The sequence below is a fragment of the Halictus rubicundus genome, chromosome 16 (assembly GCF_050948215.1).
Source record: "Halictus rubicundus isolate RS-2024b chromosome 16, iyHalRubi1_principal, whole genome shotgun sequence".
NCBI lineage: Eukaryota > Metazoa > Arthropoda > Insecta > Hymenoptera > Halictidae > Halictus > Halictus rubicundus.
The window spans coordinates 9687495-9931287 of NC_135164.1; the positions used below are offsets into that span (position 1 = coordinate 9687495).

General features: G+C 46.3%; 26 protein-coding genes across 47 annotated transcripts; 12 read left to right on the forward strand and 14 right to left on the reverse strand.

The window, feature by feature from the left end:
• The first annotated feature begins 12578 nt into the window (after positions 1 to 12578).
• On the forward strand, positions 12579 to 22486 carry LOC143362251 (baculoviral IAP repeat-containing protein 3-like). Its single transcript, XM_076802250.1, is given in 8 exon segments — positions 12579 to 13362; positions 13455 to 13845; positions 13959 to 14137; positions 14211 to 14380; positions 14592 to 14797; positions 14956 to 15144; positions 18986 to 19842; positions 19915 to 22486. Coding segments are annotated over 8 exon segments (2862 nt in total). The 5' UTR covers positions 12579 to 12870; the 3' UTR covers positions 20293 to 22486.
• A 1745-nt stretch (positions 22487 to 24231) lies between these two features.
• Positions 24232 to 29638, forward strand: LOC143362285 (uncharacterized). Of its 5 annotated transcripts, XM_076802303.1 has the most exons (12): positions 24233 to 24802; positions 25018 to 25353; positions 25468 to 26158; positions 26300 to 26451; positions 26535 to 26680; positions 26782 to 26890; positions 26962 to 27119; positions 27212 to 27322; positions 27428 to 27541; positions 28479 to 28707; positions 28823 to 28938; positions 29029 to 29638. In XM_076802303.1, exons 1-12 carry the CDS (start codon positions 24478 to 24480, stop codon positions 29167 to 29169), a joined length of 2628 nt encoding a protein of 875 aa, XP_076658418.1. In that variant the 5' UTR covers positions 24233 to 24477; the 3' UTR covers positions 29170 to 29638. The 5 variants fall into 5 exon arrangements, 4 of the variants coding, with proteins under 4 accessions (XP_076658420.1, XP_076658421.1, XP_076658419.1 ...); XR_013083621.1 differs by lacking the exons at positions 28823 to 28938; positions 29029 to 29638 and adding an exon at positions 28147 to 28295 and having other exon boundaries at positions 24232 to 24802; positions 28479 to 28563; XM_076802305.1 differs by lacking the exons at positions 28823 to 28938; positions 29029 to 29638 and adding an exon at positions 28232 to 28295 and having other exon boundaries at positions 24232 to 24802; positions 28479 to 28616.
• A 208-nt stretch (positions 29639 to 29846) lies between these two features.
• Positions 29847 to 32275, forward strand: Por (Protein-serine O-palmitoleoyltransferase por). The gene is made up of 6 exons (XM_076802323.1): positions 29847 to 30320; positions 30409 to 30601; positions 30681 to 30897; positions 31003 to 31109; positions 31186 to 31388; positions 31488 to 32275. Exons 1-6 carry the CDS (start codon positions 30095 to 30097, stop codon positions 31928 to 31930), a joined length of 1389 nt encoding a protein of 462 aa, XP_076658438.1. The 5' UTR covers positions 29847 to 30094; the 3' UTR covers positions 31931 to 32275.
• Positions 32276 to 33508: 1233 nt separating this feature from the next.
• On the reverse strand, positions 33509 to 39863 carry Cdc14 (cell division cycle protein 14). Of its 7 annotated transcripts, none has more exons than XM_076802315.1 (9): positions 39335 to 39860; positions 39008 to 39083; positions 38618 to 38883; positions 38234 to 38531; positions 37748 to 38117; positions 37279 to 37623; positions 37047 to 37175; positions 36497 to 36784; positions 33509 to 35728 (listed from the first exon to the last, which is right to left on the reverse strand). In XM_076802315.1, exons 2-9 carry the CDS (start codon positions 39054 to 39056, stop codon positions 35647 to 35649), a joined length of 1827 nt encoding a protein of 608 aa, XP_076658430.1. In that variant the 5' UTR covers positions 39057 to 39083; positions 39335 to 39860; the 3' UTR covers positions 33509 to 35646. The 7 variants fall into 7 exon arrangements, with proteins under 7 accessions (XP_076658430.1, XP_076658429.1, XP_076658432.1 ...); XM_076802314.1 differs by having other exon boundaries at positions 36497 to 36790; positions 39335 to 39851; XM_076802317.1 differs by having other exon boundaries at positions 33509 to 35900; positions 36497 to 36790; positions 39335 to 39850.
• Positions 39864 to 40496: 633 nt separating this feature from the next.
• Positions 40497 to 42093, forward strand: Wuho (tRNA (guanine-N(7)-)-methyltransferase non-catalytic subunit wuho). Its single transcript, XM_076802328.1, has one exon. It carries the CDS (start codon positions 40923 to 40925, stop codon positions 42081 to 42083), a length of 1161 nt encoding a protein of 386 aa, XP_076658443.1. The 5' UTR covers positions 40497 to 40922; the 3' UTR covers positions 42084 to 42093.
• On the reverse strand, positions 42071 to 44154 carry Rpt4 (Regulatory particle triple-A ATPase 4). The gene is made up of 7 exons (XM_076802327.1): positions 43974 to 44154; positions 43716 to 43795; positions 43594 to 43633; positions 43377 to 43513; positions 42925 to 43297; positions 42572 to 42835; positions 42071 to 42496 (listed from the first exon to the last, which is right to left on the reverse strand). Exons 1-7 carry the CDS (start codon positions 44056 to 44058, stop codon positions 42306 to 42308), a joined length of 1170 nt encoding a protein of 389 aa, XP_076658442.1. The 5' UTR covers positions 44059 to 44154; the 3' UTR covers positions 42071 to 42305.
• A 1763-nt stretch (positions 44155 to 45917) lies between these two features.
• On the reverse strand, positions 45918 to 48000 carry Fkbp39 (FK506-binding protein 39kD). Its single transcript, XM_076802329.1, has 4 exons — positions 47754 to 48000; positions 47490 to 47579; positions 46316 to 47246; positions 45918 to 46204 (listed from the first exon to the last, which is right to left on the reverse strand). Exons 1-4 carry the CDS (start codon positions 47761 to 47763, stop codon positions 46123 to 46125), a joined length of 1113 nt encoding a protein of 370 aa, XP_076658444.1. The 5' UTR covers positions 47764 to 48000; the 3' UTR covers positions 45918 to 46122.
• A 374-nt stretch (positions 48001 to 48374) lies between these two features.
• Positions 48375 to 50506, forward strand: Mfap1 (Microfibril-associated protein 1). The gene is made up of 4 exons (XM_076802325.1): positions 48375 to 48730; positions 48885 to 49561; positions 49701 to 49870; positions 50002 to 50506. The coding sequence occupies exons 1-4, from the start codon at positions 48634 to 48636 to the stop codon at positions 50435 to 50437; spliced, it is 1380 nt and encodes a 459-aa protein (XP_076658440.1). The 5' UTR covers positions 48375 to 48633; the 3' UTR covers positions 50438 to 50506.
• A 48-nt stretch (positions 50507 to 50554) lies between these two features.
• Dcr-2 (Endoribonuclease Dcr-2) lies at positions 50555 to 58327 on the reverse strand. The gene is made up of 26 exons (XM_076802302.1): positions 58205 to 58327; positions 57920 to 58083; positions 57628 to 57805; positions 57309 to 57548; positions 56927 to 57218; positions 56673 to 56749; positions 56486 to 56589; positions 56233 to 56371; positions 56017 to 56147; positions 55672 to 55912; positions 55323 to 55586; positions 54962 to 55231; positions 54654 to 54830; positions 54240 to 54444; positions 53832 to 54156; positions 53407 to 53768; positions 53152 to 53300; positions 52956 to 53063; positions 52555 to 52854; positions 52260 to 52475; positions 51917 to 52123; positions 51624 to 51705; positions 51315 to 51535; positions 51064 to 51235; positions 50909 to 50984; positions 50555 to 50717 (listed from the first exon to the last, which is right to left on the reverse strand). The coding sequence occupies exons 1-26, from the start codon at positions 58226 to 58228 to the stop codon at positions 50558 to 50560; spliced, it is 4884 nt and encodes a 1627-aa protein (XP_076658417.1). The 5' UTR covers positions 58229 to 58327; the 3' UTR covers positions 50555 to 50557.
• Positions 58328 to 59418: 1091 nt separating this feature from the next.
• Atu (Another transcription unit) lies at positions 59419 to 62098 on the forward strand. The gene is made up of 7 exons (XM_076802313.1): positions 59419 to 59607; positions 59728 to 60112; positions 60178 to 60293; positions 60362 to 60762; positions 60846 to 61436; positions 61564 to 61765; positions 61859 to 62098. The coding sequence occupies exons 1-7, from the start codon at positions 59565 to 59567 to the stop codon at positions 62026 to 62028; spliced, it is 1908 nt and encodes a 635-aa protein (XP_076658428.1). The 5' UTR covers positions 59419 to 59564; the 3' UTR covers positions 62029 to 62098.
• Positions 62099 to 62429: 331 nt separating this feature from the next.
• Sms (spermine synthase) lies at positions 62430 to 66929 on the forward strand. 2 transcript variants are annotated; one of them, XM_076802353.1, is made up of 8 exons: positions 62430 to 62575; positions 63213 to 63505; positions 64309 to 64420; positions 65145 to 65267; positions 65363 to 65517; positions 65606 to 65695; positions 65757 to 65948; positions 66531 to 66929. In XM_076802353.1, exons 2-8 carry the CDS (start codon positions 63224 to 63226, stop codon positions 66675 to 66677), a joined length of 1101 nt encoding a protein of 366 aa, XP_076658468.1. In that variant the 5' UTR covers positions 62430 to 62575; positions 63213 to 63223; the 3' UTR covers positions 66678 to 66929. The 2 variants fall into 2 exon arrangements, with proteins under 2 accessions (XP_076658468.1, XP_076658469.1); XM_076802354.1 differs by lacking the exon at positions 62430 to 62575 and adding an exon at positions 62863 to 63121.
• Positions 66666 to 69029, reverse strand: LOC143362313 (uncharacterized). Its single transcript, XM_076802355.1, has 2 exons — positions 68890 to 69029; positions 66666 to 68705 (listed from the first exon to the last, which is right to left on the reverse strand). Exons 1-2 carry the CDS (start codon positions 68989 to 68991, stop codon positions 67995 to 67997), a joined length of 813 nt encoding a protein of 270 aa, XP_076658470.1. The 5' UTR covers positions 68992 to 69029; the 3' UTR covers positions 66666 to 67994.
• A 1590-nt stretch (positions 69030 to 70619) lies between these two features.
• Gat-a (GABA neurotransmitter transporter-1A) lies at positions 70620 to 76166 on the reverse strand. Of its 2 annotated transcripts, none has more exons than XM_076802352.1 (9): positions 74909 to 76166; positions 73319 to 73568; positions 72937 to 73237; positions 72479 to 72680; positions 72130 to 72397; positions 71631 to 72005; positions 71156 to 71458; positions 70846 to 71013; positions 70620 to 70760 (listed from the first exon to the last, which is right to left on the reverse strand). In XM_076802352.1, exons 2-9 carry the CDS (start codon positions 73457 to 73459, stop codon positions 70671 to 70673), a joined length of 1848 nt encoding a protein of 615 aa, XP_076658467.1. In that variant the 5' UTR covers positions 73460 to 73568; positions 74909 to 76166; the 3' UTR covers positions 70620 to 70670. The 2 variants fall into 2 exon arrangements, with proteins under 2 accessions (XP_076658467.1, XP_076658466.1); XM_076802351.1 differs by having other exon boundaries at positions 73319 to 73571.
• Positions 76167 to 77993: 1827 nt separating this feature from the next.
• Positions 77994 to 79537, forward strand: Eif3k (eukaryotic translation initiation factor 3 subunit K). Its single transcript, XM_076802348.1, has 4 exons — positions 77994 to 78198; positions 78478 to 78697; positions 79052 to 79271; positions 79343 to 79537. The coding sequence occupies exons 1-4, from the start codon at positions 78146 to 78148 to the stop codon at positions 79498 to 79500; spliced, it is 651 nt and encodes a 216-aa protein (XP_076658463.1). The 5' UTR covers positions 77994 to 78145; the 3' UTR covers positions 79501 to 79537.
• Positions 79538 to 80019: 482 nt separating this feature from the next.
• On the reverse strand, positions 80020 to 82101 carry Dnz1 (DNZDHHC/NEW1 zinc finger protein 11). The gene is made up of 4 exons (XM_076802347.1): positions 81684 to 82101; positions 81198 to 81479; positions 80758 to 80916; positions 80020 to 80623 (listed from the first exon to the last, which is right to left on the reverse strand). Exons 1-4 carry the CDS (start codon positions 81794 to 81796, stop codon positions 80350 to 80352), a joined length of 828 nt encoding a protein of 275 aa, XP_076658462.1. The 5' UTR covers positions 81797 to 82101; the 3' UTR covers positions 80020 to 80349.
• A 337-nt stretch (positions 82102 to 82438) lies between these two features.
• On the reverse strand, positions 82439 to 85798 carry Mo25 (calcium binding protein Mo25). Of its 2 annotated transcripts, XM_076802346.1 has the most exons (9): positions 85492 to 85798; positions 84786 to 84898; positions 84422 to 84543; positions 84199 to 84366; positions 83894 to 84012; positions 83650 to 83818; positions 83406 to 83570; positions 83207 to 83311; positions 82439 to 82906 (listed from the first exon to the last, which is right to left on the reverse strand). In XM_076802346.1, exons 3-9 carry the CDS (start codon positions 84521 to 84523, stop codon positions 82724 to 82726), a joined length of 1011 nt encoding a protein of 336 aa, XP_076658461.1. In that variant the 5' UTR covers positions 84524 to 84543; positions 84786 to 84898; positions 85492 to 85798; the 3' UTR covers positions 82439 to 82723. The 2 variants fall into 2 exon arrangements, with proteins under 2 accessions (XP_076658461.1, XP_076658460.1); XM_076802345.1 differs by lacking the exon at positions 84786 to 84898 and having other exon boundaries at positions 85492 to 85797.
• A 606-nt stretch (positions 85799 to 86404) lies between these two features.
• LOC143362151 (mesoderm induction early response protein 3) lies at positions 86405 to 90561 on the forward strand. 4 transcript variants are annotated; one of them, XM_076802051.1, is made up of 6 exons: positions 86406 to 86804; positions 86923 to 87028; positions 87171 to 87306; positions 87554 to 88696; positions 88791 to 88918; positions 89003 to 90561. In XM_076802051.1, coding segments are annotated over exons 2-6 (2076 nt in total). In that variant the 5' UTR covers positions 86406 to 86804; positions 86923 to 87026; the 3' UTR covers positions 89670 to 90561. The 4 variants fall into 4 exon arrangements, with proteins under 4 accessions (XP_076658164.1, XP_076658166.1, XP_076658165.1 ...); XM_076802049.1 differs by lacking the exon at positions 86923 to 87028 and having other exon boundaries at positions 86405 to 86665; XM_076802050.1 differs by lacking the exon at positions 86923 to 87028 and having other exon boundaries at positions 86406 to 86665; positions 89006 to 90561.
• Positions 90524 to 97030, reverse strand: Nup188 (nuclear pore complex protein Nup188). Of its 2 annotated transcripts, XM_076802047.1 has the most exons (5): positions 96805 to 97030; positions 96477 to 96687; positions 95923 to 96387; positions 95735 to 95859; positions 90524 to 95631 (listed from the first exon to the last, which is right to left on the reverse strand). In XM_076802047.1, the coding sequence occupies exons 1-5, from the start codon at positions 96831 to 96833 to the stop codon at positions 90657 to 90659; spliced, it is 5805 nt and encodes a 1934-aa protein (XP_076658162.1). In that variant the 5' UTR covers positions 96834 to 97030; the 3' UTR covers positions 90524 to 90656. The 2 variants fall into 2 exon arrangements, with proteins under 2 accessions (XP_076658162.1, XP_076658163.1); XM_076802048.1 differs by lacking the exons at positions 95923 to 96387; positions 96477 to 96687; positions 96805 to 97030 and having other exon boundaries at positions 90524 to 95414; positions 95518 to 95631.
• A 984-nt stretch (positions 97031 to 98014) lies between these two features.
• On the forward strand, positions 98015 to 201459 carry Cmpy (crimpy). Of its 5 annotated transcripts, none has more exons than XM_076802055.1 (10): positions 98015 to 98595; positions 99262 to 99827; positions 102767 to 102909; positions 115627 to 115851; positions 120603 to 120647; positions 196080 to 196262; positions 197109 to 197464; positions 197669 to 198028; positions 198106 to 198306; positions 198401 to 201459. In XM_076802055.1, the coding sequence occupies exons 2-10, from the start codon at positions 99682 to 99684 to the stop codon at positions 198653 to 198655; spliced, it is 1914 nt and encodes a 637-aa protein (XP_076658170.1). In that variant the 5' UTR covers positions 98015 to 98595; positions 99262 to 99681; the 3' UTR covers positions 198656 to 201459. The 5 variants fall into 5 exon arrangements, with proteins under 5 accessions (XP_076658170.1, XP_076658169.1, XP_076658168.1 ...); XM_076802054.1 differs by having other exon boundaries at positions 98015 to 98257; positions 99081 to 99827; XM_076802053.1 differs by having other exon boundaries at positions 98015 to 98257.
• Positions 201460 to 202750: 1291 nt separating this feature from the next.
• On the forward strand, positions 202751 to 204359 carry LOC143361968 (methylmalonic aciduria and homocystinuria type D homolog, mitochondrial). Its single transcript, XM_076801728.1, has 5 exons — positions 202751 to 202930; positions 203033 to 203171; positions 203351 to 203745; positions 203849 to 204065; positions 204131 to 204359. The coding sequence occupies exons 2-5, from the start codon at positions 203033 to 203035 to the stop codon at positions 204217 to 204219; spliced, it is 840 nt and encodes a 279-aa protein (XP_076657843.1). The 5' UTR covers positions 202751 to 202930; the 3' UTR covers positions 204220 to 204359.
• Positions 204179 to 213041, reverse strand: LOC143361970 (rhophilin-2-like). The gene is made up of 15 exons (XM_076801730.1): positions 212735 to 213041; positions 212359 to 212474; positions 212137 to 212268; positions 211987 to 212062; positions 210349 to 210426; positions 209878 to 210261; positions 209703 to 209801; positions 209344 to 209614; positions 209064 to 209258; positions 208745 to 208974; positions 208473 to 208655; positions 205510 to 205873; positions 205129 to 205439; positions 204949 to 205042; positions 204179 to 204860 (listed from the first exon to the last, which is right to left on the reverse strand). Exons 1-15 carry the CDS (start codon positions 212993 to 212995, stop codon positions 204709 to 204711), a joined length of 2946 nt encoding a protein of 981 aa, XP_076657845.1. The 5' UTR covers positions 212996 to 213041; the 3' UTR covers positions 204179 to 204708.
• On the forward strand, positions 210440 to 211972 carry Tilb (touch insensitive larva B). The gene is made up of 3 exons (XM_076801725.1): positions 210440 to 210889; positions 210949 to 211476; positions 211538 to 211972. Exons 1-3 carry the CDS (start codon positions 210561 to 210563, stop codon positions 211965 to 211967), a joined length of 1287 nt encoding a protein of 428 aa, XP_076657840.1. The 5' UTR covers positions 210440 to 210560; the 3' UTR covers positions 211968 to 211972.
• Positions 213042 to 218130: 5089 nt separating the features above from the next.
• On the reverse strand, positions 218131 to 229563 carry Dia (diaphanous related formin 1). The gene is made up of 17 exons (XM_076801702.1): positions 229054 to 229563; positions 228560 to 228642; positions 225679 to 225861; positions 225303 to 225601; positions 225175 to 225195; positions 224521 to 224830; positions 224095 to 224444; positions 223677 to 223968; positions 223254 to 223598; positions 223044 to 223186; positions 222698 to 222965; positions 222374 to 222613; positions 222045 to 222299; positions 221803 to 221967; positions 221290 to 221533; positions 219176 to 219257; positions 218131 to 218921 (listed from the first exon to the last, which is right to left on the reverse strand). Exons 2-17 carry the CDS (start codon positions 228593 to 228595, stop codon positions 218900 to 218902), a joined length of 3255 nt encoding a protein of 1084 aa, XP_076657817.1. The 5' UTR covers positions 228596 to 228642; positions 229054 to 229563; the 3' UTR covers positions 218131 to 218899.
• LOC143361967 (uncharacterized) lies at positions 219267 to 221283 on the reverse strand. Its single transcript, XM_076801727.1, has one exon. The coding sequence runs from the start codon at positions 221129 to 221131 to the stop codon at positions 219848 to 219850; it is 1284 nt and encodes a 427-aa protein (XP_076657842.1). The 5' UTR covers positions 221132 to 221283; the 3' UTR covers positions 219267 to 219847.
• A 651-nt stretch (positions 229564 to 230214) lies between the features above and the next one.
• Positions 230215 to 236273, reverse strand: Patr-1 (Protein associated with topo II related - 1). The gene is made up of 9 exons (XM_076802417.1): positions 236120 to 236273; positions 235118 to 235315; positions 234235 to 234661; positions 234019 to 234146; positions 233428 to 233930; positions 233130 to 233346; positions 232838 to 233038; positions 232500 to 232763; positions 230215 to 232412 (listed from the first exon to the last, which is right to left on the reverse strand). Exons 1-9 carry the CDS (start codon positions 236156 to 236158, stop codon positions 232155 to 232157), a joined length of 2235 nt encoding a protein of 744 aa, XP_076658532.1. The 5' UTR covers positions 236159 to 236273; the 3' UTR covers positions 230215 to 232154.
• Positions 236274 to 237046: 773 nt separating this feature from the next.
• Positions 237047 to 242914, reverse strand: LOC143362327 (43 kDa receptor-associated protein of the synapse homolog). The gene is made up of 10 exons (XM_076802378.1): positions 242733 to 242914; positions 241593 to 241809; positions 240418 to 240569; positions 239610 to 239756; positions 239377 to 239536; positions 239111 to 239311; positions 238942 to 239040; positions 238561 to 238752; positions 238220 to 238419; positions 237047 to 238154 (listed from the first exon to the last, which is right to left on the reverse strand). The coding sequence occupies exons 1-10, from the start codon at positions 242768 to 242770 to the stop codon at positions 237947 to 237949; spliced, it is 1614 nt and encodes a 537-aa protein (XP_076658493.1). The 5' UTR covers positions 242771 to 242914; the 3' UTR covers positions 237047 to 237946.
• Between the last annotated feature and the right edge of the window lie 879 nt (positions 242915 to 243793).

A 243793-nucleotide genomic window follows, 5' to 3' on the forward strand; every position in this document is an offset into this window, starting at 1 on the left:
TACATAAAATCTAAATCGATCGCTCTGTGTATAGAAGATGGTCGTGTTAATTTTTCTGGCCATTTTTCATGGAAGCCTCGACAAGATTACTCACCGCGACGACTAGCATAATCCAGCAGACGTCACGAGCTCGGAACCCGGCATTACGGGCTTTCGTAACTATTATAAAACAATTGTTTCCTGTCTAATCGGAACCAGAAACCCGAAGAAACGCGGAAAAGCCTCGACTACTCCGGGCACGGTTTATTACACGTTCTCTCGACGATATCGTTGATTACTAAGGTAATCGTGCGGCGACGCTGCAAATCGATTATGCCAAGAGCGTGTTCCACGTTTCCCGAGCAAAGAGTTTGTATCGCGTGCCGGCGATTGGTCACAGACCCACCGCATTTTCGAACTTTCCATTCCCGCCACCAGCTGATCGATATTTTCCGCGCGAGCTTGTTCGTCGAGCTATCGTTAGCGCCGTACGCGGGGACTAATTACGGTTGTAAATTTTAATACGCAACGATGCTTCCTCGTCACGGTGGACAGTGCTACTAATTACCGAGGGCGTTTCCCGCATTGATTCCCGCGCTCCTTGATAGCGTAATAAATGCATGCTCCACTTCTTTTTATAGAGCGAATTTTATACCGTTAATACGCGACCAATTAGAGCTAATGATTGAACGACGGCGAGTCAACGAAAACGCTCGCGATTTTTTATCGCTCAGACCGAGGTTATTTTCCTACCGACCTAATAAATTCAAGTGTTCGAATTAACCGCGCGTAATTGCCGCTTCAAATTGCCGCCGTTGAATCGATTTATCCATCGGCGAATTAACAAACGTGTCCCCGTGCGAAAAAGAAAAGACGGAGAGAGGGAGACAGAGAGAGAGAGAGAGAGAGTAAGAGAGAGGGAGAAGAGAGCAGAGCGACTACCGTCTGTCAGGTTAATAAATGAACCTGGCCGGACGGCGTCGCGTTTTCTGTTTCCCTTCCCCTCCACGACCGCCTCCAATTAAGACATCATTTCTGGCCTGGGTAACTCGGCGCGAAAGCGGACGTCGATAACCGGTACAAAGACAGCAACAATTGCGTGCCGGGCCGGGCCGGGCCGGGCCGGACCGGGCCCCGCGTTCAGCTATAAAGGCTCAACGGGCGAAACGAGCAAGAAAAAAGAGGAGTGGGAGAGCGAATTAGTTCGGCAGCCCAGTCACCTTGTCTCACCTACGATGCTCTGAAACCTCGGGACCCGTAGGTGATGGTAGTGGCCATACTTGCCAGCGCTTCAGGCCCTCGAGCTTAGAGGACCACCGTGATTCGCCGAAAATTTGAATAGCCCGCCAACTGGCTCGGATCTCGCGCGGATACACCGTGAAATGGATTACCGGCCGACGAGCTTGTGTTTCAAACCGGCGAAAGAAAGAGTGCGCGGGAGGCAATTAGTCTCAGCCGCAAACTGCGACCAATCGATTCCCTTACTCATCCCCTAAACCCTCCGTTCGAGAGTCATTGTCAGCAACACAATCGATTGAGACACCTGCACCCGGGGTCGTGGAACGTCTCTCTGCCCAGCATCGAGATCCAGAACCGCACAGAGTTGCTCGTGGATCTTCGCTCGAGCCTGTTCTAAACGTGGTCGACGCTTGGAGTGTCCATCCATTAGCCTCAAACGTTCGGTGAAATCAATTCACGGTAATTGATTCATCGTGTGACGAAAGCATCTTTTAAAATCGCGTAGACCTAATAGGTAACACTGTGCGAGCGATCCTCGATACAGTATCCCTGTTGTCGATAGATCAGCCGAGTTGCCGACAAGGTCCTCACCCCTGATCATCCAAAGCGTGTACCGATCGAAGAAGACAGCTCGGACAGCTCGCGGGGCGTCGCGAAAGAGGGAGAATGGGCAGCGATCGGTCAGAGTGTCGTTGCGCGGCGATTAAGAGGTGAAATTGAAAGGGTAGGCTTGACGTGCGCAAACACGAGTCGTTGGTCCCATAAAGTGTTGGCACGCCGGACGGATTGTTGTCCCGTTGAACAACAACGCGAGCCGTAATGGCGGACAAAATACAGGAGAAGGGCGAGAAGGGTATTACGGTGACTTAACGCGAATCGAGTATCGGCGGCGTATCGGCGAGCAAGATCAGGTTTTACAGAGAGAGGACGGTTGCGATGGGATAGGAAGTTCCTCGTTCATCAGCGAGGTTTGTCGGATGATCAATTGGATATTGCCGGTGACCGGTGGGTCTCTCTCTCCTTCTCGTGCTCGTTGGCTCTCGGGCCTCTCTCCGGCTCGGCCCATTAGCCCCGAGACGCGGGGATCGGATAATTAGCGAAGCATTCGCCCGATTCTTGCCTCCTTCTACCGACCGGCAGTCTCTTCTCTTCTTCTTCTTCTCTCTCTCTCTCTCTCTCTCTCTCTCTCTTTCTCTCTCTCCCTCTTTCCTCGCTTGCTTGACTCAAGCCGGAGATGAGTCCTTAATAATTGTAACTGGACACGAAGCCAGCAGCCTCACCTCCAGCGTAGAGTCCTCTTTCTCTTTTTATCGCCGTGTCTCTCGTCTCTATCGCGAGCTTCTTCCTCTCCTCTCCCGACTCCGCTCTCCTTTTCCACCTTTCCCTAGATATCCACCTTTCTATCTGCCTTCCTCTCTTTCCTCCTCTTCTGCCTCCTTCTCCTCTTCTTCTTCTTCTTCTTCTTCTTCTTCTTCTTCTTCTTCGCTGACTGTCTTCTCGGGCGCGCTGCCCACTTTACAATACACTTTGTCCATCTGCCTTTTAAGGAGTGAAAAAATGAAAAAAGGGGGCGTGGCCAGGGAGATCAAAGGGTGCCGCCGCTGGTACCTCCGCCAACGATAGAGCGAGACCGTCGGCTGCGGGGGAGAGAGAGCACAGAGAGAGCAGAGAGAGAGCAGAGCGACCAGACGAGACATACAACCACGGTGGTATGCACGCCACACGCTACGCCCGCCGCGCCGCGCCGCTACGCGTTACTGAACCGCACACCAAGCTCCAACGCGATCCTCTAAACTGCAATATCCTATTCTCTATACGTATATCGTCGCCGCATCCTCTTTGACGTCTTCTTCTCTTTTCCCAGCTGCCTCCTGCAACAATACCGGCCGCAGAACGTTCCTCTTCTCGTGGAATCGCGACGAGTCGCCCGAAAAACCTCAAAACGCGCGCCCGCTCGTTCCGAATCTCGATTTACCAGTTTGGGATCGAGACTTCTCAGAAAATTTCGAAGGGATTTCTCACGAGAGAAAAAGTCTATCAGAAATGGGAGACGGAATTGTTCGTTATGAATCGACTAAACGAAAATTGCGTTTCCCTTCATCGGTATGATGGATCTCCTGCGAATCTCGCAATCTTCCTCCTGCGATCTATATATCACCGTACTAGGTAATGAGCAATAAGTCGGGATCTCGGACGAAGATCGAATTGCGGTTGAATTTCAAAAGATCTGGCGGGAGTTCGGTCTCGATTGGAATGTTCCACGGTTCAAGTACGAAAAGGGAATGATTAAGTCGGTACCGGTGGCCCAATGATCCGCTAATGAATTCCCGTCGCTGTTTGCCGGCTATTTATTCGGAGCATCAAATACGCCGCGTCTCGGGTAATTGGTTAATAAAACCCCGGAAGGCAGCCTCTCTTTCCGGCGTGATTAATTGCACCCTCGAGCGGATCTGCTCTTATTTTCGAACTTGGACAACCGACCCACCTACCCTGGCTCTCTCTCGCTCCCTTCCTCTCTCTCGCTCTCTCTCTCTCTCTCTCTCTCTCTCTCTCTCTCTCCCTCTCCCTCTCTCTCTTTCTATCCCTCTTTCCCGTAATTAGTCCCTGTTTATCGCTTTGCGTCATTCGCCGTGTCCGAGGGAAAGATACGGCTTGGAAACGCTTATCCTCTAATAGCATCGCCTGGGGAAATTCGTAAAAAATGGCATCGGACGGCAGACGATCGCATTAATTCACGTCATGCGTGTATCGGACGCTTTCCCGAAGTATCTGGGAAAGGTACGGGACGCTTTTTCGATCCCTGTTCCAGCAAATAAAAATGTTCCATTCGACCTGAGATCGAAGAACCCGAGGAACTCTAACCCAGTAAATATGTTTGAACAGACCATAGAGTCCCAAGAAACTGATGAACGACACCCATCGTTCAATAAATTCGCCGGTGTTCTAAGCAAATCTCACAGTCCGAAACAAGTTTCCAAGTTACTCTAATTGCGGTCGGCGGCCTGGAGTGGACAGGACTAAAAACTATAGTCGCCGCGATGAAATCGTTCGATCGGAACGAGTTCGTTAAACGTTTTTGTTTCGCAGGTCGCGAAGACAACGGAGGAAGGAGGGAGGAGCTAGCAGGATCGATGATAAAAAGACAGAGCCCTCACGGACGCAGGAAATCGGCGCGGTGCTACCTGCACGACGCTGTGTCTAATAAATAATGATGCAGCACTTCGGCAACAAGTTCGAGACAGTGTACAGTCCTCGGACCCGACCGCCATCTTGGTGTCGTTTACGCGTTACGCGAGGGGAATTATTAATGAGGCCGGAGGGAGACAAGGTTTTCCTCCTCTTTCCGATCTTTACGGTTCCACGAGATTAATTAACAAGGACTTAGCGAACAAGAACCTGAAATACTTTGATTCGATGTTTCTTTGTCGCGCAACGTCTGGAAAAGCGATTCACGGCAGTGGTGCATTTAAATCCGCGAAATCGATTGTTCGCGAGCAGTCGCGGTTGCAGCGACGACGGCGGCGAGGCTTTACGGGGAAAAAAAAGGATGGAAAAAGAATGCAAGGGAGTGCGCGCAGGATGGTGTTGCATTGATGGTGGTACAGCACCTGAGTACTCGGTGGGCGTACGCCAAGGGCGAGGGTTGAGGTGTTATAAGCGTTCAAATTGCAAAATTGCGGCGCCATTGTGCGGCGATCGTACGGGTCCGAACTGTCTCGAAGCGTTTCGACGTTTATGACGTCGGCTTGATTTACGATTTATTTATGCCACTCGGACGCCTCTTTGTAATAATAATAATAATAATAATAATAATAGTAGCAGCTACCCTCCGACACAGCACACAGAAGGAACGAGGGAGGCTGCGAACGAGAAACGGAGAAGGAGAAAGAAAGAAAGAAAGAAAGAAAGAAAGCGAGAGAAGCGAGGCTGCTGCTTCTCTTACGGACAAACGACAGCCATTTTAAGAGGCCCTTAACTCTTTAGTGTTCCCGGGAACAACGGCAATCTCCATATAAAATTCGATTCCCGCCGTTTAGTGGCCCCACCGTAGAAACTCCTGGTGTGCGTACCAGGAAGCGGGGGCGTGTCCCCCGAGCGGATGCATAAAAGTTGCACTAAGTAGAGTTTTAACAATGTGTTTAAAAGCCCCTTCGTCGTCGTTTCCGTCGTCATCGGGATGACTTTTTGTTCCGGCGCGGCGTGTTTTGCCCGCGATCGCCTAGAAAAACCGAAATTCTAATCCGTCCGTTTTTCTTCTTTCCCCCAACGTCGTCGTAAACGGCGTGACGGTAACGCGAATCACCATTTCGCGATTTCGCAACGTTCCCTCAAGGTGAACAATTATTCCATTTCATTATCGACGATGCGAACACTTTATCTCGTTTCCAGCCTTTTTTTACTGTCGCGTGTTCCGAACATTATCGAACAACTATACGGTGTCTGTTTACACCGACGACGTGCGAGATAGTCAAAGCACCGGTCGCGCCAATAAAAACGATCGTAAACCTTGTTGCTTTCCGAGTGCATTAAATAACATTAAACTCGGCGATCGACGAAGAAACGGCTTTTTCTAAGGAAATAATTCGAACAAAGTGTAACGAGTCGAGTGCAATTTGTACACTCACTTAAGATTGTTGCACACGCAGTGCAAATTCAGTATAATTTCCTGAGAGAGAGAGAGAGAGAGAGAGAGAAAGTAAAAGTATAGGAAATAAGCGTATCATCTTTCCCGACCAAATATATTTCTCCTCTAGTCTCATTTCCTTTTGTCGGAGTCCTCGCGTTCCGCGGTATAGTTCGTTCGGTTGGCATAAGCGGCTGGGCGCGACATCCGAAAGAACGTCCACGCATCAATCTTTTTACTGGCCAATAAACATGCGCATACGAATGAACGAGAAAAATAATGGACGCGTCTCGGGCCGCGTTAAACCCGCACCGCAGGACGACTCAACAAACTATAAAATGAACTGCCGTTTGTATACGATTATTACTGTTCAGGTGTCACTACCGTTCGCGGGTAATACGCCATTCACGTACCCGCCTCGCTTCCCGTACCCGTCGCGACGAAGAATGACGGTGCCAGCGTGTCGTAGGTTTCTACGAAACCGTGGATAAACGCTAAACAATTGCAAACGAATGCGCCGTCGGTGAACACACCGGGGAACGCGTCGGTTCGATTGATTTTTACCGCAAGCAATTTCTATCGGCGGCGTAACGACCACGCTTATGGCAACATTGAAATTTAGCGAAAGGCCCACGGAGTTTCAACGCGCGACTGTAAATCTGAGATACGTATCGTTGTCCTCCATTTTGGGACCTGAGACGAGTCATAAATCGATGGATTTTATGCAATTTGCGGACGAGTCCGGCTGTACTATGATGGTAGCAGTCATGCGAGCTCATTGTGCAGGAGCATTCGTAAAAAGAAACGTGCGAGTGCAACAAGTTAGAACCGATGTTTAGCGGGGTGAAATTTCGGACCGGCCGCCATTAGTTACGACACCAGCTAACAGCCAAACCAAAATTGAAAGCGTCTAGAATTAGAAGGGTTCGCCGGAATTATGCTATCGATCCATTGGAGGAAATAAGGGCCGGTAATTGATATCTGGCTGGTTTGCCGGGAACACCTGACAGACGCAGCTGATCATTCTCTATTAAAACGCCCCGAAAAAAGGCGGGGACGCGTGACCGCAAACACTCGAATTTTCCTTCGACTCTGCTATGGCGGTTGGCCAACGCACGTGCACTGACAAAGGAGGTTGAAACAATTCGTATCCTAAATCCTGTGACATTTCCGTTCGAAGCAACCACACGTTCACAGGACTAGGAAAAATCGAAGATGTAAAAAGACCAAGTCCAGTTTAAAGAGGGCAAGGTTCATCCCGTAAATTCTGATAAATCTTGGATAAAATCACGCATTCCTTGACGGGCTCGCGTTGGAGATGCTCGGCCAATTAGACGGGTTTTCTCGTCGCGAATATCTGTTTGCGTGGTCGATGTCTGGGGTAGATAGCGGGAGAGGCTCGCGTTTCCCTCGAACGGAGCATTTCGCATAAATTAACGAGCCTCGGACAGTCGTCGTGTGCGGCCCGTCATTTCGATCCGTTTCAAGTGTGCGGCGCGTTGCCGGCCGAGAACGATTAATTCCGTTCGGTCGACAATGGCGCGGACGAATCGCAACGCAATGGGGACCGGGTCCCCACGGAAAGGTTCCCATCATTTTCGCGTATTCAACGGAGCCCGAAGAACGGCAATTACTCGTTTCTTTAGGGACTTATCGGATACAAAGTACGCCGGCCATTATGTCTCCGGACAAGAACGAACGCGCCACGAGTTCCTCAAGGAGCTACGCTTCGGTGAGCCCCTTAACAATACGCTAAATACACTCCGCGACGATACGTAATTTTTATTTTCGTATCTCCTCGACAACCACACCTCTCGAACGTCTCGTCCAGTAAAAAAAAAACAACGATCCCGCTCGAATGTTCGTGTTCTTACAATATGCGGAAACATTGCACATGTGAAATATTGAAATATTTCTTGGCAGCGTGGCGAGAACATGAATCACCTTAATCAGTTTTCTCGTATCGTTACGGCTGCACTCTCTAATTGTAAGAACAATGTTTCTTAGCGCTTGCCGAGCGTTGCACGTTCGGGTCCTCTGTCCGCGGGGATCGATCGTTTTAAATTACCCCGAGGAGAAGCACTGCGCCGATACCATGCGTGGCACAACAAGTTACTGCAAAATGAATATTGTCCTCTTTTATTCATGAAACCTGTCTCGCGCCGCGTTTCAACGACGGAGAAGTCCCGCGACAACTCGACGAAACGCAACCCCCGATGGTCATTCCCCCTTGTTTCTTCTCCCCATTGTTTCCCAGCTCCCTCGATTCCACATATTATTATAAATATGAAACCACCCTCGGCCTTCGAGCGCTCTACGCGTTTTTCTATCGGTTCCCCCGTCGGCCGGCTTTTATTGCAAACGGTCCGTTCATTATAATCACAGATGCGTCGCCTCGCTTCTGAAAAACGGCTTCTAATAGCTAACGAGTCTCGTTTGGGACCGGCGAAAATTTCGCGCGCCGTTCCCGAGTTTTGCCGCGAGGTTTCACGGCAATTTGCTTAAACGAGCGTGGCGCGCGACAGTTGGCGCGTTGTCAAGCGATTATTATTAACAGTTTATTATTAACAGGATCTACTCAATCTATCGTTCTATCTCCACGGCTAATACAATATTTTCTTTGAATTTCCGTTTGATCTTTTTTGACTCCTCGTCGCGAACCCTTCCTTGAACATCTCACGGTGGAGATTATTTTAGGCGTTGCTTTATGCAAATAGAGGTAAGTGTTTGAAACGACAATATAAGAAAATCTAGAACGTGTTAATACGGGAGCTGTCGGTTGCCAGGTCCGTAGGAGTATTTTTCCTTCGCAGGGTCGAGGAAAAGCGAGGGTACGCGCCAGGGATGCTATCGGGGCACCTGTCGACTCTAAATCTTGCTACTTAAGACCGCTAAGTGTCACGGTCATTTCTCACCCTTTCGTATTCAGCATCGCACTTAATTGGCTAGCGCGTGCTCGCGTGTTTCCACTTCGGATGCGCCGCGCGTGTCTACTTCGAATTATTCTTGGCTTAAATCCGCGTCCGAGCGAGCGAGCGCGCGCGCGAATTCGCACTTGCCTCTCGATCTTCTCGAATTTAATTGAATTAACCGTTCGAGAACCGATGACCCTACCGAGACACAATTCAAATAGCAACGAAGCGAATGTGGACGTGCTCTTCTAGGAAATTATATCGAGGACAGAGAAGTTCTAATGATTGTAATCGCGAAGATAGTCGTACGGTGAGAACAGTAGAAGCGTTAATTACAGTGCGAAGCGGATTTCCGGAAACTTAGGCTAAAATAAATTTTCCTGGTCTGGGATATGAAATCGGCGAACATGGTAATGAGAGGCCGCGGTCGCGAGTTTTCTTGGCGACAGGAAAAAAGCTCTTTGCCGATAAGGAAGCGGCTGTCGCGTTCGAATCGCGCCATTTAATGCCGCGATAGGTCGCCATCGCTATACTGACGGATGCGGAGGCTCTCGCGATTTGTTCATCGGCACTTAATTGGTTGGCGTGTGCGCTGACAACCCGCTGTTTCTCGCTTGACGGCCATTACCTCCATGTGCCCAGTTGCCATAGTCACGTTGATATAAACTCCGATTTTTTCCCCCGGGAACAGACTTTCCCGATTCCGCGGGCATATTTCAGTCTGTCAAGCGAGCGCGAACAAACGACCAGGAGGATCCATACGGGCCCTGTTCAAATAGATCTCTCCTCGTGCCAGCCACGTTCTTCATTCCGTAATTATACCGGCGAAACAACGGAGGCCATCGTTCACGTTTGACCATGTCCCAGGACGTCGATCCAAATCTGAAACGTTGGCCAGACAACTACGACGACGACGACGACGACGACGACGACGCAGCGATTGCTAAGATAAGATGACTTAGTTGAGCTCGGGAGAAGCATAATTGCCTCAAAGGCCGATCCGAACATGATCACTGAAATGACCTGTGCCAATGAAAATACCATGTTTAGTTGTATGTAAATTGCACCAAAAAGGCGTGGCCTAGTTGCTCCTATACTCGGATTAGAGACGCGTCCAGCTTCTGTCTAGAATTGCCGATTTCTAGGTATTTGGAGATGCAAGTAGCACCTGGCCAAGCAGAACGCGCGGCGAATTGTTCAAAATTAGCAGGTCCAGCTATTCCGAGAGGTTGCCGATCGTCGGCGGAGGGTAAACGGTCAGGCCCAAGGCGGAGGGAGCGCAAACGCTCGGGCAAGGAGCGGACGTCCAAACGCACATAATTTAATAAGGAACGTAGTTTATGAGGCGGCGCGGGAGCCGCGCAACCGGCAACAGTTACAGCCGAGATTTAACAGCTACGACGCGTAGCTTCTCCCCGCGTCTCGTCTCGTACCGTCTCGTCTCGTCTCGTCTCGTGTGCGTCGCGTTTCGGTTCCTCCTTCCATCGCGTCGTCTTTTCTCTCTGGTGTTTCGCGGTTCGTCTGTCCGCTGCACGCTCGATGGAGAGCGGCGTAAGCCGGTCGGCTTAATGTTGTTTTAATTAAGTAGGCGGTTAGTCGAAAAGAACTCTGCACTTTCGGTTCTCTCTCTCTCTCTCTCTCTCTCTCTCTCTCCGTTCCCTTTACTCCTCTCCCTCCTCTCGTGGTTCTCCCTCTATTTCGAGAGGTGCGGCAGAAGCTAGACCGCATGTGTTCCTCGTATGTTCAGACGTGATGGACGATTTCGCTTGACTAATCGCCGTCTTTTTAACCATCCTCCATTACTCCCCCGTCGACGGTTTGCGGTTTCCACCGCTGTCGGGAAGGAAGTCGCGATCCTCTATCTCTCGCAGAATCAACCAAGACGCATCGCGATCTCGTCATCTTTGGATTTAGAAAGCGACCGATCATACAGGTGACGCGACATCGAGATCCCAACGCTGCTGTTGAACCGGTATCGCGTTTCAAACGGTCTTCGCTACCAACCAGGCTGCTCGCACGCGAACGCTGTTGCATGTCCCGAGCGAATTCCGCTGCCTTTGATTTCTCCGCGAATGATAATGGCGACGCTATCGTCCCGGAAAGTTGGTTTTGTGTGCGATCGAATGCAGGAACATACTCGGTTAACTTTGTCTAGCTTTTGTGTGTACTGGCGGGACGCAAATCCTTCTTGACGTTCACTCTATCTGACGTGGTAACTGTCAAACCTGTCGTAAAAATTACAATCGGAGTGTTTAAGTCCTATACAAAATTTGTAAGTAGTATAACAAGACAAACTTACCGGGCACCGTAAAATTCACGACTGGCCTCTACCGGGGCCATCAGGAGTTGCATGGGGTCCCCTCCGCGCAATCCGCCACGAGTCTTCATTACTCCCGTTCGATATTTCGATAACGATGCTACCTAATTTTACGGTTCCTTTTTCGGGCGCTCGTTCCCGTGGATTTGTCAGAAACGAGAGGTGGACGCGTGTGGAATGACCGTGTAACGCCGAGAACCATGTTTTCTCTTTTAGGTGGCGACGGGAAATCAACGCGACGTCTTCGGGAAAGTCAGTCGCTTCTCGATCATCTCGAGAAACGATCGAGAGCCTGTCCTCACCGCAGTGTGCGTTCGAGAGACGTAAATCGTTCGATCGTAAACGATGGCGAATCGATCTCGAATTGAAACATAACAAAGGATAATGTTTCATTCGACATGTACCGAATTACAGTGCCGAATGACGTTCAACTTCTCCGTACGTGATTCGCTGTATGCCCGAAGACCACGCAATCATCAGAAATTACAAATTAGCGAGTAATGAAGCGAGAAATAACGCTGTTGCGAATCTGTCGCGGCCGACACATTCTATTTACGTATCCTCGGTAAAAACTTCTGTGATTAATGTTACGGGGAAAACTACAGTTAGGAGGTTGCCGCGGTTCGCGAACCGATAGCTAGCAAAAACGAGATTGCAGCTGGATAGCGTGCTGAAATATTGGTATTTCCTGTAATTAGGATATTACCTGCGTTATATTGTCGTTTGTAACGAGCGTGGAAATTGTTTGCGAGGCTTCGGTACGTTCGATTAGTTGTCTAATTGAAAAATGGTGATTACCCGGTTCGTACGAGCGACTCAACGGTACGATGGCTCCATCTACCGATGGAAGTGATACTGAACTCGCTGGCTCAATGGGATCGTGAATAGTTTTTCTTCTAGATTTGTTTAACAATAGTCGAGATCGCAGACGAGCTATAAGAGTAGACCTATTAACCAATGTATTTTTCTATCATACGCTCATTATATTCTACAGCCCCATTACCATTTTCCTGTTATACTCGACGTTACCGATAACTCTACAATTTAGTACTCTACTTCACGCGCGTAGATTTATACAATGTTGATATAGCATTACACGTAATTGGTATTTTGCGAGAAACAAGCTGACAGAAACACGTAGCATGGTTGATATTGGATATTGATTACATCTTTTTCTCATGGATCACATTTATCTAAAGAAAACTGTTGGACCACAGACGAGGTACCAGTTTTCGTTCGCTCTGCGCATCGTCGCCATAATTGCCGGAACTCCCACTCCCTTCCCACTGTACAACGGGCCTCGCGAATTTCGCCACTCATTTCCTACTCACTTCTTCTGCTCATTAGCAGAAGTACAATCTGTACTTTTGTTTTACCGCGTATATTGATAGTGGTTGTGAAGTAGGGAGTTTGAGGAGGTCGCAGCGCCCTCAACTTCCGACGGCTACTTTATGTCGCGCACGCGTAGCGAATACAATGCGCGCAAATGAGCGTAAACACCTGTGTAGCAGTATGTATTTAATAACTGCTAGTAAGTAGTCTGGTACTGATAGTTGTACGTATTTACATACTACGCTCTATATACACAGTACAGTACAGTAATCTTTAGTTTTACTTTTTACTTGATTTACCATACCAAATCAAACGCGCAGTGCTTACATGCCGAGCAAGTAATATCTCGGTCTGTTTGCATAGAACGTTAGAGCGTGATGTACTTCATAAAAAGTATAAAAATATTGTACATTTCGAGTATAATGTAGAATATTTTTTCCATCAAATAAAAGAAACAAAGTTTGAAAATGAACGTCGAAGAAAATAGACTACAGACATTTGAACAGTGGCCAGCGAATGCCCCTATCGATGCTACACGATTGGCAAGAGCAGGATTTTATTATAGCGGACAAGCTCTGAAAGTAAAATGTTTTTTATGTGGAATAGAAATCTCTGATTGGAATTATGGCGATCAAGCTATTACTCGTCATCGCGAAGCTGCACCCGATTGCTTTTTTATTCAAAACCAGATCCCATCCGCTTGTAATCTGCAAGAACCACATACTTTCAACGTACCGTTAGTACCAAGATCTAGTGCTTACTATGAATTAATTTCAACGTTCACCAACTTACTGTCACAAAACAATAGTAGAGATAGAGATCTTCGTGATGATCTACCAGAAGAATTCAACACATTTTTTCAAAGGCTAAAAACCTTTGAAAGTTGGCCAATTCCTTCTATCGTATCGCCCGAGAAGCTAGCCAAAGCTGGATTTTATTATCTTCTGCACAAAGATGAGGTAATGAATATTTTAAGTGCTGCTATGTACCTGATAAATTATCAAGTATTAACACATTATATATGTTATACACTAGTTTTTTCAATTTGTAGGTACAGTGTGCTTATTGTAAAGGTGTTTTGAATACATGGAAATCTGGCGACGATCCAGACATAGAACACAGAATGCATTTTCCCAAGTGTGATTTCTATTTACATCAAGACATGGATGGTATTTATTTATTTGTAGAGAGAATGTTTTGTAGATCTATGACAATTATTTCATTATAATCCTCTTGTCCCATAGATACCTTATATCTAAACAATGTAAAGTTAATGCCTGGTACAACGTCGAGTCTTACCCAATTAGGGATTCAAACGCATACAGCTCCAAAACAGCCGCACCATGCAACATACGAAGAAAGATTACGTACTTTCTACGGTTGGCCAGAAAATCTAAAACAAACTCCAGAAATATTGGCCAGAGCAGGCTTCTATTACTCAGGTAAATATTACATTCGACACGAATATATATATACATATATACAGGATGAATCACCTATATATTTGTATTTGCTTTGAACACGTTTAAATACGAAATAATGATAATCATAATAGGATTCAGAGATCACGTCAGATGCTTTCATTGCGATGGTGGTTTAGGAGATTGGGAAGTAACCGACGATGTGTGGACAGAGCACGCAAGATGGTTTCCTAGATGCGAATTTGTAAATCTTATAAGAGGACGAAAATTCATTCAAGAATGCATCGATAACAGACCACCGTTACTTCCATCGGTAAGTAATATTTGGTTATATTGGTACAATAGATATCTAGAGAGATTATAAATTGTACTTCATATTTCTACAGATTTTTGAGGGTGTACCAGAAGAAGAACGTACAAATCGAATAGAAACATCTCCCATTCCAGTTTGCGCAGCTTCGTCCTCCATGCCAGAAGTCATAGGAACAGAAGAAATTGAAACTGTACATACGAATTCCTGTCCCCAAATAGAAGACGATTTGTCGTCGAAACGATTGTATGTCAATTATGTAGTAAATCTAGATATTCGATACTTTGCAGGAATGTTTGCACTGCAAAGTTTTCGTATTCGAAACGATACCTCGCGTGATCCGCAATACATGTACATACATGAATATAACAAAGCTCCACAACCAACTTACTTCTAACAATATAGGATAATAAGTACTAATAGGTTTTATGACTCACAGACATACTTTAATCGCCAGATTGAATCGTCGAATATCGGAGCAAGGAGACGACAACCACAAAGAAAGTTGCAACGATAATGAGGCAACCAATCATCGGCAAGCCGTAAATGAGGAAAACAATGAAGTAATCTCTGAGTCCCAAGACAAAAAGGAGAATTCTAAACTGTCTGACATACACAATGACACTTTTCAAAAGAAGGAGGATGTAAACGTGAAAGAAAATGGTAAGTGACAACAATCAGAACATGATATGATATCAAGAATGATTAGATTTTTTCAAGTTCCTATGCGCGATAGTTTTACGACCTTTGTTCATAGTGTTGTTTACTGTTTCTATGTATTTATCCAAGTATGGCGGTCACTATTACTATACTTATTTTAGCATCCTTGGAGGAAGAAAATAGGACATTAAAGGAAGCTCGTTTATGTAAAATTTGTATGGATCAAGAAGTAGCTATTGTATTTTTACCATGCGGACACTTAGCAACTTGTATTCACTGTGCTCCGTCCCTTACTCACTGTCAAATGTGTCGACAAGAAATTCATGCTACAGTTCGTACATTTTTATCGTGAACTAAATTACAGTTCAAAACATTAAATAATTATGACTATCTATTTTAATTCTATAATTTAAACTATCAATGTATATGATACTTGTAAAGTATTTTCTTGTACAGTGTTCTAGAATAATGTATACCATTCTTTGAATTATTTTTACTAGTGAAGTGAAACTATATTACAAATGTGAATGTTTTTTGTTTACTACAATTATAAAAGATTTTATGTAAAAAGCACTATTTACCTATTTAAGAAATTTAATTGATCGTACAGATACTTATTGTTATATTAATGTCAATGTTTCAACTTAAATTATACATAAGTAACATATTTTAATTAACTAATTGTACATAATAAATTATACATTTGATTTAATGAAGGAATTATCAACTCTGTAAATATGTTCATGCAAATTTAATAATAACAACGCGAAACGTCAGGAGTAATATAAAAAAAATATTATCATCCAATGCTTTAGCAATACTGCAATAATCAGAATCTATCGTGTGTAAAAAAATATATATATATTCGTTTTACACACGCATGATTTCCGCAATTTATAAGAGTGTTAAAACTTAATGTACAGTACACTCAAAGATAAACGAGAGATAATTCAAACTATGTGTCATCCTTAAGCTATAATACCATGATAGTTTTTAATGCAGCTTAGTTGCTTGAAGAATGCCTGGTGTTAACTTTGCATTTTCTGAAGGTAAGTATGAGCTGGGCAAATTTAGATTATAACAATAATGTTGCTTAATCTGAGGTATAACAATTCTATAACAAAGAATCAAACTTCTCTTTGATGCTTGTTCAATTTTGTGAATATTTTTGTGTTGTTGCTGTAAAGACTAATTGCATTTCCATTGGTTTTTTCTACCACTAAATAAATTCTTTGTACTCAAAACAATGCAATGACACTGTACGTATTTTAATAACTGACTCATTGTTAAAACACTGCATATGATTTGACAAACAATAATCAAGATTCATTCTAAGAATCAATTGCATGTACTGAAGTAATTAAGAAGGAAACGAGATAGAATTATAAGGTCAAGAAATTTCAATTCAATTTTATTACGAAAAGTTTCGTTCATGTGAAACATGGTTACGTGTTGAATCCCACGCATCGACGATTGTATGTACATATATATATGCATAAACAGCTGCATACATGTTATTTACATTCCACGACGTAGAAATGTGATTTAATTTCTATCATTCCATATTACATTTTCTCTTGTTAACTCTTCGACATTAAACCATGTTGCGAATACATACAAAAGCAATTGAAAAATCATGTATATGTGTGCGTGTGTGTGTGTGTGTGTGTACACACAAATACGCATGCATATATACATACACAAGTTCAAAATTACACGAAAGTAATAAATGTATTGATTTTATGATGGAGCGTACATATGCACTTCCGTATAGAATTTGAAAAGTATAAAAATTTCGGTGAAATATACGCATTGAACTACACGCGTAGTTGAAAAGAGAGATAGCGAAAGAGGGAGAGGGAGGGGGACAGACAGACAGACAGAAAGAGGGAGAGGGAGGGGAACAGACAGACAGAAAGAGGGAGAGAGAAGACATTACTGTACGTGGTACGTAGTTGCTGCTCTGTAAAATGCCTTGATCGGATCGAACCCGAGTGGGGACTGTGACTGGGAACTGGGAACTGGGACTGTAACTGGCTGTGACGAAGAAGCACAGCGAAGTAAGTAGAAGCCATTGCTGTTAGCTGTTATTGTCATCAAAAACTATCAAGAATCAGTGAAAGTCTAACAGAGTGTCAACGAATAGTTTTCTTTATCGAATGATTACAATAATATCGTTTCAACGAAATAAAATAATGTAGTACTCGACAAAAAATCTAGTTACTTTCTGTGCTCTCGTGAAACTGCCAATTAACGCAAGAATTAATCACCTGATCACAAGGAGCGAAGCAAGAACAAAGTGCATGTGTGTTTACCAAGCCTTTCCTGTTAATCTTGAAATTGGTATGTCACTTATGATTACACGTACATCATTTCTATACAAAAAGAGCACCGGTGGGAAGTCATATCGGTTCGAGAATAATATTAAATATGAAGTAATTTCGTGTTAATTACGAACGACAAAGTATTTTCCACAAGTTTAAAAATGTTTACGAAAACATGTAACCTTTTGGCTGTCTCTTAAGTAGAATGTAATGTAAAAATTTAACTGTTCAAAGATAAAAACTAATCATACTAGCAAATTCAAGTTTTCCTCCTTATACAAACAATTGACCAGTTTGGATTTCTGCTGCTCGTATCCAACTTCCGTTCTGTGCTTGCCTTGTTGCTCCCCGTCACGACGTTGCCAGATGTTTCAGAATTAAACAGATGTGAAAGTTCAGGGGAAAATAAAAGATTTCGTTCCATTATAGGCGTTTCACGTTCACAGTTTTGTTCATTTTCATATGACTCGATGCACAAATAAATATTATATTCTCATACAAAGACGGATGTTACTATCTGCAAAATGCAGATTAATCATATACGATTGCTCAAATGAACGTGCAATATTGCATAGAAAACGTTTTTAAATAGATTCATCGTTGAAAACGTTATTTTTAAACTGTATTTGAAAAGCGATCATTCATCCACTCTTTTCCTTATCGCGTAGTATCTCATTCTCACTAATTCCAGGATTTGTGAGTATGATTAATTTGTAGCTTCATTTCACACGAACAGCTATTGCAACAGTGTGTGTTCCGGAAGGGGGAAGAAAGGAATTCGCTGTAGATTTCCAGCTCAGAGCCGTAGCAAACCGGTTTAGTGCCCCATGTAAACTGTATTTTCTTGATAGTATACCACATTCTTAATACAAATTGGCGTAAGTATGTATTGATACCTCGAACAATACAACAAATAAAATATAATTTATATTATACAAGTATTTATGTCAAAATACACATATTATACAAGTATTTATGTCAAATTTGTTCGTGAATTCAATAAAAAAAAGAAAGCATTCGATCAGTGTCACAGCAATAATTTGAAAATAGAGAAAATACAACGTCTAGAATGTTTAATGAAATATTATAACTTGACAAAAGAACGAGAAGTAGTTGCTACGCCCTTGTCGATACATTTCATTCCCATGAGCTCGCACTGGTGTAATGCAACAAGAGAAGTTAAAATACGGGCCATACAAGCGGCAACGTCGCACGGGGTGGTAAACATCGACTCTGTATTGCAGCTGTCCTTGTGTGCGCGGCTATGTGTATCTCTGAGAACTAATCGTAGGAGACGAGAGCCCAAGCCCGTTCTGGGAAGTTCTTGTTGTGTGTGATATGTAGGTTGCGTTATTTCGATGTTACGAAGCTGTGTGAGAAAAGCCTACGATACTCCGTCATTCACGAATCATAACGGCATCGCGACCAGCCTAGCAACTCCCACTTACTAAAATAGCTCTCTCTCTCTCTCTCTCTCTCTCTCTCTCTCTCTCTCTCTCTCTTTTCTTTCTCTAATTTTGTCTATTCCATTTTCTCCTGTTCCCTGTGTGCACAAAAGTAATTTTCCATAAATGTGCAACACAATCGTGCGTCCGTCGACATTACGTGCTACGTCATATATGCATTTAGGTGCTAGTGCCATATGTCAGGCAGTTTCGTTATGAGAGATTAAATTTTGCAAAAAAATATGTATTCTCAAGCATCATATAAATAACTATTGAGAGTATAATTCGAAAAAAATTGAAACTATTATAAACGATACAATTATAAGCAACTACAATGATGGATCATTCCATACATTAAATTCAATATTTTTGACAGGTTTTGAAATACACAAGGATACCTTTACAAAACCATTACTTCTAAGTACGCTTAAGCACGATGACTGGTATTGTTGAACATCGTAGAGAGTTAGGAAGTGATTCGAGTATCAAGTCTTCAGCAAATTCACAGTTAACACCATCAACACCTATAACTCACCCGTTAAACGACGAAGTAGATAACATTGATTATCATTTCGAACAAGCCAGACTACAGAGTTTTGAAAATTGGCCTGTGCCGTATATCATAGAACCAAAAAGACTTGCGGCTGCTGGATTTTATTACACAGGTGAAGGCGATAAAGTAAGATGCTTTGAATGTTACGTGGAAATATGTCAATGGGTTGAAGGTGATAATCCGATGGTTGATCATCAACGTTGGTCGGCAAGATGCAGATTTATACGAAAAATTAATTGTGGCAATGTCCCAATCGGAGTAGATCCTAACACAGTTTTACCACCAAGGCCAAGGAGTAGAGACGTATGTGGCCCTTACGGAGTAGAGTATAGACCTACTTCTGGTCCAGACAATCATAATTTAACGTCTGAATTACAATTACCAAGTACAGCGAAACTAAGTTGTTTAGGTGTAGGAAGACCTAAAGGACCAGTACATTCCGAATATGCCAGTTACGATGCTAGACTACGGACGTTCGAAACATGGCCAAAAATTATGGCACAAACAAAAGAACAATTAGCAGATGCTGGTTTTTATTACACTGGTAAAGGTGATCAAACTCTGTGCTATTATTGCGGCGGTGGTTTGAAAGATTGGGAAGTAGGAGATGAGCCCTGGGAACAACACGCAAAATGGTTCTCGAAATGTTATTATTTGCTGATGGTTAAAGGACAAGACTATGTTAATAAAGTAACAGGTCAACACATATCACCACCAACCAAAGAGGTACGTGGAAAAATGTTAAATTTTCGATTTTCTCTGTACATAGATCGTCGTTCTTATATTATTGTATTCCAGGAAACAATGCAGATGAATCTACCAAGTTTCATTAAGAAGGTTCAACCTGTATCGACGAGTGTAGAAATGAAGGAAGATGCGGGAAGTAATCCTGGTCCAAGTTCTCAATCCTGTTCCGCGGATAGTGGCATAGATAGCATCGGATCTGTCACAGGATCCGTAAAAGGAAGCATAGAAGATCTATCGAATGCGAAAACGCAAAACAATAAGCCCATAGATGATGCGAGGATGTGCAAAATTTGTTACAACGGAGAATTAGGAGTAGTATTTTTACCATGTGGACATATGGTAGCTTGTGTTAAGTGTGCTCCTGGCATGACAACTTGCGCAGTGTGCAGAGAGCCTGTTACCATGACCGTGCGAGCTTTCATCTCATAGTATTCCATAGTTTGTGATAGAAAATGATTACATTATACATATGATTTCTGTTATAGTATTGTAGAATTTTTAAATAATTTAATTTCAAACGTTTCACAATTACAAATGTCAATGTTTATCACTCTTTCTCACGTCACGCAGTACCGTCGCGGTTTGCTCATCTGATTCTCACTTGAATCAATCTAATCAACCTCGATATTTTCTCGTCGATCTTTACACAAACTTCACACTCTCCCTCCTCACACACGCGCGCGCGCGCGTGCGCACACACACATGCCGGCGCGCGCGGTACCTTTAAAAGAGAGAGAGAGAGAGTAGTTTTGAAACTATAACATTCTTATAATATTTTCACTCCTACAGTATTTTATACTCGATCATCCACGACTGGTAGCGATAATCAATCGCAAACTGCATTAAATGACATGACTCATGTAGCATACCAGTCTGCGGGTACAAGCTATAAGAATTCCACCAATGTTTCAAGGTTCTGTATGTTTAACCCTTGTGTAGCCAACCGGGTACCCCGGTTGTCCAACAACAGTGAACGTGGTTGACTACACAAGGATTAAATCGTTGGCACACGAAAGAATAAGAAAAATTTATTCGAACGTAATTTCTCTTCGTGGCCTAAAATTTGTCCATGCGCAATCAGTATTAGAACAAACGATATATATATATTTAAGTATTCTTACAAATGCACAACATATCATGAGTAGAGGAGTGGTAAGATACTTGCCGATACTGGACTCCGTAATCAAGTTTTCAGAATAGTTTTGTCTGAAACGTAACAAGCTGTACCTGCAACTGAATGTTGCTATTTGCATATTCATAAATTTTTGTTGTCCACATGATTGGACTAATCAGGAAGGCAACAGAGAAAATGTGCTTTACACAAAAAAGTACAAATAGCAACAAAACATGAAGTCTAGTCATTAGTATGTAACGATGACGGAAACGCGTAGAGATTTACAGCTATAAGTTATAGAAATCTAATGGAAAGAATATTCAATTTTAATTTTATTACAATACTAATAAAATTAATGTCCACTTCATTACCCTAGTTTAGTTTCGTCCAATACATATGATGGTACCATTATCGGTCCACTTTTTTATTTGTATCTATTTTGCTATTGCTACAAGGTAGATAAGCGTGAAGCGTGAGAGCAGCACTTTGTAACGTGTATAACGAATCCGAGAATATTTAAGCAGACGTATAATTGTGAATATTCGAATCGCAAACTACATACAGATATGTACACATAAAATTATTCGACTTAACTAATCTAGGGTTCGTAATGTTCATATATTCCACACAATGGAAAATTTTAGCGCTTTTGCGAGTTAAGGAAATTGGTAATATTACCGAAGAAACTGATGTATATATTGTGTATACAATGTGATTATGAAACAGGGAAATGTTATTCGTTTTACTAAATAACAAATTAACAGACACAATAGGCATTTACATTCAATTAACAAGTAATGCTGGAATTCTTCTAGCCACCTGCTTTTGGCTATGATTAACAATATTGTAATAGTACGTCATCAATGAACAATGGAATACATTAATAATTGATTTTCATCTTTTGAATTTTACTTGTACAGTGCTAATCATCCAAAATCAAATGTTGCTCGAATGAACCCAATTTCTACTTTATTTCACAGGTTTGAAAGGAAACTGAAACGATATGTTCTATTTTTCTGTTAGATCATTTCCGCAAACAATACATGGAGTCGCTTAGAATTTTTAAGTTTTTATTTAATCATTTTACATTTAATTGGCAGGTCCGCGTGTGTATGCATGTATATACATTTTCTTATGTATGTAATATATCATATATCAGGGATGTACGAATCTCGGATCGGGTCAGAAGAGATCGGAAGAGATAGGGCCGACTACCGAAAGTATGATTATGATACGTATCGGAATCCCGAAAGTATGTATGTATATATATCCGGCTGCCTAAGTTTTCTCGTGATTTCGAAACTATCCGACTACATACTTATACTTACGAACATATCGGGATCCCGAACTATCCTATTTATATATATAACAACAAGTGTGAAGCGTAATATAGTCTACGTTATACTAAATTTTTTAAGAACTATTCAAATTTTCAACAGATTTATTAAGAATGAATCTTGTGATGTAAAGACTAATTTTCTTCGTTTGTAAATATAATTTGTACTTATATTTGTATCTTTGATCCTTAGTCCATGTAATCTGTGTATTCATTTTATGTAAAGTGCGATGGTTGAAAGTATACATTACAGAGACTGAAAAGGTACTGAAAATAACTGTTTCAAACTGTTATTTGTCAATCGGTTATGATTGAAACCGTTATTTTCAGAACCAAAATAATGTTGTAACTGTTATGAGGATATCAATTCTGGCTTATATCGGTTATGGTTATGGTTTTATAACTATAATTTTTCGGTTCTGCATTTTAGTTCTATCGTATAATTAAGACTCAATCTCTCTGATTAGTTTTCAGTCAGATCGTTTTGGGATCTCGATACGTTCGTAGGTAAGCAATCGGATAAGTATACTTCCGAGATCCCGACGAGTTTCAATACTTTTGAGAGCCCGCTCGATCTCGTCCGGTCTGATCCGAACCGAACCCGAAATGTCGAGAACCCGCAGATCCCTGACATACATACATACATACATACATACATACACACAAACATACATAACAAGAAAATTCACATTCAACATATATTGTGACTGATAGATATTTATCATATATAATATAACATACGATGTATGAGAATTATTTGTTGTAGGGTTCAAGGGTTTAGTAGCTAATAAAGTAGGATGTAGTTCATTACAATTTTGCCTTTCCGCTATATATATATATTAGTTACTATATATTTGTAAATGATTCAAACATTGCGTTCATTTGTCTGTTAAAATTGTTCAAATCATAGAGGCAGAATATAAAGTTCCACATGGCGAAATTTTACTGTTTTTAAACTCAAAGTTTAAGTAAAAGAAGCCGGTTTAGTGGATATATTCACATTGCACCCGAACATTAGTTCCCGCGATGAAAATAATTAATTGCTTCTTCATTTAAGATCGTAACGTAACTACATATGCAAACGACGAGTACAAAGTTCTTATCGATACTTTTAAGATTTTTAATACGTGTTACGATTCATTCTAATATGTACTCGTTTAACTGATGAAGCACAACATCGTGTAGGAATCATATAGAATTGTCGACTTTCATATACTCTATCTTATGTTACACTCAGAATCATTAACATATTTTCATTATTCACTACTACCTTTCATTTCACATCTAATTTCGTGTACATTTTAATTATAACAGTATATATTCATTATTCTATCATCATTCGATTTATTCTTAATACAAACTTAGAAAACTATATATGAATTAATATATCTGTATACATTGTATTATGTTCATGTGCGTGTACATCATTCATAATTTATCACAATCATACTATAATAACATGTTGCAAATCCTTGATAGAATATACAATGGCATATAAACAATTGGGGTATCATTTTTTGTGATAATGGCATACAATAAAAAAAGGTAATACATATATTTCTTCGTCGTCGTACTTAAATATATAACCCTTTAAAATAGAATATAACGTATAATTCCAATCTATTTAAATTTTCTGATGCGATCGATTTGATTGAGCTATGCATATATTTATTAGTTCTCCTAATCGAGAAACATATTTTCTAGTTGAAAAAGTTTATGAAAATTTTAGATCCACATATACTTATATAAGTATACAAGTGCATATTTGCTCTACTCCAAGTATCATGTGAATAAGCATAATGTACACACACACTATGCAAATTTCTAATCGTAGTTAAAAATGTTGCCATAAGTATCTACGTCAAACAGTTGGTCAACTACATTTGACTACATTGAATTTTGAAATTTCTTCACGTATTTTAGTAACGAAGATGTCGCTGATGTCGAATACAATACATAAATACGTGAACGTGACAATACTACAATGGTGAATTTCAATGGTATTAGCGATGACTGTTGGTTCAATACGACTGAATACGACCACGATCATATAACATATAACAACACGATCGAATGCGAGTAGTGTGAACATTTTATGTCAACAAAAGCTGGGTCGTGACTGGAGGGGTTCATGATTATTTATTAAAATGAACGAGCACTAATAATGGGAGACTTATTCGATATTGCAAATTTAATTACCGCTGTCGGTGTGGATAGAATTAAAATTAAGCCGGAACCTGGAGTTCCAGAGAAATCATCAAATGAAATACTAACCGAGTTATTTAGTACGTTTGATGCTGAAGAAGAAGTAGTATCGTCAGAGAACACTGATCAACAAGTTCCAAATGCCAACATCAAAGTTGAAAAGCCAAAGAAATCGCAGGTTAAAAAGAAGAAGGCGAAAAAGAAACACAAGCACAAGGATAAAAAACATAAGAAAAAGTCGAAATACAATTCTTCCGACAGTAATAGCGATCCAGAAAACAATAGTAAGCTATCATCAATTGTAAATTTATTTTTATTTAATTTGAATGTAAATAAAAGGCAGCTATCCTTCATATATTTTACCATATAGATGCTTATTATTCTTTATTATATACTAGACAATTAGAATTCATTAGGATCACCTTCTGTTGTCAATAGCTTTTTGTGAATGTTCTTTTCATTAAACAGTCAGATATAATAGTACCTTCTCAACGAATAGGTATAAAAAAGAAGAGGAAGCATAAAAAGAAAACAAAACGGAAACATGAAAATAATTCGAGTAAATCGTCGGATTCTGACGAGCCCAAAGCTAAGGTATCCAAACTTGGCAGTTCCTGTAACAATGCAAAAGGAAAAGGTCATTACAACGACAATGGATCAGAGATAGTGAAAAAGGGTCTGGTTGCTGGTACAAATATCGAGGAAATGGTAACGATTAAAAAGGAATCCGAAGTGGTAAATGCTTGCGAGAACAGTCCTGGAAGTCCTAAACTCCCACCAATTTCAAGGAAAATTCAGGAAGAAACAGAGGAGCAGCTGATACCTAAAATGCTTGGTTCGTATAGTTTAACGAATCCTTGATATTTCTTTATTAAAAGAGGTAACATTGGCAACCATTAAAAAGACATTGGCAGACATTGTTATTGTATCGTGTCTTTTTTATCTACAGAGAAGCCGAAACAATCGATGCAAGGAAGAATCTTAATTAAAGATCTAAAGAATAGCACAGTTTATAATGATACAGTAAAGGAGATAGAAAATAAAGTAAAGGAAAAAGCAGCACGAATGGAAGACGGAGAACTATCCGATAGTAGTACAGACAATAGAACTCCAACTTTAAGTCCCAGTCCGGTACGAAGTAATTCGATAAGGTCACCAACGTTAAGTCCCAGTTTAGAAAAGATCGAGGATAGATTGTTAAATTCAGCAAAAGCAGGGATAACTGCGAGGAATGACTTAAGATTGATTTTGAGGGAAAAAGAAAAGAAAAGACTCGAGAATATGGATAAAAGATCGGACGATATAGAAAAGTCAAAGTTGTACATGGATAGCGAATATAAAGAGAAGGAGTACAGTTACAATCATAAAACAACAATAAATAAAGAGAGTAAACGTAGTCACAGTTCTCGCTCGCACGAGAAGAGACGGTCCGAGTCTCGATCACGCACAAGTTTCCATAGAAGTAGAAGCAGAGGAAGAGATAAACGAAGAGACAAAAGCAGAGACAGACGTGCAAAAAGTCGAAGTAACGACAGACGAGAGTCTATTAAAGCTAGAGAAAAACGAAAGCACAGAAGCCGTAGCGATGAAAGAAGCAGAGATAAATACTCGCGAGGAAGAAGTAGGAGCAGAGAACGAAAGTTAGTAGTTAGGAGTACCATATTTTTATTTTCGCAGAAATATATAACAGAAATAGAAATAGAAACATATGAGACAGCAATATGTATTTTATATGTTAATACGTGTACATACATATTTACGTATATTTATACATTTTCAAGGGAGAGGATAGAAATCGACAAGAAGAAATTATTAGAGATCGCAAGGAGAAATGCAATAAACATGATTAAACAAGGAACATTACCATTAGCGCAACAGGATAAGGCTATCGCGGCGATACAAGCTGGTGGAAAAACAGTAGACGAACTCACAGGTAAATTACTTCTGTATTTCGGTAGGAACATAATAGAAACTTTTGTAACAGTTCTCGACAAAACATGGGCTTTTTTATTTTAGATTTTTGCAAATCATTATCAAAATCTGAAGCATTAGGTGAACTTTCTAGCATTTCTTCGGAAGAGGATGGCAGCGATACAGAGAAAGGTTTTCACCATCCTTTCCTGCTTAAGGGACGACCCAATTCTATTATTATGAATATTCGGGTATAAATAATTTGAAATATTCTATGCATCTTTTCTTTATTACTGGCATGTAAGTATTTATTTACTATTTTAATGTACTTATTTTCGTTTCGTTACTTCAGGATGCAAAGCAGTTACCAACGAAAACGTTTCAAGAGAAAACGGTAGAGTCGTCAAATCAGTTACGTTTACAATTTCCTGTATCGAGTGGACAACATCACAGAAAAACTGGTAAAATTTCCGTTACAGGTAAAAATATATATATATATGTGTATATGTATACACAATTTTACGTTTTGTAGAAAATGAATGGGTACCGATTACTTCGAAAAAACCGGAACCGAAGAAACAATTTGTACCAGCCACTGTTCCAAGTAAACCTCCAGCTGTAATGCCCATACCCACGCCACCAGTACATCCAGTCCAGTCAACAGTTTTTTCTCAACCAGTCCCTACAGAAGTATGGCATGGAAAGAACAATTTTGGAAAATATATTTTAACATATTATTATGGTTATTATTATTATTATTACGATAAGCATTATATTTACAGCCAATAGATATCGGTTCAATAGTGTCTCAAAGGTTAGCGGCAATGAGAAAATTACGGGAAAATCCAAATGACATATGTGCTCAAAATGAAATGTATCGTGCACAAAATGAGGTAATATATGATCTGATATATACATACATATAAAGTGTAACGTCAATAGTGCGCGCGCATAGGTAGACGTAGGTAGACCTTACACGTAGATTTATTGTATTACAGATGAGAACATGGGCTGAAAGTAAACAAATGCCAGGCCAATTTACAGGCAGTACTGGAGCCAAAGTGCTCTCTCCCGCAGAACTTACATCAGGTTACCAAGCCTGGGCTCGTAAGGTAACAGTATTATTTGCAGTTTAATCATGTTTCATCGTTTGTCACTCCATATTTTGTTTTATCACTGAAAGTTTTGATCTTGATCTAACAAGATATTTACATGTCAGATCGCAAAATTACATCTGAAATGTAGATCTACGTATGTACATATTTACAGGTTGACACACGTGTTTCGTATACATCACAATTTTAGTTTTATCGTCTTTTCTTTCTCTGTTTCTGTTTTTCTTTGTTATCTTTCTTAACAATACATTGACCGATACTGATATGCCTGTAACAAGTTTTCAGGTACAGTTTCCATTAAGATCAACTTGCAGTTGATCCGATAGAAACTGTAACGTAGGCACAGACTATTTCTTGGATAGAGGTAGATTCTGTGCCTGCAAGGACACAAGAGCACCGTTATTTTAAATATCAGTTACTTTCTATACTATAAATAGTTGCAACTTGTAATTCACGAAATATATTGTACAATTGTAGAAAGATATAACACTGTGAGTTTTCAGCACAAAGCTGAAACACAGTAATTATTCATTATACAAAGTAATTTTCGATAATGTGCTCTTGTGAGATTATTGCTAATTATCATCAGCTTCCTATCATAGGACTTCATCGGGTGTTACTGAATCTTTCTGTCATAAAGCTGGGATATTTAGCATTAGTCTGCATCCACCTGAGGGTTTGTTACAGGCACGTAGCTACATCAGAGAAGAAACAACTTCAGCGGCGTGATGACAAATTTATAATTTATTTGGTAAGTATCCTCACCTAGATAGTATTAGAGTTTTATACAGTCGATTATTATTACTACATTGTAATATCATGATTGGGCAAAGATTATTATTTTACTACTTTTTGTTACGTATTGCTGTCATTTTTCTATATTAATTTGATCGATTCCGCAACATTCGTTGTCCTAATCTAAATACCTATTTAGGATCAATTAGTATCGGCACAACCTGTTTCGGGTGGGATGGGTATGGCTTTACTGCAGAAGATGGGTTGGCGACCAGGGGAGGGTTTGGGAAAAAATAAAGAAGGCACTCTTGAGCCGTTGCAGCTTGAAGTCAAATTGGATAAAAGGGGGCTTGTCTCGGAACAAGACATTGGCCAAAAAATAGGAAAAACTACGAAACCGTTGGTACCCGCCATTAAAACATTGGAAGGTATGCATAGAATAGAGATGAAACTTTTTTTGCCCATTGTAATGTTATTCATCTATGTACATATATTATACTAACGAATTATTATACGCTAACGAATATACCATATATATTCCAGGGAAACATCCAGTATCGCTTTTAGGCGAATATTGTTCGAAACGAAAACTTGGTGCTCCAGTATATGAACTGTGTTTCGAATGTGGACCAGATCACAGAAAAAATTTTCTTTTTAAAGTATAACAGTTCATAGCTTGGTTTATGTTTTTGCTTTTACATCATAAAATGTCTGCATGCACATCATTTATGTTTAATATTATCTTTCAGGTTAAAGTAAACGGAATTGAATATAAACCGAGCGTAGCAAGTCCTAATAAAAAACAAGCAAAGGCAGAAGCAGCACAGATTTGTTTGCAAACTTTAGGGTTGTTACCTGAACCTAATCCTGTACCTGCTTCAGAAGCTTGAAGTTATATTATCACGACCTTATTAGTTACAGTACATTGATTACTGTACAGGCATCCTGATGTGTAACGACACATAACACGCTTCAGACTCTGTATACCTTGGTTTATACACATATAGAGATATGTATGCAAATCGTGTTATGCACGTATTACAATAGAGTTGAAATGAAACAATATGTACAGTTTTAAGATGAAGCTGTATAAGTCGGATACGACCAAGTAACGAATAAATCATACCACCACAAAGTTCAGGACAAATTCTACTACTTATTGTCATTTGAGGTATTGAAAACTTTGAAAAAGGTGTTTCAAAAGAAGATGTTACACGAGCAGGTACTATGGATAGGCTTATCAACTTAAGAATGTAATCGATACTTTTTAACGACCTTATGTACATAAATAATTTATAAGTTCCGCATCGCGATGCATTTCATTTTTACTCGAAAAATAAAGATTACATACATATAGTATTTATACTCTTTTTCATTGTTATACACATTGGTATTTAGTTGTAACTCGAGAATAATAACAAGAACACATTTCATTTGATGGGGTCATGCGCGCCATAGATGTGCCTAAGTACTTGCGGCATGTCACGCATATACGCGCACGTAACGCAACACACGCATACATATGTATGTGTCAGCTGTTTACACTTGTTTATTAGGTTAGGTTAGGTTATTTTCGAAAGAGGTATAGAAAGAGTGTCCGGTAAAATTTAGTTTCACTGCAATGATAACGTATGATTCGTGTAGAAACAATTTTCCAGATACAACATCATGAATTCCACGGATCTAATAAATAATTTAAGGAAAAGATTGTACACAAATGTCGAAATAATCGCAAGTGGCAACATTTAATTACCATGCTATTTACATGCCGTTGACAAGCCGGTTATTTAATTTCTACTACGTTATATACGTATAATGGACGATGTAGAAACTCCAATTTTTTACGACGACGAGGGTGATTTTATTGAACACGACTATCTACAAGATACAGATTATGAATACGAATACGAGGAAAATACCGAAAAGGAAACACTGCTGGAACTATACCAATATTGTCTTGGTCCCACTGTTTACGATACAGCATCATATATATTACCTTTATTCATTTCCATGATTTTATTTCGATTATGTGCCCGTTCTCGTAAGATACAATTTTCTATACAGTATGTAATCGTATAAACGAAATATAAGATGAAATTATTTTTCAACTCTTCTTTTCATTGTTGCAGAATACATAACGCATGAAACTTTTCATGTATTGTCAGTGTTGATTGGCATGTACAACATTTATCACTATGTAACAGAATGTTTATATATATTATTAGTACTTAGTATATTTTCATACATCACCTTACGTGTACCTAACAAATACTGTAAAAGTTTAGGAATATTCCTACCACCCCTTTTCATTATTGTATATTGGTAAGTCAACAAACCGCATAAATAACTCTCCTTGAAAAAATAAAAGCAGCTTAATTGTATTTGTATTTTCAATTTCCAGCGAATTTTCTATGCCTCCGATAGTTTGGCATAAAATACGTAGTGTTGTAATGACCATGGCAATGAAAACTATTAGCATAGCAGTAGACAAAATTAATTCAAACGATTTACCCGATATTTATAGTTACATGGGATACACTTTCTGCGGTGTCACATGTGTATTCGGTCCATGGATATCATTCAAGGATTATGTTTCGATAAGGCACATGCATCATCAGGTATTGAATATTTTTTTTCTTCTAGAGGAACAGATTTCTCTTTCATAAACTCTTTTATAATCTGTGAGAATACATAACAATGCATAACACGTTTTTTAATTGTAGGATAAATGGTGGATGTTGTATGCGGCTCAATTTATGTTTTTATCCTTTTTGTTTTTAACTATGTCAAACTGTTGGACCCAATGGATAGTAACGGACAGCTCTTGGAAGTAAGTAGAAACAACGAGACAGAGAAATCTTTTGTATTTCAAACTATAATGGATGCCAAATTTATTATTATTTCAGGTGGCTATTAGCTTATAGAGACGCCCTGTCTTTTCGAACGTCTCATTACTTTATTTCGTACGTAGCATCCACAGTATTATTAATAGGAGGATTTCCATATTCTCTAGCTACTCTGGTAAAACCATTGAAAGTAGAATTCCCACGGTCGCTCGTACAAGTAGTTATTTGTTGGAATGTACCCATGCATTTCTGGTTGAAGACATGTATGTAATCGTATCTGATGTTCTTGAAGCACACTTACACATTTTTGTCCATACAATTTAACAGATTTCGAATAATAAACTGTTGATATTAATTTTTAGATATATTTCGTCCCAGTATTAGATACTTAGGAAAGTTCGGAGCTGTAACCGTGACGTATTTAACAAGCGCTCTTCTACACGGATTAAATTTCCAATTGGCAGCGGTTTTACTTAGTCTTGGATTTTACACGTATGTAGAATTCCAGCTAAGATCTATGCTTGCAAATATTTTTGACGCGTGCATAGCGTCCAAGCAATGTGCTAAAAGTAAATGTACACATACCTGTAACAGTCAGAATTCCTGGTGGGTCTTTCTAACAAACTTTATGTTTTCTGGGCTATCGGTTTTCCATTTAGCATATTTAGGTCTTATGTTTGATACATCCGAATTACAAGAAACAGGGTATAGTTACATGCATACTATTGAAAAATGGTCTCAACTTGGATTTGCTAGCCATTGGGTAATTTTTGCTACATACTTTGTATACTTTTTAATTAGGTAATACGATACACTAAACTGTATTTAGAATCTCTATATCTTAATATTATAATATTTCAAGTCATTCAAGTAACTTATTATGTTATACATATATCATGCTTCGGATTTAAAATTTTTCTACGAAACAATTCAAACTTTTGTTACATTTTTATAACGCTTGTAATTAATAGATCATGATAAAGGTAGAAGAAAAAGGGGTGTACGCGTGCGTGCGTGTGCGCGCGCGCGTGTAGAATTCTGAAAGTAAGTAAAATACATAGTTTTTATTAGATGTATAACACAATATAAGGTATATTTGCATTTGCATGTGTGTAAAAAACATACATATTATAATCGATTTATTATTTAATTGCTATAAGAAGTCTTATGTATTGTAGTTGTTAAATAATACTTCATCAATATTTTATAAATAATATTAAACTGTATTTTGCTAAATTTTAATATAATCATAACAACGAATAAAGTTATTTTTTCAATCAAAATCAATGCATTTTAACTGGAATAAAACACCATGTTCGTGCATTTAACATAGTATACATATACATATATTCTATACATACATATATCAAATTAGAAATCTAGAAGAAGAGTAATTTTGAATGACTCATCTAGGTATATTTTTCTTCATAAAATATATGAAAAAATGCATGTGAGATTTTATTGCATATTTTAAGGCAAAATTGTAAATGTCACATAGTTTTTAATTCACACATTATCGTCTTTAAATTGGATGACCATCAATTGAAGTTACTACATTATGAATACATTCGCAGCTTCATAAGAATAAAATCTTTCAAATATATTTTACAAGAATCAAATTATTAATGCTCGTATCACGTTTTCTTTTTTTTTCAATAATATTCAATTTTCTGAATGATTTAACAAAATTTTTCAATTGATTTTGACTGTACAATTTACAAACGTTTCACGACATCTATTATACAGTTTAAACTAAATCATATTAGATTTTCCAAATAGTCGGTTCATAATTGATTTCAAAATCCTATTCAACTTATTTTCCTTGATTATACCGCCCCCCTCTCTCTCTCTCTCTCTCTCTCTCTCTCTCTCTCTCTCTCTCAATTAAAACATGTATTTATATACTTTCTCCATAATTTTCGGTATTTAGATCTAATTTTCAATATCTATGTATAATTTCATATTATTAAAATATCTTTGTTCTTAAGCATTAATGACACTTCTTTTGTAAAAAATGCATTAATTTGTTAAAATATTAATTAACTTTTATGTAATCTTATATTAGCTTAATATGTATATATTTATACATATAAATGTACCACAGATATACATACACCGAGCGATACATTGTGCTAATTGTGTTTCTGCAATTAGGATGCTGTCGAAATAATTAAAAAAAAAAAACAAAAAAGTATCAAGCTTCGAAGGAATATGTAGTTCAATAATAAGAGATACTACTATGGCTTTCTATGTATAGAGAAATTAATATAAAAAATGGTGTCAGGAACTTCTCAAGAATAAACATCCTATTCAATGTAGCTACTACTCTTTTACAATAAATCCATAACGAGATTGTTTTCTTCTTTCAAATACATGTATCATATTGTATGTTGTGTATAGTATATGTATTTATCTTACGTGGTGTATATACAATATACAACACATATATAGAAGCATCTATATTTCTGTGAACAAACTATATTCGCGTTAACTAAAATATTACAGTCATTTACGTTGTACCTTATTACTAGTGTATCTGTTACTTTAATTACATATTCTACACCAATAAAAATTAATAAAACAGTAGCTGTACATGATTCACATTGTACGTTATCATCGCATCGCACAATATCATTCGAACGTCTTCCACTGACTTTCATAATTAACATTCGTTATAAAGTTTGTACAATTATCCTTAAGTATTTCAGAAGTCATTGATATTTTTTAATAGTACTTTTGTAAGCAAAATCTTATCTAAACAATCAGTTCAATATATGTACATTGCATAATTTTCCGATATACAATTAGAGAATAACATTTTATAGTGAAGTAAGTATAAGTACTGTGATAGTAGTGTGAAATAATTTCCCATATTTCTCAATTTTTGTATGCTATTTGAGACTAATAAGATAAATAAGTGAGAAACCAGACAAAATGCACAAATCAAACTCACTGTGTGTTGTTTCATTGATAGAAATAGATGCTGCAACTGGGAATATTACAAAGCTGTGCATTTTCTAAAACAGTATGTACGTATAATGTGAAACAGGTAAATATTTATAATAATAACAGCTTATCATCTTACATTGATACTTACATTGACAACTGCATTTCGAATATTGAAACTGTACATACTCTTTTCACAGAGTACGCGGCGATACTACAAAAGGAAAACTATGACTTTTAACTGTATCTTCAGATTGTATACCTACATGGCAAAATAAATTCAAACAGTTAGCAGTAGCCTTTGGTTGTGAACCTCATACATATCTTGAAAATGAATCAAATTCTAGTTACGAAACATGAATAAAACATCCCGAAACATTCGATACAGGTATATGTAAATCGCAAAAAGTTAGATCTTTGTGTAAATGTATGTATAATATTATAATCGTTACTTTTCAATCACAACGTTATGATATGTTTTATGTCGAAGTTATTTTACGCCGGTACTTAGAAATACATTAAAAAATATGGCATTTTTTGCAGCTATATCAATGATCAGGACATCCGAAGACACAGTTAAAGACGCTACACACGATAGCACAGACAAATCGATTTCATTTTTATATTATATGTATAGCATTTTTGGCAGGTGAATTCATTATCTTTACATAATGAACGCACATTCTTATTCCAATAAGAATTTCATTATAGATACATGTAGCCTAATTAGCAACCTAAGAAATTCTTGTAAACTTAAACGTACCTTTAAAATCTACATCTCATTGTAAACTGTTATTTCAATTTCGGATTTAAAATCATATAATTATATATATATTCTTTTTCCGATTCAATAGATATATGAGAAAGAGATGTATACGTGTAGATATTATACGTTTTAAACGAAAACATGTAAAGTAGGTTAATCACATAGCTATAAGTAATAATGCACATTGGGATTTAAGTTTCTATTTGCTGTATCCTTCGAATCTTTATGAAACAGCAAAAATGTTGCAAACTTTTAAAACCGCATAATTAATTTCACAAACGTCAAAAAGCAGAAAAATATCGACTTCTCGAAAAGAATATTTTTACAAGACAATATGCAGTATTTACAGACACGATCATAGTTTCAATTTTATTTGTAGATAAATAGAAATTCTTGTAAAGTTTCTGTCGGAAACGATGAAAACAAAAATGAAAGACGAACACGTGTAGTTCAAAATCATTTAAAGATATTCTTATAGTATCGTTTCTGCTTCTCTTCTGGCCAGCAGATATATGATCGAATAAAGTGAAACTGATTGAAATCATGTTGATCCTTTGTATGTATGTTCAACGTATTATAGGACATGGAAGAGTTTTTGAAACAGCTGTGTGCTGTGGCTGTGTACAGGTGGTACAGAAATAAGTAGAAGAAACTTATAACCCAAAATACAAATGTAAAAATGAAGTAACACTACCTTGACGAAGTTATAGAGACTATTGCATGTCTATTTGATTTTCGTTGATTATGATAAAAGCATGGGCAAGCAATAATAGTTGCTCGAGTTGAAGATTGGAGATCAGTGGGATGGTCTACTGAATAATTGGATTTAAGCGATGAGATCTTCGGCGCTGGTGAGATGCTCGAATTACTGGATTGTCCTCTCCAACGCCACTGAGAATATCGGTTAGTCATCTGATAAATGCAGTTTTATAACTTTTGCTTGTGCGCGCACTGCAAATCACAGAAATAAAAGGGAGCACTTTGTTAGCCACCTCAGGAGCTACTTCATCCCTAAGCTCTAAATGTAGCTTATACAGCTGACAGGCCTGGACAGTAATCCAATCTAATGAAAAAGGTATTTTATTTTTATAGCGCATCTAATTTTCTAGAATAAATAATAAGCACAAATTAATTTAGTTAAATGCTATTTACATTTATAGAATTCATAAACAAGGTTAATTTCTCTATTATTATTATTATTATTATTATTATCATTACTACTATTGCTATTACTATTATTATTATTATTATTTGTCCAGGCCTAAAGTTAACTTATAAACAATCTAATTACATGCCTTAAATGAAGGTTTCTTAGTGCATGCTACATGCGTGTCAATATTAGTGATCAGTCACATTGCAAGTTTTTGGTACTGCTTCGTATCCTTTTATATATATATATGTTTTTTAATTAACAAACATAGAGTTATGATGATATTCAGGCATTAGGCCTAGGTTTCTTAACCTAGTGAAAACTTCAATAAAAGGATAGAAGCTAAATTACAAATATAATACAATGCAGAGGAGGAGCTTATTGTTATACAGAATATGAAATAAAGCAACATGTTACAATAAAGTGCAGAAGTCATGAAATTTTTACGAAAAGAGCTATGGTAACTGTTACTTAGCAAAATGTTTAGAGTAACAGTTATGAAGACTTACTGCTTTAGAGAATGATAGCGATTTACTCGATCTGCAGACCTGAGAATCATATTCATGCCTTGTTGGGGTTGCGAGACCGAATAATTTGTAGACTCGTGCGAAGTACGAGTCTCTGTGATGCAGGAAGTTCTTATACTGGCCCTTGTCACCGGTTTCGATACAGATATTGATGTAACGGAAGTAGTGGTAGTTGTGTTGTTGTTGTTGTTGATATTATGGATCTGTGTTGCTGGTTTAGTAGACTTAACACGACGCGGAGATGGATCACAGGTACTGTTGACCAGCCAACTGTTTCTATAAGTTTTAGTAAAGATAGTGATCCATTGTTTAGGTTGATAATGTGCGGTTATTCGTACGCGAACCAAGTTTAATATGTCCACGATATAAAGCTGAATATGCGGAAAGATGTTATCAAGACGCGACAAGTTATTAAAGTATTAAAGAATTAAAGAAAAGCAACAAAGCAGAAAGCAGAAACAAAGAAAAGGAACCAATAAACGTAAGCAGTTGAGAACAATTATCTAACAATAAGCAAAACCAATCTGCTCACCTCTTAGCGATAGCTGTTGTCGTGGATCTAGGTAGAACCTTCTTTGTCGAATCCTTCTCCTTATTTCTAGTTAACGCGTTACTTGTACTCTTCTGACTTCTAGCTTGCAATAACGGTCTTAAATAAGGGCTAAAAATATAGTATGTATCTATGAATAATTCATCCTCTCTGTAAATAATAGATATATATGTATATATATACGTCTAAAAAGAATATATCAAATAATATTTACTGTGCAACCGTGGAAGGTTTGGTTGTTGTATTAATGTTGTGATTTGTTGGTAAACTCCTTCGTTTTGCTTTAATTAAATTTAATTTTCCACCCTGAGTTAATGGCATATATATAGTGGTACTAGTACCAGCAGCAGGGGTATGATCATCCAATGTAATCCCATCTACCCGATGCATTATTCCCGAAACATTATCCTGTACCAAGTGAGATTCCTTTAAATTAGACAAAAATGCTATCTTAGGTCTGCCAACTATAGAATAAATTCCATATTTGTGCACTGGATTCCCATTTTCCGATTCCGGCTGCAAAGGCTCTTTCAATAGAGAGTGAAGGTACGCTTCCTTCCTGTAATAAAATTTCATTTTTAGCCAAGGTTTTCTATAATAATACAAACCACATGTACATATATTCATCAATATATGTATGTGCAAAATTCATGTATATACTACTATTCAAGACAGACTCATACTTTTCCAACCACTGTTGTTGGTGCCCAATCACCGAGCCTGGTCTACATATTCTTATCCATGCGATTGTTTCATGAGCAGTTAAATGATAATGTTTCATGATATAACAGCCTATCAAAGAACCTGTCCTACCAAGGCCTGCCCTACAATGTACAGCAACAGCGCCGCTCGCGTTTTCCGCTATTTTAAGAAACTGACGCATAATCGAGTCCGTTGGAGTCGAACCATCAACAAAAAATAGATCTTTATGTTCAAATCCTGCGTCCGTGAAACTCGAAGCATCATAAATTTTCTTATTAAGACGTATTATGGTAGAAACGTTGTTGCGTCGGAAGTATGTAAAATACGATTCTGGTGCATGAAGAGGATATCCTGCAAAAACGCGAAAATATAAGAATATTCTATCTATTCTATCTAAAAACATTTGAATACTTGTAGCCTACTACAAGAATCTTGTATGCTTGTACACCAAGAGCGTAGACACTTACCATTTTCTATTTTAGATTTAACATAAGGCCCACAAAATGCAATAAATTTACCAGGAACAATCCAATTCAAATCTCCATTTTCAACTCTTTCAAAGTACTCGTATTCTTTCACACGAAAATCTTGAAAATTAAAAAATCCCAGTCTGTGGCACTTATATATGGCACTTAGACATTCGCTCAATGATATTTGGAAGCAGGGCGTACCAACAGAAGCATCACGAAACATAATAAATGGGCAATTGGGACTACTAGTTAAACAATTAAACGCATCTTCTGATGTACGTTTCAAATACAATATCTGAAAAGTATTATTTTGTAATTATTATTATTACCATCGATTATGGAATACTCGTTTCGTTAAAATGTTCCATGAAATGATCTTACCGCGTAGCTTCCTATAAGGAAAGCAGCGTTCAATCTCTTCTCTGGATCCATAGTCGTATAATGTATAATCTTTTTCTTCTTTAAGGTCACCGCCTTGAGTTTTTTATTCACTTTCTGACAGTAATGATACAACATTGCAAGATTCAATGGGCCAAAATCATTATAAAAATTTTCATAAACTAATTCGTCATCGATACTGAAATAATGGGTGTTTGGAGTACTCTTTGGCTTTATCGTCGTTCTCAACGTTATAAAATATAATCGATCTAAAAAAAATAAGGAAAAAAATACACCATATGTTTATAGGATTTAATCGAACCACATATAATTATGCAAATAAAAATTGGCGATTACGCCGGATTTGAAAATATTATTTCAAACTCAGTTTACCTTTTATAAATTCTGTCGCGCATACTAGTATGTCGTTTGTATCCTCCATTCTTGTTTTATTCTAATGCGTCTGCTTCTACGAAAACGAACCAAATAAGACTGTCATTAATATGTAACTAATTAAACAAGGGTTACAATTCAATTAGCACGAATAGAGATTACAACAAATACACAAACATACAGAAGGATAGAGTAGTTGTGATGAAAATAAACTAGATTCATCTACCTACACGCAAGCGTGTTTACAAGAATCATTTAACCGATATGCGAATTCATAATTAGAACACCATACATGACGATGCTCTATCAAAGAATGCTTACACTTACCTATATGTACCTGCGTGACCGTTACAAGATTCAAACTTGGTCAATCGGGAGAGTCGGCGATGGCCGATCGGTTGTGTCGTCCTACACCTCTTCCGGTTATATTACACATTCAAATATTTAATACTTTACGTGTATGTACATCATTTATCTTGTCTTTACTATACGGACTATTTTCAGAAACTATATTTCACAGTTTCGATTTCTACGTGTATCGATATCATTATCCGCCATAGGAGCAAAAGGTAGTTTTCGTACGTACTGCCATATTGGTTGCTTTCGGAATATTAAACTGATCACCATGTATAAAGTTAACGTTTCGAGCAAAGAACATCGTAGAATGTAATCGACGTTTCGTTACAATAAGATTCAGAGTAAAACTACATGCATATGTATGTTTATTTGTCTGTATGTGTGTACGTATGTCTCTCTGTGTGTTTGTAGGCAGTTAACGCTACAAACGTACAGCGCAGTTAGAAGCAGTTAGAAGTACTTATGTATACCGTGACAATTCTCGCTCAAACTCTATTTGGAACTTATTGGAACGAACTAGGCAACAATTATCCATACATTGAAAAACAGCGCACTCTATGTCACGAAACATCCTTTTTCATTCTAACTTATTTTTCAAAAATCAAATGTTTCCTCTTCCAAAATTCTTATTAATATATATATATATATAGGTATTCGTTTTCTATTTAGATGTTGCAACAACCGTCCATCTAATAAATATATATATTTAAATTTTACCTAACGAGTAGAACACAATGTACATATACGTATGTATATAGATACATATGTAAGAATGTGTATGAATGTGTATATTTACAATACCATTTCGATTTATATTAACTTTGAAAACTTCTCGAGCTTACTCGTTGCTAAATAGGATGTAAGTATATATATGAATATATGTATGTGCTAAAGATGTGACACTTGGTCAAATATTTAAAATCATACTCCACGTTACTGACACATACATATACAATGCATTGCATATACCGTATACTACAATATACTTTATGTACTACATATTGAATATATGTTACGATCAATCTACAGAATACAGATCGAGAAGGTGTTTTCATTTTCATAGTTTCTGTCGAACCACTGTCGTCACAGTTGCCATTGTAGGGAGCAGAGTGTAACTCCCTAGCACTTCCGCAGATGGCGCAGTTGGCACCGCTGCCAACTGGCAGCAATTAGGCGACGAGATGTCCTAGGGGATTTTACCCGAGGCACTCTCGTGTGGAGTCTTTGTAGAGTGGCTGCAACGAGCATAACACAGTCACGAAAATAAAGCAGTTTCTAACCTCAACCACGTGTTCTGAATCTTTGACCTGTTCCCACGAGTAGGCTTATACCTACATATATCATTAATGCGTGCAATGTTTATTGCGCACGTGGAGTACACGTCACGGTTACGAAGTTTATCATTCTTTTATGTTTAAAATAATATACGTCCGTGAATATGACGTTTAGATAAGAAATAAATTTGTTTTATCGGGACCTATCCGCTTTACAATTACAATTTTCTGAAGGCAAAGTTGCAATAAATAGTTTGTTGCTTAACAAAGTTTATATTTCAACTATGAGCTTCTGTATATACAACTCCGACATTGTTCTATGTACCAATGAACAAGTGGTCGTATACGATTTCGAACACGATACGGATAAAACGATCCAGTTACCCGGACTTCAAGCGGACAAAAATATTGATTCACACAATAATGTAAATATCGAAACGTTTCACACTATAACAAATGTAACATTTTCAAATGATGGTAAATACTTTTTTGTTTGCACGAATCGCAAACAACTGTGTCTATACGAAAGAAGAAACTGCAATCTTTTGTCGAATCGGACATTAACGAGAGCAGCCAGCAAAGTACGATTTACACCTGGTAATGATATAGTTGTCGCTGACAAAACAGGAGATGCTTACCTATTTCCGAATAATGAAACCGACAACGCGATATTATTGTTGGGACATTTATCAATGTTGCTCGACATAATAGTTACGGAAGATGAAAAATACATTGTTACCACGGATAGAGATGAAAAGATCAGAGTCTCGATGTTTCCAAATTCATATAATATCATGTCCTACTGTTTAGGACATAAAAAGTTTGTAACAAACATTTTAGAATTACCTCACGACAAAAGTATTTTGGTATCTTGTGGAGGGGATGGAGTTTTTATTTTGTGGAACTATGAAAGTGGAAAAAAACTATTATCAGTTGATTTCTGCGATAAAATACCTAAAATCGCTATCGAGAAGTTCAATCGAAAGCTTGAGGATTGCCACTTGGACGAAACTGTAGAGATTTTACCTGTTAAACATTTAAGGCTGTCCAGGTTGGATAGCACATCATCTTTAGCTGTGATGAGCTTTTACGATAACACATTGTTATTGGTTTATGCCATTAGTGGCACCAGAGAATCAACATTCAAAGCTACGTATGTTCAAAGCATAATTGTTGACTATGAACCTATAGAATGCCATTTTTATGAGGGAAATTTCTGGTTATTGAGCCAAGTGGGATTTCAAGTGTACAAATTTGAACATAATAATTTCGTTGCTGGCGATGAGATCAATTTGAAACTGAATAAATTAAATAGCATTTGGAAAACATTGAAGAAAGATTCCATTAAGCAAAATTTATTCCCAATTTTGTATAAGAGAAAGTATGACAATGTACAAGAATATTTGGAGAGGAAAAAGACACGTCTTTCAAGTGCTGTTGAGTAATATTTAATATTTTTAAAAAAAGTTGCACAGTTTTTTTGTTGTAAAAGAATGTTGTATTCAGTTTTACAGTCTGTATCGTTAAATCTGAACCAAGGACTCCATATTATTAAATATATGCTTCTATTATGAAATACAAATAATATTACAACAAAGTAAATTCGTTTTATTGAACCACACATTCGTTAATGAGTAATTACCAATCGGTAAATGGAACCGTATCAGTTAGACTGGTTTGTAGTCCAATTTGGATTCAAGTTTCTTATTGTCTGAAACTTTTCTTACCGCCTTCATAAAGTCCTCTTGCACTACATATTCTCTTTCTAATCTTATCGCAAATAATCCTGCTTCAGTGCAGACATTCCTCAAATCGGCTCCATTGAATCCATCAGAGAGTTTAACCACTGCTTCGTAATCTATGTGAAACACAAATTGTTAATGTATCTTATTGTAAACTAAAACGGTCAAAGATAAAAAAAGGAAATCCTCACCAATGTCTCCATGTTTGGATATAGGTGCAGCATGAATCTTCAAAATTTCTAAACGTGCTTGTTCATTAGGTAAAGGTATTTCAATTTTTCTGTCTAATCTACCAGGTCGTAATAAAGCTGGGTCCAAGGTGTCTGGTCTGTTTGTTGCCATTATCATTTTAACTTGGCCCAAAGAGTCGAAGCCATCCATTTGATTCAAAAGTTCCATCAAGGTTCTTTGGATTTCTCTATCAGCACTTGTTCCTTCGGAAAATCTGCGTCCACCTATATGATTTGAAATGAATTAAGCAAAATGATAATTTTGTTATCCTTATAAATAACATATGTGTATATGTATACAATAACGTTCACACCGATTGCATCAATTTCATCCATAAATATAATACAAGGCTGATGATCCCGTGCATAATTAAACATCTCTCTAATCAATCGTGCCGATTCACCAATATATTTATCGACAATTGCACTGGATACAACTTTCAAAAAATTTGCATCCAACTGACTGGCAACTGCTCTAGCCAATAATGTTTTCCCAGTTCCTGGAGGACCATATAAAAGACATCCTTTTGGAGGAGTTATGCCCACTCTTTGAAATAATTCTGGATTTAGTAGCGGTAATTCTATAACTTCTCTCAACTCCCTTATTTGTTCGCTTAGACCACCAATTACACTATACGTAACATCACCAGGATCTTCGTGGGACATGTTATACACCAACGGATCAACCTACACAGATTAATCGACGATACGTGATTTAGATTAATTTCAAAATAAAATTAATCTTCAACATTTAGATAAAATTTACCTCACGAGGTAAATAGCGCATTATGGTGAGGGTAGTCATATCCAATGCCACTCTTGTAGCAGATTTCAATTTATTTTTATCAAGCTGTCGCCTACAACCAACAACGTAACGTGGTCCATTCGTTGCTTTTACTATAACTAGAAACACAAAACTATATTTAAGTACAAATACTCAATTAGAAATATTTTAATTTTTATATTTGTCATTGTATACTTACATTTTTCCTCTGTGAGTTGTTTCAACACTTCCCCGACAATCTAAAATATAAATGTGTTATGTGCTTGTAGAATTTCCATTGTACTTATCGAATGTACTATTAAATCAAAATTTATTTTTCACCTGTCCAACGCTCTGCAGAGCCTTCAGATCATTTTCTGACTTATTATACTGTTTCGTCAGATCTTTGAGATTGTCTCGCACTGAAACCAATTAAAGATGAAAAGAATAAGAATTTGTGAAATATTATGGTGTTGCTATAATTTCTGTGACAGTCGATATTGGGAATACACTCGTGTGCAAGGTTATGTATGTGAATTGATAACTGTAATGTAGTGGATTAAATTTAAATCATATGTAATAGTAATAAATGTGCCTTACTTTCTTTCAATCGCGATTCCACTTCTCTATGTTCGAGAAGCTTTTTTCGGTAATCTTGCACGGCTTTGTCTCTAATCGCCTGCATGGTGGATGCTAACTCTCCTTATTTTGCTGTCTAATCGTCGTATCTGACAACGTATATATGTGTATATGTGTAGTATCTATCTGTAGATGTTTCACCGTACAGATTTCGCAAAACTGGTAATATACACGACGTACATAGATAGTACACTGTACAGATACAATACGCCACTATAGGGAGTATGCTTGTGACTGCAGCGCTGCTGGTGGGTAAAATATGAACAATGGGTATGAATATGAGAAGTGGGGACAATAAAACCCGGAGCGTGAGCACTCTCATTTACTCTCTGTTTCTGCCTGCATATATATACGGTAAAATCATGACAGTCAGCTGAGTTTCATGAATAATCTGTACCAACTCGGAAAGTGGTAATTAGACTCGTCAAAGATAAAATTTAAGGTTATTCGATAACGATATTACACCAATATTTTTCGTTCCAACGTGACAAGATAAGAAAGTAACAACGTAAAGTTTTACTGAACTTACATTACCTTGTATCTCGATTCGATGATATAGGTTATATTCTTGTTCTATTCTTTTCACATTACTGTTTGAGATACCATCGTTACTGTGGAATAAAGAGCCAGGTATACAGCAATATATTTGATTTAATGTAACCTGCCATGCATTTACATATACTAGAAAAATATATACATTTCTATTCTAATGTACAGCAACAATGTCTGAAACCATATTTAAACCGTACTTCACCGTGCTTCATAAAAACCGTTGCACTTTTCAGACTCGCATTGTAATCCTAAAATGGTCTGCGTACCTTGTGTCGCTATCCCTATATTACTTGTAATATGGAGGTTTTTGATACAGCCAATAATGTTAAAATGGTGGCAAAGTAGAAATAAAGGAAAACGTGAAGAATCGGAAGAACCTCCACAATTAGTGAAAACATGCATTAACGATGTATGCACATTATCCTGGAGTAAAAATCAATCCAATAAAAAGATAGATTGAAGAGATAAATTATAACAAGCATTTATCAGTTTACATACCAGGCATGTAAATTTAATTTATAATAATATCGATACCAATCATTTGTATTACAGTATCAATTACAGTAAATATATAATATAAAAAATATATATATGAAGTATATATATTTATTTCTTTAGATACAAGAAATTATATTGTGATAAGTTATAATAAATATACCGTTGTATTCACACTACTCTGTTTTACTTATGTATATGTAGGTAAAAGTTGCTAAATCGTAGAATAAAGAAATCAATGATTTACGACCTGAACGAACGAATTAAGTGGCCATATTATCCTTTACGTAATTAATTAGATTTGTTTTCTACTTATTTCTTTCGTTTAAAAGTTTGGTTGATTTGTTCTAATTTAAATTTCGCGCCATATTGAAAATATTAATTTAGCGCCATTGCATGCAGCGGCAAAACGCCCAAACTGTTAGCCAAACGATACCGACGGTCGGTAACGCTTGAAACGTAGTGTCGTCACCTTTGACCGATAGACGGCGCCACAATTGCTCCGAAGAAAATATCGAGCATCGGTAACGATTGGCTACCAGTTTGAGCGTTTCGCCACTACGTCCAGTGGCGCTAAATTTACATTTTTGTTCTGGCGCGAAATTTAAATTAGAAGATTCGAAACAAACTGTTACTTTTTTTGTTGCCTGTCATTGTATCGCATAAAGGCGCTTATAATTTTGCGGGCATATATATATATATATATATATATAATTCGTTTGACGTGACACTTGGTATCGTACAAATATTAGTGTTATGAAATATGTGCAATTTTACTTGTAAACGCTATTTATTAGTTCAATTCGTAACAAATGATTTCATAATTGTCAGAAATTGTTTTAGAAAATACACACGTAATTAATAGTCAGTTACACTATATTCACTTATATTCGTACATCACACTTGACCTAAAAGAATCTAAATGATGCTATATAGTATAAAATATATTATAAGTCGCAATATCTTGGGGTAATAACAAGAAAAAGGGATGTACATTCTGCTGTTTCAAAATACAATATAAATTGCTTAACGAATACTCAAGCTGGTAAAATGTATATAATTTTTAATGGACATTCCTAAGTTCAACTTCAAATACAAGTGTACTGTTGCCTGGAATAACTGGAGGTGAACCTTTCGCACCATACCTACAACATACGATGGAACAACATCGATTAGAAATAATGTACTAGTGATAAATACATAAATAATGTTCAGTAAGTAACTTTCATTAAAACAATTCCAAAGGAAATACATACGCCATAGCTGGTGGTATCGTAATACGTCGTTTTCCTCCAACTTTCATTCCTCCGATACCAACGTCCCATCCTTTGATTACTTCACCCTTTCCTAATCTAAATTTAAAACCTTCGCCTTGTGTCGTTGAGTCAAACTTCTTTCCATTCTTCAATCGGCCTACGTAGTATACAGAGACAAATTTTCCAGTTTTTGCTGGTGCACCGCTACCTACTTTTAATTCTTCTACTTGCACTCCACCTTCTACTAGCCTTTTCTTCTGATTGTTCTGAACATTTTGGGCATTTTGAGTATTTTGTTCGCTTGATTGTTGTTTCCCCTTAGTTTTCTTTTGTTGTTTATTTTGCTGTTCTTGTTTCGCATCTTTACCATTTACTAACTTACTCATGTCTTCCTTTTTTTTCTCTTGTTGCTTATTCTTTTTATTCTTTTGATGAGGCTTTACTTTTTTTGGTTCTTCTTCTTCTTCTTCTTCCTCTTCATTGTCATCATCATTTTCGTCACTGTCTGTTTCTTCTTCCTTCTCGTTTACCAATGACTCGTCGGCCTCTCTATCCGAATCGTTGGATTCGCTATCATCTATATCTATTTCTTCGTCCCCCGATGATTCTGTTTCTATCTCTTGTCTGGCACGCTTTACATTCTTCTGGTTCTTCAATGATTCAATAGCTTTCCTCTTAGTTTTCTTATCCACCAATTGCGGTACTTCCTCTTCCTCTTCTTCATCTTCCAATTCATCTAAATCCATGTCTTCGTCGGATATCACATAACCAGTTAAATGCACATGACCTTGACCATTGCATGTGAATGCAATTTTGGTCCCCTCTTGAAAATTCAAATCGAGGGGTACCTGCCACGTTGAACCCTTTTGTAAACTGCAAAGTAAGTAGTTCCTATTGTCGTATCCTAACATTACTTGCACCAAATTCTCATCTGCAACGAGCGAAATATTCATTATGATAAATAATTATTGCTACGATTATCATTATAAACAACTAAAAATTTGTTCAAATGAATTACACTTTACGCTTCGAACTTTAGTGTATTTGTGGTGAAAAAAATTATTCATAGAATAGAGAGAAACATCGAAGTGAGAAATTGTTAAAGCAAAACTATAGAGAGATAAAATCGTAGTCTTTCTTTTTTGAATGATAAAAACTACTGTACAAGCCTTACCGGCCGCGGTGAGGTCTAAACTCGCCATCGACACGTGGAATGATTTTTCGACGACTTGCGTATACCGTTTGTTCGGTTCCATTATTAAGCCTAAAAACGGAAAAAAAGATTAAAAAATTAATATTATTCCTACGATATCGTTCGATTCGGGAATATTTATCGGGAATATTTAAAAAGCACATGGCGACGCCGTCCTGAAACAATTCTTTGCCGGCAAATTTTGGATAGTCGATGGTCTTTGTTTCGAATGAGTTTTTTGCTTACCCCAAAACATTTTGGCTGATATAGTTATTTCGGTTCTGCCTGAATGAAATAAAAATACTAATAATTCAAATCTAAAATCTAAAAATTCGTTAAACGGGGATATATGTGGCACGAGGTTTTGTCTAACGAACAACACAAATCAGGTACCCTCGCGCCGACTCGCAACGAATAACTAGAAACCTTCTGTATCTGTACTTCTACTATATAGTTCTACTTCTGTATGACGCCGCACGCCGCACTGCCACTGCCTTTGCCGTCGCCTGCCACACACCTGCACCGCCACCACTCGCTAAAAGTCGATTTCCATCATGAATTACTTTTCTTTAGATAGCGTACTCAATACAACGTGGCAACACAACTTTTGGATAGATCGGAAGTCCTATTTCCAATAATGCGAGTCTTGTATTTGGGATTATGATTAACTGCTTTTTTCAATAGAAAATTATGTTAAAGTACACAATTCTTTATTAATTATGTATAAACAATATATAAATATTTATTACAACTATGGGAAGTATGTAGAAGTGATGTTAAAGTATACGATTGGTCTGTGTTTTCCGTTAACACCTCCTTCAAAAAGCCGCGGAGAACATTTTCGCAAAGGAAAAAGTTACTTTAAATGGCATCAGGTATCACCCCTTTCAAGGAAATACAACATTTCTGGGACACCCTGAATTAAGTACAAGCATGGAGAAACACCAATTTGTTGACTGCGTCATCCATCTATATAGATACAATGTCCTCTCTGGCAACAGTAATGTTGGAAGTGGATCGATTCAGTGCTTTGTTATTGTTAGTTGCAGAATATATCATAAGCCATAATTTATAAATATTTAAACGAGTATTGTAATTCTTGTAAATTGTTTGAAAAATCACCAAAATGATGATGGATTATTTTGTCACGAATAATTCGTTAGCGCCCGCACCCATGGGAATTCAGAGTACCGCTGGTGCTGTACCCGTAAAAAATGACAAAGGTTAGAAGTCAAAATGACAATAAAAATCTTTATCTAATTTCATTATATTTGCAGTATTTAGCGATCGGCTAACAATGTATCAGAAAAATCATTTCTAATAATATAGAGGACCTTTCTGCATTTTAAACTTCTGTATAAAATTATTTGATTATAGGAGAGCTATCTATGAAAAAAGTGAAGGTACACCGCTACGTTTCTGGAAAACGTCCTGATTATGCGCCTGCTGCTAGTTCCGAAGAGGAGTCCGAAGACGAGGATTTTTTAGAAAGACGAGCACACAAGCATTACGAGGAAAATGAAATTTCTGTGGACACGCCTGCACAGTCGCAAGTTAGGGTACGCGACGAGGATGATCCTCGTATAAGAAGATTGACGCGTTTAGAAAGACAAAAAGAATTAAACACAGAAATTCGTACGGAAAGACACAGGCACATTTACGAACCAGAATTGATCGAAGTCGAACCGGAAAGAACTCGTGAAAGAATCAAACTGGAAAGTTCCGATTCGTCGGAAGATGAGGAATTATCAGATTCTGAAATCGAAAGGAGACGCGAAGCATTGAAACAGCGAGTTTTATCTAAAAAGGAAAATGAAGAGGAACTAATTCATGGAGAGGAGGATGAAAGATCCGGTGACAGTTCAGATGAGAGTTCGGAATACGAAGAATATACCGATTCCGAAGAAGAAACTGGACCAAGATTAAAACCGGTCTTTGTACGTAAAAAGGATAGAATTACAGTAATGGAGAAAGAAAAAGAAGCAATGAAACAAAAGCAAGCAGAAATCGAGGCCAAAAAGATGGCAGAAGAACGAAAACGGCAGACCTTGAGAGTAAATTGAATTATCAAAATAAATAGACTGTTATCTACACAAAGATGAGATTTTTCTATAATATAATATAATATAATATAATATAATATAGTATAGTATAATGTAATCTAATATTCTTGATTCTTTATTTACTTCGTAGATGGTAGAAGAAGCAATAAGGAAGGAAACACAAGTTGGTAAAAACAGTAACGAGCAAGAGGGTAGAATCGAAGATGTTTGTACAGACGATGAGAACGACGAAGTAGAATACGAAGCTTGGAAACTGAGAGAGCTAAAAAGAATCAAACGCGATCGGGAAGAAAGAGAACAGTATGTATTATTTAGCGCGTTGTTGCTTTTGGATCATCGTACTCGATATTATCCAGCTTCCAATTTGCACTAACAAATTTGGCTAAGAGTCTACATTCTACACTGTACATATACTTTGCTTTTATTTTCAGGCTCGAGAAGGAACGTCTCGAGATCGAACGTATACGAAATATGACGGAAGAAGAACGGAGACAAGAGGCACGGCTAAATCCAAAAGTTATTACCAATAAAGCCGCTAAAGGGAAATACAAGTTTTTGCAGAAATATTATCATCGTGGAGCCTTCTATTTAGACAAAGAGGACAATATATTTAAACGAGATTTCTCGGGTGCAACATTGGAAGATCACTTTGACAAAACAATTTTGCCAAAGGTTATGCAAGTGAAGAACTTTGGTCGCAGTGGTAGAACCAAGTATACTCACTTGGTTGATCAAGACACTACTCAGTTTGATTCGCCGTGGATCTCGGAAACAGCACAAAATCTCAAATTTCATAATAATCAAGCAGCGGGAATGAAGCAAATATTTGATCGACCATCGTTAAAAAAGCGGAAAAATGAAAATTAAGTGTACTATACAGTTTATACTGTAGTATTGTAGATATTTTTACGTATAATTATATCATTGATATGTTATAAGTGCTGATTATTACTTCACAAATTGACCGATTCATTAATTAATTAATTCTTAATTTTTACGTAATAAATACTTTAAAGCTAGCTTCGCAGCAGCACATTTAGCTTCTTTTTTCTTTTTACCAAATCCATGAAGAACCTTCACTTTTCCAGCAATAACTACTTGTAATGGCACCATAATGGAATCCGTACCATCGACATGAACCGCATTTCTGAAAGAATAGAAAAGATTGCAATATGTACAATACATTAGTACATAGGTTCTATATTAATTTGAAAAATTCTATGATCTTGATAACTTGTAACAATTTTGTTAGGTAGAGAATTTTGTTGTAAGTGTCAAGTTAAAAGAATTTTGTTGTAAGTGTCAGTGTTAATGATGAGAAATGAACGAGATACATACAAAAATTGTGGCCGTGCACCTTGAGTTTCATATAATACACGAATCGGTTGTTTAGGAATATTTTTACTAAATTCATCTAAAACAAAAAAATTGATATTTAGGATAGATAATATATGATTAAACAATAGGCTTTTTCTATACAGGTCAAAGCTTACCAATCTCATTGTGCATGAGAGAATAAAGTATCTCCCAAACTTTCCCAAGATTTTTTCCACAATCTAAATATATTGCACCTATCGTAGACTCAAATATATCTCCTAAAGTTTTAGGAACATCTACAGATTCAACCATTTTACATTCATCTTCTTCTAATAAAATCCATAAAAGCTGTACAAATGAATTTCGGAAAATATAGGTAATGATTAGAATTTGTACTAAAGTAATAGAGTAAAGTACGGTACAGTACCTCATCGTTTACAACATGATTTCTTTCTTCTTGAAATTTAACGAAACGATCTATAGCATCGTTCAATTGTGGCGCATGAGTTATTAAAGCGGTATGCAAACCATATCGTACGGACAAACATGCAAATGTAATATTGTTGACAAGAGCAGACCTTAAATCTGTTAAAGCGCCAGGATTAAAATTTCCACAATATTCGTAAATGTAACACGTAATTAAAAAATCTGAAACACGAAGAGGTTTGTTGATAAATAATTATGTTTATATAGAAACTGGTTAACATTATTATAGGTTTTGAAAATGATCTCTCACCGATAATAGCATCGCCAAGAAATTCGAGTCTTTCATAACACTCGGTTATAGTGTCTGCAGAATACGAGGGATGTGTAAAAGCCTAAAATATTTGTTTCGTGTGAATGATTGATAGCGGATCATTAAGCACACTTTCTCTCTCTTTTTTTTTTTTCTATTCGTAATGTAATGTATGATATTTTGTAAGCGATACCATTTAAATACTAGTCTAGTAGAGTGTTTCTAATTTTCACTATTCACGGTTTACTACGGTGTATGTACATGTTTAAAATTATAATAAAGTTTAAAGGTACCTGTAGCAGCAAACATCGATTTTGAAATTTGTAACCAACTCTTTCCTCTATATCAGAAGCCCAGGGCATAAATTGATCTATGTTTCGATTAGATGCATCATTCTCATTTTTGGACACGGCAGACAGTAAGCTATCAACATCAACCATTTTCTTTGGTAAGATTTCAAACCATGTTAGTAGGTTGATAGCAGCTTTAATACCCATGCTCTGTTCAAATGTATAATAAATGTATTGAATATATAATAATACATATAGGTATTTACTTACATGTATAGAAAATGGCTTGTTGTGACTAAAGTATTTTATAAAAAAGAAGCACTACATATTATGTTTGTGTATTTACCGTGAGATAGACACCTATCAATGCTTCTACACAGTCGGCTACTGTTTTATCGGAAACAGTTTGCATTCCAAGATAATGCTCCATACCAGTTTGTGTTTCAGCCGATTCCCAATTTGATACCTTTTCTTGTATTGTATCTTTAGTAAATTCGCTTATACATCCACTAAATTGTTCCTTCTCGGGCACTTGGATTTCATACAGAACGTTTGGCGATACCTTTCGTGGATGATTGCATTACGCTATTATTTAAATACTAAATACTTGTTTGAACACTAAATTAACTAAATTAACGAACCTCCGCATCTAGTAACACTTCTTGAAGCTGCCTGAATACTGCGAAAGCTGGAGCAATGAAATTACTAAAAGGTACAAACTCGTCTACTTTCATACGTCCAGGAATGCATTTTTTCTTTCCACAGTAATAAAGATTCCGATTTCCAATTATTTTACACTTGAGAGCCGTTAACTGGCCTTCACTATTGTTTGGAAAGGTATTATAGAGAAACAATGTCGTAACAAATTTCAAACATGCATCTCCTAAAGTTTCCAAACGTTCCAAGTCGAATGCATCGTGTCCAATTTTACTTGTAAGTGCCTATAATAGAAATCACGATTGTAAAAGGTATTACGTAGAGACCGCGTCGTGTGCAATATTTGTGCATAGCTTATTGTGAAAAAACTTTTAAATATACTCACATACATAATCTGTACAGGACTCGCACCCTTTGAATTTGTTACCGATAGGATCTTTAAATCACGTATTGAAATTGACGAATTCTTCAGAAATTTTGTCCTTTTATTTTTCTGCAAAACCCAATTTGTTTTTCACATGAAAATTCAGTGCCATGTTTTTGTGTTTAAGGATTGTATACATAGATGACAAACAGACTACCATTGTGCTAGACTCTGGATCACAAACACCAGTCATAAATTGATAATGATGCTCAATATCAATTAAACGAATGTCTTCGATCTGCCTGTGCAAATCTGGCGGTTCTTGATCATCTGTCCATGGATAGCGATACATATCTGTATTCAATACTATTTAGTGAAACAAAAATATGTTTAATAAATTGAATGCATATGTATATTGAGATACGAAGACACGCTGAACCAATAAATTAAATAATAAAATAAAAATATATACCATCTACTTCCGGGACATCTAATACAGGCTCCGACTGCGATGAATTTTCGATGCTTTCGTCGAAAGGAATTTTTATTGTCGATTCGTTTAACTCTCCTATTTCCTCCTCTTTTATTACTAACGGAGGCCAATGATCATCCTCGGATATAGGTCCTAAATTAGCTTCAGTAGCAATAGTGTATCGTAAATCCTCGGCAATTAAAAACTGTGAAATTCTATGCAATATGGAAGGTAACATTGTTGCCTTTAGCCAATATAACGCTGGAAATTTAACTATAGTGCATAATTCTGGGATTAAATGCTCCTTCAAGTCATCATTCGTTTCCATGCGCTTACGATACTTCGATTCAGACTGCATTGTCCTGTTGTAGTAGTAACAGAGTAGAAATACAAACAGAAACTAGTTATAAATCGATGTTTATTACCTAGGTTTTATGCAATTGATCCGTTTGGATATCATTTTCGCTTCCAACATCGGTTGGCTTAAATTATTTATCGTCAAACCGTGTTTACGTTTATAGTAATGAACGTATGTATAGAAATTGTCGGTTGGAAAACACGAGTTTGGAGTAAGATCCTCGCAAACCTGTGTAACTACGTATACTTCTTGCGCTCCTCTATAGGTCGGCAGGACTAATGATAGCTCGTGATAATCTTTAGGCTCAAAATGGAAAGGTACCGGCGGTGGTACATGCTGTATCTGCTCATGTTGCCGTATGGTCTCCCAATTTATTTCCCATTTTTCGTTCACTGGAAAACAATCGTTAATTCAAGTATATTTCTACAAAATGAAGTACCAACCATTTTTCATGTTTGTACTATCACAAATTTACCTGGTACAATTGAAAAGCAATTGTCAAGATTGTAATTGTCGAATACCATAAAAGATTTGATAACTGGAACAACTTGACTGAATATTAAACTATGGAAGACTTTTATGGAACTTATTTCACTGTCAGACAAATTCATGATTGCATAATTTACTTTAACGTCAACTTGTAGTTCACCAAGATTCATGAAAATTGGAAAAGATGGTATCTATGTGACAGAATATTAGTTATTGAGTGCTGATCTCATTGATCCTTGATTTCTTTGGGGGCTGGCTCCTCGAATCCACAAGTCAAGTATCGTTAAATTAAAATGGTTTTCCTTCTGAGAAAATTTTTCAAAAATTTGGCATTCGAAAGGTTTAATGATTATATATGTGTGCATTCGAGGTGCCTCCAGGAATTTAAGCGAAAAGTCACCGATGGCATTCGTTTCGAAGAGAGTATTCCAAATCCTGCCTTGTTGCATAGTAAATTGTAAAATACTAGATATCGATTATCATAATGCGGGGCTGAATATGTAGGTTTAGCATGAAGTAAATGAAGATACACTGGCTTCGTTGGCAAAGGATATGCACTGTATAGAGCCGACGGAAACTGTAAAGAATACAGAAAATCTACATTCATGGTATAATAAGTAGATAACAGTACAAAAGAGATATTTTCCTTAGTTATAGTTGCACTTAAAAAGCAAAAGGTATGTGTAATTAGTTAACATTCAATCTCACCTGTAATTTGTGAGCTCGTTTCTTTTTATTTGTTCCAAGTATTCCTGTTTCCGATTTATCCTCTTCCTCCCAATTAGCGAATAAATATTCTACATGGTTTGGAATAGTATTAACTGCGAATGGTAATAAATTATCGGATAGTTCACCAATTCTATGTAATTCTATACATGTTTTCAGAGCAGCGGATCTCTTTGCCACAATAATATTAGGAGACCAAATTCCGTACACTGTATCTTTTAAAGGACTTACAATTGGTAATCGAATCGAAACCTAAAAATTCAATTATAACAAGGAATCAACTAGAAGAGAATAATTGAACAAATTAATTGTTATACTATATTACACTAATATTTTCAAATACCTGATATTCTGTACATTGCTTCCCTTGTTCCACGCTTCTTTCAATTTCGAACAATTTCCATGCAGCAGTTAATTGTGTGAATTTAGACCTGTTCAATGTAGCACAGTACATGTTTACTAAACTAATCGCAGATTGTTCATTTATAATACATTTTTTTCCACTGCTGTTTATAGTAATATATGGTTCTACTTCGGATGTATATAACATATCTTTGATTTCATTCTTTGATGGTTGCACACGATATTGAGTTTTACCTAATAATAGCTATATCCAGAATATGAACATGAAATAAATAATAACATGAATATGAACATGAATAATAAATCAAATCAACCAAATTCAACTAAACCTTTTGCAAATGTGACTCTGTCGCTTTAAAACTTTCATATCGTTTCAAATAATTATTATCCCTTTCTGGTAACAATAATGTATATTGACTGGCAGAGTACCGTGCTCTACCTTTGCTTTGTATGTAAGCTCTAATATCCATTGGCAAATTGTATCGAACAATCAGTGTGCAAATTGGTATGTCGATACCTTCATCGAGAACGTCTGTTGCAATCAAACAATTCGTGGTACCATTTCTGAATCTAAAAGAAATTCCGATAAAAACGAACAGAACGCATAAAGTAGTATATGTCTCTTCTACGATCTTGAAATACGTATTTTGCATCGTTACATTGTTACAGCATACCTGCATAAAACTTCTTTATTCCATTTAGACATGCACAATAATTCCTTGTTATTTTTGTAAGGATCGTTCGTAGTACCAATAACATAATCAGGTTGTAAAAATTTAAAACTTTCATGGTGAACCGACAAATCCTGAAGTAGTAAAATTTATATAATAATTATAGATGAAGAATAATGTCATTCGAATTAGAAGGTAGAAATACTAGTTATTAATTACCTTCAATATATGATATAACACTTTTGCTGTAAAGCGCCGCTGTACGAATATAATGCAACAAAACTTCTGATCGGAAGACTTCTTTTCATTAAAGTCTAGTAATACGGCAAAAAGTTTTTGTACTTGATCGGACGAATAGCTATAACAGTATAGCACAATTAACTTTGAAGTTTGAAGTTATGTGTAAGTAGTCAGATCGATAGAAAGTTAGCCATTAACTAAATTAGAACGAATAGAAACAGAGTAAACTAACTTTTGGATTTTTGCAATTTCTAAATTGTCTTTCATTTTATCTTCTAATACTTTTCGGAATTTTATGAATTCTGAAATAAGGTACTCCAAAACATACGCTGTATCCTAAACATATAATTTATGGTAAGAACATAAAGTCAAAGTCTGAAAGATTTTTAGTTCTTATTTTAGTTCACTTTTTTACATACCGGATCATTACTATGTTTCTTTAATGATTCTAGTTGAATCGTATGAAGCAAAACACATTTATTTCCTCCATATATTCCTGCGATACAAATAAAATACTAAAATATATACAGTCTTCACTCGATATATGTCCCAAATATCTAACCGATAAAAGTGTTTTGGATATATATATATCGAGTGGACACTGTACTAAACGATTATTTATGCAACAACTTTTATGAATTTTCTGTTATGTCCAACTATAATACAACTATACCCGCATGAAGAAATTGATCTTTGACATCTTGTAAAATGTTCACAAGTTTTTCTGTTACAGCTTTCGGCCTGAACCTCTTGCTCGTCTCGATATTCTTTAAAGAAGACTTCAATACTATAGACCTTAAAATCTCCATCATTTCCTCAACTGTCTCATTAATAAATGTTTCAACATTGGACAAGACATATTCTTTGAAACGAACAAACGTTACTTTTGGAGTCGCATAAGAATTTTTAACTTGTGACACAGAATCTACTGTAGCCACATTCGCATGAAGCGTAACTTCCAAGGCCTGTAATAAAGTCCAATGTTGTATAGGTATATTTATTTGAATTCATATGAAAAAGTATTAAGTGAGAATACTAAAATCAAAACAACTTACCCGAACAGTTGACTCTATTTTATGTAAATCTACGTTACCATTTAATAGTGTGGCTGTTAAACCCAAAACTCTTGGTTGTGCATCTTTAGGGCAATTTTCAAACAATTGCATAATTTGTCGCATAGGGTGATCGTTTACCGCTCTATGACATTCATCCAATATTAGTAAATTTATTCGATCTAGATAAATAAATCCATGACATAGCGCATCCAAAAGAACTTGAGATGTCATTACCAAAACCTAGAATGTAAATGTTTATTTTATAATGTATGATTCGTTGGACGATGCTTAATATAATAAATGAATGAATTCGTAATACCTGATTCATTTCTAACTCTTTATCCCATTCTTCGTTTTTCCAAAAATCAACCCCTACATCGCCACTGTATGCTCCACACGATAATCCAGTCATTCTCTCAATATAACTAGATTGTTGTGTAACTAGAGGTACAGTATTGACTAAAAACACAGAGTGTTTTCCACCTTCGTAGTACGGTCTATTATTAAGTAAAATATATTGTGTATAGAGTTTGTATTATATTATATTTAAAAAATTAAAAAGAAAAGGATATTTAATAAGTATATGTTATCATTAACCAATATCTATGTACCTTCGTATAGCAGCGCTCAATTGTTTAATGAGCATAATAGCTATAAACGTTTTTCCACAACCTGTCGGCAGATAAATGATTGTATTTTGTTTGAGGGCAACTTCATATAGATCAATTTGATAAGCCCTTGGATTAAATTCATCTGAACCGTTATTATCCATTTCCTTAAATAGAAAAAAGAAATATATACATATATACAAATATATATATATTTGAAAGTAATGTCGTTTTTGTGCAAGTCAACATTTGAATGGTAAGAACAGCTAACTTCCTACACCTACATACGTTGTTCGGTACTTGGCTGCACATATTGTTTTTTAAAGGTTATCAGCAATTGGAAAGAATTGGCCGTACGTAAATGCCAACAATGGTTTGCCAAATTTAAAATGGGCAATTTCGATTTTTCTGATGCACCTCAATCAGGAAGGTCTGGCATTCGATAATGCTCGATAATGACATTTCACGGGCAGCTGTAGAAGGGCTGATCCTCGACAAACGCTTGAAGAACTCACGAAGAAGTTTCATTCACTATGATCAACCATACAAGAGCATTTATATATCACAGATCAAAAATAAAATGACAATAAAAAATTTAATTGTTAAAAATTATAAAATTGTAGTACTACGAGCGGAAGCGAGAAAACGTTTTGTTTCGTTCGCTTTATCTTCTCAAGAAAACAAATAAATCTATCGAGTGTAACTGGAACAGAGTTATGCGTTATCTACATGCGTCAAACTTCGGAATGAATAGATCAGGGGTCGGCAACCTTTCTTCCGAGATATTTTCGTATTAAAACAGTCTTTTAGTAAGTACTTTATTACGTTACACTTTATTTTCGGAAATAAAGTGAGTCACTTGAAATTATCAAAGGGGTCCCGCACTCGGTGACCCACGGATCAAAGGTTGCCAATCCCTGGAATAGATATTCGACGGGTTCTGGATTCTTCCAGTACTTTCCCACCAATAAGAGTACCCGACTACTTTCTCCACAATACTGTATATATGTAGATACTTACTTACGTAATAGTTGTTAATAGTACAATAATAAGTAACAACTGGCAACAGCACTGCTCGCAACCCGCAAAGTTTGATCTCGGAGATAGGAGTATAGGAGGGTGATCCCCCGAGATATAGTTCCAAAATTTACCGTTCGTCAGCGTAGAGGCCGTAAGAAATCGAGTTGTTGTTAACGATATCGGTATTTCTTATTTTATTATTGGTACAAATGTTTATCCTATATGTTTTATTAAGGTGTTACATTGACTGTCTACTCTTACACTTCGTCTTTGGTAATACACCGCGGTCTACCTACTCGTATACGTCGTCTGTGGTGGAACTACATGGGTTCTGGTCCATGCTAAACGTGGAGCCTTTTAGGACTTACACAGGTCGCTTGGTGCAGCACTGTACCGGAGACACCGAGCCCCGAGCATGAGCATTTCCTCTCTGCTTATATCAATTCACATGTTTCTTATAGTAACTTTTACTTTCGAAGTACATTTTATAAAGTGTTCAACACTGGTTTAGTACGTTGAATATATGAACTTGTCTTTCAATCTATTGACTTCGTAAAACTTTCTGAAACTATGGTTCGGATAACCCATTTTTAAGAACTGTTTTTTTTTTTCAAGACGAGAAAGGAAAATGTCACCAACGAGGGGATATTTACGCGACTTAAGCGATTCTGGTAAGAATTGAACACTTTTAATTCAAATATACATTTTGTATTGAATACAGAACCCTTGACACATTATGCGAAATTGTATTTTTTTCACTAATTCAAAATTGATTTATAAACTGTTGTCAGGTTCAGAATCAGATTATCAATCAGAGCCGTCTAGTTCAAGTCATAGTGGTTCACCATCTAATACAGCAAATTCTGGTCACGAAAGAAATTCTGATGATGAAAATGATGCTAGATCGGGAGGATCACATGTTAGTGGAAGGTCTTCTAGATCAAGTAGCCAATCTGTAGAAGGAAAAGCTGATTCTAGACAAAATTCCAAAAGTCCCTCTCCGACTAGGTCAGATTCTAGGCACTCGAGTGTTGGTTCTGCAAGGAGTGAAAAATCTGGTTCACAGAGGTCCAGAAGTGGTACTCCAAAATCGGTTGCATCTAACAACAGTGACTCGCAAAGATCAAGATCAGGTTCTCCACAAGAAAGGAGATCCGAAAGTCCAAAATCCACAGAGTTAGTAAATAATTATTTAATCAATTTTTCCTTTCTCTATATTGCTCACATATATAAAATTTCAGAAATTTGATTTCTCCTGGTCCTGAAGGTAGTAAACCAGCAGATTCTGAACAGAAACATGACAGTCCTGAAGACAATAAAGAGGATAATGAATCTGAAAAGTCTTCGAAAATAAGAGGTTTGTAACTGGAGAAAATTAGGCTAATTTTTAATAATATACAAAGTATTATTTTCCTTGTATTACAGGTAGCACAAAATCAAATGACAGCGATGGGGAAGGTAGTCCAGTCCAAAAAGAAGATAACAGTGATTCTGCATCGGAACAAGATGATGCTATGAAAAGAGTAAAGCCATTAATAGATTCTGACTCAGAAAGTGAACCTGCAGAAAAAGAAGCTGTAGCTCCAACAGCAGATGCTCTATTTGGAGATGCTAGTGACATTAGTACAGATGATGAAAAAGACAAGGAAGAGGAAAAGAGGGAGAAAAGTCGTAGTAAAAGTAGAAGTAGAAGTAAAAGCAGAAGCAAAAGCAGAAGTAAAAGTAGAAGTAGGAGTAGAAGCAGAAGCAGAAGCAGAAGTAGAAGTAGGAGTCGTGGCCGATCTGACAGTGGTGGTGAAGGTCCAAGCCAAGGAATTATCGAGGATGTATGTATGATATATTAATACCTCGATATTTATTTTGTATAAAGGAAGACTAATTTTTGATTGTCATACTCTAACTTTTTTAGGATGTTGATAAGGAAAAGGAAGAAGAACCCGAACCTCCTCCAGAAACTAGAATTGATGTAGAAATTCCAAAAATTACAACAGATTTAGGTCGTGAAATACATTTTGTAAAGCTTCCAAACTTCCTTTCAGTAGAAACACGACCATTTGATACAGAAACATATGAAGATGAGATCGATGAGGAGGAAACTTTGGACGAAGAAGGTCGTGCTAGATTAAAATTAAAGGTGGAAAACACTCTTCGTTGGAAAGATGTCTTTGATGAGAATGGTAAAGTTATTAAAGAAAGCAATGCCAGATTTGTAAAATGGTCAGATGGTAGCATGTCTTTGCATCTGGGTTCTGAAATTTTTGATGTATACAAACAACCACTTCAGGGTGATCACAATCACCTGTACATCCGTCAAGGAACTGGTCTCCAAGGTCAGGCAGTTTTTAGAACTAAGTTGACATTCCGGCCACATTCTACAGAATCCTTCACTCATAGAAAGATGACAATGTCACTTGCCGATAGATCACAAAAGACTTCTGGTATAAAAGTATTGTCTCAAGTAGGGACCAATCCAGATCAGAATAGATATGAAATGATTAAGGTAAGTTTAATTTAATTAATTCGATTATACCATCAAAGTATTCAGAAACAGTATTATCATGCAGTGATACTATTGTATCAAAAATTGTTGTTATAAGTTTTGTAAATTGAAAATATAACATTTGTAGAAAGAAGAAGAGAAATTACGTATAGCAATGAGAGTTCAAAGCAAGACCAAGAAAAGTACTACTGGTAGTAGAAATCCTGCAAGATCTGTTGGTGGCTATGGCGGCGATACTTATCATGATGATGGTTCAGAAGAGGAAGGTGCCATTTCTTTGGCAGCAATTAAGAATAAATATAAGAAGGGACTGAATACTCCTGTAAAAGGTAAGTTTCTAATGGCATTTGAAGATTATTTCTAAAAATACTTAATTTGAACAATTTAATTCAAGAATTATAATTATTCTTCTACATATTTAGCATCAAATATATATTCATCGGATGAAGAGGGTTCAGATTTTGAAGCTCTCAGACCGAAGAAAAACATTAAAGGAAAAGTTCTGAAAGATTCAGATGAGGAGTCAAATTCCGGAAGTGGTTCGGAAAGCGGAAGAGAAGATGACAATCAAGGCGATAATGCTAGCGATTAAAATACTAAATTTTCATTAAGATTAACGTGTTTTTGTAATATACAAAAAGAATAAATTAATTTTTAATTTATTTGTTGATAATTAATTTTAAACCTCGAAAAGTTAATAAATTGCGTTCACTAATACTTTATGAAAACTTTATCAGAGAGGAAATGAGAGTTCTAGTCTAATTTTTAGCCTGGACCAGAATCTGCATCATTAGCAACGGATTCCAAATAATGCCAGAGTGGATGCTACTTCTATGTTAAAAGAGGCTCTGATCCAACCTAAAAGATGATGCAGGTTCTAATACAGGCTAAAAAGATGATGCACTCTCATTTCCTCTGACTTTATAACTTCCTTCAAATAATTTCTGATACACTGGGTTACTCTATAGATATTCCGTTGTATCACCACTTTGTATGCAAATCTAGGATGATCTAGAAACTTTTGACTGCAAGTAAGTGGTAGCACTGATACGCACACACCACAGAATACCTGTGCCACGGAAACATTTTTATATAACGAACCAATCTTCTCATAATTGAAAATTGCTACATTCTAATCTGTAAGTATAATTACTGTTTTTATTAATAGTCATAACAATTTGGACTAATTTGTGTTTTCAAAGTGCAGAAATATTTACGATGCTATAATACATATCAAATTCTATTTGATAAACATTATTCTTTAATTTTTTTAACATTAAATTGTGATAAATGTTAATCAAATTTATATCATATTATTTTTATGTACCTAAATTGCAGTAGTACTTTCGATATATGTCTGCGTTAAAATTTTATTTTCTTTAAAATAACAGCTATTAAATATAAGTTTATGTAAGATATTTACAGATTAGAAATATTATTTATGATATTTTCCCTATGTTAAGAAGTAATTTGTTGCCTGAAAACACGGAAGTTTATTAATGTATCACTTATTCGTGTGATTAATTGTTTTATTGTTGTAAAGTTGTTAAGTCAATTTAACCTGTCTTTTCATACGATAGTGGAACATAACCTTGATCTGTTTCACTTCTAAGTAGGAAGTGTTTAGACACGACATTTTTTGTATAACAATATTTTAATTTGATATTGTTAAACATTTGGATTAAGCGCGCTTTATATTTCGTGCATATCACGAATTTCTTTTTAATGTATTGTAATTAATATTTCATATTAATAAATAAATTTTAATTGTTTTAGGTTTATACACAATGGTTGCCCACACTGTACTCCTGGATTTTACAGTACCATCAAATGTAATAGCAGACATAGAGAAGCGTTCTAATTTGAAAGTAGCCATTGCTAATGTTCTCAAAGAACATTTTGATGGGCTTAAGCCGTTAACTGAACCAAGTCTTGATGGAAGTCTATTAGTCCTCTATGAGGGTCCTAGAGGTAGTCTAATCACTGTTCGAGGATATACCGAAGGCTTGATCACTGTTAACATTGAGTATTATAAAAAAGACGATGAAGATGCACTCTTAAACTTTGAGGTATAGTCGCTTTACATTAATTACTATAATCGTTTTTTTTGCAATACCTAGTTGCAAACTTCATAATATTTAATTGCCTCTCATGGGTATTAGATATGAAATCAGCTTTGGTATCTCTCAAATATGGGGTCAATACAAGGTATATCGTGTTACATATTAATTTGTTAAGAAATTATGAAAATGGCCATATGCAACATGCTTCCAAGCATTTGAATTTATCCATGTAACAGAGCATTACTGAAAAACATTTGAGGTTTTCATTTGTCAATCTTTGATATGAAAGAGTAAAGTTATACAGTTAAATATGTTGTAAAAGATCATCATCTTTTGATGAGTGCCAATAGAAATAAGTAGAAATTTTACTATATGCGGAAGAAACACGTGTAACAAAGAGGACCTTGTAGCAGTGGCAATACCTGGAAACGGACGTTGCGATGGCTCTGAATAGCCAACGCAGTAAGTGCCTGCCACCAGTAAGACGAGGAACCATATATGACCTCTATCTGACACTATCAGGTAGAAAGCGCTTCCCCAATTAGTTCCCATACTTAGTTATCTATAGCACCTTATGAATGTGCGAATCGTTTTCGTTGCACTCTAAAACGCCAACAGCTCCAATTGATTAATTTGTTTCCCGTCGGTGCGGTATTTTTCCCCAGTGTTTCTTTTTTGGTTCTTCCGCCAAGGGATTTGAAATGACCCTTATGACGCATATGTAAAAGAAGAGTTGTTACGATTGGTTTAACAAGATAGTTTCTGTTCTTTTTTTTATTCATCGGTTCGCTTATCGCGGCCACCTTTAGTCGATCAGAGAATTGGAGACGGCGTTGCAGGCGGCGGCAGCCTCTACGCGTTCGCACATGCTTACACCAATTAAACGCGGTGGACCTTTTGAGAGATACTTTCCTACCGCCGGTGAGTTTTTTATTTATTATTCTGTTTACGGAACCAGCGGAATTCTATCTCCGCATAATTGTAAACATTATCGTGCGTCGTCAAAAGTAATTATTTTGAAATAATTTCCTCGATTATATATGGCCTATTTCATTGAACTATCAACATTCTTTTCATTATTTTTTGCTTGAGAAAAAAAAATGATGATATTTGCACTTTAACTGTTAAAAAAAATATATACATACTCTATTAGAATTGAATGTCGGTTAGTAATACTATTCATGTCCCTTTTTTAAATATATTATCATTTTTATCGCTTTACCAACATCATTGCAGTATCTATGTAAATGGTTTCCTAAGAAAACAACAAGTACAGAAAGAGACATAAGACAAACATACTCTATAGTACTAAATAATGTTAAGAATTGTTAATTTTAATACTAACCTTCCACTTTACAGCTGTATTTATCCATTGAATGAAGTTACATGTTCCTCTAATTTTTATGCTACATTAGAAATATATAATATTTACTATAAATAATGATATAGATTAGAACTATGCACCTGAAGCTCCTAAATCCTCGATATTTTGATTGTTGGTCATTTAATTGTATATAAGAAAAAATTATTTATTCTTTTAACATATTTGCGCTTTGCATCGCATGCATCTACTATATGCTTTCTTATGCAATAATTAATCTGTACAATTAAATTTTTTTATTAAACAATTGTTTTTTCTTTTAAGATGACAGACTGCTTGAATATGACATAGACAAGCTGGTCTTTGAAGCACGTTCACCGTACCAAAAAGTGCAAATTGTTCATTCTAAATCACTAGGGAACCTGTTGGTCCTCGACGAATTACAAAGTGAGAAACATAAAAATTGCATATTCTTAAAATAAAATGTTAAGGATTGAATTAGAACTTATATCATAAATATCATATATATATATTTCTTTTAGATATTTCTGAAGCGGACCTTATTTATACGGAAACTTTGATGCAGCGTGGAAAAGAGAATTATGCAGGAAAAGAAATAGTTATTTTAGGAGGAGGTGATGGAGGATTGTTGTGGGAATTGCTTAAGGAGAATCCAAAATTTGTTACAATGCTGGAAGTATGTCTACTTCACTTTATAACAGAATAAAATAAAATTCTATAACAGAATGTTATAGGGTTATTTTGTCAATGATTTCTATTTTCAGATTGATGATGTTGTTATAAAAGCCTGCAGTCAACATATGAGAAGTGTATGTGGAGACTGTCTAGATAAAAGAAAGGGAGAAAACTATGAAGTATGTATTTTCTGAACAAGAAACGAGAAACGATATATTGATGCAAATTTATGATTTTTAGATTATTGTTGGAGATTGTGCAAAGGCCTTAGCACACATGATTGAACAAGGTCGACAATTCGATTATGTCTTTGGTGATCTTACAGATATACCAATCAGTACTTCAACACATGATGATGCATGGGATTTTACCAGACTTATTCTAAATTACTCAATGAAGGTCCTAAAGCGGACTGGCAAATATATGACCCATGTAAGTAGACTACAATATAGTTTTTATCGTTAATACAATTCCTTTGAATGATAGGAATAGAAATGATTGGAGGTATCCTATCATCTGAGTCACTAACTCTTGAAAATCTACAATTACACATCTGTAATTGCAATTTAATATTACTTAAAACTTTAGGATTATATATAAACATAACAGTAAACTTGTCGAAAAGACTCTTCCTCGGGGATTTTGATGAACTTGAAATATGTTGCCAAGGTCATTATTCTGAACAACTTTTTCCTATACATTGAAACCGACGGTTCGCTTTAGTTTCCGAGATATTCGCAAGAAACTGTCAGGGCAATCACAATGCGAATTCCGTCTATTTTCAATGACCGAATTTGTTCTTGGGGACGAAGGGTCCCTTCGGGGAACAATAGTTATCCTGACAATTTTCTGTGAATATCTCAAAAATGAAAAAACACCACCTATTATATTATCTCATATAGGAAAAAGTTGTTCAGAATGATAACTTTGACAACATATTTCAATTTGATCAAAATCCGTGAAGAAGAGGCTTTTCGACAAGTTTACCAACATAACTTATATTTTATCTTAAAGGCTAATGGAGCATCTTGTCCAGAAGCACTAGAAATGTTCGAGCAGGTCCTCTCACAGCTCTGTGTACCAGTAACCTTTACTAAAGACAGTGCTTTTATACCTTCTTTCTTCGAGGAGTGGGTCTTTTACCAAGTATCGTTTGAATGATGGATTAAATATATAACCCCGAGGTTCCTGGGGAGGCATGCTCACAACCCATTTCCTCCCTTATGACCCATATTCAACTCTAATTGCGGATGTTTTGCTACTGAATTGGTCTCTGGAAAAAAAGATCCCAATGCTGGATATAAAATCCCAATTGACTCTACCACGCTGGCGTCTGTACATAAAGTAGGTGGTGGTTATCTGATCTTATTTAATTGTTTAGTAACTAATAAACTATACAAAGGTGCTCAATTATTTTTTCTAATAACTGTCAATAATCAAAGTGAATCACCCAATGATTTAACACGAATAACTCCAAAGAAAGTAATTCAAAACCTTTATTACTGTACAAATATATATCATTAATTATAATTAACCCTTATATTATAATTAACCCTTTAATGATCTAATTTATTTATTAACTTTGTAAAATATAAAATAAACCATATCAGATATAAATGGACAAACGTAGATGCACGCAATTTTTATTGGATATGGAACACAAGTACATTTCATAATAACCATTTAATTATAAGAACATTAATATTAAAAATATAATTATTTAATGAACAATAATTAATATTAAAACTTTTATATATAAATAAATAATATATGTTTCTAATAACAAAAACTATGTCAGGCAATAAGGGGTTAAGGAATATCTATGGAAATAACAAATTAACATACAATAAGATGTTTGCTTTACTGTATTTGTCTGTTATTTGAAACTTACATAAAAAAACTATTTATTTTTAACGAACACCTATACCAGAAAAAGGAATAGAAACTAAGCATTCATTAATTAGTGGTAAGTAAAAGGAATAAATTATAAGATAATTATACTAATTATAAATCTAATATTATAGTTTTGATTAATGGATTAAAAAATATCGTACTATACACAGTATTACGGTATACTTAATTGTCTTATATTATTTTAATATCACTGTTTGTGCATCATGAACATCAATAAATAAGAGTCCCTGTATTATAAATATTCAATTCATAATTAACAGTTCAGAAATATTTCTGATCAACAATTTTCAAATATTGATATACTATTACAAACATTTGTAATTTAAGATAATATTGATTTAACATATAAATAAATAAATACAGTTAAGTATGCAGAGAAGGTAAGAATAATTATGAGTTATTTAATTAATGATGGAAGATTTTATCATAAGAAGGGAAATTTCCTTATCTGTCTGTAAGCTACGAATAGACAGTAGAAAATATATTATAGTGGAATGACTGTTCACTTAATTAAATATTGATTGTAAGTTTCCAACTGAAACTTTGTACAGAAATGTGTTTTTGTTATTTTAAGTGTTTCTTTACTTCGTGAATAGTTGGCTCTGTTTCTGTTTCCAAAACTATCTGGTCCAACCACTGTTGAACCTGCTCTGGCAGTCCATGAGAATTTTGCTGCTCTTCCATAATATTTCTTCCAGAATTTCTAAAACTTTTGCTATCGTCTTGTTGCTCGGTATTGGCATTTTGAAAATTGAAATCATTGTTCCTGAACTCTGTGGTTATCGGCGATAGGTTCAAGCTTCCTTCGGATTGTTTGTCTTGAAAATTAGAAACCTCGCTGGCATTTCCTGTTAGATATTCTATGCGAAAACTTTTCATTCCATTGGTAATATTTTCCACCTTTCCGTCTTCTGCTGTAGAAGGCACTTCCATTTTGCCATTGGTGGAAATATCCTCTGAACCTTTAACAGATTTGTCAAAACTGACATGATCTTTATTAATGTCTTGATATTCCTGAATCTTATACGGCTCTAAGTCGGTGATTGCCGTTGAATTAGAACCTATCAACTCTATTCTTCCAAATTGTTTAATCTGCTCTTCAAGAGTATTTCTGTCATCTAATATTGTTATAGATGGAGGTAGAATTTCAGGATTTGACAATGCCAATGATATTTGTTGTCTGTAGAGTGCTTCTGACTGACGTAAAAGTTGTTTCTCTCTAGCGTATAATGACTGTGCCAGTTGTGCGAACGAGACTTTGATTTCCTTTTGGACCTTAAAAGGAATTGTAGTAACAAATTGTATAATTTATGAAGTGTTTAAAAAAATTCATGTCTTGTCGATAGCACTTAAAAATGAAACATTGATTCCGAAGAAAAATTAAAACTTAACCTTATCAGCGTGCTGATCCTTTTCTAAAATTTTATTTAAAAAATTTACGAAAACAGAAGAATGTTACCTCAAGAAAGTGTTTCTCTAAAAATGTTTTCTTGTCAGATATTAGTTTTCTTCTATCAATATTGCTATCGTTGTCGGCATTATCTTCATTTTTCTCTATCATGTTATTAATTTAACGTGTTCACTGGAATAATTCGTTCTACCTTAAACTTCTGTTAACAATAAAACGAAAAAATCAATATTCTTCAAGGTTTGGCTACTTGTCAAACACACGTGGAAAACAATTTGACATGAGTCTAAAATCTGATACGAAAACTATCGAGGTTCTAATTATACTCCACCCGTTAGATTAGCGGTACCGCCATCTTGAAGTTCACGAAATTCAAAATCGTTATTCGAGCCGTTATATTTTAGCGTTGAATGTAATCGTTAAAAACCATATACATATAATTAAAGATGCTACATTCAGCAGGTATATTTATGAGAAAAGAGGAAAAGCAGGTGTGATAATTAGATAATTATGTCTCATATACATATGTTGTATTTAAAACTTCAGAGATTTTTAATGGTCGTCTTTATTTACCAAAAGAAAATTTCGTCGTACAGATACGTTTTCTCTATTTCCCTTTTTCCATCGTATGTAACTACAATATCTACTATTCAGACGCCTAATAATAGTAATTTTCAATTAAATGTACAGTCAAGTTTTGTTCGAAAAACATTTTTAATATTTATCGACTAAATCTAATATGGGTCGATAATGACTTCTTATTAACAATTAACAATATAATGGATATCTATTACCATATCGTACCTAAGCGAATCTACGACTTTTTGTTAAGAATCAAATTTGCACGAACATTTTCCGTACAATCGTTCGTAAGCCACGATATCGATTTTCGGTTTTTTTAACAGCAAGGCGAAAAAAGCATCGCGGCTCATCGTTCAATTCGACGACAAAATGTAACAAATAGACTACAAATTTTATGCATTTATAACATGTTTGCATATACAAAGCGCAATAAAAAAATTTAAAAACGTGTTTCGCTAATTTCGTAAATATTTACTTTTGTTTTCAAACGAATGGAACCATCGCTCGCTTCCGAAAATTTATCAACGAAAGTGTAATTTTTCATAAATATCCGCAGTCTAGTAGTAATTATGGCAGCACAGATACGTGTATTTTGTAACTAAAATTCAAAATGTGCAGTTATTCTCATTTATCGTACACGACCGACACCGCTAAAATAAGTTAGCAGCTAAATTTGTGACCGGGCAATGATAATAATGATAATTAGACTGCAGATTTTATGCAATTGTAGCACGCATGGTTGTTTAAAATAGAGGAAAATTAAATTTTCAAAAATATAATAAATAAATAATAATAATAATAATTACAACTGTTTGCGAACTATTCGCGTACACCGGAATTTCTTGTACTTATATAAATACAACTAACGATACGCTTACGTTAACATACTAGACGCGATTTCTGAACACTTTAGTCATATCGTACCATTATTTTTTTTTTCTCCTTTTAATGAGAGCTCCCTATCCTGTGAACCACAATCTAACAATTACCTGGTCAATTAGTAATAATACAAAAGGGGAAAGAACAATATCTCGTTGGAATAATAGGATTTTGCCCGCATTGCGGAACATAAAAACGTTCTCGGTTTGCGTCGACGAGAAACGATACTCCTACGAGAAATTACACGGGAAGTGATAGCATAAAAATGACGTTGTTACGTTGGTTAGCTCGTTAAATTAATGATAGTCAGGAAGGAATAGTAAAAATCAGAACGATTGATTCGCTTCGGAATCGAGGAAAGTCGGCGGCAGTTAAAGGGGTGTTAATTCGAGCGATGGTTGGCCCATTTTCATTCGCAGACTTGCCACGTCGTCTTCTATTCGTACCAGTAACTTGAATTTCTTGAATAGAATAAAACAGTGATATCAGTTGTCAGTTGAAATGTTTTAATTAGACAAGAGCGACGTTACGTGATTCATAAGTTACCGTTATGACGTCTCCTGGCGTTGTCTTCCAGGCGTAGAGCATGTAACCAGGTATGCACAGCATGGATGATAAAGCAGTCATCCAGCCGAGCACGTGCGACCACCATGGATACTCATAATCTAAATACTTCACTGGTGTCCATTGTACCAAATTGAAGATGAAGACCCCCTGGACATCGAAAATTAAAACTGTTTAAAGTAATCATATACGCTTTAATAGGTAATTACGCCTCTGGTTAGCAGGATCGAAACTGTCTGGAAATGTCTGGCTGAGGAATTAGTATTGTATAAAAATTCTGTTATCAACTTACAACACAAATCAAGGGAGTGGTGAACGTCCAACAGAGTTTCCACCACATCAGGGGATAATACCCAATCATGTCTCTGAGGGCGTCGTAAAATCGGTCGACACCGAACGCCCAGCTTATCGAAATGCATTCGAAGAAGATTAAGAATAAAAGACAAAATCCGGAAACGGCGTACGAGTCAAGGATCTGGAAGACGTACATGCCACCTTGGGATATACAAGAAAGTCCTATAATGTAAGATAGCACGCAGACGATCGCTATAAAAATTTCCTTGCGTCGGCGAAGCAGCTGTGGCCACTCGTCAACCTTGAATCAACGAGTTTACGAATATTAGTATAACCATTCATTTTTAGTAAAAAGTCCGCACTAAATAAATTTCAGGTCGGTTCTCTTTACTTAACCGACATTAGTATCGATCAAATCAATCAGAAGCTTTGCTTTTTACACGGTAAAAATATATTTAAAAACGGTAGCTCACCATGGCAGTAACAAACCCTTCCATGGTGCAAAATTGCGAATCCAAGCCGATAAGTAGAAGCATGAAGAAGAATAAACAAGACCATAATGGCGCTCCCGGAAGCTGCAGAACCGCCGAAGGATAAGCCAAGAAGGCCAGTCCCGGACCGGAAGCTGCGACCTCTGCTACCGGTTTCTGCTGCTCATGGGCCATGAAACCCACCACGGAGAATATCACGAAGCCGGCAAACATACTGGTCGATGAATTCACCGAACACACTATCAAAGCATCCTTGTAGACGTTGTTTGTGAACTTGTTGTAACTACCAAGAGCCACTAGCGTGCCCAAGCCCAGACCGTACGAGAAGAAGATTTGGGTGACTGCGTCTATCCATACCTAGAAAATACGTCATGTTCCCGTTATGTATAGATTAAAATAATTTTTAATTGTATCCGTTGAAATTCAAACATAAGTGTAGCAGACAAAATACTAATTTCAAAGAAACCTTTCACACATTTACCTCCGATTCTCGTAATTTCGAGAGATTCGGACTGATGTAGAATCGAATGCCCTCCATGGCACCGGGCAAGGTAATCCCACGAATCAGAAGAATCGTTAATAAGACGTACGGGAAAAGCGAGGTGAAGTATACGACCTTTCCGGTCCATTTTACACCCTTCCAAATGCAGAAATAACAGAGGATCCAAACCAAGAGAAGGGTGCCGGCGAGTTCCCAACGGATGCCACCCATGTGCTCTACGCCGTCGCTAATTTGGAGCGCTCGTCGCCTGAAAAGGAACGCACGCGTTCAAACTCATCTTTCTGTTTCGTTTCGTTTCGTTTTGTTGAATCCGATCCCGAACACTTACTCCCAAAACTCTTTCACCGGATCGGTGAGGTCCGTGATCGTCACGTTAACGCCGTTGACCGAACATATCTGAACAACGCCCATACCCCTGGGATGTCGGATCGCGCTCGATTTGGTCCACCAGCAGGACAACGAGTCCCTGTCGTAAGGGTTCACGCAGTTCTTCGTGTTCCAGTAATTGTTGCAGGTTCCCCAGGGTAGCTCTGTTTCAATAGGTTTTCGTTATTACACGCCACGCCTCTCTTTGCATTATTATTTGAAACAATGATAAGAATTTCAAGAATATCCTATGTAACCCTCTATAGCCTGAATTTTTGTTACAAAAAAAAAAAGGTTTGTTTTCAAGATGACGAGAAACCTCGAGACTTTTGATTTTACGATCTATCGATATACTCGCTGATTTCAAAAATAAATTCCTTTGTCTGTAACTTTGATAAAGAAAAATGTAATGGAACATACCGCTCCGCATGGACATGAAGAAGTAGAAGATTGCCCAAGCAAGGATGACGATGTAATAGACGTTCATCCAGCAGGACATCACAGCGGCAGCATATCCAATGCCTTTAAAAAGCGGCGCTATCTTGAAGACACCGAGGCCACCGACGGTAAGCATTTGGCCAAGGGCAAGCTCCATGAAGAACATTGGTATCCCAGCGAGCACCAGTGTCAGGAAGTATGGTATTAAAAAAGCGCCTCCGCCATTTTTGTAACAGAGATACGGAAATCGCCAGACGTTACCCAAACCGATCGCCAAACCAACCTTTGTGATACAGAAATGAATGAATTATTTCGTTGAACATCATCGAAGAACAATAGTAAAAAGACGTCGATGAAACATTACCACGCTCAAAATAAAATCTAATTTGGTACTCCATGTGCCACGTTCTGGGAGTGGCTTCTGTTTGTTGGACGTCAGATTTAACGCGGTTTTGTCAGGGTTTTCAGGATCCCCGAGTTCGGGTTCTCTCGATGCCTCCGTCATTTTCTACTAGATCTCCGGCACCTGACCTCGAAGAAGTTCCGTCGTTTCCGGTTTCCTTTCTCGCGTGTTCCTCCACACCTCGCGCAACTACCGCGAATGCATAACAGAGCTTCTGTCGACAATCATACACGTTATCCACATACTGTACTTTTTACGTCTCCTTTTAGATTTTTTGTTCATAAATAAGTAATATCTCTAGTCCGATTCTGTTTCGATATCATTTTTAACATTCCTTCAAATATTAACTCTTTAGCTTTCCTCGATTACACTGATTCAAGTTTGTTTCCTTCGGCATTTTACATTAAAAAGTATGCGTAAAACATTCCTTTCATTATCTCAAGATTTTTACGAGACACTGTTCAGGATTTTCGCGAGGTTCTCTCGAAGGATGCAATTTTTGGTAAACGATTCGACCGAGTTCTTCTTCCGATGCCGGATGCGACTCGCGGTTCGTCACGTGGAAAATCTGCGGAAGACTATTACCCTTAAATACTCAAGGCTACCAGGGTGACTCGAAATCACCACGAAGAATTCACCATGCCGCTTCTGACACGAAAAGAAACGGTTTCACGCGATCTGACAAACAAATTCTTTTCAAGTTATTCCTTGTCAAATTATCTCTTATTTCCACTTAACAGATTGAATAAAAACAACGCGCCAATGTGCAGCGCAAGCAGCACCAATACTATTGCGCACCATTTCATCTTTCGGTTCAACATATCTCTTTCTGTAATTAGAATTCGCCTGGGAAAAAATATTTTCGGCAAGCTGTATGTTACAAGTTTAACTTCACCGAGAATGGTCACTGTGACAAGTCCTTTGGGATCGGTGCAGTTATGAATTGTGAACCGAATGAAAGTAATCGCGTCTCCGGGGAGAACGATCCAGGTGATACAGTTGAATTTCAAGTGTTCGCTGACGAGGTTCCGTTGAGAAGAACGGCGCGTAACAGTTCTTCCGGTTCTGTGATAGGGGAGCAGAAGACGCGCGGACCAATAAGAAAGAATTAAGGCGCAAAAGTAGCATCGATGCGACACGGTTAAATACGAATGTCCGGCTGGGGAACCCTATAATGAATATCCCGAGCCCGTTCCCCCAAAGCTCCATCCTTCCCCGGCCCCTTCGCGGACGATCTATTGCTCGGCTCCCTCTTCCTCTTCCACGCTCATAAAAAACAGCTATATTCTAATTAACCGAGAACGCGTTGTTCCGCGTAACCGACATCGGTTGCGATCTTGAATTCCTCCACCGGCTTTGGAATTCCAGCCCCAAGAAATTTAGCACGAGATAGTGGATATCCGATTGCGCGCCGCGTTGCGCCGCTCCGCGCCGATCCCCTCCAACCAATCGTAACCCTCGAGGAATCAACAATATCCGGTTACCGCACGTCGCACGTGTTACAGTTCTTCCTATCCTACTGTACAGAGAAGATTTCAATCGCATACGAACCTGTTTCGAAACAATCTTCGATCCTAGGACACTGTTCTTTCAGGTAGTTGGGGGTCCCGGTACCACGATCTCTCTTCTACTTCTTCTTCCGGTTTCGCTGGTCCCTCGCGTGTTTCTGGCGGGAAATCGATGGACTCTTCTGCGTAAGAGGATAAGTAATCGCACGGGAGAAACGCTGTATTTGGAACTTTTTCCCGAGGAGAATTCTATGCACTGTCACTGGGCGCACTCTTGATCGTTCGCGCAACAGTTCTCGATCGGGTTAAACGGACGGCATTTCTATAACGTGGAACGACAAAAGCACTCCGGACTAGTAGAATCCTACGATTCAGCGACAGGGTTTCGATTCAGAAGTGTTTTCTCTCGATCCGGATGGTCGCAGCCACGATACGATCATCGATCACGTTCTCCCCCAAGGAATCTACTTTTTGCGTTTCGTTCGATCTCTGCGTGAACGGTCGGAGAACTGTCGGAACTGTCTTCTTCTCTATCTGCTCTTCCTGGATGGTCGTTTCCTGTTTGCCGATGTTTTCTGTCAACTTTCGAAGCCTGTTTCGAGGCGCGTGTTCGAAAGGCGATGCTAGTGCTCGGCCGGCCCGCTCAGAACTGGAATCGGGAGTTCGCTTTCGACGGCGAACTAGCTGAAATATCGGGGGTACGAAATCGGGGGATCCCCCTTTTCCTTTTTTGCCCCCGGTCCACCCTTGCCGTTTACATCGGTGTCACGCGTTTATTCCGCGCGCGGTCACTCGCAGCCGGGCCGAGCGCTCGCGCGAATACGTTCGCGCGAACACGCGCGCGCGCGCGCAGAGCAAGAGGGGACGAGGAAAACAAGGAGAAAGAGGGTCACCAAGATCGCAGCAGTATATCATCATCAAGTTGACGGCTATCCTGGGTGCTGTGCTCTTTATTGTCAATGTTCCGATACATACGTGCCCGTACGTGTTTTCTTTTTACACGGTTGCGCGGAGAGCGTTGGGCCTATGCACGATCGGTATGCATTGCTACTTTTGCGCTTATTGTTGGATCCTCCCGTAAACACAAATACATGTACATGTATGTTTTCCATTTTCGAAACTATTGCCACGATAGCTCAAGTTCTAGTCGACCAGTTGACCTGAAATGTTGAAAGGATCTTCAGCACATACCCTGCTATCGCACGAAACAGAATTTTTTCACGAGATAGCCGATTTGAGGAGCATTTACTTTTTGGCGAAAGATCTGAACAATTAATTGAATGAGAAAACCATAGATCCTGTATTGGACACCAGAAAATAATTAGTAATTTGTTTGGTTTCACTTCGGCAGCGAAATATGATTTGTTTTAGCGCGATTCGTTTAATTTCATCAAAGTAACTTCTACGTTGTAAACGATAGTTTTTACGCTTCAATATAAAATACATCCGTACGTATAGCGAGTGAAATACTGTAATCGGCGTGGAACAACCTAACGAGTTCAATTTCTTGGTGAACACGAATCGCTAAATAATTGACGCAACCTAATTTCGCTGGTCATCATCATTAACGGAATCTCTCCTCCGCGTGTACCAAACTTCTATACTTTCTGACGAAATGGAAGAGCGCGTTAAAGTAGGTGAGCAAGACTAGGAAGCTAGTATATCCGGAGGGTTCACGTGACACCGATCTATCGCTACATCCGTTCTGGGTACACACTGTAATATAGATCATCAGGATGATCGACATTAACTCACACAAATCCCGAAGCATATACTATAGATAGGAACTGGTCGTTGGGTCAATCCGACGGCCTATACAGATATCCGAAAAGTCGAAGATAGTCATGGGAAACTTATCTTCCGGTTGTACTTCCGCGTAACCGGAAGTAGCTTCCGGAAGCTTTTATCAGCCGAGAGAATCATGTATAATTCGATCTCTTCAGCTCTGGTTGTCCGGGAGCGCTCGAAAATACGATTATAGGTTTTTCATGTTTTTTTAATGTTTTTCATAAAACAGGAAACTTTCGGCGAGACTAATTTCTATACCTTGCGCACGAGCGCGCGCGCGCGCGCCCACATAGTTTGATTGCTCGTTAACGGGCAGCACGGCAGAGGGGAGCATCCCCAATGACCAGAGGATGTGCGGGAAGTGGCGCGGGAACCACGTTAAGACCACGCTTTGCGGGTCAAATTCTTTTCTTTTTTACCAGTCGAACCACCTTTGATTTTGTCAAGCATCTTAATCCACCAACGAGAAACACGTTTGATCGCACCGCTTTAACCGGTCGAGCGCCACTTGACCACATGTTTATTTTTTCGCCTTTGTTTCACTTTCAAGTTAACTTATTTACTGAGCCGATGATCGACCAGTTTGCACAGTTTAATTTTTGGCATTTTCAAATAATTTCATTACTTTTTGTGAGTCCTACCGGTTTATATCTCAGAATATAAAATCAAATTTAACTAACTTCAACTATTCAACACTTTACCTTCTGCACATCAAATGTTTTTACAGATTTGAATAATGGTAAAACAGCTATATAATTATTAAAATATGTATTTCATGTATGAATATTAACATATTGATACGCTTTACAGATAATATTTTAGATTACCTTATTTTCGAAATATTCTAGGATCTATTTATAAGGTAAAAATAAATTCTAATTGTAGGTTCGTAGCTAATATCCTCGATTTATACTACTTTCTACTACTGTCTGCCTGCGTCTACAATGCGTAATACAAGTGTAAGCACAGACGAAGTTAGGCGTAGATCAATCTCTATAGTGATTATTTATAGAGATAAAGAACATAATGAACTTATTATTAAAAATATCGTAATGAAAATCTTACCAGTCGATTGGAGATGTTTTTCTGATGAACGCGAATCTAAATTCCATATAAATCGGAGAATAACAAAGATTAAATTAACATTGAAAAATTTACAATTTACGTTCGAGATTTATGAAAATTGTATGTCTACAATTTGAAAACGTGTATCTATATTTATTAATATTGTAGATGTAGATGTAAACATTACATCTTGTATTCAAATTTCCCTCCTGCCCCGCCATTAATCACACATATGGTACAGTAGCGCCATCATAACTGAAATTGGCAAAGTAAGTTTTGTCAAATTTGGCAGCCCTGAATGTTCTGTCACCGCGTGAACTGCACTTACTCTTTTTCCTAACCTAAAAACCATATTCTTGATCAATTAAAGCAGTAATCTGCTTTTATTTAATTGTAACGCGAAGTTCGAGAAATCTGTGTTATTAAAATGGCAGAAGCAATGCGCCAAACTGTGGCTGGTATGCTGAAAGGCATTGAAAGGTACATACAACTTGTCAAATTCTTAAGCACACCCATTTGCTTATTACAATGCATACAAATATCATAAAAAATTGGTTGTACTAATTAACTTATTTTCAAAAAGAGTATACTTAATAGAGTATACTTCCAGTTACTTTTTCTTATGTATATAAAATATTAAGAACATTTTTTTCATTTTAATTACAATTTAACTGTTTTATTAAACGTATGCTAGATGTATTTGTACACCAATTATGATTTATTACATGTTTCAATTAAGTAAAACAAATACAATTTCAGGTATAATCCAGATCATTTAGCAACTCTCGAAAAATATGTTGAAATCCAATCGAGAGAAAATGCATACGATTTAGAAGCTAATTTAGCAGTTTTAAAACTCTATCAATTGAATCCGCATAGATTCAATATGGATATTACTTGCCAAATATTGCTAAAGGCTCTGACAAATCTTCCACACACAGACTTTGTTCTTTGCAAATGTCTCCTCAGTGAAAGAATCGTGAGTTATTTACTTATTAAATATGTTTATAGCATTGTATGTATTTCCTACATGTCCAAAAATAGCTGCCATATTTATGTATACAATAAATATTTAACGAGTATAACTGCTATAGATAAAGAAATATAATAATTAATATATAACACAATTTGTTTTATAATGCACACATTTTTGGAGTACATGCTGCATCTTAAAAATTGATCAGTATCTCCTACAAATCAGTCTGCTTTTAAAAGGATTTAATATATAAAAAATATATTATGCTTATATATTTCAAATACTCTGAAGAATGATATATAATATGAATTACTAATCAAATTAATTATAATAATAAGAATAAAATTACTGTTACAGATGCAAGAAAGTCCCATTCATGAAATTATGTATTTGGGAGATATTTTAGAACAGTGCGACTTTCAGCACTTTTGGGACAGAGTCCTTTCAATGTCTGATCGATGTGACAGAATTGTAGGATTCCAAGATTCAATAAGGAAGTTTGTTTGCCATGTAGTGGGAATAACGTTCCAAACAATAGAAAAAAGTCTTCTGGCACAACTACTTGGTGGTGTTGATGGTAATATCTATTTTCGTAAAGAAGAAAAGTGACATAAATCAGTAGCTTACTTTGTATAAATTTAATTTCAGACAATACCCTGAAACATTGGGTGAAAAAGTATGGATGGAAGGAAGAGAGTAAAACGATTATCTTCATCGCGAATCAAGACGAGAACATTAAGACAAAAAATATTACAGAAAATATAGATTTTGAAAACGTTGCTGGCTTAATGGCTGCTTGTCTTTAAATTCTATCTTTCAAATAAACGGTTTTTCTACAAAAAATGGCATAAGCTTTCCTTTCGTTTATCGTTGTATGTAAATAATTTCGATTGTATTGATCCCCACTTCCTTTTCATAACACTACAATACCTTGTACTATACGTATAATTCCACGACACATACAAATATCATAAAAAAATATGCGTATTATTTAAAATGATTTTGCTCAATTTGAAATGCAAATAAGTTTTATCAATATTTGTAAAAAATAGTGCAGTTAAAATTAAATATTATACATATTGAAATGATGCAAAAAGTCTACGTACGCAAATTTGCAGATTTCATTAAAAGATTATCGTTAATTATAATTATTAATACTCGGTTCAATTGTATGTATACTAAATTTGTAATTTTTGCAATGTATTTAAACTTACTTAATCTTATGGAATGACTTACAAATGAATGCATTGATCTAGTATTTTATCTTGCATTACTATCATTAATATCATGTAGTAAACCCAAAATAAAATAACATCCATAAAAAGTATTAGTAATAAACAAAATTTATACAAACTATTACTTTACAAAACAATGCTTTCTTTCACTTTTCCATGCTGTGTGCATATATTACTATTTAAAAAAAATTTAGTATTAAAAAAGATTGGAAAATTCAAAAAAATATTTTAGTTCCAAACGATAAAAAAATATCTTATATATTATATTATTTATACTTATATTTCAATGTATTATGAATTGCACCTTTTATGGATTAAATAATGGAAAGATTCTTGACAGCTATAAGAAAATAATTATGGCAGAGAAAGCCACAAAAAAGCTGTCATTGCTTAGAATTATGAAGAATTAATCACGTGTGCTTAAATTTCATGATCAATCAGGTACGCATCTTTTCTGAAGGTATATTTAGGTGGGTTTTGGCATGGGAGCATCCACAAGATTGGATGACCCTTACCACAAACCTGAGACAGTAACACAAAAGTACGTGAACTGTTTCTCTTATAATGATGACTACTTTGCACACGTTCCATTGTGTTTTCTTCTCCCAGAATACCTAAAAATTGGTCTACCAGTACTGAGATGACAAACATGCCAAACAACGCTGATTCCAACACCAACATAACACAGTGCAAGCTGTAGAAAAAAACCTCATTAACATTAACTTTTTTTGTTGACAGCCTATTTTAATATTTATGATCGAGAAGAACTTGTTGAATTTATGAGAAATTATTTAAATAATTTTTAAGTAATACTCGTATAAAACATACATGCGCGTCTGTTTGACAGCCATATCATTACTGCAACGTGAACATTCTATAACCCATGATGTTATCACCAAGCCTAGTGCATAGATGGCCAACATTCCAACATAGACCAGAAACTGGATAAAGTATTTTTGATTTCTTTCTCCCACACAGTTGTTTATCCTTTGTGGAATATTACGAATAATCCAATGTTACATATATTGAAAACAATATGTACTTAACATATACATATAATATAATATAATATACTTATAGAAATATTAAACAATCAATGGATAATAAATATTAAAATTCAAAAATGAAAACAGTTTCTTTATTAAAGCAAAGAAATATCACAAAATCTAAAAAATAGAGAGAAAACTATAAATTAAGTGATGAGCTATAAAAAGAAATATTAATATAAATAATATTCATAAATAAGTAGTATATAGTTTATGTCATACCAGGGACAATGATGATCCCATCTTCTAACACATCGTTTACAAATTCTACAGTGTTGGGCTTTAGGAGGTCTATAAGTTTCGCACCTCGTACACACGGTCCAATTATCTCTTTCATCACATTCAATCTTTGTCTCTGAATTATCTGTATGAATATCAGAAAAGTCCATAGGACTCTGTGGTAGTGGTACAACACCAGGATCGCTGCAGACTGCCTTCAAATGCGACATCATCAATAATAATACAACAGTGTTGAAAGCCACTACATGGAAGGGACCCCACAAACTGTACACAATGTATAAAAAAATATTAATTACAGATCATTGCATACATATATATATATATATATCCTCAATTGTGTATGTTAAATTTAAAATAGAAGAATTAAAATATTCATGTGTCTACAATTATGATAATAAATACATATAAGACATCGTGTAGAACAAATAATACTTTAAATAAACATAAACTCAAATTATAAGTGCTTACCTGTCTTGTAAACTATGCAGGATAACCCAACGTACAACGACGTAATCTGCATAAAAGACAGCAATGTATGTGACTATGATGCACACAATGCCACAGGGGTCTCTTACGAACATTTTTATTTATTCCATATTCCTTATTAACAAATATATCACCTATCATGACAGACCAGAACGGTTTCATGTGATTTCGTTTTCCATCGAGTTTACTTTACACAAATTCTCGATTTTTACGATTTCCATTTAATGTCAAATTTACTTATTTTACAATTGCACTGAAATATAGATTGTTAGTATCTATCTAATAAAAAAACCGTTATTTTTATTAGTAAATAATGCAAAACCATCACTTTGAATGTCGAATATTTTAACCAATACTGATCACTATTGACTAACCTAATCTGACCATCATCGTATTTCTGCGATGAAAGACCACGTGATACTCCTACCATTCAAATTGAGCGGTTTTTCCTACGACTCAATGTTTGTATTCTATCGATTGAATGCATATCTTTAAATCATTAAATATTAATTGATATTCAATTTACTGAACTTTGTAATGTGGTCTTGTAATTTCTAGTTGTTAGACGATACAGTTATGGTAATATTAATCAGCATTCGAACACTAAAAGAAATGAACAAGAACCTTATAAGCCTATATAAAATATGCTTTTCTTATGTTACTCAATTTAATGAACTTTCATTTAGGTGGAAATATACGTATGTGGCTTAGAATCATCTTCATGTAATATACAGTAGTACTCAATTAAACGAAAAACTTTATTTACAGAACTACTCGCAAATAAAAGTAATAGCAATAATAATAATAATTAATAATAATAATAATAATCGACTCATTTCGAATCGACCAACGATAATAATAACAAGTGAAAGAAAGGGAGAGTAAGAGACAGAAAGAGAGGAAGAAAATAATGATAGTTGGCTACATCGATGACTGTGATGGTGTAACAGTGGCAACAGCAGCTGAATAGACTTCAATAGTAGTAGTTAACGGTAGCTGTAGCAATAACTTGTATTTAGGACTTAATTCTCATGTACAGACTGAAGTTCTTGAATTTGTTTAATTAGGTACGCCTTCTCGTCATTAAATTGCTCATCCTCGGAACGATCAGTATGGAAGCGCGTCAGGAATTCGATTAGCTTCTCCTGGTTGCGCAGTAATATGTCTAGTATCGGTTTTGGCTTGTTTGGATTCGCCACGAACACCTATGTAATTACGAGTATAGATTAGAATATAAATCCAAAGAAAAATTGTTCGCATTTTACAAAATTCTTTTTTTATGATAGAATAATTCTTCTAGAATAATATAAGTACCGTTCTGCAAAGTAAGGATCGAGTATTAAATGCATTGAAAAGTATCTGTATCTGTTTCGGAATCCCGAATTATACAGGTCTACCTCTTCTTAAATATTTTCAATTATTGCTTTCAAACAAAAAACAAAACAAAAAGAAAACGAAAAGACTGGTGATGACTAAAACAAGCTAATTACTAAGAAAAGATATACCTTAAAAACATGAAACGCTTCAAATTGTATATTACGTGATTTCTCTTTGAGCATATTCATCATTAACTTCAAATTATCCGGATTCGAAATATATCGTGTCATTACCTGAAATTTACAAAACAACATTATACAACGGCATTTTAAAGTGTATAGATTCAGAATATATGTTTTTAAATAAACTAGTCAACATTGTACATACGGTAAAATTATGTCTATCGAGTAGAAGTTCCCCTAGTAGTTTCAAACTCTGTCTTCGCGTTACATAGTTTTCCGAATTCAATAACCTTTGATAATGAGAGAAAACTTTATCGTAATTTATTTCTAAAAATTCAGCGCTCAGTATTTTATGCCTGGTAAGTAATTCCTAAAAACCAACGTACCGGATGCACCAACAGTATTGCTTTACTTTAAGTACGATATATCATGCGCTTATCATCGCTTACTTTGAATGTAGAAAATGCGTCGGAAGCTATGTCGAAGGTTGACACTTCAACATATCTGAAAAAATTGTAAAAGTCGTCCGAATAGATCATTATTTTAGCCAAAGCCTCGTATCTCGCACATTCTCTTAACATAGTGCCACAATTTAAGGCGATATCTTGGTGCTCATACCTAGAATTAATTTGATCGCGTTAGTATTGATCTAATTTTACTGGAAAACAATCTTGTTTTTATTTCTACACTTACCCAGACATAAGAGTGAATAATATTTCTGGTTTGGTACATATGTATTCCACTGTTGGAGATCTGGTTCCAATTTGTCTCCGCAGTATATTATTAAACACTTGCGCGACATCTTTCTTTCCCTATTAAATATTGTGTTGTAAAAGAAATAAATATTAGAAAGAACATTACACGAGAGATTTTCAATATGTTGATATATCAACTGTTGTCAATTTAATCCTATTACTAAACAGTACTAACTTCATTCAACTCTATAACTTTCACACTTTACATTTTGCTTTATATTGTTTGTTTTTGTTATATAATACCTCAAAATCTATACGACTAAGATTCTGCACGAGTAGAAGCAACAAATTACTGTTGTATAATTCTTGCGCCAACTGAGCAACAACAATATCTGCCTGGGGCTCTGTCTCGGCTGTTCCGTAAAGCATATTTTTTATGTGTACCAAATTTTTACTGACATCCTCTTGAGCCTGAAAATTGTCATATACTGCATCATAGAAACCAGAAATCAGTGTCACAACGTACCTTTTCTACCTTCTTATCACCACGCTCCAATGCATTTACCGCCTCTTTTAGAGCTTTCACGACCTCCGCTGGACTCTTTTGAGACTTTCCGAACAGAGGCATGTTTTTCACAATGTACAGACCTATTGTAGCATGTGAACATAACAAAGAATGTTTTAGATATCTTGATTAGGCATACGTTACGCACAAATTACATTAGACAGCGTTAATCTTCCATCGTATGATAACAATTAGTTTTCCATCATACCAATCCAAAATTTTACAAAACTTTGCAGAATAAATAAATTCATATGAATTAGTGGTGTAAGTATGCATGAATACATGAGAAAAAATTATTAAAACAAAACTTGGATTAAGAAATTACGTGATTTAGTCTATCACTGTAACTGCTCCAAATTCAGAGGCAAAAAATGTTGTTGACCAAACTTCTTGTATTCCTTAGATATGACATCTTTGATTTCATATACACATATATTCCTGCAAATGACATTTTTGAGAAAAAATACATATGTATTTTTCATATTCTATTAAGTGTGTGGTGAACGATGCTAAACAGGTTCCTTCAGGTTATATCTGTGCATGTAAATGTCAAATTCGTTGCAGACTACAATCTACCATTAACAAGCACTATTCTGTGCATATTAATTTACGGTTTCTGTCGTCTAGAAAGGTTGCATTAACTTTAACCTAAAAGTTTTAATTATCGTAGAGTTGCAGCCGACAAATTGCAAAACGATCGACAAAAAGATTAAAAATTGATGAACTCAGTAATACTGCAAGAAATACACCAAACGAAATAGTTGCAACAAAAATGGAGGTCGTGTATTGAGTCGATGAACGACACAATGACGATAGAGATGATTCAGGTGAAAGAAAAATGAAATTAGCAAAACAACAAGAGATTCGCACGGTTTTACTAAAATGATGAATAATAGAAATGATAACTGATAGATTCGAAGGAACTGGGAGATGCTAAGATGCAACTTGCTAGACTGCGAGTTCGTCGAAGAAGATAGTAAACGTTTAACCTGTCCGTTTGAATCGCCTCGCGAGCCTTAAAATAATCTTACCATTCAGTCAGACCCTGAACGAACCCTCAACCTCGGTTCGAGGTATCCTATGCGATTCTTTTAAAAGCGCGCATATAAGGCAACTGCTTTTCAATTCAGTACACCGTATTAAAAGCACAACTTAGACGATTATGACAACTCCGTCAACAACGGATTCTAATTATACGCAATGTTATAAAGATTTTTTTAAAGAACGGCACGAATAAATTATTTATCTTTAAAAACTTTTGACTAATTGCACGATTCTATGACGTCTCTTATCAAAATTCTTTTACGACTAACGCCGACTCTGCAAAAACATTATTGGTTTTGACTATCTAGAAGTTTTCCTCTTGGCCAATCAGAAAGCTTTGAAAACATAATCGCGATACAATTTGCTTCGTTGCAACTAGTGACGGCCACTATCGACTAAATTCAACTATCGACTACTTACTATTTAGTCGCGACATACTATCGATTTAAATAGTCGATAGTTTTCAGTCGACTGAGCGCTTTACTGGTTATGTTCTCGATGTTCGATGACGTTGATGAAAAGCTTTTCTATATTATTCATCTTTTAGGAGAATATTTGTAATAATTAATTGTATTTAGTAGTAGAACAATTGAATATACATACATATGTTTAACGAATTAATTAATTTGATAGCGCTAACGAAAGAAACAATAGGGTAGTAAAGAGATAGTAAATCTCACGATCGGATCTGATCGATATAGCTCCGCCCGCTCTACCGCTGCATAAATCAATCGATAATTCAGTCAGAGAGGAAATCTTTGGTTCAGTAAAGCAATGAACTGAAAATAGTCACAATAGTAATACCCCCACCACTGCAAAATTCAGTCGATAGTTCAGTAAAACCAGTCGACTGAAAATAGTAACAGCTACTATCGACTTGGTCGATAGTTTTTAGTCGATAGTGCCCACCACTATAACGATAACGATACGATGCATCCGATGAATATAAATAATGAATTGTGCGTGCTTTGATTTATTTCTCGAAAAGTGATAATAACTTTTTGTTGAAATCACCCGTTCCTACAGTTGAAACGGTTTTCTTGTGGGTCAAAATTGTGCCTTGGGAAAGTGCTGGACACATCATGAAACTCTTGCATTGAAAAATTTAATTTTCTTTGTGAAGATGTATATACGATACCGCAATAAAATGTTTTTAATGAGGTGAAGTGGAACTCGGTACTGTACGGGGTACCATTAAAAAGAAACTCGAACGGAAGGCTCAGTTTCTATCATACCGATCATTGAAGTATGAGTTGTTATCGCAATTGTAAACTCAGCGCTAATGTCACAAGAATTTAAGGTTAGATGCGCGTCATAATTTTCATATTACACCTTCCAATGAATTATATCCAATATATTGCTTACTCGATCAAAATGCTTTATCGAACCATTTAAAACCAACAAAATCTATAATGCAGGTAGTATAAGGACATCCCTCGTCAGCATTCTAACGGTGTGCATCGCTCTGAGTGTAGTATCTGCGTGCTATGTTGCTGCTTCGGCTACTGCGATTCGTGTAAACATGTTAGTATATATGTATATATATATGTGTATATATATATATATATATATATATATGTATGTATACATATAGATTAGTGTTAGAGATCAATGATCTTCGTTGTTCAAAGACACGGATACATTATTAATATCGGATAATTTATAGGGCCGATCGAGATTATGACATGGGCCCAGGTACTGGAATGATGGTAAATGATTTTGACGATGAACGGACTTTAGACGAAGAAGAAGCTTTAGAAGGTAGTGAAGATTCTCACAACGAGTTGTCCAACTTGCAAAAGGTATAACTCTGGGGCATACGAGCTAAATATTTAAGATGTACGATGTTCACTTTGTAACACGATTCTGATCCCAACTATTCTAGGATCAAGCCTGTGAAATGAAAAAATCAAGCCCATAAATAATTACAATTATGATAAGTTTCTACAACACTTTGGACTCAAAGTGCGTTCTCGTAGTGAGATTCGTATGTTTAGTCTGTTTGTTGGGTCCGGCGTGATAATCATTTTTGTTCTTGTCTTCTTTCAGGAAGGTGATATGCCACTAAAAGATCTACTTGCAATGTATGGATACGGGGATCCGTCGACAGAGAATTCGAACAGTTCCGATCGAATGTTGATTCCATCTGGAAGCGGGGATGCAGAAGTTGACGGACCGTATTCGGATAAGGGTGACAATGACGCGGACGACGACGACGACGACGACGAGGCGGACGCGGCCAGTAACGAGCCGGATCTTAAACAGTTTTACACCGAAATGTTGGTAAAAGGGAAGGATTCGACGTCGTTGGTGTCGGGATCGACCATGAAAGGGAACAATGCTAGTAGCGTGGCTGCGGGAGACAATAGTAGACGGCACAGAATCCACGACGACGACGACGACGATGACGACGAAGACGGCGAAGCCGAAGCCGAAGCTGAAGTCGAAGCCGAAGCTGAAGCCGAAGTCGAAGCCGAAGTCGAAGCTGAAACCGAAGAATGTTCTATGACCGATAATTGTAGTAACAACGAAAATATAAGGACCACTGGGAAACTGGGAGCCAGCGGTACCGCTAAATGCACCGGTATTGGCGACCTTGGTGGTTGTGCAGCGGACGATACCACCGTGACCGGTATAGAGGGTACTGGCGCGGGTGCCACGGTAGACGGAGGAGAAGATGGGATCGTCAACACCGGTACAGGAACCGGTACTTCGAGACTATTGCGAAGCGTTTCACGACCGCAGAGCGAGGAAGAGGAGGACGACTGCGACTACAGTCCGGACGAGGAGGAATGGAAGAAGACAATCATGGTTGGTAGCGACTACCAAGCAGCTATACCGGAAGGTCTGTGTCGCTACGACGACGCTCTACCATACGAGAACGAAGACAAAATGTTGTGGGATCCTAGTCACATACCGGAAGAGGAAACCGAGGAGTTCTTGGAACGGGCCCAGTTACCGGCGGTGAAGGGTGGTTCTCTACCTACGGGATCTCACATCAGAGACGACGAGCAAGCATTATATTTGTTGCTACAGTGCGGCTACAATCTTGAGGAGGCATTGAGAAGACGTAGAATGAACGTCGTGCCGCCAACGGATGCGGTTAGCCTTTGGTCGGAAGAAGAATGTCACAATTTCGAGTCTGGATTACGGAGTTACGGAAAAGATTTCCACTTGATACAAAAGAACAAGGTACGCGTGGTACGATAGCCAAAATTATCTTGTAAAAGATAAACAATCTTTGGTTTCACCGCTTATTGCGACCGACACACCGTTATCGTTGCAGGTGAGGACGCGTTCTGTCGGGGAATTAGTGCAATTTTATTACCTGTGGAAGAAGACGGAACGCCACGATATATTTACGTACAAGGCTCGCTTAGAAAAGAAAAAGTACGCTCTACACCCTGGTATCACGTGAGTATTTTCTCTGTACCGTTCTCGTTTTCCATCGGACGGTAATTGAAAACTCGAAGTATGACAAGACCGTTGAATTGTAAGCAGGGACTATATGGACCGATTCCTGGAGGAACAAGAGGGTGTAAGGGATCGAAGCAGCTCACCGAACGTTCATTGTTTGTTGTACGGCGACGCGAAGCGACAGCGATCGGCAGCCAGTGCCGTGAGCAACGACGAGTCCAAGTCCGTGGAACCGTGGGACAGTACCGCAGTCGATCCTTTGGCGGATCTGAACGGACCAACGCCAGCACCACCGCCACCGCCGCCACCTCCACCACCGCCACCACCGACAACCGTGTCGGCCTCGGTCCCATCCCCATCTCCAGCCTCAGTCTCAGCTTCAGCCTCAGCCTCGGTCGCGATACCAACTACCTTGTCAACGGCCGTATGCTGTGCCGCGTTGACTCGTCTCTCCGAGTGTTCACCGTCCGACACCGGTTGCGGTAATTCACACGTCTGGCCAACGCTGGCGTCCCGAAGTCACTCTACCTCTTCGATCGTGACGACGATCACTATCAACGCTACGACAGCCAGCAGCACCGTTCCGATGATGACGGTCGCGGACGCAGTGACGAGTACGGTCGCGACCAGCTCCGTCGTCGCTTCCGTCACTTCGAATAATTTCTACCACGGTCGGGTGACTTCGAGAACCAACGATTCCCACGACTCGCCCTCGCCAGAGAACATTTTACCTCATTTGCCTCCTTAGCGTCGAACGCGACCTTCGGGTTTTCAGCCTGGAAGGCGTCGAATATGTTCGCGCGACGCGTTCAACTCGCCGCTCGCGACACTGCTATTGTCATAATATATAATATTCGTTAATATCACGAATTATATTTTTATACGGTATCGTAGTACGACTATCGATCGCGTTAGCGGAGGAAACGCGTTCTCCGCGTGATAGAAGGAAAACTAAAGGTATTAAAATACGTACGTCGTTGAAACGAACAGAGAAAAAGGGAGGGAGCAGCGGGTTAAATGGGGCACGTGGCCGTGAATTAGCATAGCATTTTCCATTTTCTGCTTTCTAGTTCCCGACGACAACTACTCTTATCTCGTTATATTCGTAGATGTTTACGAATCGATGATTATAAAATTAGTTTAAATTATTCGAATCGATTTCACGTTTTCAGATCTATAAATATTTAAGTGTTATCGAGGTGATTTTACGATTCGCGGTACGCGATTCGCGCGACGAATTACAATCACAGAATTGTAGCGCCGGGCGCAAACTTCTAAGAGATAATCGTAATGTTGTCTTGGCACTAGTCCGATCGTTGGCTGGTATCGAGTGTACAAAAGTCCAGTTTTTCTACGAGATTATGGAAATTCGACGAAACGAAAACTCGACGATCCGTTGAACATGGTTACATTAAACGAAATTCGCTGGATACATGGTTGTCTTTTATTTTTGCACTCGGGGATACGCGAAACGCGGCAATCCAGATTCTTTGTCTCCCGATCTTGAGGCTAATGCCTGAATGTTGTTTTGCGTTCGCGTGTCCTCGGTCGATCTTTTAACTCTAGTTTCTTTATCGTTTATACAATATCGAACTCGGAAGATTATAATAAAAATTGTTACTTTATTATGAACTTCAACATACACGAAATAATGAGATTGTTACACCTTTTGTACATACACCGCCAACCTCCCGCGAATTTAGCGATTTCCATCAAAGTAAAAAGGCGACCGCTATCATCGGTACTGCGTTAAATCCAACGATTCCACCACGGCTTTCAACAGCTTTCCCATCAATGGTAGAAATTGTACGCTACTGACGTTCGTCGTAAATGTCCCAGTAGTGAAAACGTTCTCCTCGGGTCTTCGTCCTTCACCCTGTTTCAACCTCGCGGGTAGAATGGTCTGAAACGGATCGATCGCTAGGTCGATCGTTCTCGCGCTCTTCGAATCGGCGTTGATCAACGACCCCTCGACAGGCCAATTGTCGGGAGTGCCCCGGTGCTCGAGAAAATCGAAGAAAACCCCCAATTCTGTGACTGTTTCGCGAGCTATCAGCTGCCGGTCCCGAAGAGCGATTCGAGGACTCCGGACACCCTCCAACGCTTGACAGAGAATCAACACCAGATTGACTTCGAGCGCCAGTCTGGTGTTGTTCTCGTCCATGGATTCGAACCAGGGGTCGCTAAACTTTTGGTACTTTGCGACAACGGGGCTGCCGGTGGTTCCAGTGTTTGCGGCGGTTGTTCCGCCGCTGCCAGCTTTGGAGACGTGTCTGCCACTTGTTAGAGCGGTTGCCCTCGAGAGGATGGTGTTTTCGCATATCAGTGGGTCGTAGGGCCTTCTGACGAGCCTCGGGCTGCTCAGCAGAGGCACGGTCACGTCCAGACCGCTGACGTACACCAAAAAGTCCCCGCCCACGTTCGATGTCGAGGACGACGACCTCGAGGCCGAACCGGAAGAGGCTGCGGCCGCGGCCGCGTGGATGATTCTTCTGAGGTCCTTGCTGGAGTGCATTCGTCGGTCCTCCGGCGTCGCGTGCTCCCACTCCCTCTTCGCGGAGTCCGTTTTGTCGGTCTGGCCGGTGAAAGACACGGACGAGGAGCCGGCCGGCTGGGACCGTGAATGGAGAGCTTGGGTGAACAGTTGGGTCGAGCTGATGATCGTTCCGTAGGTCAGCCGGGGGCCCGAGCTCATGCTCATCTGAGGCGGGCCGAAATTCATCTCGGCCATCGGGGTGTACCAAAAGTCTTGCGTGTAGATCGTGTCGACGAGAGTGTTCAGTCTCGGCGAGAAGTGGACGAAGCTGAGCGCGCAGGTTGTGTTGATCACTATCAGCTTGTTCACCAGAAGCTTCAGCTCTCCGCTCGGGGATTTTTTGTCGCAGGATTCCAGCTCTTCGGCGCTTTCAACGCTGATCCCGTCGATGATGAACTTGAGGATTCGCGGCCTGAGAAGCAGGTTTACCGTGTTGTCGTATGCCAGGTACATGCACTTGATCAGAGTTTCGCAGACGTTCGGCTGCACCGAGTTCCAGACGTAGGGTTGCGTCGCCATCGTGTGAATCAGGGCGACGAGGGACTGCACCAGGTCGGCGGCGAGGAGGTCCGCGGTGTGTCTGAGCAACGTCGAGACGACCATCAGCTGGTGTTCGTGCGAGTTCAGAAACATTAGAATGGATTTGATGTGGACGGTAGCCGTTTCTCTGGTAACCAGACCGGTCACGAATTCTAGGCCCAAGGTGTACAGCGGCCACCAGTCCTGGCACCGCCATGACCCGTTCGGCCAGTCCTGGTACAGCGAATCCAGCATGCTGTTGCCGATCTCCGCGGGCGGGATCAAGCTCAACCATAGCTTCGCGATGTCGTTTTCATTGATCGGGTGCAGAGTGTAGGGCGATCGAACGATCAAGTTGAGCAAGTTCAACGCGGCGCTGCTGAACCTCAGGTAGGGGTACTTTTGCATGGTGATGCCGATGCAGGCCGTCAGCTCGGGTATCATTTGTCGAAGCTGCACGCAACCGGACTTTCTTTGGCGTTTCGACAGCGAGCTTCGCTCCACGTACGAACGCAACAGTTGCGTGACCATGCAGACGGCCAAAGTCGCTGGTAAACTCTCTCGAATACCCCTTAAGGTCTCCGCGTTCCTCTCGTCGACGTTCTTCTGGGCGGTGACATTGCCCTGGGCGATCGTCCCCTTTTCGTCCACCGCACTCGATTGCAGCTGGTACTGTTGATACTGCCGGTTCCGCTTCTCGAACCTTATCGCAGCCTCCTTCAATTCCTCCAGCTCGCACGCTGCGATCGTGCAGGAGTGCGCCAAGAGATACTCGAGGCTGGTCGCGTCCTCGCGCAACGTGCTCTTCACGCATTGAACGCACCCTAGAAGCAAAGACATTAGCGTTTGCCGCAACGATTTCCCGTAGCAACGGTACGCCTGGCCGATCTCTTGCATCAGTTGCGTCAATCCTGACTTGAAGATTCTCGAGTCGTCGACGCACATCTGCTTCCAAGAGGTGATGCACCGAAGCGACAACGAAGCCAACAGCATCGTGACTTTACGGTTGGCGGGGTCGTGGGACTGTTTCACTCGTTCGAGAAGCGATTCGAGGGAGCGTTGGGTTATCAGCTGCGCTTGGATCACGTTCACGGGATAGTTGACGGCGATTCTCTCGTCCGTTAACGTCACCACAAAGTTGTACCAGGACTCCAAATTGGTCTCGTACAGCGAGCAACCCACGGACGCGCTGCTGTCGTTCTTTTCGCGATTGCTGGGCGATTGCTCGCCGTCCCCGTCGCGTTGATCGTCGTTGTCGCAGCCCGATAGCTCGTCCTTCAATATGTATACCGCCAGGTTCTTCCAATGAGGCTTCGACTTGTCCATCAGCTTTCTCAGGTTCATGGAAAAGTCGTCCTCCAGCAAGGAGTTCTTGAACAGCTCCAGAGTGACTATATCGAGTAGGTGGGAATAGCCTTTCGCGCCCGGAACGAGATCCCTGAACAGTGGAGCGAGCAGATGAGTCCAAAATTTGTCCCGTTTGCGGAAGAAGTTGACCAGGATCTCGTTCCTGTGGTACCACATCGCTCGCAGCAACGCCATCGTGCTGTTGTACAGTTGGTCGCACACGATGTTCTCTCTCTCGTAGATCCGGCTCAGGTACTTGTCTAGGAACTGTCTGCAGCCCTCCGTGAAAAACTCCTCCACCGACCGTGGAAAGATTCTATTGCATTCTGCGGGATGTACGATGTTGAAGAGGGCTTCCGTTAGTCCGGGTTGCTTCTCCAGGCAAACAGCGACCAGTTCGAGAATCGCGACTTTGACGTCCGCCACGCAGGTCGGCGACATCAGTCCCCTGCGGGACGCGAACGTCTCTCGTATGGCCGTTCCGTCCATGCCCATGCAGACCAGCAGGGACATCGAGGATCCTTCGGCGAACTTTTTCAACAGTCTGACCGCCATCGCCTGCAACGGCGGACTGAACCAAACGTAGAGGTAATTCACGATCGTCGGTACTATCAGAAGTCCGTTGGGCACGCGCGGTGACGAGTACAACGCAGCCTCCAGCGGCGATCTGTCCTCGCTCCGAAGACCCAGCGATTTTCTGAATATGAGTAGCCTGTTTACCACCGACAACGCCAACTGCACGCTTGTGATCGCCTTCAAACCTTTTCCGCGAATCCAATCGGTCTCTACCATCATCTTGTTGTGCAAGGTGCGCTCGCCGGTTCGGATCAGTTTGAGCAGCGCGTGCCTCGGTTCCAGGTACAATAAACTGTACGCGACCACCAGCTGCAACTCGTTGCGGATGTCGTCTTTCGAAAGGCTGGTCTCGAGCGCTCTGTGGAGACAGTACATGCACTTCAACCACAGATCGGTCCTCTCCGCGTCCGAGTCAAAGTACCAGGAGTCCAATTTTGGCAAGACACCTTGCAGTAAGAACACCATTCCGGGTATCTCGACCGTGTACAGAGCTTCCTCGTTGTATTTCCGGATCAAATAGTTCGAGAGGATGTCCAGATACGCGTTTAAGATCGGATAGGAATGAGAGATCGTTTCTATCGCTGACAGCCAAGATGCGATTATACCGCCGTCGAACGAGACCGCCTCAGCAAAATCCAATGCCTTCTGGCACCGGTTATTGAACCTCGGATAAACGCCCGCGCGCATTCTAGCGAGAATCTCCTCGGGATATTCGGGGATCAGCTCGGAGGAGATGCTGATGCACGCCGCAACTAACTTGTATACGTACATTTTCTCCTCGGGCAGTACCGTATAGGAGAATCGGTTGATAATTTCGAAGCTCAATTCCGTCGGAATGACCATGCTCTGACGAATCCCTATGTATTTTGCCAGCTTCTTCAGCAGCTTTAGACCCTGCGACACGTTCTCTGGCAAGTTTTTGCTGATCTCGTTGATATTTGAAACTCTGCCGCCCGCTTGTGAGAACAGTTGTTCTATCTTGTGGTGAAGAGCGTCCCAGTAGCTCGCTTTCTGCCGGAATATCACTACCTCGCGGTCGCTCGACAGTATGCGCACGTTTTCTCGAACGGTGTCCTCAAATATGGTGTACGAGTTCTTGTGGATCGTACATTCCTGTTGGTAAGGCTTCAACGGCTTGTTGTGGTCCCGTTGACGCGGCAATTCCAGCGTCAACGAGCGTAGATTTTCCAATTCGACGGCGATCCTCTTGGCGCTTGATTTCGAGGCGGTCGCCAATCCGATCGCGATGTTGGTCAGAGGCTCGAACTCGTGCGGAAATTGTTCCGAGGCGAATTTGTAGATTGGCCAGAAACTGTCCTCGCGTTCTTGCCAGAATCGAGCGGCCGTCTCGGGAAATTGTATCGTTGCAGCTACCGCGTCGAAGATACCGTTCAACGCGCCGAGCTTGTCTTCGTCGACGAAAACGCACACCAACGTCACCAGATTGTACACGCTGTTGCGCACGACCTCGGCATAATGAGTTTTCTCGCGAATCATCTCGCTGTTCATCAAGTCCTGTAAATAACGGAAAACGTCAAGTTGGATGGCTTTGATGCCGAACGGCCGGAATCGCGACAACGTGTCCATATTATCGGAATCGATTGCGTAGTTTGCTAACATCCATGACAGAAACAGCGGACTGTCTTGCGGGTTGTTGTCGCGGATACATTTCTGCTCGAAGATTTCTTGCATACTGAGTCTCACGCTTCTAACCCAGTCTTCCATGTCGGGGCTGCAAACATAGTACATATCACGTATCACATCTGTTCTAACCATAAGAATCATTCCAAACATCATCGGTTCGTCTGTACGAACTCCTGTCAACGATCGCTTACTGTTTTCTCACATCCAACGCTACTAGGATCAACGCCGCTTGACTATGATGAATTTCTTTGATTTTCCTAGCGATCACCTTTTTGTCTTCGTGACTCTTGGTACTTGCCAAACGTTTCGGTTCTCCCTATACGATCGAGTTTGAAATGTTAATTGAGCGGCGGGAATCGATTATAATTATTTCACTTACCCCGATACTTTCGTATAACTTCAAGAATTCGTTGTCAGCGATATGTATATCGTGAATAATGACCGTCAAAATGTGAAGTAATTCTCGCATTTCGACGAGGCTACTATTGTACAGCCTGTGCAAGTACTCTTCTGTGCAGAGCTGCGACCGAACTGGTGGGTTCACGGTCTTCAGCATTTCTATTTGCTTTCTAATGGATTCCAGCAGGGTACCGAATAGAACGTCATCAAAAAATTTGGCAAACTCCTTTTGGTAACGGTGTTCGTTGTCTTTGTATTCGACCATGAGTTTAAGACACTTTATCAAGGTCATCCTTTCGGAGTAATAAAAGTTCCAAATGTCGTCGATCAACGCCTTCATCGAGGTGAAATCTATCAGTTGAGATACAAAGGTTTCCGTACAGTTGCGATACTCGTACTTGATGAAATTGCAGACCAGGTCCCAGGTAAGCGTAGCATCCAAATTCTACAACGTCGATAATATTAAATACGAAAATGAGAACCACGATCAATCGAACAAGAGAACATTTTTTTAAGCTTCTTAGAAACACGTACCAAAAGTGGAGCCAGTTTGCCGATCAGTTCGTACATTCGGGGAGAAGGATCATTTTTTGGAATGTTACGAAGAGAGGCTTCTGTGTAAGGTTTAAAGAACAGAAGACCCTCCTTGAGCAATTTCGTCTCCTTTTTAATTTCATCTTCGACAAGCTGTTTCTCGCACCGGCACACCGTATCCGATATTAAGAGCCACAACTCCTTGCAGTAACTGTGAAAACAACTACTTTAGCGCGATGACGGTCATTGTAAATGAAGGCTAAATGCCAAAGTTAAAATCAGAATTTATGCCGCGTTTTATTGTAATGAGGAGAAAGTGTTTACTCACGGCAAACTCTCGACAGCGTGCCCATCCATTCTCAACGGTAATCAAGTCATATATGTGTAATTCGTAAGAAATATGTTTGTAAATTCTCGCAAGGCGATTCAAATATCTTGTACAGCCAAATATAAATACAGTATTCCTTCACTACATAATTGTTTTGTTGTTTGTCAGTACAGTTTGTTGTTTATAGCAAGCATGACATAACCTCTGTTGCGAACTACACACAAACAACCGGTACATGCCGCTCCGTACTACGCAGTACTACCAACAGTAGGGATACAACAAGAGGCGACATCTCGCGCGTTGCCAACCTCGTCGGAGCATATTCCCTAGGCACAGATCTAGGGGAATGGCGCTGCAGCGCCCTACAATAAAGCCGCTCCACGTCGAGGACAAAACAATAGGTAAGTACTGGTAAATTGTGCGATTTCGATTAATATATTGTCCTACATCTACGGATTTATTATATATGTAGATCAGTGACTATACCTCATGCGTGTTGGTCGACTGTCACGCCTATGGGAAGAAGCTCGTCCCATTATCCGTTCAGCAGTTTCTCTGTCGGTAAGGCAGTTTTCTTTTGGTACAAATATTAATAACGAAGTTTCCTAACTTTCCAAAGTTCGCGACTCTCGTCTCAAAGTTTTTGTTTTACGTGCAACGTCCTATTTATCGAAACTGAAAAATGAAACTGGAAAACGATTTATCGATAAAATTACCGGACAGGTGACAGTAATCCATTTGAAATGTTTCGTTTTCCAATTGTCGTCAGTTGTGAAACAGATCTGGTAGGTACCTAATTATGAAGTAAATTCGTTTATTCGCGCGTAGACTACAACGAGAATCTCGTTGGATCTCGCCGAACGACTTCTCGTAATTGTTGTTGACTTGCCGTAGAACAGATGAATTAGTGGAAACGTTTCCAGGGTTGGCTGGATCCGTATAGCCGGTTTATCCACGATCGATTGACAATGGGAGGAAGCATAACCAGCGTTTGGAAGAAGCAGAAACAGAAACAGTAGCAGAACCGGAATCACGCTACAATAGCAAGGAAAATGGTTGGTGGAGGAAAGAGGTGAGCGAACAGCTGAGGTGATCGAGGGTGGATGGGAGACAGGGGTTGCGTGTCAGGGCGCCGACGCGAGGCGTCGAGGCGCTTCAGGCTGCTTCGCGCCGCTTCACGCCGCTTCGCGTCGTAAGAGCAGGAGCTGATCGTCGACCAGTGCACGTTCGTCTTGGACATCGAGCGCATCGCGTTCTCGTCGCGGTTTGCGATCGTTTGATAGCGTCGTTTCGTCGCGACGGTCCGCCGATTCGCGCCGAGTATCGCCGATACGCGCCGATTCTCGCCGTGTACGATGTTGCCACGAGCGTGAACTACACCGTAGATCCGGACCCTGGAGGAAGCGTGGCTTCCATCGCGATTACTATGAGACCCAGCGTCGAAACGATTCTCGTAAATATTGACCTTTTACCCTTGCAAGGGTGCAAGGCTACGTTTTTTAGACGACGCGCTTTCTATCGAAACCAAATCGCTGTTCGTACCTCACCGATGTCGTTGGCTTGTAGCCGTTCGAGCAAATTAATAAGGATACTCTTTCCTTCGGAAGAACGGTGGGAACGCGCGAGATTTATAGATCGACTCGATCGGCATCCCCCGGGCCGAACCATCCAGCCCAGGCCGAAGTAGACGCGCAGCACGTAGCGTTGCTCCACGGGAAGTATTAACGATCGTTACGGGACTAAATGCAAAGTAGTTGATTCCCTGGAGGCTGAAGGATCGTTCCGTTTAAGGTGAAAGCAGCATTTTCCATTGTCGGCGCGTGGCCTTTCGCAACGCGTGTACACCGCGATTCCTGTTACATCGTGGCTGCATCCGTCGCGTCGCGTCGAGTCGAGTCGAGTCGAGTCGGGAAGTATGGAAATATGGGGATCCTGTGACGCGCGTAGCATACGTGGCGCAACGTAACTGTGCGAAGAGCATTCTCGCGTTCAGCACGGTGCCACGAAATTCGAGCGTGTTGCACCGAGGGTATGCGGCACTGCGGCTGTTCTCCACGTTCGCTATCTACCCTTGTAATTTAACCGCGGCCGGGACGGGACCTCGCCAAATTTCTGCCTCGCATCGTCGGGGCCGGCGTATTTCCTGGACCCCCGCGCAACGCTTACGATTTATCGATTTCCTCGCGCCGAATCTCCGCGATATCGATTCCGATTCGATCCGAAATGAAATCAAGATCAATTTGGGTTTTGTTTTAACTTTTTGTTTTTGATTTCAGCGCGGTAATTCCGCTTTCCGTCCGCTGGGAAAATATTTTCTTGTCACAGAACCGTGAACGAACACGTTGCACCGTTTTCGACTTGCTCTGAACCTGCCGGCGCGTTGCGTGCCGTGCCGTGCCGTGGCGTGGCTCGAATCGGCTCGACTCGACGCGGCTCGGCGTTTTGTCTCGTTTCCAGTGCAATTTGCCCAGCGTGGAATTCGAGGAGAGGTGTTTGGACTCGATAGAAAGCCCGTAGACCGCGTGCAGCGTGCACGGTGCATCCCGTACCGCAGTCGGGCTGCCGAACGGTGGCGAACGGTGGCGAACATTGCGGCACGTGCATCAAAGTGTACCGCAGCTGGTGAATTTGAGATGCACAGCGCTACCGCGCGATACCTTTCCGCGATGAACTGGTAACGCGTTGCGGAGGAGCTTTCTTTGCGCGATTCTCACGGCCAGGAAGACGGATAGAAGACATAGGACCGAGGAGAATCGAGGAGAAGCGAGAAGAATCGAAAAGAAGAATCGGAAACGAAAAGGACGATCGAAGGGGTTGGTGCGCGACGCGTGGGAGGGGGGGGAGGGGCAGTAGATCGGCTAGAAAGGGAGGAGAAAAATGAGGGCCTCGTTGCTGTTGCTGGGGGGCATCGTGGTACTCTCGGTCGCGGTTGCGAGAGCTCTTTCGTGTGTGTGCTCGCCCCTCGAGTGCGACGTTCTTACGGACGAGGATTGCCCCGGAGGTCTCACCTCGGACCCCTGCGGGTGAGTTGCGCTAGTTTCTATTTTCATGACTCCATTTTCATGGAAAATCGCTCTCCGTCCTCTGCCCGATGTCGAACGCGTTATTTATATTAATATACTGCAACTGCAACTGTTCCGTAAACAGCGAGCCTTTCCAGGACTCGTCAATGTATTTTTTTTTTTTACTTGCAACGGTTGTTTTAACCGTTGCGCGGGGGTTGACGCGGGGGTTGAAATGCGTTCGACACCCAGGATTCTTCGGTTCGCGTACGAACCGATTTTTGAAACGTTATGCTTTGACAAACACATGCTTTGACCAAACTGTCCTTTATGCGTTAACCCTTTGCCAACAGTACCGATCAAAGCCGATTACATACTCCGTTTTGCTGATTCGCCGCGGGGATAGTCATTTAAAATTTTGTTCGCTTTTCGATGGAAAAAACACTGTCGGAGACGCGGCCGCGGTTATCATTCGTACAGCGTTCGCGTCGGGGTAGAGAGGCGTGGGAGGCAGATACATAGCAGGTAGATACTGTACATATACGTCGATAGGTAGTACGTGGATACAAACATATCACGGCTTTTGAAACGCATAAAAAATGGTAGCGAAGCCTGCAATCCGTTGATTTTGACGTCGATCATGTATCGCGTGTCGCGCGTACAGTGTAATAGTGTACACCTAAGTATTGGTTACGAGTCATGAGTGTATTTATAGCGAGTATTATTCCCACGCTGGAAATTTGTTGGCGATCGAATACGGCTGAAAATTTTCCGTAAAAAGGCACGCATATTCCATCGAGATAGAGGCATCATCGACAACGTTTCGAGAGTCACGATTTCTGCGCGACAGATATTTTTTGTTCCCCCGTTGGAACAAGGCCGATCTTTTTCTGCGCGCGCGATAATCCTTCCGCGAGCAATTAAAATCTCCGCGCGTACAATAAGGACGCCCGTTCTTTAGCCCAGAGGAGACGGGCAAGAAAAAAACTCTGTTCTTTGTTGCGTACCGGTCTTTGTCTAAAGGCCGCGGGGGCGAATTTTATTCCGGCGCTCGTACGGAAAATAGGCCATGATAAAGCAAAGCTGGCACGCGCGTGCTTTCGATCCTGGGTTCGGTCAATCACCGAAAGGTTCTGTCTTCTTTCCGGTTTCTCGGAACTCGTCTGTCCAGCATTCGACATTTAGCGTTTGACATGTTTAAACCGTTTTAACACCGATTCGTAGAACGTACGGAACGGATTCGGATTCGTCTTGCGTCCGCAAACATTTTTCGTCTCGAATCTCGCCGGATTCGTTCGTATTCGACGAGATTTCGCGAAAGGGAAGCACAAATCGAAAACCGATGCGGTTGAAACTCTCGGAATCTCCGTGCTCTCCCTTTTCCGTACCAATTTTCGATTCGATACGGACGGCCGTATGCGAACCGGTGTTCATCGCTTCGCAAAATCGAAGAATTCTTGGGGACTCGGAATGACATGGCCCTTCGAAGGGAGCTAAGTCGCTTCGAAGGCTGTTCGATTCGTGAAGATTCAGACCGCTGGACGAGTTATCTCAGGGAAGGGGATGCGATGGGTTTCGCGTAGAATAAACATTTTACGACACCGAAATCGTCCCCTTCGACCACTCGACTCTTTTCGGAAACGGAAAACATCGTCCACCTTCCATCCCATCGGATTGCTGCTGCTGCCAAATTCTTGTGGTAACGCACAAGAGTTGTAGAACCTGCGAACAAGATTTTCAATCTGTCGCGCAAATAATGGCTAACAAATGTTAGAGCCTATCGAAAAAATGACTGGTACCGGAGGAAAACGGTGAGAAACTATCAACAGCGTTGTCGTCGCGTTTCGTGAATTTTAGCCGACATTTGTGCCACGAATAATTCCGTGTCGGACTCGGCCGGCCCTCGTCGCATTAGTATGAATGCGCTGAAACCTTTGAGCGGCGTGGACCGCCCATTTTTCCACAGAACGAGCAACCGGTTCGCGTCCGCGAATTCGAACGTGGAAACGGCATCATGGCAGTGCAACGATTTCGAAAAGTTGAGAACTGCCTGGTACAATTTGATTCCTCTGGCCCTCTGTGCACGCGTGGCCATTTCAGCAACGCGCTTTACACACTCTCTACGCGCAAACGGAAGGAGAGCCGCGAAAGAAACCCTCCAGGCTCGCATTAAAAATATCCTTAACGCTGAAACATTAAGCTTCTGCGCTGGTTCGTAACACGGTGAAACAAATATAACACGGTACCGAGTCCGCTAGAATTCAATGGAACCGTTAACGAAGAATAGATGTGTAGACGACTCGCGTCCTTCTTCCTCGCTTGGGTCTGTAAAAACGCGAGTTTGCATAAACATCCGTGCGTGCGCGCGGGGTTGCTCGTTCACGTAATAACGTTGCTTTGAAGTCGGCTGATTGCAACTCGGAACGAATACGGTAAATGGTTGATTAAAAGGGGCACTATGGGCCGAGTTACGCGAATTACACGCGTCTCATCGGTTGGAGAACTGTTTCGCGGGGTCGGTGGGATGTGGGTGGCGCAGGAGAAGCAGAAACAAAAGGTGGTGGAGGTCGAGGAGGAGGAGAAGGTGGAAGAAGAGTCGGAGGGAAGGCAATATAAAAGGATTGATTGTCCTAGGACCGTACCGTGAGGCGAAGTAATAAAATTGCTCGTTGCAGTCGGATATTTTCTGTGCGGCGGAGTATCTGGGTATGGCGTGACGCTGCGTTTCTTCTGCCCGTATTTTCTTTTTTCATCTGTTATTTCCTGCTCCTCCGTTCCCACTGTCCGCCCGCGCGCCGCCAACGGCACAGGGACCCGTTTACCTTCGAACCATCCGCGTCGTTTTGGATATCATACTGTGTGGCTGTATTAGATACGTTCTCAGCTTGGTTCGACTTGACAAAACGGACTTGTCCACCCGAGAAAATCCGATGCTAGACGCTATTTCGCATTGGTTTCAGATGCTGCAAAGTCTGCGCCCGCGTCGAGGGAGAACCGTGCGGTGGCCTCTTCGGTTTTTCCGGAAGCTGCGCCGACGGCCTCCAATGCGTCATCAAAAATCTCCTGCCCAACACGAGGGAAGTCGACGAGGGTGTCTGCACGAGTAAGTACGATCCGTTTTCGTCCTCTCTCTCTCTTCGATCGCATCGCGTCACGGTCCCCATTATTTGTCTTCGTCACGCTGTTCCCGAACGTTTCCCGAGTAGCTGTAGTCCGAAGAGTAAAGAGCTCGAACGCAAATGTATTGACGTCAGAGTTTTCATTTAATTGACAAACGGGAACGGGAACGAGAGCAAAGAGCAACGCGAACGCACGGCCGAACGTCATTCTATTCTTACCTTCGGCGCACGTTTCGCTACGTTATACGGTGCGCGATGGTGCCAAACATAATGCCACGGATTCACGGCGGAGAGCAAGGTTGCTATCGACATACAGAGGGTGCATCGCGAATAATTGCCAGGGGACGTTGATTGCCGTTAAACGAGCGCGAGAGAAGAGCGCGCGCGCTTACAAACGACGTTAACGGGGACAGTCTTTCGCGAGTGCGATAATCGATACGCGAAGGTAATAATAGTAATTCGAGAGAACGGGTAATAATACGATACCGAGACAAATTTATGGAATGATTGTTTCGCGTTTCCCTCGGTTTATTTCTCGCTGGCTTGCGCGCGGGCCACCGCGTTCCACGTTCGAACACTTCGAACGATTGGGATTCATAACGGCGAATAATAGCGTGTCGCGATGCTCCCGTTCGAAACAAATTTTCCCTACCAGGCTGCGTTTCTTTCGCGCGTCAATTTCTTTCCACAAGAAGCTCCTGCTTTTCTCGTTTTCGTCGAGTCATCAGGGGGGGTAACACGAGTCATCACGGTGACTGATGGATCTATTAAGATCCGACTCGACCGGCGAGGCATGTAAAAGCTCTTTGCTCGATCGAGATTGTCCTCGGAACATGTTTTTCTTTCATTTTCCTAGTTCGTCGAATGATCGATTCGGCGCACAGGTTCCGTGCTTCGTTCGGCTTTTACCTCCTTACCGTCCAAACTTCTTAACGTCGAGTCGGAGCTGCGTCGCGTCGTTTCGTAACAAAAGGATAAAGAAGGAAGGAAGGAAGAAAGGAAGGAAGCGAGGTAGAGGGCAGAACGGGCTCTGTCCGCGAATTTAATTGAACAATTTTTCCGCGGCAAGTTCGCGTCGCGTTATTAGAGATAATGCTCTCGGTTCTTTCGCGTTCGAGGCAAGAGAAACGCGTCCGGTGCGAGGGGATGCTCCACAAAGGAGCCGTGCATTTTTCATGGGAAGAGGAAAACGCGGTTCTAGAAGGGTTCCAATCACAAGCGAAGCAGACTATAACTTTCCGCGGCATTCGGCGAGCGCGTCAAAATCTCGGTGTGAAAATAATTTGGGAGACGAGTTCCTAAAGATACTCGGAATGTTCATCGGATTTTTCAAAATACTTTGAAACGTGCAATTTGTATACTTCGTGGAGCATTTCGGGCACGCGTGCACGGTGCAAAGCAGCGATCTGTTTAGAATTCCAGATTTTATTAACGCTTTCACGCGAGCGAATGCAGCGTCGCCAGTCTTGCGTCTCGGGCGTCGCGTCCCGCGTCCCGCGTCCCGCGTCGCGCGTCGGACGCCGCCGCGGATGGCAGCCGGCCAATTTCGCGCAACAGTGCGCTCAAACATTTTTTAAGCCCCTCGGATGTGATCGGTAATCCTGTAAACTGACGCTTGTCGCGCGACACGAAATCCGAATTCGTCGATATCTGGACGGGTCGGCGCGACAGGGGTCAAATGGAACGGAGGGGGACCAACGGGGCAAAGGGGGAAGAACGTTAACGGTCCGCGATAGAATATTTCTTTCGGTGACTTTCCGTTTTCCGCGCGCACAGTTTCCACGCAGGTTTTTCCACCAGCGAGCAGCATATTCCTGCTACCCGCGCGAAGAGTCACGATCGAACCGAGGATTTTTATGCATCTCCCTCGTAAAAGTTCTCGCGAAACGCAAAGTTCGATGGGATTTCACGCAGTTTTCGACTATTTGTTGCATACTCAAACTATTACCGAACGAAATCAAATTTTATTCGACGCCGTTTCCTTCTTGGCAGTTGCCCGTAAAAATTCAAACTCGAACGGGTATGTTCGCGCTCTTCGCTGCGCAGCGTGACGCACGAAGAATCGAATCACCGATCACAGTTACTTTTCGATCGGTCGAACCGTTGGAAAGCGGACGATTCTTCGTTCTGAGAATGTTAGTTTGACCGGCATGGTGTCTCGGGCGGCAAGTTGAAGGGTTAAGTCGTCGACGGGTCGGTCCGTGGTCCGAATTCAACGAAGATTGTTCGCGTAAGTGAAATAGTTGTGCCGCCTTGCCGGCGAATGTGGCAACCGTCGACTCGTTGAACCAATTTTTAATCTCGGGCTTGGATAGTTGGAAACTCGTTGGTAGAGTTCTCTTCTCCGCTAGGTGCCGGGGGGAAAATAAAAGAGTAGCTCGACTCGAGATCCGATCTCCGTGCTAGATGGTGAAAGAAAAAGAATCCGGATCTCCGCTCGAGATCCTCCTTGATTCGCGGGATTCGTGATACGAGAGCTCGTAAACGTTTCGATGCTATAATAATTACTCGTACAATCTTCTCGTTATTGTCCGAACGCGGCAGCTAACCGAAACTCTTCCCACCGCACCGTGTGCCCTGATTGCTGCAATCCGCGTCGACCGAACAACCTCATTATTATTCTCCTTTGTCGTTGCGTGTCGCGAGAACAAAATCATTTCTCGAGCGGATTGTTTTTCAAAAAGTGCACGAGCGCGCGATCGGGACCCTCCGAGTGAAACGCGACGGAGTAACAAACCTGATCGAAGCTACAAGGTCTCGAACAAGTGTTGTTGTATTATTGTCGCGACAATGGAATCCATAACAAAAGAATTGAATTTCCATCGAGCTCTCGAGCGTTTGTCGATCGGTTCGCCAGACTTTGAGCGATATTTGCATAAGAATCTGCAGTCCGGTGTTGAAACGAGTCACCGTGACTAATCGTGTACTCGATCGTAACGATTGTCCCGAGCATCGGGTGCGAGAGACTGAACGAACACTGGATTTTCGCGGAGACGCGAAAAGAATCCGAAATCAATTTCCATGTATGTTTCAGGCAACGGCTTTTCTCTCCGGATCTTTCGTTGCTCGGGGAGCGTTTAAGAAAAGAGCTGAATACGCTGCGGCCCGGGATATGCATACGCCCGTTGAATTTAAGCCGATGCATATGCACCGGTACTTGACGTAGAAGCCCGGGTACTCGGTATTCATGGAATATCGTTGCTCGAACGCGAGAGGGCAAGGGTAGCTGGGGGATAGGGCGGCCGGCAAATTAGTTTAGCTCCTTATATTTACATTACCGCGCCTCCATTCGAAAAAATGGAAAAGCGGTGTTCCCATCGATGAACGACAAGCCGCATTGCGCCGCCACGTTCAGGTATCTTTCCAGCGATCAGTGTGGAAAGTCGCGCGTAAACTGTGTAGGTGCAGGGACACGGGCCATTGCACTTATAAATTGGCTAATATCGAATGGTCACTGCGCGCAGCGCGGCATACGCACTCCAAACGGCAACCTGTGCGGTGGTCATTGCCGTTGCCCGTGCCGAATATAATCGATGTTTATTACTTCGATTTGTACAACGCGCGACTCGATTAATCTGTGATTTATTCGAGCGGTCCGTAACAACCGGGTTCCGTCTCTTCGTTTGACGCGTGCAGTTTTGTGCCCGCGTTTCACCGGCTATCTTCTCTCTACATCCAGTCGATCATCGTACGTAATATTTTATATTCGGCGAGGCGATTTATTCCACGACATTATCTTGCCCGCGGTCTTCTTTTGCACGAATTCGTTCGGCGGATTTAATCGTTTTCACCGAAGGTTTCAATTCGTATCACGGTCGAGCCCTTCCGCCGAACAGAATCTAGCGTCGATTAATTTTTCAACCGTAACATAATCGGCGTATCTAACCAGGCGAACGGATCGCTACAAACGTCTGCCTCGAAATAATCCGTCCGTTCGTCGTCCTCCTCTCTTTCTCCCCCGTCTCCCTTGTCCCGATAAAGTGAAATAGGATGGCAATTTCCTTCGAGTAATATAATACGACTGGCCAATGGACCCGACGTCGACTTATTCGGTAAGAAGCGATAAAAATGGATTAAAACGGCGTTCCATACGGCGTCGAAAAATAAATAAATCGACGATACTCGTAGCACTATATACCGAGCGGCGGGTGTTACGTATCAGCTCGACATCGTTTCCGGCAGTCGAAGGAAATCAATCTCCTCTGCGTTGCCTCCGCTCGGAACCGGAACAGAACGGAATAACTTATAGCCGGCGCGGCGAGAGAAAGTTCGCAAACCGCCTGATCTTTGCGAATTTACATTTTCGGCGCATCAGCCAAAAACCGATAATGTCGGTGGTTAACGGATTTGGATACGGTTCCCGTTTCTCGGCAACCTCCGGCCGACGGAGCCGCCAAAAGGCAATAACGTCGTTACGAGCGACGAGTAAATGGCCCGTGAATGTTGAGATATCGGTCGTCAGCTATGCGGTCATCTCTAAGTTTTCTTGCCTCTCGTTTTCCTTTCTTTTCCTCTCTTCGCTTTTCTTCCGTTTTCGTCCCCGGCCGCGCCACCGTCGCAGAGAAACACGGTCCCGATAGAGGCTAGTCGAGTCCCATTCCAAGATAGCAATCGCCACTCGAGTTTACGGCCGCTGCTGTTTGTCCGCGGCCACCCCCGCCGGAAATTTTCTTAGCTCTCTTATCGGCGAGGCGAGTGTCGTACTGGAAAAAGCGTTATCTCGGATGAGAAACACCCACGCTCTTTTGTGCTCGTGCATCATCCGGACGTCCCCAGTTTCCCCGTGGAACCTCGAGATCTCTGAACGATGCCACGCTTATCCGCGAACGGATAATTCCGCGAGGCGTCTACAGTTTATACTCTATATCGGTCAGGAAGGTGTATCCCGTAAAAACGCGAAGCGTTGAAATTGTTGGGTTTCCGAGAGTTGAACGCGAGCAGTGTACGCGCCTCCGCAGGATGGTTGGTTCGCGTAGATAGCGTCGTTACGGTCAATATTTCATTGCAAAGCCTCTCGCGGAGCGTGCATAATTTCATTTTTAATCCGCGGAAGTAGGGAACGAAGAAATCGAGGCAGTTGAACGCCTTGTTCCCCGTTCCTTGTTCCACGCTTTCAGAGATTTACGAGTGTCGTCGAGTCGCGAGGCAAAGGGTACCTACAATAACCGTGCAGCGTGCGCGCATTCGTTCAAACCAGTTGCTTCCACCTCGAACTTGAACGGATCGAATCACCACATTTCCCCCACGGTCGCACAGTTTTCTTATTTGCGTATCGACGATCGCGTTTCCGGGGTAGGCTCGTTTGTAGATTGTTTCGGTTGACACGAATTTATATGGAAATATTAACAGAGACGCGTAGCGAATCGATTTTCCGAGAACCAGAATAGCGAAAGTTTGGTCCGAGGAATTTTCAAGTTCGAGCTTCGTTTCGCGTTTCGATATTCGCTCGTTGTCTCGTATAATGCTCGCGGGCACTAATAAACCCACACCCGTACACGTACACACCACATCCTTCACCTTTTAGTCCGTGGATTTTATGAAATTCCTGAATTTACCTGGTACTCGCAGACCTGTGAACGCATGCATACAGCGTACATTATATCCTGTATACAGCTGTACGTATACATATATGTATGTACATATAAACTCCAGAGATTTCACGTTCGCGATTAGTTTTGAAACTCGCGGCGGATAGCGATAATTACCGCGGGGCTGGAAAATTGGAGCAACTTAATCTCGACCGATAGAGGTTATTGCTGCGGAACCGTAGCGCTATGCCAAGGATTTCGATTCTTCGATTTGCACGAAGAATCCTTGGATTCTTGGAAGCTGTGAAACAACCACGGATCTCTGTAGTTCTGCCGTTTTCCTGCATCCGTTAATCGCGCGACGAATGGACGTGCGGGATGATAACATTCCGCATCCGTACTCGCATGTGGTCTGTAGGTATACTCCCAATGTTCCGAGTGCCGTTTAACAACACGGAGTGACGGAATCGCCGCGCATCGGATACCGGGCGGTTCTCGAACGATGCTCGATCGTTTGGCATCGCGTGAAAGAATTTTCACAGAGGGAAAACCGGTTGCGCATTCGATGCGCGGTTCGCTCTGGATCGGTGACGCTTGTTGTATAGAGCGCGAGTCGGGATTTCCAGTGTTTTCAGTGTTTGCAGTGTTTACACGAACCACCAAACTGGAACATCTAGTCCGTTAACGTCGCGTCGTCTCGAACGGCACGCGAACACGGAACGCGATAACGGTTGAACGGTCGCTGAAAGAACTGTTTCCCATTATATTTCCGCTATCGCGTTTCCACTCGAATCCAACGTTTGTTCTTGGCCCTAATTCGTCGGTTCCCCCGCGATCGTTGCCCCTTATCTCGAATCGATCCGTCGCCGAAACTGTTTCGATCGACTGGAAAACGTTTGACGGTCGGCTTTTCTTTTGGTTATCGGCTTGCCTCGATCGTGCGCGAGAAAATTTCCGCGCGCTCGAGTCGCAGTCGAGGAGGATGCATACGAGTGCACACTTCCGTCTGGTATATTTTATGCAGGTACGCGGCGTCGACGGTTTGCTTTTCAGGAGAAAACTCTTTACGCGGGGACACGGCTCGCGCTGAAACGGCGAAAGTGCCGGCGGAGTCGTTTTTCGAGGATGAATTCGCTTAGCTGCCGCCGCGGCTCGTCGTTGTCCTCGTGCTTTCCATTTGAGCCGCGCTCGTATTTCGTATTTCGTAGATCGCTATGCACCGGCGCGCAACGATACAGATGCATTTACAGCGCCGCCTGTTCTTCGAATATTCATAAACAAGCTGCCGGGCGAATTTTCGTTTAAAAAAGATGCGACGGCTCGATCGATGGGTTACGCGTTATCGGCCGGATATTTGATTTTCGGGGAGGCCGCAATAAAATTGGAAGGGGATAGCGTAATGGTAGGTTTGCGGTCGGAAGTAGGATTCGAACGGACATGGAAGCGGCCGACCGCGCCGCGCTGCGCCGCGCTGCGCATCGAGTAAACCAAGAATAGTGCAGAGAACGCGGTGGTTGGTGGTAGCCCGTGGTCTATGGTATAAACTATACACAGCAGTTTGCGCTTACAGTTTATACGTATGGATTTGAACAAGGAACAATGCGTCGCTCGGCGCCGCTTCGTTGTATCGATCAGATTAAAGGCCAAGGTTCGTAGGAGTTTACGGAGGGTCGGTATTCGATTGGAACAAGGATCATGGCTCGTTACCGAGTCAATTACCGAGAAAGGGTTGCGGTCGAGCGATCGGTATCGAGATTAACAAAGGAACGTGACCGGATTCCGATTCCGACAGGGAAAAAGCGGCGAGTAACTCTTTCCTGAATGTTGGCCGGATAGCTGGCCGACTTCCGTTCCGTGTGCACCGTGCACGGTGGTGTGGACGCGGATCGGGAGAAGCCCAGTTTCTCAACGTCGAGCAACAAATCTTGAGAATAGCCCCGTGCACCGCGCTCTCGATGGCATTCCTATGCAACGGTTCGTCTGCGAACGTCTACAGCTATTCGTACGGCCATTCGTATGGCCTGGCTACTGGCTACCGGTTACCGGTTACCGGCGAATTCTATGGGAGCGAGTACACACGGCCACGAAAGTCCATAGATCACCCGGCCGCAATGCATACAAAACCCCGATATCTACTCTGTTGCTGCCTCCCTGGATCGAACCTGTTTCCCCCGTGACGGGGGTCGAAGAAACTCTGCCAAGAAATACGCAGTTCGTCAGCTCCGTTACCGTTATCGTAATCGTTATCGTTGTCGCTATCGCTGTCGTTGTCGTTACCGTTGCCATGTTCATTGTCCTCCTCCCCTGGATCCGCACCGACTGGTCGAAAGTCGGAGAAACGCGATGCCAGTGATTCGAGCCGAAATTAGGGAGACCGTGGTTGCGCGAAGGAAGATGTAAAGGGAGAGGACGCAACGCGTCATTCGAGCAAAGTATTATTTAGAATAGGTATAGAGTATACATTATGGAGAGGCACTTTCATTACGCATTACAGATTACGGCCACGCCTATGTCTGTCGGCAGCGAACGCGTTACGGTTCGACCCCGTTGCTTGATCCGTGGCAGGAATTTATTCGATATTTCCATCGGATATGTTTTCACGGTGAAATCGTTTTCTACTTTGTTCCGTGTCTCGAGTATTTAACCCGGGATCAACAAAATTCCCGATTCCCCGTCCCGGATTCAGTTTTTCGCGAATCAAAATCAAACTCGAGGAACGGTCGATGAAATATAGCCGGTTTTTAACTTTTCCAGTTGAACGTTAATCCCGCGCTCCCGTACGTGAACAGCGGGTACGAATTGCAACTTTCACGTCACGCTCGAACTTACGGTACGAATTACGAACGATTCGGAACTCCTCGAATTTGCCATGGTATTCAATTCAAGCAGATTTTTCACGGTGCCTCGGGAATTATGCTCCGCGGAGGGTTAAGCCGAGGTATTGGCCGTGTATTCTGCGGGATATACGGTATCGGTAATGTCGATGCGCGATGGGGTTTCCCGATACCACGCTCGTAACGGACGTGGCAATACGATTTTTTTGATATTGTCACGATCAGAATACTCATGGAACATGGAACGCCGAAAAGATTTGTTGGAAAAGCACTCGAGGGATGTATGTAGAGGAGTTGAGCGATTAATTCGAGAACGCGGGTTTTATAATCCAAAGACGAGGCAGTCACCGTTAAAATGCGGCAAGCAGTGCTCGAGATTCAATTTGAGGGGTTAATTGGAATTCACCGCGGGCGCGCGCGCAAAGGGAATAACTCTGAAAGTTCCGGAGAAATTAGGCGCGCGTCGCGACGCGACGTTTCAGCCAAGAGGGAGTCTCCTGCAACTTTTTCGCTTGGTCCGAGGAGCTGCGCAAAAGAAAAACCGACGCGCAGACAATACCGTCCGAAAGGCAGAACCCACGCAACGAATCGGTTTCTCATCGAGGGATGCCACGAACCGCTATCTCTTCGATTCGCCATTAGTCTCTCCGTTTTCGTCTGTACATTATCGATACTACGGAAACAACGTTTCTCGAACGAAATCTGGAAAAATAGAAATTTCGAAATGAAACGTACGCTTACGGGCATCCCGCTCCTGAAACATTCATGATCTCCGCCATTGTTCCCGCACGCATCGAACAGAATCAATCGGTTGGCTTTACTCTGGGAAAAATCGATTCGCTCTCCTCCTCGTTTAACCTTTTATGGGACGAACGGCGATTCGATCAAGTTTTCAACATTTTTTTGCAGGTTTTTTCCCTCTATCCCCCCATCCCTTTCCTACCGAAAATCGAACCAGTAAATCAAATCGCAGAGAAAAGAAAAAGAGCCGATCGCTTCAAAATTAATGGAATTCTCGGTAAATGAAATGGAAATATAATGGTCGAGGATAAAACATTACTGCGTGCACGTATATGTAGAAACACAGGAGGCGATTCAAGATTATCGGCCGATCTACGGAACATTTTACGCGTGGCTGGTCGTTGTTATTCACGGATTACAGCGAAACAATTCCGTGCGCGTTCGAAATTTCGTCGGAATTTGACGAAATTTCACAAAAGTCTTTCCGCGGCGCGCGAGCCGCGACGGTATTAAATAACGAAAACAAACAATAATGCTCGCAGCTCATAATCGCGTCGGATCATCGATCATTGTCCGCTCGACGGCTAATGAGAAAGCATAGCTCTAGTTTCCGGTTCGTTTAATTGTTACGGACGGGCACGTCGCGACGTCGCGCGTCGGCTCTGGGAAACAAATAGCTGTCAAGCCGGGCGGTGCATTTTGATGCGGTCCGGTGTGCGTGTGTGCGTGTGCACGAGCACGGGTATATATTTTTTTTGTGTTACGGAACGCGTAGCGTGTAAGTATAACACCCGATGGACATACCGTTCCCGTTTATCTATTTCCCGTTCCGCGTTTCCCGCTTTTCGTCAGCGAATCATTCCGCGGCACGATTTCCCGCGATACGTGCGTCGACTGATCAAGTCGGATGTCGTTTCGCGCTTGTAATTTACTTAGTACCTGGTCCGAGCGCCATCCGTTATTTTTCATAACGTTATTTACATGCCGACCGGGAATCTGCATTTTCGCGTGGAACGCGACGCGACTCTGTTTCTCTGTCCCCTTCTCTCCGGGAATCAGATTGCCCGGAACAATCGCAGTTTGATTTTTCGAGCAGCTTTCCGCTTTTAAACGGGTGACAATCCCATGACCGAGAACGAAAGCCGATTTTGTTACCGGGTTACATTCGCTCGCCGCGCCGCGCCGCGCCGCGCCGGCGCGATCAAGCCGCTTTGTGCAATTGCCGCTTTAGATACCGCGAGCGCAGCGTACAGGTCCTGCGACGAAAGATCCGTCTCTTCTACGAGAGACGTATCTACAGGGCCGGTGTACAAATTTTCGGGATCGCAAAACGGATCCGATGCCCGCGAAGCGAATCGCGCAATAAATGATAACAGCCGCGAGAAAATAGGTCGGGAGAGTTTGAACAAATTCCTCGAGTTTCGGAAAGCATTTGCAGGGTTCGCGAAATAAAAGTACGCGCTTTTGAAAAAGTTTTGAAAAGCCTAGTTCCGCGATAAAGTGGCAGAGCTTACAAAGTTGTTCTATTCGAAGAAAATGGGATTAAAGTTTAAAGAAGCTCGTCGGGACAGCTTAGCGGTGCATGCCGAGGACCTGGGTGTCGCGCGACGAGGGATGAAGAGAGACGAGGAGGTATTAAGAGGGATGAAGAGGGACAACGAGAGGTCGAACACGGAGCAGAGGGTGGGCAGAAAACGCTTTTATGCGGTGTCGCTGACGCCGGGGATGAATAAAAATAAAGACGCGTACGCATCGGCCACTGTAAAATCATCAGCTCGCGAATACATCAACGAGCATTGTTCCGTAACGTGCCGCGACGGTGACCATAAATGCGAGAAAGGGGGCGTTTTAAGCGCGTTAAAGCGGTCTCTTTCGGAATCAGCGTACCGCGGCTCGCTCCTTTGTAATTCGAATCGCGAGAGAGCTTTTCGAATTTCTCGTTACAGAGTCGGGAACCGTGTCGGGGACGCGATCCACGCGGAAACTGAACGATGCATCGTATACGGTGTACAATATGCAATATGCAATATACAATATACAATACGCTCTGTTGCTGTTACGTTTAGCCGTTAACGAACTTTTCGTTTATAAATTCTCCGGCAAATGCGTCGTAGCCTGCTTTTCCAACGAACGGAGGCTACTCGCATAGCGTAAAAATGGCTAGATTCTAATTAGACGCGGTAGTCGGCAACCGATCTCGATGCCGATCGTCGATCGAACCGGTGTGCCACGTCAACGTTCCTCCAAAACAGATAGATTTCGTCGAACGTGTGACCCCGTTACGATTCGCGAGCGATAATCGGACGGGTCTCTGGTAATTTCGGGTCTGCTGGCCTGTTTGCGCAAGTTCGCGCAGGATCCGGGATTTTCTTGATCGAAAGGCGATCCAGATCGTTCGCTCTCTTGGTGTGTACTCGGCGAACCGCGGCCAATTAGCCGGAAGCGCGTTCGGACCATTAACTCGAAATGAATTCGCGTTTAGGGGTTTGCATCGGCGCGGATGGTCGATCGGTAAACCAATCGGCAAATTCGATTTCTGGGGCGATCGACCGTGGATTATTAAACTTATCGATCGGCGCACCGGCGACTCGGTCTAGCCTAATTCGTCTGGGTTAGGTTTGATGCCGGGGGAGGAACCGAGGAAGGTTATTCGACCATCTCTGCTTCCGAGTTGCTTGCGGCAAACGTTGCGTCCTCCTCCGCAACAAATAACTCCCGCCCACCTATTTTTTCCCCCTTCTTTTCTCGTCTCATTATGAATATTTAGATGGAGACGCTTTTTCGACACGTTTTCATACGCGACCGTCGCAATTGTTTTCGTCTCTATTCGCTCCGGATTCTCGAAATTCAGAGTTCACGGGGTTCCCTTGTATTGTTCGCAATAAGATCGCTATCTGGTTTTGCGCGTCGCTTGTAATTGAATTCGAATTAGTCGTTAGAGGGTAGATATCGGAGCGGTGTGCGGCGCCCTATGCGCTCGGCGCTCAGCGCTCTGCGCCGAGCGTTAGGAAACCGCGTTATATTCTCTGGGGCACGATAGAAGCCTTAGTTCGATCCGACGTATATTGTACCCGGCCTGTTTACCGATGTTAGGCAACCGCGCGTAATTGCACAGACTTTCGTAGCATGCGACGCAACGCGTCGCGCCAACCGCATCAGGTATTCCGGCTCTCCGGCGAATATTTTTACGTTACGGTAGACGAATAATTCATTCGCGTGGACAAATAGAATTCAGGATATTTCTCGGTCTCTCCCGGTCGAAATGTTTGAGTACAATTACAACGAGTCTCCATTTTTAACGCTGCGAATACCAAGCAGCGAGAACGGTTTGTTCTGTAGAAATTACACGAGAATCCTGACGGACGAACAAATGAATCGATTTAACAATTTCTAAATAGAACTGTCTTTGCGTTCTCAACGATTACGGAAACTCGAAGAAAATCGGAACGGTGGAACGGTTCGAGATTGACCGAGACGAGACAATAGACAGACGTTGTGTTGGTTCGGTTCGGTCCGGTCGATGCCTTCGGGGAAGGGAACTTTCGTTTCGTTCCGGAAGAGCGCGTTATTATCTCGTTGGATATTTACTATTTTGCAGAGATTCCGGGAAGATGGAGGAGGCACTGTCCGCACGGTCCGATAATGTCGGAGGCCGGATGCAACTTGGTTTCCGAGGGAATCACCGGGGAAAACGGAAACACGGTGGCGACCGGGAAATGCGTCTGCGGACCGCCGGTGCTCTGGTGTCCAGGTGAACCACGGCCTTACGTTTACCAAACGCGGTACGAGTGCAAGCTCAATTTGATCGCGAAAATCGGATACGGTGAGTACCCGGCGATTGCCGCATTCCCGTCTATGCTTACAATTAGAATACCTAGACTCTGTCCCAGTTTTCCTCAAGTTTCCCATTCCAAACTCCGATTTATTTCGATATTTATTGTTAGTGCGATCATTTGCTGGGCGATCCATCGAAACAGGAAATTCGCTATTGAAATAGATTTCGATGTCGGTTCGATGAACCTCGCATGTCGATTGTTCAGCATTTCATGGGGTCGTTTTTAGCACCGATGTTGATTGTCTCGCGAAGCGAATCGACGAACGGATCTATTACCCTTTTTCGAACAAAAGCGGTTCTCTGGACTGCGAAAGCTTCAATTTCATTCCCGTTTTCATCGATTGGTCGTCAAAACGCGAATTTGCATAAAGATCCGCGGTCTTGGTCCAGTTAGCGTGCATATAAACTCGTTATAGGAAATATCTACCTAGAATAGTCGGGTAACTGCTACGGGCAATTCTACGTACATATATCCTTTCGGAATAACCTCTTACGCAATGACAAGTATCGAGCGCTTCTTGCCCTTTTATCATTACGATTCTAATTACCGTTATCGGGTGGAGATGCGCCTAACGAATAAACTCGATCGCGAAAGTATCTTTCCGTATTATCCGATTATAGTTGTGCGCCGTGCCGTTTGTAAGCTGCGATAGCCCTGTGTTACAGTCCGTTCTCTAGGGTGCTCCGGGAACGTTAACTTATGGTTACCACCGATGGTTACTATGGGCAGCAGTTACCTTTAGTCTCGTGGGAAACCGGGCTACGATTCGGTTTAGGTGTCCGCGTTAGTACCTCCGATTCGACGATCGGCTCGCATAGTGCACCATGGTTGATCCAGCCGGTTGATCGTTGTCCCTCCTAAAACGCGAAAACAATTATTCTCTATAGAATTTCCGTGTCCCGTTTTCCGTTTCTCGTTTCCCGCTTCCCGGTTCGCTCGGCCGTAAGATGACCGGCGGTGCTCGATTAAAATAACAGTTGCGTATCGAAAATTCGATTGCGCGCCGAGAAACTGGCTTCCCCCTTTCCGTCCGCGACCCCTGTTTCGTCGAGGACCGAGTGCAACGAGGTAACGCAAAAACGAGGCGGAAAGATTGAATTTCAAAAACGAACTGGTCGCGTTTATGCGCGTGCTCCCGGTATACGGTTGACATTCTTTTTAATAACGCACCATCCATATGCATTATCGATCGCGGCGAGACGCGGCAAAGCGTGGCGAGGGGGCGAGGTGCAGCGGTCCGTTGTCATTTTCCCGGTTATTATAACTTCATGGAACATTGGAAACCGTTGCAGTTTATCGCCGAATCAAACGTTTCCGTTGGATTTACTTAATTGGCCGGCGAGGAACGACGGTTATTATCGAAATCGGGACGAGGAATTCCGACCGTTTCGACGGGGAAACGTTATACCAGAACCGAAACGATCGAATCTCGTGCGATACGTTAATGAAAAGAAAATACAAGTAACTGCTGAAGAAAGAATGAGAGAAAATGGTAGGGTTCTTTTCCTCCCGCGGAACAACATTATTAACGCGAAAAATGGTTGTAAGGCGTGCGCAAAAACTGCGAGAGTATCGACAAGGTTTGAATGCATGCGGCTGTGGCTGTGGAAGCGCATGAGCGATCGTTCTCGTTTTCAGGGGGGAGTATCGATTATCGAATAAATTGGGAATAATCGTAGCTCGGTTCTGCGAAATGAATAGTTGAGCTGCTCTTTTCGTCGAACTGAACTTTCGCTGATCCGCCGTAGCAATACTGGCCGTTGCGCTGCAGCGAACCTGTAACGAAGTTGTTAGCGAGCGAGTAACAAAATTAGTTACCTCCGCCGGCGCGGAAAGTCCAATTCGATCCTTCGGAAGAAGTTTAATCGCGTACGTTCTCGAAAGGTGCAGGCGAGAGGGATTGTTCCTTTGCGGACTTAAACGCGCGGCTAAAATCACCGAGTCTGTCGGCAATCTCTACCGAGGCATGTCGGGTCGAGAACTTTCACCTCGAAACCTTTATTTTCGACGACGATTAACGTTGCACGCATGCTTCCTCGTACATATTCCCCCCCGTAGAAATTACAACTATGAAATATCAGCGCGAACTTCGCATAATGTCGGAAATTCGTTGAAGTAAAATTATTCGTTTCGGTGGGATACAACTCCATTCGTCGGATATTTCTTGGTACGCTGACTCCGTGGCGCATCGCGCGATATAATGGAACCGCGGATAGACGGATGATGCATCGAGTTGGTAAACGCGTTCGCACGAACTACCGTAACGCGAAAAATGTAATAAGATGCGCGGAAGCTAGCTGATTCAAAGCCGACACCGGAAGGAGTTCGGTTTCCATTCTTACGAATAGCAAATATTTTTTGCTCGCCAACCAAAACCGTTGATATAATAGGTTCGCGAAGTTACCGAGCTAATTGGTCCAGGCCTCGACGACAGCTATTACCGGAATTTACCGAACGTTCGGCCCGGCGTCCTCTCGTTGTTACGAGAGCTAGATACATATTAATGCCTTTTGTAACGTACACGGCGATCGTGCGTTTCGGCCACGAGTTCGACGGTTAGATCGACTTTGTAACAACTTTAGTTCCAGTTTATATTAGTCTATTGCTTCGGTTTCATTTCCTGCGCTAGTTCGCCCGTCGAGTTGCCACGTTTCCACGCGGAAACTAACTTGGAAACTAATCGATGCATAGATTGCCTAAACGTCTGTTTAACGAGGCTCGTGTGTCGGCCTCGCGTATCGTCTTCGTTGTACCGATCGAATCGGGTACACACCGCCGGGTAACTCGAACAACCCGCGAACCGTTTCGAACCGTTTCGGACTGACCTAGCCGAGCGATACCACCTTTCTGCCTTGCTATACTCTGTTCTCTGAACTGTCAGCGCGTTTAGAATTGAATTGTGCGTCTCGTGAGCGCACGCCGGAGAATTTTGCTCGCTCGTTGAAACGACGAACGATCTCGAGGATTATCGGTTTTTCATGTACAACGAAATATTTTTAAAAAAGCCTGCATTTCGAAGGAGCGTACTTTTCGCGGGCTAAGCCGATCGTCTTTCTCTTAATCCCGCTGGTCGGGTCTATTTTCGTAACGTTTCGACCCGTTTAGCTGTTGGTAGTCGAACGTAGCGTGATACGACTGCAAGATTACCGTTTATACCCGGGATACCTTCTTTGGCGCACTCGAGTAACCGATAACTCGATAATTGGGTCATTACGCGAACGTTTTATCGATCGCACGATTTAGCTCGGTTAATCCCTTTCGAAGAGCTTGTCGGGTGAGCGGAAGTGCGCGCGGAGCCATCGCGTCGCCCATCTACCGTCTACCCGTCGCCCGTAGTTTTCCCTCGTTATCCACGGATCCAACTTTTTCATTTTTCAAACGAAACATCGGTTCGGAGCACCGGTCGCGCTGAATAGACATTTCGAACGTTTCGAGATTATTAACCGATGTAGCGCCGCGTTTGCATCTCTCGTCGCACTAATACGCCTCGTCGACGCACGCGAACGAACGCGTTTGCTACGAGGAGAAGATGTTGATACGGTGTCGGGCGCGGCAACGGGAAACGCGAGACGCGAGACGAGGCGGAGTTGATCGGAGCGGAGAGCAGTTACGTGTTCGCAAATATTAATGGCAAATACCACGACGGTTGTCCAAGGAAGATTAGCCGTAGGATTCCGCGGCCGCCACTTCCGGATAACTTGGAGTTTGTTTAGGATTCCGGGGGACGTTGCGCAAAATTTACTCGCCGTATTAGCCGTTCGGCAATCCATTCAAGTATTTGCGCAATAAATGTCCCCGGATGGATGAAATATCGAGTTGCTTAAGTACGAGTAGTAAACTCGTAATCTATGATCCGTGCGATTCGAACCTGTGCCACGGTTTACGCCAACAGTCTACGGGCCAGGGCCTACGGTGTATTAAGCAAATGCACGCGCGTATCACCGATACATCGATTTCGGAAGCGCAATATTAGAACGGTTCTACGTTCGTTCGAGCTGCGGAACGTCGCGTATCGTTAATCGGTCGAGAATATTGCGCGATGGAGAACAATTAGACCGCCGCACCGCACCGCACCGCACCGCACCGCAACGCACCGCACCGCACCGCGCCGTACCGCGGCAACCCGGTACTTTTAATAATAATAAATCGTCTTTATTGCTCCCGCAGTCGTTAAAAGCAAAAAGAAAAGTAAGGGGTACGTAATATCGCTATCGTGCAAGATAATGGGAGTCACGATCGCGCGAACGACGATGTTCGCGTTTTATCAGCGGTACTATTCGATCTAACCCGAAAGATTCTTCCGGCGTCGCTTGAAGCGACGCGACGCGTTCTCGCGTGAACAGCTTTTCATCAAAATTCGATATAACTGGCGCATTTTTCTTTCTCTTCTCCCCTTTTTCGAATCCTCATAAAAAACGTAATAAAACGGTGCAGCGAATCTAAACGAGCCACTAAATTTTATTTTCTCGACAGTTCTAATGCTCGGGAAGCCGGGAAAAAATCTTCCCATAGTGTCGGTTATGGATTTTGCATGAAATAATTTGAGCGATGGAACGACCTGTTTTATTTTCACGATGAGGCGAGGCGTGGCGAGGCGAGGCGAGGCACGACAGGGCACGTATAATATATTAAGCGCGCCAAAGAGCGTGAAAAATGAGGATTAATTGGTTCGCCCGGGGCAGCGTTCGCCTTCCATCCGACGATAGTCGAGGCTGACGCTGATCAACTTCTGTTCCAGATGACCTCTTTAATTCCGGGGACACGGTGGCGGACGACACTGAAGGTGAGTCGATTTTCAAAGTTTTCACGAGTTTTAATTGAGTGTGTTTAGTATTCATCGACGATCGAGTTTGAGGGATTAAAGTGAAATTACGCGCGAGTACGCTTGCATTTCGTTAACGAACTACGGATGTAGTTTTCGCCCCGTCTGGACTTTTATAGGGAAACAGACGGCGAACTGCAATCTGCCTTCCTTGCCTCGTTTCGCTAGTTTCTTGTAGTTCTCTTTCGCGGAAAGCACGACCGCGCTGCCGCTTGTAGTTTTTCGTTTGGCCGACGGGGACACGAATGTCTGTTCGAAGAACGCGAGGCCCTACCTCGGCGAAAATCTACCGAAAACCGAGCATCCATGTTGATTCTGGTACTCGGCCGTCAAAGTGAAATCTCGAGGATTTTTTCGAACTTTCTCGACGATACAACCATCGCCAATAAATTACAAACTGCAAAACGATTTTCGTTTTAAACGCTGTTGCGCTCGCGTTTAAAGCAAAAATACGACAAGTACGGAATTTCCCTCGAAGGGCTAAATCCGCGCCATAGGTATCGTCCGCGCCATACGGTGGAACGAATCGTGCAAAAATACAAGATTAATTCCGCCCGTCGATATCCATTTGTTCGTGTTCCAAACGCGTTTTAACGCGTTTCAAGCGAACGCGTTTCAATGCGTTTCGACGCGTTCGATTTTCAATATTTTCTGTAACTCCGCTTCCTCGTTAGGGTCATGGCTATCCTCGCGACGATAATTAATTGAAATTCGTCCCCGTATCTCGATTCCAATTTAGGGCGGTACACGCGTGGCGGCACTTTCTTTTTTTGTTTTTCCATCGGTACGTATCTGCGCATCGATCGACGGTTATTAATATCGCCGATGGAAGCGGGTTATTTTTCATCCGCCGGTATTAGTATTATATCCCATTATATCTTTGATAAACGAGGGGACACGTTCGTACGGACGATCAAAGTTGCCCGCACTCCGTGCGCGATCAAATTGTTTTTCACCAAAAATCAAGAAAGGAGAAAATCGTTCCAAGAATTCCATTTTATCGGAAGAATTCCAAGTTGACCGGTCAATTAAAATTTCCGAAAATATTGGATCGCGTCGCAGTCCCGACGCGGCCACGTCGTGGGTGCATGGCGGATTTATCATTTAGCGTAACCCGTCCCGTGGAAACGAAAAAACAGGGGAGGATAGTTGGGCTGTTGGCGAGACAAAATTTCCCCGGGTAAGAGGAAAGCGTTGTTTCGGCGGTGTTTCGGCGGATGAGAAAAACGAAGGGGTCAGAAGGCGGAGTGGCACCGGAGCGGAGTCGAGCTCGAAATCGAATTACTCTGAGGCACGAAGGGCGGACGAAGGGCTGGCGTCGCAGGGCTCGACCAGGCGCAGGCGGCATGGCGGTGTTCGGGTCCACGAAGCTCTAGCAACTAATTCAATTTGGTAGGCGAGAGCGGTGCCCGCCACTCTTCTCGCGAAACGAGAAAGAAAGGACGACAATGCCGCGTTAGGAACTTCTCTTTCTAGATGGGACGCGTTAGCTCGCTCGCCGCGAGGAAGGACCAAAGTTTACGGACAGAGAGTCGGAGTAACCAAAGAAATTCCCCGGGATTCCGGGATTCCGGAATTCTAGGACTCCCGGATCCCCAACTTCCCTAAATTTTTATCGAATTTCCGCGTTCCAGCTGACGTTGAATAGAATGATTATTTTCGAGGGCCGAAATCCTGACTTTCCACGGACCGATGAAGTCGTTTCCCCTGCGGACTCGGTAATCAGAGACATCGTAATAATTGGCTGGAAACGGGCGGACGGTGAAACGAAAACGATGTAATCGGATGAAATCGAGCGTGTCGATATCGGTCCGACAGCATCGGTATCGGCATCGGCGACGCGGCCAGATAAAAGGCGAAAACGAAGGCCAAGGTAAGCGGCAATTAAACGGTTCCGCTCGGTTAGGTTCCGAGAGAGATTTCATTCGGTGGAGTAGCTCGTGTCAACCCCGGTAAAACAGCCGATAAGAACTACCTTCCCTCGGAGCACGTTGTCGCGGATTCCCGCTTTCATCGCGCCGCGACAATCCCCGGGCTACCCGCTAGACAAACGGTTCAACTTTTAACGAAGTCTCGTCGTAATTTCGCCGCGACGCGACACACCTGCGTTTCGCGATCGCGATCGGCTCGCTCGTCGCGTCGCAGTATCGGGAAAGTTGCTCGTTACGGCCGGGCACGATAAGAATTTGTTCGTGCCTGCGGTATCGGATCGATCCGACTATGTTGGACTAGCGAGCATCGACTGGCGAGGGGTTTACAATGTTATCGTTAAACCTCGGTTGTCGACCCTCCTATCCTACCTGTACACGTACGCGCGTGCACCTAATTGTTGGAAGCTAGTGGAATTTCTGGTTGAAATGCGAACCTTCGCGGGGATATCGCGGTTCCGCGCGGGGAAACACAAAATAGTCGGAAGGGTAAATAGAATCTTCGGATCGACCGTGGGGCGTCTTTTTCCAGTTTCGAGTTCTTAACAAATACGTGGAAGTCCACGGAATGTCTTCGCGCGTTTACCGACTTCCGGAATGCCTCGAGTTTCTGCAGTCGATAGTAGTTTGCTAGTTCCAGCTTGGTTCTCGCTTTTCACCGGGAGACCAGAGCCTTGTTTTAAACTGTTCTCGCTGTTTTCTTTTCTCTTTTCCTCTTTTTTCCCCTTTCTCCCCTTTCTCTTTTCCCTTTTCCGGTGTAACTGGCGACCGTGTAACGCGAATGTCACAGACTGTGAGTTTCATTTACCTCGCGACAACAGCGTGCGGAAACTCTCGGAAAATCGTTGCGAGTACCGCTGAACTCGCTAAACACGGAAATGATTATTTGTAAACCTTTAGGAAATCATTGCTGAAGGAAACAGGATTCGCTAGACGCGAAAAGAAAATTCTTGGGAATTTAAGGTGGATCGTATTGTTAATTATTGGTTTATCGAGTCCGACCAAGGCTGGCATAATTAAAATTCCATTTGTAATACCGCCTGATTGTCCTAGAAGCATATTCACGGCGCGCCGCGCGAAGCCGATATGTAGAACGATTCATATAAGTATAAGTATACATAGATCGTGTTCGTATATCGATGTCTGGTTCGCGAACTGTAGCGAGCGACGCGACGCGAGCAGTTATTAAACTCAATGAGCCTATCTCGAAGGACAGAAAAAGGGAAGAATGGACGGTTCAGGTTGGACGCGGCGAAATAGAAATTGCGCGGCCGTTTACTTCGAAAGTTCCTTCGCGTTTTCGACGACGAACACAGAGCACCGAGTAAAGTAAGTACCGAAGTCGAAAGAAAATCCCGGAAAAAGAGGGAACGGCGGAACGCCGATAAAAACAAAGTTTATATCCGCGAGCAAGTTAAATGGAAGGAAGCTTTCTATTAAAAAATCGTTTCGGATTTAAGCGAATTTCGAAAGTTCTCGGCAGTTCGGGGCAACGTCGGCGAGTCGCCGATCGGTTTACTTTCCTCGGGGCGGTGATGGCGTTGCCTTAAAAATTCATTTTTCGGTGGAAGTTTGCGTCGCTCGCCGGAAGGGAGGTTCGATTAGCGCCGTTGGTGGAGTCGCGATCGGTTTCGTTTGCTCTTCTATGTACATCCGGTGACGCGGCGAAGTTTGTTTTCGTTGGCCCGCGCTTTTCTCGTTGTTTTCTTCGAGTCAGTTTACAATCGACTGCCGCGCCGACGCGAAACTTAGCGGTGTACACCGAGAAGCAATCTAAAAAGTGCGAGAAGAGTAGCGCCGGGCCCCGTTGCCAGAGCCCCTGGGGAAATTCCGGTGGTTCGTAAAGCGACCGGTTAGGTTACCTAACCTAGGTTAGCCCTGTTAGCTTTCCCGGGAAAGAGGAATCCAAAGAGTCGCGCCGCACCGTTTCTGAAAAAGTTGCTCCCTTGGCTGTCGGAAGATCGGGCCATCTTACTCGCTAATCGCGCCAACCGCCAGGTGGGATTCCCAGCGAGGACTTAATACGCCGTGTCGACGCATCGCGCTGCTGAACGCGTGCAATTAATAGACGAGTTGACACGTTGGAAAACCGCCACGAAGTAAGTGAAGAACGAAATCTCGAATAATGTTTTTGTGGAACGCGCGTCGCGTTCTGTCGGCTCTCGGCGATCGGAATTGTGAAACATTTGGACGAGAAGAATCGGCGACGCGACCATTTTACGATATTGTATTATCGAATATCGCGATAAAAGAATTTCCACTGTTCCTCCCGGTAAGTTCCATCGGCTTGCTTCGCACGATCCCGGGAAAGGTTCGGGAAAAATATCGAAAAAGTGAGAAGCAGCGCCGGGCGGCGCTCGTTCATATTTCCGTTAGCTAGTAAAAAGGATCTTTTCGGGGTACGTTCGGGTTGCGAGGGTTTCGAGGGTTGCGGGGGACGCGGAGAATGTCGAGGGTAATCCCGTTCCCGATGGTAATCTTCGGTGTTGCGGGCACACCCCGGCAGTCGAATAAATTTATCGGAATCGCGCGGGAGGAATTCGACGAGCATCGAATTTAAAGCACGTTTTCATTGCGAGTGCATTAGTCAGACTCGAACGCTTCTCGGTTAATGGGCACTCGATAATTCAGTTAATTGGTTCATCGACCACCGGGAAGGGAGGTGAAACGCGCCTGGATTAGCCTACACGCTCCTAGGTACATAGGTAGTTTACTTTTCGGCTTAATTATCCACGTCGGTCGTCGCGCCGGACTTTCGGCGAACCCCGCCATTTTGCTTGAAAAATTCATTTTTCTCGAATCGATTCCCAGCAAACGAAACGATCTTCCTCTTTTGTTACCTCGGTATTCTCGCAATAAAGGAAAGGAGAAACGCGTGCGAGATTTCCTTTTGTTTTTCCCGGTGCGAAGGAAAGCGTAACGTTTTCGAGGCACGCGATGGTGAAACGAATTTTTTACCGGTTCCTCGAACGGGAAAAACCGGAACGACTCGCGGATCCCTCGATTAACGGAACCGCGGGAAATTCGGAATCGAAGCCAGATTCGATTTCAGATCACGAATCGCGCTGGTACGCGTCGCGAGAGTACGTCTATAGTCTGCAGGTCGGCCTTGAAGCACCGAGGGTGAAAGGAGCAATCAATCTGACCCCGGTGTTCACTCTCCTTGGGTCTCGTTCCCTTTGACTGGATGCGGATATCTAGCTGTATCCATGGGAACACTTTTCACGCTGTTGAAACTCCGTGGAATCTTTCCTTCTCCGCTTTCAGCGCGCCCTTTCTCTTCTCTTCTCTTCTCTTCTCTTCTCTTCTCTTCTTTTTCCTTACTCCTATCCACTTTCTTTTTTCGTCCTGTTCGGGTTACTCGACACGTAGCGAGCACAAATTTCTATTGTACAAATCGAGCCTCGCCTCGCGTCCCGTCGCGTCGGAGACATAAATAACGAACGGAGGGACACACGCTGGGTTCGCGCTCCCTACCCCACCCTTTCGTTCCTTCCTGGCCTCTGATTCGGCAAATTCAATTTTCATAACGTTCACCAGCCACGTTTCAGTTTCTTCGCGACGTCGATTTGATATCTCGACATCTGCGAAGAAGAAGCAGGTTTCGCGAAACACTTGGAACGCAAATAATACGATATTAATCGGTTGCATCGCGGTCGAATCTACGAATTTATCGCGCGAAACCGTTCCACCTTTTGAACGCACCGTTCCATTATACTGTTCGAACGCTCGATCGAGCATCTATCCGTCCCGTCCGTCCTCTTTCCAAGCGATCTCCGATTCTCGAAAAGCGACCGAGAATTCCGAATTCCAATTGGATACTTTTCTCTTCTGTTCTCTTCTTCTCTCTTGTCCTGAAGCTTCGTCGTTCCCTCTCGTTGATTTTCTACGATCTGTCGCCGCGATCTCATTTCGCCTCCTCTGTGCTCTGTACTTTGTGTATACTCTGTAAAAAGATACGTCATGATTTTCACGGACGATTTTCCGTCTTGTCGGCGAGGATCCGTTAAAACGCGTTCCGAGAAAGCCCGGGGAAAAGGTGAGAGAAAGGTTTTCGCCGGTGGACAAAGAGCGAACCGCGGGTCTCTCCGCGTGTATCGCTAATTTTCGATACGGCCGTTCCGCGTAAACGTAAACGTAAACCGTGGGTTTCGTTGCAAACGGTTGGCTCGACAGGGTTATAAATCCGGAAGGAGGCACCGAATCGTGTCCCGATGAATTTCGAATGTTGAAATTAATTGGGTCAAGCAATAAACCGCGGGGGCCGCGCGATATCGGTAGCCGGTGACCGGTGCCTCGCGGACCGGGCATACCTAGCTGTCGGTGCCTTCCGGATTCCGATTCCCGTGGAAAAAATAAATTAACGGCTCGGTCGACCAAACTCCCATTCGACAACCGAACAGAATGGAACCAATCATACGGGACCGCTTCGATCGATTTTGATAGGCTCGTTTCGTTTAATAGCTGTTCGTGATTCGGACGTCGAACGCTGGAAGGAAGCCGCGCGACATCGACGAGCCAAGCGAAACACAAATGCGACCGAAGTTTTCTCCGACGAACAAACGTTTCCGAGGGTCACGAAAATAGTGGGATGCAGCGACGAGGGTTAATCCGAGTTCAGAAAAGAATACCGGGGTTGTACGACGGACGGACAATGCCGAGCCAGGGAAGCCGAGCTCGGTAGACGCTTTACATAAATGTTCGGTTAACGTGCTATGCCACGCCTCGCCTCGTCTCGACTCGTCTCGCCTCGCCGAGGTTTATGTACATATGTACCCCCGGTAGAATGCGCCGTGGCAGTTTCAATTTATCCCTCTGTCTGTTCGTCGTCTTCCCTACCATCCCGACTCTATTTGCTCTCGCGATGGACCTCCGTGCACATCGTGAAGTATGAAACGCGCGAGCAGAACCCCTCCGGGTCCGCTACAATTTCCATGAACGGGTAAGGACTTAATTATTCCGGAACGATCCGACTCGTAGGAACGTGGCGCGAGAGGTATTTTACTGGCCCGGCCAAACCATAGTCGTTCCCACAGTTTGCGGAAGAATGCGCCCCACGATGATGGATCCGCGAACACGAAACACCGTTCCCGCCGTATGTATGTAGTTGTTTCGCCGGACGCGCGAATTACACCAGGGTCGGCTGTCGTTTAGCCTGTTTTGAACCTCTGGAGATTATGCGATACGGTGCTTTCGGCTTCCGGCCACAGCCGGAAGTTCTTTTCGAGCGTGAGAGAAGACACCGCGGATGGCGCGAGAGGCGATCCAAATTCGAAGGGAACGTGAACGCGGCTGAACGAAACGAAAGGGTGGTTCGCAACGAGTACCAACGGGGGTGAGAACAACCCTGAAAATATGAAGTGGGAAACATATTTGCTTTAATATCTTGGAAGCCGGCGAACCGTAGCGAACGCCAAGATTTTCTCTGGGTATTTGCGCTAAGTAACGGCGCGGTCGGTCACGAGAGTTCCCGGTTTGACCGTGGATCCGATAATGTCGGTTCAGCTCTTTAGAAATTATACGCGGCTAACATGATTTAACCGCGATCAGAGCAGACAGATACGTCCTAGTAATTTAAAAGCAGCAAAGCCGGCGGAACGCGGCCGTGCATGCTGGCTCGGAAGCGGAAAATTAAACGCGGGTATGATTTTAGGCGGGCAATTTATATGTAAATGGCACCGTGATCATTCCGGTTACGTCCTCTGTTCCCTCTAATCTTTCGCTCCGCCTCTCCCTTTCTCTCTCTCTCTCTCTCTCTCTCTCTCTCTCTCTCTCTCTCTCTCTCTCTCTTCTCTCTCCCTCTTGGGAGAGGAAAGCTTTCCCTTTTGTCTCTACGTCTGCGTCGAATGTTTAATAATGCTCGTTGTTACGACGTCGCAATGATTCGGGTACCATGGAAACTGATCCTTCCCGACCGCGATCCTCTTTTCGACCAGCAAGGAACATTTCGGTGGACATCGCAGCGTTCGCTCACGAATTCGTTTCGAATTTGAAAGAAATATATTCGACGACGCTCGATGTCGATTCGAAATGCCAACGTTAATCCGTCGATGTTGCGCGCCTCGGGAAATGGGGAAACAGAACGGCGACACGACGCGACGCTCCGAACTATCGTAACATTTATCCGACGCGATTTGCAAAGTAAACACTGGCCTAATGATCCGCGCGTCTCTCTCCGCCACGCGTTCGTTAATGATCGCGATTAGAGGTGGATTACGAATCGATCGGGCGGCCTCGCGAGCCATAATTACGGTCTCGTTGAAAAGAACTGCCTCGGGAGTATTTCACGGTTTAACTCGACCATCGCGGTTACGGCAGGCCCGTATCGGCCGCATCCTCGTCGAATTGACATCTGTTGCGTCTTCGGACGACGCGATGCGCGTTTTTGCCGTTCAATTTACGATCAGCATTTAATCATTTTCCTAGCAACAAAAAAAAAAGCTTTCCGAACGTTGCCTGTTACACGTTTTGTGTACGCTAGGGACTCCCTCTACGCTCAGCCCTTTACACGCGAAACAATTTCGACGCTAGAAACCGGGCGGTTTTGTTCCACAATTATTTTCGCCGTGTACGATTCTTTTTATTTCGCGTACGTTTTTGACAAGCGTGGCCGTCGAATATATTTTTCTTTTTGCCTCGGTTAGTTTCACAGTCGGTCGGTTGTTTTTTATCGGAGTTCCGATTAGGATGCAACGATCGAAACAACCGTTTTAGGAATTTTTTTATTGTCTGTCCGACGCTACTGCACAACCGAAACTATTCAAAAGCGAATAAGAAAAAAGGTCGAACTCGATCGATAAGCTCGACTATCGTTGGTTTAACTCATTCACTGCGAGATGTGTCATAGTGCTGTTTTCATTTCATTTTCAAATTTCTGTAAATGCCATTTTAGTGGTATATCTGCAATTCGATGGTGGAGGGGGAGTCGGCTGGCAGCTGAACGCGAGCCAACGCAACGCTGCGCAAATTATATCGGACGCATTTAATTCTATTTCGCCGGGCTTCCTGGTGGACGTGTTTACCGACGGTTGATTTACAAGCCCGATGAAACGGGCAGTGTTTTTCCGGGCAGGATACGACGAGTCTTTCTCTCTCTCTCTCTCTCTCTCTCTATAATTTGCTTGGCTTTCGACGGGACAACGTAGCACCGGTTTTTTGCACGAATTTGCTGCGCCAACAACTTCTACGACGTACAACGCAACGCTATAATTTCAACCGTGGAAATTTCACCGTGGTACCGGTGTCGGTGTCGGTATCGATCACTCTTTTGCAGTCGATGTGAACGAGTCCGTTAAAAATGAAATACAGAAGCTAGTTTGCAAAACACGCGAGTTTGAATCACTAACGGAATGGCCGACATCGACCGGAAAAATCAGCGACGCTCCCCAATTACAGTGACGATAAAGTCACGAGCGGTAATCCCGCTATTGTTTCGTGGCCCGTCGACTCTTCGATTCGTACACGATTAGCGTACTGTTAGCGCGCTGTTCCGCGTTCGTGCGTTTTTCGTTTCGTTTTACGAGTAATTCGGAGACATCGGTCGACGATGGACAAAGGGACGGATGAAGGCACGCGATCTCTCGTGAGCGCGCGCGGGGAAACGAGCATCGCGAAAGAAAGAGCCGGCTCGCCTTTGAAAATCCCCCTATAATTAAATTGTCTTTTATATTCAGACGAGGGCTGAAAATGAAGCTAGTCCGGGATAAACCTGCCTAGTCGTTCCACCGGTCTTTTCGCCGTCCTCCTCCGTCGCGCCGGTTTCTTCGCTGGTTTCTTCGCCGGTCCTTGTTTCGCCGACATTTTTTTTTCTCAATCTTCTCCGGCCACCCACTCCTGCCCACTTGCTCACCTACCCACCCGCCCCGCTCCGCTCCCCCTATTTTTCGCCGATGCCGACAAAGAAGGGAGCAAGGGAGCGGAGGGGCAACGACACATTCTCTTCGACGATTCGCTTCGTTTTCCATACTCTGCTCCAACCTCCCGCGAAACGAAGCTTCCGCCCCCTTATTCTCGTCCCCAGGCGCTCTCCTTTATTCTTTCCGAGCTCGTTTAGGACGCTTTTCCAGGCAGCGTAACTTCCCCGTACCGATATCCCTCCATTTTTTCATCTAGCCCGGTCCTTTGACCCTTTTTTGATGGTTGTCCTTTATATGTATATAAGTATACAGACCATCTTGTCGACTAGCTCGTTTGACTTGCAAATGTAATCACTAAGAGCATCCATTCGACCCGAACCTTCCATGACCCGACTCGCTGCTCCGGTTTCCCCGTCCTCTGTTCCACTGTTCCACTGTTCCGTCGTTTCCCTCGTTCCCATCATTTTCCCGTTCCCTCTCACCGAGACGAGGAATCTTGCCTACCGTGCCATGATTCATCGCGTCGCCAATGTTTCTTTTCACCTGTGCCGCTCCGACGCTTCTCGTCCCTTTCTTTTTCCGTTTTTCTCTTTTCTCTTCTCTTTCCCCAAAGTTTCCGCGATCCTCTATTACAGAACCGTGGTCTATGATCTATAGCCAATGTCCGTAAGGTTTCTCGCGGTCGTCGGATCGGTCCAACGATCGCCGCCGTTCCTGCAACGATATCGAAAGGGCAGAACATTATTTTTAAACGCATTCGATAACGATATCCCGGCCGACGTGACGTGACGCGACGCGACGCCACGATTCCGATCGTTGCATACCGCGACGATTATTCTGTGCCTATAGCTTGCGCAATTTCCGAGCAAGAGGCGTCGTAGGTGCACGCGAAACCGGCGCCGAGTCGATCGGTTTGTTTACCGATGTCGTGCAAGTGTTTCGCGAGCAAACCTTCTTATCTGAAATCGCGGTGCGGCATGGCGTAGACGTAAATATTTCAAATTCGTAATTTACACGGATTAAGCGTTCGCTTATCGTGCTCCCCTCGTCTTTTCTGTCCTTTCTTTCGTTTGTATTGCCGGTGCGCGCGCCTCGACGTACCGCGAATAAAAATTGATCAACCGGTCGACGAGCCTGCGATCATCGATTTACGGAGCCGCGGTCGTTTCGCTTCTCTTACATTTAGCGTTTCGCGTCGCCTCGTTTCAAACCGAGTGGAATCAAAGAGATTGTAGGACGCAACCATAACGTTGCGTAGTTCACCGTGACGAGAAAATTCGGCGAATACTCTGCAAATCGCTATCAAACGGTTCGCGTACCATTCGCGTTGCATCGTGTTTCAAACGAACGTTCCGCGGTTATTTTCAGTTCGCATCGGACGCGAACGGGTCGACCGTAAACCATGAACGGATTCTCCAAACCAGGCATTGCCGACAAATACGTAGCACTCCGAATCCTAGTCCCGCCGTACACCGTTCGCGTCAACCACTCCTTCGGATCGAGAGAATCGTTTTCTATCGTTACCGCGAGGATAACTTTCGATCGAAAGCCTGCGGTGCATGACGAGTAAACGGTAACCGATCCAGAAGATTTAAATGCTGGATATGTTTGTGTATGCCGCGCGAGTCCACGCTCGACAAGTCGCGTGCTCGAAATTCAAAGACGATCGACCCCCCGATTCCACGCGATCGTTTCGGCGTGGGACAGCCGCGCCGTTTCGAGCGGACGTCGGATTCGGCTCGCGAATTCACGGGGCCGGGAATCTGCACCGTCGCTCGCCTTCTCTCCGATAAAACCAAACCTCGGCCGCAAAACGAATTAAAATCGAACGGTGAAACACGAATTTTATTGACTTTCAGGTTTGCCCGTTGATTAAACTTTTATTTCCCTGGAGTTCCGTCGATAATGGCGTACGCTTTTTCCGAGAACCGGCCGCGCGTCGGTTATCAAATTTTGATCGTCGATAAAAATTACTCCGCGCGGACGGGAGCTCGCCAAGTTTTGTTTGCGAACCCTGCGAATTTCCGGGACGACGTCGAACAGGGTGGTTTTTTTCACGAAATGTCAAAAGGATAAATGGCTCCGTGGTAAACGGGACGTCTTTCGGTTTCATGCGTCGCAAGGAGTTTCCACAGCGTATGCATGTTACCGGAGCAATGGCCCCCGTTCGAAATCAAGTTCTTCGCCGACGTGGAAAACAAGACGATCCACTTGGACCGCTCCACTTCGTACAGGCCGCGGGAGAAGATAAAGAGTAAAAGTTTGGATCCGTTCCATTGTTCGACGCGAGGCAGCACTCGGCTCCTGAAAATGCTCACGGTCGATCGCTCTCGTCACGTACCGTGGAAATCAATGAGACTACGTACGGTGGCTCGTAGGAATCGCAAAGAACCTGCAGCTTCGCGGAGCTTCGATGACAATGAGAGCTTTCTCCGCGAGCTCCCAGCCTGTTCGCTCGGAACGTGACTCGCGTCACGTCATTTCGGTTGCAATCGCGTTTTTCTCGGTGTGGGTAATTGATATATTTTCTTCCTCGCGACGCGTTGCTCCGCGGAGACAATTTGCGTCTGCGTTTCGTAAGAAGCTGCGATACGCAAGAGAACGCATCGTACGCGAATCGGTGACGCGACCGCGGAAACGGTAACTGGCCGGTGCCAACGAAACGGATCGGTTGCTGCAAATGAACAAACGCGTTCTAATTACGGTAACCGAGCGAGCCATCGCATCGCCTGGATCGATCGCGTCGCAATTAGTCTTCGTTGCGTATTTCCACGGCGGCACCTTGAAAACGGACAGACGTTCCCCTCGCGTAGACGATCACCGTAGACAGCGAGAAACCGCGCATGCCCCGATTGCGCGTATATTGTCCCGTCTTGGCGTACAATGCGGTTTCGTGGTCCTCGACTTTGGCGGAAGTGCCTCTCGGGGCAATCTATCGCCACGCCGACGAGCCTCTCTCGAAGATACGCGACGGGGGCGAAAATACCGGTTCACCGGAAAGTCAAACTCTATACGTTCGGCCGTAGAAAAGCGGTGTAACAAAGGAACGGCGTTTATTAAAAGTTTCGCCGTTTACCAGTAAATACTCTCCCGTATAGAGGATTTCCGATGGGGCGCGGTGTATTCACCACTTGACCCTCTTTCCCGAGGTTGTTCCCCATCCTCCTTGCCGGTGCTCCACCTCCTCCTATTCCGGTTTCTGGAAATGATCGCGAAGCCGAGGCGAGGCGGGACGATGGCGGCGGGAAACGGAACGAAGATAGGCAGAGAGACAGAGTGGGAGAAAGGGAATCCCGGTATCCTAGCCCCGACAGAGACGGATCCTGCTCCCGGTGCCAGATCCTACCGCGACGATCTCCAGTCCCCGTGCTCCAACTCGAGTCGTAAGATAACGCGCGTCAGAGCTCTCCAAAGGCGGCGAGTTTACTCACGGAAAATTGCCTTGGCGCGCACACCGAGAGCTAGAGAGCTAAGAGAGCCGTAGAGGGAGGAGATAGCCAGGGTGTGTGCATCCGCCACTCGTGTACCCGGGTTTCCGTGTACCCTGTGCCATGTGCCGTGTGCCGTGTGCCCTGTGCCGTGTGCTCGCGCGAAAACGAGACCAACTATGAAAATACGTATGTACGTTCGCCAAATACCTGGCTCGCGTGCTACCAGCGCGGCTCGCCGTGCCAACCATCGATCGCAGCCGGCCTAGTCGAACCATGGAACGACGATAAATATATTGCGTCGAGCCAGGCAGACGAATATTTATCTCCCCCTTCGCTATTAATTTTTTAGCTTCGTCTTTCCAACGATTCGTTTTCGCTAAATTCGCTAAAGCGAACCCAACGATCTGAGGATCTTCGGTGTCGTGCGCGTTACGTTGCAGGTTACAGGGTGATTCCTCTCTCCTCGAGAACGGACTTTAAAGTACCTTTTCGCAGAGAATATGCGGGCGGTCCGGATATAATTTCAGGTTTAGCGTGAGAGCTCGAATTCCCCGGAATTGGCTCGTCTCGTGTTCGAAACGAACGTTTCTGTCCAACGTGTGTATCCTTCGTGTAACGAATCGAATCGAGCGAAAGCGATCCTGCGATTCCGAGGACGCAGAAACGGCAACGGTATCGATGATTATTATAGTATCCGATAGGAAGGTCGGTGTAGTTCCGGGAACGATGTGCGACAATGGCGTTCTTGCGTGGTCGATAAAGGGGTCGTTTACCTTACACGCGGTACGTACCGCGCGGCGGCATTCAGTTTTCTCGGTGAAGGACGGAAATAAGGTTACGGCTGGGTAGTCAGGGTCGTCGAGCCACCCGACGGCGTCGGTGACGGCGACGTTAGAGTCGCGGCGGTACAGCGTTCCCGCAATGTCCCGCATAGTCTTCGAGCAATAAGAGTCCCAGCGAAATCGGTAAACGCTTCGCCTTTATCGAAGGATTGCGGACATCGGCGACCAGCAAAATAGATAAGGTGGTCGTCGCATCCTCGAAATACGGGCGAAAGGTTAAGGAGAACGCGTACACTCGAGGACAGAGCGCGATCGTATCTCGCGAGAATTTGCGACCCAGCTAAGCCCGAAAGCGATTAATTTGTTTTCTATATACCACTTATCACGTGCTCGGCCATGCACGGGACACTCGTTCCACAAAACTATTTTATCTACGGTCGTTTCGCGACGCGCTCGCGGTTCCGTTTCCCTCGGACCGGTTTTATCTTTCGCAAAGATCCCACCAGATGTAATTCGGTTAGGGAAACCGAAGCCGGAACGTGAACGCTTTGACCGTGTGTTTAGCAAATTCCGTTTGAAATCTTTATCGCCGGTCGGACTCGATGTTACGCGGCGAGCGAGATCCGATAACGTACGGACAACAACGATATTAACCATGTAACGCGCGATCACGCGCAAGGTTGCTTCGCTTTTTACGGTCATGTTTCGGATATATAATTCGGTCGTAACAGTTGCGTCACAGGTGAGCGGCTCACCTTTTCGGAAGATCGCGCGGCGACGCTGCACTTCCTCGGCTCGCTGCTTTCGTCGAAGCGTTGGAGCGAGTAGGATGTTGCCTCGTCGATGCTTCGAGCATCGTGGGCCTTATGGGCATATCGCGTATCGCGTATCGTGGCGTCGTTGTCGCGTCGCCTCGCCTCACCTTGCCTCGCCTCGCCGCGACTCGCTTCGCGTGTGGGGGAAACCAGTCGGTCGTATAAAACCGGCGAGCGAGTCGCGGCTCGAGTTAGTTCGCTCGCGCCTCGCGTGGGTCTCGATTCGTTCGTTGTTCGAAGAGCACGCGCGCGCATACGCACGGTGTGGCATAAGTACGGTCTCGCGACGCGATTATGACGATTTCCGAAGTGACAAGCGACGCGACAGTGCGGTTAGGTGTTTCCTTGCCATTGCTACGATTCCCGGAGCTCGAGGATGCCCGTGAGTACTCGCCGAGCTCGATGTCGGGGCAGGATCGCGGGTGCCGATGTCGCGCGGAGGATCCCTCACGAGGATAAACGACGAACGAGCCGCTGGTCGCGCGTTACACGCGTCGCCGCGCGTATCGGAGGTCTGGGTCGGTGCTGGAATTCCAGGTTGGCCTTGGAGGCTGCTTATCGCCGCTATTTATTTTTTACGAGGCTGTCGTCGGCCCGCGGTTCGCGGCGTACGCGATTTTTGGTCGGATGTCGGATCTTTTACAGTTTGGCGCGTCGCGGCGCGGCGCGGCGCGGCACGGTTCGGCTCGGATCGGCGCGATGCCCGTGAAGGATCCGAAGCCACAGGTGGCGGTCAGGAAGACCGGCCGCCCGGCTCGGAGAGAGAGAGAGAGAGACAGAAACAGAGAAAGAGAGAATTAGAGAGGAGAGGAGAGGGAAAGAGGGAGAAAGGAGTGTTTACTCGTCGAAGGTCGAGCCGTTGACAGGATTGGTAGTTTGCGTCGGAGCCGGTCGGAACGCTGCTAGCGGGCAAACTTTTGCTACCTGGAGAAGGAAGCGAGAGTCGCGATTCAGACCGGAGGCTGCTGCTCGGGCGAAAGTTTGTGAACACGGTCGGTTAACCGTTTGACAGCGGTATGTAAATGGAATCGTCGGGAGGAGTCGAGCAGAGATAGACGCCGCCGCCGAGCGTATTGCGACGGCGAACGAATTATTCGGTGGTTCCGAGAATCCGAAGGAATAATTAGAACGCGTTAGCGCAATTTCCTGGCGACACGCGACGCCAGTGGTCGGGGCCACGCTGGGTAAAAACCGTTGATTTCGCGCCGGGATTCAAACATCCCGATGCGCGAACACGAATAGTAATAAGAGTTTCGACGACGAGCGTTTCGACCACGTCGACGACGACGGATTTAAGCGCGGAAGAAGCCATGCACGCCGCTACCGAGGTTGCCATAGGTCGGGCCGCGGTGCCGAGTCGAGTCGAGTCGAGACGAGACGTGCCGAGCCGAGCCGAGCCGGAGCAGTTAGTATTTTGGTTCGAAAGTTCGCGAGGCACGTGGCATCGATTTAACGTCACGGTCGGGTATTTCGAGCGACGATCCGTCTACCTGGTGTTCGGCACGACGGTGATCGCGGAAAGGTCCCGCAAATTAGTTTCTAGATTGGAAAAGACGGTCCCGGAAAATCGCGTGGAGCAGAATCGGTGGAGTTGTCGACTTTTACGATACGCGTAAAAATAGTTTAATTAACTCTGCTGGAGTTGGCGGTCCACGAAATCTCGTATTTGGTAGTCGCGGAAAGAAACGCGGTTGTAATTGAAAATCTGTGCCGCGGCAAACGAAGTCTCGTCGAAAAATGTTTATTTTGTACGAGCAGACGCGCGAGATGTAATTACCGCGCCGGAGTACGGCCAAAGTAAACGTGCGCTGCGAGAAAAAGTAACCTAGTTAATTGCATTCAACGAAAAATATTCGAAAATCTCGTACTCGAAAAATATTTTAGTAGCGCCGTTAGCGTTTCCCCGTGCAACATCTATAAATTTACTATCCATACATCAGCCGCTGTTTGTTGGCATGTTGGCAAGCTCCGCGATTCGTCGCGATGCGACGCGTCCGTGTACAAATATTTATAAAAAGATTCGCATGTCCCTGTCGGATCAGTCTCCGCCGTCTCCGCGGGGTTAAGCGTTGCAATATTTTTGCTCGCTCGTAACGTTGCGATTTTATCGATAAAAACGGCTCGCTGTGCTCGTTCTTGTAATCGATACGGTTTAGGAAAACGAGCGATGTTGCCTGGGAAACGCGCGACGCGACGTTGCGTTTCTTCGTTTGTTCGTCGATCGAAGTTTTCGGCTCGAAATCGACGACCGGATTCGATTTTTGAGGCCGGTTTATTTCCACTTTAAGCGTTCGCTTTGGGGAACGGCAGCGAGTCGAGAAGGTGAATTTTATTCGCGTCGCTTATCTTATCGCGACGCTTCGAGTATGCCAGCCGTCGAATTCCTCGCCGGGATGGATTTAAAACGAACTGCATTCGTTGACGAACCTCCTCTTGTACTCCTTCGCCCTGCTGCGACGACTTTCCGGCTTTTATTTTCGATTAAATATCGTCCGGTCGTTTTCACCTAATTTCGAGGCAAACTACCGTTCCCTCGTTCGGTTCGAGTCGGGGTTAAACGTATCGACCGTATCTCGAACGAATACGACACGGTGATAATGATCGATCCTAGCGCGAGAAAATTGACCGTTCCGATGGACCAACGGGAAAACAAGCGAACGGTATAACGCGCGCAAAAGTCGCGCGACCTCTCGTTATCGCGCTGGAACGAACGATAAACAAGATAAAGCGCGATTCACCATTAACACTTTCGCGTTTCCGGATCAGGAGATTCACGAAGAATTCTCCTCGCGAAACAACGACCGATTTTCCATTATTTCGAACTTTGATTCGAGCTAGTCCTTTTGTGGAAAAACTCGGAAGACCTAGTAAAGGTATCGTCGCGTCGTTTGCACCTGACAATGGTCGCAGAGCAGTGCGATCGACCCGTGTAGGTGGCGTGCAGTTCGAGTTATTAAATCGGAAAGTTCGGCGCGACCGCAACAGTCGAAACGGACGACACGGGCTCGCTCGATCGTTCGCGGTCTGGTACTTTGAACTTTGAAGGTTGCGATCGACGAACCGTCATCGACACGCCGCGGCAGCACGATCTCCTTTCGCCTCTGACGAGAGTCAAGCTCATGGGAAATTTGCGCGGGTTTCTCGGACACTTTCGCGGCGGTTTCCGCGAGCGGGTAAGAGGGTGTACGCGAGGACCGTCGAGCCGCGTGCATGCGGTCGGAACTCGGATAACGGCGCTTCGCGATCGAGGAAACCGACGCGGATAACGATCGCTACGAATCGATAATTCAACCGCGTCGGGCCGTTCGCCGTTCGCCGCGTTTATCCATTCGCTGTATGTAATGGACGATTGAAATTTCTCGGGCGTGGCGTAAACGCGCGTGGCTAGCGGCTAGCAGCGAGCGGGATTCCGCGATACTGTGCCGTGTACTCGCGCGAGCGGCTTGCCCGCACGATGGCGTGATTCCCATGAAAATTCATGTACCCGCCGGGAATTTTCCAACGGCCGGGCCGTGCCGCGGTCGCGGCTAAATCGGTCGGATGAATAAACGAGCCGGCATCGGGGCTCTCCGCGTTTCGATACCGTACCACCGCCCCAGCGGCACTCTCCCGATTCGCCGGAAGTTGCTCGTCATTCCCGATACCGCGAGACAAATTGTTCGAATCTGAAAGGACCGTCGCGTTACACGGTTGCAACTGTTTTGTCAAACGAGTCGCACGATCGGAGAACCAGAAACGAAGGGGATGGAGTCTCGAACACGCGTCCGGTCCCGAGAGAGTTTGGCGTCGCTTCCGGTTGCGCGTTGAACGCAACCACCCCGTCTAAGCACGTTCGCTAAACAGCCAGATACGTTCGTCGGATAGGAGATACTTATGGCACTTGGGGGTATGAACTCGTGACCGTAGAGTTCCATCGCAGGATACGGTCGCTCCTTGGATCCCCTTATTCTCTTGGCCCATCCTCATTCACCCTCTGTGTATCTCGCCTCGCCTCGTTTTGCCTCCGGCAATGAACAGGATATAACGGGTATCTTGGCCAACTCGGGAAGGAAAGGTAGTCCGGGAGTAGCGAATCTTCCGCAAACATTCTTCCGTGACGAAAGAATCGCAAACTCCGAACGAGCTTCATCGAATTTTTAAGGTTGTCGGTGGTCTCGATCGAGCTCCGGGTTGCAACGTTGATCGATTAAACGTCGATGAGAAGGTTTCCAGCGTGGAGCGCACCGAATCGAAGCGGCGACGCGCAATAAACTCCCCCGCCCGAACTATTAATAACCCGACTCATTGAATTCTGATCCAACTTTGGTCCAAGTTATGCCTTGCGTCGGCCATCGCTGTTCCGAATGCTAATTGGAAATTCGAGTACCCGTATTTATGCGAGCACAGATTCGTATCTCGCTCGAGCGAGATCGAGCGATCTCGTTAGCCGACCGTTTAGGCGTTTAAACGTTTAGGCGGTCCGTTGCGGTCGGTCCGCATCGTGACGCTTATGGTGTTGCGTTCGTAAAACGTTCCACTTTTCGGACGATATTTCTTCCGTACAGATCGTTCGAAAGTTATGGTTTATCGTTCGCCGATGTTCGTCGAGATAGATCTTGAAAATGCTGTTTTAGAACCTGGTTCCTCGGAGTAACAGAATTTTCGCGCATCGTTGCGCGCCTCGCATCGCGTCGACGCTGCAGGATCGACCGACTCGAGATATTTCATTTTTCCGAGTTCTGTCTGGTTCGATTGATATTCGCGAGAGCATATCGAAATCAATCTCACCGGCTCGGTGTGGGCGCGTGTGCAGCAGCCAGCGAGGGTGCGGATGCGGATGCGGATGCGGATGCGGATACGGATACGGGCGCGGTGGTGCGACCCGGCGTCTCTGGCTCTTCGTAGCCGGAGGGGTCTCGAGATAAGCTCGCTTCCTCGGACGATAAGAGCCAGTGCCGGTGCTTCGCATTTTCGGTCGTTGAAATTAGTTGCGCCGCCTCGTTTACGCTTCGCGAACCGGCAAAGACTAGCCCCGCGAGGGGAGCGCACTGTCGCGCGTTTTCGAATTGATTCGCGGCAGACGTGGTTCTCGCTTCGCCCAAAAACAACTTTGCACGTTCGAGAAATCAGAGATCCCGTGGAATCGATCTTTTCGCTGGACCGACCAACGGAGAACGCCGAGAGTCGTATTTCGTTTCTCGGTAAGGTTCCACCTCCGTGACAAAAGGCGAATCGCGTAAAAACGGAGTCTCGCGTTCGCGCGCGTGCACACGACTCGAATAGAGGCGAGGCGAGTCGTCGCGACGCGACGCGACGACGACCCACGGTTACATGGTACGTAGGCTAATGTAATACGGGTGGTGATGTCAGCGAACCGATCGCAGCGGCTAGGTGATCCGGCGACTCGTTCGGCCCGACTCGGATTCGCTCGGATCCGTTCGAACGGCCGTCGATGACAGCTTTTTCCTTCACTTCGCTTTTGTTTTGCCCTTTTGCCGGTTCCTTTCGGCGCGTCGCGCGAGCTGAAGGGCCGAAGAACGCTTTGACGCGTGCTCGTCGACGTAATCCGGAGTCCGCTGGATAGAGAGACGTTACACGCCCCTCGTAACGAGATAAAAGTGTTTACGATAGCGTTTCGCGAGGACAGGCGGACGCGGGCGACGAGCGACGAGCTGTCGCAGCGAAAGCGTCAAAGCAAAATTTCAACCTTCCCGGAAAAACGCGTTCCCGAAGGAAAGAGCGTCCTTCGAAGCGCGAATCTCGCCGTTCGACTCCAAAAAATCTACTCGGCGATTTGTATCGTGCAATTCTTCTTCTCTCTCGAAAATCTGGTCAAACTGTTTTCTATCGGTCGCTATAAATACGTCCGGGTCCGCGGTCTGCTCGTATCGTATCGAGCGGTCGACGATTCGGCACGGAAAATGTGAAATTCTTCGACAGGAACCTCGATAGAACAGATAAATTCCTGTTTGTTCTCGGTTTCTGCGAATCGATGCTCGGCCAAGTACGCGCAGTCTAATTATACTATTATAACCTTTCGATGTTGTCGGTGTACCGTGTGTACCGGTCAACTATAATGGGACAACCTGAGTCACCGTTTCTCGGATCGATCGACGGCGCAGCCAGAGGCAAAGGCGAGCACAAAAGTCGACGGGCTCTTTGGTCCAGCGGTCAAAGAAAATTTCCGCGCACAGCCTTCCGATCCGTCGCGCGACATTCGAAATCTTACGGGGAAAGTTTCCGATAGGTCCGACCAACAAACCGTAAACACCTTCGAAGGCAAATGAACGAGCGACGCGACGGGAAATTACGCACGGCGACGCGCGACGTTCGAGCGCCATAGCGATTGTCGATCTCGCCTCGTCATCGAAACTAGACCGTTGCAACGTAATGACATTCTTTCCTGGCGAACGCGTTCCGAGTTTCTTCGCTGCGACTATCCGGAGCCGCGACTCGTCGCGGTATTTAGAGAAAACCAGCCCGACGAAGCCTACCGGTTGGTAAAACTGACGCGTGATCGATAAGGGAACATACAACATTTTGGGGGGATCGGGGGGACGCGAGTATCGGGACGTGTGACGGCAGTACCGATAATGGCTTCTGCAACCTTTGTTTGATTTGACGGAACATGGCCCGATCGGATCGCAATTAAGATAACTAATTTATCGAAACACTCTATCGAAGCGACGTAACCGGAAAGCCTCGGCTTTGCGATTCGCGTCGCGTGCGCCCGTTCCTCGTTCATGCTCGTTACCGCCGCGCAATGGGGAAACGAAAAGCGATTAGAACTTTCGACAAAAGTCGATACGTTAAATTGCACGTTCGATTGGGGATCAACCTCGGAAAGAGAGTAGCTAAGACAAATATCGAGAGGCGCCCGCAATCTCTGCTCCGATCGCGATAAGACAACGATTCGCGGACCACGCTGATCCGGAGTGTTGTTCGATTCTGTTAGACGGTAACGACCTAACTGGCCGCTAGCTGGGGAAACGGAACGGTGGAACGGAACGCAAGAGGGGTGCCAAGACCCGGGAGAAGAGTAGCCGTGTGCCGGCGGAGAGGGAGGCCTAGAAGCCGGCGAGAATCGTCGATTATCGATTTCCTTAATTACCTCGGCCGTAGAGGATGCGGCGTGCGATCGGTACGCGCTGATTTCACCGTGTCCCCCGAGCTAATCAGTTTCCCGAGCGCGGACATCGCGCGGCGAGCTTCCGAGTCGGATTTTCCGTCGAAATTGTGCGTCGAACCTCCCTCTCTCTCTCTCTCTCTCTATCTCCCTCCCTCTCGAAAAAACCGATCGGAATCGTTTAATTAACGGGGGCTCGGCCGAGTCGGAGATTACGCGGCGCTCGAGCAATTTCTCCCGATAACAAAGTTTCAATCGGCAGGGAGACGATAGATCTCAGGGAAAGTTCAAGGAAAAGAAGCACTGGCTTGGAAAAGCAATTATCGATCGACCGGTCCATTAATTACCTGGCCCGCGGAGCAACTCCTGTTCGAGCAGAGATAGAGGAGCGACTCGACCGGAAGAAAGGGACGAGTTTCGAAACGGAAAACGCGAGTCGTCGAGTTGTAAAAGGAAAATCAGAGGAATCGCGAACGCCGCGGGACGATAAGTCGCGACGAGGCGTCGAGTCGTCGCGGCGTCGAGGCGTCGAGGCGAAGAGCTCTCCAACAGAAGCTCCTCCGAGACGGAAGAAACGTGCGAAGCACGCGTCTCGAAAACCTAATTGCTCCTCGCGTTTCCTTCGCTGGAAAATCGGCTGTCTCTCGACGATCGGTCTCTTTGCTTTTTCACCGAGACGGAGACAGAGACAGAGACAGCGCATCGGGAAGCAAGATTTTGCGTTAGGTTCCTCTAGGAACCTTGTCGGGCGGGTTTGATTCGACGGTGGAAAATAGTGAATTGTCGACTGGCTGTCCCGCAGCCATGTAGTATGACGGTTCAGTGAAAGACGAGCCAGCTAGAAGGACGCGCGGTGCGTTCGCGAGACGACCCCTCGTGTTCCGTGTTCCGTGTCCCGTGTTATGAGGTGACGCGGAAAATACCGTGTTTAGTTCCGTCGCGAGTGCCATCCCGGAAAGGACTGGACAACATGAGAGCGTCCGGACTGGCCGCGCTGCTCGTCCTCTGTTGCGCCATCGGTGAGTCTTTCGCTTCTTTTATTTTCACTTTCATCGGCCATATCTGGAACACGGGAGCTCCGGACCAAATTCGTTTCGACTGCACCGTCGCGTCGAGCGGACGGTCTACATCCCAATTTTAACTGTCCCGGGTATATTACGCCATTTTGGTAAATCGTTCCGTCCCCATTTCCCTCCTTGCAGAGAGCAGCGTATTTGTAAGTCGAACGGTTGATCTCGAAAGGAACGATCGGCTTGAGAGAACGCGGCCGCGCGTTCCTGCTTCCTTCGAATGTAAATTTATCCGCGGCAACGATCGCGACGGGTTTGCATAATTACGTCACGATCCGAATTTAGTTGCTAATTGAAAGGAGCGGTTAATTTCGAGGGAAAAATTCAATCTCCCCGATTACGTCCTCGGCTTCCACTTAATATCGCGCGAGCGAACTTTGCGTTCGCGCGTGTCTGCTCGGGTGCGGTTCGCCCTACGGTCGAGAAAGTAAACGGCCTTAAAACACTGTCCCGAATCGAGCAAATCCTTAAAAGGATATCGCTGCTCGTCTCGCCGCGCCTCGTTGCTCCGAGCCGCCCTCTCGAAACGGGACGCATAAATCACAATTTCGTTTCTTTTGCGTGGCAATCGCGAATCGCGACCCCGCGGCGAGCGAGTAATTAATCTTGCTTCGTCCGGCGCGTTTCGAAGGACAAGTTCTGGGTCACCGAAGCGCGTGCTGCGCGCCGGCCTCGATTCGATCGAATGGCGATCTTGTGCTCCCGAAAAATCACTTTGTTATTCTGAATCTGTGCATCACTGCCGACTCTTGCTCGATTTAAGTCGAAGCGTGCGCGACGGGGACGGTCGAACTCGCGTGTCGTAGCCGGCAAGATATTCTCGAGGCGTATTTCCGCGGCAGACACGGACGTATAGACGCATAGACGTATAGGCGCACAGGCGGGCGGGCGGTAGGTCGCGCGTAATCGGTATTACGATCACGCCTTCCTCGTTTCGTAATTATGTCGGTTACGGCGGGCTCGTTACAGCTTTACGGCAGTAACTCGTGGTTTCCACGGTGTCTCGAAATCGCGGTCGCGTTCGTTTGAACATCGAATCTCGAAGCCCAGGTCTCGGGTTTCGTATCGAACTTTGCCCGCGCGAGGAACGCGATCTCCAACATGTATGTACAAAGGCGCGCGTCTCTTTGAAGAATTTCCAGTGAAAATATTATGGTCGCGCTTGTCGACGCGATCATCGAATTGCACGGATACGCGACGTGCAAAAGTATTTTCGCATCGGTCGTCACGCTTATTTTTAACTTTTAAGCGACTCGGCTCTCTCTCTCTCTCTCTCTCTCTCTCTCTCTCCGCGAATCGCCTGGGAGTCGAAGTCGAGTAGCGCGCGTTTCGCCGATGCAAGTTCCTCGGGAGCGAAATATCCGGCCGATAACGCCGCGCGCCGGCAGCTCCGATTTCGCTGGCTCGAGCTTTCCTGAGCTCAGCCGAGAGTTGATCTTTCGATTTCGGAGAATACATACGCGTCGGCGTGGAAGGCCGGATTGCGCATAGATTCCGCGGAAGATAGTGGATGGAGGAAAAGTCGGAAGAAAATTCTTGCAGTCGACGGCGTCGTCGTCGTCGTCGTCGTCGGCGTCGGTGATTCAGGGCTATAACTCAAACGCGCGGAAACTTTGCAGCTTACCCCCGGGAAAGGAATGGAGCGGGAAGGGCGAACGAAGATCGGGTACCGCCGTGAATCAATTTACGAGAAAAATAAAAGAATTTCTGTTGTAATGGTCGCGCGAGTGCGCAGCGAGGCGCTCGAGGCCCGGCAGCTCGATACGTTTCGAAGTTTCTTGTCCGCGATCGAGAAAAAAGTGTAACGCTAGACCGAAAGAAGCAGGGCTCGTTAGGTGTTCTGTAAAATCGCAGTCGTAAGGAGGAAAGTTCGATCGCCGTTCCAGAAAGTCGAAAAGCCAGAAAGAAGGGATAGGTTCTATCTCCTATCGGTTGGGGCCGCATTGTTCTCGGTCGCTTCGCTCCCGGATATCGTGCTAACAACTGAATTTCATGAGGTGAAATACACCCTCGCTCTTCCGCTCGAAGATGTATTTGTTTGTGATATTAGGTTTTATGCTCCCGGGCTTAGTCTCGCTATTATTCCGACCGTTTTTAGTCGTCCCGTATATTCACTTTGTTTCGGTTTATTTTAATTAGTACCACTACCTCGGGCTACGATTTCTCGAGCTGCGTAATCCACGCATTTTTATCTCTTTCATCCCGAGGAAACCAACGGGACGATTCGAGCAAACGGACAGCTGAAGATGGCGCGTTAAATTCGCATGGAAAGCGTGTTCGTTGCACGATATTGCCACGGCAAGGAGTTCAACCTCGGGTAACAGGATATTCGAAAGTCGAGCCAAAGATGAAGCTGGATCGTCTCCATCCGGCCCGCGATAAACTATATTAGCTACACCCTTGAAACTAATCTTTTCCGAGGTTGTATCTCGTTGCTGTAAACTTTATCCTCGAATAACTTCCTTTCGGATGTAACGATATTAATTCATCGAAAACTCGGCTTCGCCGTTGCACAAACCTCCGACGGTGAGCCGAAGCGAGATGGACGTTGCCGCTTCCCACCGGCATGTAACACGCTGAACAAGTGAATACAAGTGCCAAGGAAAAGTAGAATTTCTGTATTGTGCGAGACGGGCGCGTCGATCAACGGGGCGAACGGGGGTGGGATTTTCCCAAACTCGGTCAACTTTTATCAGGAATTTTTTTCGCGGCTGAAAAGGACAATCCGGCGCGACTCGTCGACTCGTCGTCTCGCCGACGAGCAAGGAAACGAGCAAATCCGGCCGGAGAAACTTGCAACGTATGACCTCGTTCCGCAGCGGTGGCTCGGCATGCAGAAACTCGCAGTTTCGAGCCTTTATGACGTATCAAACGTAACGCGGCAGCAATGAGCAGTCTCGGGTAAGGAAACCTCGAACCCCGGCCGCGCGCGCACCGGCTCTGACATCTTAAAGCCATTAAGATACCGAGTTTAACCAAGATTTGTTGGTATTGCGCGGCTGCGAGACGCATTAATCCGATTCGCGGCAGTCCGTTAATTAACTTATCGTGGCTGACACGCGTGCAGTCCGGAATATCTGCGCGAGAGCGAGATCCCGCTGCGCTCGTTCGAGTCCTCGTCCTCGTCCTTCTCTCTTCGTCCTCCTCTTCCTCTTCCTCGGTTCGTTTCGTCTCGAGCGATAAAGCGAAACGATATAGCGTTAAGATTGCCCGAAGAACCATCGTTTTTAGCAAGGTGGCGATGGCTCCATGGCTCGTACGTTTTATCGGAGACGGCGTTTGTCGGTTCTCATTCTCACGATATGCCACCGACATGGCGACGGTTAAACGTTACGATCGTAAAATTAGAAAAATTACTCGACGAATGAACGCTCTAAACCGGTAATACAGCAGACCGTCCTATAGAGGTAGAAAACGGACGAGTCATTTTTCTTAGCCCCTAACACGAGGACGTTCCATCAAATGAAATTTCCGGCAAGGATTCTCTCATTTTTTCGTCCGCGAAATTTTTTTCCATTCGATGTTCCTGAATTTTCCAAGTAATAAACTTGTTCGCGATTGCATCACGAAATCACGAATACGAACGGTTTCGTTTGGGAAAAATTGCTCGTAGAAATACGTAAACACATAATACGCGTTCGAACATAAGCAACAAAGAGATGATTGCATTTCTAATATTTTGTCCTTAGGTGCACGCACGTCGCCCACTCTCGCCTGCTATTTTTGAATCGGTTCCTCGGGGAAGTCCGCGCTGCGCCGCATTCCTATCCGCGGTTGCATTTAGTGCTCGTTTAAACATCCGTCAGCGTATAGAACCATTAAATCCGATCCGCTTGTTAGCGGGAGCTGCTGCCGTTGCATCTCGGAAGCGCCCCTCCTCGCCTCCGCCGATGCTCGTTCGCGTAAACGTAAGCGTTCGCATAAGCGCCGCTCGCGGGTTACGACGGACGAAAGTCGGTCTGCCAGTCATTTTACGATCGGTAAAAACACGCTTCGTAGCCGGCACGTTTCGCGACACTCGTCGATCGCGTTCTCGCGAACGATTTCTTTCCCCGTTGTTTGTCCCGTCGTGTCTTCGTGTTCCTTACGCAATCTTTGCGCATACGCTAACGCGTAGTTCCGTATACTACGGAATTGCACAAGGGCAAGGTGCAGCGAGAAGCTATTTTAAAACGTGAACGCTCACCGAGGAGTTATCGATTCGTCGAAGTTTGAATGAAATAACACTCGCTTCACGTTATCTAACGATTTTTCGAATCGAGCCGCACCGTCACCAATTTTATCACGTTCGAGGCGGCGGCGGCGGCTAGACGCAGACGCCGAGACGTCAAGACGCCAAGACGGACGGTCGCGGCTGAAGGAAGAAAATGTGAAAAGTTTTGCGACGTCGGAAGTCGCGCGACGAGCCTCGTGTCGGGCGTCGCATCGGGATACAAGGATATGCCACGCCACGAAAGCCATTATAACTGCCGCGAATACATAGGCGGACGCGTAGATCTACGCGGGGCTTCGTTCCGCGACGATACGAGATACGAGCAGCGGCGCGAGAGACGAGCAGAGCAGAGCCGAGCAGAGCCGTCCAGAGCCAACCAGAGCCGACCATACCCAGCAGTTTCGGGATTTATCGTTTCGCTCTTTTAAATAACTCGCGGTCCCGTTCCGTTGCGCGCGTTAGTATAAATCATGCTGGTGTACGCCGCTCCGCTATTCCTTTCCACTTGGAGGGAAACTCTCGAAACTCGTTATTAAAGAAGTTTGCTAGCGCCCCGAGCGCATGGTTCGCGTTTACGTTGAACCCCTTCGTTCCGAAGCGAGTATCGAACGGTTTCTCGGTGGAATCGGTTCGTCGGGTCCTATCGAATACGGTGTACAGATGTGATAGAACAATGCGGTGGCACGCGTGCGATCAGCGGATGCTGCACCGTTTCGTGCTTCGATAAAATATTGGAAATATTCCGCAACCGCAACCGAAACCCTGTCGCTAGGCCGCGCCGTATTTCTCGGATTCGAGGTTATCGAGATTTTCGAGATGTCGTTTTGCAGGTTCGAAGGTGGACGGAAACGAAAACGAAGGAAACGCCTAACACACACGGCACACGCGTAAACGGTCGACTCGGTCCGATTGATTTATCGCGTCTAATCGCATCGCGTTCGGTACCGCCGTCGCACTCCTGTTCTGGGTTAGGTGTATCCGCTAAAGGAAACCCAGCACCGACCCGCGTCGCGTCGACTGGAAACTGGAACCGAGGAACAGAAAACAAACGACCGTTTTCCGATGACGGGCCGCATTCAAAGCCCTCCGGTTTCGCTTTTGCTTCCGCTTCCGTTTCCGTTTCCTCTCGTCCCCGAGACGGATTTCGGGAAAGCCGCGCCGCTTAAAAATTTCCTCGGCCGTCCGTCGACCGTGGCTAACCTTGTTCGATCGAATACTTACCAATCCGATAAACTTCTTCGTTTCATTTCTCCTGGACTTTATTCCGCGATACTTGCTACGAAGAAATCGAATCGTCCGCATCCTATTCGAGATAAATAAACAACGTTATCTTCCGGGTTTATCGGAAACGCGATCCGTCGTATGGCACCCCGTATCGCGTATCGCATTCGCCGAAGCGTTCGGAAGTCCGGATGCGTCATCGGGAGCCATTTATTCAATTTTTAATAGCTGCTTCACACGATACGAGGGTCTCTCTGCCTGTGCTTTCGTAAATAAAAAATGTTGAATCAAATTTGTTAGACACTTTCGTTTGCACGGAGTTTTTTCCGCTTTTTGGCCATTTCGCACCACTATGCGGCGCGTCGGAGTGTTATCCCTTTGGTTGTCTGCGCGCTCACGCTCGCGAGCCGCACGGCGAGAATCTCGGCGCACCTAAATGAAATCAAATCCTCGGGTCTCGACGGAGGAAAATTCTTTTCTCTGTCAGCGAAGCGTGCAATTACTACTTATTCGGGCCGGCTCCCGCGTCAAAGGAAAGCGGACACCGTGGAATACTTGTTAAGGATGAACTCGACGTCGTTACCGTTACCGTTGCAGTTGCAATTGCAGTCGCAGTTGCAGGTGCAGTTTCAGTGTCAGTTTCAGCTTCGATTTCGATTTCAGTTTCCCGCTCGGATTCGGATGCCGATCGCAGACCCGTCGATTCGCGTTTCGATCCGTATCGACTGCGAAATTACATCCAGTCGTGCGGCAATTACGTTTAAACGTTTACAAGAAGACCGAAATTTCTGGATTTCGTCCGGCGGGAATTCGTTGACTCGAGTCGGATAGTGGAAAACGCGAGCGAGCGCACCGCCGCTGCACTCGCGCTGCATTTACGAGCGAACGCGGGATTCTTTGAAGCGCGGGCGTGAAAGATGAGTGGAAATGGGAAGAGGACACGTGGAAAACCTTCCGTAATCCCAAAAAGGAAGAGCGATAAAATAATCCTTCGTTTTACGCAACGCCGTGGTAGCTCCCGCAGCGAGTAAGCCGCCTCTTTTAACCGAAAAAAAAAAAGAAAAATAGAAAAATTGTACGTGCTTCGCAGCTATTAATTTTTCGACTAGTTCCTCCTCGACTCTTTTTTTCGCCTCTTTCGTTAGCGTTATCTGCCCTTAATCTTTTCAAGTCTTTTCTTTATCGTCCAGCGCGTACACCGATTTCGTAACGTCGTCGTTGAGGGAAATCCGAGGAGATCCGAAAGGAGCTTAAAAATTTCAATTTCCGGTTATTTGATTTTCTTCGCTTCCGACCGAATTTTCGAAGATGATAGGCAGAGATACTCGGTTCGAAGAAACTATGCGAAGCAAGTTGGTCTGCTCGGTCGCCCCTAACCAGGCTCGAGCGTTTCCGCGCGACACAGCAACGTTGCTCGATAGATTGCACCCGCGCAATTGCATTAATATTTATGTTGTTCGACAGAGAACACAAAAGCGGCATCCACGGTCTTTTCCCGATTTGCCGTATCGATTGCAGCATTGTCCGGGCAACAAAGGGAATTCGTCCGGTACTCTCGGAGCGGTCCAGCGAATCGTGAAACGTCGCGCAAGAGTTTTTCGCGTTGCGTCTCGCCCGGACAATGGGTAAAAAGCACGCTCGACAACGACTGTACAGACATTCGATCCTTCAACGGTGCAAGCGTCGCGGCGTCGGCGTCGCTCCGTCATGTCAGCCCCCGTCATTCCGATCGGACTGTTCAAAATCGATCCTCCGACTCGGAACAATGTCTCTCGGTGACGCGCTTCCGCAGGAATCGGACGTTGACGCGGCCGGGAATGAAAATTCATCTCGACGTCCCATCGGAACAATCTTTGGAATCTCTTCGGAATTTGTTGGCCGGTCGAAAAGCAAGATGTTCGCGAGCCCTTCCCAGAATTGGACGACGGGTCGCCAGAGATTGCTCTCGCTCGTAGGAGAACGGGACACCGCGGGAGACGCGGAACGGATTGGAATTTCGATGCGATTAGACGGCGCACGAACGCGTTCGCAATTAGATAATGGTGTGACGTAACCGAGAAACAGCTGCTAGGCTGTTGCGACCGAGATGGAGATACGGTCTTACCGAGCCAACGGGCGAACGAAACGAGGTCAATAAGAAAAACGGTGGCTCGACGATCCGTCGACGCGAGGAACGACGATAAAAATTCCCCTGGAACAGCGACGCGCGCGCGTCTCTGTTTCGCGAAACCGATACAGACGTTCCTCGATCGCATTTCCGTCGCACGCTTAAGCACGGAACTTTTTCGACACGGCGAAACTTCCTTTTTCCGTTTCCGCGGCAACCATCGCGCCACATACCACGCGCCGTTCAATCCAACATCGAAATCCTCGTTTTCATTCGTTCCGGTACAAAGTACAAAGAATCCTCCGAAATACATAGATACGTGATACGTATTCGCCGTTGTGTCGAACAGTTGGCGATCGTTGGCGTTGCTCGAACAATATCGATCTCGACCGTTCCGAAAGACACGGAAACGCGAGACCCTCGGGTTTCCGTTATGAAATCGCCACGGGTAGGTTAGGTCTAAGGAAAACTCGATCGAAGTATTCGATTCGCGAGGGTTCCGGATCCGTATTTCCGATGGTTCGACGTGTTTCTGGCACGTGAAACCATCGAGAACCATATGGCCGCGCGATCGATGCGACGCGACGCGCGACGCCCCTCGTTCTCGCGGGGAAATGGGCACGTCGAAAAGAGGAAATTAAACAGAAGACGGATAAACAGCGGGCAAAGATTAATGTTCCGTACGTGTGCCGCTCGTGGAGCCACGAGCCGCGTCGCGTCGCGTCGTGACATAGCATCCGATCCAATAGCACGGCCTCTGCGTTCGCGTAGGCGCGCGACGAGACGAAACGGGCCGAGCCGTGATGAGAAAGCGGGGAATAACGATTCGTCTTTATCGCTCGTCCGTCGATGCGCAAACGAAAGGAGATCGGTTCTCGAGGAAAATCGAGTTTTAAAAGCTTCTTTTTCTCAAGGAGTCCGCGAGTCCGTTTGATTCTCGAATTTCGCGATCGGCGTTTCACCGGGCTAACTGCAGTTTCGAGCAGACGGTGGATGCAATTCCCCGGACGGCGTTCTCGCAGGTTCTCGCAGGTTCTGGCAACTCGCGTGCTGCGATACTGCGTGGTAGCGGGCGTTCGCGTTCACGCAGGTGATGCATAATGCAAGAGCAGCAGCGTACGGTTTCGTGCGCTCCGCTATATGCAGTCCCGTCCCGATTTAACGAAGTGGATGCGCGTCCGAATCGAGCGTGGTCGTCTCCGGTGTATCTTGTACATCCTATATGATAGAGGACGCCGGGAAAATTGCGATTGCCGGTGTATACTACGTGACCGCGCGCGCGCCGAAAGGAGAGCGTTGCCAAATGTTTTTACATTAAACAGCGGCCATCGCGACTTCAAAGCTCCCGCCGGCCATTGAAAATTCACCCGACAAAACAACGCCGCTTCGTGTTCTGGTTTCCGCTTTGAACACTCGCCATTCTTCGCCCTTCGCTTTTCCCTCTTCCCTTTTCGCTCGTCCCGTTTCCATTCTACGCGATCGATACGCAAAAATAAAGCGCGTTCTTTTGTCGCGATGCACGCGTTGGGAGCGCGCCTTGCGCGTCTTTGCGTTCGTTGAATACGAGCAGCCCGCGCCACAAATTTCAAAGCTAACAAGATCCACCGATGAAATTTGCTGCAACGACGGGGCCCCTGTCTATTCGATAACCCGAGCGCGCGGCGAGGTGAAACAATCGAATGTCGATCAGGATATTCTTCCGTTCGAAAACTCTGACGAATGCTCAGGAAATTTCATTGTGATCGGAGGCTGATATCGGAAGCAGGCCTCGTGTAAGCGGTACAGACGAAACGAGGAAACGACGAAATGGGGAAGGGACGAGGTCGCGGGCACAAAGGGACAAGTAGAAAGCAAGCGCGCGGCCGAACAAAGTTTCGAGAGAGGGTGGGCTTGTCCGCGGTAAGTCGCGGGAGAACTTACGCGGAAAGTTAAGACGAAAAAGTTAACGCTCCGGAGAGTGCTCGGGTTCATGAAAGTCGAGACCGTGGTCTCGAGCGTACGTAAGCGCGATAGCGAGGTTCTCGGTTCTGGGTTCTGGGTTCTCGGTTCCAAGAGATAGGAGCCTTGTTCGCGCCTTTCGCGCGAGACGATTCGTAGCGTCGGGGTCGCAACGGATCGAATCTGTGCCCATGCTCGCGCCCCAGGTTCTTTGCAATCAACCCGACTTGCCGGCTCGTCGACCCGAAACCTATTGGCACCGTTCTTCCATTGAAAAGACCGCGCGCGACGACATTGTTCGGTCACTGGTTATTTTCGTGCGATCTTTAAGCTCGCGAGCGGAGCGCACGGGAAACAGCTCGTTTAACTGAAAAACTGAAAAATTCGAAAACAATACAAGCTCGCATTTGCGTATTCTCTGGTTTCTTCCAGTCGATGCAGAACATTTCTATGTCGCGCAATGTCCCGCGGCGGTCTATTTATAATTTTGCGAAACCGTGTCAAGGGTTGGTAGCGATCACGGTAATGGAGTTACGAGGAACTTCCGGGACACGGTTGCTCGCGTTGACATCGGGTTCGAGTCGAAGTTCGCCGAAACTTGCCGAAACTCGGCGAAACTGGTATAAATATTGTTATCGGATCGTCATCGGCGCATCGGAAGCGCCGTCTCCTCGTCGACGCGGCTCGTTTCGAACGTTATTCGAGGAACGGTGCGTCAAGCGGCGATTCGATCCGATCCGATCAGACTCGACGAGCCATCCAACTATATCTGTTACCGGAGAGCATAGAATTATAATCTCGCGTTATCAGGATTACGAACTTGGGCATGACGTATTAACCTTAATGACGTGGCCATTCATCGGTCCACGTTCACGTTCGATGGCCATGCTGCCGATGATCGCAACGCGATCGGAGATCGGAGCCCGTCAACGCGCGCCAACAAAGTATAGACGGGAATAATACACGATTTATCGGACGTGAACGCGATAAGGTTCCAGAGAAGTCTGCATTGTCCGTTGTCCGACACCGCGATATTGATTTTTGGTCGATTCGCTGCCACCCGGAGCGGCGCGACGCGACGCGACGCGTCGGATTATCTTGCCGGCCGAACACCCACCGATAACGTCCCTAATAATATCTATAGTAACCGTAATCGCAATCGCGATTCGCTTAACCGTCTGGCCCTTCGCTCGGCCAGAGAAAATGTTTCATCGACGAGAGCTCTCGCGAAGATTATTGCGATTTCAACCAGGTATTGTTCGACGGTATCGCGTACAGTGAAACATCCTGCAACGCGAGCGTAGAATCGTTGGTTTGTGTTCGCGCGTTTACGTTTCTCTGCGAGACGAGTACTCGGGAACCAAGAGTAGCCAAAAATTTGCAGAGAGGAGATAGTCCTCGAGTCGTCGTGCGTCGAACGCGTTGCAAGCGCGATGCACACGTTGCACATATAATGCTAGCGCTCCGTTGGGCGCGCGGAGTTCCCATCGATAAAATTTGTGAAATATTCTCGTCGGTATCGCAGCGGAACGGTCGTTCTAATTCGAGCAGCGGTAAAAATACGATTGACCGTGCGCGAATAAATAAGTCGGATCGTTATTCGATGCAAATGTTTCTCTTTTTTTCCATTTCTTTTTTTTTGTTTTTTTGTTTTTCTCGTTTCGCCGCTGTTCGTCGCGCACAGTGTATACACGCGTATATTAGCGTTACAACGCGTTCGGATGAAACAGCGGGGCTCGTTGCGAATAGCGGCCGTTGTAACGCTCGTATCGATTCGAAATAATTCAACGAATTAAATTGCTTTATTCGGTCAATTTATGCGCGCGATAAATATTCCTTAACGATCCAGGGACTCGAATGGAAGCGGCTCGACTCGACCCGAGTCGGCTCTGTTCGGCTTTTGCGCGGTGCGGAGGGATCCTGTTGTTTTATTCTTGATTCGATGGTCGAATGAGAGGGGAGGGGGATTCGAAGCACGAATTCTGCACTCGACACTCGACACTCGGAACTCGGAACTCGGAACTCGGAACTCGACGCTCCGTCGACGTCGACGTCGCCGGCGCGACGAGACGGATCGCGTCGTTACAACGCGAACCGGTAACTCGAGAGCGCAACTTCGCTGCAGTAGGATCCAAGTTGCTTCTGCGACGCATTCCTGCCATTCCGCTTGGAAGATATCGCGTTTCTGACGCCCCATTGTTCTTAGAAATGCATGCACGCGAACCACGCGCAGGTATCGCTGTCTTTGTTCGTTGTCTTCATTTTAGGAACCAGATTGTCGCCGTTTCCGAACCTCCGTTCGCGATTATCGATTGTTATCGATAGGCTGCGGTTCTGTACGCCAGTTCGCACTTTTACAGAGAAATTTCCACCATCGAGCGATTCGATCCGATAGAAATAATGTGAAAACCTCGCGAAAACGTAAGCAACGTTTATCCTGTTCGCGAGACGAATGCATGAAATCCGCAGGCTATTCGCAAATACGGAAAGCTGTCGTTACGTATGTGTATACATAATGAATGTGATAACGCGGACCGTCGCGCAGCTCGAACGGAAATTCGCGCGCAATATCATCGTTTATTCGACCGTCGATATTTTCTGTTAATCGCATCCTGTACTTCAACACCTCCTCCACGATATTTCGTTTCGTAACCGGTTCTCTCTTCATTCTCCTACCGATCCTGCCGACTTACAGTTTTCAGTATGAACGAGATCCTGCTCGCATAGCAAAAGTATGGTAAACGGATTTGGGGAAAAATGCACGCTACGACGAACATATTGATAAAGTAGCATTCTTTGAAGAAACTGTGCGCGCTGAAAGCTTTTTTATCCAAACGGGTTAAAGTTAGCTTTGTGACCAATGTTTCTTCGGCTCTTCTTCTCGAATCGCGTCCGTTTAATCCGATTTGGCTTGGACGCGCGTCGATCGATATAAAATTTTCCGGCGACGCGACGTATCGCATCGAGTCGCACGAACGCGTACGTTAATAAGCTTTCGGACGCAAGCTCCGCTGAGCCATGGGTGCGATTAGGCACAAGATACAGAGCGTTGCTTCGTGAGATCTCGTAAGCTTTCGAACGCGAGTTTTGCCAGGACTAAAAAGCGAACGATGATAAGGAGAGAAGCGGATCGAGCGACGGAGGTGACTGGCGCGGGGAGAGAAAGGTTCGACGTTATCGCGACTTTCGAATCGGACGAGGCAGTTTGTTGCGCGCGAATTTACTGCCCGCCATTGCCCGCCATTCTCCGAGTCCCGTTGACTATCGTCCGTCCGGAGATGATATCTCCATTCCCGAGCGTATCCTCTCCGACGGAACGGGACGGTAAAGTACTTGGCATGACAAGAAAGATGCCGCCGGGACCCGTCCATCGTTCTTACTCTTCTTTCCTGCCTCGTTAAGTCCGTCGGCCCCGTTCCGCGTTATCCCTATCGTTTCTCCCGCTTCCTGGTTCCCCTTAGTCCCCTTTACGGATCGGTCTTCGCGATGCCTCGAATCGATACCGATACCGATAGCCGAAAATCAACCTGTTTTCTATTTTTCCCCTCTCCCGTGAACACACGCGCCAGCACGTACGACGGAAAAGGATCGCGCGTGCTACGGCCGATTTCTCGAATCTCTGTGGACGTCGCGAGTCGCATCGAGCTGAGCCGTTTCCCTTCGGGAGCAAATGCATTCGACGCAGCACGTGCAGCGGATCTCGCGACCAAACCAAACCCGCCGACTCCTTGTCGCGCGACACCAAGTCGATCCTCCCCTTCTCCTCTCTTCGCGCGCAGTTTACCTCGAAGATTGCGGAGGCTGGATCCGCGCGTTGCATTCCACGAGATGCTACTTTTCTCCTAATAGATAACAGAACGCGCACAGCATAACCTGGAAACCAGCGAATTTGCTTTGGCACATTGTCGCAATTGCCGAAAATAATCTAACTGTTTGACATGCGCGCAAAGACGGCAACAGAGAGAAACTCCCCGAATATGCGCATAACTTGAGAAGATTTTCGGAATATGGATAGTTCGCTGAAAGGGGCGGCGAACGGAGAAAATTTGAAAAGGGGATCGCAAAAGCTATTGGTAACCGTGATGTGTAGGTGGGTTTAGCTGGAGCACCGGAAGGCGAAATAGCGTGAAAAGAAATTGTAGTAAACGTTTAATAGAAAGGGAGAAAGAAAGCGAGCGAGCGAGCAAGCAAGCAAGCAGGAACGTTAGTTTAATCGAGCTTGGTTCGCATAAGGATAAGGTTGCGGCTTGTTTCGTGGCGAGTCGAGGTCTCGCGGCTAGCGGTTTCCGTTCGGCCGCTAACCGGTTTCCCTGCAAGCGGCCTGACGTCATCCAACCTGCATGCGATTTTAAGGATACCGAAGGACGAGCGATGCAGGTAAAAACTTCGCTCGGCTCGGCTCGGCTCGGCACGGCTCGGCTCGCGGGAACCGTAAACACGCGACTTTCTTCGATGTTTGACGTCTTCGAGTTTCCTCGGATCGTATGGGTTCGTAACCCAACGGAGTAAACGCGAACACGGCGAGAGCTGGATAAGAAAAATTGTAAAAAATTCACCGCGGAATGGTCGGTTCGTTTCGCGAGGGCGTCGCGACGCGAGTTCCAGTCAAAGGAAACGGTGCGATCGCAAGAACTCGAATTAAGGTCAACCGCGCCGAATCAAAGAACACTCCCGAATATGTAAATGCGAGAGCACGTCGTTAATTCAAGACGATTACCCTTAATTGCCAGGGCGAGTCTGTTCCGCGTCGGCGTCGGCTTTGGGCGTTCGTGCCCGAGGGAGAGGCGGATTTTTGTTTCGAAAATAGGAGAAAAGGGAAAAAGGCAAAAGGGCAAAAGGAAAAGGAAAACGAGAGGAGGGAAAAAATTGAAAGGGGAGCGGGGCTCGTTAGGTAGTTTTGCAGGAGCGTGCAACGCGACTCGAGGCGATGCGACGCGACACGACGCGACGCGACGCGACGCGACGGCCGGTACGTGTTTCAGCAAGCCCGACGAGCTATTACGTTCGATCGGGGATCCGTATAAAAAATGCAAAACGTTTTACATCCGATAGGTTGGCTGTATCGATCCGGGGGACTAGTTCCTTAGAAAATGCCGGGAGAGATTACGGGCCGTGCTCGACATGTACTTGCAGTCTCCGTGTACCTACTTACTTAATAATACGCCGAACATTTTTCTCGAAGGCCGACATCGCGTCGCCACGCAAAGAATATGGTCCCAGCGAAACGTGATTCCCCGACTCTCGCAGAATGAAACGCGCGCTTAAACTTAATTACTGGCTTGAATCTCGACCGGACGCCGTTGGTGATCAGCCTATCCCAGCGATTTCGAGTCGGTCGCTGTGCGATACTGTACCGATTAATCTCCGAAATCGGAGAGAGTCGTTATACCGGACGGATCGTCAGAAGAGAACTCGTATTAAATTATTGGGATCGAGCGTCTTCGGTTCTCTCTCTCTCTCTCTCTCTCTCTCTCTCTCTCTCTCTCTCTCTCTCTCTCTCTCTCGTCCGTTTCCCGAAACTCTCATTTATCTTTGGCCGCGCGTTAAGCGACGGTAATTAATGGATCGGCTGAGCAAACACGATACCGCCCCGCGCAAAAACGCTACAAAACCGCGCTTCGAATATTTCTGTGACACGCGAAACCGGTCTGTTTTAATTAGGTTGTAATACCATCGGTTAAACGGACGCGGGATGATCGATCCTTTTGGGGGCCGTTACTCGTCGCGCCTCGTTATCCGCGCGAGCCGATTACTCGACGCTCGCCGAGAACTTCTCGAAAAACTTTCACGGCGTTCGACCCGCAAATTCGGCAAATTCAGACATTTCGACGACGCGTTCGGCGAATCTGAAACCGAGCAGCTTCTCGTCGGGTGCTTGAAATTCTAGTGAAAAGCGAAATCCAAACGCGTACGTTATCGTTGCAGAAGCGGGGAAATGAGAAGCGACAAGAATAACCGAACCGGAGTGACGACGGGGAGGAACGTAACAGAAATCGCTGAAATTCCGAACGAAAGCTCTCCCTTCGGCTACCGTCCACGCCCGAAATGAATTTTCTAATTAAGATTGGATAACGTTGCTCGACGGGTTTGCGCTCGACCCCTTTACCGGATAATACTTCACCGATCGTTTTCTAACGAGGGTAAATTACGTCGGGTCGGCCTCGACCCTCCGTCTTCGGCATCCTGCACCATAGTACATACATAACAGCGTTCGTTGTCGTTTCTCGATCAATCCAAACCGCCTTCTAACCAGGTCGGTCTCTTCATGCGCCTTTCATTATCGCGCGACGATACTACAATAATCGACTGACCCAGAGCTTCGGTCGTCTCTCGTCGAACGAAGCAGCTTTTCAAATTTTTCGGGGGAAAAAAAAATAGAAAACCATGTTTTCGATGTTTCACGATCGGTTTTTTCTCCGAGCGGCCTCCAGCGCCGGTGTTCGAGCGTACGCTCGTGTCGCGATACGCGATACGATCCCCGGTTCACAGGTTCGTGAATTCATGGGTTCGTAGGCTCCCGGGTCCAGGGTGAAATGGTGTGTCGAAGTTGATATCGCGCGTCATAGAGACGAGAGACGCCGGACAGCGTCGAAACGACGGGAACCGATTCGAACGGTATAAGCCTCCGGTGAACCGAAACGTTTCATCGCGATTCCACGTGTACTTTTTCCACGCGAGGAGATTCAATCTCCGTTCGAAATGCATAATCCTTTAACCATTACAGGCCGTCCGACCCGGAAAACGCGAGCGATCCTCGCGATGTTCCGCGTCGAAATAGCTGGCTAAACATTTATCCCGCCGCGCCGCCTCCGCGTTCCAAACGAACCGAACGGTCCGATGACGAATCTCGGCCGATCACCGCGATCGAAGCCCGGGTCCGCGGTTTCCGGCGACGATTCCGGGCATCCGTTTCCATCGATCTTCGCTCCCCTACGACGACGCATGTATTTTCTCTGGTTCGGTGCCTGTCGACGAAAATTCCGACGCGGCTGTGAACCAGAAAAGAAGAGACGGCCGGAAGAGGAGAGATGGCGGAACGCTGCGGACTAAGGATAAGTTTGCCCAGCGTGTTTTGCTTCCGATCTATTTCCGTCTGGTATGCTCGCGTAACCACCCGTTTTAGTCGCGCGGCCGCTAATAGACGCAGCGTGTATGCAAACGCTGAAAACGCGCGGAGCGTCGATCAGCTGACTGATTCGCGTACGTCCTTCCACCTCTTCGTTGTCCTTCGTTTTCATTATATCCGTCGTTTCGCGTCTCTTCGCGCCCCGCCACGAATTATCAGTCGTGGACTCTCACGGGCGAGCATTCTCCCTGACGTTGCCAAGCGTGGGAAAATCAAATATCAAGGTTTCGAGCGTCGGAACTTTTATCGGATGTAACCTACCGATGAGGTTTCTCGATCATCGCGATAACGCCGGGGTGTCGCTGCACGTGTTAATTTGCGGTCGCTCGCAAGAGGATTGCTTTCGGCCGGGACTCGTGACACTTTCTCTCCGGCGCGTACAATACGCGCAGAGTCCGCGCAGAGCCTGCGCGTCGTTGAGAGCGTCGGCGTTTCGCCCCGTTAATAACGCTAACGCGAGAAACTAGAACGCAACGGTGGGTATTTAAAATTATAATTAAGAGCAGTTGCGGTAGTATTACTGGGCCGACAGAGACGAATGCGAGGCTGCGGCGCGGCCGTCGCGCGGACCCGTTCAGCGGCGAAAGTTTGCTCGCGCGAAATCGACCGGATTTCGCCCCGGCGACGATTCGAACGCGCTCGAGAATCGCGGCTGCACCTCACCGGTCGTTCCTCCTCCGACGTTCTACGCTTCTACACGCTGAAACTCGAAACCACCGCTCCGCTCCGCGCCGCGCCTCGTTCGCACCTCACATTCTCCGACTTGTCGTTGTTTCGACTCCACTCGTGTCGCTCGAGGACTCTCGCCTTACCCGTTTTGTTTACCTCCTCGCGCTTTCTTTCTTTTCTATTTTTACGGTCCGTCCGGTACCTTCCTTTGTCTCGCAATTAGCTGGTGCGACCTCTACTCGCCTCGCCTCAGCGTCCGCATCTATTCTTCTCGGCAAAGTTCTGCTTTCGTCGCGTCGAAGATTCCTTAGGTTCCCCACGATTCTTTCCTCAAGGCCCGGACATCTCGTCGATCGATGGATTCTTCGATGTTCAATGGTACGCGCGATCATTTTTTCCCGGAGCGTCTCCCAAGCTAAGCCGAGCCGAGCCGAGCGGAACCGAACGCGGATCGATCGGAATTCGGTTTCTTCTCGCGGGTTCGGTAAATTCCGAAACCCGGTCCTCCGGAAAAGTTTGCAGCGGGATGGAAAAGGTTACCGGAGAGTGGAAACTCTGGGGCCGCGTTAATAGAAGACCCCATCCTCGCTCCGAAAGAAGAGACACCGGCCTGCCGCGGATAGTACATATACACAGGTACACGTAAACGGGCAGAGTAAGTGGAAACGGAGAGCCGATCTCGGTTTAACGAGCCTGTCTCCGCCTTGCTGGTCGTTCTCTTCGAAATCGATGCCTCGGAAAACTTTTATCCCGCCGCGCCGCACCGCGCCGCACGGAAAACCGCGGAACAAACTTCTCTGGCAAGCTCGTCGAAACGGAGAAGAAGCTCTTAGAGGCTCGAACCGGGGAATCCCGGGTCTGTGATTCGCCGATCTTCCAGCTTGCCGAACTACGCCTCTAACGTCGCGCCGTTTCCACGCGATACGCTCCGGCCGATAATTTGTTCGGGTCTTGTTTGCGAGAATCGTCGGACACGGCTGGTAATCGAATCAACGCGGCAGCGGCAGCGGCAGCGGCAGCGAGATTTTATCGTTCGAGAGAGAACTCGAGCCGGGTAAATATTGAAAAACGAGGGAGCTCTCGCGTCTGGTTTCGAAACTCTCGAATGAACGTCGAGTATCGTCGATACGCGAGATACGTCGAGGAGAAGAAGGAGAAGGAGAAGGCGAAACCGTTCATCGTTTGATACTCGACCTGTCGCTGCAACTTTTCAACCGTTGCCAGCGTGTCCCGATTATTCCAGGCCGCGAGAAAGTAACCTTGTAGTTTGTCTTTTCGAATTCCGCGGGTCGGCGCGTCACCACTGCTCTCGCACTCGTTCTCGCTGAAATTCCGTCGCTCCGCGAAACTTTCTTTGTCATCCTCGTTCGAATATATTTGTCCGGCGAATCCCTGACAGCCAATCCGGAACATTTGAACTCTTGTACGCGACCATCGACCCTCTTCGATTTCGATGCACCAGCGCACCGACGACCACGTTTTCCTTCGAAGGTTCGTCGAACGTTTGCTCCAACCGGCTGCTATTTGTTTCCGAGCGAGATCGTTCCGATATCGGAAAGCAGAAAAAATTGCGAAGCACGTCGCGTCGGACCTGTGAAAAAGGGAACGAATAAAATCTCCGAGTCTCTCGGACGAAGATTTTTACGCGAGCTCGGTACACGTTCGCCGAAATCCGGCCGTATCTCGAATCTCGAATCTGAAATCGCGAATCTCGGATCCCTCGCAAATCCAGGGGTTCCCGATCGATCGATCTTCCGCCAATGCGAGCCCGGCCGTTAGACTGTTCGATCGTTCGACCGTTCTTCCAAATTACGTTCTGTCCCAGAATACGGCCGTAGCTTTCGACGGCAGTTTGCAAAGAAATCGCGAATTAAGTCGACGTTCGCTCGGAGAGGGAGGGGGAAACTAAAAAAGTTTTTCCGAGGGTCAGGACAACGCTCCTGGGATTCGTGGAGGCTCGGGTGCTCTCCCATCTGCCACCTGTTCTCTTTAACCGGCTCTCTTTAATTTTGAATCTGTGGAACCTTGTCTTAGGCACTGTAGTCTGTTCGCATGGCTATGGGTACGGGGATGGCATTGGCGGCGCGAACAGGAGGAACGATGACGCAACGCAACAAACTTGAAGCGAAGAGATGCTGGCAGGGATAAACATAAATCCGTTCGAAGGCCGATGACGCGAGTGCACTCGCTGAAGCGGCCGCAGTTAAATCACGCTTAACGACCGAACCAGTAATAATTATAACTATAGGAACGTCTAGGTCGCGCGCCCTCTTTGCGTGCCTGTCGCGTGCGCTGTAAATCTGAAAATCCTCTCGCTCGCCCCATATTCGAGATTCGCCATTCGCTGCCAGCTGCCGCGTTAGAGACGTCGAACGATCTTTTCGAGTCGCGATCGATCGCCGTTTTCCAAAGGTACTAATTGTCTTCGGGGCTCGAATCGTCTAAAGGGAGCCAGCGGATTTCCGCTTTCGAATCGCTCGGAAAAACGAGCGGGTCTCTCGGTTGTTCGGGTTTCGAAGACTGCCGCGATGAATGGACGTCGTTTGGTGCGTGTGCGCGCGCGAATCATTTGGCAGATTTCAGCCGCGCGTATTTTCGCGGGTTTTACGACGCGACGTTTTTTCTACGAGCGACGCCGCTCGATGGACTCGTTGCCCGAACGAGATCCGATTTGTTCAGAATTTCCTCGGATTCTCCACCGTCGCGACACCATGGAACTCTGTACTCGCGCATATGTATATCGCCACGCCAAGGCCGAACCATATCGCCGAAAAAGTAATGCGAAACTATCGAACGCCTAGCACGAATCTATAAAGTGCCTCGATTGTTTGCAACGTGCAACTTTCCGGAAAGAAGACGATACGTTCACCTGGAACGAGTTACGTGTCCACCCGGAGAAGAAAACCTTGTTTCCGGAGTCGAGGTACGACTTCGGTATCCCGAGAGAACGAGCACGAGTATCGTCGCGTTCCTTTTTCTCGCGTTTTTATAATTCCGCGAGCGATTCCCGTACGAGACCGCGGTGAAACGAAAGTAACGCACGCGCGCGTGCTATCGAGAAAATTGCAAAAAACCGGAGAGCTTGGTTTCACAAACGAAAAAATATCGTTTGTTTGTTCTCCCTGTTTCTCTCTCTCTCTCTCCCTCTCTCAGTTTTTTTCCGGGTTTCTCGTTGTCTCCTTTTCCAGGAACGGAAAGATATTATCGGAGCGAGCACGCGTCACGCGTCACTTTTACCGAGAAATACGAGTAGCCGTGGCAGGATGGGGCGGATCGGGGCGGTTTCGGGACGGTTTCGGGACGAGCAGACACGACACGGGGCGGGGCAGGTGGACGAGTTTCGCGCAGATTGCCGGTAAAAATTGAAACCTCGAATTTCGTAGTCGAGGGAAAAAGAGAATGGCCATCGGAGCGACGCGACATTTTTCGTCGGCGAAACCTTCCACGTCGCGCGTCGATCAAATAAATGCTACAGGCCGTTTCCCGCGCTGGGAACGGGGTCGATTGGTCGGATTTCAAGGTATCGGTTCGCGTTCGATACGATGAAACGGTCATCCGGATTCGAGCGGTTCTTTTCGATACGATAACGATGACGTTCCGGTGTTACGTACGCGGCTTGGCCCACACCGTCCGACCACGCGATCGCCCGAGAACGAGTAGCCTAATTGACCGGCGTATACTCGCTGTTAGCACTAGCGCCCCTGTCGCAGCGAATACAGAATCGTTTCCGCGATGGAACGTGCTCGCGCAACGATCTCAATTGCCAGTGAGCTGTTCCGACCAATTTCCCGGTAGCATCGATTCCTGAGCACTTTCTTCACCTCGCTATCGAATCGTGGGACGTGAGACGGGAATCGTGAGTCATCGGCCTGGCGCGCGCGATGATGTCAATCTTCGCTCAGCTGACTGCGAAAAATACCAAAGCGAGCCGAACCCTCGCCTCCGCGGCCAACACCAATCTCATCTTCTACCCACCCACGATCGCTTATCGTTCGAGCAAACGCCTTCCCGGTAGGAAGCTCTGAATCAGTCTAGCTCTAGCCGCAAATCCTGATTTTGAATCGGGTACAAAATTTTCCGCAGGTGCGCGTCCATCGGTTTTTCCAGCGAGGTTCAGCGGAAAATTTCTCGTGCGAAAAGATATAGGTCAGATCGTGGAACTACCGCTCGTCGCCCACTCACGGTATTGTACGCGCGAACCGTATGTTTCTATGTTTACGTCCAATTATTGCGGAAAAGGCCCTTCGTTTATCAAGGAACACTTTTAACCCCGGAACCGCGGAAACCTTGCTAAATTCAGTTTACTTTTTGTTCGCGAAACTCGTTCTCGCGGACATACGACGCCGGTGAAAGCGTTAAAAATATCGGCTTGCCGAGGAACCGGGTAGAGTTTAAGGCCAAAAGCGACCGAACTCGACGAAGAAAATTTATTCGATCCGTCGCGCGATATCGAATCCCGCCGGCGATCAAAAAATTGATCGTTGGAACACAGTTTTGTGGTACCTACTGCGAGGCGTGGCGAGGCGGGGCGAGACGAGGCGCGGGGAGGACCGGGACCGAGGGCTTACGCGCACGAATTCCACGGGAGCCGAATCATCGAAATGAAATATAGCGCGTCATGCATCGACATCGATCGATCTTTGATCGTCGAATGGCTCGCGCGGAACAGTCTCGTCTTTTTATCGGTCCTCGATGACTCACCGGCAGAGGATCGTTTCGACGTCCTCGCGGCTTCTCGGAAAACTTCATGAACGGTCCTGTTGATCGACGAAAAATCGCTTGCCAGCGTCCATCTCGGAACAGTATTACTCGTTATCGAACGAGTTCGATCGTTGATCGATGGGACCGCTTAGCGATCCGACTAGCGAGCACGATGCTCGACGGTTTCCCCAGATATTCGACGCGACCGATACGCGTTTCGTGAATAATAAAACGAAGCGATCGTTAGAACGATCCCTGGGATCGATCAATGTCGGTCCGCTGCGATTGCATCGGCTTCCGATGTCGGAGTTTCGACGCGGGACGCTCCGACCTATCGCGGAATCGCGATATCGCTCGCCCAATCGGCTTGAATCGGGACCGAACGAATGAGCCGAGTCTCGCCGCACCCTCGACCCTCGACCTTCGACCTTCGAGGTCCGACCTTCGAGTATACCCGTCGGTACCGGTTCCACCGAGAAAGTTTCACCGAGTATGTCCCTGACGATTCGGATCGACCCGACGCGTTAGCTGAGAACAGACCTGAGAGTATCGTGTCACGACTAAAGTTCGATTTTGTATTGTTACAGGTAAGTGCCTGCAGAGAATCGCCCCAGAAGCCCTGAAAGCGACGAGCGCGTGAGTAGACCTCCCTGGAAACCGGCAGAGCTTCTAGGGGAGTCGCGATAACTATTATTCTCTGTAGCCGCCCCGTTCGCCGATGAATTCGATTTCTCGACAGCCGATAGCCGATAGTCGATAGCCGACAGCCAACAGCCAACAACCAGATACATATTCTCGACGCAGCGTTCACCGTGGCCGAGTTACTACCCGCGTACTCGCGTGTACGCGCGTCGAGGAAAGGAACGGGGACGATCGCAACGAGGTTAATCGGCGCAAACGGGGAAAGGGAGCTGCGACGCGAATAGATATCGCGATGTTTATGCGAGCACGACGCCGATGCGACGCGCGACGCCTTCGCACCTTTCCTTTGTAGGTAAATTAACGCGACACCCCCGGGGGAAAGAGAATCCTCCCCTTTGCTGCTCGCCGCTTCGCGCCGCTTCCCGAAGCTTCTCGCCGGAAATAAAGCGAAAGGCCTTTTATAGGCTCGGTAACGAGGTCAGAGTTTTTTCGGAAAGGGTTCGAGAGGGGTTCAAAGCAGAACGGGCCGACTCGAATTTGATAACGGCCCGTCGAAAAAGGCGTATTCGCTGCGCGTTTGCCTGAACGTCGAGCGATTAATCGAATACGCTGCCGCGCCGCGCCGCGCCGCGCCGGATCGCCGTACATTCGAGCGTTTAATCACATTTATCGTAATCCGTCGGCCTCCCGATTGAATCGTTTCGCCGCCGCTGTCCACTCGCGCCCGCTAACCGTGTTCATTATGTACCGTTTGTTTCGGATATCGTTGTAATTGATTCTGCGAGCGACATTTGTTCCCGTCGACCGCGTTCGATTTAATACACCCGGGCTTCGCCTGCTCCGAGGTTGCACCACGCTTCGATCCCTCTCCGCGCCTACCGTCGTATATTCGTATCAACTCCACGGTTTATGCCTGTTTGCGAGGAACGCCTCGTTCTCGATCATCGGCCAATAAATCGGCCAAGCGCCGCTGCATCTCCCTGCTCGAGTTTTCGATCGACGATAAGATTAAGATTCTAGTGTCTGCTATAGTATAGGGACGCCGGGCACGAGTAGAATAAGAATTGAAATTCGAGCGTTTGAATTTTAAGCGATCGCAACGACGCGGCGTAACCATCACGATTTCCAGAGGGTCGTCGCGCAGCCCTTTGGTCGGCGCAACGCGCACAAACAGCGCGACCGCCACGATCGAGCGAGCAATCGCGGCGCGGAATGCAGCGAGAAACGAATTTCGTGTTTTCCGGTCGAGGGGGCATCTCGAACGGGCGAAACACCGAATCGAGAGATCGTTTGATTAAACCGTTGTCCCGTGCGGCGCGGCACGGCGCGGCGGACGCGTTAGCGCTCGTACGCGCTCTTGTGCTGCGCGTACAACCAAACGGTGCGGCGCGATAGGACGTGGCGTCGCGACGGCTTTCGACACCCACTCGTTCGATCGTTCGTCCCACCGAAAAGAGAAGAGCTTGGCGGAAAATCGGCCGAAAAACGACCTCGACCGCGACACACGCGTTTATGCAGGAAACGATTGTAATTTATTCGAGCCGCGTTCCGTCACGGTGACGCTCCTTGTCGCAGCGAGAACCAGAGCGAAAACCGGTGCGAGAAGCGATAGCGAGAGAGGGAGAGAGAGAGAGAGAAAGAGAGAGAGAGAGAGAAGGGTAGGAGAGGCGAGCACGGTCGGCCGACCGAGAGAAAACCTGTTGAGCGATTATTACCCTTCTTGCCGGCGACGCTTTTTATTTTTACCCCGACGAATTACACGATCCTATTCGCGCGCGATTCTCTCACGACTGCCGCATTCACCTCGGAGCGTACGCAAACACGTCGGCGTTTTCGCGAAAAAGAACTAGATTGTCGAGTCCTCGTTGCGAACAACCGACCGCTTCAAGTAACGACCTCGGAAAAGCAAATGTCGCGAAGCGATACTCTTTCATTCGGTTCGCTACTCGTTCCACCGGTTTGTTTCGCTCGGAAGGCTGTTATTATGCAAGGTGTAGCAGATGGGAAACGAGTCACAACGATTTTTGGCTCGAAGCGTCCTTTTGCTCCAGACAATCGAGAAGGTTTGAAAGTTCCTGCGTTTCCACTTAGGAGATTCCGAGGCGAAAATCGAATACCCGGAGGGGAAACTCGAGGAGAAAAGTTCGTTGTCAGCCGGGAAGATAGCACGGTTCGTGAGCCCCGCGAAAACCTGAAAAAATGTTGGTTTCGCGCATCGAGATACGGGTTATCTTTTCGAGTGGCTGGAATACCGATATCTCCGAGGCTGTCGGCGCTCTCAGGAATGGAATGCGAGTTTATCATTGTGCCAACTAACGAACATTCCACGCGAGACTAATACTCGCGCGCTGCATACTCTGCTCGAGGAAGATGAAGCGGAAGGAGCGGGGGGAACAGCAGAGATAGCTATAGGAGGGGAAGCGAGACGAGCGGCGGTTTAAGGAAGAGGAGCGAGACGGGCGAGAGTGTGCTCTCGGCGTGGGGGAACGCGCCGTTGCGCAAATATTTACCGAAATGTACATTTTTCGTTGGCCGCGTCGAATCCTCGCGGCCGGCCAAAGTCCGTCGACACTTTGGAGCCGAAATCGTGAACGCGGGGGACGAGGACGATGGGAACGAACGGGGACACGTTACTATTAAAGTTGGTCGAAAACGCTGGCGATTTCGCTAAATCGCGAGCATACCAGACATTCCAAAGCCAATGATGACTGCGCGGCGCGGCGCGGCGTTATCGGTCTCGCGAAGAACTTTCGATTCCAATCTCCGATCGTAAAAATAGCTTTTGTCCCGCGAAGACGGATATCGTTTATTTTTCTGTCTCGATTGCGCGTCGTCATGCGTCACCGTCCTCGAGTCGTCGTCGTCGAATCGCTGCGACTGGAATTTATGGATTCCGCGAAAGTTGGCTGTCGTTGCTGGTGAAATGGGTAAACGGTGGAACGGAGGGACGCAGTAGCACACCGTATCTCGACAGAGTTTAGCATCGTTGCCGGAAAGCAAAAGGAACAAATTACTTTCCGCCCGGATCGTAGGTAAATAATGTCTCGGGGTTGCGGCAAGTAATTTCGACGTGGAGCGCGGCCGTGCGGTCCGTAGAGACGCGACAGACGGCGAACCAAAACTTTTAAATCGAACAAAATATTTGCTCCGAATCTCGTCGACGTACGGAAACGACGTTATCGGTTGCTCGTTACTCGTTGATTAGTCGATCGTTGGGTTTACGCGATCGTCGCCCGGTAACCAGGCAACCATGCACGCGCGAGCCGATCGGATCGGATCGGATCGGATCGAAACGGAACGAAGCGCGCTAAGTAGGTGCCGTTAATCAAATATTTTCACGTCGTTTGCGATCGGTAAACAACTCGATCGAGCTATCACTCTCTCTCCGTCTCTCATCCCGTTAAGACAATCTCGGCTGTCCAGCGCATCAAGCTTATCCAAGCATTTCGGAGGAAAGGAAATTCGTAGTTTCGCGGTCTACCCCTTCCAGACTCGACGGAGATGCTTTTGATTTCGCGGAGTATCATCGTTGAGCTTTCATCGAAGAAATTGCACGAAGCAAGCGACGATCCTACTCGCTGTTCGAACACAGGGAACAAAGGGGGTCTGGCAAATTTTGGACGTGTCGCGTTGCGACGGGCGTTCGACGTTTCAATTTGGCGCGCGTTTACGAGACGCCTCGAATCATCGGTGAAACGGATGAAACGGGTGAAGCGGGTGAAACACGGGCGCTGGAAAATGAACTTCCCTCTCCTCCTGCTCCTGCTCTTGCTCCTGCTCCTGCTCCGCTTCGGGTTGGCCGGTCGGGAAAGCGCGCTGTGGTAGATGAGTAATCCAATCCTTTTTTCCCCTCTCCGGTGCTTGTTCGCCGGTTGGGAACACCGTGCTCGCAGGACCGTGAAACAGACGTAATTAAAACGAATGTAATTACCGACGCAGACGGATGGACGGATAAGAAGGCGAGAGGGTCCGAGCCCGGGAGTTTCGCGTGCAAAAGCGCGCACAAACGCGTGCCGGTGTCGTTTCGCGGCCGCCCGCGCACGAATACGCTGTTCGCGAGCGGTCTTTTAACCCCTTAAGCGAGGGTAAATTTTCCGTGGGTTTTCGAGCGTCGGAATTATCTTTCCTCTGGTCGTGTCGCGTCGCGGCGCTGGCCCACGGTCGGAAACGTCGCCGACGCGACGTCGACGAGACGCGCGCCAGCGAGCTCTTCGGAACCGTAAAACCAGTCCGCCCTGCTTGCCTTCTCTTTTCGTTTCGTTGCTCTCGGTTACCTCGAAAACGAAAAAACTCTCTGCCAACCTCCTCTTTGTCTACCTTTCGTTCTCCCTTGGTTTTTGCCGTCGTTATTTCCGCCGAGGAGGAACGTGGCGCGTTTCCCGGATAACGTTTCAAGCGTCGGACTCGCCGAGCGAAATCTACGGAAAATTCAGTTTCTTCGCCAACTACTGGCCGATGCTTGCTTGCTTGGTTCCGGTAACCGACCACCGACCCGAATAACGCTTTCCACGGAACTTTCTGTTTAAGTTGCCGAAGAAGACGCTTTTCGAACTCTGTCGTGTCCGCGATTTACGCGCGTTGCCCTTGGAAACGCGCTGAAAATTGCCATCGCGGTCCCGAGTTCGGGGATAGCAGAGGGGAGAAGGTTCGTAGGAGGGGTTGGGGTTCGCTCCGGACGAAAAATCGCGACGAATAATCGGACGAGCCCCGGGGGGTTCTACGGGTGTCTGTTCGGCGAGCGCGAACGGCCTTAATACGTCGCGTTAATAACGAGCGGTTTTATTCAGCGGCGGTGGCTCGTCGACGACCGTTTCCGCGAGCCGCGTCGAGCTGCAACGAGATTCCAGCTCGTCCAGACGTTATTATTCGCGTCACCCCGAACATCGCATTTACACGTTTCTCGTTCGAAAGCCAAGGCATCGTCGCGCGTCGTACGGTTGGCTGTGCCTGAAAGGACCAGGAGCACCGTGGCCCGCTTATTACGAGGAAGGGCTCGTCCCTGCCCCCGCCCTTCTTCTTCTTCTTCTTCTTCTTCTTCTTCCACTCTCATGTCAGCCTGCTCGCCTCTTTGCCTCTTTGCCTCTTTGCCTCTTTGCCACTTTGCCTCCGCCGCGCCCCGCAACCAACCATATCGTTCGAAGATCGCTCCCATTCCTCGGTGCACGCTCGACGCTCCGCCAAAGCCGACGCGGAATTTCCATCGCCACGTCACCGAATTCCAGCCTCTTCGTCGTTTCCTTGCCCTTTTTCGCGCGACTGTTTTTCATCGCGACAAGACAAATTCGACTCCCGGTCGAGGACATCTTGGCCAGCAGGTCAGCAGCGCGAAAACGAATTCGCAACGGTTGCGGCGGGCTGTTCTTTTAATTAAGCGGAAATTACCTCGACGACCGAGGATTTTAAAAATTCCCTTAGCTTCGCAAAACGGTCGCATAGCCGAGCAACGAAACGTTTCAGCGTGGACCGCTCGTATCTCATATCTCGCATCTCCTATCTCGTATCTGGTATCTGGTATCTTACATCGCGACGGGTCTGTAATTAAAAGGAGTCGCTGTGCGACGCGAGGTTTCTCGCCGTGAGCGAACGCGAGACGAGCAACTCGTCTGTCGCCTTCGACGCGACGCGTGACGGCGCGGCGAGTAGCTACGTATGCTCGTCTCGACTCGATCCGGCCAATTTTCTCTCGCGGAATCGAGCAGGATAGAGTACCCCCGGGCACCGAGAAAGGTATCGGAAAAGCCACACGGCAAGTTTGCCGCGCGATAACACCTCGAGCCATTTGACAATTTCTATGAATACGAATGCAAAAAGGCAGCGACCGAGTTCGCCGTTCGATCGCGCGAAACAACCGGTGAGCTCGTCGCGAGTATCGCCGTGTATCGTAGACCGCGTGCTCCACTTCCCACCCGGATGAAACCTACCGTATGGCTATAGAGCCACGGATCGAATGAATTTGCACGCGAGACGAGCGGACGCGGACGCGGACGAGGCGAAAAAGAATCCTCGAAAGTCGGTCGAATTCGCGACTATATTTAGCAGGAGCGTGGCCGCGATCGATGGAACGGTTTACCTTGCCGAGCCGGGTTATCAACGACCATACTCGTGATTAATGGCGGACATCACGCTACACCGTGGCTCGTACTTGGCCGCGATCCCAGCGACTCGTTTCCGTGCCGACACAAGCTCCGAATCGAATCGTCCGCTTTCGAGGTATGCATCCTTCAAATTTTTCTCCAAACCATCCCTTTCCTCTTCATTCTCGTCCCACTCGGCTTTCTCACAGCCGTCGAAGAGCGTTTTGTCGCTTCGAAAGTCGATCGCTGAGCGAAGGAAAAGACTAAACCGACATTCGCGGAGCGGTCGGTAAGCTTGTGGATTTTACAATGCGCAGGGTCGTCGGGTTAAGCCGAGAGCACGAACGTCGCTCGTAAAGCGACTGGATATAGCAGGGCGCGATGTTTTGGCGGAGTTGTTTAGCCAGTGTTCCTCGTAAACGCGTACTCGCGAAGCGGCACAGAGCGGTGCAGAGCGGTGGAGAGCGGCGCGGATAACGGATAGGTAGCCCGCAACGAACCTCCGCGTCACCCACCTAGAACGGATGATCGCGTAATGCCTCTTCTTAATCGCGTGGCGACGTTGTCGTGCCGCACCGGCGAAATTACTCCCCTAAAGTCCAGAGTCTTGTACAGTGTTTAGACCGCTCCTCGTAGACCGTAGACGATATCGCAATTTGTCAGCGGCGAGCGTCCCGTACACGTTTTCCTCTCGCCGAACGAGCACGACTCTGCAACGCCGATCAAATTAGCTCCTCGCGAATAGGACGTAATCGTTTCGGTGTATTTTTCCAAGAATCGTCGGGCGAGATTTAGGCAGACAGCCTAGACCGAGGAACCGCCTCGCGTCGCGGCCGGGGCTCGAACAAACGAGCCGCAATTTATCAAAGTTCGCCGGGAGAAACTCGAGAGAGCTCGAGCGTCGGAAAACTTGAACCGATCCGGCCGTCACGAAGTATCGAGTAATTAGTTCTCGTAAGTGCCGCGGAAGCTGCGCCTTCTTCCCGTCCTGGCTCCGGATACCGACGATTAATTGATTCAAAACTCGCTCGAGCCACCGGCACCGCCGAGAAATCTTCGCGCGAATCGAATCCGTCACCGAGAATCCGCGGCGCGGAGGCCTTGTGAAACGCGAACGCCAAACCACCAGAACTCTTCTCATACCCCCGAATTCCCACGAATTTCCGCGTATCTCTCCGAAACGGGAGTGCGAGTTCGATCGATGGCTGGTCGTATTTTCGAAACGCGATCCCCGGCCACCGAAACTGCTTTCACGGTTGCCTACCTTACGGGGCGGAAGCCCGACCAGAAACTCCGAAATCGCCGTCGCATCGGAACCGACAAAGGACCGCGTTACGAGCCCAGAGTTCGGCGGCAGCTTTTCTGGGAAATTATGCGAAACTCTTCTGGTCGGAGCTCGGACTGAATTAAACATTTTTAAGATGGAAAACGTAATTCCGGTGGCCCCGGAAGAATTTGCGGAATCGAGAGGGGTCGGCCCGAAGTATCCAACGGTTTACGATCGGCAGGAAAAACGTGCGAGCGGTTAGTGGACGGTTCTATCCGGGGATTATCGCGTCGTTCCGAAATCTCCGGAGACGCGTCGTCGTCGTCGTCGAGTTTAGCGAACGATAGGTGTACGCGTCGGCTCGGCTTTACGAGCTCCGCCCACTCGGGACGTCCGCGGGTATCCGGGATACGTAAAACCCGATCGGGCCCGCGGTAGCCCTCGAATAGTAAATTCGCGAAACGAAAACTGATATTAGAAACACGAGGAAACGTCGCGACTCGGCCACATAAAGCACCCGATCGAGGTATAGTTTTCCGACGCACATACTACGGAAGCTCGACGTTGCGTCGCGCCGTCGACAACTGCATTTCCGTGTACGTATCGTGCGAAAAGATTCACCGGAAGTCGGAAGGTCTGTCGAGGGTTTTGGCGCGGCGCCAGCGGACCCGGGCGCCCGCTTTGTTCTCGCGCGACTTCGGCCTTTTTACTTTTACTTTTTACTCTTACTTTTACTCGAGCTCCTGGTCCGTTTCCACCGAGATTTTATTCACGAAGAGACAGACGAGTCTCGCGAATGCGCCACGCCGATTTTACGTATTGCTGCTGTGTGTACAGGGCCGTGTGAAGTACGCCGAAATAACAGCGGGCCGGGATCAGACAATTCCAGGCAAAAGTAATGAGAACGCGATTCGATGCACAGGATCGTTTAAAACAGCGGTTACCCGTGCCCCGTGGCAAATAACTTGTATATGCCGTAGGATCGAGCTCGAATAATTATTTGCGGTTCGCCGGATGGAAATATGTACACGGGCGGGCCGCGCGAAACACCGCCCGATTACCATCGCGCCCGATGAAAATGTTTTCTCGAAACGTTTGCGAAACGCGAAAAGGGTTGTTAACGGTAGCGCTCGCGGCGCGAGCTATGCTCGTTTACGATTATCGTTGCGCGAACGGGCTGAAATTTGTTGTCGCGGTCGGGAAGCGTCTGATGAAAAAATCCACCGTTTTTATCGATTTTCTAAAGAGCGGGAGCTTGGACGAAACATACACAGCGACGCTCTATTTCGATTGTCGCTGGCTCTGGGGTAATCTCTTGCTTATTCGATAAGCAAAGCGGTCTAAGAACCGAAGCGGTAGCACGCGACCGACTGGGCAAGAAGAGCCGTGCTTTGCCGTGTCGTGTCGGGTTGTGTCGGGTTGTGTCGGGTTGTGTCGGGTCGTGCGCCACCCCGTATCCTGATACGGAACCATTATCGGCCATTACATAGGGCCGCTGTCTCGCCTTGCCGAGTAGCGGGGTTAGAGATTCGCTTTTATCGCGTCGATAGCCATCTTCTGGTATCGGGAAAAGGGAAACTAGTCGACCTTGATCGCCGCTGCCATCGCGGCGACTTCGAGTTACGGACTCGACGTGGCCTCCTTTCGCGACGTTAAACGAAAAGACCCGCTAAAATGGATACCCGTGTTTCTGGCTCGTTTCGTGGCTCGTTTCGTGGCTGACCCGCCGGCCAGTTCCACCGTTCTTGCTCCTCGCTTCGACGCAACCGACAAACTGTTCCGGGGCGAGCTTTCCAGGAATTCGATTCTGTCCCGCCGTTCCTCGCAGACCGTGAAAAACGACGCGAGTCTTGCAACGAATGGGACTAGTCGAAATAATTGCAACCGGTCTCTGATAAAGAGGGGAAACAACGTAGATATTGGCCGGCGATTCGGTAGACTCTTAACGAGATTTCAATCCGAATCGGAGGAATCGGGGTTGATCCGTCGACCGGGTCGCACGGAACCGGGTGTCCTCGCGCGACTAGTAGCCGTCGCGTCGGTCGCGCGCGAAACGCTTCGATCTCCTCACGGGCGATAGCTACTGCGCGGCGCGCCGACGATGGAGCTGTCCGAGGACGACGCTTAACCGTCGCGTAAATTATCGGTTATCGATCTTCTCGGCAAATTACCCAGCAAAGCCGGCCACGGACCGAGTTTGCGTCCACGTCCACGGGTCGGAGCAAGAGTACGAGCAAGAGCAAAACCAAGAGAAACGGAGGCGGAGAGACCGAGGCTGAGCTAACGGAGGGAAGTCTCAAGGACGGTCGATCCGCTTCTTCGAAACTCCGCCACCGTTCCGAGATAAATTACCCTCGAAGATTCCCGACCGGATCTATTAGAATTCACCTCCCGGCAAAAACCCTGCGAGGGCAGCTGCGCTTTCCCCCGCGCTGGACTGTTTTGCTGCCTGAATCTTCCAGACAACCCCGACGAGCTCCAACATCGTCGACGCCGAAGTCGCAACGTAACGTTTGTAGGCCCTAGGCTACCCGGTAGAGGAGCACAAACTACAAAGTGCAAAGTGCTTTTACAGTCGCCCGGTCCGGGATCGGTTCGCGCAAACTTCTTATCGTCTCCCGGATTTTACTGTTTTTTCTCCACAATTTGTTCGTGGACATCGTGCGAGTCGTTACGTTGCCGTCGCGCTAAGAGTCCGTCGAGCGTCGACGAGAGAACGCAAGTTTTTCGAGCGAAAACGATTTCGTCGGTTTATCGGCGCTCCTTGGCGATCCTTTGCCCGGGAATTCATAGGACCGTGTAATATGGCTGCCGGCGCGGTCTACCGCTTGCAGAACGAATTTCTCGGCAGCCGGACCGCGCGAGCCTCCACCATCCTCGGCTCCGCGAAATTCGAGTCGAGCTTGCGTTAACGTAACGAGTTCCCCGGAAAGATATCATCAAAATTGCACCTCTTTCGAGAGGAAGTTACGAGCGGAATCGCTCGCGTTCCTCGTAATTGCGGGAGCAACGGACGGTCGGAGGAGAACATTAAGACTTCCGAGGTAACTCCATTTTTAATCGTTCTCGGCTCGAACTTTCCCCCTTCCGCTCCGGCCGGAAACCCCGTCTCCGGACTCCACGTTCCAGGGACGCGATAACCTTTACAGTTGTGGACGATGTAACGCGCCCGACCGGCTCGAAACCGATTCTTCGTCGAGTCTCGCACCGGTAATCGGACCGGCGTAACGCGGACGCGGGATTTATCGTGGTACAGTCGACGAACAGTTTCTCCGTTAAAGAGGTTTCCCAAAAGGTGGTTGGCGGGCCGCCAACGTCGACCTGGTCATCCCAACGAATGCGACGAACGCCTAGAACGCGGCCAACCAGCGGCACAGTGACCTCGGTCACGGTCGCGCGTGTCCCCCCCCCCCCATCCCCTCGATTCCCGATTTCCGATTTCCAGTTCGCGCTTCTTCGCCTCCGCGCGAACCGTAACGATTAGAAACGGATAATTTACGGTAACGTTCCGAGGAAGGGAGAATTCGATCGAGATCGGATCGGTTCTCACGGAATTGCCGCTGACGATCGAGTTTTCGAGCGGCCCGGCCCTCCTCGCTCCTGTTCGTTTCCGTACGCCGCTGGTCGCTCGCAATGCAGGCTCAGCGAAATAGCTTTTGTATGTATGTACACGTATATCGGCGAGTATTCCGCGGTCTTTTCCCCTCCCCATCGATCGTCGTAAAATTGCTCGGTCGTCCGATGGCCCGATGCGACGCGACTGCACGCGGAATCGTTCGAAATTTTGGCAACCATCGATCTCGATGGAAAAGCGACGCGCGCTTCCGATACGACCTGCTTTCTCGTGGAAAATCCTGGGCCGATATCTTCGTCCCGGTCGATTTCCGGTACAAATCGCGACCAGGTCTCGCGAGAACGCGTTCAGACCTCTCCGAGGCTCCGGAAAGCTTCGGATCGCCGCGCGGAAAACTGCTTGCGAGCCTCGAAAATTCGCAAGGTCGACTCGGTCTCGACAGGACCGACAAGATAGATCGGCTCGACTCGTTGCCGATTCGGTTGGACGAGGGTTCGCGAAAAGCTTCGATACCCTCGGACGACGAGCTCTTTAATTTATATGCAAAGCGGCCCATCGAGCATATTGTTGTTTTAATTGATCGAGTCGATGCAGCGGCATCGAATCGTCGGACACTGGCGCGACGGTTCGATTATTCGCGTTCCGGCTGGCAATTCCGGGGCCGGGTCGCCAAGATTTATCCTCGTCACTGTCCCCGAGCCTCCACGCCTCTCGGTTTCGACTGTCGCATGTCGGTTTCGCTCGACTCGGCTATTTTTCCGATCGGTTCGTCCACGCTACGAATCGAAACGAGCTGTCGCATGGGCGCGGGCGAGGAGTCGACGCGAGCGAAACGGGTAAAAGCGGGGTCGGCTCGATTCAGAGTTTAATATCGCGCGCAACGACGCGGCTTTTCGCTCCAGCGAAGCATTCTAATTTATGGTAATTGCAATCGCCAAAGGCGTTACTCGTAGGCGAACCTTGCGCTGTTTGTTTTCGTTTGGCTGCTACCGCGAACCTGAAGCCGCGCCGCGCCATGCCACGCCACTCTGCACCGCCCGATCATTTCCTGTTTTCCGCGTGGATATTGTATCGCGCGCGATACGCGACTCGCGGTTTCTTTCGTGCGTTTTAAACGGCTCTTACCGTGGACAATGTGGACGTAGAGTACGCGATCTAGACGGTTTTACGATCTCGGGGCAGGAACGTTCGCGCTTAAGCGTTAAAGCCCGATGCCCTGGGAGATGCTCCAGGGCACCCAGGGGGCCAACGCTTCAGGGCAAACGACGCTCAAGGAAGAAGGGACTCTCGACCTCGCGCGGACGTGATTTCGTTGCTCTCGACTCGAACGAAGAGAAGCTTCCACGGTTTCCATCCGACGATAAGAATACTGCGAACAAACGTTTACTTTTGGTTCGAATTTCCTCGAACTGTCTCGAACGGTGAGCAAGAGTTACGCGAGACGGACCATGGTAACGCTCTGTCTAGTCGCGCACCCCTGTGCACGCGCGCAGCTACTCGAAAACGTTTCAAACGGCGAAATAAAAGTCCGATACAGTTTTATGGAGTTTCGGGTTCGTTCCCGAGCGAGGAAACTGTTACCGCGCAAGATAAAATTCCTCGTAACTTTACTTTCTCGGCACCGGTACACGGGCAGAAGGAGATTTACATAAACATCCGCAGTATAGTTATAACGGGCGGACGAGCCGAGTCGTGTCCGGGAATTCTCGCCACGAAATGGGTCGTCCGAGGAACTGGCACGCGTTTCAAACACTTGAGGCCGCGTCTACGTGTACGATGGTCGATGGGAAAATGCAAAGGGATCCCCGGGAGCGTCTCATTTTTGCTCTGGAGGGATGCATTCGACAACCGGCGACGCGACGCCGAGCGAAGCGACCCGGTAAAGTCCAATATAAGCGGTACGTGCGCGCGGTCCGTCGACGTCGATTTCTTCCAAGTTGTTCAAAGTTTCGACCAGCAGCCAGTGGTAGTCGGCTTCCTCCTTTCTAAAGACTTTCCGACGTTCGTCTCGCGGCTCCAATTAATCGTCGAGAGGCCTCTCGAAGCGCGAACATTTCCAATTGTTTCGCCTAAACGGGTTATCCTCCGCGTAGACCCAAACCCGGAACGGTTTCACCTCGGAAACCGAAACGATTCGATCGGAAAATCGACGCGCAAACGAAATCTCGGGGGAGGGGGTAGTTGAAATCATAATACCGTAAAAGTCTGAGCTCGAGCGGATTCGAACGGCGTCGAGTGGCTTTTGAGCGAACAAACCTGACAAGGATGCGCGCGACAAACGAGATACATCTCGCGAAACGCGTCGGGACTCCGTCAACAAGCGGAAGAAAAGCTAATGCCGAAATCACGAACAGCATTAGAAGCGGGATCCCTAGGAACCGAGTTGCGTTCGGCGACAGTCACCGAGGGCCTCTTTTTCCCCGCGATGGAATCTCGAGAATAGTCGCAATAAGTTACAAGGCTTCCGGCATACGACGCAACATGATTTCCCCGGTGGCGTACGGTTCTTCCTCGTTCCGTTCGCAGTCGCTCCGGTTAATCGGCTCGACGATACGCCGAGACTCGATTGCATCGTTTCTCTTCTACTCTCGGCTCGCGCGATGAAGCAGCTTACACCTTGTACTTGTATTTCTACCAGCACTGGTACTTGCGCTCGTACTTGTACGCGGCAAGAGGCAAGTTGGGATTAGCGTGTATTTCTTATATGTGGAAATACCGCCGCCATTCTGAAACTCGTCGATTCTTAGAGGCGCCCTCGGAGCTCGTAACGTCGTTGCGCGAGCTCCGGCCATTTTTCTTCTTCTAGCCGCGCCGCGCCGACTAGTTTCTTACAGTCTTATCTTTTCCGACATCTATCCGACGATTCCCCGAGCTACTGAATTTTTAAGAAGAATTTTGGCGACTTTCTCGACGAACGGTATTTTCGTTCCAACGTCGAAAGAAGACTGTAACATTCCGGAAGAAGGTCTCGCGTTGTTTCTGTTCATCGATCGTGGCCGACGACACATGCGAAGTCCCCGAAATTTGGAACCCTGTCCCGGAATCGTCCTGTACGGTTCATCGTCCCGAAAGGAGAACGTCCGTCGTTCCTATCCTCGGAATTCTCGGTGTGTGTGTGTGTGCAGGACCGACGCGACGCTCGGTTCGACGCGAAACGAGCTGGATAGATCTGTCTGTCTACCGGTCGCTATAGTTTTGCCTTCGGATGAGGGCGAAGCGAGCAAGGAGAACGAGCCGCAGAAGGAGGAGCTGGAGACGGAAGAGCGTTAACGCGATCGATGCGAGTCGGCGATTCCCGCGGGAGGAGCTCCCTTTTGTTTCGATCCCGTTCCTCTTCGAAACCGATCTTCGGTCACGCCGTATCTTTTCTCCATCGAAATCGTAGCCCTTCCCCGGGAACGAGGCGAGACGAAACGATCGATCGTATCTCGCGACGCGACGCGACGGAACGCGTCGAAACGAGGCGAGGTCTTGGCAATTTCGCGATCGCACTGCGAAGACGGAACGAGAAAAACCAACAAGCTCCTTCAATCTACTAAATTAAGCCGAATATCGATCGGAGCAGGCTCTTGTTTGTTCGTCGCCCTACGAGATTGAACCGTGGGTCCGTCCGGACCCGTGCGAGACGCTGTCTTTTCCCGTAGAAAAGCGATCCTAACCTTCCTCGTGTTCTATTCTCTTTGTCCGCGTCGTTCTTGGCGTCTCGAACATACTTCGTTTATTATTTCTCTGTTGCGTCGAAGAGCCGAACAAACAACCATTGTTAACAATACTTAGCCGCGACTGTGACAGACGAGCGTCGACCTTCGAAAGGTTAACAAATAACGCGTAGAGAAGGACGTCGCGAAGCGAAGCCGCAACCATTATTCGTCCTCAGACGTTCCGCTCTTCGAAAGCTTCTTACGCCCTTTGTAGTCGGTCTCGCGCGACTGCACTCGACTCGGCTCGGCGCGACTCGAAGCGACGCGAAAAACCGTCTTGCCGATGGTACGCTTCGCGGAACCCCGAAGAAAGCCAGCCGCCCCTCTTTCGGCACCGATCATCGATCGGGGACGAGTTCGACGTCTCGACGATTCAACCGTTTCCAACTCGGCAACATTCCAATGGCGATTTATTAATTTACAACAGTTCGCAGCGTCGCGACGCGTCGCGGTTGTCCTTGTAGATCCTGAGAACGGGAAGAACGGTCCATTGGAGACGCAACGCGAGACGCGAGATACGACGGATTCACGCTCGGCGGAATTGGAGACGAGTTTGGCACGTCTTAGCCCGAGGATCGTAGCAAATTCATCAGATAGAAAGACGAAGAGGACGACGGGTCACGCTCGCAGCGTTTGCGAGTACAATACGTTTTCTCGTTTCTGCCATCTTTCCCGAGGCCCGATCCCGTGACCGCTAGAAATGTTGTCGCGCGTTGCACATACGTATCCGTTGACGCTGCAGGCAGAGCTGTCGTCGTCTCTTTCTCCGTAGCCGACCGAGACAATTTGTATCGGTTCGGTGCATCGTGCAAGCTCTTCGTCGTCGCGGATTCGTCGGGAATAAGACGCGTCGGCGGAACGTTGTAACGGGATCCTCGTCATCTCGGGAATGCCCTTTGTGTTTCGCGTTACGCGGTATCCACCGTAGTCCTCGACATCCTACGATCGTTGTCCCCGTTTACCGTAATAGGGCGAAGTCGTCTACCGCGATGCTGTTTGTCCGTGATCCTTTTTCCATCGGAATAATAAAGGGGGGAGACCGTCGCGTCCGCGTCCGCGTCGATCGTCGAGATTACGTCGGCGAAGATTAAATCCTGCAAGAGGGGAAGCTGAGGAGAGGAGGAAGGGTCTCGGCCGATATTGGTCGAGCCGAGACGATAAGCTTTGGACGTTGCCAGTCGGCCGGCCCTTCCACTAATGGAAAATGTCAAGTAATCCGATAACCGTTGCTGCTCGCCTACTCGGGAAACGCGTGCCTAGTTGAAATCCGCATCGAGTAGCCCGGGAAACGCCGAACGCTCGACTAAAGCCGGAAATTACATTAACGCGCGCGTAATCGGCTGGCTGGCAAAAATGTCGCGCCTCGGCCCAAAACTTTGAGAATATTTTCGTGCATCTTTCCGGGTTTCCCCACGAACACCCGTAAACGCGACAAACGTTGTAGCACCGATTTCCGCGAGTAAATCAAGAGACGCGAGAACGTTCCAGCGTTCGGGTGTTCTCTTACCGGGGACGACGATTTTCCGGCACACCTAAACGCTCCTCCGAGAGCCATTCGTTCCCGAGAAAACCACCGCTATCGTTTACACTTCCACGGATGTCGTTGCTTCGACGGCTAAACGATTCCGTGGGATCGGACTTTGAAAGCGCGTGCTGCAAAGAGGAAGGAGATTAAATAGAACGGATCACCCTGAATCGCCTCGAATCATCCTGGATCACCGTCGCCGAAGCGGCGGTGATCGATGAATATTCGCGTATCGTGAATTCATCGCGCTTCGTTTCGAGAAAAAATTTGCTCCGCGGTTTCCTCGGCGGCTGTTGTTCCACGTTGTTGATTCTCTCGAAACACCGCTGCCAGAAGCCAGAAACGTTTGTGTAATAGCTGAGCTAGCTCTCCGCCCTTCCGGCTTTGGTTCTCGCACGGAACACGCGGAGCACGCCAGAGGATGCACATTAGGAAGGATTTCTAGGAGACGAGGAAAGATAAGGGAGAGACCGAGCGGCGCGCGGCGCGGCGGTGGGTGCGGAGATAGCAAACATGGCGTGCATTATGCACGCGAGCAGGTATTTCCGCGCGAGCGACTGCTTCCACGAACGCCGCGCAAAGGGAAACCTGAAAGAATATAGAAAATGAAAATTGCGTGCCGAGGAGAACGCGCGTACTTTCCGATAGATTTCCTAAGTGGGAGGAAAAAGTGTTCGAGCGACGTAACTTTGTTGCGAGGAATTTTTTCTTGCTCGTCCAACAGAGACGTAGGTAAATAGAATTTCGCAGCCGGGAGAGTAGCATCCAGCATCGGGAAAGATTCTACATCTAATTTCGGCCGGAACGGATGCGAGTTATTCGATTTAATACCGTCTCGGCGCGGCAAAACGCGGGGAATCTTGAAGACCCTTCGCCATCCATTCGTCTCGGAAACGAGCGAAGACTAGCAGCGATTCGAATTTTCTATGGGAATTCGTCACGGTTCTCGAGTAATTTCGGGGAATTTCGAGAAATTTCGGCACGGGACGGATCAATTTCGTGAAATTCCGCCCGGAGGAGTTTGGCCAAGTCGGTACTAATTTGGTAAGCTCGGGGACATCGGCGAGAGACCGGGGGGCCGCCCCCTGTCGCCCGCCGTAACTCTGCCGCGCGTAATATCCCACTTAATCGAAGTTCATCGGCACCTCCGCGAGCCACTAGACTCGGGGCTTAATATCGCGACAAATTGCTTCTGGGTTGATTTACCAACGAAACCGATCCAGGAGCATAGTCTAGAAAACTGTAATTCTTTGAGATTTCCAAGCGTAGCATCACCAACCTGCCCTATGTAGAAAACAAGATCAGAAAGGGTTAATCGACAGCCAACTAGGAATCGAGTCTTCCCAACGATAAGATGTACGTGCTAGCGAGGGCAAAAACGACATCTTCTCGATTTTTTAACGTTCCAGCCTAATGAAAACTAGGAGAGCAGGAGAGCTGCAGTTAATTCCGTGGTTGACGGAGTCTCGTGGAACCTCTCGTCGCTGCTCGACGCCGCTCGACGCCGCTCGACGCCGCTCGACGCGACGAAATTTTATTAGAACCCTCGCGTCGGCTGCCACGGCAAACTTGTTCCCTTTAATTCACTTTGGCAACACGTTCTCCTCCGCCGCTTTGGACGCGTACAAATTTGCCGGCGCGCGTGCAATTATGTAAAACCCGCGCGGCAAGCGTCTGGAGATTACGTGGGTACACCGAAATTGGACCGCCTCTGCTGTTCCTTGCCGGCGGAATCGGTGATCGCCCGATGCTGGATGGTTCGAGAACATCGATTGTCTAGAGCGTCGGTATTCAGAACCCCAACCGACCGTTTTAAAAGCCGAGTGGTACCGTTTCGGTTTACGGGCGACCATTCCGAGGCGGGTGAAATTAGGCGACGAGGCTGGTCGGTTAAGCGGAGAGTTACGCGCGTGGCACGCGTGCTCGTTACACGTTAAACGTTAAACGTTAAACGGCGAACGGTTAAGCGGCGTGTTTCAGAGGTCTGGCTTCTGGCAGGTTGCGCGGTGGCCTGGTTCGATAACCGTCGACAAGAGTAATCTCGTCGATCGCGCGAGTTCGTCCGATTCGAAGAAGGAACTTCGGGAGCAGCCGGATTCGGGACGGAAGACGGAAGACGGAAGACGGAAGACGAGAGACGAGGAGAGTTTGCTCGCTTCCGGCCGGGAACGGGTGACTTCTGGCGTGCTCCGATTGATAACGGGAACAACGTCTAATAAAGTTCTCTCCATTAGCGCGAGGAGGTCGACGCGCGACTACGCTCTCTCTGGTCGCTAACGTTTCGAAGCCTCGATTACCGAGCCGCATCTCGCTCGTAAATCACGCTCGTAGCTGGCACGTGTGCCACCGCTAATCGAGTAATTAACATTCCGAGCCTCGTTTCGTTTCTACGTGGTGCATTGTGTCGCCTCGCGTCGCTTCGTGTCATGTCCCGTGCCGCGATCCGCCAGCGACTGATCGTTCTCCACGGATCAACAGGGGTTCTTCTCGCACGAGAACGTGTCGGAACAAGATGTAGTCAAGATGTAGTCAAAGTAGAACGCGCGAACTATGAAGGAAGCGACGCGAGTCCGCTTTCCTTTGAAGCGCAGCCATTTTTTTGAACGAACTTGCCACTCTTCCGATCCGCGAGGAAAACTTGGAAACGCGAGCTTCCGTCGAAGAAACTCGAGGAGGCGTCGCACGCGCGCGCGCGGGCGACCCTTTCATCCTAAATAAAGGAGAAATAGGGTTACCTATTGTGGACTTTTGCCACCTGTTACAACGGCGCGGGGTGGAGAATTGGAGGTCGAAGAAGATTGGACGAGCGAAGGGTGAAAGGAGGCGGTCTTGCGATTCGTCGCGTCGCATAACTCTTATTCTACGGGGGGGCGCGACGCAACGTTCCAATAATCCTTCTTTAACGACTCGCAGCGAGCCGCAGCACCCTTATCGATTCGTTCGTTACGCGCGAAGGGTTGTTAGCCGGTAGTTTCTCTCGCGTCGTTGTCGACGGAGGCTCCGCTAGCGATAAAGGAGGAGAGAAAGGGAGAGAGAGAGAGAAAATTGCGCGTACACCATCGACTTTCCGCTTTGTTTCCCGGTTCGTTGGGAACTGGTCTTGTTCAGCGTTGCCACGGAGGGAAAAAGGGCAACGAAAATTCCCCTCGCCAATCGCCTCGCGCTTTGTTTTCTTCCAATTTATGCGGCCCGCTCGCGGTTCCGTTAATTATTGGCCGGTCCGAGTTCAAATAATACCGTTCCGACGTAACTCTTCGGTATTTATAATGCGTTTCTGATAAAACATGGCCGCCATTCAACGTACCCTTCCGATAAATTCGGATCGTTATCGGGCCGAACGAATCGCGTTTCCCACCCCGCCCCGGGCCGCCTCGGAACCGCTCGGAACCGCTCGAACGATCATAGTTTTCGACGCGTAGGAAACCGAGATTTCCACGAGTTTCGAGCGTTCCGAGAAAGTAAATTATTTCGATCCCCGCGATGCCGAACAACGTGCCGCGACGCGATATCGCGTCGTGCTCTCTTTCGGCAATTACGGTAATGGTTTTGGTAATTAAATCGGTTCCGGTAACACTGCTGCCCTCGCCCCGCGCCGCGTGCCGTGCCGTCCTTCCGCCCGCTCGATATTACCCGCTTCGGTATCTTGCTTCGTTTTTTCCGACCGGAAATCGATATCGAAGCGAGGCGACGTTTCTTCGTGTTCTAACGATACACCTGTTCGTTGGCATATCAAATATTATCATCGCGGTCTCGTTCAAACGAATCTGCGCCACATCCCGATCATTTTCATCCGTTTCTCGACCATACAATTTCCCGAAAGCCTACGCGGCGAATCGTTTCAGTATTTTCTTTTTACACCGTCGACTTTCTGTAGCTTTTTCGTCGGTTTACGTTTCCCGCGTACGAAAAGGTTATCGTTAAATAAATTGCTATTGTTATTTAAAACGAGCTCACCTGGGAAATCCGTAAGGGTGATTCGTTGATCTCGGCACGGCTCGTGACGAGCGTAGAATAACCAAGATCCACGGGCTCTCGTTAATGCCATTGTTCCGGGAAGCAAAGCTCGCGTCAGCCATCTCGTTTTTTTCCGGCCGCTGTCCCCTCCGTTTCGCTCTGGCTCCAGCACCGAATCCAATGTTCCTTTATCCCCGCGCTTTCTTCTCGGCGAAACGAGCCTGGACCGCCCCTCGATTCTTATTTCTTTCGCGGAGCCGAGGAGAACCTGTCCGGTGTCGACTCTCTCGAAAAAATGTCACCGCTTTCGCTCGGCCGATCGCTCGGCACATGGTCCCGAACAATGCCTCGAATCGTTTCGAATCCCGAGGTTCTCCGACGCTATTCTCGGGATGCTTATCCCGATCCTTACAAAACCAGTGTTACACGGGCTAATCCCCGATCAAATTTCCCCGGTTCCCGAATATCATCGTCTCGGGCCCGATATCGTAACGGCAAGGATCCGGTAAATGGTTCGGACGGGGGTCGATACATGGTACATAACTATCTATACGCTTCGTTGTCTTGTTTGGTCGTTTCGCCGTAAAACTTAATTTAGGCCTTCGATATTTTCGCGTTGCTCCCAGCTAAGAATACCCTAACCCTACTCGAAAACGTTGGGAATATTTCGCGACCGCTTCCGTTTTCGAAATTTCGTCTCCCTCCGGAAAAAGGAAAAGCAGGACACCGCCTCCGAGAGTTTTCCTCACGACCACGGAAACTTTTTCTCGGTGCCCGGTCTCTGGTTTCCGGTGCCCGATCTACGGTTCACGGTTCACGGTTCACGGTTCGCAGTCGTTGCCACTGGAAACTCTGTCACGGCTGCCGACTAATTCCGCGACATTTCCCGCGGCCCGTTAACCAGCTAATTGCGCGCCTTCTGTTTGCGTCCCCCCGTTCTCCTTCTCGTTCGCGTTCGCGTCCTCGTCCGCAGCCTCGTCAACCTCCACCGGCATAGCCGCGAGCTTTTCTCCCCTCCTTCCTCCTCTTCCGCATAGATCGAGTCTCGAGGTACGCGAAACACCGAAATATCTTTATTAAAATCAAAGACAAAAGAAAATGTTCATCAACGGGCTCGACCCGTCCTCTTCGTATTCCGATGAAACCGCCCGGATCCCTGGATGAACTAAAACCGAGGGGAATTTTTCTTTTTTAGAAGTAAAAACTCGAGTTTGACGGATGAGACCACCCTACTAGGCCGTATTACAGATAAAAACAGAATGCGCAGCAGAATTTTAGTAAGATTGCGAAAGCATGAAAGCGGAATCGGATATCGCGGCATCTGTTTCCGGGCTGAAAAAATCGATCTCTAGAGGTCGGAGAACGCAAAATTAGTCTTCCTCGGGTACCGTCGAGCTTCCAGTCGAAACGCGTCGAATCGCACCGAATCTCCCGATCGGATCTACCCTGGGTCGCTTCTCCGCTAGGAACGGGATCGATCGAGCGACGCCAATTTCCCGGAAGCCAGGAGGACGATTCGAGCGGTTGTTTTGTTCGGCCGCCGCTCCGCGCCGTATCGCGCCGTATCGCGTCGATTACATTCGGTTTCTCGACGAAGAAAAATTGCCGCGAATTTCGGCTCCGGCGGTCGTAAAACGTTTTACTGTCGAAGAGTAGCTCTCGGCACGCGACGGGACCCTCGTTACAAGAGAAAGGAAAAATCCGATGCTAGGCCGGTTCTACGGATACCATATTTTACGAACTTGGCAAATTTTCGCTTCGCGTGTGTTCTAGCTGGTAGCCGTTTTCGAGAGACACGGAGAAATTGAAACGTAAAATCGCGTATGCACGCGCGAACGTAATCCACGAGTGATAACCGCCACCGAGGAGGATTATACCGGGGGAGCGTTCGATTCTAAAAAAAAAAAAAAAACGCGGCGCTGCGGCTGAACGAAAAAAAGAAAAGAAAGATTCGCAAACGCGGTAACGCGATCAACTTGGTCGGTTGCGTCGACCTTTATCTCGGCAGCGATGGGATCGCGGATTCGATGCGAAAGCCGATGCAATTACCGTGGCAACTCGTCTTTGAACAGTCGAGCCGTTCGCGTCTTCGTGCGACGTTATCCGTACATCCTGATCGATCGATCCTGGTTGACCGACCGAGAGAAGTCGACGAGATCGCGAAATTGAAATGTTTCGCGTTCGACAAGATTGGCGCGCGACGAAGCTCGGCAAAGCCGCGTCTTTTCCGCGGAGGTCTCCGGCGAGTTCCAGAGGATGCGATCGTTCCCGGAAGCGTTTCGAACGGTCGACGCCGATCGGTTTCCTCGAACCCGACCTATCGCGTCGCGCTACCGTCGAACAGAGGCGATCGGACGTGATCAAAGCGAAAAGGTAAGGGATACGGAGAGGGAGAGGGAGGAACGGGGTGAGTTGACCGACGCGGAGGGAGGGAGGGAAGGGCGGAGGGAACGCAGCTCGAAAGCGACGAATGAATCGAAAACGAAGAGAAAACCTAATAATGGAGTTCTCCCTTTCCGTGGCCACGATGGCGGCAATAATGGGCTCCTCGGTGTACGTCGGTGATCCGAGGTCGGGGAAAATTGGATTCGAAATCGAATTTACTCGATTTTATTTGCCGGGAGACGATGAAAATCTAAATTTACCGGAGGGAAGTAGTTCTCGAAGAGACGAGTGGCTCGACGAGTGTTCGATATCGAGTCGCGTGGCGTCCCATCGAGAGTCTGCGACTTGGTGGGCCCCACGGATCGGTTTCCGTGAGAATCAACCGAATTACCGGTGTACCGGAGCGTCGAACGGCAACAGCTACGTGTACAGCTGCAACATCCACAGCTACAGCTATAGCTGCCGGTACAGCTGCAGCTACGCCCACGCGTCAAGAAACGTAATCTCGACCAGCGACTGCTGCTGGCCCCCGAGAAGGGAAGACTGCACCCGTAGATACGGGACGCTGAATGCACGAAATTCCGTGCACCTCCTCGCTTCGCTCCGCTCTGCCCCGCTCTGCCCCGCTCTGCCCAGTCCTCTCGATCCGACGCAATACTCGACATCAACGAAATCCACGAACGTTGCGAACCGGCATCGAGAACCAGATTCGAGAAACCAGCTGCGTCGACCTCCTCGAAAAACCGGCTGCCTCGAGTTCCGCTAATGGGTTTCTCGATATTCGTACCGGCCGGTGCGGCTACCGACGTCGGCGACATCCTCGGCATCTCTCGCCGCAACACCTCCATCCGATTTTACTCTCGGAGAGCCGAGCCGACGCTGGAATCGATTCTGTTCGCATAAACGCAACCTGCGCGAAGAAAGCTGTCCCAGGTCCGGGGGTCGGGGGTCGAGGGTCAAATCTGGACGAAAAGTCCAGGGCACCTTTGACCGTTGGTCATAGGGTCTCTCGATGGACTCCGGAAAGTCCGTTACAGCCTGGATTCTGTCAGTGGACCGTCCGAGGTTGGCACGGCCAGCAACTAGACATCTGTCGCCTCGAAACTCCGACGTTGCGCGTTTCACGGGGAAATGCGTCGCGGAACCGCCACCGATTCACGAAGGCTGTCGCGCGTCGCATCCTGCCTCGTACTAAATCGTCCCTATGCACGGTGCTGCGCGATGCAGGATGCACGGGTTCGAAACCAGTGCGCGACCGTCTCGGCCACAGCGTCCCAAACTCTCTCTCTCTCTCTCTCTCTCTCGACACGCCTCGGGAAGTTAGGTTACGCGTCGTTCCGAAAATTGTTCTTTCTTCCCTCGAACAGCCAGGAATTCCGAGCGCGCGTTCCACTTTCTCGTTGTTGTCGCCTGGTCTCTGCCGGCACGGCACGGCGGTCGCCATTCTTCTTCCTCGAGCGTAACGGAATTGTGAATAGCCGATGGTGTGGCTGGTTTTTCCCGCGCGAGAACAGAATTTGTTGTAAAAACTCTCGGCAGCGTTCCCAGGTCGCATCCTTTGCTTTTCGCTGGCAGAAACCGAACCGAAAAGAGAAGCTAGTCTCTCTCGGAGATGGCTTTGTCGATTCTTCCCGATTTTCCAAACATATCGAGCCGAGTCGAGTCGAGTCGAGTCTCGGGTAGAGTAGAATCGAGTCATGCTCGGATAGGATTTAGTCTGGACGATAAAGCGACGCGACACGGCTTTAATCCAGTGTCCTCGTGGGAGTATCGGGAGGAACGAGAGATCCGTCTGAAAGGAGACTGGTCCGTGTACAAGGGGTAAGCCGTACGGATGCGGACGAGGATGGGGTTGGGGGTGCGGATGCGGATGCGAGGAGAGACGCGAGGCGACGCGCGACGGTTTGGTATCGCGAAAGACATAAAGGCAACCTGACGCTTTCCATTATAGCGATGTCTACGGGCGTAGCTATCAGCGGTAACGGGCCAGCTGACGCGGCAATGCAAACACACAGCCTTTCCGTGTAACGCACAGCCTCACCGCTCTGTCCGGTCCCCTCTCTGCCCCTTTGCCGCTCTGCCGCTCCGCCGCGCTGTTATATCGGCCTCGCACCACCTATGCACGAGAGCACAGTGCACCCTACGCGCACCCCGCCTACGAGCCCGACTCCTATACCGAACACCATACGTCTCCGCGAGATCCGCATTTGCATTTTACAACTAACCGCAGCTTCTGCCGCGCCGCGCCGCGCCGGTCAGCTACGGAACCCGGTGCTCGCGGGTTCCAAAAAGCTTTTAAATTCAATCCCCGGACTAACTCTGGTTCAAAGGATTCTTCTCGGCCGGTTTTATCCGTTACGCGCGCTGGATCGAGGAGCGTATCTCGACATCGATGAAAGATGGTCGCTGATAAACAGTGACTTTGCGTTTCCAACGAGTTCGAGCTGGTTTCCGTCGCGGCATGATTTGCAATAACGACGGGCTTTTGCGCGAGACCGAACAAACCGTTGCGTCGGATAAAAAGATTATAAACGGGGCGCCCTCGCGAAACCGTAGAATCAACGATGGTTCGCTGCGGAGGCAAAGCGTAATTCGTCGGACGCTCTTCGGCGCGATCTAATCAAAAGCTTTCGGGAGAAATGAAATCCGGTTGCCGCTTTCCGCCGAACGCGGAGAGGATTCGGCTTGGCGCGGCGCAGAGAGCCGCGGTGCGCGGCGTTGGGTCGGTAGGGACGTGTACGTGCATTCGCGGAACAAGCTTTTTTAATCAAAACTTCGTTTCGTTTAACTCTTTTGATGCCGGCTGAAAGATCTCATCAAACGCGCGAAATAAATCTACACGGTTTTCGAAGGGGAGAATGGGGGCGGAATGGAATCGCTGCTGGAAAGTTTGAAGCGTTGATTTCGCGCGGACCCGGCACCGTACCGGGACGCGACACCGACTCCGCCTCGAGAGCTTCGGGATCGAAGCCGAAATTCGAGAAACACACACAGCGGCTCTCTCGACTCGACGTTTCTTTTCTTTCACGAACGTGTTAATATTATTTTGTTCGACGGCGCGGACCGGGAATGCGCGTCCAGGTTTTTCGATGCGAGCCGGATGCGAACCGCCGTTATTGTTCCGCGTCGTTGTTCGACGCGGTTTCGTGCGTTCGCGACCGACTCGGCTCTCTCAGGCATCGGGTCGGCCATCGCGGCTGGTTGGCCGGTTGCTCTGCTGGTCGGCTGGTCGGCTCTGGCCATCCGCTCGTCCAATTTCAATCAGACTAATGATTTCACCGGGACGGATCGGTGCCGCGGGCGCAGTTTTTCGTCCGGTAGAGTTTGTCGGCCGCTTTTCACCCGCTTTTAGCCGCATTACGAATTCCATCGTTCGCGTTCCCGCATTCGGCTGATGAAAGGCGTTCGTTTCGAATCGTCGCTGCCAAAAATACCGCCGAACCCACCTCGCAGCCGCGAACGGGAAACAACGATCCTCGAGCGTAATCTTGTCGGGGAATATGTGAAACTTGTTTCGACGCGACCTTTTCGTGCGATAGAGTTTTCGGTGAAGCGCCGCCGCACTGGTTTCATCCGCGTGTTTTGCGGTCGCATTGGAAAGGCGCGAAGAAAAACATGGGATAGAAGGGAGCAGGGAAACGGAACTGGGGAACAGAGGAACAGGGGAACAGGAGAACAGGGGAATAGAGGAACAGAGCGGGAGCGGAGGTTGTGTCACGGATAGTCGGCGTGGAAGCTCGCGAGTTCGCCGACAACGGCGGACAAGGACAATGCGGAGCACCGAGGGGCGAGACCAGCCAGCCAGCCGGTCGGTCGGATGCTGCCAACGGAATAGACAAAAGACAGGAAAGAATTAATGGCGGGCTGACTCTTTCGCACCGTTCCAGGCTCTCGCGGTGTATCCACCCGGGCCGAGCCCTTCTCCGCTCTCGCGTCTCTTTTTCTGCCGTCGACCGTCCTCCTCTTTCGTTTCGCATCCTTTCAATGTATTACTGTAAATGAGTTACCGAGCTGACGGTAGCCTTAGCACTCGGGTAAAAACGGGCAAAGCGGGTGACGGGAAGCGGGAAGCGGGAAGCGGGAAGCGGGAAGCGGAGAGGGAAACGAAACGTCGGATGGAAAGGGGGTCGCGAAACGTCGTTGCCGGAGAAATTAAGTGCCCCCTGCCGCTCCGCGTCGTTCCTCTCCTTCCGAAACGACTCGTTTCTCTTTCTCTCGGTCGATGATTCATTTCGAGAAGAATACCGAAGGCGTCTCTCTCTTTTTCTTTTTCTTTTTCTTTTTCTTTTTCTTTCTCTCTTTCTCTTTCTCTCCCTCGTTCGTTCACCGTGAGATATCGCCGGCGAATTTTCGATCGCGGATACGGGCCACGAGCCACGGGAAAGGATACGCGCGGAATTAAATAATTTCGTTCCGACGGCCGGCAGCTGGCAATTTTCCGGCCGGTGATTTAAGCGGCCAGATAAAACTGATTTATTAAGAGCGGCGTCCGGATCGTGGTACCCGCCATCCGGAAGAGGAACGTCGCGCGGAGCGTCGATGCGTGCCTACCGAACGAGGCTAATTTGCTCGAAATGCGATCGAGGAAGAAACACGGTGTCCCGGAAACGATAACGGAGCTCCAGCTTTTCCCGTGTCTCTTCTTTTGTACGTCGCTGCCGCGTTAACAACGTCTCGTCTTGTCTCGTCTCGTCTCGTCTCGTCGCGCCGTGACGCGATGTTAACGAGGACAAGTCGCTGTTTCTTCCCCGAACGAAAACTGTGCAAATTTCCTCCGAGTCCTACGAATCGCGCGTATTTTTCTCTCCAACGATATTTTATCGAGAAAGGGGAAGTCCTCGGTTTTCTTTGAACGCATTTCTTTGCGCTACGAGAAAGCTTGGTCGATCGACGTTTCCGTGTACCGTGTGTGTTCTGGATCGAACCTCGAGCGAGGAATTAAAAGAGGCGCTAACGATCTTCGAACTCGACGATTACACGTAGCCGGAGCATTCGGTGGAAATAGGTTCTCTCCGGGTTTGCATTCTGCGAGGCGAAACCGACGGACCGTGATTCGGGAGAGCCCTGTCCTATTTTCCCATGCGGGAAGATCGGGGTCGGTTGGATCCGATCCTCCAAGGGGTAACGGCTCGTTTGATATCGGCTCTGGACGATCCAAAACGCTGGAAAACGTTGCAGTCGCACACGGCACTGTCTAGCGTGACTCGTTCGGGGGTTCGGATCTCGTGCGGGTCGGCTGTTACCCCTTTGCCGTTGTGGCTGAACCGCAACCGCAACACAGCGTCGGACCACCGACTGCTCGAGCGATCCGGTTGCTTGTCGCTCGACGGGAAAAGTCTCGAAACCGCGACGAGATTCGATTGTTCCGAAATTATGTCTGAATTGTAACCGGACAAAGGGACGGAGCCCCGGTCAACTTTTCGTTCGAAGCGAGAGATATGGCGTCGCGCGTCGTGCGTCTGGGATCCTCGAATCTCGATCTGGTTTCTTCGGAGCGTAACGTCCGTTCCTTGAAAGCATCGTTTGACCGAAAGGTTAATCGAATTACGAGGATACTCGACTATCGGCAAAGGGATCGATGGACGATTCTGGTGTACGCGTTCGTGACCGGAAGCGTGTACGTCTCCGGTATCGCCAGAGGATCGAGCGGTGGATTACAGACTTTCCAAGGTCCTCGTTCTCGTTCTTGTTCTGGTTGCCCGGCGAACTAAACCGTTTCAAGGATCGCACAGAGGATCGTACGAAAACAGAGGAACATCGAAAGCTCTTTCGTTAGAGCGCGAACTAATTGACGCGAGTATCGTCGTTGTTCAGCCTCGCCCCAATTAGTTTGCTCTATCGTCGATTCTACGATGGCCGACCTGTTAGGTAATTTATTTTCCTAGCCACCAGCGAGCCTCGATAACGTCTAATATTCTCCGGACCTCTGGCCCCTGCTCGGAGCCGGCTCGATCGTTCTCTTTGTCGGACGTTCAGCTGTCCGCGATGGCCACGGCTGTTTGCTTTTACGTCACCGGTATCGTGCTTACGGTGGTTTACGGCTGTCGTTGCAAAGACACGAGTAACGCGGTTAATCCGCGCTCTCGGTAAGCCGTGGTTCGATGAGTCCGTAATTTGGTGGTAGCTAGGGTTTGGCTACCGGCGCGCGGCGCTGTGCGGTGCGGTGCGGTGCGGTGCGGAATAGTGCAGCGAACGAAAGGCAACCGGTGCGGCGGCCATTAGCTTTGACGCGATGCGATCGTCCAGGGACGCGAAGATTAGCGGCGGCAGCCACGCCGGAAACCCGGCAAAGACGGAGAGCCTAGCTACCTCTATCAGAGAACAGCTCGACCGTAGCCTAAGTTGCCCTGTGAACAGCGTTAACCTTGTCGGCCGCCACGGAGCTACGCGAATCTGCTTCCCGCGACGCAGCAGATTCGTTCGGGAATCCCTTGCTCTTTCGAGCTTCGCTCGAAATTGTTTTCGTACGCGCGGATGGGAGGCAAGGGTTGGAAGAAGCGCATCCTCTCGAACGAGCGTCCTCCTCCGCTGCGCTGGGAATCGAACGACGCGGCTCGGCGCGGCGCTGCGGTTCCACGGGAAATTGTATCGAGTCTCCTCCTGGACAGCGGGTAACCCTTGCATACCGAATGAACGCATTGTTAGCGCCGATAAGATACGTATCGTGCCTTCGTTCCGAATCCCTTGGCTCGGATCGATCCAAATTACCGTAGACGTTGCTCGACGATCCTCTCTCGTCTCTCTCCCTCTCTCTCTTCTATCTCCGTGAAAATACGCTTTCGGAAAAGCATCGCGCCCTCCCGAGAGACTGCTCCTCTAACTCGGGGTCCGAGTTGGAACGCCGCGTTGGCTCTCGTATCGGTTATTTAGCAACGGCCGCTCGACTTTCAGCTTTCCAAAACGAACAACCGAGTCGTGTGCTGCGGGTTCCTCATTTTTCAGCCGGTCCCGCGCGCGCCTTCGGACGTTCCCGAATGTCCCGTCCGCTCGGGTGAACGCGCGAACGCTCTGCACGCGTGCAATTTTTCAAGCCGCCCGCGTCCTTGGGGAACGATATTTCATCGACCCGAAACGACGGTACAAGCTGGCTCGTGTGCGCGCGAGATTACTTTAAACGAATCGATCGCTCGGGAAAAACAGTTCGATGCCGATGCCATCGACGTCGGTGTCCCTGCGAAGAAACAAATATGTACCTTCTTATCGTTTTAATGAACCGCCCCTTTGCGAACGCTCCGATCAAGAACGATTTCGCGGCCAACCAGAGACACGTGGATCTTTGATTGAATTTTCCGGTGGATTCTGTTCGCAGGAGAGGACGTCCGCGGCGCCGAGTGTCCAGAGGACAGCATCCCAGACGAGAACGGCAATTGCAAATGCTTGCCAGACTGTCCGACGACGATATGCGCACCGAGCGAACATCCGATCCAAGTGAAGCCTGCGGATCCTCGAACGCCTGGAAACTGTTGTGCCCGATACGACTGCGTTCCTTCGGGTAAGAGTCGCGTTTGTCCAGTTACTTCCGACCCACGAGTATCCGGCTCCGATTATCGTCAACGATAAAGCTTCCGGTTGATCTTCGCCGGTGGTCGAGAAAAAAGCTTTTAAGTTTCCAAGTCGACGCGGCGCTGCACGGCACGGCACGGCACGGCACGGCACGGCGCAAACTTTCGATTTACCTGTTGAATTTTAACGAGCCCATTCTTATCCCGTGGACGCGTTCACGAGAGGGTTGCGCGCGCGCGCTATGCTGCTCGAAATCCGATAGCGTCCGTTTTGAAATTTAATAACGGTCGCTCGGCCACCTGGGGAACAATTAGAAGCGGCGTCGATCGGAACGGTTGTTAAGCGAGCGACATCCTACCTATCTCCACGTCGTAATCCCTCGACGTCGACCGTAATCTACACGGAAACCAAACCCTTCGGGGGGTTGGGAGAGAGAGAGAGGGAGCGTGTATCGCGTACATATTTATTTGACGTGAAATCGACACACGGGTCGCGCGTGTCATCGAGAAATAGGACTCGGTTTATCGGTTCGTCGATTTCTCGATTCGTGTTCCGTCCGAAACGAAATCTAGAGCTCGACCGAACCCGCGGTTAAGTCTGAAACGGACGTAGGGGGCTAAAAGCGATACGCGATACACGATACGCGACATACTCGATTTATTTGTTCGCCCAGTTTCGCCGCTGTTACGGATTTCAGATTTCGCCCTGTGTACAGAGTAAGTATATACGTGTCTAAAGTCTACGGAACGGTCCGGATAAATTCAACGGCGCGAAAAGTAGATTTTAATTAGGTGGAGCTGGATTCCCGATTCGAGGAGAAAATGTTCTGTTGCAGAATCGGCGGGGTGGGCAAAGCCGACGCAGGCAGCGGAGAAATCGACGAGATACTGTATCTACGATCAACAGGCGAAGAAGCCCGGCCAACGATGGCAGCAATCCGACTGCGTGAGCTGCGTTTGCGAGGAGGACGAGCAGGTCACCTGTCAGGAGACGATGTGCAAATCCTGCGAAAACGCGATCGCCCCGGAGCCGGGCGAATGCTGTCCCCACTGCCCGATCCCGACGAACGGCTCCCACGTCGAACCTAAATCCCCTTGCCAGGCGTCGATGGAGGGTTGCTCGATCAACTGCGAACACGGATACGAGACGGACGAAAACAATTGTCCGGTCTGCAGCTGCGTCTCCGACAAGGTACGAAACCGCTTCGATCGCTCGAACGGAATTGCTCGAACCGTAGTTTCCTGACGCGACAGCCGCCGCCGCGCCGAGGGAAACACGGGGACGTTTAAATTTCGGCTAGCAGTTCGATTATCGGTTGTTTCGTTATTCGATTCGACCCGACCCGACCCGACCCGACCCGACGATTACAACCCACGGTCGCGCTTTCGTTTTCAGGAGAACGACGAGGACGCGTCCACCGAGCGATCGACCACCGACCTCGAACCGTGTCTGCCCGTTCCGTTCTGCGAACCGAACTGCGAACTCACGAGGGACGAGGAAGGTTGTCCGGTTTGCACGTGCGGACCTTCTCAGACTTTCGACGAGCCCGCGAACGACACGGTGGTGATCGACGAAACCGGCAAGAAAATTTGCCCGGAAGTCAAGTGCGACCTTCACTGCGAGCGAGGATTGCTCATGGACGAGAACGACTGCACGTTCTGCAAGTGCAGGGCTCCGGATTCCGACTGTCCTCCGTTGGTTGGCTGCAGGAAACGATGCACCTACGGCTACAAGACGAACAGACACGGCTGTTCCGTGAGTACACCTCCTAGTTCACTGATTCGTTCGATTCGCGATTGTCGGTTTTACCGGTTTGCTTGCGTTCGATGCAGATATGTCGGTGCAAAGCTTCCTGCACCGATCGTCTGAACAACACGCATCCCGAAGGATCCACTTGGCACCCTAATTCCTGCACAGCGTGTACCTGTCAAACCGGAGGTCGGCTCAGCTGCAGGGAAACCATCTGCTCGGTCGCCTGCAGCGATCCGTCGCCACCGAAGCCGGGAACCTGCTGTCCGATCTGTCCGATCGCGGTAAGTAGCGTCTGCCTGCTTAGCCGTCTACTATGGTTGTCGCTGATTCGTTCGATGTATCTACTTAATTATCTGTTATTGTTCGATTGCACAGCCTTCGAAGGACAACGAGGCAGCTGCCGGTGGTCACCACGGTGCGAGAGGCTGGGGCACGGCACCGATCACCCTGATCGCGATACTGACTCTGCTCTGTCTGCTTCTGATCGTGCACATCGTTCGCAGCCGATTCCGCGGCAGACTCTCGCCATCCGAGACCACGTCCTGCTCGTCGTGTCCCCCGCAGTACTACAAATACGTTCCGGCGTACGACACACCGACGCATCGACACGAGAAGATCGTACCGTTGTAGAAGACTGGAAAAGTCGTCGTCGTACACGGAAAAGACGAGAAGAACCGGTCATACGTCGTCGAGCAGACGACAAGCGACCAGCGACGAACAGTGGCGTGGAACGGCCCGACGAGAACCTACCTCGCGCGGCCTTCGTTCCACCGACCGATTCGTACCGCGCGTAGCTTCAGTATTATTCGTAAGGTAGCAGACGGTGTTGCGACTCGAACAGAAGAAGAGATATCGGGTCGAAGGACGAAGAACGAAGGACGAAACCCGCGGCACGGCTGCCGACGCGCCATCTCGGATAGCTCTTCGATTTCGACTGGGTCCGCGCTAGACGCACAAGCGAACCTAGCGTGAACCTTTTACGCGAATCCTGTTGTAACCTGTAAATTCTAATGTAAAAGCTCTAGCGTAACTACCGTGAAAATGTAAGAGTAAATGTACTAACGATAAGCAACCGCTAGGCCCTGAAGTAATCGAGAAAGGTAGAAAAGAGAGAGAGAGAGAGAGAGAGAGAGAGAGAGAGAGAGAGAGAGAAAGAGAGAGACAGACGAACCAACGGACAGACCCGTCTCGACCGTAGTATTAGTTTCTTCTCGATCTCTGGACCATCAATGTTGTTTCGCGTTGTTTTTTGGCCGACGCGCGACCCGCGACGCGACTTCCACGATTTCGTCGAAGACCGGCCCTAGATTTAGATTAGACCGCGCGCCGCGGCTGTTTCCTTCGTTCTCGTCGACCAACGCCAACGATACGATAGAAACGACGGCCGGGAATAAACCGTTCCTACGTTTCGCTCTCCTTCGAACAATCTATTTGATTTCGAATCGTCCGCGCAACGTTCTGTTCGATGTAAAAAGTTTTCCAAACGATACTTACGAAATGCCGTTTATAGTCGAAGGATGCTACCGAACGTAGTTGGGCTTTGCTTCGTTTCGACATATTTTATTTATTTTAATTTATTTCCGGTTTATTTCCAACGTTGAAAATGAAAATACTGCTTCGAAGAACGACCACGAGCTACAGTACCCTCAATATCTTTCGTTGCACAGAGTGCCCCATATTTTATTGTACGCGTCAAACGTTGAGGTAAAAAGATTTGACTCGCTGAAGTCGCGCGTCCCGTTTAAAGCGCTGTTTCGTTTAAACATGTCTCCGACCAACCGCCGAAGCACCTGCACGGCACATCGAGTTTCTTTTCCACGCGGTTCCATGTACATATCGGAGTCGCGATTCTACGGTTGGTTCTCGAGGGGTCGAGGCTACGCGCGTTCCTGCAATCGCATCGTTGGTCCGCAGCTTCTTTAGACGCAGGATCGCGAATCTCGAATCTCGAATCTTGAATCGCGACGTGCCAACACTGTAATATAGCATATCGTTGACAACATTAAGAACGACTGAAAAAAGATGAACGTGCGCGTGCATCCGAGCACGAGATAGAACAACGTCGAGAGTCGTTGAAGAGACCGCTAGAGGAGAACATGTTTGCGCGGCAGAGATACGATCGCGAATGCGAAACGCGACGGAATTCGATTGCGACCTCTTTTCGATACGCCAGCTCCGTTACAAAAATCTTCAAAAACGATCGCGCGCGCTGTTGACGAATTTGCAAATATTCTGTTTAAAGATAGAGGCAGGAATTAACACGATGGGAAATTATGGCCTAGCCGCCTAGCCGATCGAGAACGCAGAGTCGGCGCGACTAGAGTTGTTTCGACTCGAGCGTGGTTGCCCCGTTGACTCGTTGCAAATTGGTCGATCCGCCGCGAACGTTAACCACACATATCCACGTAGAAGAGAATCAACCCCGTCTAATCGTTCCTCCTCTTCTGTATTATAACGCGTACATATATTTTTTCAATGTGACACTCTCGTCTTATCGTATGTCTTGTGTAGACTATCTATTAGACTACTAGGATGTCGTCCATCCTCTTTCCTCCAAAATCGTCTAGTATCGTGTAAAACCGACTAGCGCAGGCACAAGAGCAAGATAGTCGTCTCTCCTGTCGCCCTCGATCTCGCACGATCGAGAATCTCAGATGCGGTTTGCCCCCGGGTGCAAACAGCGGTAACAGCCCATACTTTATTCATAATTAGTAATAAAGTAACGCTCGATCGAAAACGAGCGAGCGCCCACCCCGTATCCGTATTCCGTGCAGGCGATACACTGTGCTCGCAGACGACGAAACGGCGAGCTGTGTTTCGTAGGCATATCATGGTGACAATATGTATTTCGACGACAGGCTCGTCCGATGCTCCCTTATCTCGCGACAGCCCCGCAACGCGACGAGCCACGATCGTTTCTCGCTCGTTTCTCGCTCTTTCTCCAGTTTTTGCGACCGTGCCCGATCGGACACAGCGTGCTGCCGCTAATCAGAGTCTAATGAAATTCCCGAGGGAGAGGAAAGTCTCGGAACGATAAATTGCCAGCCGGTGTCGAAAGACAACCGCCTGTTCTTTGCTTCTAGACAAAAACGCGAACGCGTCAACGACGGTCGGCAGCGACCCGTCGAAGAAAGATCAGATATCCCCGGCGAAAATTTTCCTCAGAAAATCCCGTGGATTTCCGGTAGGAGCAACAGCACAGTCCCAACCATGATCAAAACGTAGAGCCTAGTGGCCGCGCGAACACGAGATACGATTAGTGTCGTGCATGCGAGTTATTTGTACAGTTTCACCGTAACAAAAACCATATCAGTGTAACCTAGACTTATTTAATATGTGCGAATACGTATGCATACTCAAATTGTGCGTCGTGTCTAAGGAATAGCTCTTGTATGTTAAAGAAAATGAGTCTAAATAAAATTGTTGATACGTGATGGAAAAATCATTATTTTACAACCCCTACAGGTTTTTAGATTCGAGTATTTGCTCTCTGTGGGATATTCGGTCTGTTAGTTTTAGATTTTCAGTATTCCCTCCACTAAAGCCCTTGAAAGTAAAACAAATCTCAAAGTGGAAGAATAAAAAATTATTTTTTATTTCAGCGCAAATGTTTCTTGCCGCATTCTCCATTTGATTTAAGGTAAATCCCGGCACGAATTATTTGCTCCATTCAGGGGTCCGTACAGCGCCATTCGTCGTAGTGGCAAAACGCCCAAGTTTGTCGTCAATTAGTGTTCAGGTCTCTTCCGCTAGATGACGCCACACGCAAATTCCGGCAAAACCTGAAAATAGCGCCACTTCTCGTAGTGGCGAAACGCCCAAGCTTGTAGCCGATATTTGTTTCTGGCTTCACCGCCGGATGGCGCCACAGGTAAACTCCGCCGAAATCTGCAAATAGCGCCACTCCTCGTAGTGGCGAAACGCCCAAGCTTGTAGCCGATTATTAGTTTCTGGTTCCACCGCCGGATGGCGCCACAGGTAAACTCCGCCAAAATCTGAAAATAGCGCCACTCCTCGTAGTGGCGAAACGCCCAAGCTTGTAGCCGATTATTAGTTTCTGGTTCCACCGCCGGATTGCGCCACAGGTAAACTCCGCCAAAATCTGAAAATAGCGCCACTCCTCGTAGTGGCGAAACGCCCAAGCTTGTAGCCGATTATTAGTTTCTGGTTCCACCGCCGGATGGCGCCACAGGTAAACTCCGCCAAAATCTGAAAATAGCGCCACTCCTCGTAGTGGCGAAACGCCCAAGCTTGTAGCCGATTATTATTTTCTGGTTCCACCGCCGGATGGCGCCACAGGTAAACTCCGCCAAAATCTGAAAATAGCGCCACTCCTCGTAGTGGTGAAACGCCCAAGCTTGTAACCGTTTAGTTTCGGAGAACCACCGACCGATGGCGGTACAGGTGAACGATACCGACCTAGTTTTACCGACATTGAATCAGCTAGCGCCATCTAGCGGTTGAAACCCGAAACTAAGCGGCTACAAGCTTGGGCGTTTTGCCGCTACGTGCAGTGGCGCTATTTTCAGATTTTGGCGGAGTTTACCTGTGGCGCCATCCGGCGGTGGAATACGAAACTAATCGTCTAGAGGCTTGGGCGTTTCGCCACTACGAGGAATGGCGCTGTTTGCAGATTTTCCCGGAATTTATGTATGGCGCCATCTACTGTTCCTTCACAAAATGGGAACTTGTGCCGCCATCTTTCGATGGGACGTCAAGCTACTTTTATTTTGTGATAAAATCCAATCGGATCTGTGAATTATTGTTGCATCAGGTATCCTTGCAAATTGTCCGATATGTATACTAGCGATTTACGAAAGGACGTAAGAGTTAGATAACCGAAGAGGAAAGCGGTGTCTTCTACGAAGAGAATTTTGCACATAATATGTTAATCTTGTCAGAACGGTAACCACAGCCACGAAACAATAGTGAACGAATCAGCGTGAAATTGGCGCTGGAAGTGCATAAACTCGCTGATCATAACCTACGTGCTGCCATTCTTTTCAGATGTTTTGCTTGAAATATGTAAGGAGCGTTAGGCACCCTCCGCTGCTCAACTTCCTGTCCAGGAACCACTATTCCCGACGAAGCGATAAGAACACGACCACGTACAAAGTGGTTAAAACTGATGGCGAAAATATAGATGGTAAATTCTCGGTGGGACACGAGTCATTTCGGACCTAAGTGTCACAACTTTCTTGTGGTCTTATATGGGAGAAACACAACTTATGCGATCCTCGAACGGCACCTTGGAATTCTTTATTTCCTGTCATGATACCATGTAAGTTTGCGACGCGAATAACTTTTACATTTTATGGCTTTCAGATATGGACGGAGCTGTCCTCGGTATAAATTCTAATTGGGAATTGCTGACACCTAGAGGATTTCGATTCTATCTACCAGGACAGGTGGGGCCTGGTTGGTCCGACGTGACCACAACCGCTCAAGTTAGAACACAATTGTTAGATTTCACGAACAATAACAATAACTGCAACGATGATAGTGATCTAGTCTCCGTGAACTGTACGGACGAGCGACCGACGCTCCGCTGTACCGCTCAGGAATGTCCATTGTTATTGAGAAAAGGTATAGAGGAACTTTTTCCAGGATGTCTAGACGCAGGCTCCCCACAGCTTACTATAATTACTATTTGTCAGAGAATCGGCAAAAGAGCATCTAGATGGAGCAGAGAAGCGGAAACGGAGAGACTCGCTAAATACGTGAGTATCTATAAGATCCGTTTGATGATTTAGATAGGAGAGAGATCTGTCGCGATCAGTTACGATTAATTAATGCCAGGTTACCTTTTTGTTCTTTTGATAGTTTGTATTGGCCGCATACGACATTTGCTCCAAGTTAAAGATGATCGGCTACTGGGCCGATTTCATCAATCCATTCAGCGGACAGCCCCACTTGAGTTTGCAAAAGAACAACACTTTGTACAAGACGGACGAACGCTTTCGTTGTTTAGGATTTAAAATAGTGCATAGGAACAGTTGTAAAGTTATTTTACACGACAATAACGATAAGAACTTTATAGGTGAGTAGAGAATTGTAAAGTTTATTGGTGAACGGAGATAAAATCACGATCTGTGTACGTTGCAGGAAGTCTCTACACTACGGCGCCGGCGAGTACGGCATTTTTGAAGGAGATACTGCGCGATTGCGAGCTCGTGAATCTCCACGAGGCTTAATCGCGAACAGAGTGTGTCGTTAGAGTGTGGTTGCGTTCGATAAAAAGGCAATTTTTGGCTCGCCGCGAATGCAACAAAAATTTTTTCCACAATCCTGTATAAATCTCAAACTGAAATAATATCGTTAGAAATCGTCAGAACCAGCGTTGTTTTTTCGTTACGTCACAATTCCGTTCTCTGTCTCGCTCTCTCTATCTTTGTTTTCATCGCTACCATTAACGCTTACACATAATTCCTTATTCTAGGTTGCGTACAAGTTTACATTGTAGGTAACTAATACCACCGGCAGGAGAAACGCTTGATACTTTTCGTATGCGTTCGTAATCTAAACGATGCAAAACGGTTCTATCGGTACAAAGTTTCCGTCTCGTGGGCGAGATCGCGGGCGCATCGCGCCAGTATGATACATATCTAACTACAATATAGGCGCACGAACAGGCCCGAACGGGATCCCATGTCGCGCAGAGTACTATATGGAAGGAAAGGCCGTCAGTCGACCTCCAATTTCCGAAATGATCCGGGTACGCCGTTTAAATTATCGTTGATGTGGAAACGACAATCTCCCGATGAAATGTCTATGTACATGTCGTCGAGCTCCTTTATTCGGTCTCGCTGGACTCTGAGCGTCTTCTTGAACTCGGCTGCAACGGAACAACGAGGTATGTTAGTTCGCCTAGCGAATAAGCAAAGTCGTATCGTACACCAGCTCGCACCACGAGCGACACGCACCGATCATTTCGGAAAGCGGAACATCCCCGCCGTACTCCTTTGGCAGGATTCTAGAGTCGATCGCATCCTTCAGATCTTCGAGGCTCTTGTGCACCTAGTTGTAGGAAGATAGAGCAAACCGAGATGAGAAAATTCGGACGAATCGCGAACAGGAAGAACGCGATACGCAAAGATACGTACCGAGATACGAGCCCTCAGTTTGTCGTTGAGCAGCGAGATGGCAAACTCGATGATCTTGTTCGCGCAGCTCGGAATGTTAACGAAGTGCGTCTCCTTGTGTCTCATGGGCGTGCTGTTTTGAATGCACCGCAGCATGTTGCGTATGTCCGTGAGAGACCAGGCGCTCAGATGGCCCATGGTCAGCCCGGACTCGTCGTTGACGTGAGTGTACCCGCGGATCTGATTCTCCTCGTCGTCCATCAGAGCCTCGACCACCAGACTATGAGCCCGAGCCATTTGCGCGGACGTGAACTTGTACGGGTCGAAGCGGCCTAGAACAGAAATACGTAGGAGTTTGTCGCAAGGGTGGTCCAAAAGAAAAGAAAAACAAAAGATATTTACCGGCACAGGATAGTATCACCCGTCGACCGTGCCGATCCCGCTCCGGAAGTGGAACCAGGTAGCCAGCGTCCACGATGGCTTCGATGTCCGGGTCCTCGATATCCAGGTTTTGAAACCAGTTCGGGTAGACCTGTCTGATGGTCAGGTACCGCTCGAGCATCTCTTGCGCCATCGGCAGACTGAACTTTTTCGTCCTGAGGAACCTGAGGAGAAACGCCGCGTCGGTTCTGCACCGTTTGATGCTCGGATGCTTCGAGATCCACTGTCTGAACTGGTCCAACGCTTGTCGTCTGATCGCTTCGTCTTCGCGCAGCTCTTCGCTGGCGATCAGCTTGGTCGACTCCGCCAACGGGCATCCGTAGTCCTCTTCCGGCGTGTTGGCCATCGCGGTCGCGTTTCTCGGGACACCAGGCGATCACTGTCGGTCGAGTTTCCTCGAGAACGAACCCAACAGCGCTTCGCGTTTCCAGCCCCTCCTGCCCCGTTATCGGCGCAGCGCGGCGCGTCCTCGTTTCGCTCGTTCGAATTTCAGGCGAGCTCCGCACGGTTACGAGACCCGACGAGTTCTTACGCCATTCCACGATTCGTCGTCCAAGAGAAAGTCCGGCACCGATCCACGCGCGGGAGAACAGTTGTCCTCGCTGTTCTCCGGCGCGCTTTCTATTGCGGGCGCGCGCGCGCGCGCGCTCCCAAACGCCTTCCGATATCTTCTTGCCGCCGTTCGGCCGTTCTCCTCTCGAGTCTCGGGTCCCGTTAGTCTCGAACGATACTCAAAATTCCCCCTGCGGTCTGGCGACCTCGACGATTCTTGAGGACACTCGATGATGCACCGCGACCGTTCCGTTTACACTTAGCAAACCGTTCGAAACAGAGCGCGTCCTTGGCGCATCACCGTATGGTAGATTCTAATCGCGCGTTAATTCCCTCTAAACGGTTTCGCGAGCAGTCTCGAAGGGAGATGAAACGATTTCAGCCGCGACCTCGCGAAAAAGCTTCCCGAAAAAGAAATATCAGCGAGAGCGTATACCCGGACGTTGCAGCTTCTCCTCCGATCCCGACTCGAGTAACCCGCCCGTTTGTTCGCGCGATCAATTTAAGGCGTCGCTCTTACCACTGTTACACAGCCGCGCCGTTACTCCCATCGTTACCGCCTCGTTGCACGCTCTCCTCCAGTTTCCCTTCCGTTTCTGCGTCGTTTCGGATCGCCTCGATCCCGATCTGGATCTTGCTGACGCGTCGCAATCGCGTCTCCCCAGCTTACTCGCCCACGCGCGGCCACCTTCCGCCAAGAGCGGTCTCTCGCGTACTCCAGTTCCGAAAACGATCGTCCCTACTCCCGATCGAGCCCAGAAATCGGCCTAGTTACTCTCTCGCGGCAGCCGCCGCCGCCGCCGCCACGACGATTCGAATCGGTAGAGACATTCACGCGGCTGTTCGTTTCGCGAGAAACGAAACGGTGCCCGTTCGAAGATTCACTTTCTTCTCGTAATCCTACGGGTCACTTTCACCGTGGCTCCACTTTCAGTCGCTTCGACGAACATCGAGACTGTATCCCCGTTTTTTCGCTGGCTTCCGAGTGGAAGGAACCGCGCGCGGAGGGAGCCTCGAACGCGAAACCACCGCTGGTGTTTGTACAGCGTACAGGTTGCTTGCCGATTTCTGTGTCACGACTCGCAATCGATTCTTCCCGGTGGGGAGAAAACCGTATCGGACGAGATCTGTTCGTCGACCAGGTTTTTTGTCGGGCGATGGGACTCGTCGCACCGTTTGAACGCGTTAAATGCTTCCGCCACGGTCGACGGTCGCACGTTACACGCGATCAACGTTTCTTTGCGTACGCTCGATTGCGCAACCGATCGTGTGTCACGGCGCGGCGTTTCTCGTCTCGGTGAAAGTTGCGCTTCAGTTGCACAGGATCTCGGACCTTTCTACTTGCCCGAGGCGTGCACCCCCTGCGCATCGCGTCGGTGCGTCCGCGCTTTCTCGAGCTGTTCCTGCATCGAGACAACGTTCCATGGAAAACCAGAAGTCCGGACGCATCTTCGAGAAATAAATAAGAAGAAAGTAGAAATAAAATTACTGTTATTCGGTGACCGGGACGCTCGTTGCTCCGGAAGCATACCGAGTCGACCCCGAAACAAACGACCTCGGCAAAAAGACTTTCGTTCGCGATCCTAAGGTTTGAGCGGGCGTGGTCGCGTTGCTCTCGCTTCACCGGGGCCACGGGGGAATCCCTTGTCTGGCAACGGAGGCCACCGGCGTTTCGTAACCGCTTGCGGAAATATTGCGATTCGAACGAGGACCTTGATGCGGTTGAACGAAGAGGACAGGTGAATGAAAAAACGAACAAACTGCGCTTCCTTTCGAACAACATGTAATTGGCATACAACGTAATCGTATATGCGTATATTCGTGGGAAATAACGTCGGACGAAATGAGGACGAGGCAACTCGCTGGACGCGATCGACGATCGTCTATTCGAGGCTACGCGACGCGATGCGTCGAATCCAGAGGGTTTGGATACACGCGTGGCTAGGCGGTCGTGTACTGTACAATACGCGCGCATCGTATAGGGTCGTCGAACGGCGCGAACGGGTCGTTCTGGCGAAGCGAGGAGAAGCAACGCGCGCGTCTCTGCTCGCTTCCCGTTTGTCTCGTTATTATCCCGTTTGTCCCGATTCGTTCCGCTCTCCCGGAGAACGCGTTCCGGGGACCGCGACGGTCGACGAATCATCTGAGGATCACGTTGTCGAACGTAAGGTCCCTGCTGTCTCGCTGCGCGTTCGACTTTTTGAACGGGTTCCACGGTAACTTTTTAGCCACGTGGGCGGTAGTGACGGAGCCAGCGGGGCTCGGCTGGCCGGAGGAGACGCCGGAAGAGCTGCTCGCGGAAACGCTTCCCTTGTCCTGTTGATTGGCCTTGCCCGGCCTCTGGAACGAGTAAGACTCGTTAGTCGGGTGACGTCCTCGGAGCAGCGGGCACTGTCGCTCACCTTCAAATAGTTTCTGTCCATCGGTGTGACGAGCTTCAGATTGATGAAGTCGCCCGACTGTTTGATCAGATGCACCACTTGGTCGTGAGACGCCCACTTGACGTCTTTGTCGCCGATGCCGACTATGAAGTCGCCTTCCTTCATTCCACCCAACTGCAACACACATAGAACAACGGAGGATATCAGCTCGGTCGTGGAAAGAAGCGAGACGACGCGTACAAGCGGTATAATCGTGTAATTACATCGGCCAGGGAATTGTGATCGACCGCCGCGACGATCACGGGAGCGTCTCCGCGGACGCTGAACCCGAACCCCTCGCCGTCGGGACCTCTTTGAAGCTGGATCAGTCGCGGAGCGGTCCAATGCCTCTTAGCTGAGAATATGGCTACCGGACCCAGCGATCTGAACAAATCGTCTACGCCGTGCTGCCCGAAGTCTGGGTGGGTGATGTTCAGTTGGAACTTGGTGGAGGCTGTGCATCGAGAACAAGAGCAACGTGTATCGAGAATGCAGCCGAGAAGAATATAGAACGAAAGCTCCGCATATGATTCGATCCCTTACCAACGATATCCGGAGGATCCAGAAGCCCGCGAAAGTCCTCTTCGTCCCCTATACCGTTGTAGCTCTCGACGGTGGATTCCTGCACCGCTTTCAGGACTTTGGCGAGCGCTTGCTTCGCTTTCAGGTCTCTGCACATTCGCTGCAATCTTTGGCTCTCCTCGTGGAGGACCAGAGCCTCTCTGAGATGCGCTTTGCCTGAAACCGACGATCAACGTTCGATGTCGGCAGTCTTCGGGAGTAATTTGTCATCGGGAATACCGCGATGCCGAGAGATACGCACCTAACATTTTCCGCTCGTTCTCGTCACGCGGCACGCTCGCGTCCAGTTGCGTTTTTCCGTCGCTCTTCTGGGCGTGCTCGAGCGCGAGCTTGGTCTCGGCGCGCCATTCGGCGATCGGCCGTTCGAACAGGCCGAGCGCGAGATGCTTGTGAGCTAGCGCCAGGTGATGTTCGCGCTTCACCAAGATCAACGAGATCCAGGTTTCCGGAACGTAATCTCGGACAGGCTCCCGCGAGATTAATCCGTGAACCTCGTTGTAGACCGCAGCTACCTGCGCAACAGTCCAGGAAAAAACGGCTTTTACTTTTTGCCTTGGACCGGCTCGATCGCGACGCGCTAAACATCGGCCGGTTTCATACCTGCGACGCTTCCTGCGCTAGGTCCAAAGAGACGTCGACGTTCCTCCCCTCGGCCGACTGCAATTCGAGCTTCTCGAACAAGCATTCTCTCGCCTGGGCCTGAAAACGAGAAGGTATCACACAATCGACTCTGTCGCGGTTCGAGCGTTTCGATTCGAACGGGATCGTTCGTTACCAGCATCAGTTGGACGAGCATCTCGAGCATGTCCGGTCCAAGGTCCATGCTCGGCGCGTTCGTGAAGTTCTCGTGTATGTAGCGGAAGGTACCGGCGGCCCTGAGGAACGCGTCGATCGCCTGGTCCAGGCCCCTGGCGGTACGGCGATCTTGCTTCGCCGCGAGTTGAGTGTACAACGCTCCGGCGTTGAACAGCACCGAAGCTTTCTCGAACGCGACCGTTCGCTGGCAGCTCGGCACTCCCGTCAGCGAGTCGAACCACTCGAAGTAGATCCCCAGGCTGCGATCGGGGGGGAAGAATCGTCGCTCGACGAAGTATAGTTGGTTATAGTAGCGGAGGAGCAACGCGATGCCTGCGGTGTCCCTCGTCGGCGTTCGGGTCGCCTGAAAATTCCAACGCGTTCAAATTTCTAAGCCCCTCTTTCTTTCCTTTCGCGCGAGACATCGGACCGTTCCGGGACTCGTTCTCACCTGTCTGGTCTCCATGAGATCCGCGATCGCTTCCTCGTACTTGCCACCATCTTCGCTGTAGTGCTCGAGAATGAAGTCCTGAAAACGGAGCGCGACGAAAACGAGAGTGTTGAGTCGATAGGTCGGTGGTGCCTGGCAACCGCGGCTAACTTTCCCAGGAGAGCTGATCGCGCTCGGTAGAAAATTCGTGTGACGCGTACCGCGAGGCAGACATGCCTGGAATCACGCTCGATCTTATACGGAAACGGTCCGAGCACAACGAGGGCGAGATCGCCACTTTGGAGGAGATCGCTCTGCACCAAGAGAACATCGACAAGATCGAGCTGCTCGATCGCGCGTGCAGACACTTGAAGATCCTGCTGCTGCAGAACAACCTGATCGGGAAGATCGAGAATCTGGGCAGACTGAAGAGGCTCGAGTATCTGAACCTCGCGCTGAACAACATTGAAGCGATAGAGAACCTGGAGGGTCTGGAGAGTCTGAAGAAGTTGGACTTGACCGTGAATTTCATCGGCGATCTACGGGCTGTTCGAAAGCTGAGGTAACAGGTGAAATTTCGCGTCGAAATTCATTCTGATTCCGTGGTTGTTCCGTGGACAGGTGCAACGAGAACTTGGAGCAGCTGTTTCTTATGGGGAATCCCTGCGCGGACTACAGCGGCTACAGGGATTACACGATAGCTACGTTGCCGCAGTTGAAGGAGTTGGATGGAACGGTGATCGAGAGGTCCGAGCGCATCAAGGCGTTGCAATTCTGCGCCAGGATCGAGGGAGAGATTATCCGGAGTTACGGGGAGTACAGAAAAACTAGGGAAAACGAAAGGATCCGCGGAAACGCGGAAGTGGAATCGAATAGGAACAGGGCGGACAGCGAGAGCGAAGACGAAAACGATCAGTTTTGGAAAAGAGTCAGCCGTCACACGCCGGAGGAGCGCGTGATCATAGCTGAACGAGCTTCGCGAAAGGAGGAGCGGAGAAAGAAGCGCGATAATCGGGACTCGCGACCCGCTTACGTGCCGAAACTGTTCAGTCCCGAAGGAAGACCGTACAACACGAACCAGCCGAAAATTCCATTTACCTTGAACAACGATCGACGAGATGTGGTCGTTTTGGAGGTGATGGTGTACAAGTACGTGCCACGGAGTATAGCGCTTTCAACGCTGTGCCTGCTACACGGTACATACTTTCAGATACCTGGACACGGACTACGTTGACGTGGACGTGCAGCCCGAGTACGTTCGAGTCACGATCAAGGGGAAAATTTTGCAGCTGACTCTACCCTGCGAGGTCTCGGTGGAAGGTAGCAAAGCCGAGAGAAACACAACAAACGGTAAGTTGGTGGTGACGATGCCGCGACTCGATCCCTTGCCGATCATCGGAAAGCGAGAACCCGTGGGGAACAAGAAGAAGACGATCGGCACGGAAGACCGCGGTCGTACGGGGCAACAATCGTCGACCACGATGCGAGAATACTTGGAGATCGGTCCGGCTATCGATCGGCATATGGATTTCTCGAGGATCGTTTGCCCCGAGCAGAAGAGAATCGGAAGCCCGGTAGATACCGATCGGGGAACCGAGCGCAACGATTGGGATAATCCGGACGTTCCGCCTCTGGAGTAGCGCACCGAGGCTCGCTCACCTTGAACGGATCCCGGAAGTCGATATCTTTGGTTTCCTTTAGTCCCAGGGGTATCATCGGCATCGCCGGTTCCACGCTGCAAAAACAAGCGAACGCGACGTGAGACGCGACACGCTCGTCACGGACTCGCATTCACCGAGTACTACCAACCTGTCGACATTCTGGTAAAGCTCCACCGAGCTGTTCAGCTCGGCCAGCTGCTCCTTCAGCAACTGCAGGTTCGAGTTGACGAAGCTCAGCTCCAGAGCCACCGTTTCTCGGAGTTTTCTGTTCGTGGTCGCCCTGAAACGCGAAACAGCGAGTAATCAATCTCGTTGCTCGGATTCTCGACCGAACGAGCCAAGTTTTCTGCAGGGTCGGCGGGTTTCTTACTTGAACAGATTTTCCGCGCCAGCACGAAGTCGTAGCTCCTTGTTGATCTCCTGGTTCAGCTTGCTCCGTTTATTCTGCAATTTTCCCCGGCAAGTGGCGACTCGTGGATCGGAGCCCTGCGCAAACGATTCTCGTTAGAAGGAAAGATCGACGAGTGGGGTACGCGCGCGAATCGAGAGAGAGGAGCCGGGGAAGCACGGCGATTCGCCGACGGAATTTACGGAAATTACAGAACGTTACGGAAGGGAATGCGCGCGTGCCGATCTAGAACGCGACCGTCGAATCGCGAGGATACCGCGCGACGGGACACTGCGCGCGATATGCTACCGATTCCGGTGAAACAACGATCGGTTTGGTTCCTCGTGTTTGTCCTCACCCCCAGAGATTTTCTCGTCGACGAGGACTCTCGAATAATCTCAACGTCTTCCGATCGAGAAGCGGTACTATTTTCGATGCGCGGAGGAGGAGGAGGCAACGACGACGAAGACGATGACGATGATGCTGACGACGACGACGACGACGACGACGATGACGCATTTCCACAGTCCGTCCTCTTCTTCTGCCGTTCGTCCGGCGGAGGGCTCGGCGGGGACGCGCGATTCTTCGACAGCGGCGCGTAACAAGTCCACTTCAACATAGTATTCGGTGGCGCAGCCGCATCGTTACAATCGCAGCCGCGTCCGCTCGAAGCTGCGAATCGGAAAGTCGCTTTTTCGTTGATCGAGGGCGAGTGCGTGACCAAGTAGAAACGGAAACGCGGACGGGGTTGGGGACGAGGAGGCACAGAGGAACGGACAGGGAACCCTGCTGCGTCGTTCCGAGGCAGAGAGTTGTGTCACCGTGACCGTATTTCGATCGGAATGACCCGCGGATCCTTCGAGGCACTCCGAGAGACGCGTGCGAGACGAAACGCGGAGATCCTTCGACTCGCAACGATCCACCGTTTCCACCGAGCGACGACTCTTCCGCTGAACGATTAATTACGAGGATCCGACGCGCTGAACGGTGGAGGACGGCCGGTAGGCCGGTCGTTCGCCGATGATTTTCGAGATTACCGTTTAGCGACCGACGACCACGAGAGATCTCTCTCGCGCAACACCATTCTCGAGGGTGAGGACGGGGGGTAGGGGGAAGGTACGCGGGGTATCCCCGCAGCGCAGCGGCGAGTTGGACCGATCGCGATCCCGGAGAGCAAGCCGACTCTCGGTGAAAGGAGAGAAACGTCGCGCGGGGTCCGCACGGTGGGGCGAAGGATAAGGAACGCTTTATTTGCTCCACGGCACGGCACGGCACGGCACGGCGCGGCACGTCACGGCGTCCGAGTACCGAGTACCGAGTACCGAGTACCGTGGATATTCGAAGGTCGGCACGTCGGGGTCCGTCGATCGGCCGCGTCTCGGGGCCCATCGCATCGGTCCGAAATCCACGGTCCGGCGAGCTCGGTCGTGGACACGACCGATGGAACGTACACGAGGAGAGAGAGGAGGGTCGGGCCTCGAGTCGAGGCTGGGGGGAGAGCAGCTCGCTCGATGGGATCGTGTTTCGAGCGAGAAACGTGAAACGAGGAACGAGAAACCGGGACGGAAGCGGAACCGCGATGCGCGTCGGGAAGAAGCGGGAAACGCGGTCGAAGACCTTCGCGCGAGCAGGTTCCATCCGAACGAAACGAGACGAACCAAGGCAACGAGTCCGGAGATAGATGTGCGCGCTCCGCTAACGGGATTTCCAGTATCTCGGACGCGTCGACGAGACGGCCGGATTCCGGCGGGATCTCTAGTCGCCGGTGATTTGTTATTTTTGATCTCGCAGAGATCGGTAGTTATCGCGATCGAGTCGTTCGAACGCACCGAAAGGCCGCGCGCAACGAACGACCGGGCACGCTCCGGCGGGTCCGTGGCACGTCGTTTGCGATCGCGCTCGCGTTACAACAGGAAACCGCTTCCAACTCCTCGCTCGACCGTTTCAACGTTCTCCTTCGACGCGTTCCCGACTCGATCCGCTAAAGCACGCTCGGCCGGAGGAATTGCCCGCGGGCGGTAGTCGCTGCGGAACGTTGCTCGCTTTTCCGCGGTACGATCCTCTCGGATCGAGAAGAACCGCTTCGGTTCTGGAAAGGTCGGGGGAGAGGCGTCGGATTGCGAAAGATCGAGAGATCGCACGCATTCGAGTTACCTGCAACTTTAGATCCGGTAGGATCAACATGGTTCTTGATTCGATCGGTAAATCGTTACCGGACCCGTCGGCGTCCAGAGACCGTTCGCCGATCGTCCCGTTTTCGCTCGGGTCTCTCGTGCTCCCGGCGAGCTGTGGACACACTCCAGAATCCTGGGACGCGTCGAGGAAACGACTCGCTACGGAGAACGGCATTCGTTAGATCCACCAGCCCGCAGCAATCGCGGCCTCGCGATCGCACTCGCGACACATCGATCGGTTCATCGTCCCGGTTACATAGTTTGTCGAGCGATTACTCGATCCGGAAAGAGAGAAAGACAGAGACGGAAAGAGGAAAGAGAGAGAGAGAGAGAGAGAGAGTGATAGAGAAAGAGAGAGAGAGAACAAACTCCGACAGTTGGAGAAGAAACGCGGCGGATCGCGGCACTGACAACCGTCGCGGAATAGCGTCGCCGAGTCTCGCGAACGAACGCGAGGCGCGTACACGATGTGCCCGACGTTTCCTCTTTCCTCCACGGTGCGTTTCTTTTCTACGGGAAAGCGGAATTCCCAGGGCCGAAGAACGGTGTTGCGTCCGCATCAAGGAGGGAGAACGATGGGACGGAGTGGGAGGGTGGGAGGGAGAGAGAGAGAGAGAGAGAGAGAGAGAGAGAAAGAGAGATAGAGAGCGGAGACGATCGAACGAGAAGATCCACGGATCAGAGTCGACTGTTGTCGATCGACGCGTACCGCGCAACACGCACCGCTCACCGCGCACCGTGAACACGGCCCAACGGTTGCTCACCTTCCTAGGTGATTCTCTCCGGGCCCCGGGCCCCGGCTGCTAACCGAACAGACCCTTTCTTCCCGTTCGGTTAGTTTCGCCAGTTTTCGCCGCAACCCGGTAGACTCCGCCTTCGCTCGGGCCCAGTCGCAGTACACCGGGGCCGTACCTCGCCGTTTGCAGGCCCCAGCCACTCTGCGTATCGGGACTCGCCGTTCGGAAAACCGTCGTCGCGATCTTCTCTTCCTCGCGATTCCGTTTCCATAAATCAACCGATGTCCGAAGGTCCCGCATCTTCTCCAGCCCCGGAAACCGTGCGCGACGGTTCGAGCAAACTAGATTGCGCGATTCCGCCAAGTATTTTGCGATTACGCGACCCGAAATTGCAACCCGTTTTTTCGAAAGATCCGACGCACGCGGACCGATCCCTCGTTGACATTTGGATGTTCGGAGCGAGACGAACAGCTGTTGCGACCGTCGTTGTATCCAGGACCCGTAAACCAGGCCAAGAATGTGGATAAGAATCGCGTCGACTCGATTCCAACGATTGGTCCGTTCGAGTCCTCGGTTTTCATACGGAATCGCTCCGGTGTCGTCGAATAGGGAGCTCGCGCGCAGGTGTCGATCTTCGATGGCACGCTCGATCCGTGTTATTATCGTTATCCCTAGTTTGTTGTCGTTGTTCTCGTAATAGCGGGACGACAACCTATCGACGACACTAACACGGTCATAATAGGATCTCGCAGCGAACGAGCGATCAATCGATATTCGATCGCGCACGAGCGGAGAAAGTTGAAATTTGATCTTCTGCGTTTCACTGTTTGCCGATCGATAATTCTGCTCGCGTGCATCGATTCGCTTCCTTTACTTTCTTCCGTCATACTTCCCGCGTAAGCGTTTGGTGCACGGGTGTCCCGTTCGTTTCGAAACTCTGCCAGTTTCAACCCTGGACGGCCGGGAATTCGATTGCACAATGGTAGATTAGATCTCCGAATGTTGTACAAACGTTGACGTTGCTTATCGGGCGGATAAGCGCGGAGCATTATTCCCGACCGTGGCCGGTGATTTCGAGCACGCGAGCATAACACCTGAACCTTTAAGGACGAATAAAAGAATGACGATTCGCAGCGTTGCATCGCGTCGCACCGACGACGGAAATTGAAACGTAGAAAAAACCGTTCCGACGGTCGTCGTTCGATCGAGCACCGGATCAGAGGGCAACGAGAGAGAGAGATAGAGGAAGAAAACGAAAGGACGAGAACGCGTGCTCCATAAATAAACGATTCGCAGGACAGCTCGAAGCTCGGCGACGTTACTTACCCGAATGAAACGCGGTTTCACGGTGTCCTCGTCGACGATGTCCCCCGATACAATGGGAACGTTCATTGTATCGTTGTCATTGTATCGGACGTGTAGCGAAAACGTGTCACTGTTCGTGCACGAAACCATACGCGTCGTCGGCCAAGCCTGGCTGGAGTCTGGAGAGCGAGCCGCGCGGAAACTCGACTGTGCCGAGCGTGTCGCCGAGGACGGATCGCTCTGTTGCTCTTGCTATTGCTGTTGCTGTTGCTCGCGGGTGACTACGAGCGGACGGGTACGCGGCCGATCGGTCTCGACGACGGCCACGGGCCACGGTTCCAGCGTCGATTCGACGTCGCACGGCCGAGAACTCGATGTCGCTCGTATACCGCGCACACCTTTTCCTTGCCGGGCACGAGGTTGGCGGGACGAGCCATCGAGCCAGTCTGTCCGAAAGCCTGTCTCGTCGAGGTTTCCTGGACGCGACAGACGCGCACATTCAACCACCAGATCCACGGAACGATCCCGACGTCCGTCGCGCCGGTTCCAGCACTGCTCGAACACGCGTCGCTCGTTCGCTCGCTCGCTCGCACGCGTGAAATCTGCTCGCCTACTCGCCCAATGCTAGCGACATGCGACACGCGCCACGCTGCACAAACGGCTGTCCCACCGTGGAAGGTACTACCAGGCGACTCTACTCGACTCGCCTCGACTCGCCTCGCCTCGCCTCGCCTCGTCACGAAGCGACACGATCCCGCCTACCTCCGCACCTATCAACCGTCCTGTCGCTGTCGCAGGTGCGTCGTTCTACAGGGTGCTCGCCTCGATCCGATTGATACTTTAAAGCGCTACTCCATCGATCGCAACACCACACGGCAACGGGAAACGTTGAATTTCCAACGGTGGCTTCGTTTTCAAATTATCAACGGCCACACGCATCCACCAATAGCGAGGCTCGGGACGCTCGGGTTTCTCGGGTGGAGTCTGCACTGACCTGACTCACGCGCGCGCCATTATCGGCGGATCGTCATAGTGCGCAGTTTTTTTTTTCCTTTTATCATTGCTTACTCGTTTTGTCAGCGTCGATGTATTTCCGTTGGAATCTTAAACAATCGGAGAGAATTGCGAAGGAATGCGCGCAGAGAAAGGAGATTGTAAACAACCAGATAGGAATTACCGCGATACGCCACGTAGAGAATGTTCGAGCATACCTTTAGAGTTACAAGAATATCGCTGGATGGAAAACGGGTGTCTACGAGAGGCCAGTTTATGGAAAAGCGAGCGATCGAGATCGAACACCCTGTATACGAGGAACGCGTGTGCGTCTCCTAAGCGTCGGTGGAGATCTTGCGGGGCTTCGGAATTGCCGCGAGTCTCGCGAGCGAATCAACGAAACTGTTTCTACCGCTTGATTCTTTGCGTCCTTAATCGCGCTACACTCTTCTCGGATACGCGTGAACACGTTCGGCGGTGTCCTAAACTAACTTAGTTTTTAAGAGAGCTGTCGTTAACGCTGTAAAAAGAAACACGACACGATCAATTGTAAAGGTCGCAATGTATTGTTGCTATCTAAAATCACATATTCACAATATAGATACAATTCGTCTTAGAATTCATCGTCATTACATACAATATAAACAGTCGTCGATCCTTAGAATCGAAATATGAAGTTGATCCCGTCGCGCATCGACCGCGACCGTTTGCGATCCCTACGGCAACGCGCGCGAAAACCACCGGGGGGCGTGCTGGAATCTGCGCGCGCGTTTTCTCCGGCATGGGATTTTGGCACGGGTCTGGAAGTTTCGGAAGACGTTCGCGTGAACGCGCGCGAGATCGATTTCGCGGACGTCGCCGAAAGGAAGCCGTACGCGTCGTATCAGCTCGGTCAAGCGTTCCGTGAAACGCGACTTACGGCGATCGCCCGGTCTGGTTGTCTGCGCTGTCCGTCGTGTTTATACATATACGATGTAGATCGATATATTGATGTATGTACATTAGCAGCTCGCGATCGTGGACAACGAACCTGCGACTCGCGCGCGGTAATCGTAGCTTCGAGTTTGAAAAAATACAAAACGTACTGGACACACGTCGCTCCATTTCCTCTGTCGGGCCCCTCCGAATCTAGAGCACGATCTCCCTAGCGTTTCAGCCGGCCACGGGAAGACAATGCCCGAACAGACTGGACACGACTCTTCCCCATCGTATAAAATTATGTATTCTCTTTACAGGCGTGTCGAACGAACGATAAACGACGATTCGATCCATCACAGTTTCAAGTTTTAGGACGGAAACAGGGTATTCCATGGATTATGCCGAGCTTAAAAGTTCTCTGCAACAATGACGATTACACACAGGTATCATTCGGCACGGGACAACCCCCAGCTATCTCTAGCCCATGGACTCTGCAGCGGGCAGGCATGGGCCCGATTTCGACCGGGGCCGTATCGGGACCAGGCCAGCGGGCCCACGGGGATGGAAAATCTCTGCCCATGCCTGCTACCCGATGTCGAGCATATCGGGTACCGATAACGCGCGACGCTCGAGTCTAACGCTCGCGTCTGCGAGAGCCGTCGAGATACTTACGTCGAAAGTTCTCTTCCCAGTAAACCAGTCCCCACTAATCCTGTTCGCGATCGACTCCTATTAAGCTGAGCCCTTCTCTCTGCTGCAAAAGTAAAAAGAAAGTTTACGTCGTTTGTATTCCTACCGGACGGTTAACGCGTTAGTAAAACTTTTCGATCGCTCGCTCGCGCGCGCGCGCCTGCACGTTAGAACATGCGACGAGAAAACTCCACGAATTCATCCCAGCTCTGCAGAAAAAGTACCTTTATTCAAATCTCGATGATATATCACGGTATTTACAAAAGACAGAGAAAAAAAGATCAGATTACAAACGATCGATACAACAATCAATTACATGCGCGTAGCGGGGAGCCTTGGCTCCGCTCGATAAACCGACAAACACAATCGTGAGCATATTATCTCGATCGATCCGTTTTCTTTCCTAGCGTACAAACTACAAAAATATAAAAAAAAAACAGTCTTCAGTTTTATTCGTAAAAAAAAAAAGGAAAAAGATCGCCGAAAAATGGCGCGCTCAAAGAGACAGATTACCGATAGATACACTTCTTTGATGCAAAGAGAGAATACGATGCACGCGTCCCGATTCGTCGTCAAGATAAAATTGCGAGAAACCCGAATAAAAAAAAATTGTTATAAAATTAGGAACTGTAGCTGTGCGCACAACTGTGGGGTCTACCAAAATTTCCATATCTTTCTCTGCCGTTTCTTTCTCTTTGGAAACGTCGGCCAATTTCGAACGGTCTCGAGCTTGGTCGCGACAGCGCGTCCTCGAGCGTCCGACGGAGACGCGTCGTCGCAGCTTAGCGACGCCGCCTCGTCGTATTCGATTTCGTCCGTCCGGCAAAGGACGCTCCGATGAGCGTCTTTTCCAATTAGTCGCGAGCGAACGATCCCCGGCGAAGTGGTCGCGACGACGTCGACGTCCGTTCGAGTTTCCGGAGACAGCGGCTCGACCGTTCGATCGAGAGCGTTGCCGGAGGATCGCCGAGGGCACCACAGCCCCTTCGCCATGTCGTTCTCGTTCTCGTCTTTCCAGCAAGCGATATCGTCCAAGTGTCTCGCTCGAACCAGCGATCTGACCGGCGTGGAGAGCTTCTCGCCGGTCCCGTTGCCGAAATCGTCCACGGACCTGGACATTTTGCCCGGCGGATCGCAGGAAAACGGCGATTTCGCGTCGAGGCGTTGATCGTCGGGCAGCGAGGCGCACTCGCTGAGCGGACTGCCCAGATAATCGAACCTCTTCCGCGCTTTGCGGCCGCGTCTCGGGTGCCTCGTTCTATAGTTGTGTACGGTGCGGCGCACGATGCTGTTTCTCTTTCGCCGCTTGCTCACTATTATGCGCCGTCGCTTGGCCGGTGTCTGCTTCATGGCTTCGCCGATCAAGACGGTTCTGTACAGCGACGGCGAATTCAAATTGTCCGAGCGAGTCCGAAGAAGACGCGACGAGGGTTTGCCCGGTTCCTTTGGCTGTCTCTTCAGCTCGTCCACGACGGCTTGGTAGTATGCGACGGCGTTTCCGTCCTCGCGGGCTGGCGTCCTTCTCGCGGGGAACAGGCGTCGAATGGAGGTGTTGGGAGAGTCGGCGTCCAGCAAGAATGGAAGCCTCTCCGAGTCGGGCACGGCTCGAGGTACATCGCGTTTGTCGAGGCTTCGAGGCATTCGCATTACAATCTCTCTCCGAGGTGTTTGCTCGGCGTCCGATTGAAGATCGAAACGGATTCTCTTGTTCGCGATCTCGGTCTGCCTCTTTCTCTTGAACGAGCTGATCCTCGAGACAAAGACGTCGCGCTTCGGCGTTCTCGACACGAGCTCGAGCAACGCCAATCTATAGAGCTCTTGATTCTCTTCGGGCGTGGTGTAGACCGCCTCGGACGCGGATGGCTCGAGCGACGGTTGGACGTGAGTCGAGTCGGTGGACGCGACAGACGCTATAGACGCGACAGACGCGGTGGACATCGTGGACACGATGGTACGCGCGGACGAATCGTTTCGGTTCCGTAATGGTACGCGGCACAGCTTCGCCTCTTTCGAATCGTGCAACGCGACGAGCAACGCTAATCTCCGTTGCCGCGCGGTCTCCTTCCTCGAAGCGAACGTAGTCCTATACAACTTACCACCAGCGGCGCGTGCTTGACGTTTGCGGCGTTGATCCGGTCTACTGAACGCGGAACCAGTTTGAAGAGCCTCCATTAAGCTGTCCATAACGCCCTCCTGCGTTTCGTGCGCGTTCATGTCGACGAGGGCGCGCTTGCGAGCCGCTCGAGCCGCTTTCTCGGCTTCCGCTTTTTCCCGCGCCTCCCGCGCCCTCCTCTGCTTCTCCTCCCCTTCCCGCAGCTTTATTATCTCCCGTTGCGCTTGCTGAAAACAAAGCAACAAACGCCGTTAAATTTTTCGCTCCACTCTCGTCGACCTCCTATCCGATTCCCTCTCGCGCGCGTTCCCCCGTAATTGTACAGCGAACACCGCGAGCACGGGAAAAGATGGCCAACCGATGGAATGCGGATCCAATTTAGCCTATCGGTAAGGTGTTGCTGATTCCTAACGAGTCCTCGCGCGATGTTCCGCCGGCCATCCATTCTCCTCTGCATCGGCATGCCTCGCGATAAGCATCGTTTCGCCATACTTACCGTGAAGTCGTCTTTGAACGTTTTGATGTCACCGAAGAACTCCTCTATCGTGTACTTCTGCTTGTCGAACGAGAAGAACTCGGAGATCTCGGTGTACAAGCTGTCCATGTTCTTGAACATGTTCTGCATAACCTCGTAGGACTCCCGAGCTTTTTTCGCGAACGGCTGTAGCACAGAACGGTCAAGGAAAAGAACGAACGAGTTGGATAGACTGACTATAGAGTCAAGAGTGAAAAGGATACGCCCATAACTTCGATGAACCTGTCCTCGTCCGACTGGGGCACTTTGGCGTTCGATAGATCCTGTTCGAGGTTCCGGATGTTGGATTCCATCTGTCGCAGCGTTCTTTGGACGTTCTCCAACGACACTCGACTCGCTCTGTCGACGTGCGCCAATTCCTCGTGGAAGCTGATACACTCGGGGAACTTGCGTTCTATCGTGTCCACCAGATAGTGCATCAGTGTCTGCTTGTTGTCGATGTCCTTCGTGCTGGTCAACTGAAAACCGGAACGAAACGATATCTCGGTCCGACGAATCGTCCAACTTTGCCTGTCCTCGAGCGCGAACGTACCTTCGTCAGGAAACTTATCTCGAAACCGAAAGCTTGGCCATTCTTGGACCCGGAGTTCATGTAGTTGCCGAGCAGTAGGATCAACTCGAGAATTCTCGCGAACTTTTTGCTATCCTTGACCTCCTCGCAAGCCGCCGTACCGGCCACGATGTCCGGCTTCACGTCTTGCACCAGTTCCTCGAACCGCAGCATGAAACTCAACGATCTCAACCGTGGCAACAATCTCTTGATCGTCGATATCTGTCGAACCGCCAACAATCGTTCAATCGCCTGGATCGTTCGAGGATCGAAAGAGAATTGTGAAACGTCGGTGCGATTACTTACGGTAACGCAAAATTGTTCCGCCTCCGTCAATTCATCGTACTGGTCCTTGAAAGCCTGCAGCTTCGAGAGCTGATCGGGTGGCGGCAAATACTGTATCAACCCCTGAAGTATGTTGTCCGATACAACCGGACCCTCGCACTTGAGCAAACAGGACTTGACTTGGTCGTACGACATATGCTTCAGAGTGCCGCCGAGGAGGATCAAGATATTCTGAGCGGCTTTGCTATCCAGAACCTTCAAATCCTTCGTCTTTTTCGAGGATACCGACCTGTACAAAAGCGAGACGCGTTTACGTAGTCGGTTCGTTTCAGCCAAGCCTTCAACTCCGATTAAATGTATTAATTACTTGTCCACCACATCGTCGACCTTTCTCCCGCTGGGCTTCGATGCGAATTTCTGCGACAAGCCATCCAAAATTTCGGGGGTCGCTAGTTGATCTTCTTGCACTTTCGTCCAGAACGATTTTTCGGTAAGTTTGTGCGGCAAAATCTAGAAGACGACAGAGCAGATGAAATTCCGTTTTCAAAAATCTGCCAAACGGCGTCCAAGTATTTACCGCCTTCCAATTCGCCCTCTTCAACGGAGCCTCAACCTCCCACTTCTTCTTCGGCTTCAGGCCCAAGGGTAGCGACTGCGTAGCGTTCAGAGCTGGTCCGAGACCGAAACCAGGCATCATGGGAGGAGGGGCCGGACCCATTCCGGGCATAGGAGGCGGGGGCGGTCCCATTCCAGGCATGGGAGGCGGTGGTGGTCCCATGGATCCAGGCATCGCCGGTGGTCGCGGAGGTCCTGGGATTCCAGAACCTGGTAGCGGAGGTGGCGGAGGTGGTGGTGGAGGCGCGCATCCACCAGGGAACGGGGGTGGCACGGGTGGTGGAGGCACTAGACCAGATCCACGTATCTACGAAAGAATCGACAGGGTTGAAAGAAGTCGTCGAGACCACGGTACTCTTTTGATATTTGAGCGGAGGTTTCTCACCGCGCTGCCACCGGCGGGCTTGCCTCCGCCTTGTTCCAGCTCTCTGATCTTGTTCTCCGCGTGCTGAAGCTTCGCTTCGGCTTCCTGCTTGCTGGCTATAGCCTCTTCGAGTTTCTGCGACACCTCGATCAACCGTCTCTCCTCTTCCGCCCGCGACTTCTCGACCAGCGTGTCTATCAACGGCTGCACGTCGATTTGAAACCGCTTGGTCGCCCTAAAGTCCGGGTCGCAGCCCGAACGATGCAGCACTATTTGCGATACGCATTCCTCTATTAGTTTGTAGTACGCGGGCCTGTCGAGTCGAGAACACGGGGCCGCGTGAACATGAAAAAAAAAAGAAAAAGAAAAAGAAACGTACAGATCGCTGGAACGCAGCATTCGGTACCGCGTCTCGAGTATCTTCGCGATCTTCCCCTACCTGACCAACGCGTCGTCCCTAACGAAAAGCAAGTGCTGGAGTATCGATAGGAAGTACGGTTCCGCCGTCGTCTCCATTACCATGTTTTTGATCACTTCGAAGCAGTCGTTCACGTCGTCGAGTTCGAGTCGCACGTGGTCGAACCTCTGCACGAACTCCTCGTAGTCCTCCTCCTTGTGGTCGTTGAAGATCTTGAGGTGCCTGGCCAGATCTTCGGACTGGTGGTCCCTGTCGAGCGTCTCCAAAATGTCTGCCAGACCGACCCGCATGATCTCGTTTCGCAAATGCAGCCTAAAGTCCAGCTCTTCGGTCGAAGAGATGATCGAGTTGATGAGTTGAAGGCACTCGACCTGTTGCGGCAAACAAATACGAACTGTTCGGCGAACCATCTCGAAGATAGTACAGCGAGAATTGCCGATAACGTACCCTCAGGTTCTCGTTCTTCTTATTCATCAATCCCTGAACGATCGGCAGAAATCTTTCTCTGCCCTTGAACTCTCCGTTCATGGTGATCGCGTCCAACACCTTCTTGTGACTATCACTGGAAATGAGGCAAACCGCGCCGAGAAGTTTCACCGCTTCGGACATGACGGACGGTTTGGTCGGCTCCAACGATCTCGCGACGATCGTCAGCGCCTCGTGATGTGCCAGCATTTCCTTTATGCCGACGGTATTGTTCATGATAGCCTTTAAGCATCGGATGCATTCGTATTGTATGCGCTCGTACCGATTGTCGCTGCGAAGAGACAAAAAGAAACGTTGTCTCAGAGACGGAAGAACCGCAGCAGGATGTTCCAGCGAAAACAACTTTGGTTCGCGACAAACGGGGGTGTCGCATAATCGACGGGCAGAGGACATCGTGCAAAGAATCGGCAAACAAAAACTATACGGTCTGCTGAACTAAGGGTAGCCAAAGAGAATGATCGAACTCGGTGAAACTCGGGAATTTCGGCGCTACCGTATTCCCGATTTTTACCTCGGATCGGCAACTAGCAGCTTAAAAGAATACGAAAGGTCGCAAGACTTTCTATCGCTAAAGAAAATAAAAACTAAAGCGTATAGTATGTTTGCATGAATTACCTATCATAATATATGAAGGCACTGGAATAGAACAACACGGTGATTAGAAATTCTTAGTCCGGCAACGTCGAATACCAATGCCGTGATGTAACGCAACGATTCGCCATATAGGGAATGGAATTACTTACTTCCGGTAGCACTCGTTGAGCGTGGCTAAAACCTGTTTCAATCCCTTCGTGCCGAATTCTTGAACCCAGCTGAGAGGATTGTTGGTTAACGCGATTCTCAACGACTCGACGCAGCTGTAGATCTTGTTTACGCTTAAATCGGGCTGCGCCAGGTATTGTATATAATCCGCGGGCTTATCGAACTTGGACTTGTTCTCCTGAATGCTGCCCTTGTAATGCAGCACCAGCATCTCTTTTTTCTTGGTTTCCGACTGCTGTCGTAGGGGTTCCTTCTTCTCCTCGGTCAGATTCATATTCGCCTAAAAGACAACGGTTCGCTTTAGTTTCGCTGACAAAATATCACCGGTAAGATCGAGCTCTCTTTTTCTCTACTCACCAGCATCTCCTCGAACTTGTCGTTCACAGCCTCCTCGTCCATCCTCTCGATGATGCACCGTTGCTGTTCGATCTCGTTGAAATCATCGCCGGAATGGGGTCGGGGCATCGTGTGGTTTCCCGAACCACTTCTGACCCCACCTCCACGCCCGGACTTTTTTGGTCGGCCGAACCATGTGTCCAGCTGAAAGACATCATCATCGGTCAAACGTCTAGCATCCCCTTGCTTTCGATCGTCGGATATCGAGCGTATTTCCCGAAGAAGTCCCTCCAGAGATCGCGAGGCGATCGAACGAACCCGGTAGAAAAGCGAATCTTACCCATTCCGTGATCATAGATTACGCGTTTGTGGTTGCGAGCGGACCGCAAGGACGTGCACCTATTTACTTCGCTCGCTTGAAAAGCGCCACGCCGCGCCGCGCCCGCTTCCAACTCCGTTAACAACAAGCCACAAGATTTCCGACCCGATTCTATCGCTTCTACCGTTCTACTCGAAACGATGCTCCACTTCTTCATCTATCCGTGTCCTCGGCGACCCATCCACAGGTGTGAACACGGCGCTAGCTCCCTCGAATTCCTCTCGATCAGGTCTATTCGATCGGCACGCGATACCGTTCCCGCGCGTTACCAAGCGTATTACTCGCCGTCACCGATCCACAGGTGTTTCTGTCGGAACGACGCGCGTTCGTTCGATTCCCTCGGATTTCAGGTCTCGCCGTTCGAAACGACGCGACGCACGCTCTTGATATTCATCGAGTAACTAACTTTAGGATAACGGCACCGCCGATGGCGATGGCGAGTCATCGAACGGACCAAAAGGAGAGAAGATCGAGATCGAGCACGGCCGAACGGTGGAAGGACGCGCGCGTGCGTATTCGCTGGTTCTACCCACGACCATAGCTCTCCTCTTCTTACATCTTACGGCGTCGTACATTCGTGCCTGCGCTTTTCGATGCTCATTGCCGGAACGAAAATCCATTCTCTTCGTACGCCGTCCGATTACACCCACTATCGTTCTTATTACTATTTTGTTGGCTTCGCCGCGCGGTAATCGGACGCGAGCGTTACACGTGGGCTGCGGCGCTTAAGGGTTGTTTCAATCCTGCGCCTTTCTCCGCTTTATTGCTCATTTTTCGGAGCAGGCGTTACATTTGAGAAAATCCTAACTAATCCTGCAACGGTATACCAGTTCTATTACGTTTGGTGAAACGCGTGCGCTAACTTTCCTGCTAATTGATCGGAAGCGACAATTGAAAACGACTTTTCCAAAGGCGCAAATTGTCGTGAGTCATGTTCTACAAGCCTGATAGGGTCTACGTCATGCCTGCGAATAGCTCAAGGTTTCGGCAATTCGAGCGAACACGTCGCTCCGGCAATTTCGTTGTAATTCACGGTCGAAATTTTCCTGCCCCACTGTCCGCGACACTTTTTCGTAAAGTATTCAGAACGATTCTTGGAAACCGTGCGACAATCGGTATTTCCGCGCGTTCCCGTTTAGCGAGAACGTCGACGAAAGAAAGGAAGCGAGGGAAAAGTTGAAACAGCGGATGAGATCATTCGAACGAACGGTCGATGATGTAACATACTGTGACCAGTATCCGCGTGCTTTCTACTTTGAATCCTTCTTTCCCTATGTTTCGCTTGCATCCCAGCGAAAAAGACCGTAAAACACCGACCGGTTTTTAGTCGACTTATATTTCGGGATTTTTAGGATTCTCGAGATTCGCTGCATCCCTCGAAATACCATGCTCCGAAAGACAAGTTATACGTTCGAAGCTGAAGCAGTTCTTTAAAAATTTATTTTTCAAAGCCGCAAGGGGAAATTTTTGTAAACGACTGGACAAAGATCTATGTTCTCATGATCGTCCTCAGTCTAGTTATAACGATACGAGAACATGATCGCATATCGCGCTTGCTCGTACGCATTCTCCGGATGCCGGTCACCGGTGACTGAGCCAGCAGTAAACGCGGAAAATTGTCATAACCCTGATCGGTAGGCCTCGTCACCTTGTCCTAATAATTTGTAGTTCGCGCCGCATTGTTTCGAGTATCTAGGCTTTTTCTGTATGCGGCACGGTTCGCCTTGAGCATTAATACCGTTCGGCGAGTCTCGATTACCATCTTGGATAATTCGATGAGCTCAATGTCAATCGAGCACGATTCTATGCGAGCGTATCTGCGGTTTCGTATCTGTTATCTGCGCGAGTTTAACTCTTGAGCGGAATTTCAGAATGCAACAACTCGATCCCGATGTTTAACAGCAAAGCATAAACTTGTTCATGCAAAGTTTAAGATCAGAAACCAACAAGGTTTCCGTTATCGCGTCGCTACAAGCGCCAGCCGATAACCGTTCAACAGGAAGTGCGACATCGTGCCTACGTATTGCGCGCGTATCGCTTTCCCAAACTGGTTGCAACACGCGATACCGTGTTCCTCGATATTGTACGAATTCCCGGTCGAATTCGATGCTTCTTGCGACTGGAAATTCGTTGTGCAACCAAACAAAATTCCAATAATCCGGACCCTATGATTCATCGCAGCGGATACTCCAGTGCACCTAATCTTGACCACAACCGGGCCCTACAAACGTCATTTTACAGTATAGAAGATATATAGAACACGATCGAGGCAAGATAATCCTTGACCATACAAAATTCAAGGTAATTTAAACGCCAGTACAAATATACATAGTGTTTCGAGCACCGACATTTGCCACGGCTACTTCAAAAAATATTTTCCCTTGAAACTCCAAGCTCGCTGGATTATTGGAATTCTACCGTATATCGGAACCGTTATCGTTTCTCGGCTCCTACAGCAATTTCGCGTGTTATCTAGTTCGCATGTATGCATGCTAATGAAAAACAATTACTGGAAATACTTACAAAACCTGCCGACGATTTGTCCTTTCTATTGGCCATAGTTCAATCATCCACGATCATTACCTTCGATCGCACATTCTTTTCCGCTGCAAACAAGCAAAATTCTAGATTTTATTTTGTTCGAAACGATATGCTTATGTACGTCTTATTTCTCTGCGAACCTTGAAAAGTAATTTTTTCTAGCTCTGGTAACATTCGAGAAGATTATTAAACAGATTTTAATAGATGCTTGCCTATGGACTGAACAATCTTGTACCTGTTCCAATTACGATACAGAACTCCAATAAGATATAACACCGAGCGCCTGACACCTTGTGACCAAGCTAAGAAAAAACTGCTACCAAAGAATATCTTACTTCTGCAAGGATGAAAAAAAAGTTAATATTATTTGTATTTTCTGACACGTTTAATGAGCGAACCGGAAGAAACAGAGAAACAAGACGTAAACGGAAAAGCAGTTCGAACCGTGTGCGGTTCGATTCGGTCTATGTACTTACTCGATACGATTCAAAATACACTTTGACGAAAGTCAACCTCGACGATTAAAAATCCGTTATTCGCATTAGTTTTGGAACTGTGCTCGATCGGCCGGCAGTACACATCAACGAAGAATTTCCTTCTGGTATAAAAAAAGCGACGAGCACTTGGCAGTCTCTCGGACGAGGTAAAATGACCTTTCCAGAGAAAAATATTCGTTTCATCCGTTATGACAATGAAACACCTGCCAATACAAAGCAACCTTTTCACCGGATCGAGAGACAACAGGTAATACGATGATGTTGTTGCCGTTTCGATACGAACGAGAAATCCACTGGGAAAACAGCGGCACGATAAACAACGTAGAATTTGAACGGGAAAACTGTCGCATCGGTTAATATTGGTCAAAGGAACACTCGGGTTAGAAGCAACAACACGCGAAATGCTGCGAAATCCTACGAGAGGACAACAGCGCCGCGAATCTAATGAGCACTAATTCCCGCGTCGGTATAGCAGAAAATCGGCTAACGGGCAGCGCTATCAATCGAATCTTTTGGCTAACGCAAAGTGTTTTCCAAATTGGGTAACGGCGTTACGTGAATTCGGAATATTTATTCGATACTTTCATGTCAACGTAATATTTCTGCATATTTACACGTTGCGCAGATCTATTGTCTTCGATCGGATTCAAAATTTCGGCAGATGTCTAGAACATGCGATGATATGTTGTATTGCGATTCACGCCATACAGCTATCTTATAAAAACGTATCTTCAATAAGTGATAAAATAGAATTATCCGTCTGAGCCAATTTCGAAACTCAGTTATATAGACATACTGGTCCCTTTACTCTTATCTTTGAAATTTTGAAATCCCGGCGCCGTTCGATTTAACGATTTCAAATACTTATGAACGCTTATCGCTTAACGCATCACCTGCCAACGATTATGTTGATTTGAAGAATTTCTGTTTTGCATCTAAAGATTTCTTCGAAATGATTACCTATAGAAAGGAAAAGGCTTGAGCTGCTTTTCGATATAGTAGAATCGTGAACGATCCTGTTAATAAGCTTCCGGTGGGCAGAATCAATAAAATGTTGAATTGTAATGTTGTTCGCGGTCGCGAAAGGGCGGGAAAATTGAAGGCGCGCAAAGGATAACGCCGATTAAACTTTATGGTACAGTTTACTTTCAAAGATTAAAAAATTTGTACAGGCTCAACAAATATCTTTCGTCCGATAATACGGAATCGAAACGTGCTTGTTTCAGCTCGGTCACCGTTCGATTGGCATTTTACAAAACAGTAAATATAATCAACTTCCCTGGATCTTGCGCTTGCGTACATATCACGCTGAATTCGAACAGTTCGATTTAAGAACGAGAAAGACTCGTCGGAATCCATTGTGAAACTTAAGAACGACTCGGTTAGATACAGTGGTACATACATTTTAAAAGAAAATGGGGGGAAAAAAAGGAGCTCGTAAAACTTAGAATTAGTGTCTTACGTTACAAGAGAAGAGAGTACAAGTACTGGACCGCGATATAACGCACCGCTCGGTTTCATGAATATTTTAATATACACTATGCAACTTTGAGAATGCCGAGTCAATTTGATCGATTTCATATAATTACTACAGAGATTAAAAAATAACGCGATCGATACTTCTCACCATTCTTTTTTTTTTGTTTCTATAATCTTTCCCTTTTTTCCATTTTTTCTTTTTTGCAAAAATGACGTAGTACTATGTCTCGTGGAAGCAAAAAATAAATTTTCTTTTGCATTCCAATTACAAAATATATGAAGTTATTCATCCGTCGGAATTGCTTTTATGTACATACAAGCTAAATGTACATATGAGACTCGATCAATGTGTTCTGCGATAAAAAGTAACCACTTACACTGTATACTAAAGGCCATGTCGTCGTATATTTGAAATCGCTGTTCGCGCATTTGCTAAGACAATCTCTATTTCTTTTTCGGTTCCGTTTTCTTTGCTTATTACAACAAGCAAACTGCGCGAACACTCTACCTAAACACCGGTCAGTGTTTTAAAAATGCACACGAAACGGTCGCCAATGTTTCCAAAAAAAAAGAAACAAAAAGAAAAAGAAACTATAGGTAATACGACGAAAGCGTTGCAATTGCGCGTCTCCGGACAGGAACGACAATCGCACCGGTTTCCTTTTAAACTTTTCGCTATTCAATGCGTTAATCGCGTTATATAAAAACGTTGCAATACTTCGGACCTTGGCGTGGAAACTTTACACAATTATTGCGATTGCGCAATAGTCGAGCCCTCGGTTAAGGCTGACGAAATAAAGAGCAGAAACGAATAGACGATGCGTTTCATAATTATACAATTTATCTTGCGCAAAGATAACGAATCACCTTGTACGATTCATCTCTTTAGAAAAAAGCTGACTCTCTGCGACAAGTGATTACAATAACATGCTGTTACTTTTGAAGTCCTAAAGGAAGTTAAAACCCTACACACCCTATGCGGCCTAGCTATTTCAAATTCGATGCGCGGAAACGTTAGCGTCGAAGCACAAGAAAACATTCGTTGAATGTTTTGATCTAACGAAAGCCAGAAAAATTCGTAAAACGTTGATCAACGTTCGAGGCTTGGTCAAACAAAGTTCTCGCGAACCATCACGATAGCGTAGCACGATTTTAAATCGTTTACGCTTCTATGTATTTTAGTATAACGCGAACTCGAAAGATGAAGAAATGCGATGAGAATAACAACTAAACCGCGATCGAACATAGGATGTGTAGTTTACGTATTGGAAATCGAAATCGATGACCAATTTGACACAGTAGACTCGCGGGTAGAGATTACACGAAATGTTAGGGGATACGTCGGCTAAATAAATCGATCGGGTTAAATATAAATGGGGAAACAATCGAATAATATTCGTCACATTTAAAATACAAGGCGAAAAAAGCATGGATCTACTGTGAGAGCATGGTTATCGATTGTACTAAAACATACATATACTTAATATCGTAGCAGCTTCAAGATGTCTGCTGTTTTCCTTCGACACGATTCTGTTCTCATCTAACAAAAATCAAGATTACTGGAAACAGTTACAGCGAAAAATCGTTTGATCGACTTCCGATTATCGAGACGGGTTCGCATCGGTTAGCAAAAGTTCCAGGTTTGCGTACCCCTCGGTTTTCACGCGAGACAATCTGTTTAAATGCTGACTGAGCGTGTTTGCGGCCATTGGCTGACAAGGCGCGACACAGGGCGGCGATTCTCGGGTTATTTCGATGATGTTTCCTATGAAAGATGACCACTGCGAGGACAACGAGTCGTCCGTTGGATACAGATCCTCCGCTCGTTCCAACATCGATGCTATTACAGATACACCGAACTAGAAGAAAAACGATCAGACGTGCAACTGTTCAAAGAAAAGAAAAGAAAAGAAAAAAACGGAAGTCGGATGACATTTGACACGCACCTTGTTCGTAAGAGCGAACGATAAACTGTTGCTTCTGACCGATTGGCAAACGGAGTCGGATAAGGATCGTGCTAGCCGTAGTATTGCACTGAAGTCTTGTACAGCGGCGAGCCAACGTTGAAACTCCGAATAAAGCGTTATCAACAAATGAGAATCTCTACGACCAATTATAACTAATCCTCGGAATATCGCGTTCCACAGGTCCTCCAACTGTGCGCGATGCTCCGATACGTCCAAGAACGGCAAGAACCTTAATAACAGTGTCTGCAACAGGATCCAATGACAGCGATAACCGAAAAAAATACCGATCGATTCGTAAATCGCTCTAGGTTACTCACTTTTCCCTTTCGGATGCTAAGCATGCTTGTCAGTTTATCGTCTTGAATCAACTGAAGTAACGACGGCAACATCGTGTTTATCAACTCTGGTCTCGTCTTTTTAACGGTGTTTGCTTCGGTCTCTCTATCCTGATTCTGCTGTTCGCTTAGCAGAGCCAACGGATTATGCAAATCCTCTAGCTTCAGTTGGATTACGTACAACTGAAAAAGGTTATCTTTCGTATTACTCGGGGAAATATCGGACACCGATATTCCGTGATCGAAACAGCTGAATGAAAAACAATATTAATACCCTTTCGATTTCGAGCAACAATTGCCTCGTTCGCCTTGTGTCCCGTTGCTGTATTTGCGTAGCCGACTGAGGATCGCTGTTCGGTACAACGTCCATGTCGATCACTTTACGCGGTGCTATCACGCTGGCAAACTGTAGCTTTCCTAGTGAATTTTCAAATTGTGCCGGTATATATATTTGTCTAGTAAGAGTATGGTGTTGATTCTGTTCTCGATCCCTACAAAACAAAATAAAACGCGAAGATCAGTAGCACTGTAGATCATTTTCAAGAAGCAAAGACCAAGAGAAGAAGGAGCACCTTGAATCTCTGTGGTAGCCGTTGTTGTTATTGGTATTGTGAAACTTTTTGTCCTTTTGTTCTTGACTTGCGGTCTGTTTGCTTTTCTTATCGCAGAACACGGTGTAATAGTAGTCGTCGACGTACGATTCGTTTGTGTTCAGTTGCAACAATTGTATGTTAATCAACCACTGTTTTTCCCGACCGCTCATCAAGCCAGCGTATTCGTCGTATTCTCCCGTATTGGTCATTCCGTTTACTCCATGATTATGATGTTGGTAATGGTATTGTCGTTGCTGGTAATTCCACTCGTGATTACGATAATATTGATTATTTTTAAGAAATGGCTGATGATTCCCTTGTTCCGCGTGGTGAAACGATCTGTTCTGATTTCGTTGGTTTCCAGAATGCGGGAAAGCATGTTGCTGCTGATGAGGACCGGTCTGATTGCTAGAGAAAGGAGGCATCATGCTATGATCCGTTCGCATAAACGGCGGAGGCCCTAAATTCGAGTGCGAGGGTTGCTGAAACAAAAAAGGTTTTCGATATTACCAAGTTACGAACACTAACTTCCGAAAAGTATACTATGCAGAGTTCTTTACGGAAACTTACAGGGAAATTATTGCAAAATGAACCATGAATTGGCTGTCTTTGCGTGCCATGTGGCATCATTAAATGCCCGGCGTGTGGCACCATCAAATGCGCCGGAATTGGATACCTCAGTACGTTTCCGGTTTGATCTGTAAAAATGATTGCTTTGATCTTATAGGCAAAATATTGAGCGAATCGTGGTTGCTTGGCCGGTGTTTTCACATAAAATATACGCACTAGGTAATTGCCTAAGATGTGGTATGAATTGCATGTGTGGGAATCTTGCATTTGGGGGCAGAATAACAGGATGCGCGGGTGGTATGCCTAACCCTGGTGGAAAACGAGGTGGTGCCGATAGGGATTCGAACAGAAGCGATCCATCGGATTTTTGTTTTTGTTGTTGTTGTTGTTGTTGCTGTTGCTGCTGCAATAATTGAACGGGCTTGGCCAATCCCGGTGGCGGTCTACTTCCAACAATACTTTTTTCTAATTCTGTAACGGTTCGTGCGGTCGTTAAGACCGACGGTAAAGTGAGAGGTGGCCTAGGGTTAGACAAGGACAAATTCGAAGGACTATCCCATACTCCGGGGCGGGGAACGATCCCTTCCTTCTCGTCTAACACTAGATGTGATAAATTATCTTCGATATCCGTGGTCACTCCATTCTGAAACACAACTTTAATCAGTATACATATACGTATACGTGTACAAGGTATTTCATTTATCTCGTCCACCGTGATATCTTTGTTGTTTCAGCAGATACAAAAAATATTGTACAAGGAAAAAGTTGTTTATCGCGACAAATATTGTGATTTATGTTGTTTTTTTTTTCTCCCAAGATAATTCTTCAGTAATTTTCGATGTAAACATGATTGCCCTTAAGGTCAACATATTTACATGTTAATTAATATGATGATGAAAATGATACTACTAAATAAATATAGGCGACCTTGAAAATTACACAGCAAATGACCTTGAAAGAAAAGAAAACAAGATAAATCGCAATAAACATTCGCCGCGTTACGCTAAACAACTTTTTCCTCGTACATATTCTTTTGTATCTGGTAAAACAACGGTGTATATGCGATACGTTGCGCCGGGACGATTTAGCGTTTGTTTACCTTTTTATTCGGTGTATTCTCGTTTTGCGGTCGATTCCGACTCGACTCCGCGATCTCTGCGAGTTTCTCGTGATCTTTCTCCCAATCGCCGATGGCGACGTCAGAGCCGAAGGTTTCATTGTTGAACGCGTCGTACTCCTCTTCTCTGAAATCGTCCTCCTCCAAAGGGCCATCCAACCCATCTTCTAAACTGCTATTCTATATAACAATCGAAAATTTCAAACAAAAAGTCAAAGACACCCCCGTTATTGTTGTTTGACCTCGTTTCGATTGTTCCATCAGAGAACTCTATCTGGGTCGCCGCGGCTCTATTCAAATTTTTTTCTTATAATTATTTAACTTGCACGAATACGTTTACTCGAAGGTTTACATAAACGTATATTATCGTAACGCAAGAATAAGCTGAAAATATATCCAACGAATCGTTGAATTTTTCAAGTCCATTTCGAAACCGACCGCTTATGGGTTAAATAACAATTTCGAACGAACGCAACGAATCGTAGAAAGGATACGGGAACCGTTCGAACGTTAATATTTCGACAACGAATATCGGAACAACAACACAATGAAACAGTAAAAGGAGGTCGCGTACAGGAGGATCAAAAAAATGAGACCGATAACAATTGCCACCGAGATAGAAGTGTTAACGACCTTTATGGAGAAGAAGAGAACGGTGAGGTTATGCGACGTACCTCCATCACAACTTGTGGAGGCAGTAAAATAGGTAATGCTTATTCGGAAAACTATGCGCGCTCGAGGGATCGGTGAACATTACATATATCGGCGATTCGTCCGATAAATTCGTAGGCTTTGCGGAGCTTTGTTAAATGTCGTGCGTTCAGCTGTTCGGCGAACAAATTTGAATTCTTTGTGGATGGATAAAAGGCGACGCGACTGTTCGTTAAAAGCGAATGCGAGTTGTGCTTTGATCGGTCTGTTTTTCAGCTGATCAGAGGAGAAACGGGAGCGGAGCATGAATTGTTTAAGAGCGATTCTACTTACTGCGAGCGCTGTATCAAAACCGAAAAAGAAGTCTGCCATTTGTCGAAATTAAGTCTGCAAAATGTCATGTTCTGATCAAACGTCACGCGATACGAAAAGCATAAGCTGTCATGGCGGTTGTACGGTACATCCACAACCACGTTCCAGATGTCGCGCGCGTTCTCGAGAAACTCTACCACGAAATAGTCTTCTCTAGAAAGTTCTGTCGCGATCGTTGGCTCGAGATTGTAAATCGGCTGACCTTGAAATACTACTACGAACCATCGCAGCGTCGCCTCTTCTTTATCGACAATGACGTAAGGGAGGAGGAAGACACTGGTGCGCAGAATCAAAAACAGTTGAAAAGCGCGCCAACGTTTGAAACATAATGTCACGGAAAATTGATTTAAGAGGTACACACGGATTCATAATAATGTTAAATAACAGCAGGTGTAATTGAATAAAGTTTCGTGACTATGCAGACGTATATACATAGATACTTACACGGAGCATCACTTCCGTGCGCAGCGTAGCGAGAGACGGTTCTCGAAAATGGCGGGAGTTTCGTTTCTGCGAGAACGCTCCGTGTTCATAGGTCGAAGAGGGATTCGATCGATTCGTCATTGTATGGAAAGCAGCAACGCGTAAACAAAAACATTATTCTAGGTAGGTAGCAGATACGAATTAACATTAACCAAGCACTGTACTCATTTTCTTTGTGTATCCGCAGAAATGTACGAACGCAGCCGTTGCGGTAGGTTATGCGGTAGGAGTCTACGCGCAAACAGAACACATATGAGACAATCTATACGTGTACATCTCGATATAAACATGAACACGTGTATAGCTGATCCCCTGTTTAAATTTCGACGGTATCGCAAGAGTATCGTAAATCGTAAAGCGACGGGAGGTGTTCAAGGGAAATAATCATCGAGAAAAACGAACAATGTGAACGTGCATTTTTATTGCCATTAAGTCTTTTCCAATCGTGCTAGTTTTCTCTCAACTTTGGTTTCCTAAGTCATCGGTAATGCATATCGATAAACGATATTTAAGATTTAAGAATCTAGCGGCTTTTAATTGGCGGCGAATCGCGGGAATTTCAACTCGGTGAGGCGAGGTCGTGTAAATGCGGTCGCCGCGTTTTCGTATCGTTTTGTATCGTATCGTATCGTATCGTACCGTATCGTATCGTCTTGCGAGTTCGTTCAACGTTCGATTTCTGACACTCGACCTTCGATTATCAACTTCGGCGATAACGGATTCTCTTGCAACGAAATTCGAAACGTTCTATTCGAACGAATGTTTGCAACATCCACTCGGCGTCTATGTATAGAGGGATTTAAAATACACGTGTACGCGGTTGTAATCAGGTAATCGGGTTCGCATATTTTCTGAGCATCGATTCTTTTGTTTCAGGGAATTACCAGGCTGATACACATCACCTTTGTCTGCTTTAGGTGCATATACGCGTATACGTGTAACATACATATAAATATACTAGTAATTAAAATATACGAATTCGTTTACAACACATAAAGTAACGACCTCTGCTCTAGTACACAGTATAGAGTATAGAGTGACCAAACAAGGAAAGGCAAAAGTGTAAACGATCGATTCGAGGTAAACCAAATTGACAAGTTTAATTACTTGATGTTGCGCATCATTTTTCTGAATAGGAAGGGCCACTGTGTAGCGACTGAGTAAGATTTCGACCCTGAGAAAACGTAGTTTCCTAGCACCGAGACTCGGATACCGAAAATCGAACGAGCTCGCCGTTTGTTAACGAATGGAGGGAGGCGCGTGTACGCGGAGAGCAGGTGAATCGAATAATCGGATAATCGGATCTTAGACGCTACTCGTGGCGTGACAATCGTCCAGTGTAGCCAGACTGCTCGCTCTCAACGACGCCAGACTCAAGGAACTGTGATTCAAAGTATTCATGCCGTGAGGATCCTCGCAATGCAGGTACAATCGTGAACTAACGGACTTGTGACAGTCGGGGCACAGGCGCTTCTTTTTCTTATCGCGCCGCTTCAATATCTCATAGGCGCACCTGCAAACGACGCGTGGTTCGATGAACAGTCGGGGGCTGGCTAGCCGGTCGTGTCTACGTTTTACCTGGCGTGCAATATGTGGGAGCACGGTAGCGCCTCCAAAGAGTCCGGCTCGAGGCCGAACGGCTCGTTGCAGCCGCCGCATCGCAGCTCCAAATCCTCTTCCATAGCCGCGGCTAATCTCTCGTGATGAGCCTTGTGTTCCTCGTCGCCGAGGGACCCGTAAATCCGCGACAGCCTCGACCTTACGGTTCGCACCAGGAACTGCGCGCGGATCGAGCGGTCGATGTGACGACAAACGACAGACAAACGACAACAAAACAAACGACCCGTTAACGATCAACAAAGAGTCTTACGCGCGTCGACACCGGAAGAGCACACCGGAAAACAGACAAAGAAGATTACCTTAGCACCGACCGATCCAGCGACCTCGAGCAGCCTTGTATTGAACTCGAGCGGACGACAGTTGCATATCTTGTGTTGCAGTCGAAGAGCCTCGAGACACCTCGCTGCACCGTCCATCGCTTCCATTTGACAAAGACGATCACCGGTCGCTGCCGCGGATCCCATCGCGCTCTCGTATTGCCGAAACGCTTTCTACGGTACACGTTCGTACATTGGCCACGCTAATAATATTCGAGGGGGTCTGTTAAGGGCGGTAAACCGGCGATAGACGGAAGAGGAGGGACTCGGCAAGGCAGCATTTCATTGCAAGGGATCGATCGAGGCTCCAACACCTTTGAACGTTCGCGACGTCCTTGACATTCGGTCCGGTATACTACTTACATTTATGTCGGCCTTCTTCCTATAGATATCCCCCATGATTCGTATACTCCTCGCGTAGCTGGCTTGATCTCCGGATACGAGCGACAAACGCGTTGCTTCCTGCGCGGAGTTGAGAGTCAGACGCGCGAAAATGGCAGAATGGTACCGACGTCGCAGGGTAAAAACGTACCGAACAGTAGTCGTGGGCGTCGCCGAGTTCTCCTTTCTTTCGAAGCGCCGCGGCCATCTGCAGCAGGGCTGCTCTGTGATGCCGCGAATTCAGATCACCGAGTTGCAAGCTTCGCGAGAGATCGTACGCTCGCGCGGCGTACCTCGCGCTTTTATCAGCGTCGTGTAATCTGCAGAAGAGCTCCGACAGGCCGACGTATACCTGCGAATCAGGATCTCGTGATCGTAACGAGTCGCAATGTCTGCAAAATTCACGGAGAGTCTTACTTGCAACTCCAGCGACGGATCTTGAATGGAATGAGCGATCTTGTGAGCTCTCTGGAAGGCTTCCAGAGCCTTGCAGAATCCCGCTAGCTCCAAATGCACTCTACCCACGGTCAAGTGAACCAACCCGGCGGTCGCGCATTGGTCGCATTCGTTGTACAAACTACGGAATCGTAGGTTCGAATCGGTGACGAAGTTTCTTGGAGAATCGGGGATCTGGGAAAGGATGGTACTACCTGTGTCTCGCATAGTCCAACGCCCTGTCCAATGCGCCCAGGCGTTCGTGAGCCCTCGCAAGATTTAAGTACGCCTCGGCCCGCATGTTCGGTGAATCGAGCTCCTCCGAGATGCATAATTGTTTCTGACCGAAATCGATGCTGTCCCTGAAACGACGCGATTCTTTCTGACTATGTTAATTCTATCCGAGGAAGGGAGAGGGCGGAAAAACGCAATAGCACTCCGTACTACCCCCCTTTCTCAGCGAGGAAACGCCTCGTTACCGTGTCAAGGATCGCGAGTTTTCTTTCTCTCCGAGTTTCGCGTCTCGCGTCTCGCGCACAAGTAAATACTATCTCTTGGTCACAATCTCTCTATTAAGCTCTTTTCTCTTCCTGGTCCGCGTACTTTAAGCTAGGAGGCTCGTAGTGCTCTCCATGGCAGCTAAGTGGGTTGAGCAGTCCGGCCGACCACCGCGGCCGTGCCTTTCGGCGAAACGAACTGACAGAGCTATACTCGTTTCTTTCGCCCGTTTTCGCTTGGATTTGCCGACCGTTGTTTCCCCAGCGCGAGTCGGTGGTCTTCGAACTTTGCCCGTTCGCTCGAACGAACCCTCGAGATTGTCGATTGTCTGATAAGAAATTATTGAAAAGACTATTTTCGATTGGCGACGTTTCGTTTCAGTGACCGCAACGTTTGACGAGCGAATCGCGAACGAGAAGGGTAAAACCGTCGGCCGTGCTGCGATTCTCCGTGGGCGATCAACGCCGGCAACAAACGAATCGTTTCGGTTCGGAAATCGATCGAAACGGTTCGCACGACGAATACCTATACTTTCCCCAGTCCATGTAGGCTTGGTATAAATAACCGAGGAGCGCGAACTTGTCCTCGCGTTGTCTGATGTTCTTCAGCGCGCCCCACCATTTCCGTACGGCGGCCTGTTGTTTGTGGGCGCGGTACAGCTTCAAGCCTTGCTCCACCTGGGGGACAAATAGATTCCGAGAGGGTGATTCGCGAACAACGAGGCCATGAACGGGAAAACCCGACGGCCGTGTTATAAACGGCGACGCGCGTGGTTAAACGTCGGTGCAAACGGTTCTATCGATTCGACCTTGAACTTTCTCCGTCGATGATTTCAGATCCAACGATCTCGTGTAACGTAAATATAGCGGCGACCTCGACCGATAGCGACGACGCGGCCGATCCAGCAGGAAAAACGAAGGTAGCCGGCTGCGTCCGTTGTGTGTTCTACGCTGTACGGTAGCCGAGGTCGTCGCGATCTCGCGATCAACCGGAAATACTGCCGCGTCGAGCCTCGCCCCGCCGCGCTTCGCCTCGCTTCGTCGCACCGTGTCGAGCGCAGACGAGCCAAGCCGTTTTCCTGATCGGCTGCCACGAGACCTCTCGAGACGCTGTATTTTACGCGCGAACCTGTCCTCGTGCTCTGGCGAAACTCGAGGACCACCGAATCCGGATATCACCGAATACAGGCTGCGCCAAAATAACAGCGTATCGAGGTGCAGCGTATAGAAAATTTGCGTCAACAATAACGCAACCGAGAACCGTTCTATCGGAAAATGCAGAGAACCATCCTACAGAATATCCGAGAGAAAAGCGAGGAAAATAGAAAACAGCAGAACCTGTTGGACACGGTGACATTTGACATTTTTATGCTTCTGTACATATAGCGATGTTGGTTTTATTTGTTCTGTTGCGGTTATTACAGGAGGTCGCCGTGTCAGCCTCGAGTTGCGAAGGGATGGGCTCTCTCAGGACTGGTAATTAGGAGGTAGCGTGACCGCGAGTATCGCGTGCGTATCTTCCTACCCCCGAAGCGGTCTCGACAATGACCGAGAAAAACCGTTCACCGAGGTTACGATCGGAAGATGGTCGTGGAAGAAAACGAAGGAAGCGAAAGAGGGTAGCACGAGGTAGTAGTAGTCGTAGTAGTAGTAGTAGTAGTAGTAATAGGGCGAACCGATAACCGATCGAGGATGACTTACCCGTCTGCGAGCAAAGTGTTGGTCCAGTCGTTGTCTGCAGCCTACCAGACATTCCCAGAAACCAGCTCCGGATCGACCGTTCTGATAGTGCCCGTTCCCGTTCGAGTTCTGATGGTGGTAGTCATCCTCGGTGAACTCGCACACGTCAAGCGGATGCCGCGAACCGTCCGGACTACCCAGCAGCGCGGTTGCCGACAGTTGATGACTGGCCGGACCGCTGCGAATTCGACAGGATCATTCGTTGAAAACGCGAGATCGATTCTCGACGAACCTCTCGGGGCGAACGGCATCGCGATATCGCGAGGATGTTTCTTTAGGTTGAATCTCGCGTGCGAGACCCGAGATGAGTTCGCGGGGCAAAGACCGCTTGGCGCCGTCCCAGCCAGCGCAGCGTTCCACACGAGCGTCGTTTCTGTCTAGCGGCGTGCCGCATTGCGACCGTGCGTTTCTTAGTTTCTCAGTTTAGTTTCCTTCAATCTTTGCCCTCCGGTCGCTTATCGCAATTCAAACAGACGACGAACCATCGAGCAATCTAAACGTGGGATTTCCTATAAGCGTCCTGACGTTGAACGCAGGGTTTGCGCGCGAATCGTAGTTATTTTTCTTTGACTCGTTTAGATTTCTAGACGCGCACGACGGTCGACAACGCGGTCGGTTCAAGCGGGTGAGAATCATGTACATATAGGAGATGAAAAGAATCGTTGTTTGAATCGGGCCCAGCTGTAAAGTATAAAATACACGGTGTAAACGCACATAGGAAATACCATGTTTAGGGGTTCTCTTGGTCCGGCGCTCGTGTCGACGCGCATCGTGGCTCGGCATAGCGTTCGCGCAATTTCGGCTCCCGTCACCGAACCAGTAGCTGCTAGCCACGGTGGGCGAGGCACCTGTGACCTCTTTTGCTGACCTATATACCAGAGCGAAGGTTGCCGAGTTACGCCGCGGCACCGGTAAACTCGCGACAGACTTATTCCACCCCCGCTCCATATCGAAACACTCGAGTCTCTCGCTCTCGAGCGGAAAAGCGGAAGAGCAGAAGTGCGGAAGAGCGGAAGAACGGAAGAGCGCGCGCTCGAGAAAAGGACGCGATCGGATTTTAGGAGGGATCTCCTCGAAAGGGTCTCGCCCAAGGATACTTGCCCAAGGTAGTCTCTTGAGGAAATGGATTCCCATGACATGACTGCGCGTGCCTTTCTTCGTTACTTTTTCCTCGAGATAAATGCTTCGAGATCCTCGCTCGCATATCGATTGTCCGTTCTTCTCCAGACGCCTTTGATCCTCGGCGACATTATTTCGAGGATCGTCGCGAGACGTTGCATCGTTCGCCGATCGTTTCGAACCAGGATCCGCGATCTCTCGCACGAACGACCAAGTACGAGGAGAAAAAGTATGCGAGTTTGAGGTAGCTCCTTTTCGCGCGCGTTTCGCGGCACAAGCGAGTCGGGTATGGACAGAGTCGTCGGAGTATGACGGAGTTGTATATCGGATTCGCGCGATTAGGAGAAAATAGACTTTGCTCTCGCGGATCTTTGTACTTGCGTGTAATTGAGCATCGAGAGAAACAACACCTATGTGTACTTTCGTGAGGATCGTCGAGGTGCAACGTTCGATATTACCGTTGAAGGACCGAGCAACTCGGAGAGCAACGGGGACGGGCGACGGGCGACGGGCGACGGTACAGGAAGTAGTACGAAACTTGGCCGAGAAAAGCGTCTGTCTGTCCGCCGATAGAGATCAATTTTCACGGTTTTCGCGGTTTTCCTTTCTTTTCGCCTGGATTGGTTCGCGACGCCTCTCAAGGCGGATCCGTTCGACCGGTAACTACGAAGATCGCGGCTCTCGAGGTTCCTGTTTGCTTATTATTCTACAGTTTTTCCAGCGACCGGCGCTTTTTTCCCTCTTTCTAAATTTGATTATCTTCGAACGCGTAACGCGATTAGAATCGATCCTTTGGAAAACACTCGAACGAGTGCGCGTAAATATACATATGTATTTATTTATTTATTTATTTATATATATATTTATTCATTTGTTTATTTATTTATTTGTTTATCGTGTACGCGTAGGTAGAACCGAGCGAGGACTATTTCGCATCGAACACAATGGTAGCGACCAAATAGGATCGCGAGGCGTCGTTAACTCGTCCGTTGCATCGTAGCAGCTCGCGCCGTTTGCTCGATCGCGATCGACGACGCGTGTGC

Coding starts and splice junctions, on each gene's coding strand:
- LOC143362285 (XM_076802303.1), top strand. CDS start 24,478: ATGGGAGACTTATTCGATATTGCAAATTTAATTACCGCTGTCGGTGTG. Junction 25,354..25,467: donor GCTGATACCTAAAATGCTTG/GTTCGTATAGTT, acceptor TTTTATCTACAG/AGAAGCCGAAACAATCGATG. Junction 27,120..27,211: donor CTCAACCAGTCCCTACAGAA/GTATGGCATGGA, acceptor TTATATTTACAG/CCAATAGATATCGGTTCAAT.
- Por (XM_076802323.1), top strand. CDS start 30,095: ATGGACGATGTAGAAACTCCAATTTTTTACGACGACGAGGGTGATTTT. Junction 30,321..30,408: donor TCGATTATGTGCCCGTTCTC/GTAAGATACAAT, acceptor TCATTGTTGCAG/AATACATAACGCATGAAACT. Junction 31,389..31,487: donor GCATTTCTGGTTGAAGACAT/GTATGTAATCGT, acceptor ATTAATTTTTAG/ATATATTTCGTCCCAGTATT.
- Cdc14 (XM_076802314.1), bottom strand. CDS start 39,056: ATGGAGGATACAAACGACATACTAGTATGCGCGACAGAATTTATAAAA. Junction 36,791..37,046: donor ACAACAGCTATCGCTAAGAG/GTGAGCAGATTG, acceptor TAAAACTTATAG/AAACAGTTGGCTGGTCAACA. Junction 35,729..36,496: donor CGCTATCATTCTCTAAAGCA/GTAAGTCTTCAT, acceptor CGATATTCTCAG/TGGCGTTGGAGAGGACAATC.
- Wuho (XM_076802328.1), top strand. CDS start 40,923: ATGAGCTTCTGTATATACAACTCCGACATTGTTCTATGTACCAATGAA.
- Rpt4 (XM_076802327.1), bottom strand. CDS start 44,058: ATGCAGGCGATTAGAGACAAAGCCGTGCAAGATTACCGAAAAAAGCTT. Junction 43,634..43,715: donor CTCTGCAGAGCGTTGGACAG/GTGAAAAATAAA, acceptor TTTATATTTTAG/ATTGTCGGGGAAGTGTTGAA. Junction 42,836..42,924: donor GGATGAAATTGATGCAATCG/GTGTGAACGTTA, acceptor CAAATCATATAG/GTGGACGCAGATTTTCCGAA.
- Fkbp39 (XM_076802329.1), bottom strand. Junction 47,247..47,489: donor TTTAGACCTCACCGCGGCCG/GTAAGGCTTGTA, acceptor CGCTCGTTGCAG/ATGAGAATTTGGTGCAAGTA. Junction 46,205..46,315: donor ACGATACCACCAGCTATGGC/GTATGTATTTCC, acceptor CGTATGTTGTAG/GTATGGTGCGAAAGGTTCAC.
- Mfap1 (XM_076802325.1), top strand. CDS start 48,634: ATGATGATGGATTATTTTGTCACGAATAATTCGTTAGCGCCCGCACCC. Junction 48,731..48,884: donor ACCCGTAAAAAATGACAAAG/GTTAGAAGTCAA, acceptor ATTTGATTATAG/GAGAGCTATCTATGAAAAAA. Junction 49,871..50,001: donor GATCGGGAAGAAAGAGAACA/GTATGTATTATT, acceptor TTTTATTTTCAG/GCTCGAGAAGGAACGTCTCG.
- Dcr-2 (XM_076802302.1), bottom strand. CDS start 58,228: ATGTGCAGCCAAGTACCGAACAAC. Junction 53,769..53,831: donor ATCAATTGCATAAAACCTAG/GTAATAAACATC, acceptor CTACTACAACAG/GACAATGCAGTCTGAATCGA. Junction 51,706..51,916: donor ATCGATGTTTGCTGCTACAG/GTACCTTTAAAC, acceptor CAAATATTTTAG/GCTTTTACACATCCCTCGTA.
- Atu (XM_076802313.1), top strand. CDS start 59,565: ATGTCACCAACGAGGGGATATTTACGCGACTTAAGCGATTCTG. Junction 60,113..60,177: donor GAAAGTCCAAAATCCACAGA/GTTAGTAAATAA, acceptor ATAAAATTTCAG/AAATTTGATTTCTCCTGGTC. Junction 61,437..61,563: donor ATAGATATGAAATGATTAAG/GTAAGTTTAATT, acceptor TAACATTTGTAG/AAAGAAGAAGAGAAATTACG.
- Sms (XM_076802353.1), top strand. CDS start 63,224: ATGGTTGCCCACACTGTACTCCTGGATTTTACAGTACCATCAAATGTA. Junction 65,518..65,605: donor AATTTGTTACAATGCTGGAA/GTATGTCTACTT, acceptor TTCTATTTTCAG/ATTGATGATGTTGTTATAAA. Junction 65,696..65,756: donor GAAAGGGAGAAAACTATGAA/GTATGTATTTTC, acceptor TATGATTTTTAG/ATTATTGTTGGAGATTGTGC.
- LOC143362313 (XM_076802355.1), bottom strand. CDS start 68,991: ATGATAGAGAAAAATGAAGATAATGCCGACAACGATAGCAATATTGAT. Junction 68,706..68,889: donor TAGAGAAACACTTTCTTGAG/GTAACATTCTTC, acceptor ATTCCTTTTAAG/GTCCAAAAGGAAATCAAAGT.
- Gat-a (XM_076802352.1), bottom strand. CDS start 73,459: ATGACGGAGGCATCGAGAGAACCCGAACTCGGGGATCCTGAAAACCCT. Junction 72,681..72,936: donor CTTCATGTCCATGCGGAGCG/GTATGTTCCATT, acceptor CTATTGAAACAG/AGCTACCCTGGGGAACCTGC. Junction 71,014..71,155: donor CCACTCCCTTGATTTGTGTT/GTAAGTTGATAA, acceptor TTCGATGTCCAG/GGGGTCTTCATCTTCAATTT.
- Eif3k (XM_076802348.1), top strand. CDS start 78,146: ATGGCAGAAGCAATGCGCCAAACTGTGGCTGGTATGCTGAAAGGCATT. Junction 78,698..79,051: donor GTCTCCTCAGTGAAAGAATC/GTGAGTTATTTA, acceptor TTACTGTTACAG/ATGCAAGAAAGTCCCATTCA. Junction 79,272..79,342: donor ACTACTTGGTGGTGTTGATG/GTAATATCTATT, acceptor ATTTAATTTCAG/ACAATACCCTGAAACATTGG.
- Dnz1 (XM_076802347.1), bottom strand. CDS start 81,796: ATGTTCGTAAGAGACCCCTGTGGCATTGTGTGCATCATAGTCACATAC. Junction 81,480..81,683: donor CTGCATAGTTTACAAGACAG/GTAAGCACTTAT, acceptor CATTGTGTACAG/TTTGTGGGGTCCCTTCCATG. Junction 80,624..80,757: donor GCTGTCAAACAGACGCGCAT/GTATGTTTTATA, acceptor TTTTTTCTACAG/CTTGCACTGTGTTATGTTGG.
- Mo25 (XM_076802346.1), bottom strand. CDS start 84,523: ATGCCTCTGTTCGGAAAGTCTCAAAAGAGTCCAGCGGAGGTCGTGAAA. Junction 83,312..83,405: donor TCGATAGACATAATTTTACC/GTATGTACAATG, acceptor TGTAAATTTCAG/GTAATGACACGATATATTTC. Junction 82,907..83,206: donor AAGCGTTTCATGTTTTTAAG/GTATATCTTTTC, acceptor GTAATTACATAG/GTGTTCGTGGCGAATCCAAA.
- LOC143362151 (XM_076802049.1), top strand. CDS start 86,628: ATGTATATACGATACCGCAATAAAATGTTTTTAATGAG. Junction 88,697..88,790: donor ACTTGATACAAAAGAACAAG/GTACGCGTGGTA, acceptor TTATCGTTGCAG/GTGAGGACGCGTTCTGTCGG. Junction 88,919..89,002: donor GCTCTACACCCTGGTATCAC/GTGAGTATTTTC, acceptor TTGAATTGTAAG/CAGGGACTATATGGACCGAT.
- Nup188 (XM_076802047.1), bottom strand. CDS start 96,833: ATGGATGGGCACGCTGTCGAGAGTTTGCC. Junction 96,688..96,804: donor CACGCTGTCGAGAGTTTGCC/GTGAGTAAACAC, acceptor TTGTTTTCACAG/TTACTGCAAGGAGTTGTGGC. Junction 95,860..95,922: donor AGTTATACGAAAGTATCGGG/GTAAGTGAAATA, acceptor TCGATCGTATAG/GGAGAACCGAAACGTTTGGC.
- Cmpy (XM_076802055.1), top strand. CDS start 99,682: ATGAGGGCCTCGTTGCTGTTGCTGGGGGGCATCGTGGTACTCTCGGTC. Junction 120,648..196,079: donor GGTGGCGGACGACACTGAAG/GTGAGTCGATTT, acceptor TTCTGTTCGCAG/GAGAGGACGTCCGCGGCGCC. Junction 196,263..197,108: donor ATACGACTGCGTTCCTTCGG/GTAAGAGTCGCG, acceptor GTTCTGTTGCAG/AATCGGCGGGGTGGGCAAAG.
- LOC143361968 (XM_076801728.1), top strand. CDS start 203,033: ATGTTTTGCTTGAAATATGTAAGGAGCGTTAGGCACCCTCCGCTGCTC. Junction 203,172..203,350: donor TGATGGCGAAAATATAGATG/GTAAATTCTCGG, acceptor TATGGCTTTCAG/ATATGGACGGAGCTGTCCTC. Junction 203,746..203,848: donor CGGAGAGACTCGCTAAATAC/GTGAGTATCTAT, acceptor TTCTTTTGATAG/TTTGTATTGGCCGCATACGA.
- Tilb (XM_076801725.1), top strand. CDS start 210,561: ATGCCTGGAATCACGCTCGATCTTATACGGAAACGGTCCGAGCACAAC. Junction 210,890..210,948: donor CGGGCTGTTCGAAAGCTGAG/GTAACAGGTGAA, acceptor TTCCGTGGACAG/GTGCAACGAGAACTTGGAGC. Junction 211,477..211,537: donor TTGGAGGTGATGGTGTACAA/GTACGTGCCACG, acceptor ACATACTTTCAG/ATACCTGGACACGGACTACG.
- LOC143361970 (XM_076801730.1), bottom strand. CDS start 212,995: ATGTTGAAGTGGACTTGTTACGCGCCGCTGTCGAAGAATCGCGCGTCC. Junction 212,475..212,734: donor CGACGAGAAAATCTCTGGGG/GTGAGGACAAAC, acceptor TCGTTTGCGCAG/GGCTCCGATCCACGAGTCGC. Junction 210,262..210,348: donor ATCTCATGGAGACCAGACAG/GTGAGAACGAGT, acceptor TGGAATTTTCAG/GCGACCCGAACGCCGACGAG.
- LOC143361967 (XM_076801727.1), bottom strand. CDS start 221,131: ATGTCCACCGCGTCTGTCGCGTCTATAGCGTCTGTCGCGTCCACCGAC.
- Dia (XM_076801702.1), bottom strand. CDS start 228,595: ATGGCCAATAGAAAGGACAAATCGTCGGCAGGTTTT. Junction 223,599..223,676: donor AGCCCGCCGGTGGCAGCGCG/GTGAGAAACCTC, acceptor ATTCTTTCGTAG/ATACGTGGATCTGGTCTAGT. Junction 222,300..222,373: donor AGATAAGTTTCCTGACGAAG/GTACGTTCGCGC, acceptor TCCGGTTTTCAG/TTGACCAGCACGAAGGACAT.
- Patr-1 (XM_076802417.1), bottom strand. CDS start 236,158: ATGGCAGACTTCTTTTTCGGTTTTGATACAGCGCTCGCA. Junction 233,039..233,129: donor TGTTGCTCGAAATCGAAAGG/GTATTAATATTG, acceptor AACCTTTTTCAG/TTGTACGTAATCCAACTGAA. Junction 232,764..232,837: donor TTAGCATCCGAAAGGGAAAA/GTGAGTAACCTA, acceptor ATCCTGTTGCAG/ACACTGTTATTAAGGTTCTT.
- LOC143362327 (XM_076802378.1), bottom strand. CDS start 242,770: ATGTCATGGGAATCCATTTCCTCAAGAGACTACCTTGG. Junction 241,810..242,732: donor TCCTCAAGAGACTACCTTGG/GCAAGTATCCTT, acceptor TCGAATTCGCAG/CGGTCCGGCCAGTCATCAAC. Junction 238,753..238,941: donor GGAAGAAGGCCGACATAAAT/GTAAGTAGTATA, acceptor CGTGTACCGTAG/AAAGCGTTTCGGCAATACGA.